The 288,358-nt window shown below is 39.2% G+C and overlaps 11 protein-coding genes and 2 long non-coding RNA genes across 27 annotated transcripts in view; 10 read left to right on the top strand and 3 right to left on the bottom strand.

The window, feature by feature from the left end:
* The first annotated feature begins 15,387 nt into the window (after positions 1–15,387).
* LOC118470166 (meiotic recombination protein REC8 homolog) lies at positions 15,388–37,193 on the top strand. Its single transcript, XM_055013643.1, has 21 exons — positions 15,388–15,443; positions 18,966–19,034; positions 19,118–19,260; positions 19,336–19,411; positions 21,215–21,335; positions 21,525–21,594; positions 23,509–23,576; positions 24,216–24,294; positions 27,370–27,445; positions 27,703–27,997; positions 28,476–28,576; positions 28,872–28,999; positions 29,101–29,368; positions 29,721–29,757; positions 33,779–33,962; positions 34,704–34,843; positions 34,924–34,966; positions 35,043–35,127; positions 35,706–35,813; positions 35,881–35,990; positions 36,521–37,193. Exons 1-21 carry the CDS (start codon positions 15,388–15,390, stop codon positions 36,607–36,609), a joined length of 2,346 nt encoding a protein of 781 aa, XP_054869618.1. The 3' UTR covers positions 36,610–37,193.
* Positions 37,194–37,282: 89 nt separating this feature from the next.
* On the top strand, positions 37,283–53,136 carry clk2b (CDC-like kinase 2b). Of its 7 annotated transcripts, none has more exons than XM_055013859.1 (12): positions 38,464–38,534; positions 38,606–38,672; positions 38,929–39,105; positions 39,174–39,474; positions 43,820–44,801; positions 44,878–45,044; positions 46,228–46,322; positions 47,933–48,062; positions 49,168–49,250; positions 49,328–49,407; positions 49,479–49,569; positions 51,706–53,136. In XM_055013859.1, exons 6-12 carry the CDS (start codon positions 44,891–44,893, stop codon positions 51,874–51,876), a joined length of 804 nt encoding a protein of 267 aa, XP_054869834.1. In that variant the 5' UTR covers positions 38,464–38,534; positions 38,606–38,672; positions 38,929–39,105; positions 39,174–39,474; positions 43,820–44,801; positions 44,878–44,890; the 3' UTR covers positions 51,877–53,136. The 7 variants fall into 7 exon arrangements, with proteins under 7 accessions (XP_054869832.1, XP_054869831.1, XP_023124394.2 ...); XM_035947437.2 differs by having other exon boundaries at positions 44,685–44,801; XM_035947438.2 differs by having other exon boundaries at positions 38,929–39,098; positions 44,685–44,801.
* A 2,447-nt stretch (positions 53,137–55,583) lies between these two features.
* LOC118470168 (uncharacterized) lies at positions 55,584–61,448 on the bottom strand. 2 transcript variants are annotated; one of them, XM_055013855.1, is made up of 2 exons: positions 61,277–61,448; positions 55,584–60,701 (listed from the first exon to the last, which is right to left on the bottom strand). In XM_055013855.1, the coding sequence occupies exon 2, from the start codon at positions 59,839–59,841 to the stop codon at positions 56,911–56,913; it is 2,931 nt and encodes a 976-aa protein (XP_054869830.1). In that variant the 5' UTR covers positions 59,842–60,701; positions 61,277–61,448; the 3' UTR covers positions 55,584–56,910. The 2 variants fall into 2 exon arrangements, with proteins under 2 accessions (XP_054869830.1, XP_054869829.1); XM_055013854.1 differs by having other exon boundaries at positions 55,584–60,706.
* A 6,675-nt stretch (positions 61,449–68,123) lies between these two features.
* On the top strand, positions 68,124–86,453 carry LOC111575932 (cytochrome P450 11B, mitochondrial). The gene is made up of 12 exons (XM_055013644.1): positions 68,124–68,672; positions 70,528–70,611; positions 71,444–71,623; positions 72,713–73,068; positions 74,136–74,291; positions 77,727–77,923; positions 79,530–79,733; positions 80,265–80,446; positions 80,515–80,681; positions 81,170–81,248; positions 81,326–81,538; positions 86,080–86,453. Exons 1-12 carry the CDS (start codon positions 68,454–68,456, stop codon positions 86,203–86,205), a joined length of 2,163 nt encoding a protein of 720 aa, XP_054869619.1. The 5' UTR covers positions 68,124–68,453; the 3' UTR covers positions 86,206–86,453.
* Positions 86,454–86,904: 451 nt separating this feature from the next.
* On the top strand, positions 86,905–112,644 carry pklr (pyruvate kinase L/R). Of its 2 annotated transcripts, none has more exons than XM_035947432.2 (12): positions 86,905–86,996; positions 97,312–97,476; positions 99,952–100,043; positions 100,118–100,249; positions 101,190–101,376; positions 102,728–103,001; positions 103,825–103,975; positions 106,927–107,079; positions 107,162–107,328; positions 108,525–108,591; positions 110,988–111,102; positions 112,246–112,644. In XM_035947432.2, the coding sequence occupies exons 2-12, from the start codon at positions 97,338–97,340 to the stop codon at positions 112,350–112,352; spliced, it is 1,584 nt and encodes a 527-aa protein (XP_035803325.1). In that variant the 5' UTR covers positions 86,905–86,996; positions 97,312–97,337; the 3' UTR covers positions 112,353–112,644. The 2 variants fall into 2 exon arrangements, with proteins under 2 accessions (XP_035803325.1, XP_023124387.1); XM_023268619.3 differs by lacking the exon at positions 86,905–86,996 and adding an exon at positions 94,186–94,325.
* A 2,597-nt stretch (positions 112,645–115,241) lies between these two features.
* On the top strand, positions 115,242–143,636 carry LOC111567469 (potassium/sodium hyperpolarization-activated cyclic nucleotide-gated channel 3). Its single transcript, XM_023268623.3, has 9 exons — positions 115,242–117,545; positions 124,939–125,145; positions 127,990–128,203; positions 130,190–130,351; positions 133,215–133,433; positions 134,756–134,902; positions 134,992–135,232; positions 136,603–136,767; positions 139,787–143,636. The coding sequence occupies exons 1-9, from the start codon at positions 116,905–116,907 to the stop codon at positions 141,844–141,846; spliced, it is 4,056 nt and encodes a 1,351-aa protein (XP_023124391.2). The 5' UTR covers positions 115,242–116,904; the 3' UTR covers positions 141,847–143,636.
* A 1,801-nt stretch (positions 143,637–145,437) lies between these two features.
* Positions 145,438–146,915, top strand: LOC129349708 (uncharacterized). The gene is made up of 2 exons (XR_008602821.1): positions 145,438–145,749; positions 145,893–146,915. It is a non-coding gene; the product is annotated as an uncharacterized LOC129349708 (long non-coding RNA).
* A 1,989-nt stretch (positions 146,916–148,904) lies between these two features.
* Positions 148,905–192,856, top strand: zbtb7b (zinc finger and BTB domain containing 7B). The gene is made up of 4 exons (XM_055013860.1): positions 148,905–149,213; positions 153,070–153,162; positions 186,121–187,157; positions 190,678–192,856. The coding sequence occupies exons 3-4, from the start codon at positions 186,127–186,129 to the stop codon at positions 191,243–191,245; spliced, it is 1,599 nt and encodes a 532-aa protein (XP_054869835.1). The 5' UTR covers positions 148,905–149,213; positions 153,070–153,162; positions 186,121–186,126; the 3' UTR covers positions 191,246–192,856.
* A 1,249-nt stretch (positions 192,857–194,105) lies between these two features.
* On the top strand, positions 194,106–201,312 carry LOC129349727 (uncharacterized). 2 transcript variants are annotated; one of them, XR_008602841.1, is made up of 3 exons: positions 194,106–194,487; positions 195,143–195,440; positions 199,964–201,312. It is a non-coding gene; the product is annotated as an uncharacterized LOC129349727 (long non-coding RNA). The 2 variants fall into 2 exon arrangements; XR_008602840.1 differs by having other exon boundaries at positions 194,109–194,279.
* A 23,011-nt stretch (positions 201,313–224,323) lies between these two features.
* On the top strand, positions 224,324–234,927 carry LOC111586460 (NADH dehydrogenase [ubiquinone] flavoprotein 1, mitochondrial-like). The gene is made up of 10 exons (XM_023296170.3): positions 224,324–224,543; positions 224,745–224,821; positions 224,909–225,079; positions 226,368–226,551; positions 227,914–228,103; positions 230,337–230,549; positions 230,620–230,786; positions 231,832–231,913; positions 232,995–233,140; positions 234,632–234,927. The coding sequence occupies exons 1-10, from the start codon at positions 224,457–224,459 to the stop codon at positions 234,722–234,724; spliced, it is 1,410 nt and encodes a 469-aa protein (XP_023151938.2). The 5' UTR covers positions 224,324–224,456; the 3' UTR covers positions 234,725–234,927.
* On the bottom strand, positions 234,889–249,740 carry khdc4 (KH domain containing 4, pre-mRNA splicing factor). 3 transcript variants are annotated; one of them, XM_023296166.3, is made up of 14 exons: positions 249,589–249,740; positions 248,853–249,030; positions 248,295–248,423; positions 248,134–248,213; positions 246,321–246,373; positions 246,057–246,235; positions 245,385–245,596; positions 245,229–245,289; positions 243,996–244,056; positions 241,782–242,110; positions 240,532–240,675; positions 240,015–240,124; positions 238,061–238,146; positions 234,889–237,411 (listed from the first exon to the last, which is right to left on the bottom strand). In XM_023296166.3, the coding sequence occupies exons 1-14, from the start codon at positions 249,615–249,617 to the stop codon at positions 237,179–237,181; spliced, it is 1,884 nt and encodes a 627-aa protein (XP_023151934.2). In that variant the 5' UTR covers positions 249,618–249,740; the 3' UTR covers positions 234,889–237,178. The 3 variants fall into 3 exon arrangements, 2 of the variants coding, with proteins under 2 accessions (XP_023151934.2, XP_035797843.2); XR_002747986.3 differs by having other exon boundaries at positions 237,348–237,411; positions 240,015–240,096; XM_035941950.2 differs by lacking the exon at positions 234,889–237,411 and having other exon boundaries at positions 238,001–238,146; positions 240,015–240,096.
* A 10,298-nt stretch (positions 249,741–260,038) lies between these two features.
* On the bottom strand, positions 260,039–265,357 carry uts2r3 (urotensin-2 receptor 3). Its single transcript, XM_023296168.3, has 2 exons — positions 264,794–265,357; positions 260,039–263,404 (listed from the first exon to the last, which is right to left on the bottom strand). Exon 2 carries the CDS (start codon positions 263,375–263,377, stop codon positions 262,271–262,273), a length of 1,107 nt encoding a protein of 368 aa, XP_023151936.1. The 5' UTR covers positions 263,378–263,404; positions 264,794–265,357; the 3' UTR covers positions 260,039–262,270.
* A 15,209-nt stretch (positions 265,358–280,566) lies between these two features.
* Positions 280,567–288,358, top strand: part of kcnj14 (potassium inwardly rectifying channel subfamily J member 14) — a 39,365-nt gene continuing 31,573 nt past the window's right edge. For all 4 annotated transcript variants that reach the window (XM_055013902.1, XM_055013904.1, XM_055013903.1 and 1 more), the window contains exon 1: positions 280,567–281,286. The gene's annotated coding sequence lies outside the window, so the exon portion shown is untranslated. The remainder of the gene's footprint in view (positions 281,287–288,358) is intronic.

Raw genomic sequence — 288,358 nt, forward strand, 5'->3', positions numbered from 1 at the left:
AAAAACCATCTCTAATCGCTCCAAAGCCAGGTCTTCTGTGGGTGCAAACACCAGAACATCATCTAGATAGCACAATAGACTGAGAAAATTCTGGTCACCAAAAATGCTTAACATCATCCTCATAAAGGTTGCTGGACTATTGCACAGTCCCTGGGGCATACGATTATACTCATACAACCCAAAAGGGGACGTGAATGCTGTATACTTTCTGTCTGCTTCATGCATCTCAACGTTATAGTAACCCGACGTGAGATCCATGGTCGAGAAATACGCATTACCACCCAAAGCTGCCAGAGCATCAGCTGGATGAGGGAGAGGATGAGCATCCTTGATGGTTCGAGCATTAAGCCAGCGGAAATCATTACAGACCCTCATATCACCTGATTTCTTCCAAGCAAGCACCAAAGGTGATGCAAACTCGCTGCTGGACTTCCTGATGATTTCTCGCTCCTCCATCTCATCCAACACCTGTCTCAGTTTCTCATACTGAGTAGGCGGTATCCTCCTGCATGGCAAGCGAAAGGGTTTCTCATCCACAACTCGAATCCGGTGAAGGCATCCTGTGGCCTTACCACAATCCAACTTGTCCCTGGAGAAGATAGACTGAAACTCTCCAATTAAGTGAACAAGTCTTTCTTTGCAAGCAGGTGACACTTCACATGAATCAATGTCTATGTCAGCCAGTCCAATGTTGTGCAACACCGAGTGCGGTGTGTCAGCTTGGCTACTTGGTTCATTATGCACAGGACGGTCAGGCAGTGTGGAGATCGCTGAGACTAGGCTCTGCTCGCCATGGCAACAGACAGGGCTAGTCGTTGATAGTTGCACATTTTGCTGCACACTGGGCTGTGGGTCACTGATACCTCCAGGATCGCTGAAATTTTCCAGTGCCCCACAAAGATACACATCAGCCAGTTTCGCGTTTCGCCTCAGAGTGACAGGCCTCTCGGAAGGATTTATCACTTTCAGTGGCAGCCACCCATCATCTCGCAGCAAAGCCACAGTTCTACCAACTATGACTGATCTAGGTCTCGACCTTGCACTTGTAGGCTCCATCATGACTTCACTACCAGCCAGATCACCACTCCAATGCTGCAGCTTGCCCCACATCAAGTGCTCAGACAAGGGTTCCAGAGTAACTGCTCTCTTTATCTTAACGGTCCCAACTTTGTCCAAAAGGTCCTCTGTACACTCCTGTACTGCAGCCATCAAGTTCAGAAGTTTCTTCTGTGAGTCACAATCACCAACATGTGAGGTGGAGCTGCTATTTACCTTCAGATTATTGACCAGGTACCTCAGGAGGTTGCTACCAATAATGAGATCGTCGCTCTGGCCATCAACCACTAGAGTTGGCACAACCACCCTACAGCTGTAGAGCTCCACTTCCAGGTCACACATGCCTGATGGTGTTGTCTTTGATCCACCACATCCGATCAAGACAACATCAGTGGGTTCCAAATCAGCGGTCTGCAACACAGCTTCCTGTAACAACTGAGGCATAATGCTCGAGCTCAAGGTGCAAGCCATAGAGCCACTGTCAAGCATAGCCCTGACCGACACCTTACCACCCAGTGTTACATTCTCATAGAATAGTTCATCATGTTGCTCTAGCCTCTGAATGTTCTGAAGGACTGGTCTGCGGCCCCTGTCTCTCTCCTCACATACACTCTGATAGACAGAATTTGAGTCATCATTGTCAACAGTCATTGGGGGGTCACATTCAGGCCTAACACTTGCCCCCATCACATGTAGGCCATCTAGTTTCCCTCACGCTGAGCAGTGAGCTCAGAACCCCTGGACCTGGTGGCAACCGTCCTGGGACACTCAGCTCGTGTGTGATCAGGTGCATAGCAGACAAAGCACAGGTGACTGGCTCTACAGTGATAAAGGGTGGAGTGTCCAACATCCCCACAAATGTCACAAAGCACAACAGGTTTGGGTTTATTTGCCTGATTCAGACGAGACCGTCCACTATTCTTGTTAAAGAGTCCAAGTTGTTTTGGTTGTTGCTCCATAACATGCTCCAGCATGGCTATGAGGCGCTCAAGGCGATCAGAGGATTCCTCTGCCCGCTTATTGGACGCTAAAGCTGTAACAGATACTGGTGGACTCACAACATTACTGTCAGACGTCACATGACCCCCACCGGAGCTCGCTCCTTGTTGCTGTGTGGTCACTTTCAACCGTGACGCCTGTTTCATGTCTTTGCTGTGTTCAACAAGCCTCTCGTGCACATCAGTAACTGTCCATTGCTGTAGTGGTTTACATTTGAATATGAGGGAAAGCTCAGGGTCAGGACAGTGACGTATGAACATAGCAGTCAGGTCTTGAGACAGATTATCAAACATCTTATGCTGCCTCCTAAGGCAATCCTCTGTCACTTCCATGGCTCTATTTAGCCTTAGCCAGTAATCAAAACACTTTTCACCAGTCCTAGGCAATGTGGCATAGAAGTCAGCTAAAGGTATACTAGAAGAAACTGTGTCACTAAAGTGCTGCTTCAGTATTTCAAAGATGGGTTCTGGGCCCACAGACAATGACAGTGATGGCTGGCTACGTATACCTACCCTAACCACCTCACGTGCCCTCCCCATGAGTTTGCTGAGAACCTCCTCAGCTTGTTCTGCTACAGGAATTCCCTTCTTTTTCATGTAAGTCATCATCAGTATTTCCCACTCTTGGACTGAATGTGTGTCATGACCATCCCCTTTAAAGCTCACAGGCTCTCTAACATCAGGCCTCACTATTACATTTAACAGTGAAGAATCCGCCCCTGCATTTCCCACAGTCCCAACCAGGCTAGGCCCCATCCCACAGCCTAAGCGAGATTCGATGCAAGAGGCTATACTTTCACCTATAGAGAGTCCAATCTGTGATGCTATGCCGGTCAGCAGTTTCTCGGTTTCATTCCCATCCTTTAAACTTTGAGTGTGTGAATCACACTGGGGTGCTTCTTTAACAATATCATCATCAACCCCCATGTTATCAAAACTAAGTTTTGGAGTGGATGACACCGGGGTAAACAAAACTCCTGCTCTACCCCTTCCAAGTGACGGTATTGGGGTGAAACTCACAGAACCCCTCCCTCTACCAAAAACTGGGCTACTTTCCATGTCTGGAATCCTAATCAAGCAAAGAAAAACAGGTAAACTAAGAAACAAGACAATAATTTTGGGGTAAAAATGTCAAATTTCCTCAATAACAAAGGAAAACACCGTGGCAAATCCCCCTTAGTCTCTCATGAAAAAGAAAAAAAACAAAAAACCAAAAGTAATGTCTTGCATCAAATAGAAAATGGAATCAGGGGTAAAATATCAAACAAAATGGGCAATTTACCTTAAGCACACTGTCAACATTAATTTGACCAAAACACACATTGGAAGAAAAAAAATGCAAAGTTGCCCTGTCCTTGTGACAATAGCAACACAGAAATGGGATCAAATGCACTTTAGTTACATTAGAGTCTTTTGCAGGGCAATACTGCCACCTTGTGGCTCAAAGCAGTTGTACACCCAGACAACTGATTACCACCTCTCTATTACGGCGAAAACTCTGATGTGCGTCGCTCCACCAAACGCCGTTGCTCCTCCCCTACGGCGTTGCGTAGCAACACAGTCTGCGGCGTAACCGTGGCGAGGATGATCCGTCTGAAACGCCAACTCACTTCCCGCGCTTTTGTCCCGATCGCGCGCCTCAGCTCCGCGCCACATATGCGTTCCTCCAGGAAGTAGACGGGTCCCGATCCGCCGTGGTCACGTAGAGTAGCGGGTCACGGCACCAATGTAACCATGTACAGTGACACTCGGTCGCTGGCTGGTTCAAACCCCTCGACTCTGCGTTGTGTATTTTGTCTTTGTTGGAATAGAAAAGTCGGAAGGCCGTGTCTTCTGGTTTTGCCGTTTATTTCTCGTGCACGCCTCTCTGGCAAAATACAGAGATCCCTGGTCAGCAGGCTCACTCATGCACGCCTCTCAGGAACTGACCGCGTACAGCCGACCATACAATGCATTATAGAACACTATCAAGTTAATAAAACAGAACATGTACCTGGCAAAATACAGAGATCCCTGGTCAGCAGGCTCACTCATGCACGCCTCTCAGGAACTGACAGCATACAGCCGACGCCAGCCGCACACCACAGCTCCAGAGAGGGCGCCACCGAGCCAACAACAATAAATACGACCAAACTGCAGCAAGTGGAATTATTTAATTACATATACACTGTTACATTCACACTGAACAAGTCTTCCATTAAAGTTCTGTGTGCTGCACATTTGGCGTATGTAACCTAGGTTTAAACATACACAACCAGTCCTTCTCATTTAATAGTTCTTCTTTACTTTTATGACTGTTTCCATTGTACATTCTGACTGAAGGCATCAAACTAGGAATGAACACATCTGGAATTATGGAGGAAACAGAAAAGTGTGAAATAAGTCAGAACATGTTTTTAAATTTAGATTATTTGATTCCTGCTTTGAACACTTATTCTCTGGATGAGCTTCATGAGGTAGAACCTGAAATGGTGAACTGTAGTTCTGCTGGTTCTCCTCCAGTTCTGCTGCAGATGTCTGGTATCGGTCCGACTGGTTGTTAACTTCGCTGCACTTTTTGCTGTTCAGTCTGTGTTTGTGTTTCTTGCTGAGAACAGACAGAGTTGATAATGTGAGCATCACATTTACTGTCTGCAAACTTCAGTTATAGCCACACGGTTCACCGTGTTCAGCTGTGAGCAGAAAAATTAAAAAGATTCAGGTTTCTTTTTTTAAGCAGTAAACATTGTTCTCTTCAGGGCTCCAGAGGAACTTTTTCACTGGCAGCATCGCTGTGACCAACTTTCTAATTTAGTCGTACTTCCCACCTTGTCACAGGCAAACATTTTCTTATTGACAGATGCTGCTAGATGCTACAATTTCCCAATGTTCCCTAAACACTCCACGTTTAGGGAACCCTAACCCAAACTTAGGAGGAAGCTCGGCAGTACAGCAGTTGAGACACTGAGATCTCTTTTGCAGATCCCTCAAAATCCTCCCTCCAACACCTCATACGGCAGATTTTCCATCTTTGCCCAGGCCTGACAATCCTGAAAGGCTCCTAACCTATGCATGTGCTGTGAAAAAAAAAACAAAAAAAAACAACTAATTGCTAACAACAGCCAAACATACACTCGTTTTCTTCACGCACCCTCTCAGTACTTAATTCTAAGTTAATCTGTTATCTCTGTCCGCTAGCCTAGCACTTAGCAGTTAGCATGGCTTCTCCCTCTTCCTCTCCTTCTCTTTCCTGCTCAGTGTGTCACATGTTTAGTTACTCCTCTGCCTCCTTTAGTGATAACGATACCTGTAATAAATGCAGTCTGTTTGTAGCTTTGGAGGCGAGGCTCTCTGAATTGGAAGCGCGGCTCCGCACCATGGAAAACACCCCGCTAGCTGTTAGCCAGGCTCCCTTAGCCGGTGCGGACCGCAATAATAGAGCTGCTAGTGTAGCTTCTGCTAGCCGTACCCTAGCAGCTCCCGAGCAGCCGGGAAGTCAGGGTAGCTGGGTGACAGTTCGCAGGAAACGTAGTCCTAAACTCAAGCCCGCTGTCCCGGCACACCACAAATCGCTTCACGTTTCTAATCGTTTTTCCCCACTCAATGACACACCCGCTGAGAAACCAACTCTGATCATTGGCAGCTCCGTAGTCAGAAACGTGAAGCTAGCAACACCAGCGACCATAGTAAAATGCCTCCCGGGGGCCAGAGCGGGCGACATAGAAGCAAATTTGGAACTGCTGGCTAAAGATAATCGTAAATACAGTAAGATTGTTATTCATGTCGGCGGTAATGACACCCGGTTACGCCAATCGGAGGTCACCAAAGTTAGTGTGGCATCGGTGTGTAACTTTGCCAAAACCATGTCGGACTCCGTAGTTTTCTCTGGACCCCTGCCTGATCTGACAAGCGATGATATGTTTAGCCGTATGTCGTCGTTTCACCGCTAAGTGTCTACGTGGTGTACTGCAAACGACGTTGGCTTTATAGACAATTGGAGCGCTTTCTGGGGAAAACCTGGTCTGATTAGGAGAGACGGCATCCATCCCACTTTGGCTGGTGCAGCTCTCATTTCTAGAAATATGGCTGATTTTATTAGAACTCCTAAAGCATGACAACCCAGAGTTCAGACCAGGATGCAGAGTTGTAGTCTTCCACACCTCTCTGCAGTTTCCTCTCAGCTGTCACCCTCCAGTAAATCACTTAGCTTTATTGAGACTGTGTCTGTCCCCCGACCACCAAAATTCAATAAATTAAGCAAATCAAAACTAAACAAAAGACATAGTAACCATAAAAATCTAATTAAAATGAATACCACTATTTCAACTGAGCGAAGAAACAGGACAATTAAATGTGGTCTGTTAAATATTAGATCTCTCTCGTCTAAATCTCTGTTAGTAAATGATTTGATAACTGATAACCAGATTGATTTGTTCTGTTTGACTGAAACCTGGTTGCAGCAGGAAGAATATGTTAGTCTAAATGAATCAACTCCTACTAGTCATACTAACTGTCATGTTCCTCGAATCACGGGCCGAGGAGGAGGAGTGGCAGCAATTTACCTCTCTAGCTTAAAAATGAACCAGAGACCTAAACCTAGTTACAGTTCATTTGAAAATCTTACTCTCAGTCTCTCTCATCCAGATTTAAAAGCTCAGAAACCAGTTTTATTTGTTGTTGTATATCGTCCTCCTGCTCCTTACTCTGAGTTTTTATCTCAATTCTCAGACTTTTTATCTGATTTAGTGCTCAGCTCAGATAAAGTCATTATTGTGGGTGACTTCAACATTCATGTTGACGTGGACAGTGACAGCCTTACGACTGCTTTTAATTCAATATTAGACTCAATTGGGTTTTCTCAACATGTAAATAAACCAACTCATAGTTTTAATCATACCCTTGACCTCGTTCTGACTTATGGCATAGAAATCAAACAGTTAACAGTATTTCCCCAGAACCCTCTTCTTTCTGACCATTTTATGATAACATTTCAATTTACAACAATAGATTGTATAGGAGTTAAGAATAAATATCATTACAGTAGATGTCTGTCTCACAATTCGGTGACTAAATTTAAGGAAATAATACCCTCTCTATTTAGTCCAGCACCACTTACTGATATAATGGAAGGGAAATATTATAATTTTACCCCCACAGAAGTGGATTATATTGTTAATAATGCTGCAGCCTCACTGCGTACAACACTTGATAGTGTTGCACCTGTAAAAAAGAAAGTTCTATCTCAGAGAGGACCTGCTCCTTGGTATAATTCCCAGCTGTGGACTTTAAAGCAGGCGTCCCGAAAGCTGGAAAGGAAGTGGTATTCCACTAATTTAGAGGAAGTTTATGTAGCTTGGAAAAATAGTCTAGTAATTTATAAAAAAGCTCTTCGTAATGCCAGGACAACATATTATTCATCTTTAATAGAGGAAAACAAGAACAACCCCAGGTTTCTCTTCAGCACTGTAGCCAGGCTGACAAAGAGTCAGAGCTCTGTTGAAACTTGTATTCCTTTAGCTTTGAGCAGTAACGACTTCATGAGCTTCTTTACAAATAAAATTATTACGATTAGAGAAAAAATTACTCTGGCCCTTCCTGCAAATGTCACAGATGTATCATCGAGTACAGATACTTTAGAATTGGCTGTAAGACCAGATGGATATTTAGAATTTTTCACCCCCATACATCTCTCTGAACTCATTTCAATAGTTTCTACATCCAAACCATCAACATGTCTTTTAGATCCTATCCCAACTAGACTGTTCAAGGAGGCTTTACCTTTAATTAATTCCTCAATGTTAGATCTGATTAATCTCTCTCTAGTAACAGGTTATGTACCACAGGCTTTTAAGGTTGCTGTAATCAAACCTTTACTTAAAAAGCCCACTCTAGATCCAGATGTTTTAGCCAACTATAGACCAATTTCCAACCTCCCATTTCTCTCCAAAATTCTGGAAAGAACAGTTGCAAATCAATTATGTGAACATTTACAAAGGAATAGCTTGTTTGAAGAGTTTCAGTCAGGCTTCAGAGTGCATCATAGCACAGAAACAGCTCTGGTGAAAGTTACTAATGACCTTCTCATAGCGTCAGATAATGGACTGGTCTCTATACTTATTTTATTGGACCTTAGTGCAGCATTCGATACAATCGACCACAAACTTTTATTACAGCGACTAGAACATTCTATTGGCATTAAAGGGACAGCACTGGACTGGTTTAAATCCTATTTATCAGACAGGTTCCAGTTTGTGCATGTCAACAATGACTCTTCTGAGCATACTAGGGTTAATCATGGAGTTCCTCAGGGTTCTGTCTTAGGACCAATACTGTTCACATTATACATGCTTCCCTTAGGCAACATTATTAGGAAGCACTGTATTAATTTCCATTGTTATGCTGACGACACTCAATTGTATTTATCTATGAAGCCAAATGAAACTAATCAGCTAGCTAGACTGCAAGATTGTCTTAAGGACATAAAGACCTGGATGACCTATAATTTCTTACTACTAAATTCAGACAAGACTGAAGTCATTGTATTTGGCCCCAGACATCTTAGAGAATTGCTTTCAAAGCATATAGTTACTCTGGATGGCATTACATTGGCCTCCAGTACTACTGTGAGGAACCTCGGTGTTATCTTTGACCAGGACATGTCCTTTAACTCGCACATAAAACAAATCTGTAGGACTTCCTTTTTCCACCTGAGAAATATTATGAAAATCAGGAACATCCTGTCTCAGAGTGATGCAGAAAAACTAGTCCATGCATTTGTTACTTCTAGGCTTGACTACTGTAATTCCTTATTATCAGGTTGTCCCAATAGCTCTCTGAAACATCTACAGCTGATCCAAAATGCTGCAGCCAGAGTACTGACGGGAGTTAGCAAGAGAGATCATATTTCTCCTATATTGGTTTCTCTTCATTGGCTTCCTGTGAAATGTAGAATAGAATTCAAAATCCTTCTTCTGACATATAAAGCTCTTAACAACCAATCTCCATCATATCTTAAAGACCTGATAGTACCATATTATCCTAGCAGAACTCTTCGCTCTCAGACTGCAGGCTTACTTGTTGTTCCTAGAATCTCTAAAAGTAGAATGGGAGGCAGAGCCTTCAGTTATCAGGCACCTCTCCTGTGGAACCAGCTCCCAGTTTGGGTTCGGGAGGCGGACACCCTCTCTATTTTTAAGACCAGGCTTAAAACCTTCCTTTTCGACAAAGCTTATAGTTAGGGCTGACTGGGGGACCCTGACGGGGTGGGCTGTTTTCATTTGCAAAACTGACTTCCCCTCTTGACGTCCCTTTAGTTTGCCCCTAGTTATGCTGCTATAGGCCTAGGCTGCTGGGGAACCTCTCTTGATGCACTGAGCCCTTCTCTAACTACCTATGTATTTACTATATATACCATTATTGCATTACATTCACTCTGTTTCTTTCTGTGTCCTTTCTCCGAGTGTCCCTGGTCCCAGAGCTGGATGCTGGATGCTTCAGATGTGTGGCTGTGTTTTATGGTCCTTGTGTCCCACCCCCCCACCTCCCTATCTCTACCCCTCTATCTGTATCCCTCTATCTCTACCTCTACCCCTCTATCTCTACCTTTCTACCTCTTCTGTCCCTCTCAACCCGCCCGGCCAGCAGGCAGATGGGTCCCCCCACATTAGAGCCGGGTTCTGCTCGAGGTTTTTTTTCCCTGTTAAAAGGGTGTTTTCCTTGCCACTGTCGCCTTTTGGCTTGCTCTGGGGGTCAGGCATATGGGTTCTGTAAAGCGTCTCGAGACAATTTAACTGTAATTGGCGCTATATAAATAAAATTGAATTGAAAAAAAAAAAACAATCATAAACTTACCCTAACCACCACCTCTTGGTGATTACTTACCTGTAGTTGCTACAAAACAACTTTGCAACCCCCAGATCCAGAGCGTCCGGTGGAGGAGGAGATTAGAACATGTGTGGCAATCAAAAAACCTCTCCTGGTGCAGGCATCAGGGGAGGTGAGGACCCCCAGAAATGTTGCTCTTGCCTCACAAGAGGAAAACTTACCTGAGGAGGTCAATAGAAATAACCTTTCAGCCGCGGATCCTCCCCACCAGACAGGAAACTCACCTGTAGGGGACACAAAAGACAACAGTTTAGACATAGTAAATAAAGAAAACAATAGTATACTTCCAACGCTGTAGGTGCAGGAGACGACCTGATTTCCTCTGCTTCTCTTCCAGATCCGTGGGGGCTCGAGGCAGCAGCACAGCAGACACCACTAAGGGTTAAAGAGACACAAGGTGATGACGATGGGTTACAACACCAATGATCACTGGATCAAAGTGAATCCCATTCTGAGTCCCCTTCAAACACCAATGGTGTGAACCCACCTCAGGTGTCTGCTCTGTCTGCACATCAAGAGCCCTTCATACATCAGAGAATGGCTAGGAAAATCTTTGAATGGACCTCAGCAGTTATAAAACTGATAGTAGTGCTGGGAGATTCAAACATGGCACGGATACCGACGTTTCAGGACGAAAAAGTTCAGGTGGATAGTTTCCCAGGGGCCACCTTCTACCATCTAAAGGGGGTACTGGCGAAGCTCACTCCACATCAAGCACTGAGAAGGTGATATTGTCTGCAGGTTTAAACAACTGTCTCTCCAGGAAAATGGCAGCAACTCCCTGGAAACAGCTGCAGCTGGTACTGGGGATGGCCAAGAGCAGGTTCCCGAATGCAAAAATATACGTACCTGTGATTAACTTTTCATATATGTTAGATAAACATCAACAAGCTTTACTAAGAACATTAAACAACAACATTGTGAAAAGGTGTAATTTCTTACCTGAGTTGAACCATCTCTGATTCAGGACACAGCCGCATGATCCAGTCCACTGGACTCCAGACACAGCGAGACAGATCCTTAAAATGTGGTTAGATGAGTTAAACATGTAAGGAGAGTAACGTGTCAAAACACAGCTCCCCTCCAAAACATCACTAACCTGTCAAAAACCTATATACTTTCCTCACCTGAAAAAGAAGTGTTAGAAAAAGGACTTACCTTTATTCCTACTCCGGAGCTGGCGGGCCGCATGGAGCTTCGCAGGGACCGATACATCTATCATAGGAAACTGAAAATATAAGACCATTTCAATTATGACACCACGATCCAATCCAATGCCCTCAATGTTAGATCTGATTAATCTCTCTCTAGTAACAGGCTATGTACCACAGGCTTTTAAGGTTGCTGGAATCAAACCTTTACTTAAAAAGCCCACTCTAGATCCAGATGTTTTAGCCAACTATAGACCAATTTCCAACCTCCCATTTCTCTCTAAAATTCTGGAAAGAACAGTTGCAAATCAATTATATGAACATTTACAAAGGAATAGCTTGTTTGAAGAGTTTCAGTCAGGCTTCAGAGTGCATCATAGCACAGAAACAGCTCTGGTGAAAGTTACTAATGACCTTCTCATAGCGTCAGATAATGGACTGGTCTCTATACTTATTTTATTGGACCTTAGTGCAGCATTCGATACAATCGACCACAAACTTTTATTACAGCGACTAGAACATTCTATTGGCATTAAAGGGACAGCACTGGACTGGTTTAAATCCTATTTATCAGACAGGTTCCAGTTTGTGCATGTCAACAATGACTCTTCTGAGCATACTAGGGTTAATCATGGAGTTCCTCAGGGTTCTGTCTTAGGACCAATACTGTTCACATTATACATGCTTCCCTTAGGCAATATTATTAGGAAGCACTGTACTAATTTCCATTGTTACGCTGAGGACACTCAGTTGTATTTATCTATGAAGCCAGATGAAACTAATCAGCTAGCTAGACTGCAAGATTGTCTTAAGGACATAAAGACCTGGATGACCTATAATTTCTTACTACTAAATTCAGACAAGACTGAAGTCATTGTATTTGGCCCCAAACATCTTAGAAAATTGCTTTCAAAGCATATAGTTACTCTGGATGGCATTACATTGGCCTCCAGTACTACTGTGAGGAACCTCGGAGTTATCTTTGACCAGGACATGTCCTTTAACTCACACATAAAACAAATCTGTAGGACTTCCCTTTTCCACCTGAGAAATATTGTAAAAATCAGGAACATCCTGTCTCAGAGTGATGCAGAAAAACTAGTCCATGCATTTGTTACTTCTAGGCTTGACTACTGTAATTCCTTATTATCAGGTTGTCCCAATAGCTCTCTGAAACATCTACAGCTGATCCAAAACGCTGCAGCCAGAGTACTGACGGGAGTTAGCAAGAGAGATCATATTTCTCCTATACTGGTTTCTCTTCATTGGCTTCCTGTGAAATGTAGAATAGAATTCAAAATCCTTCTTCTGACATATAAAGCTCTTAACAACCAATCTCCATCATATCTTAAAGACCTGATAGTACCATATTATCCTAGCAGAACTCTTCGCTCTCAGACTGCAGGCTTACTTGTTGTTCCTAGAATCTCTAAAAGTAGAATGGGAGGCAGAGCCTTCAGTTATCAGCTCCTCTCTTGTGGAACCAGCTCCAAGTTTGGGTTCTGGAGGCGGACACCCTCTCTATTTTTAAGACCAGGCTTAAAACCTTCCTTTTTGACAAATCTTATAGTTAGGACTGACTGGGGGACCCTGAGGGAGTCAGCTGGAGTCTTCCTCTTGGACGTCCCTTAGTTCTGCCCCTAGTTCTGCTGCTATAGGCCTAGGCTGCTGGAGGACCTCTCTGGATGCACTGAGCCCTTCTCTATCTACCATTATATTTAATATATATATATGCCATTATTGCATTACACTCACTGTTTCTCCCTGACAGAAAGTTAACAATTTAACTGTGATTTTTTAAACAGATTTTCCTGATTTTTTTTTATAACTACAGAAAATAATAAAAAATGTAAACAGTTTTCGAACTATTTTTGTTATTTTTAATTTTTAAAATCACAGAAAAAAATTATTTAGCTGTAATTTTTTAAAATGTATTTTGATTTTCTTTTACAGATTTTCTTGATTTTTAATTTTTTTTTTAATTACAGAAAATGTGTTGTAAAATCACAGAAAAAAAGATTTTAACTGTAATTAGGGTTAGGTTTTTTTCGTTGTTTTTTTCGAACAGATTTTTTAATATTTCAATAAATATGTTGTAAAATCACAGAAAAATAATAATTCAACAGTTTTTTTTTACAGATTTTCCTGACAGAAAAAACTTAGAATTTAACTATAGTTTTACTTTTTTTAAATATATAGATTGTCCAGATTTTTGAAATTACAGAAACTGTGATGTAAAATCACAGAAAAAAAATTCTGATTTAAATTGTAATTTGTTTTTGCTTTTGTTTTCACAGCTTTTCCTGTTTCTTTTAACTACTGAAAACATATAGTAAAAATGTAAACAGTTTTTGAACTGTTTTATTTATTTTTAATTTTTTAAAATCACAGAAAAAAAATTTCATTTAACTGTACTTTTTTTATTCATTGTGATTTTCTTTTAGATTCTACATATTTTTTGAGTTTCAGAAAATGTGTTGCTAAATCACAGAAAAAAAATTAACTCTAATTTGTATTTGCTTTAATTTTTATTTAATGACTTTTTAAAATTGCAAGTTTTTTTTTTTGTTGACCTGGTCTGCGAATTAGCTGTTAGCTATTGACCTATGAACATGGCATCGGTTATTGTAGCAATGCTTCTTGTTCTGTCCCTATTAAATAAACGTACAGATTTTCCAGACTTTTTTTTAAATGACAGAAAGAATAATAATTTAACTGTAATTGTTATTTTTTTCTTCACAGATTGTCTTGATTTTTTTAAATTACAGAAAACACGGCATAAAATCATAGAAAAAACTAATGATTTAAATAATTATTTATTTATTTATTTATTTAGTTATTTTGATTTTCTGTTTTTAAAAATTAAATAAAATAGCACAGACAAAATTATAATTTAACTGTTTTTTTTTGTTTTTTTTTTTTTACAGATTTTACAGATTTTTTAAAATGACACAAAAACGTGAATTTGTATTCGCTTATGTTTGTTTTTTACACATTTTTTAAATTGCAGGAAATATGTAGTAAGATCGGGCTGCACAGTGGCATAGTGGTTAGCACTTTCGCCTTGCAGCGAGAAGATCCCTGGTTCGCGTCCCGGCTTTCCCGGGATCTTTCTGCATGGAGTTTGCATGTTCTCCCTGTGCATGCGTGGGTTTTCTCTGGGTACTCCGGCTTCCTCCCACAGTCCAAAAATATGCTGAGGTTAATTGATCATCCTAAATTGTCCATAGGTGTGAATGTGAGAGTGCTTGTTTGTCTCTGTATGTAGCCCTGTGACAGACTGGTGACCTGTCTAGGGTGTCCCCTGCCTTCGCCCGAGTCAGCTGGGATAGACTCCAGCCCCCCCCCCCATGACCCTAGTGAGGATTAAGCGGTGTATAGATAATGGATGGATGGATGTAGTAAGATCATCGTTTAACTGTATTTTTTAAATAGATTTTCCTGATTTCTTGAAATGACAGAAAACGTGAAATCACAGAGAAAAATAACGATTTAAAGTGTAAATTCTATTTGCTTTTGTTGAACAGATTTGTTTGTTTTGATCTTCTTTTACAGTTTTTCCTGATTTTTTAAAATTACAGAATATGTGTCATAAAATCACAGAAAAAAAATTTAACTGTAATTTTTAAAAAATAAAAAAAAGCCAGAATTGTAAATAATGTTCACATCAAAAATATATATTTTTATAAATAGCCATTTGTTGTTTTACATTTGACCATAATTTTTCATTTGGCAAAAATATAACTATTTTACTGATATTTGTGATTATTTTTGATTGAAAAAAGTATATTCATATTTTATAGTTTTTTTTAGTAGCATCACAGAAAATGTAAGAATTTACATTTTCATTAAAAAAAATTATCCACAAAATTATTTTAGATATTTGTGATTATTTGAAATTGTAAAAAATATTATAAAAATAAATTAAAAATATTATATTTTTATTTTTTAATAAATAAATGGTTATTTATTTTAAAAATGCCATTTTTGTCCCAATAAATCCCATTACATTGCTGCTGGAAGTGAATCCTTATTTTCCCGTTTTTTTCCTCCAAAAATCTGAGAACAAATCCAGAAATTCTGCTTCCGAGAACGACCAGCAAAATAAAGTAAAAAACTACATTTTAATCTAAACCTTTTATTTTGTCGTCCTGAACTTCCAGCCAATGAAGCGATCAGACTTTATTGCTGCTTTCTGACCAATCAGCTTGTCAGAAACAGAAGTAAATAAAGTGAATAAATAAATTCCTTCAGTGCTTCAGAAACGGATCAGTCAGACTTTTTCAGCTCATTTCTTCTTTTTCTGGAGCTTTCTAAGGATGTTTTATTACCCCGCGGTGTTGAGGCATCACTCAGGATGTTTCTCTACCATCTGGTGAGTAAAAATCTGCTTTATTTCTCAGTAAACTTCTTATTTTACAGCATTATTATTCATGAAAAACCTTCAAAATGGCTCTCTGGGCTTCATTTGAGACTTTTCTTTGACTTTAGACACTTCAAGCCTGCTTTGCTTTTAAAGAAAACTTTTAAATTCCTCCTAAAAGTTTCTGTTCTGGTTATTTTCTGCTCCAGTAAAACTTTAAACTGAAGGTTTTGCTGTTAAACGTGTTAATAATGAATATATAGAAAGCTCCGTGCTGCAGGATGTTTAAGATGTTTTCTTTTCTTTGAGAATCTGTCATAATTTAGCATTTTCCGGCATTTAAATGCACATTTTTGTGCCGTTTAAATGTGTTGTTCAGTGGACTGGTAGAGAAATGAAATGAACAAGAAGCTGCAGGTGCAGAAGAAACGAAGTCTGGAGACTAAATAAGATGTTTGACGTCTTTGAAGTTTGGTTTGAAAAGTAAACACCTTTGAAGATGAAACGTTTTACAGCAGCCGACGAGCGACTGGATTTATTAGAGGCTTAAAAACCGTCAGATAGTAAAATACTGACAAACATGGTTAAAGTTATGAATTATCTGATAACTGATGCGTATTAAAATCACCATGGTTCAAATTTCAGCTCATTTTGAGCCATTTTTAACAAATTTTGGACAATATGAATTTTTTATAAATAATTTTAAAGTTGTTTAGGACACATGTTGAATGAGAAACGACAATTTTCAAGACATTGAACAATTTTTTACTAATTTTTAAATCATTTTGGACAAGTTAGGTCATTTAGGACAGGTTTGAAGTGTTTTTTGGACCATGTTCAGCTCATTTTTGACCGTTAAGTCATTTTGAACAAATTTAATAACTGGGGGAAAGTTTCAAGTAATTATGTACAACCTCTAAGCTTCTCGGTAAATTTCAAGACATTCTGACTTTTTAAAGTTTCAAGGCAGTGTTTTGAAGTTTCAAGTCATTTTGAACAGTTGTTAGCTCATTTTAGACAGTTGTTAGCTCATTTTAGACAGTTGTTAGCTCATTTTAGACAGTTGTTAGCTCATTTTTGACAGTTGTTAGCTCATTTTAGACAGTTGTTAGCTCATTTTAGACAGTTGGTAGCTCATTTTAGACAGTTGTTAGCTCATTTTAGACAGTTGTTAGCTCATATTAAACAGTTGTTAGCTCATTTTAGACAGTTGTTAGCTCATTTTAGACAGTTGGTAGCTCATTTTGGACAGTTGTTAGCTCATTTTAGACAGTTATTAGCTCATTTTGGACAGTTGTTAGCTCATTTTAGACAGTTGTTAGCTCATATTAAACAGTTGTTAGCTCATTTTAGACAGTTGTTAGCTCATTTTAGACAGTTGTTAGCTCATTTTGGACAGTTGTTAGCTCATTTTAGACAGTTGTTAGCTCATTTTAGACAGTTGTTAGCTCATATTAAACAGTTGTTAGCTCATTTTAGACAGTTGTTAGCTCATTTTAGACAGTTGGTAGCTCATTTTGGACAGTTGTTAGCTCATTTTAGACAGTTATTAGCTCATTTTGGACAGTTGTTAGCTCATTTTAGACAGTTGTTAGCTCATTTTAGACAGTTGTTAGCTCATTTTAGACAGCTGTTAGCTCATTTTAGACAGTTGTTAGCTCATTTTAGACAGTTATTAGCTCGTTTTAGACAGTTGGTAGCTCATTTTAGACAGTTGGTAGCTCATTTTACACAGTTATTATCTCATTTTAGACAGTTGTTAGCTCATTTTGGACAGTTAGCTCATTTCAGACAGTTGTTAGCTAATTTTAGACAGTTGTTTGCTCATTTTAGACAGTTATTAGCTCATTTTAGACAGTTGTTTGCTCATTTTAAACAGTTATTAGCTCATTTTAGACAGTTGTTAGCTCATTTTAGACAGTAGCTCATTTTAGACAGTTGTTAGCTCATTTTAGACAGTCATTAGCTCATTTTAGACAGTTGGTAGCTCATTTTAGACAGTTGTTAGCTCATTTTGGACAGTTGTTAGCTCATTTTTGACAGTTGTTACTTCATTTTAGACAGTTGTTGGCTCATTTTAGACAGTTGGTAGCTCATTTTAGACAGTTGTTAGCTCATTTTAGACAGTTGTTAGCTCATTTTAAACAGCTGTTAGCTCATTTTAGACAGTTGTTAGCTCATTTTAGACAGTTGTTAGCTCATTTTAGACAGTTGTTAGCTCATTTTGGACAGTTGTTAGCTCATTTTAGACAGTTGTTAGCTCATTTTAGACAGTTATTAGCTCATTTTAGACAGTTGGTAGCTCATTTTAGACAGTTGGTAGCTCATTTTACACAGTTATTATCTCATTTTAGACAGTTGTTAGCTCATTTTGGACAGTTAGCTCATTTCAGACAGTTGTTAGGTAATTTTAGACAGTTGTTTGCTCATTTTAGACAGTTATTAGCTCATTTTAGACAGTTGTTTGCTCATTTTAAACAGTTATTAGCTCATTTTAGACAGTTGTTAGCTCATTTTAGACAGTAGCTCATTTTAGACAGTTGTTAGCTCATTTTAGACAGTTATTAGCTCATTTTAGACAGTTGGTAGCTCATTTTAGACAGTTGTTAGCTCATTTTGGACAGTTGTTAGCTCATTTTTGACAGTTGTTACTTCATTTTAGACAGTTGTTGGCTCATTTTAGACAGTTGGTAGCTCATTTTAGACAGTTGTTAGCTCATTTTAGACAGTTGTTAGCTCATTTTAAACAGCTGTTAGCTCATTTTAGACAGTTGTTAGCTCATTTTAGACAGCTGTTAGCTCATTTTAAACAGCTGTTAGCTCATTTTACACAGTTGTTAGCTCATTTTAGACAGTTGTTAGCTCATTTTGGACAGTTGTTAGCTCATTTTTGACAGTTGTTACTTCATTTTTGACAGTTGTTACTTCATTTTAGACAGTTGTTAGCTCATTTTAGACAGTTGGTAGCTCATTTTAGACAGCTGGTAGCTCATTTTAGACAGCTATTAGCTCATTTTAGACAGTTGGTAGCTCATTTTAGACAGTCGGTAGCTCATTTTAGACAGTTATTAGCTCATTTTAGACAGCTTGTCTTCATGTACAAAAATCTTTTTAAACCATTTTTAACACATTTTGGACAACTTGAGTAATTTCAGATGACTCAAATCATTTGTGACATGTTTTTAGGTAATTCTGGACAAATTTGAATTCATTTTGAACCATTTTTTGACTCATTTTGGACAAATTTAAAGTTCTTTTGCTGAAGTCTGAAGACATTTTGGACCATTTTTAACTATTACTTATTAGTAAAAGAGCTTGAGCGTAATCCACACCTGAACCTGAATCATTCAGTCTTTAAAAACAGTCTTTATTTCCAACATTTTGATACTTTTTAGTGACAATCTTTGTTTTGCTAAAAAGGAAGCGTGACGTTTTCTATTTTTTGCTTGTCTGCAGCTGAATGGAGGCTTTTTGTGATGTTAAAATGCTTCTTTCTTCTCATTTTTCTCCTCATTAAATCGATGTGTCTTTCAGGCTGGTGGCCACAAAAGCCATCAAACCTTCTCGCAGAGAATATCTGGCGGTCAACGTTGTGAGCACCTGGTGAGAACCCTCTCAGTGATCTGTCATTATTATTATTATTCTGTGGTTCAGCTGTTATCTGAAGGAACCTGATGTTCCACCAGCAACGACATCATGGACTACATTCTGGAGAGGGTTCCTCCTCCTCAGCCCGGCCTGCCTCGGCCTCGTTTCTCCCTCTACCTGTCCTCCCAGCTGCAGTACGGAGTCGTCCTGGTCTTCCACCGGCAGTGTGACCTCCTGCTCAGTAAGAAGCACCTCTCGGTTACTCACCGAGAACCTCAGAGTTCTCGTCCTGATTCTGAACGTTCTGTCCTTTCAGAGGAGGTTCAGACCGTCGTAACTCAGCTGGCCAAGCAGAAGACGCGTCAGAAGCTGGATCTGGACGACCACGGCAGGTCAGAGAGGATGTTTGATGTTCTACAGCAGAAAATAGGAAGATTTAGAAAGAAGATTTAGCTTCGGATAGTAAATTATTTCTGAGATTTGTTTTCAGAATCAGCCAACATTTCCATCAGGTTTCTTCTCTCATTAAAACGACAACATGTGAGGAACTATTAGAGATAAAAACCTGAAAGTTTCTCATCATGTCATTGATCCAGAATCTGGAATACTGGACAGTAGATCAATAATCTCTGATTATGGAGGAGATGAAATATGAAAAAACAGGTTTCATGTCATTTTAGATGGTTCCTGGGTGGTTCCTGGGTAGTTCCTAGATGGTTCCTGGGTGGTTCCTAGATGGCTCCTGGGTGGTTCCTAGATGGCCCCTGGGTAGTTCCTAGATGGTTCCTGGGTAGTTCCTAGATGGTTCCTGGGTAGTTCTAGATGGCTCCTGGTAGGTTCCTGGGTAGTTTCTCGAGGGTTCCTGGGTAGTTCCTAGATGGTTCCTGGTAGGTTCCTGGGTGGTTTCTAGATGGCTCCTGCGTGGTTCCTAGATGGTTACTGGGTAGTTCCTAGATGGTTTCTGGTAGTTCCTGGATGGTTCCAGGGTGGTTCCTAGATGGTTCCTGGGTAGTTCCTAGATGGTTTCTGGTAGTTCCTGGATGGTTCCTAGATGGTTCCTGGGTAGTTCCTAGATGGTTCCTGAGTAGTTCTAGATGGTTCCTGCTAGGTTCCTGGGTAGTTCCTAGATGGTTCTTGGTAGGGTCCTGTGTTGTTCCTAGATGGTTCCTGGGTAGTTCCTAGATGGTTTCTCGAGTATTCATTCAAAGTTCTTGAAATGTTCTGGACTGACTGACCTTCAGTTCTTAGAGTAATGATGGAAACTCTGAGTCCTTGTGGACGAGTTCTGAGTCATTTCAGGTCCATTTTGTGCCGTTTTATTCACTCATTTAGTGTCATTTTAGACACTTTTTTTCTGTAGTTATGGAAAGTTTTTGAGTAATTTTAAACTATACCAAATTTTAGATTATTTAAACCATTTTGGTCGATTTTTAAGTGAATTTGGATCATTTTTGGTCTAATTTTGGACACTTCTTTAGTCACTGCAGACCATTTTTAATCCAATTTTGGACTATTTAACAGGACTAGATAAGAGCAATTTTGGAAAATTTAACCCAATATTCTTTATATATTCTTTATTACATTTCATCAATGTGAACAATTTCCATCTAATTTTAGATAAACTGAGACATTTTGGACAATTTTTAGGTAAATTAAGTAAAAACAAGGAAGAACTGAAATTTTTAGAGCATAAAATCTGGATATTTCTAAAAATATTTCTGAAATTTAAGCTGAATAAATCAAATACTTGAAGAGATTTTTCAAAAACTTCCATCAGGTTTTTTGTCTCATTAAAACAACATGTGAGGAACTGTTAGAGATAAAAACCTGAAAATTTCTCTTCATTTCTCATCATGTCATTGATCCAGAACTCGTCCACAAGGACTCAGTTTCTAAAATGACATGAAACCTGTTTTTTCATATTTCATCTCCTCCATAATCAGAGATTATTGATCTACTGTCCAATATTCCAGATTCTGGACCAATGACGATGAGAATTAAGAGAGAAACTTTCAGGTTTTTATCTCTAATAGTTCCTCACGTTGCTGAGATGAACAAACCTTCTGAAAGCGGGTCGACGGATGATTTTTAACAGAAAATATCTCAGAAAGTGTTTGATCTCTGAGCTCAGGAGAAGTCTGAGGGACCTTCCAGCAGCAGAACAAACCTGACGATTCTGTTCCATCTCCGTCCAGGAAGCGTCTGGTTCTTCCTGACGCCTTGTCGCTGCTGCAGGAGGCTGAAGGAGCTCCGGATCCTCTGTTTGGAGACATGGAGCTGCAGGAGACGCTGCCGAGTCTGGAGTCGCTCATACAGGTCAGAAAACTGCAGAAAACTATAGGAAAATCAGCAGAAAACTATAGGAAAATCAGCAGAAAACTACATGAAAATCAGCAGAAAACTACATGAAAATCAGCAGAAAACTACATGAAAATCAGCAGAAAACCAGAGGAAAATCAGCAGAAATAGAGCTGGAAATCATCTAACGTTTCTTCTGGTTCTCAGGCAGCTGAAGAGTTTCTGAGGGAATCTGAACGTCCAGAAGCCAGAAGTCTTGCTGCTGCTGCTCAGGACGGTAGGTTATCACTCAATTCACCTATCAATATATCCCACTTTATTCAGAAATAAAACAGTCCAGGTATCAATACAAATAAATAATGAGATTACATGAATTAAAATAAGCTTCATAAATAACTGAAGTAAAATAAATAAAGTAAAATATACTGTATATTATTAAAATACAGATGAGGTAGAAATTAAAAAATAAATTAAAAATAATCATTTATAAGAAGCTAGATAAATAATTACAATAAAATGAAATGAAGTAAAATATCCAATAATAAAATACAGATGAGATTGAAAATGAATAAATAAAATAAAAAAGGAATTATTTAATATAAGCTAGATTAATAGCTAAAATAAAATACATGAAGTAAAATATCTATTATTAAATAGATATAGAGATAGAAAATAAAAATTTAAAAGAATTATTTAAAATAACCTACTTAAATAGCTAAAATAAAATGAATATTTATTCTTAAACTACAGATGAGATAGAAAACAAATTAAAAATAATCATTTATACTAAGCTAGGTAAATAATTTCAAGAAAATAAAGTGAAGTAAAATATCTATTATTAAAATACAGATGATATAGGAAGTAATTAATTAAAAATAATAATTTATAATAAGTTTGATAAATAATTACAATAAAATAAAATGAAGTAAAATATTATATAATAACATACAGATTAGATAGAAAATAAATCAATAAAATAAAAAGAATTATTTAAAATAAGCTACATAAATAGCAAAAATAAAATGAATATTTATTCTTAAAATATTGATGAGATAGAAAATAGATATATTAAAAATAATTATTTATAATAAGCTAGAGAATGGTTTAAAATGAGCTTGACAAATAATTACAATAAATGAAGTAAAATATCTATTATTAAAACATAGAGATAAAAAATAAAGAAATAAAATATAACAGAATGATTTAAAATAAGCTTCATAAACAACTAAAATTAAATAAACTAAAACAGCTATTATTAAAATAGCAATGAGATAAAAATTTAAAAGAATTATTTAAAATAAGCTACATAAATAACTACAATTAAATGAAGTAAAATATTTATTATTAAAATAAAGATGAGATACAAAAGTAATTAATTTAAAATAATTGTTTATAATAAGCTAGATAAATATTAATATTATTAAAATAGATATAGAAAATAAATAAATAAATTTTTAAAAAGAATTATTTAAAATAAGCTATTATTTCATATTATTATTATTTTATTAGCTAAATAGATATAGAGATAGAAAATAACCAAAAATTAAAAGAAATTATTTAAGATACATAAATAGCTAAAAATAAAATGAATATTTATTCTTAAAATGCAGAAGAAATAGAAAATAAATAAATAAGATTGATTTAAAATTAGCTAGATAAATATTTTGAATAAAATAAATGAAAGAAAATATCTATTATTAAAGTACAGATAGAGACTAAATAAATAAAAAAAATAATTATTTATAATCAGCTAGATAAATAATTACAAGAAAATAAAATGAAGTAAAATTTCTATTTTTAAAATAGAGATGGAAAATAAATACATGAAATAAAAAGAATGATTTGACATAAGCTAGATAAATAACTAAAATTAAATAAATGAAGTAAAATATCTATTATTAAAATACAGCTGATAGAAAATAAATAAATAAAATAATATAATATATATAAACAGATAATTAAATAACTGTAAATTAAATAGACTAAGATATGGAAATCAGTAAATAAAACTAGTCTGAAGAAGAGTAATCGGATCGATCCCATTGATGGCATCTGGCCTCTAAAAACCTCCAGAAATGATTAATGGCCACAGCAGAGTTCATGAATGATTAAGACGTTCATCCAGGACAAAGTCAGAATAAAACTCTGATTTCTGCTGTGTTTTCCCTGTTTTTTAAAAAAATCTCTGCAGGAATCACAGCGTGTCCAGAGTCCATCACTCTGAAGGAATATCCGCCGTTTTTCAGCCCGACTGCAGAGGTGAAGAAGGAAGTCTTTAACAGTCCGATGTGTTGAATTAAACTCCTCTGATCTATGTTTGTTCTTCTGCTGCAGTTTGAAATGTTGTTTAACCCTCCTGTTGTCTTCATTTATGGGCACTAAAAAATACAGTTTCTTTGTCTGGAAAAATCCAAAAATTCTGCAAAAAAATTCCTCAAATTTCTGAAAATTTGCCAAACCTTCAGGAAGAAAATTCCAATAATTCCTTAAAAGCTTCCCTTAAAAGTTTTATTTAAAAAAAAAAAAACACCAAATTTGACAAGAAAATACTTGTAAATATTTTCAAAAAATGAGTAAAAATCTTCCAAAAAAAGAAGAAAAAAAGAACATTCACATAAAAATCAACTAAAATCCAATGAAATTCACTGGATTTTGGTTGATTTTTATGTGAATGTTCTTAAGAAACATTTTTTTAAAATAGTTTTTTCCACCAAAAAATGTTCAAAGATTTCCCCAAAATGTTAAAAATCTGGACACCAGATTATATATCTATTTATAATATCTATTTTATATCTATTTTTTCCACATTTTCAAACTTTAAAACGGGTCAATTTTGACCTGCAGGACGACACGAGGGTTAAACTCCTCTGATCTATGTCTGTTTTTCTTCTTCTGCAGTTTGAAGGTGTGGACTTCGTCGGAGATGAGCAGAGAACCATCGACCTCCTCATGGACCAGCAGGATCACTTCCCAGAAGGTTTGTTAGAAAACTGAGAGATTATTTCCAGACGAATAGTAGAAGAAGAAATGCTGGTTTAGTTCAACATCTGAACACCCAAAACCAACCAACAGTTAAAAAATCTGGACCTTTGTGAAGGCTCACACAAGATCCAGAAAGGAGAACAACCCAGTGAGAACTGAAGAGAAGGAGAACAGGCGAAACAACACAGTGATTCCGTATGTGTCTGGACTGTCTGAAAAACTGAGGAGGATCTTGAACAAACACCAGATCCCTGTCTTTTTTAAACCAAATAACGCAACCTGGTGTATGCAGTTAAATGCAGCGAGGAATGCTCAGATCTCTACATAGGGGAAACCAAACAGCCACTTAACAAGCGTATGGCTCAACACAGAAGAGCCACTTCCTCAGGACAGGATTCAGCGGTCTTCCTTCACCTCAAGGAAGAGGGACACTCATTTCAGGACACCAATGTTCAGATTTTGGACAGGGAGGACAGATGGTTTGAGAGAGGTGTGAAAGAAGCCATCCATGTCAAAGTGGAGAAGCCATCTCTGAACAGGGGGGTGGTCTGCGACATCATCTTTCACCATTTTACAATCAGGTCCTTTCAAAACTCCCCAAAAGAACTACTCAGCAGAATGACTCAGGTGAGGTGGCTCATGCTAACGACCACCATTAGCATACGAGGGCTCGGTGAAACTCGCATTTCAACGAACTCCTTTGTGTCACTCCCTGGCTCCCAGCGACCATTGTTGAGGAGCCAGGTGGGCCTTGGCAATGGTCGTCAGAATGTGAATAACACTGACCACACCTCACAGGGGTTATAAGCTGAGGCAACATCAACCACCACCAGAACTGAAGAAGCCTCTTGGATGAGAGGTGAATTGTCTTCAAGGAACCTTCTTAAATTCCAGTTGGATTGATTTAAACAACTTTGGATAACCATGACCTGGATGAATGAAAAACTACACGGACGTTAAGTGCATAAGTTAAAAGTTGATTTTCAGTTGGGTTTTTAAAACAGTGTCAGAGTGAGTGCTTTTGTTCTAGTTTGGTGTCAGAAATGACGACAGTGTGAGCGCTCTCACCGCTCTGCGTTCTCACCTATCTTGGAAGGTGCTTCGTTTTTCCTGTTAGCTTCGTCTTTCATGTGGAGCCGACAGCCAACGGACACAGTTAATTCACCTTTGTTGCTAATGTTTCACAACGCTTCTGCCTTGGAGATTATTTGTCTTTTTACACTATTGGTCCAAGTCAAGCTGAAGTAAAGCACAGAAAAAGCAAGCCCTGTGTGATTATTTAAAGACTTGAGAATGTTAGCTAGCTGTCTAGCTAACACGCTTTTTATATATATATATTTTTTTTTTTATTTTTTTTTATTTTTTTTTAAAATGCAATTATTGCGATTAATTAATTACGTCGATATATATATATATATATATATATATATATATATATATATATATATATATATATATATATATATATATATATATAAAAGTGGTGGGATGCGATTTTAAAATTAATCTAATTACCGACGTAATTAATTAATCGCAATAATTGCATTTTTGTCAAATAGCAACATTTGACACAATATGTAATTATTTTCAATTCAAATAAAATTGGTTGACAGTTGAATCAATGACTAGACATATACGTGTTTATAATTTAAAATTTATAAAATTAATACAATTTTAAAATGGGACATAGAAAAAAATGATCTGGATGATTTAGTTTGTTTTTGTCCACTGTATGGCACATAATAAAAGCAGTTCAAGGACCTTCAGAAAGATGAAAATCCACAGATTCATTTTGTTTTCAGAGTTTCTGGGTCTGATAAATGGTGTCATTTTGATGGATCTTTTTTTGGAATACAATTTTTTGTTTATAAACAAAAATATTTTTTCATAAACTAAAAGTTTATAATTAAGTTATTAAAAGACAGACATTTTTGTGGCTAAAGTTTTTACTCTGCCGAGGCTCCGCCTCTTTGGCAGTGTAAAAACTCAAACCACTAAAATGCTTGTTTCATTTCTATTTATCTGCATTTTTCATTTGTCTGCTACATTCACAGATTACTGCAAACTCAAAATGCAATTTTAGCGATTTTATTCAACACTGTACGACTTTTTGTGAACTAAAACACTTTCAGTGTATTCTAAAGTGGTCTATTATGGGATGGCTACATCGTTAGCCGTTAGCATGACTCGCAGCTAACGTTAGCTCTGGTGCTAACAGCAACATGTTATACGTTGAGGTGATCAGAAAACTCTTTGTTGCACAGTTTGCTACAACCAGGCTTTTATCCAAGCTGCCATCGGGAAGATTTTAAAAGAAAACTTTCCTCCAAACGAGCTCAATGAGTCTCATCTTCCTTACCTGTTCATCAAAACCTCCTTCTACGCTGAAGTCACTCCTGTGTATCTCCTTCAATGCAGACTATAGACCGTGTGCTGCAGACAGACTTTAGGTTCATTAGCGCCCCCTACTGGGCTGGAGTGTTCATCAGTGTTACCTGTGTGCCAGAAATTAGGGAACTGAGAAAGGTGAGATTAAATGCGTTAATTTATTCAACGCGTTATTTGCGCTGTAATATATCATGGGTGTTTCACTGATAGACACCACTGTAATATCTATCTATCTATCTATCTATCTATCTATCTATCTATCTATCTATCTATCTATCTATAATAGATATATACATATATGTATATATCTATTTTATATATATATATATATATATATATATATATATAGAGAGAGAGAGAGAGAGAGATATACATATATGTATATATCTCGATCTATATATGCATATAAAGTGAGTTTGATGAAATATAACGGACTGTTGATGGACTGTTGGAGCTGGAAACCAGTGATTGTCAGTTTTTAAAGATATTTGTCTGATAAATGGAGTCACTTCAGTGGATTAAAGCCTTCCAGACCTGCCACTGTGGTTCTTCGCAAGTTAAACATCTCCATGTTCTCCAGTGTCGGTAGCAGCTCTGGACTCTATCTGGGTTCTCTAAAAAGATCTAATCCATCAAATATATTCTATTATATTGCAGTAAAAACGGTTTATTTTTCTTCCAGAAGCAGATCTGGAAGCAGAGCTGAAGAGAGGAGGAGATGAAGAGAAACCGGAGGAGCCGACGGGATTCATCTCAGAGTAATAAAATAATCCTCCAACCATAAATAAAGCCGTCCACTCACTCCAACTTTAACCCTGTAAACCCCACTGCAGCATTATTCAGATGTTCTATTATTAATAAACATTATTCAGATGTTCTGTTATTAATAATCATTATTCAGATGTTCTGTTATTAATAATCATTATTCAGATGGGTTCTTACCTTCTGCTTCTACTTCTGGGTTCTGCTGAGGTTCAGGACTTCATGTTGCAGTAAAATGTTCTGATTCTGTCAGATTCCAGCCGACCACTGCTAAAGACCAGCTGCTGCTGGAGGCCACAGACCAACCTGCTGAGGAACCTGTTGAGGAACCTGCTGAGGAACCTGCTGAGGAACCAGGTCCATCCACTGAGGAACCTGGTCCATCCACTGAGGAACCAGTCCTGCCCACTAAGGAGCCTGCAGAGGAACCAATTCCATCCACAGAGGAACCTGGACCTCCATCAGACCAGCTGACTCCGGTCTCGGTGCCTGACATCCCATCTCCTCCGTCTGCTGCAGAAGCTGGTCGAGGACGACCCGACTCAGAGGTACTGAACATGAACATCTCAAAAACTGAAGAACTCTTTGATCATCATCATCATTATTATTATTATTATTATTGATATTATTTTTCTTAGATCTGTTGTGTAGGACTAGATGGATGTTGATCTCCATTCTTGCACACATGAGACCTTCAGACTCTGTGGGATGGTCCAGTGGGTGAGGACATCCTCTGGGTTATCTAGTGGGCGTCCCCTTCATGGGTGTTTCACTGATAGACACCTCCAGAGTGTTCAGCAGTGAGTCCCAGGTTCACCCCCCAGGCTGCCATCTACTCACCTGAAGGTCCAGGTGGAGTCCTTTCTCTTCATCCACAGCCACTGACTTTCCTTTTCAGCGGCTCTGTAGAGGTCCTTGATCTCCTGCCGGTGGACCTTCCCACATAATCCCAGGAGAAGCCTGGATGACCAGGTGACTACAAAGCCTCCTCAGCCTACTTCTGCTGGTCAGACCCTCACCTTCCAGCTTCGCAGTTCTGCATCGGCAGGAAGTTCTGTATATCTCAGCTTCTTGCGCTCAGAGGCCTCCTCTACTGACAACTCCCAGGACACTGTGAGCTCCATGATGTAGACATAAGTGAAGCTGACCATAGCACCAGGTCTGGTCACAGGTTGGTGGATGTGATCTCAGGTGGGAAGCAGAACTTTTGGTCCAGGTCTACCAGCATCTTCCAATCACAAGCCCTCTCAACTGCACTGAGGCCCTCCCAAGAGGACCCTCGCCCTCCCAAGAGGACCCTCGCTCTCCCAGACAAATGTTGTTTCTTGCCATCGGGTGGACGTGGGTGGAAGGACGTTAACACTCCCTCGCTTCGTCTCCAGCACTAGTGCCAGACACTTTAACACCTGGGTGTTCCTCCAGGTGTAACAGCCTTGAGGAGGCTGGTCTTAGGGTTATGGTTAGGCCCACCAAGATGTGTCTGAGTGGAGGTGGAGTCAGTGAGCATGTCGGGTCTTCACCGTCCCAGTGGTTGAGGTTCTTGGGTGATGGTAGGGCATCATAGGCTGCTTTGATGGTGAAGCTCGCTCTAAACGTCTCTGGGTCCCACAGCTCTGGACCAGAGATCTTCCTGTTTTCCACTCCTTCCCAGGTCGTCCACTGCCCTTGCTTCGCCTGCGTCATGGCTTTTGCTCACCTGTCTGCTTCCTCTTGCCGTCGTACTTCCTGCACCACCAGGTCGTGTCTTTGGGATGGAGTGGCCTTGTTCCTGGCTGGGCTGCTGGTCCCAAGGCCAAGACAACCTCTTCCCTGCTGGCCTACATGTCCCCATATCTGAGTGCTGCCTTTGCCTGCTCTGTTGCCCCTGATGGGATCCACCTCCCCCCAGTTGCCAGCTTTGGGGCAGGAGCTGGAGATGGGCAGATCTAGAATTCCTTCACCATAGAGCCCAATACTGCTGAGGTTAGTGGCCACATGAGGTATGGAAGTAGCCCAAACGGCATCCACCAGAGTTTCAGCCTGCCAGGTAGTTGGGTTCTATCAGTGTTCACTAGACCACTGGTTACCTCCTTCCTTAGCTGGTCTACTTGCTCTTTGTCTTTGAGGGAGGAATCGTACCATCGGCCTCGGCTTTTCACAGGCTTCTCTGAGACAGGTGGAATAGTCTGATCACCCATGTGAAAGGGATGGTGTGATAGTTTCCCCTTGAACATGGAAATAGACGCTTCTGGACGTGAGCCTCATGTGATCCAGCTCCATGTTTTCTTGCAGCTTCCTCAGCAGTGGGACAGTGCAGGCCTTGGTTGGGGTGAGTGTTGTGAGGTCGTCCATGTAGGCTCAGTCCTGGTCTGATTGGCTGTCCTCCGACCACCAAACGAGGTGCCCCAATGATCACCTCCATGGCCGTGGTGAAGGCAAGCAGCGAGATGAGTAATGCAGGAAACAGAATTATGAACCCACTGAGTGTGACTCAGGTTTCTGTCCACACGTCAACTAATCTGATTATACTTCATAATAAACATATTTTTTAAAAACCCCAGATAAAACTGAAAAAGCAGCAGATATGGGTAAAATAATGAAACTTTTAGTGAATTTAAATACATCAAAACCCTTAATATACAGACTATAGTTATTTTTTTCTTTAAAATGATGGGAAATACTTGAAAAATAATATAATTTTCTGCCGATATAAATATAATAAAACCTGTGTGATTTTATGGTCAAACATTTTTTAAAAATATATTCAAAATTCAGAAACCCCCCCCCCGCCCCCGCCCCCCCCCTTTTTTTTTTTTACATTTAACGTGTAAATTAAATGTTGTATTATCTGGAATTAACAAAGTGGAGAAAATCAGTAAAATAACAGTTTAAAAATGGTCATTTTCCACAACTCAACATTCAGAGGTTTTCTTTTAAATGACAGCAAATATTTCTAGAATTATTATGGTTTTGCTGATTTAAATTAATACATTCATAAATAATAAATGTAGGGACGGATTTAGAGAAAAATTAAAAAATTAATAGGGTGGCAAAGGGGTGCCAGATACATTTTAGGGGTGGCATATATATATATATATATGTATATATATATATATATATATATATATATATATATATATATATATATATATATATATATATATATATATATATATATATATATATATATGTATATATATATATATACACACACATAAATACATACATACATCACATGACTATGCCAAGGCTCCGCCTCCTTGGCAGACTACATACATACATACATACATAAATATATATATGTATGTATATATATATATATATATATATATATATATATATATATATATATATATATATATATATATATATATATATATATATATATATATATATATGTATGTATGTAGTCTGCCAAGGAGGCGGAGCCTTGGCATAGTCATGTGATCATTGGCACTGGTTTGTCTGTCTGTCTGTTAGCAACATTACTCAAAAATGGAATGAAGGATTTGGATGAAACCAACCAGCAGGCGTTATCAAATTGACACAAATACTGCTGAAATAAGTATGTTAAATAAGTAAATATCATTTGTATTTGTCAGCCAATCCTAAACATGAGTTGTTCTTATTAGCTGTCAATCACAATATGTGATTTGATATGTCTAGCAGAAAGGGGAAAAGATTTAAACTGAAATAAAGTCAACCTTATACACTTTGAAGAAACCAAATGCTAGATATGTTCAAACTGTTTCTTAAATTTAGCAACAAATTAGATTAAGACTAATGTCTCTCTTATGCACTGTTTTGGGAAATCTGCATTTGTGTGATCTATATTTATGTTCTTCCTGCCACAATAATTACATTATCAATTCATCTAGAACAGAGTCAGAGTCCAGATAATTTTATTTATTGTCTTAGATTTGTGGTTTTATTTTTTTATGCTCTTTATTTGAGACATTTCTTACAATAATTATACAATTCCAATATTTGGATATTCTTAAGAATCTACTTATCATCTTAAAATTAAAAGACTAACTACATCAGATAATAATTTGTCCAAAAAGGTAATTATTGCGACAGGTGTACCTCTTGATCAGATATATTTTACTAAAGCAATATTCATAGCATGTGGACCAGCTGGACCAGAGATAGTCTCTGATTTACCTTTCACTGTCTGAGCTCTGCATGCCTTCATTTCTTTCTCTCTCTGAACTCTTCCTCCTCCATCTCCTCTCTGGGATGCTCTTCCTCCTCTCTTCTTTTAGGCTGGGAAAAGCTGCTGGTGGTTCCCTTCCTCTTCATTCTTTACTGTCTCCTACAAGAATCACACTGACTGAACTATGTTTTTTCCTTTGATCATTTTCATTATTAACTGTGATACAATCTGATGTGTACAATTTAAACCTTTATATAGACACTTAACATGTAAACGTTTTTTCAGCTGTAAACTAAATGATATGACTGTACTATGATGAAACACATCAATGTTGGTGTTATTATGACCTTGACACCAAAATGATTAAAAAAAAAAAAAAAAAAAAAACAGCATTAAACAAGCAGGATGTAGTTTTCAAACAGTGCATGAAAACCTGGTGTGACTGGAGGTTTGGTTACACTTTAATGTCATGTAAAGTCTGAGTAAATGTGTGATTTCTTTTGACTTACAGTCTGTTGTCAGAACCACAGGTTGTAATTATCAAAAAAAGAGACAAACTTCCACAGACGTTCCCCCACCATCCTTCTGTGGCTGTTCTCTAACATTAGCTAGCTACAGAAGTAAAAATTAGCAAGGCCCAGGCTCACTGGAAACCGTGGCTCGTCTCGCAAGCAAACACTTTATGTGAATTTAGACACTATTTGCATTTAATACATAGTGAACAGTTATATTAGCATGTAGTCTAACCCAGTCTAACTAGTGTCTTACTGTCACACCGAAGTCCAGCTGTCATTCCCATGAGTGAGGTCTAAGATCAGCCCCCTGAGGGGGCGTGTCACCTCGTATCTGTAGCAGCATAGACTGTACAGGACGTGACGTCAACATGGTGCATTCGAGAGCACTCGGACATCGGAGTTTCACTCGTTGTTCGTCTTTCCTGGACTTTCGCTCTTTACGGCCGGCCACAACCTTTCATGTACATATTTTTGAATTAGATCGTTCAGAACTGGGGAGGCAGCCGGGGTGGCAAGGCATCTTCTTGGGGTGGCAGTTGCTACCCTATGCCACCCCAGTAGATCCGTCCCTGAATGTAAGAAAACCAATTATTCTGTAAAATTACACACAGACATATATATATATATATATATATATATATATATATATATATATATATATATATATATATATATATATATATATATATATATATATACATATATACATATATACATATATGTATATATGTATATATGTGTATATATATATATATATATATATATATATATATATATATATATATATATATATATATATATATATATATTTATATACAGATATATAGATAGATAGATAGATAGATAGATAGATAGATACAGATAGATAGATAGATAGATAGATAGATAGATAGATAGATAGATAGATAGATAGATAGATAGATAGCAGCTTCTCAAGGGGTTCCAAGCCCAATAGGGTGGAACCCCTCCCTCTGAGGATCATAGAGTATAATAATAATGAATATTACTATGATAAAATATAATAATAATGAATATTACTATAATAAAGTATAATAATAATAAATTTTAATATAATAAAGTTCCTCTGACCTTCTCCTTGTTCATGTCTCCTCATGAAGCTCTGGTGATCCATTAATTAGGGTTTATTAATCCATTAATCAATAATAATAATAATAATAATAATAATAATAATAATAATAATAATAATAATTTTTTTGTATAGCACTTTTTAGAACACTCAAAGACACTTTACATGTAAAATCAGCAAACATTAAAAAAATAAAGGAACATCATAAAACAAGTCATAAAATATATCATAAAAATAAGTTAGTATTCTGTGTTAAAGCAGTTCTGAACAGGTGGGTCTGAGGAGAGTCTGAAGGTGGTCAGGTCTGTGCTGCATGGATGTGTGGGGGCAGATAGTTCCAGAGTGTGGGGGCACATAGTTCCAGAGTGTGGGGGCAGATAGTTCCAGAGTGTGGGGGAAGATAGTTCCAGAGTGTGGGGGCACATAGTTCCAGAGTGTGGGGGAAGATAGTTCCAGAGTGTGGGGGCAGATAGTTCCAGAGTGTGGGGGCAGATAGTTCCAGAGTGTGGGGGCAGATATGGAGATCCATTAATTAGAGTTTATTGATCCATTAATTAGAGTTTGTGATCCATAACTGTGATCCAACCTTCAGGAGGAGGTGAGGACCAGGAGGAGGAGGAAGCTGACCTTCTTCGATGCAGAGACTCAGCTTCCTGAAGAGGAGCAGCAGCAGCAGATCAGTAACCCCCTGGTCCACACCAGACCTCCAGTCCTGGTTCCTGGTCCAGACCAGAGGATCAGAGGGGCAGCTGACCTGCTGGGAAGGCCCTGTAGCTGTTAGTGATAGACAACACAACACAACACAACACAACACAACACAACACAACACAACACAACACAACACAACACAACACAACACAACACAACACAACAATAGAACGCCTAAACAGAACACAACTACACCTAAATACAACAATACAACACTACAACACCCATACACAACAATACTACACCTAAACACAACAACAACTAAACACAACACTACAACACTACATATAGGATTACATATTACAGAAAATATGCACAGACCTTTGGAAACAAAAATAAAAAAAAAATGCCCAGAATATAAAAATATAAGATATAATAAAATTAAATATTATAAAAATACATAAAATGCATTTAAAAAAATAATCGAACCACATATAACTATAAATAAATAAATGCATAAAATTAGAAATACAGAAATATAAATGATAAGATATAATATAAGATATATATTAATTAATATCAATAAATATATTAATATTAATATAAAATGCACTAAAGGACTTAGGAAAATAATTAAAATTACAGCATAAACAGCAATCAGTGTGAGTAAATATCCACAGATATCTCCATGAATTAAATGCCTTTCTATTATATTTCCTCTATTCTAATGGATCTGTTAAAGGTTTGTAGAGTTCCAGTGATTCTGTTTCTCTACATTCCAGTAAAACTGAATTAACTGAACATCTGGAAGCTTCTCTCTGTTCTCTCTGGAGCTGCAGCTGAACTAAACCCAGCCCTTTTCCCTGCAGTCCTGCCTCCACAGATCCAGCTACTATGGCAACAGGCTGCCGTTATCACGCCGATTTCAGGTTCGGACCTGCGGGTCAGAGAGCAAGGACCCGAGTCCACCACTGAGTCCGAGAAGGAGCGAGAGCCGGAGATGATGAAGGTGAAGATGAGGAAACTTGTGGAGCAGGAGGAAGATCTAAAACATCTCCAGATGATTTATTCATGTGTTTGTGATGGCAGGTCCCCATAGAGGAGGAGCAACCAGAGGGGATGGATATCTCAGGTAAAGTCTGGTGTGTTTGTTCAGAACCTCCAGGGAATAAAAAGAGGAACATCTTGGAACATGTTTCTGCTTTCAGCTCCGGGTTCTCTGCCGCTGGAGGCCTCCGACCAACGAGAAGCTTCCAGAGAGATCTCACCCATCCAGATGTCTGAGAGAGAAGGGTGAGGAAAACAAACACTCACCTCTGAGAGCCTCACATCCATGGTCTGTAGAGTCCTGAACTAAAGGTTCCATCCAGCAGAGAAGACCATGGAGATTATGGAGGTCCACAGAGAGTCGGAATTTTCTGTCATGGAACCACTGAAACACAAAAACCAATCATGGACTTTGGTTCCTTCATAGATTTATTAAAGGTTTTCTGGAAATATGACAGAATCTGCTGGATCATAAATATACAAATACAACAAAAACAAGACAGAAAACAACAAAAACACAAGACAAAACCACAAAAACGAGACACAAAACCACAAAAACGAGACACAAAATGACAAAAACGAGACAGAAAGCAACAAAAACGAAACAAAATACAACAAAAACAAGACAGAAAACTCCAGTTCCACAGAGCATGATACTGCCACTTCCATGCTTGAGGGTAGGTTTGGTGTTCTTGAGGTTAAAGGCCTCACCTTCAGGTTTTGTTCCATCTGACCACAGAACTTTCCTCCAGAATGTCTTCTCTTTGTCCATGTGATCAGCAGCAGACCTTTCTCCTGACTCTACCTTCATGTTTGTGCTGCAGGCCCATCGTGTCCAGATCTGTTTCTGCTCTTCAGGACATCCCAGAGGACATCCCAGAGGACATCCCAGAGGTGGTGGACGAAGTGCCAGAAGCAGCGGAGTCTCCTGGGTAATGTACTAACTTCACAGATCTTTCATTCTTTGTGGTTTCTGTATTTATCTTTATCTCTGTTCAGCTTGTTTCCAGAGTTTCCTGAACACGGCGTGGAGCCCGTCTTCTTCAGCTCCCTTCTGCCACCAAATGTCTGCCGCAAAACCGTCAGCGGCGCCTTCTACCGGCTGCTGGGTGAGAAGCAAACCATGTTCATGTTTCGGCATCGACACCACAGGAAGCTCTTTAACCAGAGCCCAGAGTCAGTCCCTGAAAATCCCAAACAGTGTTGCTGCTGGAGGCCAAAATCAGCACCCTAGTTTATACTGAACCCATGAGCTGCAGGAAGGCAACAATAAACACTGATTACTGACACTAAGAAATACTTAAAATGAAGGTTCCATCCAGCAGAGAAGACCATGGAGATGATGGATCCACAGAGGGTCTGAACTTTCTTTCATGGAACCATTGAAACACAAAAAACAATCATGGGTTTTGGTTCCTTCATAGATTTATTAAAGGTTTTCTGGAAACATGACAGAATCTGCTGGATCATAAATATACAAACACAACAATAACAAGACACAAAACAACAAAATGGAGACACAACACGACAAACGTAACGTAAAATGTGAAACGTCGTCCAGTCCTGGAATGACCCAGAAGTCCATATTTTGTATTTTACTTTGTGTTACTGATTTTGTTGTGTGTCTGTTGTGTTGCAGGGACTTTGTCTGCTGGGAGACTCCGAGCTGAGCAGGACGAGGCCTACGGAGACATCCTGATTCTACCTGGATCCCAACAGAACACCTGAGTTTGTAACGAGGACATTAGAGCCTCCAGTTCTGTCTTCAGTTCAGTCCTGTCAACCAGAAAAGGTCCAGATGTTCCCAGGTTTGTTTGGGATGATTTCAACCACTTTATGTGCAGTTTTTGGATCAACTTTTTGAGATTTTGACTGTTTTTCCTGTTATTGTTTTCCTAAACTGAAAGAAACTCAGTAACCTCCTTTGGTGTTTGAAGCAGAATAAAAGCATTTTTACGTTGTTCTGGGACAGTTTTTGTCTCATTTAGGGCCAGTTTCAAGACTTCCTGGACGGTTTTTAACTCATTTTGGACTCATTTTGAATCAATCTGGACCAGTTTGAGTAATTTCGCCAGGTTTGTTGACCAGTTTGGGATGATTTAAATCATTTTATGTGCAGTTTTTATATCAACTTTTTGAGATTTTTACTGTAATTTTTATCCTAAACTAAGAGAAACTAAGCATGTGTTGGTGTTTGAAGCAGAGCTGAAGCTCTGTCGGGTGTTTTTGAGTGTCTCCAGGTATTTGCGGCGTGCACGGCCGGACAGGTGTGCACTAACATGGCACTGCACTAACGTAGCGCTGCAGAGAGGAGAGGCATTAAGTGGAGTGAAACTGGATCTCTGCATCTTAATTCTCCTCTGAAGACTTTCTCAGGGGGTTGAGACCAGAGGTTATTCTTAGCGCCGGCCTGGACTCTCCCTCTCCGTCTCGTCGTCTCACTTTCTATGTTTGTCTGTGCTTCCTTCTGCCTGCTTTTCTTTTCTTTCAGTGTTTTTCTGACTTGAGGCAGTGCAGTAGGTTCCTCAGCCTGTTTTGTCTCGACTTCACGTCCTTCAGTTTCCTCCTGAGCTTTAATATTTTCCGTCCTTGGAGGTTTTCTCCCCGTCGACTTGACATCTGTCCTGGTCCTCTGAGCAGCTCTCCTGTATGATGGGAAAGACGGAGCTGTGCTCTCTGTATAAAGGCTTCCTGGACTGTATCTGCCTCTGCCTCAATGTGAGTATCTGTATTCTATTGTCTACTGAGAAACTAAACCACAAAAACGAGACACAAGACGACAAAAACGGGACACAAAACCACAAACGAGACATAAAAATGACAGAAATGAGACACAAAACCACAAAAACAAGATACAAAACGACAGAAACGAGACACAAAACAACAAAAACGAGACACAAAACCACAGAAATGAGACACAAAAACAAGATGCAAAAAAAAACGAGACACAAAACGACAGAAACGAGACACAAAACAATAGAAACGAACCACAAAATGACAAAAACGAGACACAAAACCACAGAAATGAGACACAAAACCACAAAAACAAGACACAAAACAAAACGACAGAAACGAGACACAAAACAAGCTGGTAACTGCTGTAACGGTGAACTTTCCCCACTGTGGGATCAATAAAGTTTATCTTAAGACACAAAATGACAGATATGAGACAAAACGACAAAACCAAAGCCGATAACGACTAAAACAAGACACAAAACGACAGAAATGAGTCATAAAACGAGGACTGTGGTCTGCAGCTCTCCTGTATTTCTGTATAAATCTGCATTCGCTGCTTGTCTAGTTTGAACCTTCAGGCGCCTCATCGCCGTTTCTCTCAGAGCCTCTGATATTAATAACAGCCTCAGAATGTCGATGGAAATAGAGCCTCAGCTCCTCCAACGAGACCACAAGTCATCTGGCATTTCTGATGAAGCTCCTGTGGACGGAGCTGAGGTCTCTGGACCAGCTGGAATCAGGAGGAGCTCTTTAGATGTGAAGCATCAGGGACCTGCTGAGGAGGTTTCACCTTCAGGAACATCAACACTCTGCACTCTGTCTGCAGCGGAAAGGTGACGACGCTGCTGGAGATGCCGAGCGAGACACCGACAACGGTCACCTGATGTACCGGAGCGGCGACGTCCTGGAGGACAGGTGTAAGTTTGACTCACCTGGAGGACCTCCTGGAGCTCTGCAGCTTTAATCTGATCTCAGTCTGTCTTTGCAGACGAGATCGTCGACACTCTAGGTGAAGGAACGTTTGGGAAGGTGGTGCAGTGTTTGGACCACAGCAGGTAACTACCTACTTGTCTACAGCAGGTAACGGTTCACCTACAGCACCGAGAAGATAAGTAGTGTAATGGTCCCCCCTTTTGTTCTTCTTAACTTTGGATCAGGGTCCAGTAGAACCTTAAAGGCTGCTGCTCATGTCAAAGTGAAAACATTTATCTGAAGGAATGTTCATGAATTAAAGATGTAAAATAAATGATTCTGTTATGATCACAGCGTCTGGCTGTGGCCAGTGACAGTCCCTTCCCTCCTCCGGTCCAGGTTTTTCTTTCTCCTAGGTGTGTTCTGACACAGAGGCTATGACAGGTGCAGGTGCTTAGTAATCAGCGGAGACAGAGTGTGGGCAGGTGCTCCTGATCATCATCTCTACACACCTCGCCATAAAACCAGATGTCATTCTTCACTTGGAGTGGGACTGTGAATCTACATCTGTTAGTGGTATGCACTGATCAGTTCTTGCCATTTGCTTTCTTTGGTTTTTAGTGATTCTGTGTTTCTTTTTGTAGTTCTTCACCAACCTGTGCCTCCTGGATCCGCTGTTTGCACCATTCTGTCCGTTGGAGAGAAACTCACCTGTTGGCTTCCTGGCTTCCATGCTTCTGCCAGACTCTTCTCCATTCCTGCCTCTGAAGCCAGCACATGCCTCTAGCCTCCTCATACCAGGAGCTGTTGGACCCCCAGCTCTCCTAACCCTCCCAGTCCGACACCTGTCTCTCCACTGCAGCCCCACAATCTACACCTGTTAGGTCGTCTCTACACTGCAATGGTTGGAGCCAGTCCTGCCACCAACTCTGTTCCCCTCGCTCAGTAAGCTAATTCCCCAGTACATAAGCACTACCAGATAATAGTTGTGTTCGGTGAACTAATGTTCCTTCATCGTTGATTACTATTTACGGCACGTTGCTAATTCCAGCTAAGGTTAAATATGGGCGCTACATCTTCAGCTGTGTTTTCGTGCACCACTGGGATTTGGGGATTCCGTTTGTTTGGGTTTAGTTCGGGGTTAGTTTCTGTTTGGGGTTTTTGTTGTATTCCTGTCTTGGTACCAAGCTGGGGTTATCTTTTGATATTGTTCTGTTGGTGTAATTACTTCTTCCATCCTGCAGAGGGAATCTAGTTCTGGCTGCGGTAAGCGGATAAGTATTTCCGGGTTTAGCAGTTCCGGGTTCTAGTTGTAGTCCAGTAGAGTTAGTTCTGGTTCCTGTATACTTTGGTTTCCTGTTCTAGTCCAGAATAGTAGTTCCTGTTCCCGTTTCCTGTAGTAGTCTGGAATAGTAGTTCCAGTTCCTGTTTCCTGTAGTAGTCCGGAATAGTAGCTCTGGTTCCTGTTTCCTGTAGTAGTCTGGAATAGTAGTTAATGTTTTCCTGTACTGTTAAACTCTGTCAGGTTCCTCAGGGACCCTGATCAACAGAACCTTTCAGGTCCAGAATCTAGTCCTCAGCTGGATGGAGGGCTGGACTCCAGAACTTCCACCTGATTGTCCTAAAAACCATCTCTGAGGATCTTTGTTTGCTTCGACTCATCGTCTGGATGGAAAACTGATCTTCTCTACGTCTCATCATCAGGTTGTCCTCCAGGATTTCATTTACACTCTACCTTTACCAGCCTTCCAGGGCCTGCTGCTGAGGAACATCATGATGCTGCCACCACCGTGCTTCATGTCATGAGGCAGCCACCACAGTCTCTCCCATCTCAGCTGCTGGAGCTTATAACTCCTTCAGAGGAGTCATAGGAGTCTTGGTGGCCTCCCTCTCTTGTCTCTTTCTCCTTCAGTGGAGTCATAGGAGTCTTGGTGGCCTCCCTCCCTAGTCTCTTTCTCCTTCAGAGGAGTCATAGGAGTCTTGGTGGCCTCCCTCTCTAGTCTCTTTCTCCTTCAGTGGAATCATAGGAGTCTTAGTGGCCTCCCTCTCTAGTCTCTTTCTCCTTCAGATGAGTCATAGGAGTCTTGGTGGCCTCCCTCTGTAGTCTCTCAGATCTTGAGGACGTCCTGCTCTAGTCAGATTTATTCATGTTCCATCTTCCTTCCATTTCTTAATGATGGATTTAACTGGACTTCAGGAACTTTAAATGTTCTTGTATCGTCCTGACTGATGCTGTTCAACAACCTTTTCTCAGAGTTTCTTGGTTCTTCAGTCTTCATGGTGTAGTTCTATCCAAGAGTTCTGATCCACCAGATACTGGACTTTCCACATCCAGGAGTCTTTATCCTCCGATCATTAAACTGTTGACATACTTCACGAGGAGGAGGAGTGGCGACAATCTACCTCTAGCTTAAAAATGAACCACAGACCTAAACCTAGTTACAGTTCATTTTGAAAATCTTACTCTGTCTCTGTCTCTCATCCAGATTTAAAAGCTCAGAAACCAGTTTTATTTGTTGTTGTATATCGTCCTCCTGCTCCTTACTGAGTTTTTATCTCAATTCTCAGACTTTTTATCTGATTTAGTGCTCAGCTCAGATAAAGTCATTATTGTGGGTGACTTCAACATTCGTGTTGACATGGACAGTGACAGCCTTACGACTGCTTTTAATTCAATATTAGACTCAATTGGGTTTTCTCAACATGTAAATAAACCAACTCAGTTTTAATCATACCCTTGACCTCGTTCTGACTTATGGCATAGAAATCAAACAGTTAACAGTATTTCCCCGGAACCCTCTTCTTTCTGACCATTTTATGATAACATTTCAATTTACAACAATAGATTGTATAGGAGTTAAGAATAAATATCATTACAGTAGATGTCTGTCTCACAATTCGATGACTAAATTTAAGGAAATAATAGCCTCTCTATTTAGTCCAGCACCACTTACTGATATAATGGAAGGGAAATATTATAATTTTACCCCCACAGAAGTGGATTATATTGTCAATAATGCTGCAGCCTCACTGCGTACAACACTTGATAGTGTTGCACCTGTAAAAAAGAAAGTTCTATCTCAGAGAGGACCTGCTCCTTGGTATAATTCCCATCTGTGGACTTTAAAGCAGGCGTCCCGAAAGCTGGAAAGGAAGTGGTACTCCACTAATTTAGAGGAAGTTTATGTAGCTTGGAAAAAAAGTCTAGTAATTTATAAAAAAGCTCTTCGTAATGCCAGGACAACATATTATTCATCTTTAATAGAGGAAAACAAGAACAACCCCAGGTTTCTCTTCAGCACTGTAGCCAGGCTGACAAAGAGTCAGAGCTCTGTTGAACCTTGTATTCCTTTAGCTTTGAGCAGTAACGACATCATGAGCTTCTTTACAAATAAAATTATTACGATTAGAGAAAAAATTAATCTGGCCCTTCCTGCAAATGTCACAGATGTATCATCGAGTACAGATGTTTTAGAATTGGCTGTAAGACCAGATGGATATTTAGAATTTTTCACTCCCATACATCTCTCTGAACTAATTTCAATAGTTTCTACATCCAAACCATCCACGTCTTTTAGATCCTATCCCAACTAGACTGTTCAAGGAGGCTTTACCTTTAATTAATTCCTCAATGTTAGATCTGATTAATCTCTCTCTAGTAACAGGTTATGTACCACAGGCTTTTAAGGTTGCTGTAATCAAACCTTTACTTAAAAAGCCCACTCTAGATCCAGATGTTTTAGCCAACTATAGACCAATTTCAAACCTCCCATTTCTCTCTAAAATTCTGGAAAGAACAGTTGCAAATCAATTATGTGAACATTTACAAAGGAATAGCTTGTTTGAAGAGTTTCAGTCAGGCTTCAGAGTGCATCATAGCACAGAAACAGCTCTGGTGAAAGTTACTAAGACCTTCTCATAGCGTCAGATAATGGACTGGTCTCTATACTTATTTTGTTGGACCTTAGTGCAGCATTCGATACAATCGACCACAAACTTTTATTACAGCGACTAGAACATTCTATTGGCATTAAAGGGACAGCACTGGACTGGTTTAAATCCTACTTATCAGACAGGTTCCAGTTTGTGCATGTCAACAATGACTCTTCTGAGCATACTAGGGTTAATCATGGCGTTCCTCAGGGTTCTGTCTTAGGACCAATACTGTTCACATTATACATGCTTCCCTTAGGCAATATTATTAGGAAGCACTGTACTAATTTCCATTATTACGCTGAGGACACTCAGTTGTATTTATCTATGAAGCCAAATGAAACTAATCAGCTAGCTAGACTGCAAGATTGTCTTAAGGACATAAAGACCTGGATGACCTATAATTTCCTACTACTGAATTCAGACCAGACTGAAGTCATTGTATTTGGCCCCAAACATCTTAGAAAATTGCTTTCAAAGCATATAGTTACTCTGGATGGTATTACATTGGCCTCCAGTACTACTGTGAGGAACCTCGGTGTTATCTTTGACCAGGACATGTCCTTTAACTCACACATAAAACAAATCTGTAGGACTTCCTTTTTCCACCTGAGAAATATTGTGAAAATCAGGAACATCCTGTCTCAGAGTGATGCAGAAAAACTAGTCCATGCATTTGTTACTTCTAGGCTTGACTACTGTAATTCCTTATTATCAGGTTGTCCCAATAGCTCTCTGAAACATCTACAGCTGATCCAAAATGCTGCAGCCAGAGTACTGACGGGAGTTAGCAAGAGAGATCATATTTCTCCTATGCTGGTTTCTCTTCATTGTCTTCCTGTTAAATCTAGAATAGAATTCAAAATCCTTCTTCTGACATATAAAACTCTTAACAACCAATCTCCATCATATCTTAAAGACCTGATAGTACCATATTATCCTAGCAGAACTCTTCGCTCTCAGACTGCAGGCTTACTTGGAGAAGTGACCTGTAACTTCTCTCTAAAAGTAGAATGTGAGGCAGAGCCTTCAGTTATCAGCTCCTCTCTTGTGGAACCAGCTCCCAGTTTGGGTTCTGGAGGCGGACACCCTCTCTAATTTTAAGACCAGGCTTAAAACCTTCCTTTTTGACAAATCTTATAGTTAGGACTGACTGGGGGACCCTGAGGGGGTCAGCTGGAGTCTTCCTCTTGGACGTCCCTTAGTTCTGCCCCTAGTTCTGCTGCTATAGGCCTAGGCTGCTGGAGGACCTCTCTGGATGCACTGAGCCCTTCTCTATCTACCATTATATTTAATATATATATATGCCATTATTGCATTACACTCACTCTGTTTCTCCCTGTGTCCTTTCTCCGAGTGTCCCTGGTCCCAGAGCTGGATGCTTCAGATCTGTGGTGGTTCTCCCACCAACTGGCCTAATCTCCATCTGTGGGATGCTGCTGCTGCTGACCTTCCTCCAGCCCACTGCTTCCAGCTGCCCATTTCCATCAATCTACTCTGCATCACCCTCACCATACTTGATTTGCTCGTCTACATATTTTTGAATTTACCACCAGCTATATATGTAGTATATTTAATGCCAGAGCCATACACCATAGCAGTAAACTATAATCAGTTTCCATGTTAGTTGTACTTTGCATGTATCATCTGTCTGATCATACATTTATTAAACTGTGTGTTTTATGGTCCTTGTGTCCCCCCCCTCTTCTCCCAGCCCTCTACCTCTACCTCTACCCCTCTATCTCTACCTCTCTACCTCTTCTGTCCCTCTCAACCCACCCGGCCAGCAGCAGATGGTTCCCCCACATTAGAGCCGGGTTCTGCTCCAGGTTTTTTTCCCTGTTAAAAGGGTGTTTTCCTGCCACTGTCTCCTTAGGGCTGCTCTGGGGGTTCAGGCATATGGGTTCTGTAAAGCGTCTCGAGACAATTTGACTGTAATTGGCGCTATATAAATAAAATTGAATTGAATACTTGGGTAAATATTTGTGCAATCACTTATTTTACATTTTATATTTGTAATGAATTGGCATTAATTAGCAGAAATCTGTTTTCACTTTGACGTGGAAGAGTCTTTTTTTTTTGTAAATTCTTGTCCAAAAATCCAGATTAAATCCAGATTGAGTTTTGAGAACCAGCTTCCAGTGAAGGCAAATGCTTTACAGAGGTAATGTGGAGCTTTATGGGTTATTATTTATGTTAAAGTTCAATTTTTAAACTCACAGAGGTGGAAGTCGAGTCGCCCTGAAGATCATCAAGAACCTGGAAAAATACAGAGAAGCAGCCAAACTGGAGATCAGCGTCCTGGAGAAGATCAGTGAAGAAGATCCCAGCAACAAGCAGTGAGTTGTGTTCTGTTTGAATCAGTGTTGAGGTGAAGGTTCCTGGGTTCTACCTCCACGTTTCCTGTTTTTTTAGTAACTGTGTTCAGATGCTCGACTGGTTCTACTACTACGGCCACGTCTGCATCTCCTTCGAGCTTCTGTCTCTCAGCACCTTTGACTTCCTGAAGTCCAACAACTTTCTGCCCTATCCCATCAGCCAGATCCGCCACATGGCCCAGCAGATCTGCCACGCCGTCAGCTGTGAGTTCAACGTTCCTCACCTCAAACCGGTTCCTCTGCAGCCATCTGAGTGGTTCTCCACAGCTGATAGAACATCTGGTAGAACTAATAGAACATCTAATATCAGCAGATAGAACATCTGATAGAACATCTAATATCAGCAGATAGAACATCAGATAGAACATCTAATATCAGCAGATAGAACATCTAATAGAACATCTAATATCAGCAGATAGAACATCAGATAGAAAATCTAATAGAACATCTAATATCAGCAGATAGAACATCTAATAGAACATCTAATATCAGCAGATAGAACATCAGATAGAAAATCTAATAGAACATCTAATATCAGCAGATAGAACATCTGATAGAACATCTAATAAAACATCTAATACCAGCAGATAGAACATCAGATAGAACATCTAATATCAGCAGATAGAACATCAGATAGAACATCTAATAGAACATCTAATATCAGCAGATAGAACATCTAATATCAGCAGATAGAACATCAGATAGAAAATCTAATAGAACATCTAATATCAGCAGATAGAATATCTGATAGAACATCTAATAGAACATCTAATATCAGCAGATAGAACATCTAATAGAACATCTAATATCAGCAGATAGAACATCAGATAGAAAATCTAATAGAACATCTAATATCAGCAGATAGAACATCTGATAGAACATCTAATAAAACATCTAATACCAGCAGATAGAACATCAGATAGAACATCTAATATCAGCAGATAGAACATCAGATAGAACATCTAATAGAACATCTAATATCAGCAGATAGAACATCTAATATCAGCAGATAGAATATCTGATAGAACATCTAATAGAACATCTAATATCAGCAGATAGAACATCTGATAGAACATCTAATAAAACATCTAATACCAGCAGATAGAACATCAGATAGAACATTTAATATCAGCAGATAGAACATCAGATAGAACATCTAATAGAACATCTAATATCAGCAGATAGAACATCAGATAGAAAATCTAATAGAACATCTAATATCAGCAGATAGAATATCTGATAGAACATCTAATAGAACATCTAATATCAGCAGATAGACTATCTGATAGAACATCTAATAGAACATCTAATATCAGCAGATAGAACATCTAATAGAACATCTAATATCAACAGATAGAACATCAGATAGAACTTCTCTCCTCCTCAGTTCTCCATGACCTCCAGCTGACTCACACAGACCTGAAGCCGGAGAACATCCTGTTCGTCAGCTCCGACTACTCGCTGGTCTACAACGCCAACAAGGTCAGACCCTTAGCCAGGAGTTGAAGGAGCAGTGGGCTCGTATCCATGAGGACATTATGGGCTGTTTGGGGACAATCTTTGCTCAAAATGATCGATTTATTCATTAAAAAACAATCCAATTTATAGCTTCTTTACTTTTAGATTTGTAGCTGCAACCATTAGAAACAGCTCAGTGCTGTTTGGAGAAACTAGAGAAATAAAAGTTAAATTTAAAATAAGAAAATTTCAGGTTGTTATCTTTAATAGTTCCTCACATGTTTTATTCTAACCAGTAGAATGATGAGATGTTCCAGTAGAAGTGATGAGATGTTCCCGGTAGAATGATGAGATGTTCCTGGTAGAGTGATAAGATGTTCCCGGTAGAGTGATGAGATGTTCCAGTAGAAGTGATAAGATGTTCCCGGTAGAATGATGAGATGTTTCCATGTTCCTGGTAGAATGATGAGATGTTCCTGGTAGAATGATGAGATTTTCCTGGTAGAGTGATGAGATGTTCCAGTAGAATAATGAGATGTTCCTGGTAGAGTGATGAGATGTTCCAATAGAAGTGATGAGATGTTTCCATGTTCCTGGTAGAGTGATGAGATGTTCCTGGTAGAGTGATGAGATGTTCCAGTAGAAGTGATGAGATGTTTCCATGTTCCTGGTAGAATGATGAGATGTTCCAGTAGAATGATGAGATGTTCCTGGTAGAGTGATGAGATGTTTCCATGTTCCTGGTAGAATGATGAGATGTCCCAGTAGAATGATGAGATGTTCCTAGTAGAATGATGAGCTGTTTCCATGTTCCTGGTAGAATGATGAGATTTTCCTGGTAGAGTGATGAGATGTTCCAGTAGAATAATGAGATGTTCCTGGTAGAGTGATGAGATGTTCCAATAGAAGTGATGAGATGTTTCCATGTTCCTGGTAGAGTGATGAGATGTTCCTGGTAGAGTGATGAGATGTTCCAGTAGAAGTGATGAGATGTTTCCATGTTCCTGGTAGAATGATGAGATGTTCCAGTAGAATGATGAGATGTTCCTGGTAGAGTGATGAGATGTTTCCATGTTCCTGGTAGAATGATGAGATGTTCCTGGTAGAGTGATGAGATGTTCCTGGTAGAATGATGAGATGTTTCCATGTTCCTGGTAGAATGATGAGATGTTCCTGGTAGAGTGATGAGATGTTCCAGTAGAAGTGATGAGATGTTTCCATGTTCCTGGTAGAATGATGAGATGTTCCTGGTAGAGTGATGAGATGTTTCCATGTTCCTGGTAGAATGATGAGATGTTCCTGGTAGAGTGATGAGATTTTCCAGTAGAATGATGAGATGTTCCTGGTAGAGTGATGAGATGTTCCAATAGAAGTGATGAGATGTTTCCATGTTCCTGGTAGAATGATGAGATGTTCCTGGTAGAGTGATGAGATGTTCCAGTAGAATGATGAGATGTTCCGGTAGAATGATGAGATGTTCCTGGTAGAGTGATGAGATGTTTCCATGTTCCTGGTAGAATGATGAGATGTTCCTGGTAGAGTGATGAGATGTTCCAGTAGAATCATGAGATGTTCTTGGTAAAGTGATGAGATGTTCCAGTAGAAGTGATGAGATGTTTCCATGTTCCTGGTAGAAGTGTAAGGAGAGGAGGGTGAAGGACTCCACTGTGAGGCTGGTGGACTTCGGTAGCGCCACCTTTGACCACGAACATCATTCAGCGGTGATTTCTACGAGACACTACAGAGCTCCAGAGGTCATCCTGGGTGAGAAGACTCAGGTTTACCACTGTTTATGGTCATTTTGTGTCTTTTTGAAGTCATTTTGTCTCTTTGTGGTCATTTTCTGTATTTCTGTGGTTGTTCTGTGTCTTTGTGTAGTAATTTTGTGTCTTTTTGTTGTTCTTTTATGTGTTCTTGCTCTAATTTTGTGTATTGTTGAATTCATTTAGTCTCTTTGTTATTGTTTTGTGTCTCTCTGTGGTTGTTTTGTGCCCTTTTGCAGTAATTTTGTGTATTTTTGTGGGTTTTTTGTGCCTCATTATGGTCATTTTATGTGTTTTTGTAGTTGTTCTGTATCTTTTTATAGTCATTTTGTCTTTTTGTGGTGGTTTTGTGTCTTTTTGTGTTTTTTTACGAGTTCTTGCTCTCATTTTGTGTATTGTTGAATTTGTTTTGTCTCTTTGTGGTAGTTTCCTGTCAGTTTGTGGTTGCCGTATGTCTCTTTGGAGTCATTTTGTGTATTTTTGTGTGTCTTTGTGGTCATTTTCTGTCTCTTTACAGTCATTTTGTGGTTGTTTTGTCCGTCTGTTCTGTGTCTTTTGCAGTCATTTTGTATCTTTTGTGGTCGTTTTGTGCATTTTTGTAGTTGTTTTGTGTCTTTGCAGTAATTTTGTGTGTCTTTGCAGTCATATTTGCACCTTTTTGTGGTTACTTTGTGCCTCTCTGTGGTTCTTTTGTGTGTTTTCATGGTTGTTTTTTGCCTTTTTGCAGTAATTTTGTGGGTTTTTGTGGTCATTTTTTTTCTTTTTGTGATTGTTTTATGTGTTCCTACTCTCATTTTGTGTATTGTTGAATTCGATGTGTCTCTTTGTGGTCATTTTCTGTGTCTTTATAGTCATTTTGTGGTCGTTTTGTCTGTCTGTTTTGTGGCTTCTGCAGTCATGTTGCAGATTTTTGTGTCATTTTGTGTCTTTATGGTTGTTTTGTGTAATTTTGTGGCTGCTTTGGGTCTTTTCTGCAGACCTAAGATGCTGTTTTTGCCTTTAAAGAACTCATTATCTCCATTAACTGTCCTCTGTAGCTCTTCATTATTATATTATTACATTTCATTATGGCTGTTTTCAGCTCCAGATGTGCGTTTTCTCCCCAGAGCTGGGCTGGAGTCACCCCTGTGACGTCTGGAGCATCGGCTGCATCCTGTTTGAGTTCTACGAAGGATTCACGCTGTTCCAGGTGGCTCCATCCACACCTTAGAGGTTCCATGAGCTCCACGCTGCTCTTTATCTTCACGTTCTTCTGTTCTCCTCCAGACTCACGACAACAGAGAACATCTGGCCATGATGGAGAGGATCCAGGGAGCGATTCCTCAGAGGATGATCCAGAGGAGCAGGTAGAGTCTCTCTGCTTTCAAACTGGAAAACACTCGATAGAACCCAACAGAAGCTGATCTTATCTCCTCAGGAAGCAGAAATATTTCCAGCGAGGCCGTCTGGACTGGAACGAGTGCACCAAGGCCGGACGCTACGTTAAGAACAAGTGCAAACCCTTAAAGGTGAGCCCCAGGTTCAGCTCACATCTGGAACATCTGCATGACAAATACACTTTAGTTTCAAATTTTGTCCAAAAAAACCCAAACCCCTTTTCTGAAAACGTTCTGGTGAAATTTTGTCTGATTTTGGAAAAGTTTCCAGACATTTTGGACAAATTTGGAATAGTTTTGGTCATGTTTCCAGACATTTTGGGGATGTTTATGTAACATGTAGTAGAATCAATGTAGCAAAAAGGTGAGTATGAACTATTACTACAATAGGAAGCTTAATCTCTAAAAATAATACAATTTAGTATATATATATATATATATATATATGTGTGTGTATGTATGTGTGTGTGTGTGTGTGTGTGTGTGTGTGTGTGTGTGTGTGTGTGTGTGTGGGCTTTATCTCTGGCAGTAGTAACATTAGGTTCGCTCAAGAAGGATAGTTGGACAAGGACAATATTTTAGTTAAACAGCTTTCATTTGACATTTATTATTAAAACGATCAACCTTAAATTGTAACTGATCAGAAAACAATCCAGGGGATCTGATAAATGACCATTTAACTCTGTACTAATCCCAACAGAACAGTACCAGTAAGTATAAACAATCTGCTGTCAAGTGCACTTGGAAAACAATAAACAAAAAAAAAAAAGAAAAAAAATGGACAATGCAACAATGTGTGGTGTGTGTGTTCAGTTCAGTTCATCTACCCAGGTAGTGTGTTTTTGTTCAAAATGTCTTAGCTGGATTTCAGAAGAGACGAGTGTATCCTTTTCCTTTGCCGCCCAATACAGCAGAGTCGAGTTCTCCCACCCTCCACGCTGATCCACTCCTCACTTTACGAAGCTCACTGGAATCTGGCTCACCGTTCAGCATCCACTTCAATGTCAAAAAAAACAACCTGCATACAGCAGCTGTTTTACAATTACAATCTATATATCTCCACTCACTGTACAGTTTAATATTTCTCTATTTCTGAAGCATGAATTCAGCGATAACAGAAAACACAACACATAAAGCTGTGTACATGAATTAACTCAATAACATTAGCTTTCCGTAAACACATCACAGAATTCACCATATGTGCAACGAGAAAACGGCAGAGTTAACCTATAAATACTGCCAGTTACTGTGTAGTGCAATTTATGGGTGTTACATTTATGTAATTTTGGACAAATTTAGGATCCATTTGGTGAAGTTTCAAGAAGTTTGGGACAAGTTTTGAGTTGTTTTCAGGAACTTTTGTCATTTTAGACACTTTTTAAGTCATCTTGGACGAGTTTGAATCCATGCTGGAGAAGCTTGGAGGCATTTTGTGTAATTTTGGAAAAATTTCAAGACATTTGAGTCATTATGGGGACTTTTTTCAATCATTTGGGAACGTTTTGGTCATTTTGTGCAACTCTGGTGTCATTTGAAGCATTTTTGAGCAATTTTGGAAAAAAACATTAATGATCTGGAGCAATATTATATTTTTTCCAATGCTTTTGATTATTTTCCATCATTTTTCTGTCATTTTTTTACACATTTGGGTCATTTTGGACACACTTCCGATCCATTTGGACCAGTTTTGGAGAAATTTTGAAGCATTTTGCGTAATTTGGGAACATTTCAAGACATTTTGGACAAGTTCAGAATTGTTTGGGAGAATTTTTGAGTTATTTTCAGAAAGTTTTGTCATTTTAGACACATTTTAGGCCATTTTGGACGAGTTTGATTCAATTTGGAGAAACTTGGAGGTTTTTACGTGTTCTTGCTCTCATTTTGTGTATTGTTGGATTTGTTTCGTCTCTTTTTGTTCGTTTCCTGTCAGTTTGTGGTCGTTTTGTGTCTCTTTGGAGTCATTTTGTGTATTTTTATGATCATTTTGTGTACTTTGTGGTCGTTTCGTGTCTCTTTGTGGTTGTTTTGTATATTTTCATAGTTGTTTTGTGTCTCTTTGTGGTTGTTTTGTACATTTTTTGCAGTAATTTTGTGTATTGTGGGATTAGTTTTGTCTCTTTGTGGTCTTTTCCTGTCAGTTTGTGGTTGCCATCTGTCTCTTTGTAGTCATTTTGTGTATTTTTGTGGTTGTTTTGGGTCTTTTGCAGTCATTATGCGTCTCTTTCTTGTGACTTTCTGTCTGATTGTGGTTCTCCTGGTTCTCTGCAGAAGTACTTGCTGTCTCACGGGACGGAGCATCACTTGTTCTTCGACCTGCTGGAGAAGATGTTGGAGTACGAACCGTCCAAGAGGATCCGTCTGTCCTCAGCTCTGAACCATCCGTTCTTCTTGTACCAGAAAGGGAAGAACCAGAGCTGGAAGAAAGACGCCAGCAGATGATCTGAGGTTCTGGATTCTCTTCAAGTCAACAGGAAGTTCACAAGAAAGAAACGCCGGAGAAGAATCAGAGGAGAAAAAGTTCGAATCAGTACCTGTGAGGTCAAAGCTTGGACTTTGTAGATGAAGAATGTAGAACTAGAAGGAGTCTAGATGTTCCCTCAGCAGGACAGAGTTTAAAAGAAGAACTCATCATAATACTGGAAAAAATACCATTTCCATCTGTTCATGAACATTTGAAAATATTGCTCTAAATAATGAAAAAATTCAAGAAAATTTTCTGAATTCTGTCCAAGAAACCCCAAACCCCTTTTCTGAAAACATTCTGGTGGAATTTTGTGTGATTTTGGAAAAGTTTCCAGACATTTTAGAGAAGTTTGGAATCATTTCGGTCACATTTTGAGTCATTCTGGGGACGTTTGTGAAATTTTGGACAAATTTAGGGTCCATTTGGTGAAGTTTCAAGATGTTTGGGACAAGTTTTGAGTTATTTTGAGGAAGTTTTGTTATTTTAGACACTTTTTAGGTCATCTTGGACGAGTTTGAATCCATGTTGGAGAAACTTGGAGGCATTTTTTAAAATTTTGGAGAAGTTCCAAGACATTTTGGATGAATTTTGAATTGTTTTGGTCCAATTTTGACTCATTTTGGGTACGTTTTGGACACATTTGGGTAATTCTGGACATGATTCAGATCCTTTTTGGTCAGTTTGGGTTGACAGCTGGTCCAAAATTGGATCTATAGTGACTAAAGAAGCGTCCAAAATTAGACCAAAAATGATCCAAATTTCATTTCTTCCATAACCACAGATTATTGATCTACTGTCCAATATTCCAGATTGTGAATAAATAACATTATAAGAAATAAGAACTTTCAGGTTTTTATTTTTAATAGTTAGTCAGATTTAATGAGAGAATAAACCTGATGGAAGCGACTTCTAAAACATTTTATTCTAAAAAATATTTGACATATCAAGCTGAAATTTTGCAGATATCTTTATAAATATTAACATTTGAAGCTTTAAAGTTTTCAGACAGATCAGAGCTGGTGGAACAGAAATAGTTTTAAAAATGTGGAAGAAGTGTGTAGGAAGTTGCATGAAAAGTTGAAAAGTAGCAGGTTTAGTCCTTTAAAGACTGAAACTGTAAAAAGGAAGAACAGGGTTCATGATTCATCTCTAAAATTTAGAGGATCTGTTCTGTAAATACAGAAGCTTTGAGCTTGTTCTGTGTGTCTTTTTCTAATAAATTTTCTATAAAATAACGTTTTTGTGGCCTCTCAGTCGTCCCCAGATAAACCCCATCGATTCGTCTGGATGGAGAGCAGACCAACGCTGCCAATAAAACAGAGGTACGGCAGACCAACGCTGCCAATAAAACAGAGGTACGGCAGACCAACGCTGCCAATAAAACAGAGGTACGGCAGACCAAGGCTGCCAATAAAACAGAGGTACGGCGGACCAACGCTGCCAATAAAACAGAGGTACGGCGGACCAACGCTGCCAATAAAACAGAGGTACGGCGGACCAAGGCTGCCAATAAAACAGAGGTACGGCGGACCAAGGCTGCCAATAAAACAGAGGTACGGCGGACCAAGGCTGCCAATAAAACAGAGGTACGGCGGACCAAGGCTGCCAATAAAACAGAGGTACGGCGGACCGACGCTGCCAATAAAACAGAGGTACGACGGACCGACGCTGCCAATAAAACAGAGGTACGGCAGACCAAGGCTGCCAATAAAACAGAGGTACGGCGGACCAACGCTGCCAATAAAACAGAGGTACGGCAGACTAAGGCTGCCAATAAAACAGAGGTACGGCAGACCAACGGTGCCAATAAAACAGAGGTACGGCGGACCAAGGCTGCCAATAAAACAGAGGTACGGCGGACCAACGCTGCCAATAAAACAGAGGTACGGCGGACCAACGCTGCCAATAAAACAGAGGTACGGCGGACCAACGCTGCCAATAAAACAGAGGTACGACGGACCAACGCTGCCAATAAAACAGAGGTACGGCGGACCAACGCTGCCAATAAAACAGAGGTACGGCGGACCAAGGCTGCCAATAAAACAGAGGTACGGCGGACCAAGGCTGCCAATAAAACAGAGGTACGGCGGACCAACGCTGCCAATAAAACAGAGGTACGACGGACCAACGCTGCCAATAAAACAGAGGTACGGCAGACCAACGCTGCCAATAAAACAGAGGTACGGCAGACCAACGCTGCCAATAAAACAGAGGTACGGCAGACCAACGCTGCCAATAAAACAGAGGTACGGCAGACCAAGGCTGCCAATAAAACAGAGGTACGGCAGACCAAGGCTGCCAATAAAACAGAGGTACGGCAGACCGACGGTGCCAATAAAACAGAGGTACGGCAGACCGACGCTGCCAATGAAACAGAGGTACGGCAGACCGACGCTGCCAATGAAACAGAGGTACGACAGACCGACGCTGCCAATAAAACAGAGGTACGGCAGACCGACGCTGCCAATAAAACAGAGGTACGGCAGACCGACGGTGCCAATAAAACAGAGGTACGGCAGACCGACGGTGCCAATAAAACAGAGGTACGGCAGACCGACGGTGCCAATAAAACAGAGGTACGGCAGACCGACGCTGCCAATAAAACAGAGGTACGGCAGACCGACGCTGCCAATAAAACAGAGGTACGGCAGACCGACGGTGCCAATAAAACAGAGGTACGGCAGACCGACGGTGCCAATAAAACAGAGGTACGACAGACCGACGGTGCCAATGAAACAGAGGTACGACAGACCGACGCTGCCAATGAAACAGAGGTACGACAGACCGACGCTGCCAATGAAACAGAGGTACGACAGACCGACGCTGCCAATGAAACAGAGGTACGGCAGACCGACGCTGCCAATAAAACAGAGGTACGGCAGACCGACGCTGCCAATAAAACAGAGGTACGGCAGACCAACGCTGCAAATAAAACAGAGGTACGGCAGACCAACGCTGCCAATAAAACAGTAGTACGGCAGACCAACACTGCCAACATGGAGCTGGAAAAGTTTAATAAATCAGTGAAACATTAAAACCAGGAAGCTGCTGTTTCACTGTTTATTTCTGCTTGATGAAAAGACGTCTATCAAAGTCTGATACTTTTGTTCTGTGATGTTGCGTTAAAATAAAAACAAAAATTAGCATTTTTTAAATGGCGAATGTAAAATGTTAAATTTGGTCTGATGAGAGAAAATCAACAATCTCCTGAATTGTAGCTTTAATTTCTACGTTCGTTCTTTGAAAACTTCACCAAAGTAACTGAAATTTAAAGTGTCGTCTCTGTGGAGCAGATTCAAGACGTACTGGTTGTAAAAAGTTTCACTTCAAACCTGCAGCTTGTTACTCTTCAGTAACAAACAGACAGTTTATCTCCTCAGAAAAGGTCCAGACATGAAGAATTCAACGTCAGCATGGTTGAAGTGCAGATTTCCACTTGAACTTTTACCACAATTTAGTGGAATGTTTCTGTGCTCAACAGTTTGGGCAGATTTTTTTTCCTGTCAGTGACTTCTCAGTTATTAATTTAAGTGTTGGAGATGGAAAAAATAATGATTGTGTACAAATGTGGACTTTTTAAAAGATAAATTTGTGAGCAGGATTTTTTAGATGTGATATTTATCAAGTTGGAATTTCTGTTGAAATCCAACATTATTTTAATTCAGTCAACAGTTATTATTAAATGTTTATCTAATAGTTCTTAATATATTAGTTATCAGTCAGTCTTTATTTAAACCTGGAGGATATAATTCACTATATTATTATTGTTAATAATAATAGTAAAAGTGTGAACATTTACGACTCCGTTTTACTGTTCAGGGCGGAACCATGTATTCTCTGGAGGAGGTCGTGTTCGGACAAATATCTAGAGTATAGAAATTTAAACCTACATAGACAGTAGAATGTATATTTCTTAAATATATTTATCTTTAATAACTGTTTCATGCTGTTGTTGCAGTTTATGTTTGTTTTTTCTGTCTTTTTTTTTAATGTGTTTGAGGAAACTTTCCATGCGTGGCACCCCCGCTCCGTTCCACATTTGGTTGCATCCATGTAGTAAAGGTTGAACGGAGCTAAAATGGGTGCGGATGAAAACACGCTGATATGTTGAGAAACGACATTTTTAGCGGAATTGAAACCGTTCCAGATGCTGACTGGAGCTTCTGGTTCAGGTGACAGACAGGTGAGGATTTCCTGAAGCTTCCAGGTGTGTTTCATTCAACCGGACTGTCCAGGGGTCCGTTTTACAAAGCAGGTTTAGTGAAAACTCTGTCTGTTAACCCTGAAATAGATAAGTCCTTTATTTTTCCCCACGCCAGGGGAAATTTACATTGTTACAGCAGCTTATGTAGCAATAGACGTAGTAATAGGAATAAAACAATAATAGAACAGTAGTAATAATATTTACAACATGTACAGGGATGAGAGATGAGGATGAAATAGTGCAGTATTGACACACTGTAAGACAATGACAGTATAAAGTGGCTTAAAAAAATAAAGTTTAAAAGTGCAAAGATGTAGCAGTGCAATAATATCTGTGCAAATTTTATGGTTTGGGATGATATGATATGAGTCCAGTTTATGTTAACATCAGCCAGTGATGCTGATGTTGTTCAGTCTTACAGCAGATGGGATGAAGGACCTGTGATAGCGCTCTTTCTTGCAGGGTGGATGTCTCAGTCTGCTGCTGAAGGAGCTGCTTAAAGACCCCACAGTGTCATGCAGTGGGTGAGAGGGATTGTCCATGATGGATGTGAGCTTTGACAACATCCTCCTCTCACCCACCTCCTCTATGGAGTCCAGGGAACAGTCCAGGACAGAGGTCAAGGTCAAGGTCAAAGTACTTTATTAATCCCGAGGGAAATTACAACAGTCTGTTGCTCACATCCACACAGACACAGAACAAGGATAAAAGATAGAGTACATATTTAAAAAATGCAATAAATAAATAAATAAATAATTAAAACAACACTGAAATGAGCAAGTTATCAGACACAGCAAAACAACGCTCAGGACATCTCCAGCACTCCTCTCCTGCTCCTACCTGAAATGGCTGCATTATACAGCCTGATGGCACGTGGGACAAAAGAGTTCTTCAGTCTCTCAGTGGAGCACCTCAGTGACAGGAGTCTGGAGCTCATGGTGCTCCTCTGATGGGAGAAGACCGAATTCAGGGGGTGGCTCTCATTGGACAGGATGGCCCTGATTTTAGAGAGTGTCCTCTGCTCCAGCACCTTCTCCACAGAGTCCAGACTCAGTCCAACCACAGAGCAAGCTTTACGCACCAGCCTGTTCAGCCTCTGGATGTCCTTCCTCTTAGCGCTGCCCCCCCAGCACACAACAGCATAAAAAAGGACACTGGACACAATGGATTGATAGAACATGTACAATAACTTAGAACAGACCCTGAATGAAGCCAGCCTTCTAAGAAAGTACAGTCTGCTCTGCCCCTTCTTGTACACAGAGTCCATGTTTGCTGACAAGCTCAGTTTGTTATCCAGCTGCAGCCCCAAGTACCTGTAGGTGGAAACCATCTCAACAGCAGATCCATTAATTCCGATGGGCTGCAGAGAGGAGGGTGCCCGGCGAAAGTCCAGCACCACCTCCTTTGTTTTAGTGGTGTTCAGCTGAAGGTTGTTCCGCTGACACCACCCCACAAAGTCTTTCACCAGGTCCCTATATTCACCCTCTTCTCCTCCCCTGATACACGCCACAATTGCAGTGTCGTCAGAGAACTTCTGCATGTGGCATGTATCTGAGTTGTACCGAAAGTCTGAAGTGTAGAGGGTGAAGAGGAAGGGCGACAGCACCGTACCCTGAGGTGCTCCAATGCTGCAGGTCAGTGTTGAGGACCTGCCACCCCCCACTCGAACAAACTGTGGCCTGTTGGTCAAGTAGTCCATAATCCAGTTAACGAGGTAGGGGTCCACAGCCATGATGTTAAGTTTCTCCTGGAGAAGGCTGGGATGAATCGTATTAAAAGCACTGGAGAAGTCGAAGAATAGCATCCTCACCATGAACCCCCCAACATCCAGGTATGCGAGGGCACGGTGTAAAAGGTAGAGGACAGCATCCTCAACCCCCACCTTCTCCTGATAGGCGAATTGGAGGGGGTCCTTTACCAGCTGCACCTGAGGTTGTAGGAACTGCAGGACCAGACGCTCCAGTATCTTCATCAAGTGCGATGTAAGCGCAACTGGCCTGTAGTCATTCAGCTCCTGAGGGCGGCCCTTCTTTGGAACTGGAACGATGCAAGATGTTTTCCACAGTGAGGGTACTCGCCCCAGACGCAGACTCAGGTTATAGACCTGTTGTAGAGGTCCTCCAAGCTCAGCAGCACAAGTCTTCAAGAGCCGTGGACAGACTTGATCCGGACCTGCTGCCTTCCTAGGGTGTAGATGTAGCAGCTCAGTTGTCACTTGGACTGCTGTAATGGTGGGAAGCGATGGGGTCGAGGTGGGAGTGGTGAGCGTACGTGAGAGCGAAAGAGAGCCATGTGCAGGAGGAGCAGGATGGTGATGGTCAAGAGGAGCAGAGGAGGGATGTGGGGTGGAGCCAGTGGTCATGAGGGAACTGAAACGATTAAAAAAAGTGTTCAGCTCCTCGGCTTTCTGTAGATCCGGACAGCCCACACTACCCTTGCTGCGACAGCCTGTAATGGTTTTCATACCATTCCAGACCTCCTGCATGCTGTTGTTACTCAGCTGCTTCTCCAGCTTCTTGCTGTATGCCTCATGTGCCCCCTTTAGGCAGATCTTCACCTCCTTCTGCACATCTCTCAACACCTCACCGTTTTTGCTCCCAAACGCCCTCTTCTTCTTATTCAGGACTTTCTTCACCTCAGAAGTAATCCATGGTTTGTTGTTAGCAAAACACCTCACTGTTTTAACAGGCACCACCTGGTCCACACAAAAGTTCAAATAGTCTGTCAAGCACCCCACTGCCCCCTCAAGGTCCTCCCCATATGAATCCACCAATACACTCCAGTCTGTTGTGGCAAAGCAGTCTCTGAGTGCATCCTCAGCTTCAGGAGACCATCTCCTGATCTGCCTAATTGTCACAATTTGCCTCTTTACAAGTGGAGTGTATGTGGGCTTCAGGTGGACCAGGTTATGATCCGATTTACCAAGAGGAGGAAGGGGGGAGACTGAGTATGCATCATTAATATTTGCATACAACAGGTCTATTGTCCTATTTTTCCTTGTGTGACAGCTGACATACTGGTGAAAGGAAGCAAGAGTAGTGTCCAAGGTTACATGGTTAAAATCACCAGAAATGAGAAAAAACGCATCAGGATGCTGGGACTGAAGAGCCGTAGTGATGTTGTAAATGGACTCACGCGCCGCCTCTGCGTCCGCCCTCGGAGGAACGTAAACACAGAGCGCGATGACGTGTGAGAACTCACGTGGTACGTAGTACGGTCTGATGCTAACAGCCAGTAGCTCCAAATCCCGGCTGCATAACGCAGTTTTAACAGTCAGATGGTTAGGATGGCACCATCGCTGGTTAGCATACAGAATAAGTCCCCCACCTTTGCTCTTCCCGCTGGCATCGGGGTCCCGATCTGCTCGCACGACGGAAAAGCCGGGCAGGTCCACTGTAGCATCCGGTACGTAGCTAGTTAGCCACGTCTCCGTGAAGATGAGCAGACTTGCCTCGGTGTAGCTCCGTTGGCTCCCAATCAGCGCGGTAAGCTCATCCATCTTGTTCATCAATGCATTAACATTCCCCATGACAACGGAAGGGATAGGTGGTTTAAAAAGCGTCCGATTGGTGATTCTAGCCTTCATTTTTGCCTTGTGTTTACGACCGGCTCGGCAACCCCGGTACTTCCGCCTTAGCTCCGGTGGAATCAGATGGCGTACACCAGCCTTAACATTGTTTTCCAGTGTCAGCAACTCTGCTTTCGAATATACGAGTCTATTAATGCTGGTCTGCATTAGTAGAAATCAGAGAAATCAAAAAAACAAGCACCAACACACCAAGCAGACAGACGTGCAGCCGTTCTCACGCAGGCGCAATGATCGCTGTATTGCAGTATGATTAACCAACTGTACCAACTGTAAGACAATGACAGTTCCTCCTGACCTTCTGTTTAGTCTCTTTCTGTCCCTTTCAGTGCTCCCTGCTCCCCAGCAGACCACTGCATAGAAGATAGCAGATGCTACTGTAACACCTGTGTAGTAGGTAAGTAGTAAAGAACTGGTTTACTAACACCAGAAGTAGTTAGGTTCGTTAGGCTAGTAATCAGAAGGCTAAATTCGGCTCAAGGAGAGAGTAGACAGGAAGCTGATTTTGTGTTTGCAGGTACCATATATTGAATATTTCTTTAAACATATAAGACAGCCAACAGTGCAAATATTTACAGTGAATAACAAACAGTAACTCATAAATGGCCATTCAATAATGAATATTCAAAATAATTCATTAACTATGCAACTTCAGGACATGACTCAGAAACATTGATATACAATTCGAATGTCAATGCAAAGCACAAATGAGTCCACAAAATTCCCAACACTTGGTAAATTGACCCCAATGTACCAACCCAACCCACAGTTCATGTAACCCACGTCTGGGTTGAATGTGATTGTCCAGGAGGAAGAGGGTGCATAGGAGGGGTTTGTGGAAAAAAAAGATTGTATGTGGGCAAGGCGGACAATTCAAGGTTTTGAGTGGGGAGAGTTTGTGGGCCACAAAGAGCCCCCTACCAGCCTGGAAGGAGAGGTGCGACTCGATTCTTCAGCAGTTGCTTTGCTTTAGGTTCAGGGCTCCATTAAGCTCGCCATCAATCAAGGACCTGGCCTAGAGAACAGACCCAAACTTCCCAATAAATCTCTAAATCAAATAAACCAATAGCTTGTAGCTAAAAGTTGATTAGTTTCAGTGTGCACACAATCAATAAATAGGACTAAATGTACTAGAGTCCATAGTCTAAAATGTAAATATTCTAATCAATATCAAATATAAACATACATGTATTAATATATTTAATCACATTGGTCAAAATTCATAGTCAGTAGTCACTAATTTGCTTTAAATTCACATTAATAGTTCAATTAAATTCAAATGGAAAATTGTTGAAAATATTAAATAAAGTGCATAGTTTATAGTGCATGATTTGCATAAGGTGCTTCAGTCAAAAGGTACTAATACTGCTGTGCAAATATGCAAACAGTAAATAAACACAAAAGATGGAAAACAACCACTTAATATTTCTTGGCACAACAGGGCTTCCATATACATACAATACATTTGGTAGAAACAGGGCATAACTGCATTGAAACGTGGCAAACAATGGCGGAGGCTAGGCTAACAGGCTAAGGCTAGGACAAGCTAACGCTAAGCTATCAACAAAGCCATAGTAAAACTCACCAGTTCCACGATTTGCATCTACTCTCTCACTCCGTCGTCCGTCTCTGATTTGGCTACGATAAGGGGCTCCTAAGAGTTAACATCTAAACCGGTGAGTTTAAAGCAAGTATTACAATTAAAATAGCGAAAATAGCTGAAAACAGAGCTGCAGCTCTCTCGTGTGTGGCTTCCCCACCGCTCCTGCACGCCTGAATGCTGCAGCCGCTAATTACAACACAGCGCGCTGAGGGGAACAACGTAATGACGTCACCGCGACTACTGGGATTGGCCGAACCCCAATAAGGCCAAAATAATGCAGGAAAACGACAGCTATACTATTGTTTTCATCTGGGTTACACCACCACAGAGTCATAAAATGTCCTGAGCAGAGTCCTGGGCACTCCAAAGGACCTCAGTCTCCTCAGCAGGTGGAGACCACTTTGGTCCTTCTTGTACAGAACCTCTGTATTGTGTGTCCAGTCCAGTTTATTGTTGAGGTGAACACCCAGGTATTTGTATGTGTCCACCATGTCAATGTCCAAACCCTGGATGTTCACCGGTGCAGTCTGGGATGTCCTCCTCCTGCTGAAGTCAACGATCATCTCCTTTGTCTTACTGGTGTTGAGCTGCAGATGGTTTCGCTCACACCAGTCCACAAAGTCAGAGATGACCGTCCTGTACTTCCTCTCATCCCCCTCAGATACCCGACAATGACTGTATCATCGGAGAACTTCTGGAGGTGACAGCTCCCAGAGTTGTAGTGGAAGTCTGATGTGTGACAGAGAGAAACTCGAGGTTTACTGAGATAAACCTGGTCCTGACCAGGTTAGAGTCATAGAGTCTGTTACTATGGTAACTGACTGAGAGCTTCAGTTACCTCTCTTTGTGAAACAGGCTAGAGTTACCCCTCTGTCTCTGGTTTGAGTTACCTCCTTTTGTGAAACGGAAAACTCTGAGTTTCCCTCATTTCAGGGTAACAAACTCAGAGTTTTCACTAAACCTGCTTCGTGAAACGGACCCCTGGTTGTGTTTCCAAACCAGGTAACTCCACAACTTTCTCCTGGTCAGGTTCAGTGTTTCTGCTTCTTTTTCACTTCAGACATGCAAACAGAAACATGTTTATTAGTGTGAGTGAGCAGCGAAGTGAAGCTGGGAGCATTTTATTCAGAAATATGTTGACAAATTCTACTTTTATCAATGATTTAACTGTAGTTTGTGTGTTTGTCTCGTTATGGAGCTAAAAATATTAATTTTCAACATTTTTCTGAAGCCTTTCTTGCAAAAACAGAACAAGGTTTTCTTTCTTTTCTCCATTTTATCATCATTTTCTGACAATTAACTAGAATCTACGTAGACTGATAATATTTATAACCTAGTTTAGTGTTAATATGACATCAGCAACAGTAAACAGATGACATCAGAGTCTTATTTCTCCCTTTTCTACTGTGAAAAGGCAAGAAACTTGCAGTATTTATCCCTTTTACGCTACAATAATTGCATTTTTATAAATATTCTTGCTGTAGTTTGTGTGTTTGTCTCGTTATGGAGCTAAATATGTTAATTATCAACACTTTTCTGAAGCATTTCTTGCAAGCAAATTAACATTATCCACATTGTTTCTTGCTTTAATTAGTATTTTTATTATAATTAACTAGAATCTGTGCAGACTGACTTAATTTATGACATCATTGAGTGATAATACGATGTCAACAGCAGTAAACAGATGACATCAGTGATGGTGAAATGGAAGCTTGATGAAGCAGTGAACCTCTTGGACTCACTGCTTCCAAGCATCTGACAACCAGAAGAGCGACACCTGCTGGCTCTGAGTCAGAACTGCATCTAAGTGGAAACAACTGAAAAAGCCTCATTTCTGCTTTGGACTTGGAATAAATGTTTTACAAACGGTATATATGTAAGTTTTGTATATAAATATATAGATATACATCTGGTGTGTATCGAGGTACTGGGGGACAGGACAGTGATTGTGCTACTTTGTGCGGGACTCTAGTATTATGGGATGTGGCAGTGAATGGTAGTGCTTCTGGAACTTTGCCATTGCAGCAGTATAAATGTGGTGTAAACCAGGGAGTGTTTTGAGGTTTTTATTTTAAAAGAGAAGCATTTGGACAGTGCAGGGTTTCTGTCTGTTTCTTCTGTGGCTGACTACCTCTCCAGTGTTGAAGAAGAGCTGCTCACATGGCACAGATGTTGCTGGCATGAGGAGATGTTTGTTGTCCATCCTGAAGAGGTTTGGATTTCCAGTTTGATGCCCAGTAAGTGAGAGAGAGGTAGGGCTCAGATAGACACCTCTGAACTTCTACTGGAGCAGCTGCAGTTGCACTTTGAGATTGTTGTGTTGTTCCTAAACAAAAAGAATGTTGAAATTAGCCATCTTGTATAAGAAGAAACTGATGCATACAGTAAAAACAGTCCATAATACAAACCAACTCTGCTTCCAAAAGATCCCACAAGTTGTCTTCTGCTGAAGGCCCAGGTTCTGTGCTGGCAGCTGACTGATGGACTTAATAACATTTAATAAGCGTTACTAGAGAGAAATGGAAAACACATGAATAACATGGAATAAATGCTTCTTTACCTGTGGGGTTGATGGCATTCATTCCCCTCTCAGCCCTCATGGCTCCAGCGCTCTGCTGTCAGTTCATGGCCTCTTGTGCTTGGGTTTCATTTCCAAAGACTAACGTTTTAAACCTGGGATCCAGGATGGTGGCTAAGGCCAGAATCCTGACATTTTCCACTGTGCATGGCTTGTGCAGCTCATTGTTGTGTTGTAGTGGAATTACTTTGGAGGCAGAAGCATGTTTTTGGGCTGACATCCTGATGGAAAGGTGTGAGAACATCAACACACTCACTGACCGTTCGGCATATGTAAGAGGAGGAATGTCTGTGGTGAGGGATGCCACAGTCTGTGGAACATTAAATATGTGGACTTCCATCGGGTTTCACCTTGAATCAGTTTGTGAACTGGCTTCTGCAGCTCTGCCAGTTTTTCCTTGCCTTTTGTGCTCATCCTAAAACATGCAACAATTTTTCGGCCTCTTGTTCTAATGTCAGCAAGTGGGAGCGTTTGATCCAGTGCCTTGTTCACAGTAAGACTGAAACTGTGGACCAGACATAGAATCTGTCTGTGTAGTTTCTCATTCATCCAGGTCTGGACATAGAATCCACGTCCAGCACCATGCGGTCGTCCACTCAGATGGTGCTGGACGTGTCCAGGTCCCGGTACCAGCAGTGGGCTGATCGTTGCTTTGCTGTTGCTGCTCCCACTGGAACTTGGCGTTATCACCGACCTGCTGCTTTTCAAGTCCACACTGAAAACCCACCTATTCAGACGTGCCTTTGAATCCTAGGACTGTTTTATTTTCATGCCCCAAAATGCCTCATTGAAATGGTAACTGGAAATTCATCTGTGCTGCATTTTGGTTTTATGGTTTTTATGGATTCTATGGATTTATAGTAACCAAATTTTTTTGTTTTGATTTATCATGCTGATGGAAGCACTTTGGTCTTCTTTTATGTTGTTGTAAAGTGCTCTACAAATAAATTTGATTGATTGATTGATAGAACAGCGTTACTTTTTAACCAACAACTGAATAAAGAAAGGATGGTTTTACCTTGCTGACTTGTTTCCACTGCATTTACCATCTTCTTCAGAGCATCAGAGGACGTCTTGATGACTTGTCCTTTTTTTGTCACATGGCCCATCTGACAGATCTGTCAGAATCTGTCAGATTGGCCACGCCCCCCGCCGTCCGGTGGTGCCTGGAGGACCTTTCTGTCCTTCCCTCCTTCCTTCAGGAAACACCATCAGAACTTGTCTCCATTCCAGCTGCTTCTCAGTTTAGACACATCCTTTACTAGACAGCAACAGCTGGAACTGTTTTCTTTCATCTTTACGTGAATTTTCGGACTTTTCAGCAGCATCTTCATCATGTCAAGAAACCACTTCTTAGATAAACACTTCCTGTGCTGCTAGAATGGTGACAAAATAAAAGCCCGCAACATTAAAAATACACCTTCAAAATAAAAGCCTGGAGGGAACGATTATTTTAACACGAGCAAAACAAAGGCTTGGTAAAAGTGATGAACTGATCAATAGACCTTTATAAGAGTCATTTACACGTGATTCAGTATAAATACATAACATGCACATGCATAACACACGCCTGTGCTCAGCACAAGGTCATTTTTTATTAAAGATTACATCCGTCAGAAATGATACGTCAACTGAACAGCCTTGGAGGAGGACTGAGCTCTCTGAGTGCTTTTCTTGATTGGTGAGTTATGAACCATTTTCATTCCACTGTTGTGCATTAATTTACTTTTTTTTTTTTACTCTTCGGTGAATTAATACTTAGAGATGAAAGTGGCTGTTGGCAAAAAACCCTGAAAATTTTTTTTCTAAGCAACTTTGCCAAGTGAGCGCCGAAGGTGCTCCAAGAGGCTGCCAAAGGCAGCCTTATGTGAGTGCCGAATAATAAATTATAATAGTGTCATTGTTACAATTAAATTAACATAGCATTATAGTCTTTATTAACAATAAGAATATATATAAAAAATTAAAATGACCACGCAATATTCAATGAAGATAAAAATTTAAAAATGACCAAACAATATAGATCTTCAATAGAGTCTATCTTATCAAAAGCATGCACAAATGATATCTATTCACTCAAAAAAAAGAAAAAATTGAGGTCTATCTATTTTTGTAAAATAAAAAAAAAGTTCCTAGTTTGTCTAATTTCCTGATATATTCAGACAAGAAATCGTCGTTCGTATCTTTCTTTTCTAAAACATGCACAAATAATATTCATTCAAAAAAAAAAGAAAAAAATATTCTAAGTCCTGACCTGAAAATAATTTCGGCAGAACTTCCCCTCAGGGCCAAGCCCAGAATTTCATAACCCCCTTCCCTCATTAAAAGAATAGCACAAAACTGTGAAAATGTTAATAAAAATGCGGAAACATTCCTGTTAACATGTTCAGTAATGTAAACTATTCAGTAGTTTAGTCCCCCATATTTCATATATTAATCATTTCATACTCTAGTCTAGATGTGTCACTAATCTATTATAAGGATTATATTATAATATCATTAAGACAGGAACCTTAAGACACAGTAAACTATCAATATATTGATATCTATTTTTGTAAAATTAAAAAAAACGTACCTGGTTTGTCTAATTTCCTGATATATTCAGACAAGAAATCGTCGTTCGTATCTTTCTTTTCTAAAACATGCACAAATAATATTCATTCAAAAAAAAAGAAAAAAATATTCTAAGTCCTGACCTGAAAATAATTTCGGCAGAACTTCCCCTCAGGGCCAAGCCCAGAATTTCATAACCCCCTTCCCTCATTAAAAGAATAGTACAAAACTGTGAAAATGTTAATAAAAATGCGGAAACATTCCTGTTAACATGTTCAGTAATGTAAACTATTCAGTAGTTTAGTACCCCATATTTCATATATTAATCATTTCATACTCTAGTCTAGATGTGTCACTAATCTATTATAAGGATTATATTATAATATCATTAAGACAGGAACCTTAAGACACAGTAAACTTTCAATATATTGATATCTATTTTTGTAAAATTTAAAAAAAAACGTACCTGGTTTGTCTAATTTCCTGATATATTCAGACAAGAACTCGCCGTTCGTATCTTTCTCTTCTAACCACGACCACCGGAACGCGTTCTTGACTGTCGCGTCTATAGCACGCACGTCAGCGTGCCTGTCTACCTGTTTAAACATTGTCCTGACAGGTACGGGTCATTACATTTACACAAAAGCAAAGGTCGTCTATTCAATGAGCGCTATTCAATGATTCATCTCTCCTTTGTACTCAAAACTGGCGCTATTCAGTGCATCCGCTCTCGCAAATTCTCGCAGCAATGTATTCAGCATTAGATTGGAATCGCGTCAATGAACGAGATTCAAAATGGCTGCCTCCGTACAGGAATATAAACAACAAACAACGCATTAGCGATAAGAATAAGATTTTCAAAAAGAATACTATCAATCAAATTCTGATTTTCACTGAAAACTTCGATCAATTTTCCCAGATTCCCGGAAATGAACTCACAAAATTTGAAATCCCGGATTTCCCGGAAAACCCGGAAAACTTTCCTCTCTGAATACTCCAGTTTTTGATCCTTTTGTGTGTTAATATCCACATTATTGACATTTTTTGTCCATATTATTTTTTGACATTTTTGTGCGTTAGTATTCAGATATTGATGCTTCTGTCTTTTAATATTCAGGATTTTTGATCATTTGATGAGTTGTCAGCCATTTTTATTGCACTGTTATGCATTAATTTGCTTTTTTTTTTTACTCTTAGGTGCATTAATACTCCAGTTTTTGATCCTTTTGTCCAATAACATTCAGGTTTTTGAAGGTTTGGTGCATTAATACTCACGTTTCTCACACTTTTATGATTGATATTGAGGTTATTGAACAGTTTGTGTTTTTAACTTTTTTTTGCAGTTTTTTGACATGGTGGTGTTTTCATGTCCAGGTTTTTATACTTTTGTGGGTTTTGATATATTAAAGCCTTAATATTCAGGTTTGTGACACCTTTGTGTGTTAGTTGCCAGTTTTTGAGACTTTTTGTCCATATTATTGATACTTTTGTCTGCTTATATTTAAGTTTGAATGTATTTTGATCCATTTGTTGCTGTGTTTTTGACGTGCTTTTCCTTCATCTTCCTCTTCAGTGACTTAAGCAGACTAAATGCTGTCGTGTCGGAGCTCTGAAGAGTCTAAAATAAGCGCTGATGTCAGGTCTGTGGATCCACTCAGCGTGACATCAGCCTTAAATCTCCAGCAGCAACACGTGAGTCATCAGCTGCTTCACCTGCCACGGCTAACGAGATTCCCCTCGTTAAGTCCTCTCAGGGCTAATCTGCACGAAGCGTGGAGCAGAAGAGGACTGGAGTGTGTGGAGCTTCATCAGGACTCCCTGCAGACACAAACAACATGTAAACCTGAAACCATCCGTCCAGTTTGTCCTTGTGTGGTTTCCTCTGATTCATGTGTTTGTAGCCTTTAGTGGACAGAAAGCGTCCTTGTCCTTGGCAGCTCTGAGTTACGGCTCACGCCGAGTCTGAGGTAACATGAGCGAAGGAGAACGTCGTCATCCGTCCAGGAAGTAGCCTGCGCCGCCGTCGTCATGGATACCGTGGTGCGGGTGAAGAAGTCTCTGAAGACGCCCATCAGGAAGCTGAGCAGCTGCGTGTCGGGGCTGAAGGACGGGAAGTCCGGTTCCAAACGGAGGAGCAGCCGGAGTCGGAGAGGAGCCGGAGGACGAGCAGGAACCAGGAAGGTTCCTCAGACCAGAGATCAGCCGGTGATCCGGTCCTACCAGGCCGACCTGGACAAGGAGAGGCAAGTAGAGAAAATACACCATCAGGACTCAGAAAATCCTCCTAAAGAGAAGAAATGTACACCGACGTTCAACAGACACAAACTCCCACTTTATTCATGTGCTAACATCACTGCACAAGGGTTTTCTAATCATCAATTAAAAGTATAGCAAAAATACCGTCAAGAAATCTAGTAAAAATACAGTCAAATATATTAAAAACACACTAAAAATATACTTGAAATACAGTTAAAAAAGACGGCAAAAATATGGTAAAAAATCTGGCAAAAATACAGTAAAAAATAAAATAAAAATATGGAAACAATATAGTAAAAATACAGCAAAAATATGACAAAAGATATTAAAAATAGAGTAAAAATATGGTAAGATATATTTGAAATGCAGTAAAATATGTTTGAAATATAGTAAAAATATATTTAAAATACAGTAAAAATATTCAACAGTTTGGGGTCATCCAGACAATTTCATGTTTTCCGTGAAAACTCCCACTTTTATCCATGTGCCGACGTGATTGCACAAGGGTTTTCTAGTCATCAGTTAAAAATATAGTAAAAATACAGTCAAAATACAGTACAAAAGTAATAAAAATACAATAAAATGTAGAAATACAGTAAAAAATTTAGTAGAAATACAGTAAAGTGTAGTAAAAATATAGTAAAAATACAGTAAAAATAGAGTAAAATATGTTAAAAAAATACAATAAAAATATAGTAAGAATATTTCTATATTTGTTGACTTTCTTTATCATGACATCATATTTTATTTGATAATTAGATGGATTTTATGTAAAATCTTCTAATAGATTAGCTGCAGATGTTTCTCTCTGAGTTCACACTGAATGATTATATATTTAAACACTTTTTGTTAAATATGTTCACTTTCTTTATCATGACTCATCATATTTTATTAGATAATGACATGAATTTTGCATTCATATATGTGTAGCTGCAGATAAATATAAATAAGGGAACTATTTCTGCGATAGAAATTCTATATATTTTCACACTTTTTGTTAGATATGTTGACTTTCGTTATCATGACTCATCATATTTTATTAAATTCTGTTTGTGAAATCCTAAATCTGTAAAATAAAAGTTATTTTCCAGCTATATATGGCTGGACAGATAAATCTAAATATGTATTTTTACCATAAAATGATGTTGTACAGCAAAATCTGACTGTTCTAATTAGTGACAGGACATTATTTTATGGAATTAGAGAAAATGATGTTAATTTTTAGATTTTTTATGAAACTATGTTGACTTCCTTCATTACAACTCCTCGTATTTTATTAGAGTTTTGTGTCAAATCTTAAATCTGGAAAAGAACTTCCTGAAAATGTGACTCAACTTTAAAACTCTGTGTTTTCTTATTGGTAAATATTCTTCTTATTTTAATATTTTTCTGAAATTATGTCAACAGCTTCATCCTAAGTTCTACCTCTGGCTGTTATTTGAGGAGATAAATCAAGTTTTTATATGGAAATAATGAAAAAAATACAAGATTTTTCTCTAAAATGTTGTGAAATACCAAAAAAATGGACAGAAACCAACTGATAGATTCATATTTCAACATTAAAAGCAAGTTTGTAGTGTTTATCTGCAGAATCTCAAGTGTGTTTTCAATGTTTATTTTGAATCTCAGGTGTGTTTTTAATGGTTTTTTTTGAATCTCAGGTGTGTTTTTAATGTTTTTTTGAATCTCGGGTGTGTTTTTAATGTTTATTTGGAATCTCAGGTGTGTTTTTAATGTTTTTTTGAATCTCAGGTGTGTTTTTAATGTTTATTTGGAATCTCAGGTGTGTTTTTAATGTTTATTTGGAATCTCAGGTGTGTCTTTTACTTGCTGTGTTTGCAGGAAGCTCCGTGAAGCGACGAACGCTCAGAAAAATGCTGAACGAGCCGCCATGAGAGCTCACTTCAGAAGGAAATACCAGCTGTCTGAGGTAAACTACGTCTAATAACTCAGGTTTTACTCAGGTTCTACTGTTTGTCTAACTTTATTTTATGTTCAGAGGACAGAGAAACGACATCTGTCTGCAGGAAACCAGAAAAACGCTGCTTTTCTTTTATTATTTAACAAACAGATGAACCAGCCGGCCTCCTGGAGATGTTTAAGTCTTTGTTTTTATGAACTCACTGATGCAGATTGTGACGACCCTCCATCTCAACACCAGATGTTGCCTGATCAGGAGCTGAGGGTCTCCACCTGACTGAGCCACACCTGCAATCAGGGCTGCATTTAACCAGTCTAGACGGGCTTGGCTTGCTGACAGGAATGGTGTGTCTGTGGAGCTCCAGCCCCACGTGTGGGTTTTGTTCATTTGGGCCTTGATGGTGGCGAGGACTTTTGTTTGATGGGCAAATCAAACCTTTGTTTTATGCTGTACAGCGGTTGTCTCCGCATTTTTTGGTACAACTGTGGAGCCGAGTTGTAACAAGATTCTCTCTTCCTGCTGTTTTAAATGTAAAATGTAAATAAATGTAGTAAATGATGTGTTTTTAGTTAATAAATATAATAAATAATGTGTTTTTAGGTAATAAATGTAGTAAATTATGTGCTTTTAGGTAATAAATGATGTGTTTCTGCAGGTCCGACTGTGTTCTTGTATTAAATTCTAATAATTTTCCATCCCGCCTGTTGAAGGTTTTCCTCTTTTTGTTCCTTTCAGTGGATTTCTGTTGCATGTTGGTGAAACAAGGCTTCATTTCTCTTCATAAATTCTTATTTTCCATCATGTTCAGTCCTTTTCTTCTTCTTTTTCTCCTCCTGACCAGAACTCAAAGGACACGAACCACCTGAGGTCTGTGGGAGGAAAAGTGTTGCTGCCCGGAGATCTTTCCAGGATCATTCATCCCGACGGCTCCAAGGATGACGGCTTCGACCTGCTGGCTGCCTTCAGAGGCCTCGGCTTCGGGAGGCCGACGCCGGCAGCCGGACGGAACTGTAAGGTCATGTGACCCGCCGGCAAGCAACGGCACAGCTGATTGGTCGGTGGTTGGACAGCAGGAGATGAACTCAAAGAACTCAGAGCTGCTGTCACACTCTTAGTTTCTGTTTAGTTTCCTGCTGGAAGAAGAACGTTTCAGACAACTGAAAGTGATCAGATATTAAAAGGAATTACACTGTTAAAAAAAATAAAATTTTTACAGTAAAATTCCGGCAGCTGTGTTCGCCAGAACGCTACCATAAAATCACGGTAAAACATTTTCTACATTTACAGTAAAGAAATGCATTGATATTGTTGATTTTCGGATTAATAAACTCTTTTATTTTAACATATTTTACAGAATCAGCTGCTGTAGAAGCTGGTTCTGATTATTATAATTCTATTATTGTAACTGGTTTTCTGGAGCTGGTTTACTGGTGAAGCTCTAAACCATCAGACTTAAACTGGCTTTACTAAACATCATGAACAACCTGAAGTTTGTTAATAAAAATAAACTCAATTTCAACAAAATTCATCCTCAGTTTATCATTTCCACATTACAACTTCCAGATCACAGAGTGTCTACAAAGGAACACAACATTTAGTCACCTGGAACTGAACCATAGAGGATTTACTGTAAAAAAAGACAAAAGGCAACAAAAATGAGACAAAATATTACAAAATGAGACACAAAAGAACAATAAACAATTTAGTATTTTACTTTATGATCAGAACAACTTGTCATGGTCTAGAAATGATTTTAAATTTGTAGTTTTACTAATTTACAATCTGCAGTTAATGTCTTCTCTGGAATTTTTACACTTTGAGGACTGGATTGGACGCTCTGGAGGACCGCTTTTGGCCCACGGGTTGCATGTTGGACACCCCTGCTGTAAATAATTAATGATGGATCTAAATGTGAGATCTGAAACCAGGAGGAACCTCAGGGTTTATTATTTAAGTCCTAAAACCTAGTCTGGTTTCTAGTGGATGGATTTAGTCCACCAGAACCTCCACAGAACCTTTAGAAGCCTCCAGTCTGCTGATAAAATCTCGCCTGGTGTTTTTCTGGCCTCTGTGTTGAGTTTCTCTTGACCTCTGGCCCTCAGAACCATAAATCCTGACCTGCTATCTGGAGTCCTGCAGAGATAAAGAACATTCAAGGCTGAGGCTGCAGGAGGGAACTCGTCAGTCCTGGACCAGACAGCAGCGGCTCCGGACCATGAGGAGAATCCGAGCCTCCGGATCCGTGGCTTTAGGAGTCAAACGGGGTTTTTGTGTCGCTGCCGCCGTGGAGGACGGCAAAGTGAAGGTTGGAGATGTTAGGAAGGGCCGGGTGAGGAGCTTCCAGGAGATCCCTCACACCGGACGCAGCGGCTGGGTCAACCTGCTCCGGTTCTGGAGGGAGGACCGCTTCAGGCAGCTCCACAAACACATGGAGAGAACCTTCAGCGCCCTGGGCCCCATCTACAGGTAACCATCTAACCATCTACAGGTAAACCATCTAACCATCTAACCATCTACAGGTAACCATCTAACCATCTACAGGTAACCATCTAACCATCTAACCATCTACAGGTAACCATCTAACTATCTACAGGTAAAGCATCTAACCATCTCCAGGTAACCATCTAACCATCTACAGGTAACCATCTAACCATCTACAGGTAACCATCTAACCATCTACAGGTAACCATCTATCCATCTAACCATCTACAGGTAACCATCTAACTATCTACAGGTAACCATCTAACCATCTACAGGTAACCATCTAACCATCTACAGGTAACCATCTAACCATCTACAGGTAACCATCTAACCATCTAACTATCTACAGGTAACCATCTAACCATCTAACTATCTACAGGTAACCATCTAACCATCTACAGGTAACCATCTAACCATCTAACTATCTACAGGTAACCATCTAACCATCTACAGGTAACCATCTAACCATCTACAGGTAACCATCTAACTATCTACAGGTAACCATCTAACCATCTACAGGTAACCATCTAACCATCTACAGGTAACCATCTAACCATCTACAGGTAACCATCTAACCATCTACAGGTAACCATCTAACCATCTAACCATCTACAGGTAACCATCTAACCATCTAACTATCTACAGGTAACCATCTAACCATCTAACTATCTACAGGTAACCATCTAACCATCTACAGGTAACCATCTAACCATCTAACTATCTACAGGTAACCATCTAACCATCTAACTATCTACAGGTAACCATCTAACCATCTACAGGTAACCATCTAACCATCTACAGGTAACCATCTAACTATCTACAGGTAACCATCTAACCATCTAACTATCTACAGGTAACCATCTAACCATCTACAGGTAACCATCTAACCATCTACAGGTAACCATCTATCCATCTACAGGTAACCATCTAACCATCTAACCATCTACAGGTAACCTACCTGACGATCTACAGGGACCACCAGGTGAGCTTCTCCTCCTGCCTGCTTCCTGCTCTCTAACAGCTGAGCTTTGTGGTTGTTTGTGGTTCTGCAGGGAGAACGTAGGAACCCTGAGCAGCGTCAACATCCTGCTGCCAGCCGACGTGGCCGAACTCTTCCAGTCTGAAGGTCTCCATCCCCGAAGGATGACGCTGCAGCCGTGGGCCACGCACCGCGAGATCCGCCAGCACAGCAAAGGAGTCTTCCTCAAGTAGGTAACACGCCAAAACACGGAAAAAACATGGAAAAAACAAGATAAAACATGGGAAAGTCTTCCTCAAGTAGGTAGCCAAAACACAGAAAAAACATGGAAAAAACACGGAAAAAACATGGAAAAAACTTCCTCAAGTAGGTAGCCAAAACACGGAAAAAACATGGAAAAAACTTCCTCAAGTAGGTAACACGCCAAAACACGGAAAAAACACGGAAAAAACTTTCTCAAGTAGGTAACACACCAAAACACGGAAAAAACACGGAAAAAACACAGAAAAAACATGGAAAAAACTTCCTCAAGTAGGTAACACGCCAAAACACGGAAAAAACATGGAAAAAACTTCCTCAAGTAGGTAAAACGCCAAAACACGGAAAAAACATGGAAAAAACTTCCTCAAGTAGGGAACACGCCAAAACAAGGAAAAAACACGGGAAAGTCTTCCTCAAGTAGGTAACACGCCATGATGCTTCACAACAGAAAACAGAAAATCCGGACCAGGGTGGCAGAAAAACTGAGTTAGAATGGTGGATGCTCTAATGTTCAAACACTGCAAAAACCCTGAAAATAACAGTAAATATCTGTAAAATAATAAAATTTTATTGCTGATTTAAAAACAGTTTTTATGTGTGTAATTTTGCTGTCAAACATTATTTAATTTTTTTAAAGAATAAAAAATACATCTAAAAAAGTGATATTTTTAGTGGATTTAAATACACACATAATTTTTTTATTTAAATAAAAAATTTTCTTCAAATACCTGTAAAATAAGGATTTTCTTCTGAATTGAATTCTGTATAATTTTACTGTTTAAATTTTTTTTAAAGGAATCTTGGGGATGATGACAAACTTCTCTGAAATAGCCATATTTAGTGAATTTAAATAGATTATAAAAGATAACCCTAATATACATAATTTTCTTTCAAATAATGGTAAATATCTGCAGCATATTTCTATTTTTTTCTGATTCAGTACAGAAAAAATATTGCAGTTTATGGTGTAAAAAAGGGCAAATATCTATAAAAGAATTATACTTTTAGTTGATATAAATACAGTAAAACAGTGTAATTATATGGTCAAATGTTGGGAGAGCAAAATAAATACAAATTACAATTAAAACTATTTTTACAGTGAGTAATGTAAATTCATACTTTTACAGAAAACGTTTACACACCTGTAAAAATGGTGAGAATAACGGCAAAAATAGATATATATTTTTAGCACATTGTGAAAGACCAAATTATTAATTTCAAAATTAAAAAGTTTTTTGACATCTACATCATGTACAGTTTTTGTTTTTTCATAAGTCAACTTGCAAATTCATGTTTTTTTCTGTGATTTTTTTAGGATACAGAGCAGGCAAACATGTTCCTTAAATCTTAATATTTGTACCTTTCTCTCAAATAATGCCGAATATCTGTAAAATATTGACATTTTTAGTTAATTTAATGAAGCAAAAATAGTATAATTTTGCGGTTAAATGTAAAATAATGGGCTACCACTTATAAAAGTGCATTTTTTTTAACATTAAACACAGTTTTGGCTTTATTTTAATAAGTAAATGTGTAAAGTAATACTTTTTTGTCACTTTACTGTCATTTATGTTCTTTCCAGTGTTGGAACCAGTTTGTGTGGTTCATGCATCACCAGTTTGTTCAGGTTTCAGGGTGAATTATTCAGTGTGTTTGTAATCATTCAAATTATTCTGTTCAATAAATTTTAATTTGCCAAAAAAACAGCTAATTTGGACACAAAACCTAAACAGGTGCAGAATGTGACGCCTTCTGCTCGTTAATCTGCTGCTGAAAAGAGGCCGAAGAATTTCCTGTGAGATGTCGAATTTCACACAAAAACCTAGAAGACACTTTTAAACAAATGATCAGAATCAGAGCAAGAGGAAAAGATTTATCAAGATTTTTATTTTCAGAAACACCAGAAACTTTGACTGTTCACAAGTTTTACAACAGACAAAGGGAAAGACTCAAATTAAATCTGGACTATTTGGCAGCATCATGATGTAAAGCATGGTGGTGACATCATCATGATGTGAAGCTCGGTGGTGACATCATCATGATGTAAAGCATGGTGGTGACATCATCATGATGTGAAGCTCGGTGGTGACATCATCATGATGTGAAGCACGGTGGTGACATCATCATGATGTAAAGCACGGTGGTGACATCATCATGATGTAAAGCACGGTGGTGACATCATCATGATGTAAAGCACGGTGGTGACATCATCATGATGTGAAGCTCGGTGGTGACATCATCATGATGTGAAGCACGGTGGTGACATCATCATGATGTAAAGCACGGTGGTGACATCATCATGATGTGAAGCACGGTGGTGACATCATCATGATGTGAAGCTCGGTGGTGACATCATCATGATGTGAAGCACGGTGGTGACATCATCATGATGTGAAGCACGGTGGTGACATCATCATGATGTGAAGCACGGTGGTGGCATCATCATGATGTGAAGCACGGTGGTGGCAGCATCATGATGTGAAGCACGGTGGTGGCAGCATCATGATGTGAAGCACGGTGGTGGCAGCATCATGACGTGAAGCACGGTGGTGGCAGCATCATGACGTGAAGCACGGTGGTGGCAGCATCATGACGTGAAGCACGGTGGTGGCAGCATCATGACGTGAAACACGGTGATGGCAGCATCATGACGTGAAACACGGTGATGGCAGCATCATGATGTGAAGCATGGTGGTGGCAGCATCATGATGTGAAGCACGGTGTGGCAGCATCATGATGTGAAGTATGTAGTGGCAGCATCATGATGTGAAGCACGGTGTGGCAGCATCATGATGTGAAGCATGGTGGTGGCAGCATCATGATGAGAAGCACGGTGGTGGCAGCATCATTTTGTGAAGTATGTAGTGGCAGCATCATGATGTGAAGCATGGTGGTGGCAGCATCATGATGTGAAGCATGGTGGTGGCAGCATCATGATGTGAAGCACGGTGTGGCAGCATCATGATGTGAAGTATGTAGTGGCAGCATCATGATGTGAAGCACGGTGTGGCAGCATCATGATGTGAAGCATGGTGGTGGCAGCATCATGATGAGAAGCACGGTGGTGGCAGCATCATTTTGTGAAGTATGTAGTGGCAGCATCATGATGTGAAGCATGGTGGTGGCAGCATCATGATGTGAAGCATGGTGGTGGCAGCATCATGATGTGAAGCACGGTGTGGCAGCATCATGATGTGAAGCATGGTGGTGACATCATCATGATGTGAAGCACGGTGGTGGCAGCATCATAATGTGAAGCACGGTGTGGCAGCATCATGATGTGAAGCACGGTGGTAGCAGTATCATAGTAGTTTGGTTAATCAGAATCTTATTTTTTCTCAGAAACATCGTCTCTGGTTGATAAATGTTTTACTCCACTGATCGTCTCGTCTGGTCTCCATAGGAACGGGGAGGAGTGGCGATCGGACCGCCTGCAGCTCAATAAGGAGGTGATGATGAGCGGCGCCGTGCAGCGTTTCCTGCCACTGCTGGATGAGGTGGCGAGGGATTTCTGCCGGATGCTGCAGGTCCGGGTGGAGAAGGAGGGGCGGAGCCTCACTATGGATCCCAGTCCGGACCTGTTCAGATTTGCTCTGGAAGGTCGGAGATGGTTCTCTTTTCTCTGTTTAAACTGCATTTAAACATTCACACGTCTGTTTTCTGTGGAGGTAGAAGCATATATATATATATATATATATATATATATATATATACATATACATATATACATACACCAAATTGCCAAAGTATTGGCTCACCTGCCTTGACTGGCATATGAACATAAGTGACATCCCATTCCTAATCCTTAGGGTTCAATATGACGTGGGTCCACCCTTTGCAGCTAGAACAGCTTCAACTCTTCTGGGAAGGCTGTCCACAAGGTTTAGGAGTGTGTTTATGGGAATTTTTGACCATTCTTCCAGAAGCACATTTGTGAGGTCACACACTGATGTTGGACCAGAAGGTCTGGCTCTCAGTCTCCACTCTAATTCATCCCAAAGGTGTTCTATGGGGTTGAGGTCAGGACTCTGTGCAGGCCAGTCAAGTTCATCCACACCAGACTCTGTCATCCATGTCTTTATGGACCTTGCTTTGTGCACTGGTGCACAGTCATGTTGGAAGAGGAAGGACCAGCTCCAAACTGTTCCCACAAAGTTGGGAGCATGGAATTGTCCAAAATGTCTTGGTATGCTGAAGCATTCAGAGTTCCTTTCACTGGAACTAAGGGTCCAAGCCCAGCTCCTGAAAAACAAGCCCACACCATAATCCCCCCTCCACCAAACTTTACACTTGGCACAATGCAGTCCTTCAAGACAACCACCAAACCCAGACTGGTCCATCAGATTGCCAGATGGAGAAGCGTGATTGGTCACTCTAGAGAAGGCGTCTCCACTGCTCTAGAGTCCAGTGGTGGCTGCTTTACACCACTGCATCCCACGCTTTGCATTGCACTTGGTGATGTATGGCTTGGATGCAGCTGCTGGGCCATGGAAACCCATTCCATGAAGCTCTCTGCTGAAGCACTGTTCTGGAGCTAATCTGAAGGCCACATGAAGTTTGAAGGTCTGTAGTGATTGACTCTGCAGAAAGTTGGCCACCTCTTGGCACTATGCTCCTCAGCATCCACTGACCCCGCTCCGTCAGTTTACGTGTCCTACCACTTGGTGGCAGAGTTGCTGTCGTTCCTACACACTTCCACTTTCTTATAATACAGCTGACAGTTGACTGTGGAATATTTAGGAGCCAGGAAATGTCACAACTGGATTTGTTGCACAGGTGGCATCCTATCACAGTTCCACGCTGGAATTCACTGAGCTCCTGAGAGCGAGCCATTCTTTCACAAATGTTTGTAAAAGCAGTCTGCAGCCTAGGTGCTGGATTTTATACACCTGTGGACATGGAAGTGATTGGAACACCTGGTTCTGATTATTTGGATGGCTGAGCCAATACTTTTGGTGATATAGTGTATATATACACACACACACACACACACACACACACACACACACACACACACACACACACACACACACACACACACACATATATATACACCAATATATCAGCATTGCGGCAATACATCCAAAACACACATTATTCTGCTGCTCAGTCCTTAAACTAAATATGTTCCCTTCTATCCAGAAATTCTGCCATGAAAAAGGTTCCTCTTCTGAAACATAACTCTAGTTTTTCATGCGACCTGCAGCCAGCTGTCATGTGATCTACGGAGAACGAATCGGTCTTTTCTCTTCGTCTCCGTCCCTGGAGTCCCAGAAGTTCATCTGGGCGGTGGAGCGAATGCTGACCACCACCCCTCCTCTGCTCTACCTGCCCCCCCGGCTGCTGCTCTGCCTCAGCGCCCCCCTGTGGACGCAGCACGCCACCGCCTGGGACCACATCTTCAGCCACGGTGGGTAAAAACCAGAGACTGATTGTTATTATTATTATTATTATTATTATTATTATTATTATTAATAATAATAATAATAATAATAATAATAATAATAATAATAATAATAATAATAATAATAATAATAATAATAATAACCGCAATTGTTTTTTACTGTTTTTTTAATCCATTTTATGGTAATTGTTTTAACAAACTATTTACCAGACCTGAAGCTGAGTTTGTGGCTTCCAGCTGTTTAGAAATATTTCTTTTTTTCACAGTTTATCAGCTGCAGGTAAATAATTAATGCCAGTTAGAGTTTCACACTTAAAGAAATCATAAATAAACTGTCCTGTTAGTTATGTGGACTCTGATCAGCTGCTCTTACGTCATATTTCTGGTTATTAATGTGCTTTTATGCATCCTTCATTGGTTTGTTGTCTAATCTTGTCAGAAAGACAAATATCACAGAGCTGCTCTGGAACATTTATGGAACAGTGACTTCTCTCTGAATAACCAGAATAAACGGTGTTTTCATTCCGTGTCCTCCAGCCGAGGCCAGGATCCAGAGGGGGTACCAGCGCCTGGCGTCCTCCCAGGGTGGAGGCTTTGTGGCTGGGGCGGCTGGAGGCCAGTACCCCGGGGTCCTGGGGCAGCTGATGGAGAAAGGGCAGCTCTCTCTGGACCTGATCAAAGCCAACATCACCGAGCTGATGGCCGGAGGCGTGGACACGGTCAGTGCTGTAGGTTTTAGATGTTCCACTTCCTGCTGGTGTCGCCTCTAAATCCGTCCCCTCTGCAGACAGCAGTTCCCCTGCAGTTCGCTCTGTTCGAACTCGGACGAAACCCGGAGGTTCAGGAGAAGGTGAGGCAGCAGGTGAGGACGTCCTGGGCTCAGGCTGGTGGAGACCCTCAGAAGGCCCTGCAGGGGGCGCCACTGCTGAAAGGAACCATCAAAGAGGTGCTCAGGTACAGAAAGAGAGAACACTTTACTAAAATAACAGCCCTGTAGGGCAGGTTTAACCCTGGAAGACCCATGTATATATATATATATATCACAGAAACAGTTTTCACTTGATTTTCTACTTAAGTGGTGTAAATTCTCATACAAATTCACAGATAATTAAAGAGTGAACAACTGCCCAGTAAATAGCCGGATCCGAACACAACCCAACCATAACGCACCACAAACTGATGCTGTTTTTGAGGCTGTGAGTTTCACTACAAACACTTTCCTTTGACCTCCAGTAAAAACACGATGTAGGAAAAATAAGTCGTTCCTTCAGATCAATGGAGCATGAAACCCTCTGAACAGCTGAGAGTTGCTTCCATCAGCAGACTAACACCTCAACACTCTGAGATGGGAATCGATTAGCGCTAATCCTGAAGATGTGTTCAGAACGGAGAGAAGTTAAAGGTGACAATGAAGGAAAAACACGTGTTGTTTGATTTCTCAGGCTGTATCCGGTTGGAATCACCGTGCAGCGATATCCGGTCAAAGACATCGTCCTGCAGAACTACCACATCCCTGCTGGGGTGAGTTAAACACCCAGACCTTTAAAGCTGAACTGAACCTCATCTAGAGCTCCATCTGACCTCCACCGTTCCCTCAGACCATGGTGCAGGCCTGCCTCTACCCCATGGGCCGGAGTTCGGAGGTGTTCGAGGATCCTCTGCGGTTCGATCCGACCCGGTGGAGCAGCGGCAGGGAGGAGGGCCGCAGAGCCGAAGGATCCGGCTTTAGGTCGCTGGCGTTCGGGTTCGGAGCGAGGCAGTGTGTCGGCCGGAGGATTGCTGAGAACGAGATGCAGCTTTTCCTGATGCATGTGAGTGGAAACAGCAGGAAGAATGAGATCAGAAAGGAGGGAAGTGGAAAAACTGGCACTAAGAAGGCTCATTTTCCACTTTGAAACCAGATTTACACCGACGTCCAAAGTTTACCCAGACTGTTCCATGTTCTCCATGAAAACTCACACTTTTATCCAAGTGCTAACATAAGTGCACAAGGGTTTTCTAATCATCAATGAGCCTTTCAACACCATTAGCTAACACAATGTAGCATTAGAACACAGGAGTGATGGTTGCTTCCAGCTAGAATAGTCGTTTACCACATTAACGATGTCTAGACCTAAATATTCAAAATAAAAATTAGCAAAAATAAATGAAAAAATAAAACTAAAACTAAACATCAAATAATAATAATGTGTATATATAGAAACCCAAATATAAAAAAATGAGCAAAAAAAACCTTAAAATTTAAAAAAAAAAAAAAATATATATATATATATATATATATATATATATATATATATATATATATAACTAGACTGTTCAAGGAGGCTTTACCTTTAATTAATTCCTCAATGTTAGATCTGATTAATCTCTCTCTAGTAACAGGCTATGTACCACAGGCTTTTAAGGTTGCTGTAATCAAACCTTTACTTAAAAAGCCCACTCTAGATCCAGATGTTTTAGCCAACTATAGACCAATTTCCAACCTCCCATTTCTCTCCAAAATTCTGGAAAGAACAGTTGCAAATCAATTATGTGAACATTTACAAAGGAATAGCTTGTTTGAAGAGTTTCAGTCAGGCTTCAGAGTGCATCATAGCACAGAAACAGCTCTGGTGAAAGTTACTAATGACCTTCTCATAGCGTCAGATAATGGACTGGTCTCTATACTTATTTTATTGGACCTTAGTGCAGCATTCGATACAATCGACCACAAACTTTTATTACAGCGACTAGAACATTCTATTGGCATTAAAGGGACAGCACTGGACTGGTTTAAATCCTACTTATCAGACAGGTTCCAGTTTGTGCATGTCAACAATGACTCCTCTGAGCATACTAGGGTTAATCATGGAGTTCCTCAGGGTTCTGTCTTAGGACCAATACTGTTCACATTATACATGCTTCCCTTAGGCAACATTATTAGGAAGCACTGTATTAATTTCCATTGTTATGCTGACGACACTCAATTGTATTTATCTATGAAGCCAAATGAAACTAATCAGCTAGCTAGACTGCAAGATTGTCTTAAGGACATAAAGACCTGGATGACCTATAATTTCTTACTACTAAATTCAGACAAGACTGAAGTCATTGTATTTGGCCCCAAACATCTTAGAGAATTGCTCTCAAAGCATATAGTTCCTCTGGATGGCATTACATTGGCCTCCAGTACTACTGTGAGGAACCTCGGTGTTATCTTTGACCAGGACATGTCCTTTAACTCACACATAAAACAAATCTGTAGGACTTCCTTTTTCCACCTGAGAAATATTGTGAAAATCAGGAACATCCTGTCTCAGAGTGATGCAGAAAAACTAGTCCATGCATTTGTTACTTCTAGGCTTGACTACTGTAATTCCTTATTATCAGGTTGTCCCAATAGCTCTCTGAAACATCTACAGCTGATCCAAAATGCTGCAGCCAGAGTACTGACGGGAGTTAGCAAGAGAGATCATATTTCTCCTATATTGGTTTCTCTTCATTGGCTTCCTGTTAAATCTAGAATAGAATTCAAAATCCTTCTTATGACATATAAAGCTCTTAACAACCAATCTCCATCATATCTTAAAGACCTGATAGTACCATATTATCCTAGCAGAACTCTTCGCTCTCAGACTGCAGGCTTACTTGTTGTTCCTAGAATCTCTAAAAGTAGAATGTGAGGCAGAGCCTCAGTTATCAGCTCCTCTCCTGTGGAACCAGCTCCCAGTTTGGGTTCGGGAGGCGGACACCCTCTCTATTTTTAAGACCAGGCTTAAAACCTTCCTTTTCGACAAAGCTTATAGTTAGGGCTGACTGGGTGACCCTGACGGGGTGAGCTTGTGTTTTCATTTGCAAAACTGACTTCCCCTCTTGACGTCCCTTTAGTTTGCCCCTAGTTATGCTGCTATAGGCCTAGGCTGCTGGGGAACCTCTCTTGATGCACTGAGCCCTTCTCTAACTACCTATGTATTTACTATATATACCATTATTGCATTACATTCACTCTGTTTCTTTCTGTGTCCTTTCTCCGAGTGTCCCTGGTCCCAGAGCTGGATGCTGGATGCTTCAGATGTGTGGCTGTGTTTTATGGTCCTTGTGTCCCACCCCCCCACCTCCCTATCTCTACCCCTCTATCTGTATCCCTCTATCTCTACCTCTACCCCTCTATCTCTACCTTTCTACCTCTTCTGTCCCTCTCAACCCACCCGGCCAGCAGCAGATGGTTCCCCCACATTAGAGCCGGGTTCTGCTCCAGGTTTTTTTCCCTGTTAAAAGGGTGTTTTCCTTGCCACTGTCACCTTTTGGCTTGCTCTGGGGGTTCAGGCATATGGGTTCTGTAAAGCGTCTCGAGACAATTTGACTGTAATTGGCGCTATATAAATAAAATTGAATTGAATTGAATTGAATTGAATATATATATATATATATATATATATATATATATATATATATATATATATATATATATATATATATATATATATATATATAATGAAGTATAGCAAAAAATGAAAAAAATGTACAAAATAAGTAAACTAATTTTAAAAAATTAAACTATTTTTGTTGCTCATATTTTCTGTATTTGGGTTTATATATATATACATATATATACATATGTATATATATGTCTATTCAATTCAATTCAATTTTATTTATATAGCGCCAATTACAGTCAAATTGTCTCGAGATGCTTTACAGAACCCATATGCCTGAACCCCCAGAGCAAGCCAAAAGGCGACAGTGGCAAGGAAAACACCCTTTTAACAGGGAAAAAAACCTCGAGCAGAACCCGGCTCTTTATGTGGGAAGTAGAGGGATAGAGTTAGAGAGGTGGGGGGGGACACAAGGACCATAAAACACACAGTTTAATAAATGTATGATCAGACAGATGATACATGCAAAGTACAACTAACATGGAAACTGATTATAGTTTACTGCTATGGTGTATGACTCTGGCATTAAATATACTACATATATAGCTGGTGGTAAATTCAAAAATATGTAGATTAGCAAATCAAGTATGGTGAGGGTGATGCAGAGTAGATTGATGGAAATGGGCAGCTGGAAGCAGTGGGCTGGAGGAAGGTCAGCAGCAGCAGCATCCCACAGATGGAGATTAGGCCAGTTGGTGGGAGAACCACCACAGATCTGAAGCATCCAGCTCTGGGATCAGGGACACTCGGAGAAAGGACACGGAGAAACAGAGTGAGTGTAATGCAATAATGGCATATATATATATTAAATATAATGGTAGATAGAGAAGGGCTCAGTGCATCCAGAGAGGTCCTCCAGCAGCCTAGGCCTATAGCAGCAGAACTAGGGGCAGAACTAAGGGACGTCCAAGAGGAAGACTCCAGCTGACCCCCTCAGGGTCCCCCAGTCAGTCCTAACTATAAGATTTGTCAAAAAGGAAGGTTTTAAGCCTGGTCTTAAAAATAGAGAGGGTGTCCGCCTCCAGAACCCAAACTGGGAGCTGGTTCCACAGGAGAGGAGCTGATAACTGAAGGCTCTGCCTCACATTCTACTTTTAGAGATTCTAGGAACAACAAGTAAGCCTGCAGTCTGAGAGCGAAGAGTTCTGCTAGGATAATATGGTACTATCAGGTCTTTAAGATATGATGGAGATTGGTTGTTAAGAGCTTTATATGTCAGAAGAAGGATTTTGAATTCTATTCTACATTTCACAGGAAGCCAATGAAGAGAAACCAGTATAGGAGAAATATGATCTCTCTTGCTAACTATCGTCAGTACTCTGGCTGCAGCGTTTTGGATCAGCTGTAGATGTTTCAGAGTACCATATATATATGTGTGTGTGTGTGTGTGTGTGTGTGTGTGTGTGTGTGTGTGTGTGTGTGTGTGTGTGTGTGTGTGTGTGTGTGTGTGTGTGTACAACATTTCACCAGTTAATTGCACCATTTTACTGTATTTAAATCAGCTAGAATATTAGGATTTTACACATAATTACATTTTTCAATTATTTACATATGAAAGAAAAACAGGCCAAGATTTTAGAAATATCTGAAATATATTTGTTAAATGAAAGAAAACTTTATGCATTTTAAGGATTTTATTAATTTAATGTAAATATCTAGTAAAATTACAGAAAAAATGTATTTACTTGTAATGAAAATAAAAAACTGTCAAAAATCAGAATTTTTATCATTATTTTGTCCTTCTCCAACATCTGACCATTAAAGGACACCATTTTACTGTATTTAAATCAGCTGGAAATCAGGATTTTACACAGACTTTAAAAAAAATTCCCCACAGTTTTTGAAGATTTCAGAATTCCACAGTTTCACATCTTTTTTAATGTCAAATTTCGACCATTTAAAATTTTTTTTTGTGTTCTGTCCTCCTCTTCGTCCAGATGTTGCTTAGCTTCCATCTCAGCATTTCGTCCTCGGAGGATCTGAAAACCACGGTGACGCTCATCCTGCAGCCGGAGACGCCGCCCAGGATCACCTTCAGCCGGCTCAGCGGCGCCCCCATCTGACCAGTTTAACTCCAACATCTACCCTGTGGACAAGAGGAGTCAGAGTCGTCCTAGTCCAGATTCCACATCCAGTCCAGTCTGATCTCCAGTGGACCGGACCAGTAAAACCAGTAAAACAACAGCATAATAACCTGTAAATAACCACAACTCCTAATGGTTCCTAATGTTCACATTTAAGGAATTATCTTTTTACTAAACATCATGAACAACCTGACATTTCTGAAGAAAAATAAATTCAGTTTCATTAACATTCAGCCTCAATTTATCATTTCCACATTACAACTTCCAGATCACAGAGTGTCGACAAAGGAACACAACATTTAGTCACCTGGAACTGAACCATAGAGGATTTACTGTAAAAAAAAAAAAAAAAAAAAAAAAGACAAAAACAACAAAAACGAGACAAAATATGGCAAAAACGAGACACAAAACAACAAAAGCGAGAAACAAAATGAGACAAACGACACAAAACACAACAAGAAAAGAGACAACAGATGAGACAAAAAAGTTATGAAGTGACAAAAAATGGACAAATTACACAAGCAAGACAAAAAAAGGCAAAAGTGAAAAACAAAATGACAAAAATAAGACAAAAAACACAAACGAGACAAGCGCCCCTGCTTCTGTATCTCTGCAGTCAGTCGTAATAAAACTCCTCTGCCGTCCTGTCGTCTTCATTCTAAGCTGCCTTTACACTCCTGTCCATCAGGTGGCGCTAGAGCTCCCCACAGCTCATTTACCTGTTAGTCCATCCTCCTGCTCAGTCTTCAGCTGGTCCAGACGTCCACCAGGTCGGTCTCATCGTCCTCCTGAACACCTGAACTCTCCTGTTTCCTCCTGCAGCCTTTAAAGCTTCTCTTCTCTTCCTGTTCTTCTGCTTTTACTTTATCTCAGATCCTTGCTGATGTTTCTCCTCCAGATCTCCACGTTTCTACGTTTTCCTGATTTCTGCTGTTTGCTTTGACTCTTAAAGACAGAATTTAGTCCTAAAACTGAGGAATCGTGCACCGTGCACGCTCTCTTTTCCTGCTAAATGAACTGTTCCTGGTTCTAAATAAAGGGTTTAATGTGAACCTCGTTGAGCTCTTTGGTCTCAGAGCGACCTTTAGTCTCTGCAGGACGGAAGGACAGTTTGTCTTCTAGCTGATCATTTACTCCACAGTTCATGCATGAACGTGCACAGAGAAAAGCTGAAGCTGCAGACAGAAGAAGAAAATCACCTGTTAGAGTCTGGATCTAAACCTCAGCGCTCAGAAAGCAACAAGTTTCCAATAATCCAGTGTGGAAAAGCTCCATAAATGATTTACTGTCAGTGAAGGGTTGCCAGGTTGGTTGATGTTGATCCTCCTCCACTGGCTTAGTTATTTATTAATATTAGTAATTAATAACGTTCTATTATTTCTAACTGATCAACATTTAGAACTCCATCTGCTTCATTTCAGCCTCTTACAATAATTATTGTACAGTTTATAGAGACTGAAACATACTGGGAACCAGTTTAAAGACTGAAACATACTGGGAACCAGTTTAAAGACTGAAACATACTGGGAACCAGTTTATAGAGACTGAAACGAAGAGGTGTGAAAGTAGTGAAGTGCTTTTAATGGGGGATTTTAATGCCAATTGGCTGAATAAAAAGGAAAGGAAAAATCTTAAAGATTTAACAAATGCAATGCAAATGACTCAACTGATCACTACACCAACCAGAATTGGAAAAACATCTCAAACATTAATCGATTTAATATTTACTAATAAAAAAGATAGAATATCCAAAACCTACAATTTCATTGTGGGATTGTCTGACCATAATCTCACCTTGGTAGTTAGAAAGTTAAATAAATCACGCTATAAAAACGAGCAAAAAATAAATAATTTAAAATTCCCATATATCTCCAAGAAAAATCGAGCTCTTCTAGAGCGAGATATTAAAGAAATGGACTGGTGTGGCAAAACTGACAATTGTTGCAACCTCTCCTGTAAAAATATTTTATCCGCTATAAAACAGACCATTGATAATTATACACAACTCAAATCTAAAAAAGCAATAAAAAGCTACTGCCTTGGTTTAATAGTACTCTCTGGGACCTTATGAAACAGAGAGACCTTGCTCTTAAAAGGTTCTTTAAATCTAAACTTAATACGGATTTCTATACATATAAATTCTTACGAAATAAAGTCATTACACAGCTTAGAAGTGCAAAAGCAAATTTCTACTTAAATATGATAAAAGATGCAAAAGGAAATACCAAGCTATTATGGAAAAGTATGGACAACCTATCTGGTAGGAAAAATAAGAGTTTTGAGTCTCTACAACTTAAAGTAAATGGATCCATCCTAAACAATAACACAGAGCTAGCATTATATTTTAACCAATATTTTCTTAACTGTGCATTGGATTTGGCAGGCTCATTCTCTCAAATAAGCTGTGTCTCTAAATTTCAGTGTGATGAGTCTTTTTTAAAATTGCACACAGTTGATCAAAGCAATGTTTTAAAATGTATATCTATGCTAAATAGCAGCAAAACTAAGGATATTTTTGGTATAGATACAGTATTTTTAAAAGAACATAAGGAAACTTTCACACCACTTTTAACCAAAATGATTAACCAGTCTATACTTGAGAGCACCTTTCCCACAGTTTTAAAAACAGCCATAATCAAGCCTATACACAAGTCAGGAGACAAGCTTCAGGTCTCAAACTATCGGCCAATAAGCATTCTTCCCTCAATCTCAAAAGTCTTGGAAAAAGTAGTAGCAGAGCAGCTCATGGATCATCTTAATTCACTGGAGATGTTACACCCACTCCAGTTTGGGTTTAGAAAACAATATTCCACAGAGACTGCCTGCTGCTATCTAACGGAGGAGATCAAGTCCAGACTTGATGGGGGAGGAGTGGTAGGAGCTGTCTTTCTTGACTTGCGTAAGGCATTCGACACCGTTAACCATAAAGTATTAATAAACAAATTATCACAATTTTGCTTACATGAAAATACAATAAACTGGATTCAGTCATATCTCTGCGACAGACAACAGTGTGTCACAGTTAACAATGAAACATCTCCACTGGAAGCCTGCAGCATAGGTGTACCACAGGGCTCTATTCTTGGGCCACTGCTGTTCACACTATATATTAATGACCTTCCAAACATCTGCAATGCCAAAATAATAATGTATGCCGATGATACTGTAGTGTATACACATGGTGATACTGTGGAAGAGGTGGCTCAAAAACTTACAATAGAGATGAGAAAAGTATCAAACTGGTTAAAAAACTCTTGCCTAACTTTAAATGTTGAAAAAACGGTTTCTATGTTTTTTACAAAAAGTTTTAAACTACAGAATTGTCCTAAAGTCATGATAGAAGGTCAACCTATTCAAAATGTCGAACAATACAAGTATTTAGGTGTAATTCTAGATCCAAACTTAAACTTTAAGAAACATATTAAAAGGTTAACAAATACTTTAAAATTTAATCTTTCAACCTATCGGTATATTAGAAATTCGTTAACCACTGAAGCATCATATGTGTATTTAAATGCTATGATTTTACCACATTTACGATACTGTATGACAACTTGGTCACAGGCATGTGTTACTACTCTTAAGCCTCTTGAATCTTTATACAAAACTTCTCTTAAAATTCATGATAAAAAACCACGAATATATCATCATTGCAAAATTCTAACTAAACATGGTATTTTGAGCTTTGAAAATTGTATTAGATATTCTAATCTATGCTTATTGTTTAGGATAATTCATGGCACTGTTGCGCCACCGCTAAAGACTTTTATCCCTCTGTGTTCTGAAGTCTCTTCTCGAGACACTCGGACTTCTCTTCGGGGCGAGTGTTATATACGAAAACTCGACTCCGCTTTTGGAAGATCAGCGTTCTCCTATGTTGCAATGAACCAATGGAACAAATTACCCACAGAGCTTTTAAAATGTAAGCACTTCAATGAGTTTTCGAGCTTGCTGAAGCGATGGCTGCTCTCGGATCAATCTTGTACCCATTAATGATGATTTTGAAGGTGCTTTGGTGTCAGCACTTTTTTGTAGAGGCTTTGGAGTTTGATCTTATGAATTATTTGTGTTTAATGTTTGAAATGTTTAATCTTGTGTCTTTTTTCTTTTAACATTGATGTAACCCAACACATCTTTGGCCTGCTCTGGGACTACAGGTGGAAATTAGCACTTGTGCTATAACCTGGCATAATGCATCTCTCCCCACGGGGTTAATATTGTTTGTGCGCTGTCCCATGGATCAAATAAATAAAATTAAAAAAAAAAAAAAAAAAAAAAAACATACTGGGAACCAGTTTAAAGACTGAAACATACTGGGAACCAGTTTATAGAGACTGAAACATACTGGGAACCAGTTTATAGAGACTGAAACATACTGGGAACCAGTTTAAAGACTGAAACATACTGGGAACGAGTTTATAGAGACTGAAACATACTGGGAACCAGTTTAACGAGGCTGAAACATACTGGGAACCAGTTTATAGAGACTGAAACATACTGGGAACCAGTTTAAAGACTGAAACATACTGGGAACGAGTTTATAGAGACTGAAACATACTGGGAACCAGTTTAAAGACTGAAACATACTGGGAACCAGTTTATAGAGACTGAAACATACTGGGAACCAGTTTAAAGACTGAAACATACTGGGAACCAGTTTAAAGACTGAAACATACTGGGAACCAGTTTATAGAGACTGAAACATACTGGGAACCAGTTTAAAGACTGAAACATACTGGGAACCAGTTTATAGAGACTGAAACATACTGGGAACCAGTTTAAAGACTGAAACATACTGGGAACCAGTTTAACGAGGCTGAAACATACTGGGAACCAGTTTAAAGACTGAAACATACTGGGAACCAGTTTATAGAGACTGAAACATACTGGGAACCAGTTTATAGAGACTGAAACATACTGGGAACCAGTTAAAAGACTGAAACATACTGGGAACCAGTTTATAGAGGATGAAACATACTGGGAACCAGTTTATAGAGACTGAAACATACTGGGAACCAGTTTATAGAGACTGAAACATACTGGGAACCAGTTTATAGAGACTGAAACATACTGGGAACCAGTTTAAAGACTGAAACATACTGGGAACCAGTTTATAGAGACTGAAACATACTGGGAACCAGTTTAAAGACTGAAACATACTGGGAACCAGTTTATAGAGGCTGAAACATACTGGGAACCAGTTTATAGAGGCTGAAACATACTGGGAACCAGTTTATAGAGACTGAAACATACTGGGAACCAGTTTAAAGACTGAAACATACTGGGAACCAGTTTATAGAGACTGAAACATACTGGGTTTAAACTACTTCTGCTGCAGTGATTTAAAACTGTAATCATCTTTCAAAGTTAAACCCACATTTCTGTTAGGGAGGAAGAAGGTAAATAATTTTCATGGTTTATTGGTTTTGGTTTCTAGTTTTGTGTTTTCCTTCCTGTTTTATTTTGAAATCCTCTGTCCTCGTATGTCGCTGGTGTTTTCATTTCCCTCCATTTTTAATTGTCCAGATGACTTCCAGCTGGTTCCTGGATATGAATATCTGTGTTTTTTTTTCCTTCCTGTTTGCTTCCTGTCTGGTCACCTTCATGTTCTTTGTCTGATTTATGTATTTTATTTTTTACAGCCTTCATATTTTTTGCAGATTAGTTTCCTCTATGTGGATTTATTTGATACGTCCTGTTCGTCTCAGGTTTAGTTTTCTAATTGTCAGGTTTTTACCTGAACTCTCCCTGAAAAGACTAAAACGATGTCAGAATCAGCGTTTTCCTGGAGCCTCCTGGACTTGGAGCAGAGTCCAGCGGCTCCTGAGTTAATGAGGAACTCTGTCTGCTAAATATAACCGACTGCACTAATCAGAACCACAAACACTTCACTGATCCGTGAGGGGAAATGCTGACGTTCAGGTTGTAGATAAATGTGAGGAGCTTATCAGTCGGTGGGTTTCTGCAAGAGAGAAAATCTGATTGTTTTTAGAAAATGACTTTCAGCATTTTACAAGGCTGGAGGTCGTTGTTGTTTTTTTTATAGGGATCATCTACAAAGATTTCTCAACCAAATAAGCAGTTTAATATGGTGTAATACTGTTAAAGACATCTGCAAGGTTTGCTTTATTTTTGCTTAAATGACGTTCAGACTTCTCTTTCACTCCTCATCCAGAGCTCTGTGCTGCTGATTTAAAGGCCAAACTACTTTCTATGACTTTTTTTCTCCTACGGGATCAATAACTGCAGATGGAACCTGTTTCTGTGCGTTCTTACACGACTTTTAGCAAACAAACAAACCTTCCTTTTCCCTGTTTATTGATCATTTTGCTTCAGCCGGCAGGTCAACAAACTTAAAAAGTTATTAAAACATCCTAGAAACCTAAAATCAGAGTACAAGAAGTTACATCAGTGAGACTTTCTGGGTCCTTCCAAACCTGGAGACGTTTTCCATCCCATAATCCACGTATTAAACCCTAAAACATCAGTAGTGTGTAAATGTTCTGGTCCTGAGACCAAATCTATAAAACTAGGAGAAAAGAATGTTTAAAATATTTTATATCCAAAATAAGTCTGGAGTTTCCTAAAATACCATTTTTCTCTTGTCCATCCCCTGATGACCAAACTGGATCTAATAAAACAGTTAGAATCTAATTTAAATCTACTCTTATGGTCTCCTGTCTCGTTTTTGTTGTCTCCTGTCTCGTTTTTGTTGTCTCCTGTCTCTTTTTGTCATTTTGTGCCTCGTTTTTGTGATTTTATGTCTCGTTTTTGTTGTTTTCTGTCTCGTTTTTGTTGTCTTCTGTCTCGTTTTTGTTGTTTTGTGTCTCATTTTTGTTGTTTCCATCATCCAACAGTGTTCCTACAGAATGTGTAGAACAAAGCTATGTCCTCTCTTCTATTTTTCATATATTCATCACATTGTCAGCCTTGATTGAATGTCTCACTCTACCTCATATTATCAGGATCAGACTAATTCTTTGGACTGTTTTCCATCAGTCAGTTTGTCCTCTTGGTCAGCAGTAACAGCAGCTAAATATCTAGCTTCTACTGAGATGAGTTTGACTCCCCTGGTCTAACACAATAATTATTAAATGTTCGCCCAACATCTTCTTATGTCGAGTTTTGTCTGAACAACAATCCAAAACCAGAAGATGTTTAGTTTACAGTAAAATAAAACCAGAAATCTATAATTTACCTTTAGAAGAATCTATCAGTGCAGTGGGTATTAACCCTCCTGTTGTCTTCATTTACAGGCACCAAAAAATATTGTTTCCTTGTCTGAAAAAAATCCAAAAATTCAGCAAAAAAATCCCCAAATTTCTGAAAATTTGCAAAACCTTCAGGAAGAAAATTCCAATAATTCCTTAAAAGTTTCCCTTAAAAGTTTCTTTAAAATCCCCCAAATTTGGCAAGGAAATTCTTGTAAATATTTTTTAAAAAATGAGAAAATCTTCCCAAAAAAAACCTAAAAATATCTGAGGTGATTCCATATATATCAGTAAAACTTCTAATATTTTCTTAAGAACATTCACATAAAAATCGACCAAAATCCAGTGAAATTTGCTGGATTTTGGTTGATTTTTATGTGGATGTTCTTAAGAAACATTTTGTAAACATTTCTTTTTTTCCACCAAAAAATGTTGAAAATTTCCCAAAAATGTTGAAAATGTGGACATCAGAAGTTTCACTGTGAAAATATGTTTTTACCACAATTTCAAACTTTAAAACGGGTCAATTTTGACCCGCAGGACGACATGAGGGTTAATATAATACAGAAATCTTCAGTCCTGGTGTGATCTGTCTGAATGTGGGTTGTATAATCTGCTGGGTCTCTCTGGACCTCGGTGAACCCTGATAGTCGGTGTCTGTTGACAAAGCTTTTCCATTTTTAGCAACTTATTGGCCGAAACACCTCCGACTGTTTAGATAAGGGAGTGGGAGGAGAAAGGACGAGAAGGTCAGAGGGTAAAAACTAGTCTGTCTCAACCAGAGACGAGTGCAGGACGGCAGCGCTGGAGAAGACCGAGCAGAACATCTGGAAAGATCATAATAAATCCAAGAAATAAACCGAGAGGAGAAGCAGGAAGTCAGGATGGGTGAGTTCACCGAGGAGCTCCGTTAGTTCCAGCAGAGCAGTTTGGAAATGACTCTGATTTATAGTTAGTGCAATACTGGTGGAGTCACTGGGAAACTGGGACCATACCAGTTTATTCACTGCTAAACTGGGATCACACCAGTTCATTCACTGGTAAACTGGAATCACACCAGTTAAAGGACTTACTGTGGGATTAGAATGAGGGGGAAAAACTGAAAATTATTTATTTTGTTTGTAGAGAAAATTTTTGGATAAATGACTAAAATTCACCAGAAAAGATGCTGCTGAGAAACATGATGCTGCCACCACCGTGCTTTACATCATGATGATGTCACCACCGTGCTTCACATCATGATGCTGCCACCACCGTGCTTTACATCATGATGATGTCACCACCGTGCTTCACATCATGATGCTGCCACCACCGTGCTTTACATCATGATGATGTCACCACCGTGCTTCACATCATGATGCTGCCACCACCGTGCTTTACATCATGATGATGTCACCACCGTGCTTCACATCATGATGCTGCCACCACCGTGCTTTACATCATGATGATGTCAACACCGAGCTTCACATCATGATGATGTCACCACCGTGCTTCACATCATGATGCTGCCACCACCGTGCTTTACATCATGATGATGTCACCACCGTCCTTCACATCATGATGCTGCCACCACCGTGCTTCACATAATGATGCTGCCACCACCATGCTTCACATCATGATGCTGCCACCACCATGCTTCACATCATAATAATGCTGCCACCACCGTGCTTCACATAATGATGCTGCCACCACCATGCTTCACATCATGATGCTGCCACCACCATACTTCACATCATGATGCTGCCACCACCGTGCTTCACATCATGATGCTGCCACCACCATGCTTCACATCATGATGCTGCCACCACCATGCTTCACATCATGATGCTGCCACCACCATGCTTCACATCATGATGCTGCCACCAAGATGCTTCACATCATGATGCTGCCACCACCATGCTTCCCATCATGATGCTGCCACCACCATGCTTCACATCATGATGCTGCCACCACCGTGCTTCACATCATGATGCTACCAAATAAAGTGAAGGAGTATTTAACTGTGTTTGTCTGATGCAGAGCAGTTTTAGACCTTTTCGTTTTGCTTTGATTTAAAATTGTTAATTTGAGTTGCCAGGAGAAATTCGTGTTTTAGTGTCAGGTGAAGAGGTGCAGGATTTCTCCCATATGATTGATTATGCAACACCAGGTCATTCAGGTTTTTACTCAGCTGTCCTGCTTTTTGGTTGTCTTTATCAGCCCTCTTACCTCAGGGTAACTTATCAGCTGAAAACCTGCAATCGTGTGAGGCTCAGCGCTGCTTTAATGAGTCCAAATCATCTTATCAGCCACAGAACTCTTTGTTTTGTAACTCCGGTGTCTTTGACCTGATGCTGGCTCTATTTATAGCCGTCCTTCCAGTAACAGGTGTGTGTTTGCAGGTGGAATTGTGTGTGTTTTTGCGTGTTTCTGTGTGGTTTTGTCGGAGGATCTCAGTGGGACATGTCGTAATGTGTACAGCAGTGAGGCAGAACTGGGTCAAAGGGAGGTGGAGGGAAGAAAAAAAACAGTGACAGAAAACACTGAATTCAGTGGCTGGAAGAGCACAGAGATTTACATTATATATTATTAAACTGTCCTCTGCTGGAAAACAACCTGAGATCTGCTGCTTTCATCTGCTCCAAATGTCATCAGAAGAACCTTCATATTTCCTCCATGTTATCAGAGCCGCCATCTGCTTTCAAAATGTCATTTTCCTGCTTGTCAGAGATCATCTGAGCAGCAGTTTATTGTTTTCTACCGTCGACGGTCCAACAGCTGGATGTAAATCCTGGAGACCTGCGGGCGACGCTTTATTGTCAGATCTGCTGTAGAACAGTCCAGGAAAGAACTGAACAAATACAGACAAAGACTGTATTTTAAAGTCTATGGCAGTGTACAGTTTCTCCAAAACAAACTTCAAAACTATAAATCAAGAATAACAAGAATGTCTGTTAACAGCTGGATGCTGGAAAAACAGACTAAAATGTGACACAAAAACAGACACAAAGCAACACAAATGAGACTTAAAAATCTGAAAGGAAACTACAGAAACACAGCATCTCAAAAATGAACATAAAAAGGGCACAAAATGACAAAAAACAAAACAGAAAGTGACAAACACAAGACATAAAACGACACAAATAAGACACTAAAGTGCAGGAAATTCTGGTTGGTTGGTAGTTTTTGCAGCAAAACGCTGGTTGGTTGGTTGGTTGGTTGGTTGGTTGGTTGGTAGTTTTTGCAGTAAAACGCTGGTTGGTTGGTTGGTTGGTTGGTTGGTTGGTTGGTTGGTTGGTTGGTTGGTTGGTTGGTAGTTTTTGCAGTAAAATGCTGGTTGGTTGGTTGGTTGGTTGGTTGGTTGGTTGGTTGGTAGTTTTTGCAGCAAAACGCTGGTTGGTTGGTTGGTTGGTTGGTTGGTTGGTTGGTAGTTTTTGCAGTAAAACGCTGGTTGGTTGGTTGGTTGGTTGGTAGTTTTTGCAGCAAAACGCTGGTTGGTTGGTTGGTTGGTTGGTTGGTTGGTTGGTTGGTAGTTTTTGCAGCAAAACGCTGGTTGGTTGGTTGGTTGGTTGGTTGGTTGGTTGGTTGGTAGTTTTTGCAGCAAAACGCTGGTTGGTTGGTTGGTTGGTTGGTTGGTTGGTTGGTTGGTAGTTTTTGCAGTGAAACTCCATGAAGATCTTTAAACTAAACCAGACATTTGAGGAGCCTGACTCTGATTTGTGATCCAGAACCGAAGCAGGAACTCTGTGGTTGTTTCCAGGTTCATCCTCTGACGTGGACTCAGGCTGCTGACTTTTAGTTTGTTATTGTCTTTTCTTCCTGGTGTTTTGTTGTTGTGTTTCGTCCTCTGGGTGGATTCAGACTCTCTAACCAACCCGCTGGTTTCTGCCTCCAGCTCTGATCAGGAGATACTCGGAGGCCATGGCGCTGCCCGACTCCTTCATCCAGCGGCAGCAGCTGGATGCCAGCATGGCCGACACCTTCCTGGAACACCTGTGTCTGCTGGACATCGACCAGGAGCCAATCACAGCGAGGAACACCAGCATCGTCTGCACCATTGGTGAGTTTATTCTGAAAATACCCAGAAGGAAGCAGCTGGTTGGTTGCTGTGATTAAAGGAACATCTGGTAAATTCAGCAGATGTTAGAAAAATTGCCCCAGGGGTCCGTTTCACAAAGCAGGTTTAGTGAAAACTCTGAGTTTGTTAACCCTGAAATGAGGGAAACTCAGAGTTTTCCGTTTCACAAAGGGAGGTAACTCAAACCAGAGACAGAGGGGTAACTCTAGCCTGTTTCACAAAGAGGGGTAACTTAAACTCTCAGTCAGTTACCATAGTAACAGACTCTATGACTCTAACCTGGTCAGGACCAGGTTTATCTCAGTAAACCTTGAGTTTCTCTCAGTCTCCACCCTCTTTCAGTCACACACTATTAGACTCATTCATTCATTCATTCATTCATTCATCCATTCAGTCAGTCAGCAGGTGAGTTTTAGTGAAGCCTCGTTCTGTCGTCTATAAATGTCATGTCCAGTGGATGAAGGAGCAGCATTACTGTACAGAGAATTAAATATTTGTTTGGAGACTGTTATTGGACCATGCAGAGATGTTCTTGCATTTCTGGACAGTTATCTTTTAGAGCGGCACCGTTTCACGTCACAGTCCGTAATCTACATACAACCTCATCCGTCCTTACATTTACAACATGACCAACCACAGTCATGCTCTCACATCCCAGCAGATATTGTGTGTTGTGCTGCAGTTCTTTGCAAATGGAAGTTTTTATATAATGTTGGAGATGCACAAACAGCCACTTAATATTTAGGCTACTTTACAATGTAAAACATGATCAAAATGAGGTACCTCCATGAGATTATGCCGACTTCTTACCTTTTTGAACAATGTTTTTATATTTCATCTTAAGCTTCTCCCCTGCAGGATTGCACCTAAATGAAATAATTTAATAGGCTACTATTCAAACAGTTTTCCTGTAATATTATTGTGATTTAAACTTACATATTGACCCGGGCAGCAATGTTCTCCCACACCGTCTCCCTCTCTTTTGCAGCTGCAGGTGTTGCACTTCTTTCTAAAAACGTGTTCAAACTCGCTATATAAGCGCATTAAGATTTCCAATTCAAGCGGTGTAGTCCTCCACTTCCCCGTTGCCACGGTTACTCGTCGAATCGGCGCTCCATTGATGCTGGCTTTTCAGAGTTGTGGTGCACGCGCTAAACTCCGGGTGAAACTACTCCAAGTTGATTAAACCAACTCAAATCAGCTGTTCTGGAACCAGAAACTCAGAGTTTCCTTTCTCAGAGTAGATCAACTCAGAGTTCAGGGTTAAACTCAGAGTTTGTTGAAGCTGCTTCGTGAAACGGACCCCTGATCTCCATCCATCACAGATTTAGCATGTTTTCATTAGCAGTTTACTGAGTTTTACTGCTGTTTTCACTTTTATTCTTTTTTAAAAACTGCTTTCTCTTGCTTTTTAGCATTTATAATGAGCTTTAATGTCTTTTCTTTATGTTTTATTGTTGTTTTATAACATTTAATTCTCTTTTCCAAAAGCTTCATATTTGCTTTATAACGTTTTCTTGTCTTTTTAAAATATTTTATTGTTGCTTTTTCAGTATTTTTAATGGGTTTTATTCCCATTTCTTAATGTTTTACATTTGTTTTCTAACATTTTCTTGCCTTTTAAAAATATTTCACTGCTATTTTTCAGTGTTTTACTGTCTTTTCTTACTGCGTTCTCTTGCTTTTATTGGTTTTATTGGGTTTTATTCTTTTTTAAATATTTTACTGTTGCTTTTTAAATTTTTTTCTTGTGTTTTATTGTTTTATTGTCTTTTCTTCATGTTTATTGTTGCTTTCTAACATATAATTTTCTTTTCTTTCTGCTTTCTCTTGCTTTTCTTTCTCTTTGCTGTTTTCAACCCTTTTATTGTCTCATCTGACTGAGTTGCTTTTAAACGTTTTACCGTTTCCAAATCTTTTATTCTCTTCTCTGATTGCTTTACTTTATAAAGCTTTTATTGTCTTTTTAAAATGTTTTTTTCTAAGCATCTTACAGTTGCTTTTAATGCTTCGATTGTCTTTAATGTTTTACAGCTGCTTTATAATGTTTTATATTGTTTTCTAACCTTTTAATGTATTTTTTTATCTGTTTCATTGTTGTTTTTTAGTGTTTTATTGTTTCTTCTTAATGTTTTACTGCTGCTTTTAAATGTTTTTGTGTCCTGCTGAGGGTTGGTTGACTTTTCTTAATGCTTTATTCGTTGATTTTAGTGTTTTATAGCATTTTATTGTCATTTAATGAGGTTTTACAGTTTCTTTTTAGTGCTTTTATAGTGTTTTATGACATTTATTGTCATTTGTTGATGTTTAACTGTCAGTTTTAATGTTTTCATGTTGTCTTTTATCATCTTTTTAAAACGATTCTGTTGTGTTTTTATACTTTTATTATGTTTCTGGAGTTCAGAGGGTTAAATATATGAATAAATGTGGATTCTTTGGCTGTTTTTTTCCTCTCAGGTCCGGCCTCTCGATCGGTCTCCAAACTCCAGGAGATGGTGAAAGCCGGGATGAACATTGCTCGTCTGAATTTCTCTCACGGCTCTCATGAAGTAGGTTCAGTGGACGTCGGTCTGTCTTCAGTGTTTGTCCTCTTTTCCTCGTATTGATCGTCTGTCTCTTCCAGTATCACGGAGAAACCATCAAGAACATCCGGGAGGCGGTGGAGACGGTGACCTCCGACCCGCTGTACTACCGATCGGTCGCCATCGCTCTGGACACCAAGGGGCCGGAGATCCGAACTGGATTAGTGAAAGGGGTGAGCACCTTGTATTCCATCCGTCAGACTCTTTAATCAACCTGAGACATGCAGTCGACTCCAAGAGATGCAGAAAATACTCTTTGTTTCACTGAACAAATAACTGAAGCTGCTGGAAACCATCAAGAAGCTGCAGGACGAGATCTGCTGCTTCTAAAACCTGCTCAGTAGTTTAAGTAGAAAACTAAATGAAGTGGAAATCTGCAAAAAGGAAACATAAAATTACCACAAAGAGACGAAACTGTCAAAGAACGGCCAAAACAAGATGCAAAGTGAGAAACAAAAGATGCAAAACAAGAAAAACCAGACAGAGAGTGAGACACGAAACAGCATCATGAGACAACATGACCACAAAAAGACAAACATGTCCTTGAGACACAAAAAAAGACCAAAACAAGATATGAAGTGAGAAAAACAAGACACAAAATGAGAAAAAAGTAAAGGCAAAATGAGAGAAACGAGATAAAACTGTCCAACAGACAAAAAAATGACCAAAACAAGACATGAAGTGAGTAAAAAGAGACACAAAACAAGAAGAACAGGACAAGAAATGAGGAAACATGGAGGCATATTGATAGAAATGAGACAAAACTGTCCTAGAAATGCATAAAACAACCAAATCATACCAGAAAATAAGAAAAACAAGACAAAAAATGACATAAAGGTGACAGAAAATGATCTAATAATGTGTATAATGATAATAATAATGACATAACATCCTCCTGGGGTGGAGGTTTTATTTGAGGAGCTCAGGAGCTTCTGGAAGCTGATCTTTCTGCACCAGTTTCTTCTTTTTCAGCATCATTTTACGTCTCGTAAAGGAAAGCTGCAAAGAGAAAAGCCCCGCCCTGTGAACCCCAGCAGTCCTTCTTGTTTTTATGGTTATTAAATCATTACTTTAAGTCCTGAGATCTCTTTCTGTCATGATTTGTGTTTTCAGAAGGTGGAGGAGGAGGTGGAGCTGCAGAAAGGCAGCAGCGTTCGAGTTCTGACTTCAGCAGACGACAAAGACAAGACGGACGGGACGCTGATCTGGGTCGACTATCCCAGCCTGCCCAAAGTCCTCAGCAAAGGGGGACGGATCTACATCGACGACGGACTCATCGCCCTCAAAGTCAAAGAAATAGGTAAAGATGAGAGAACATGATGCTCAAACTGATGTTACACAACTTAAATTACAAGTTTTGGTGATAAATTTTCTTAGTTTCATGGCCTCTTAACTTCTCCTGAATGATTCCAGTCGACTACAGCTGCTAACTCTGATCCAGTTTAGATAGAACCATTAGATCCACTCATTAGACTCAAACACAACAGGGGGAAAGTCTGAGGAGCTCAGCAAAGATCTGAAGAAGAAAGTCATTGACTTGAACTCAAAAGTTGCCAAAGTTGATGCAAAAATGTCCCAAAATAGCCTCAAAAACACTCTAAACTGACTGAAGAGACGTCTACATGGACATAAATCCACTCAACAATTGTCCAAAGGGACTAAAAACACGTCTAAAATGATTAAAAACCTGCACAAATTGATGCAAAAACTGTTGAAGTCAACTCAAAATTAATCAAAATTTATTCAAAACCAAGGTGACTGAAAACATGTTGATGATGATTCAAAAACTGTGCAAATTGATGAAACAGTTGAGCAAATTACCTCAAAAATTGAACCAAATTGAACTCAAAAAGTTCAAGTGGTTAATGGTGGCAAGAAATATGTCTAAAAATGTCCAAAAGTTGCCTGAGATGATGCAAAAAATGGTCCAAATTGACTGAAACTTGGACTAAAATGAATTTAAAACGTTCCCAAATTGACACAAAAACAGTTAAAGTTTCCCCAAAGTCCAGACCTAAACCGATCAAGAACCTGAAGAACCAAGTCAGAAAGACCACATGTTTAGTGGAGCAGAATCAGTTCCAGTTTTTCATAATAATTTCAGACATATTTCCAGTCACCTTGGACGATTCTGGAGTCAATCTGGAGAACTTTAGCGTCACTTTGCTCAGTTTTTGAGTCATTCTAGATATTTTTAGTCACTTTGGAATAAATTTGGACAAACTTTGACTGTTTTTGCATCGGTTTGGGCAAGTTTTTAAAATCTTTATACATATTTTCGTCAATCTGGACAATAGTTGAGTGAATTTATGTCCATGTAGACATCTCCATCAGTCAGTTAGGACCATTTTTGAGTCAATTTTGACAGTTTTGGTCAATTTGGGCAGTTTTAAATTCATTTTAGTCAGAATTCCAGTAAATTTGGAACATTTATGCATCATCTCTGGCAACTTTTGAACACTTTTAGACATATTTCCAGCCACCTTGGACTGTTTCTGAGTAAATTTGGACAAATTTTGAGCCAAGTTTAACAGTTTTTGCATCAATTTGTGGACAAGGAGCATAAGACACACAACATAAAACACACATAAAAACCATGTGTCTGATGTTAGTCTCCTGACAGAACGTCCTTCTCCACGGCTCCTCTGCAGGTCCAGACTGGGTGGACACCGAGGTGGAGGCCGGCGGCGTCCTCTGCAGCCGTAAAGGCATCAACCTGCCGGGCTGCGACCTGGTCGGGATGCAGGCGGTCAGCGAGCGGGACGAGGCCGACCTTCGCTTCGGTGTGGCTCAGGGCGTCGACATGGTGTTCGCCAGCTTCATCCGCTCGGCGCAGGACGTGAAGGACGTCCGGAGAGTCCTGGGAGCCCACGGACGAGGAATCAAGGTCATCAGCAAGGTGGAGAGTCGGCAGGGAGTCGTGAAGTGAGTCCATGTTCTCAGGACGTTCTCAAGATGTTGTTGAGGGAACACATTAGAAAACCTACTGAATGTTTCTACAATGATGTTCTCAATGCAACGTCTGGAGAACATCTTCAAGATGTCATAAAGACAATGTTCCATGAAAACAAAGGAAGAACAACTTAGAAAACACATTAAAAAGCAGCAATCAAACATTAATAAAAGACTATAAATCATCAAAACAACACAATAAATCATCAATAAAACACAATAAACCATTAAAAAGCAACAGTGAAACGTCAATAAAATGCAATAAAACATTACAAAACGCAGTAAAACATGAATAAAAGACATTAAAACATCAATAAAATGTTATAAAACACTTTAAAACATTAAAAAGCAACAGTACAACCTTAAGAAAAAGACAATAAAACGTTAACAAAATGTCAACAAAACACAGTGAAATGTTAAAAAGCAACAGTAAAACATTAAGAAGTGACAATAAAACGTTCTTTAGATGATGTTCATGAGGTAACGCATGAAGAACGTTCTTCTAGAGTTCAGGAAGACGTCATGAAGCAGTGAGTCAGTGATGAGGTTCTAGCAGGAACTATGGATCCATCATGGAGGATCTCTGATGACTTGAAGCTGTCTGACCTCCATCACTCATCTGCTGCTGCTGACTAGAGATGAAGTTCTACAGTTCTGATGAAGATCTGACGTCTCCTTCAGCTGCTTTTAATCTTCACCTCCTCCTGCTGCTGCGTTCACATCTGGATTTAGAGGATTTAAATCCCACCCTTCATTAACTCGTTCCTCCTTCTCCTCGCTCTGATCCGTCCTCCAGCTTCGAGGAGATCTTGGCCGAGAGCGACGGCGTGATGGTTGCAAGGGGCGACCTGGGCATCGAGATCCCAGCGGAGAAGGTCTTCATCGCCCAGAAGATGATGATCGGACGCTGCAACTCCGCCGGCAAACCGGTCATCTGTGCGACGCAGGTAACGTAGCGTCAGTGAACACGATGAATGAACGATGAAAGGTTTAGAGTCCAGCTGAAGGCCCAGCAGGAAAACGTAGAAACATGTCTTCTTCTGGAGCAGGGGTGTCCAACATGCGGCTCGCGGCCCAAAACCGGCTCTCCACAGGGTCTAATCCGGTCCATGTTGCAAATTTTTTGCCTCTTTTTTGTTTTGTTTTGTGTAGTTTGTCTCATCTGTCGTTTTGTAATTTTTTGTCTTGTTTTTGTCCATTTTTTTTGTTGCTTTGTAACTTTTTAATAAAATTTTTTGTCCCTTTTTATTTCATGTCGTTTGTTTCATTATTTGTCATTTTGTTTCTCGCTTTTGTCACTTTGTGTCTCCTTTTTGTAATATTGTCTTGTTTTTGTTTTTTTTTTAATCTTTTTTGTCTGACTCTTGTCATTTGTCTTATGTTTTTGTCATTTTTTTGTCTCATTAGTGTCGTTTGTTAATTTTTTTGTTGTTTTGTAGCATTTTTGTCAAATTTTTTGTCTCTTTTGGTTTTTTTGTGTTGTTAGTGTCTTTTTTTGGTCGTTTTGTATCTCGTTTTTGTCGTTTTGTGTTTCCTTTTTGTCTTGCTTGTGTTGTGTTGTTTTGTTTTTTTTACCATATTGGTTCTTCGTCATTTTTTTGTCTTGTTTGTATCAAATGTGTAGTTTGTTTGTTTTGGGTTTGTCCATTTCTTGTTGCTTTGTAAATTTTTTTGTCTAATTTTTTGTCTCTTTTTGTTTTTTTATGTCATTTGTCTCATTTTTGTCTTTTTGTGTCTCATTTTTGTAATGTTTTGTCTTTTTTTGTTGTTTTTTTGTCTTTTTTGTCTGACTTTTGTCGTTTCTCTCACATTTTTGTTGTTTTGTGTTTTGTTTTTGTCTCACGTGTTTTTTTCACTATTTTTTGTCATTTTGTGTTTTGGCTTATTTGTTGTTTTGTATGTCATTTTTGTTGTTTTATGTTTTTTTTGTCTTGCTAGTGTTTGTCCTTTTTTGTCATTTTGTTTCTGTCGTTTTTTGTCTCGTTTGTGTCATTTGTGTAATCTTTTGTCTTGTTTTTGTCCATTTTTTGTTGCCTTCTAACTTTTTAATCATATTTTTTGTCTTTTTTTGTCTCGTTTGTGTCATTTGTGTAATTTTTTGTCTTGTTTTTGTCCATTTTTTGTGGCCTTATAACTTTTTAATCAAATTTGTCTCACTTGTGTCATTTGTCTCATTTTTTGTCGTTTTGTTTCTCACTTTTGTCGTTTGTTTCCTGTTTGTCTCATTTTAATTTTTTGTCTTATTTTTGTCATTTTGTGTCTCACTTTATTTGTTGTGTTGTGTGTTATGTTGTGGGGTTTTTTGACTCGCTTGTGTCTTGTCTTGTTTTTGTTGCTTTTTGTGTTTTGTCTGACTTTTGTCGTTTGTCTCATGTTTTTGTCATTTTTTGTCTCGTTTGTGTCACATCTTAGGGCCTCAAAAGTGCATTTATTTCGTACGAAGAAGAAAGTATATAAAAAAAAAAAAAAAAAACTCATTTCGGGTCCTAATAAACTGTAAAATGTCCTGAATGTAAAGACAGATGTTGTAGAGTTTTAAAATGTTTTCTAGGTAAATTCATGCTTCTGTGATCTCTGCATATCTATGAAATCTCTGTAAACACAGAGAAAATGGACATAAAGTGAAAAATGTTGGTCTTTAATCGCTCTAAGAGGAACCACAATAAGATGGGATCGATGAATCCATCAGTAATAAACGCTCTGAGCAGGTTGATGTGGTTTTCAGAGGGAGGAATAATGGCTGTCAGATGGATGGTCGGTGCTATGAGTCAATAAGCAGCAGACAGACAGACGGAGGTTTATCCAGGAGTCTGGAGGCTGATCGTGGGATCAGATCAGATCAGATCAGATCAGATCAGATCAGGTCAGAACGAAGACGTGAGTCAACAAAGCTGCAGGACGGAAGCAGTAGAATCGTGAAAACAGAGAATTTGTCTTCGATTTTTAAGAAGATAACCCTCCAATAAAAAATTATTAGGGACAGCTGGGGGTGAAACAGGAGCCGTAGGTTGGACACATTACTAGTTCATATAACATTATAATGGTTATACATGGCAAATGAAGGGTTATGATGCATTTAATGCTGATGAAGTAAAGCCAGAACTTCATCCTCACTGATCAGTGGTTTTCTTAGAGCTACAGCTGTTTAGTCCCAATCCTTTGAGTTCCCTTCATGTGGAAATGTTCTTACTTTCACTATTAAACAGCTGTGAGTTCTACTGGTGGTTTCCTACGATCATCTAAGAGTTTGTTCCTGAAGATGATGGTTCTCTACTATCCTTCAGGTTCTAATGATGTGTTGGACGGTTCTTAACCTGATTTCAGTTGTTTCATCTCCTTAGTTGTTTTCTTTGCTTGATGCAGGCCAATAATTTGACCCTTCTGAGACAGATTAACATCCTTTCCATGACCACAGGATATGTCTTCCTACATGGTTGTTATAGAAATGAGAAGCTCCTCCCTGCATCAGCTAGAGTTAAAGAAGTTGTTGTCATCGCTGCAGTAATCATCCTATATCCATATTTTGGGCAATTTTTAGCTCCTCAGACAAATTTTAGCTCATATAACAATTTTTAAGTCATTTTTCAATATTTTTTAGCAAATTTTTCACTATTTTCATTTCATTTCATTTTCGACAACTTTTAGCTCATAGCACAATTTTTTTAAACTTATTTTGGGCTATTTTTTTGTTCATTTTAGACAATTTTAAACTATTTTGTACAATTTTTTAACCCGTATCAGACAAATTTTTAATCATTTTGGGCGATTTTCTTAGCTATTTGCTTAAATCAAAGTGTAGACTTTTCTTTTTGGAGGTGTATTTACAGATATATAAATGTGATGTGTGAAAGTGTAGATTCCCACCAGTGTTTGTGTGTTGTTGTGTGTTGTTGTGTAGATGTTGGAGAGCATGGTGTCTCACCCTCGACCCACCAGAGCAGAGAGCAGCGACGTGGCCAACGCCGTGCTGGACGGCGCCGACTGTGTGATGCTCTCTGGAGAAACCGCCAAAGGCTTGTTTCCTGTGGAGGCAGTGGCCATGATGCACTCGGTGTGTGTTTGTGTGTTTGTGTGTCTGCCGTCGTGTTGCTGATGTGCTGAACTCCAGTAACCTCCGTCCTCTCATCCCTCAGATCTGCAGGGAGGCCGAAGCCGCCATCTTCCACCAGCAGCTGTTCGAGGAGCTCCGCCGCCTGACGCCGCTGTCCTCTGACCCCACCGAGGTCACGGCCATCGGCGCCGTCGAGTCGTCCTTCAAATGCTGCGCCGGAGCCATCATCGTCCTCACCAGCGGCGGCAGGTCAGCAAAGCAAACGCACCCCAGGAGGAGGATTTACTGTCTGATGTCTGAGCATCACAGCCAGTTAGCTTAGCATCAACACAACCATCAAATATTAACCTGGAGCCAGCAGCCAATTAGCTTAGCATCAACATGACCATCACATATAAACCTGGAGCCAGCAGCCAGTTAGCTTAGCTTAGCATCAACGCGACCATCGCATATAAACCTGGAGCCAGCAGCCAGTTAGCTTAGCTTAGCATCAACACAACCACACAGACGGCTGCAGACAAGATTAAAATCTGTGAAAACAAGTGTTTCTCTAGTTTAACATGTTTAAACATGTTTATGCCGTCTGTGGTTGGATTCGTTGATTCTTCCCTCCTCCATCTCTGAGCTAACCGGCTGCTGCTTCACATTTGGCAGAAACAGCCCAAACATGAAAATAAAACATAAAACACTGAGTATCTGTGGCTTGGAGCTGCTGAATCATCGGGATGAATGTTAATCCTTGGAAACCAGCTGTGCATTCAGACAGACTGAAGGTTTAACCTGAATAAACACAGTTTTGCTGCAAATGGAGTTCAGGTTCTCTGAAGGTTTCACATGTTTTTATCCAAGAGTGACAGATTGAATATTGTTGACCCTGAAGCAGAGCATGATGCTGCTGTAATGTCCTCATCTTCTGTTCCCCAACCTGGAATATAATAGCTCTACAAACACATGAATGTCTCCCTCTGTAGAACAAAGAAGATGTGACTGGAAATACACCATAACATCATGATGCTGCCACCACCGTGCTTTAAATAATGATGCTGCCACCACTGTGCTTCACATCATGATGCTGCTACCAGCGTGCTTTAAATAATGATGCTGCCACCACCGTGCTTTAAATAATGATGCTGCCACCACCGTGCTTTAAATAATGATGCTGCCACCACCGTGCGTTAAATCATGATGATGCCACCACCGTTATTCATAGGTGTCAGTGGTCTCCGTCACTCGTCTCTTTCTTGTTGGTCACTCAGTTTTTGAGGACGTTCTGCTCTACTAGAGTCATTTATATGAGTTTTTCTGCAGTATTTATATTAATATATTTCAGGTGAATGACGTTCATGAAGCTGCTTCGGTTTCTTCCTGAATACGTCTCCATCCACTGAGGTGTCGTCCATCTGTGCCGCTATATAATTATTAATTATGTAATTCTTTCCATCCAGGTCGGCTCACCTGCTGTCCAGGTATCGTCCTCGGTGTCCGATCATCGCCGTCACCAGGAGTCCACAGGTGAAAAGCTGATTTTTTTTCACCCTGGAAAACCCACTGTTGCAGAAATACACCATCAATTTTATACTTTCGAAATATATATATATATATATATATATATATATATATATATATATATATATATATATATATATATATATATATACATATAAAAAAATTGCAAAAATTATATATACATACACACACACACACACACATACATATATATATATATATGTTTCTGTATCATTGTTGTCTCACAATGATACAGAAACCTATTTTTATATTTTTATACATATATATATATATATATATATGTATATATATATATATATATATATATATTAGTGGTGGGATGCGATTAAAAAATTTAATCTAATTAATTACAGGCTTTGTAATTAATTAATCACAATTAATTGCAGTTCTGTCAAATAGCAATATTTGACACAATAAGTGAAGTTTTTCAATTCAAATAAAATTGTGGTTGACAGTTGAATCAATGAATAGACATATATGTGTTTATAATTTAAAATTTATTTTAAAAAAGGAAAATGGGACATATAGAAAAAAGTGATTTTGATGACTTAAAGCCTGAATTTAGTTGTTTTTTCCACTGTATGGCACATAAAATCAGCATAAGTAGTTTAAGGAGCTTCAGAAAGTTGAAAATCCACAGATTCATTGTTTTCATCTTTTCTGGGTCTGATAAATGGTGGAATTTTGATGGTTCTTTTTATATGAATATCAATTTTTATTCATGTAATTTTTTTTATAAACAAAAAGTTTATAATTAAGTTATTAAAAGAGATATATTTGTTGTTTAGGTTATTCCTCCTCCAAGGAGGCAGAGCCTCGATGGAGTAAAAACTTAAACCACAAAAATGTTTCATTTCTATTTATCTGCATTTTTCATCTGTCTGCTACATTCACAGATTATTGCAAATCTAAGTGCAATTATAGCGATTTTATTCAACATTTTAAGACTTTCTGTAAACTCAAGCTCTGTCTAGAAAAGTGGTCTATTATGGGATGGCTACACCGTTAGCATGACTCGTAGCTAACGTTAGCTCTGGTGCTAACAGCAACATGTTTTACATTGAGGTGATACCGTCACCTTGAAGTGACGCAGTGATCAGAAAACTCTTTGTTGTACAATTTACACACAACCAGGCTTTTATCCAAGCTGCCATCAGGAAGATTTTTAAAAGGAAACTTTCTGTCCAACAAGCTCAATCTGCTCTTCCTTCACTGTTCACCAGAGCCTGACTTCACTCAGTACTTCCTGTGCTTCTTCTTCATGGCTACAAACAGACTTTAGGTTCATTACCGCCACCTACTGGGCTGGAATGTTCATCAGAGTTACTGGTGTGCCAGAAATGAGGGAACTGAGGAGGGTGAAATTAATTGCGTTATTATTTTTAACAAGTTATTTTAGCTGTAATTAATGAATCGAAATTAACGCATTAAGGTCCCAGCCCTAATATATATATATATATATATATATATATATATATATATATATATATATATATTCTTTTGGTTTTTCTTAATTAATTTCTTGCTAGTTTTTTCCATATTTGTTATATTTTTTCTTTTTTTGTCTTTTTCTTTTTTTTCTATATTCAGGTCTTACAGGGTTAAATCTAATAACTCGGCTGTCTTCCTGCTGAAGCACGACTTCACTGAGGATGAGTCACACTTTTCTAAAATATGTGCTGCTGTTTACTCTGTCTGCTGTAAATAGGAACTCACTGATCAGCAGCCTTATTAGAGGCTGTATTTCAGTTTTATGGAGGTTTCTGCAGAACGTTTAGTTGTGAGATCCTGAAATAACATTGGTCATTTTAAAGGAACACCTCAGCGTCCTCAGTAGAGAAGACAACTGGAAAAACATTTTAAACTCTGTTTCACTGCACTTTACTGTATTTTACAAATTTTACCTGTTTTGTTAAATTAAAAATAATAATTTTTATTTTTTATTACAATTATTAGTATTTTCAATGGTAAACAAAATAAACCAAAACTGTAATTATTGTCAACTGTGAAAATTTTAAAAATGGTAAGTATTTTGCGTGTAACCATAAAATAGTTTTTTAAACCATATTTAAATGATCAAAAAAATGTAGTTTTAAAGATATTTCTCATTATTTTAAAGAAAAGTTATGTATATTAAGGCAATTTAAAAATCATGAATATTTTTTAAAGAGTTATTTTACACATTTTTTCCGTTTTGTTCCCGAGTCAAAACTGTCACAAAGAGATAAAAATGACATGAATTAGACAGAAAACAACACAAAATGACAAAAACGAGACGCAAAACAACAAAATCGAGACACGGAATTACAAAAACGAGACACAAAACGAAAAAAACAATATACAACAATAAACACTGAGTGTTTTCTGCTGCATGTTGTCAGGTTGCCCGTCAGTCCCAGCTGCTCAGAGGAGTGTTTCCTGTCCTCTACCATCCACTTCCTGCTCCGGTTTGGGCCGATGACGTGGACGGCAGAGTCAACTTCGGGATGGACATCGGTCAGTTTGTTTCTCTTCTTTCTGTCTCTTATATGGGTCCTTCCAGACCTGGAGATGTTTTCCATCCCATAATCCACGTATTAAACCCTACAACATCAGTAGTGTGTAAATGTTCTGGTCCTGAGACCAAATCTATAAAACTAGGAGAAAAGAATGTTTAAAATATTTTAAATCCAAAATAAGTCTGGAGTTTCCTAAAATACCATTTTTCTCTTGTCCAACCCCTGATGACCAAACTGGATCTAATAAAACAGTTAGAATCTCATTTAAATCTACTTTTATGGTTTTATTTTTTCATCCATGTGTCTGTATTTGTGGGAATATTTTTTAATCAACATAATATTTTAAATAATAATTATTCATGGAACAACATGTTAGCAGAACCTGGTGATGATGTTTCTGTCGTTTTGTCTTGTTTTCATCATTTTCTGCCTCATTTTTGTCATTTTGTGTCTCGTTTTTGTTGTTTTGTGTCTCGTTTAGGTCATTTTGTTTCATGGTTTTGTTGTTTTGTGTCTCAAATTTGTTGTTTTGTTTCATGTTTTTGTCATTTTGTGTCTCGTTTTTGTTGTTTTCGGTCTTGTTGTTGTTGTTTTGTGTCTTGTTTTTTTATCGTTTTGTGTCTCATTTTTGTCGTTTTGTGTCTCGTTTAGGTCATTTTGTTTCATGGTTTTGTTGTTTTGTGTCTCAAATTTGTTGTTTTGTTTCATGTTTTTGTCATTTTGTGTCTCGTTTTTGTTGTTTTCGGTCTTGTTGTTGTTGTTTTGTGTCTTGTTTTTTTATCGTTTTGTGTCTCATTTTTGTCGTTTTGTGTCTCGTTTAGGTCATTTCGTTTCATGGTTTTGTTGTTTTGTGTCTCAAATTTGTTGTTTTGTTTCATGTTTTTGTCATTTTGTGTCTCGTTTTTGTTGTTTTCGGTCTTGTTGTTGTTGTTTTGTGTCTTGTTTTTTTTATCGTTTTGTGTCTCATTTTTGTCGTTTTGTGTCTCGTTTAGGTCATTTCGTTTCATGGTTTTGTTGTTTTGTGTCTCAAATTTGTTGTTTTGTTTCATGTTTTTGTCGTTTTGTGTCTCGTTTGTCGTTTTGTGTCTTGTCCAGTTCTGGAATGATGATCTGTCTATAAATCCGTCTCAAACCTCTCCAGGGAAGGCCCGAGGCTTCTTTAAATCTGGTGACATGGTGATCGTGGTGACGGGATGGATTCCCAGCTCCGCTCACACCAACATCATGAGGGCAGTGAGCGTCCCATAACAGCAGAACCTCAGGGGAACTTTACAGAACCTCAGTGGAACCTCAGCGGAACCTTTGCCGAACCTCTACAGAACCTCAGCGGGTGACGTCCAGACCTCTCGATCTTATCATGGAGATGTGATGGAAACCTGAGAGCAGCGTCTTCCATTAAATCAGAAGCTTTTAGATGTTATCAGGAAGTAGAGGACGTGTGAATGTCGATGACTCCCCTTCAAAATAAAACTTGAACCTTTAATGTCAGTTCTCCTGTTCTGTAGCTGCAGGTTTTAAATTAAAAAACATCTAAACTCTGGTTTCTGCTTCTTAAATGTGATTATTTTCTGTTGTTTTTCCCACCTCTATGACAGTAAACTGAATATATTCGACAAAACGACACAACTGAGACACAAAACGACAAAAATGAGACACAAATTGACAAAAACGACACAAAACATATTTGAACAAAACAAGACTTTCCATTTTTCATAATTTTCTTCATAATTTTTTTCTGCAATTTTTGCACTGTGTTTCTTTTTCTTATCTATTCCTGCACTGCCTTTTTCTTTGGAGCTGCTGTAACGGTGAACTTTCCCCACTGTGGGATCAATAAAGTTTATCCTTATCCTTTCTGACCTTTTTGAGCCCAAACAGCTGATTGATTGCTAATACAGGAAATAATAATAAAACAGAACTCAGTAATTAAATCCTGCATTCATCATTTGGGCCACCTCACAGAATACAAACATTTCCAGCTTCACAAATGTGATTATTTCCATTTTTTCTTTGTTATTTGGTAAAAAGTCAATTCATTAATTAGTTGTCAACTATGAAATTCATCTACAATTATTTTGATAATTAAATCATCCATTTTAATGATTTTATCAACTAAAATGTTGAGAAATCAAATAATTTCAGCTCATTTTGCAGATTGTGAACTCCCTGGGACTAATATTAAAGGACTTTTGGAAATATTTTGAGACATTTAGGACAAATTGTGAGTAATTTAGATGAATCCATCTAGAGAAGTTGATGTTGGGAAATGTTCCTCACTGAGCAGCAGAAAAGAATTTATTTTTTCTACCTGGCAGGAAGTGAGACAGGAAGTGAGGTGATAAACTGCACACACCTGTGTGCTAAGCTAACGCTAACAAAGGTAGGATGGAGAAGTGAGTGAAGAGCTGGAGGAAGATCAGATCTCTGGAGGAAGATCAGATCTCTGGAGGAATCATCCAGTTTGTGTCCATGTTTGAGAATTCTGACCCAGAACTCCTTCAACCACCTCTTTGGCTGCTGGGATGACGGTGGACATCCTGGATCCTGGTCCAGGTAAGTTTTCTTTTGCTCCAGGCTCAGTTTAATATGTTTTATACCTCAGATAACCTCACCAACTCCCCAGTACCTCACAGATACTCTCCCACAACTTTCAGAACTCAACTGAAATGAAGTAAAATGACCTAAAATAATCATTTCTAGAACTGAAGTTACTTAAAAGTATCCTCTCTTTAACCCTCATGTCGTCCTGCAGGTCAAAATTGACCTGTTTTAAAATTTGAAAATGTGGAAAAAATAAATTTCCACAGTGAAACTTCTGATGTCCACATTTTCAACATTTTTGGGAAATCTTTGAACATTTTTTTGGTGGAACAAAAGAAATAAGATAAGATAGATAAGATAAGATATACTTTATTGTCCCCATAGGGAAATTTGTCTTGGACTTGTGCCAAAGTGCCCTAAAAAATAAATAAATAAATAAATGTTTCTGAAGAACATTCACAAAAAAATCAACCAAAATCCAGTGAATTTCACTGGATTTTGGTTGATTTTCTTGTGAATGTTCTTAAAGAAAATATTAGAAGTTTTACTGATATATATGGAATCACTTTAGATATTTTTAGGATTTTTTGGAAGATTTTTATTCATTTTTGGAAAATGTTTACAAGAATTTTCTTGCCAAATTTTGGGATTTTTTTTTTTTAAATAAAACTTTTAAGGGAAACTTTTAAGAAATTATTGGAACTTTCTTCCTGAAGGTTTTGCAAATTTTCATAAATTTGGGGAATTTTTTTGCAGAATTTTTTCCAGACAAGGAAACAATATTTTTTGGTGCCTGTAAATGAGGACAACAGGAGGGTTGACTGAAATGAACTGAAAGACTCGTTTCTATTTTTTGGAACACTTTATTTATAATTTTTTTGTTTCTTTAAATGTACAAAGAACAAACTCCCTTCTAACCCCCATCTCTAGTTTACCTAAAAAAGACAAAGAAAAAACAAAACTCGATAATATTTTTTTAAAAAAGGGATACAATAATCATAACTATCATGACCATGAATATAAGCTGAATGGGTCTATAGACATAGCTAAATGCATTATTATCAGATATTTTATCATTATTATTATAAATCCTTTATATAGACACACACACACACACACACACACACACACACACACACACACACACACACACACACACATATAGAAGAATTTATAATAATAACAATAATAATGATAAAATATCTAATAAAATCTTACAGAAAGTATTAAATTACGTGTTGATTGTAAAAAAATAAAACTTTTTTTTAAAAAAAACTATAAAAACATCCAAAAATGTAAATAATGTCCACGTCAGAAATCTGAGTTTTTACACTTTGACAGTAAAATCACTGCATGACGTCATCTTTAAATGAACCAATCATGTGTGTTCATGTTGTTTTTGTCACAGTTTTTTTTTTTGCCCCTTTGCTGCCAGATTTTCCTCATATTTTAGTGAATTATTAAATGTATTAAATGTTTTAAAGTGTCTCTCATTTGTTGTTTTTTCTGCTTCTGTCGTTTAAATAAAGTTTGATCATCACAGTCTCTCCATCACGCGCTCCCTCCCTCGCCGCGTGCACCGGTGAGTCGGGGATGACGTGCGACCTGTACCTGAGGAGACGCCGGGCACGCGGCCTGGGGGGCCGGATGAGGGGGATTCGGCTGCCATGGCAACAGGCCGGTGAGATGCGCACGTTTAAGGCTCGTTTATTTATTTAATATTTCATTTGCATGCGCCGCGCGCCTCCGTGGACGTGCCCGTTCGACCTCTGAGTGTCGGGAAGTGGGATCGGCGGAAGAACCGGAGAAGCATCAGCACCGGAGAAGCGCAGAATCGGAGAACCGGAGCACCAGAGCACCGGAGACCTTCAACAAGTTGTTTCATTTCCCGAGGAGCGGCTCTGACCACCGGTGAAGGACGCAGCTGCCGCCGGTGTCTGGACACGGAAAGTGGGCAGAAGTGGGACTAACCGGAGAATTACCGGAGAATAGATGAGGAACAACCGAGCAGGGAGCGTCGCACCGGGAAGTCCGTCGTGATGGAGGTTTTCTTCTGACTTCTCTCCGCCCGCCGTGACACGCCGGTTTTCCGTGTGCGTGTCACCGTGAATCAGATTCCGTTTCTTCCCGTTAATAACCGGATCAAGTGTCCTTCGTTCCGTTCCTTCACGCACGATGATTGACGTGGACGCCGACAGAACCGGGTGAGCGAACCGGACGGAGGAGGCAAGCACCGAACACCGACGGCCAGTGAGTGTGGAGCTCCGTTATCTACCGTAGACCGGGAATCCGGTCACAGTATGACAGGCCGGGGAGCGGTGAGGGCGGCTGGGGAGAGGAGAGGGAGGGCCCGGGGCGGAGAGAAGCGTTTCAAGGACGAGGACGGCGGAAGGACGGAGGAACATCTGTAGGAACATCTGTAGGAACATCTGTAGGACAACAGAGGAACATCTGGAGGAATATCTGTAGGAACATCTGTAGGACAACAGAGGAACATCTGTAGGAACATCTGTAGGAGCATCTGTAGGAACATCTGTAGGAACATCTGTAGGACAACAGAGGAACATCTGTAGGAACATCTGTAGGAACATCTGTAGGACAACAGAGGAACATCTGGAGGAATATCTGTAGGAACATCTGTAGGACAACAGAGGAACATCTGGAAGAACATCTGTAGGACAACAGAGGAACATCTGGAGGAACATCTGTAGGACAACAGAGGAACATCTGTAGGAACATCTGTAGGAGCATCTGTAGGACAAGAGGAACATCTGGAGGAATATCTGTAGGAACATCTGTAGGACAACAGAGGAACATCTGTCGGAACATCTGTAGGAGCATCTGTAGGACAACAGAGGAACATCTGTAGGAACATCTGTAGGAACATCTGTAGGAACATCTGTAGGACAACAGAGGAACATCTGGAGGAATATCTGTAGGAACATCTGTAGGACAACAGAGGAACATCTGGAGGAATATCTGTAGGAACATCTGTAGGACAACAGAGGAACATCTGGAGGAACATCTGTAGGACAACAGAGGAACATCTGGAGGAACATCTGTAGGACAGATTAATAACTGTAGGAACATCTGGATCATGGAGAAACATCTGGTGGAACATCTGTAGGAACATCTGGAGGACGGAGAAACATCTGGGGTCTGAGGATGAACTCTGACTAACGGCTGACATTCTTCTGAGCAGCTTCTCTGGGGAGGAGTCACAGCTACCGTCTCCCCTCTCTCCTCCCTCTGGCCGGTGATGGACGGTGTGGCTGGAGGCCCCGGTGGAGGCCCCGGTGGAGGCCCGGGTGGAGGGGACTACCTGCCCTGGAGGAACGGGGACTCCAAGCGGCGCAGTAAGGGCAGCCTGCCGTCTCCGGGCTACCGTCTGTCCCAGGCGTCCCTGGAGGGGGAGCGGGGCTCCTTCGGGGGGGACAGCGGGTCCTCGGGGGGCCGCGGCCGCCGCCTCTCCATCCTGAGCTCCTCCACCCGGGACGGCCTCCCGTTCCGCTCGGCGGGGACCCCGCCCTCCTCTGGCCCCGCCCACCCTCCGCCCCGCTCCGTGGGCTTCGCCCGGGCCGCCCTGGCCTCCACCTCGTCCACCGGGACCGGGGTGGTGGTGGTGGCCGCCGGACCGGAGACCACCATCACCACGGCGGCCGGGACCCCGGAGCCGGGGGGGCAGTCCGGGCTGGGCGGCTTCGGGATGGGGCTGGATGGGGAGGACTTCAGCACCTCCAACCAGAGCACCTTCATCCAGAGACAGTTCGGGGCCATGCTGCAGCCCGGCGTCAACAAGTTCAGTCTGCGCATGTTCGGCTCCCACAAGGCCGTGGCCCTGGAGCAGGAGAGGCTCAAATCAGCCGGGTCCTGGATCATCCACCCCTACAGCGACTTCAGGTAGGACCACACACACCTGGAGCACAACTAACAAAAAATACAACCACATTTAACTGATGTGAGGAAACATCCGACAAAAGATGTGAGAAAAGGTTGAAATAAAGAGATGAAGATCACAGAGAACATGAGGAGGAGAATAAATAGAACGGTGAAGGAGATAAAGTTAGAGGACAGATTCATCCAGAAGGTCAAATTTTACCATTTAAATTAAATAAAATGTTAAGAGCGAAACAACGAAACAAAAAGCAACACAAACATGACACAAAAGCATCAGAAAGAGACAAAACTGTCCTCAGATCTGTTAAGATCCATCCAGCATGGTGAAACATCTTGTACTGATGATGAGCAGAGTAGAGAGGAAACGTGCACATATTCATGTTAAAAATGACTCAACATTTGTCCAAAACAACACAAACTTGTCTAAAATGATTGAAAAAAGTGTCCAAAATGACCACAAAGAGACAAAACTGTCAGGAAAACACATAAAACAACCAAAACAAGACACAAAAAACACGGCAGAAAGGAGACAAATGACAAGAAAGAGACAAAAAAACACCAAAACCGAGGCACAAAATGGTAGAAGATACAAACATGACAAAGACAAGACAAAGCAACGACAAACAGACAAAAAATGATACAAACACGGCACAAAATGATAAAATAAGACACAAAAGCGAGATGTTGGCGATCCATTCAGCATGGTGAAACATCTTTGTACTGATGATGAGTCTGGAGAGGAAACATGGAGATATTTGTATTCAAAGTGACAAAAATGTACAAACTTGACTGAAAAGGAAACAAAAAATAATCCAAAATGACTTCATTTTCCAAAAATGACATAAATGTGCCCAAATGTTATTGAAAAATGACCCAAAACAACCTACAATCTGTTCAAAAATCACATGAAGATCTCCAGGAATGACCGTGATGAGCAGAGCAGACAGGAAACATGGAAATGTCCATGACTGAATGATTCAAATATTGTCTAAAACAACAAAAACACGTCCAAAACTATTGAAAAATGTATTTACAATGTCTCAGTTTCTGCAAAATGACATAAACTTGCACAAACTTATCGAAAATTTATTTTAAAAATTACCAAAAACTGGTCAAAAATGAAAATATACAGATTCAAAGTGATTCAAATTTGTTTTCAAATGACACAAAGTTGCCCAAAAAATATTTTAAAAATGTACAAAATGACTTCAAGTTTGTTCAAAATGACAGATTTTTTTAAGCCAAAATAATCCTGAGAGGAAAATCAAAAGATAAACGAGACACAAGATGCAGAAAATAGGTCAGAAAAAACAACAACATGCCAAAAAATGACTACAAAGAGATGAAATGAAAGGTACAAAATGGCACAAGACAAGAGAAATGAGAAACAGAGCGAGGAAAAAAGAGACAAAATGACAAAAAGGAGACAAAACTGTCCTGAAGAGACAAAAACACGACAAAAATGTGACACAATATGTCTGTGCTGGAGACATAAACGACTAAAACGAGACCTGAGTGTCTGGAGGCTGTAAAATGGAACGATAGTTTAAAATCTGTTGTTCTGTCTCCGTGTTGGTAGAACAGAAACTAAATAAAACCATAAAACCTGACTTATTCCAGTGTTTCAGCTCTGAGCAGCTCCTTTTACAGCTCTGATGGACGTAGAGAATAAAACCAGAGGGGAGGAAAGAAACGGGACACAGCGCCTCCTGCTGCTCAGATTTCTGCTGCTGGAGCTGCTTTAGATGTTTCCTGGAGAACCTGCAGAACCTCCAGACTGGATCCAGCTGCTGCTGAGGATTCTAGAAATGTTGAATAATCAGCTGTAGATAAATATCTGAGTTCACCTGGAGACACTCCTGAAGCTCCGTTAATTATTAATTCTGAACGCTGCTTTCAATTATTCACGCTGAGTTTCTGTTCTGCATAATTCAGTTTCTAGTTAAACACCTGTAGAGGAGTGATGAGGATTTACCTGGAAGGATCCATCCATCAGCAGCGCAGGAGGCAGGAAATACAGAATTAAACTGGAATACCAGAACTAAGCACAAGAACCAGACGCAGAACGACAAGAACCAGACGCAGAACAAAAAGGACCAGACACAGAACGACAAGAACCAGACGCAGAACGACAAGAACCAGACGCAGAACGACAAGAACCAGACACAGAACGACAAGAACCAGACACAGAACGACAAGAACCAGACGCAGAACGACAAGAACCAGACGCAGAACAAAAAGGACCAGACACAGAACGACAAGAACCAGACGCAGAGCGACAAGAACCAGACGCAGAACGACAAGAACCAGACGCAGAACGACAAGAACCAGACACAGAACGACAAGAACCAGACACAGAACGACAAGAACCAGACGCAGAACGACAAGAACCAGACGCAGAACAAAAAGGACCAGACACAGAACGACAAGAACCAGACGCAGAGCGACAAGAACCAGACGCAGAACGACAAGAACCAGACGCAGAACAAAAAGGACCAGACACACAACAACAAGAACCAGACGCAGAACGACAAGAACCAGACGCAGAACGACAAGAACCAGACGCAGAACGACAAGAACCAGACGCAGAACAAAAAGGACCAGACACACAACAACAAGAACCAGACGCAGAACGACAAGAACCAGACGCAGAACGACAAGAACCAGACGCAGAACGACAAGAACCAGACGCAGAACGACAAGAACCAGACGCAGAACGACAAGAACCAGACACAGAACGACAAGAACCAGACGCAGAACAAAAAGGACCAGACACAGAACAACAAGAACCAGACGCAGAACGACAAGAACCAGACGCAGAACGACAAGAACCAGACGCAGAACGACAAGAACCAGACACAGAACGACAAGAACCAGACGCAGAACGACAAGAACCAGACGCAGAACAAAAAGGACCAGACGCAGAACGACAAGAACCAGACGCAGAACGACAAGAACCAGACGCAGAACGACAAGAACCAGACGCAGAACGACAAGAACCAGATGCAGAACAAAAAGGACCGGACACAGAACGACAAGAACCAGACGCAGAACGACAAGAACCAGACGCAGAACGACAAGAACCAGACGCAGAATGACAAGAACCAGACAGAAAACAACACAACACAACAAAAAACAACAAACACAAAACGACGAAAGTGAGAGAAAAGATTTTCATGTTTGTATTACTTACAGGTTTTGCAGTTTTTACCAGTCAAATTAATATTTAGGTAATTATTCGTGATTGAAAACATAAAAGTATTTACAAATTTTCAGCTTTTTAATGTACAGAATTATTCTTCAAATATCAGTAAAATAATATTTTCTATTAAATATTTTATTCAAATAGTAAATTATTTTCCCATTTGAAATCTTAAATGATTTTTAAAATATATTAAAAGCAAATCTCTGTTAAATATTGAGATTTTAATACGATGTGACAATATAATTTTACACTCAATCGGCAAAAATCTGTAAAATAAAAGTAAATAGTTAAAAATTCCAGGTTCAGTTGATTAAAGATTTTTAGTGTTTTTCTCATTAGTGATTCTGCTGAAGAGGTTCGTTAAGAAAAGATGGACCAATCAGAAAACAGAATAAGGAGATAGTTCTGCCTGGCGACAGATTACAGACTGACCAGTTAAATCCCAGCTGCCGTGATGAACTTCTTTAAATCCAGATGCTGCTGATGTTGATGTCGTCCTCGTTAGTCCTCGTTAGTCCGTCTGTCTGGAAGCTCGTTAGGAAGTCACATCTGGACGCGGCGACCCGGGAGCCAATCAGAGGCTCTGGAGAGAACCAGTGTTTGGTTTGTGCAGGTAGCAGCAGGTGGGTCAGAATACTGATGAGCTCTGATTGCATTTCCATTTCCTCAGTGAAGGAGAACAGCTCTGATGGGTTCATTTAGGCTCCTCTGGTTAGTGGAGGAACCATTCCCCTGCCAGAATAAAAGCCCATAATGGGGCTTTTATTCTGGTGTAGAAAACTAAACATAAAAAACTGCTGTATAAAATAAAATAATGATTTAAAAATGTTAAAATTGAAATTAAGATTTAAAAAACTGCTGTACAGAATAAAAGAATGATTAAAAATGTAAAAGTTAAAATAAAACAAGACAGCTGCTGTACAAATCTGGCAATCAGGACACAGGAAAGACTTCCTTTAACCCTCAGATCATCCAGGGATCGGACCCGACACTCTTCCATGTCCTCAATTTAACAAAACAGGGTAAATCTGTAAAATGCAAGAGAAAACAGTCATTTTCCTGTTTTCTTATCCTTAAAATAACTGAACATACTATCATTATTCTTAAACGACGTTTTTGCCAATTTAAGTCCTATAAAAATGATTTACCTTTACTGTCCGACATTGCAAAAGAACAAATTACGGTTTGTAAAAATAGAGATTTCTGATGTGGAATTAATCATTATTTCTGTGATTTTACTAGAAATTATCTGTAATTTAACAAAAGACACAAAACAACAAAAATGAGACAAAATACAACAAAAAAGAGACACAAAGCGACAAAAATGAGACAAACGACAAAAATGAGACAAACGACAAAAATGAGACACAGTTGTTTATTAGATGAATGTTTGATAGAAACCTGCTTCTCTAAACTGTTGTTCTCCATGTTCCTCCATGTCATGTTCCCCCATGTTCCTCCATGTTCCTCCATGTTCCCCCATGTTCCTCCATGTTCTCCATGTTCATCCATGTTCTCTATGTTCCCCCATGTTCCTCCATGTTCTCCATGTTCATCCATGTTCTCCATGTTCCTCCATGTTCCTCCATGTTCTCCATGTTCATCCATGTTCTCCATGTTCCTCCATGTTCCTCCATGTTCTCCATGTTCATCCATGTTCTCCATGTTCCTCCATGTTCCTCCACGTTCTCCATGTTCCTCCATGTCATGTTCCCCCATGTTCCTCCATGTTCCTCCATGTTCCCCCATGTTCCTCCATGTTCTCCATGTTCATCCATGTTCTCCATGTTCCCCCATGTTCCTCCATGTTCTCCATGTTCATCCATGTTCTTCATGTTCCTCCACGTTCTCCATGTTCCTCCATGTTCCTCCATGTTCCTCCACGTTCTCCATGTTCCTCCATGTCATGCTCCTCCATGTTCCTCCATGTTCTCCATGTTCCTCTATGTCATGTTCCTCCAAGTCATGCTCCTCCATGTTCCTCCATGTTCTCCATGTTCCTCCATGTCATGTTCCTCCATGTTCCCCCCATGTCATGTTCCTCCATGTTCCTCCATGCCCCTCCATGCTCCTCCATGTTCCTCCATGTCATGTTCCTCCATGTTCCTCCACGTTCTCCATGTTCCTCCATGTCATGTTCCTCCATGTTCCTCCATGTTCCTCCATGTCATGCTCCTCCATGTTCCTCCATGTTCTCCATGTTCCTCTATGTCATGTTCCTCCATGTTCCCCCCATGTCATGTTCCTCCATGCCCCTCCATGCTCCTCCATGTTCCTCCATGTCATGTTCCTCCATGTTCCTCCATGCCCCTCCATGCTCCTCCATGTTCCTCCATGTCATGTTCCTCCATGTTCCTCCACGTTCCTCCATGTTCCTCCATGTTCCTCCATGCCATATTTCTCCATGTTCCTCCATGTTCCTCCATGCCATATTTCTCTATGTTCCTCCACGGTCCTCCATGTTTCTCCATGTTCCTCCATGTTCCTCCATGTTCCTCCATGCCATATTTCTCTATGTTCCTCCACGGTCCTCCATATTTCTCCATGTTCCTCCATGTTCCTCCATGCCATATTTCTCTATGTTTCTCCATGTTCCTCCATGTTCCTCCATGCCTTATTTCTCCACATTCCTCCATGTTCCTCCACCATGTTCCTCCATGTTCCAAGTTCCTCCATGTTCCTCCATGTTCTCTGTGTTCCTCCATGTTCCAAGTTTCTCCATGTTCCTCCATGTTCTTCCATGTTCCTCCAAATCATGTTCCTCCATGTTCCTCCATGTTCCTCCATGTTCTCTATGTTCCTTCATGTCATGTTCCTCCATGTTCCTCCATTGTTCCTCCATGTTCTCTATGTTCCTCCATGTTCCTCCATTGTTCCTCCATGTTCTCTATGTTCCTCCATGTTCCTCCATTGTTCCTCCATGTTCTCTATGTTCCTCCATGTCATGTTCCTCCATGTTCCTCCATGTTCCTCCATGTCATGTTCCTCCATGTTCCTCCATGCTCCTCTGCATTCCTCCATGTTCCTCCGTGTTCTCCATGCCAAATTTCTCTATGTTCCTCCACGTTCCTCCATGTTCCTCCATGCCATTTTTCTCTATGTTCCTCCACGTTCCTCCATGTTCTTCCATGTTCCTCCACGTTCCTCCATGGTCTTCCATGTTCCTCCATGTTCTTCCATGTTCCTCCATGTTCCTCCATGCCATGTTCCTCCATGTTCCTCCATGTTCCTCCACGTTCCTCCATGCCATATTTCTCCATGTTCCTCCACGTTCCTCCATGCCATATTTCTCTATGTTCCTCCACGGTCCTCCATGTTCCTCCATGTTCCTCCATGTTCCTCCATGCCATATTTCTCTATGTTCCTCCACGGTCCTCCATATTTCTCCATGTTCCTCCATGTTCCTCCATGCCATATTTCTCTATGTTTCTCCATGTTCCTCCATGTTCCTCCATGCCTTATTTCTCCACATTCCTCCATGTTCCTCCACCATGTTCCTCCATGTTCCAAGTTCCTCCATGTTCCTCCATGTTCTTCCATGTTCCTCCAAGTCATGTTCCTCCATGTTCCTCCATGTTCCTCCATGTTCTCTATGTTCCTTCATGTCATGTTCCTCCATGTTCCTCCATTGTTCCTCCATGTTCTCTATGTTCCTCCATGTTCCTCCATTGTTCCTCCATGTTCCTCCATGTTCCTCCATTGTTCCTCCATGTTCTCTATGTTCCTCCATGTTCCTCCATTGTTCCTCCATGTTCTTTATGTTCCTCCATGTCATGTTCCTCCATGTTCCTCCATGTCATGTTCCTCCATGTTCCTCCATGCTCCTCTGCATTCCTCCATGTTCCTCCGTGTTCTCCATGCCAAATTTCTCTATGTTCCTCCACGTTCCTCCATGTTCTTCCATGTTCCTCCATGTTCTTCCATGTTCCTCCATGTTCCTCCATGCCATGTTCCTCCATGTTCCTCCATGTTCCTCTACGTTCCTCCATGCCATATTTCTCCATGTTCCTCCACGTTCCTCCATGCCATATTTCTCTATGTTCCTCCACGGTCCTCCACGTTCCTCCACGTTCCTACACGTTCCTCCACGTTCCTACACGTTCCTACACGTTCCTCCACGTTCCTCCATGTTCCTCAATGCTCCTCCATGTTCCTCCATGCCTTATTTCTCCATGTTCCTCTGTGTTTCAGGTTCTACTGGGACCTGCTGATGTTGCTGCTGATGATGGGGAACCTCATCGTCCTGCCGGTGGGCATCACGTTCTTCAGGGACGAGAACACTCCGTCCTGGATCATCTTCAACGTGGTCTCCGACACGCTCTTCATGGTGGACCTGGTTCTGAACTTCAGGACCGGCATCATGAAGGAGGACAGCACCGAGATCCTGCTGGACCCCCGGTAGGTGGTCCGGTCCGGTACTGCAGTTTAATAGTAGTAGTACATATTCTGGTTAAAATACTGCAGTTTTATAGTAGTAGTACACATTCAAGTTAAAATACTGCAGTTTATAGTAGTAGCAGTACATATTCAGGTCAAAATACTGCAGTTTTATAGTAGCAGTACACATTCAAGTTAAAATACTGCAGTTTTATAGTAGTAGTACACATTCAAGTTAAAATACTGCAGCTTTATATTAGAAGTACATATTCAGGCTAAAATACTGCAGCTTTATAGTAGTAGTACATATTCAGGCTAAAATACTGCAGTTTTATAGTAGTAGTAGTACATATTCAGGCTAAAATACTGCAGTTTTACAGTAGTAGTAGTACATATTCAGGCTAAAAAACTGCAGTTTTACAGTAGTAGTACACATACAGGTTAATATACTGCAGTTTAACAGTAGTAGTACACATACAGGTTAAAATACTGCAGTTTTACAGTGGCAACAAAAAGTACTTGAACATTTTGGAACTTCATGGTTTTCTGTAATAATTAGTCATAAAATTAGATCTGATCTTCATCTAAGTCACAAATATAACGAGTCTAAAATTCTAGCACAAAAAAAATTCATCCAACATTCGTGGAAAAAGTCGGTGAACCGTTGGAGTTTAAGACCTCAGAGAAGCTCAGTGGAGTCAGGTGTCAGCAAACCTGGAGTCTAGTTGAGAAGATAAGTGTGGAGGTGTGGACTGGAGCTACTTTGATGGATAAAAACCAAAATCACTTTTTGAATTTGCTCTGCACAAGAATAATATGTGAACCATTCCTCACCAAAAAGAGCTTTCAGATGATCTACCATCAAGAATGGCTGATTTCCATCTAGCTGGAGAGGGTTACAGAGTGATTCCAAAGACTTTAGAAGTTCTCCAGTCTACAGCTAGAAATGATCTACAGATGGAGAGACTTTGGGACGGACCCTACCAAGAAGTGGACGTCCCGTCAACGAAGACCCATCAATGAGGTAAAGAAAGATCTGAACATGAACTCCCAAGTGAGAATGTGAGGACGTTTGGCTGAAACTCTGCAGAAGTTGGGTGATGCAATGAAATAATGACGCAAAACAGCAGAGCAAGTCCACAACCGAAAAACTAAACCCATCTTCTGGAGTGGCCCATGGGATGGACAGGAGGATTGTATCAAACCGTCATGGTGAATTTACCGTCCATCTACGTTCCAACCCTCACCTATTGTCATGAGCTCTGGGTAGTGACCCAAAGAAGGAGATCACAGATACAAGCATCTGAAATGAGCTTCCTCCACAGGGTGTCTGGGTTCAGCCTTAGAGATAGGGGGAGAAACTCAGACATCCAGAGGGAGCTCAGAGTAGCGCTGCTGATCCTTCACCTCTAAAGGAACCAGCTGAGGAGGTTTGGATATCTGATTCAGATCCTCCAGGGAGACTTCCTTTGGAGATTTTCTGAACACATCCTCCTGGGAGGAGACCCCGGGGTAGACCCAGAACACTCTGGAGGGATTATATATCTCATCTGGCCTGGGAACGCCTCGGGATCCCCCAGGAAGAGCTGGAAAGTGTTGCTGGGAGGAGGAACATCTGGAATGACCTGCTTCATCTGCTGCCTCCACGACCCCAGATAAGAGGAAGAAGATGGATGGATGGATGGATGATGGATGGATGGATGGATGGACAGATGGATGATGGATGGATGGATGATGGATAGATGATGGATGGATGGATGATGGATGGATGGATGGATGGATGGATGATGGATGGATGGATGGACAGATGGATGGATGGATGAATAGATGATGGATGGATGGATGGATGAATAGATGATGGATGGATGGATGGATGGATGGATGGATGGATGCATGGACGGACGGACGGACAGATGGAAAGAGTGGCCCAGTCAGAGCCCAGACCTCAACCCAACAGAGATGCTATGGAATGACTTGGAGAGACACGAGACGTCCAAAGAATATCAGAATATGACGGAGCTGAAGCCATTCTGCAGGAGGAATGTTCTAAACTCCGTCTGAACGATGAGCAGGTCTGATCCACAGCTACAGGAAGCTCCTGGTGGAGGTTGTTGCTGCCAAGGGGAGGTCAAGCAGTTATTAATTCCTTTTTCCACTCTGCCATTCTGAATGTTGATGTTCAATAAAGGACTTGAAAGATCAGAATTATTTTGTGTTTTTATTTTGAACGCATTATATTTGTCAGTACCTTGACTTAGATGAAGATCAGATCACATTTTATGACAAATTATTTCAGAAAACCATGAAATTCCAAAAGGTTCCTGTACTCTTTTTGCCACTGTGAATGCATGAAGGAGTCAACAATAAAAGTCTAATATGAACTCATTAAGGCTAAAGACTCTTTAAAACATAATTTTTCATTTGTACAACAATAATTTTCTGTGTTGAAATGTAGAAATATGGAGATTTTAAAGTGTTTTATTGAATCTGGACCACTTTAGACCAGGTCCAGATGAAAGATGGGTCAGATCTGTAAAAGTCTGTTCTGGCAGCAGGTGGTTCTAATGTTGTGGCTGATCGGAGAACACAACAATGCCTTCAATGAGTCTGTGAGATTTGAATTGAATGTTAAACACTGCAGTTTTTAGTGTAAAACGATGCCAGATGTTGTGTTTTAAAGGAAATAAAAGAGGTTCTGAGATGGGGCCCTGAGGGACACCACGTTAAACAGCTGCCAGGAGGAACCTTTAGGTCTTTACTGGGGTTCTAAGGAAAGAACCTGATGCCTTAGATTTAAATCTGCTCTTCTGGGCGGAGCTTTGTCCCACTGAGTGTTCAACCTGACGGCTCCTCCGTGTTCCTCAGGGCGATCCGGCAGAAGTACCTGAAGACCTGGTTCCTGGTGGACTTCGTGTCGTCCATCCCGGTGGACTACATCTTCCTCATGGTGGACAGTCTGGACTCGGAGGTCTACAGGACGGCCAGAGCGCTGAGGATCGTCCGCTTCACCAAAATCCTGAGTCTGCTGCGACTGCTGCGGCTGTCCAGACTCATCAGATACATCCACCAATGGGAGGAGGTGAGCTGCAGACAGGAAGCAGGAAGCAGGAAGCAGGAAACAGGAAGCAGAATTAAATGAAAGACGTTTTATTAATGCTTTAGTTCACATCCTGCAGTCTGAATCCATCAGAGTTACGGTCCGGAGTCTACATACCCGACCAGACAGTTTCACACTCCTTAGGACACTTTTTAAAGAATCTTTTGGGATCAAATGCATTTAAACAAACCCTCACTTGTTGTCAAACATATTTACAGTATTTTAAAAAATGTAGAATTTTGATGACTTCAATAATCCGCATTTTTTTTGTGAATTTAAAAAAAATAAAATAAAGACAAAAACCCCCGGAAAAGCTATTCTCTCCAAAAAATAAATAGAAATTTTACGGTTATTCACAGTTAGTTTAAGGATTTTAAAAATTTTTATTTCACTTTAGACAGTTTAGCTTCTTTTTTTTTGTAATTTTACAGATTTTTTTGCTTAAAAAATATGGCACTCCTTTGTATAAAATGAGACGTTTACAAAAAATGCTCAAAACTGGTTTAATATTTAATTAATCTCAAGTCTTTTCTGACGAACTGTGTCCTTAAAGGTTCAACAAAGAATATCACTTATTCTAATAATTTTTTTCAATATTCTAATATTTAAAGAGTTTTTTTGATAAAATGCATAAAAACAAACTCTCACTTGCTCTCAAACATATTCACAATATTTTTTTTGTTTTAAATGATGTTTTGAATAATTTTTTATGTAAAAAAAAATAAAAAATTCTCCAAAAGATTGAAATATTCTGTTTTTTACAGTTACAATATTTTTAAAAATTGTAAATTTTGATAATTTTTCTACAGTATTTTTATGTAATTTTTGAAAGATAAAATAAAAACAAAAGAGCAAAGCAAAAGCTTTTCTCTCCAAAAAAATAAACCGACATTATATGTATTATTTTTATTCACAGTTAGTTTAATAATTAAATTTTTTTACATTAGACAGTTTAGTGTCTTTTTTGTAATATTGTTTTTTTTACATATAGCAATAACTTGTACAAAACAAAAAAATGTTGAAAACTCGTTTAATATTTAATTAATCTCGTCTTTTCTGATGATTTTTAAAATAATAATAAAATGTTATTTTTATTTAATTTTAATTTAATTTAATTTTATTAGACAGTTTAGTTAATTTTTTGTAAATTTATAGATTTTTAATTTTTTTAAAATATGGCAATAATTTGTATAAAATTAAAAAATCTAAACTCATTTAATATTTAATTCATGTCAAGTCTTTTCTGATGATTTTTTTAATGATAAAATGTTTTATTTTTATTTAATTTATTTTTATTTTATTTTATTTTATTAGACAGTTTACTGCACAAGCCTAATGAGGATTGTGCGGTGTATAAGTGATGGATGGATGAATAGACAGTTTAGTCAATTTTTGTAATTTTATTGATTTAAATTTTTTTTGAAAATGGCAATTTGTATAAAACAAAAAAATGTAAACTCATTTAATATTTAATTCATGTCAAGTCTTTTCTGGTGATTTTTTAATGATAAAAATGTTAGCGTTTATGTAATTTTTATGTGTTTTTATTTTTATTTCATTTTATTTTATTAGACAGTTTAGTCTATTATTTTGTGATATAATTTTTTTTACATAGAGCAATTATTTGTATAAAACAAAAAAATGTTGAAAACTCGTTTAATATTTAATTACTCTCAAGTCTTTTCTGATGATTTTTTAAATAATAAAAACATTATTTTTATTTAATTTTTACAAATTTTTATTTTATTTTATCTTATTAGACAGTTTAGTCTATTTTTTTGTTTTTTTATTTAAAATATGGCAATAATTTGTATAAAACAAAATAAAGTTCAAAACTCATATGATATCTAATTAATCTACAGTCTTTTCTGATGTCCTTAGTAAAGTTTGAACAGAAAGCATAGTTTTTCGTATCTCTACCTTCTTTGTAAAGACTAAAAATCATCTTCGTCTCTCCGCCTCCTCCAGATCTTCCACATGACCTATGACCTGGCCAGCGCCATGGTCCGGATCGTCAACCTGATCGGGATGATGCTGCTGCTCTGCCACTGGGACGGATGTCTCCAGTTCCTGGTCCCCATGCTGCAGGACTTCCCCTCCGACTGCTGGGTGTCCAAGAACCTCATGGTGGTGAGTCTCTGGTTTAGAACCTCGTGGTGGTGAGTCTCTGGATCTAGAACCTCATGGTGGTGAGTCTCTGGATCTAGAACCTCATGGTGGTGAGTCTCTGGATCTAGAACCTCATGGTGGTGAGTCTCTGGATCTAGAACCTCATGGTGGTGAGTCTCTGGATCTAGAACCTCATGGTGGTGAGTCTCTGGATCTAGAACCTCCCAGTTCAGTCCAGCTGACCCAGTCATTTAAAATAATATGGGTTATTAAGGATAGATTTCATCTTGGATGAAATTTGAGTTGTTTTGTGAAGTCTTTGGACACATTTTTATTTAATTTAGAGACATTTTGAGTCAGTTTTGGAAGAAAATATCTGGGTTTCTAAACATTTTAAACTTATTTTGAAGGTTTTGAGTTGTTTTATGAAGTCTTGAGTCATTTTGAACAAATTTTGAGTGATTTCTGGGGCGGATTTTGAGTCATTTTGGAAAGAAAATGTCTGGTATTCTGGACATTTTTAACTCATGTTGGACTTTTCTTTACTTGTTTTGGACAAATTTGAGGTTATGTTGAAGAAAATATGAGAAATTTAGGACAAATTACAGTAATTTAGGACAGATTTCAAGTTACTTGCGATATTTTTTTTGTAATTTTAGACATGTTTCGAGTAATTTTGGACACGTTTCAAGCCATTTGAATCATTTTCTGAATCATTTTGAAAATTTTTTGGTAATTTATGACATGTTTCCAGTTATTTTTGGATATTTTTGAGTCATTTTAGAGAAATTTCAAATCATTTTGGGCCAATTTTGAGTCATTTTGTAAAGAAATGTGAATTTATTTGTGTATAAATTTTAAGTTAGTTGTCCGGAATAAAGAAATAAAACTAAAAACCAACAGATCCTCTAATTAAAAGGCTCCCACAGATCAGGTGGAGGTGTGAAGGGACGGAAGCAGCCTTGATGGAGAGCTGAGTCATGGCTCTGGCCGGTTGCCGTGGCGACGGTTGCTAAGCAGGTGGATGCTGGTGGGATTTTTCCCCCAGAGGAAGCAGCAGCATCCAGGCAACATTGGACAGGAGGAGAGTTTAATCAGCAGCCTGGAACATTTAAAATCACAAAAGAAACATTTTAGTTTTGGACAAAACTAACGAATCCATCCAGAAAACAAAAAACATGTTGATGATGGAGGAAATAATCCATCTACTGCCATTAAATCTCTGTTATTAACCAACTAACAGCAGGTTTCAGGTTCATTAGTTTGTCTTTAAAATGCCGTCAGATACAAATGATGATAATAAACTGTCTAATTTCTGTGATTTCAGCTCCTTTAATGTGAATGTTTTCAGTAAACTGAAGACCTTTGGACTAAACCAGACATTTATTATATTAGATTTTAAGGAAGTTAATTTTTCTCGTAATTATCTGAGATTTTAAAAGTTTCTAGAAGAAAATCAACAGATTAGAGGCTCAGAATAAAATCACTGCTTATTAAAAATGTAAATCATGTTATGAATCTGTGTTTATGACCTGATGCCATCAATTTAAATTAAAAAAGGATAATTTAGGCCAAATTAGAGGGATTTAGAGACATTTTGAGTTATTTTTGAAGAAAACATCTGGTATTCTTCATGTTTTTAACTCATGTTAGACTTTTCTGACCTTGTTTTGGAAAAATGTCAAGTTATTTTGGAGACGTTTTTAGTCTTTTTTTTTTTTAAAATATGGGTAATTTAGGACAGATTTCAAGTCATCTTGGACATATTTTGAGTTGTTTTGTAAAGTCTTCATCAGTTTGGACACATTTTTTGCTTATTTTGGAATTGATTTTGAGTCATTTTGGGAGAGTTTTGAGTCATTTTGGACATATTTAGGAAAAATTGTCTGGTATTTTGGACTTTTCTTTCCTTGTTTTGGACATAATTTGAGTCTTGAGTTTTGGCTGATTTTGAATTATTCTGGACAAATTTCAAGTGATTTTCGGACACATTTGGAGTCATTTCTTTAAAAATATGGGTAGTAAGGACAAATTTCAAGCCATCTTGGACAAATTTTGAGTTTTTTGGGAAGAAAATGTCTGCTTTTCTGGACATTTTTAAACTTAAGTTGGACATTTCTTTTTGGGTTCAAGTCATTTAAGACAAATATGAGTAATTTTGGAAAGATTTCAGGTCATTTTGGTCAAATTTCAAGTCGTTTTATGAAATTTTTAGCCAGTTTGGACACATTTTTGCTTATTTTGGCTGAATTTGAGTCATTTTGGACAAATTTTGAGGGATTTTAGAAGAAAATGTCTGGAATTCTGGATATATTTTAACTTATGTTGGAATTTTCCTGCTGAATTCAGGTCATTTTTGGACTAATAATAACAATAACAATACCAATAATTGAGGACCGATTTCAATCCTTTTGGACACGTTTCAAGTTATTTTGAAAACATTTCTAGTCATTTTTTAAAAAAATATGGATAATTTAGGACAAATTTCAGATCATTTTGGACAAATTTTGACTTGTTTTGTGAAGTCTTGAGACAGCTTTGACACATTTTTTACTTATTTTGGGACAGATTCTGAGTCATTTTGGAAGAATTTCCAGTAATTTTTGACACATTTGGGAAAAAATGTTGGTATTTTGGACTTTCTTACCTTATTTTGGACATAGTTAGAGTAATTTACAGACATTTAGAATCATTTTGGAAGAAAATATCTGATTTTCTGAACATTTTAAACTCATTTTGGACTTTTCTTTCCTTGTTTTGGACATATTTGGAGTCATTTTGAACACATTTGGAGTCATTTTAGATGTGTGACTATAATCTGAGTGTTTTGCAGCGTTTGTGGTTCATTCTAAACTATTTTTTTTTTTGCTGTTTTGTGCCTCAGAACGACACCTGGGGCGTCCAGTATTCGTACGCTCTGTTCAAAGCCATGAGCCACATGCTGTGCATTGGCTACGGGGCTCAGGCTCCGGAGGGGATGACCGACGTCTGGCTCACCATGCTCAGCATGATCGTAGGCGCCACCTGCTACGCCATGTTCATCGGCCATGCCACCGCCCTCATCCAGTCGCTGGACTCGTCCCGCCGGCAGTACCAGGAGAAGGTCTGGGTTTATTACAGGAAACCAGCAGTCTTTTACAGGAAAACAGTCTAAATTCAGAGATTTAAGGTCCTTAAATGTGAACATTTTCTGGTTTCTTTCCTCTGTGACAGTAAACTGAAGATCTTTGGACTAAACCAGACATTGGAGGAAACTCTGATCCACATTTTTCACCATTTAGAGACATTTTAGAGACAAACAGGGCAGTTTGGTTTGTTTTTGGTGGAAACTACCATAAATCTATATTTTTAAACTTCTCAGGGCAAACACTACAAAATATTTTCTTATTATTTGGATTCTGTTTCCTTGTTTTGTCTCTAAAACGTCTCAGGATGGTGAAAATGTCCATCAGAGTCTTTAAAAGTCTTTAGTTCAACCATCAGTCAGAAACTCGGTTAAATTGAATTAGAGCTGCAATAATTAATTGATTAGTCATCAACTCTGAATTTAATCTGCAACTATTTTACTTATCCATCAGTTTGAGTCATTTTTAAATTAAAAACAGTCTAAATTCTGTGATTTTAGCTCCTTAAATGTGAATATTTTCTGGTTGCTTTCCTCTGTGACAGTAAACTGAAGATCTTTGGACATTTGAGGAAACTCTGATTCACATTTTGAACATTTAAAGATACTATCAAGACCTTAGATGACGGAACTTTTTTTATACGTTCCTGTAATGCAATATTTTAAAACAAAGGTGGAACATTCTTTCTGCAATGTTCTGGGGATGTTTTAGAGGAACACATTGTTGAATGTTCTTCCATGAAGATACAAAGGAAAAATATTCTCAGTGCAGCATTTGGAAAGCGTTCTCAAGACTTTACCGAGACCTTAAAAGATGGTTTTCATACAGAATGTTTTGTGATGTTCCTTTCATGTGAGCTATTAAAGGTGGAACCTTTAGTGTTCTTGTTGAGGGAAGACATTGTAGAACGTTCTTCTATAAAGATGTTTCCACAACAACAAAAGAAGGATGTTCTCAAAATGTCAGGATGCTATGGAGGCCTTGGATGACAGAATGTTCTGTGATCTGTCAACGAAGGTGGAACGTTCTGCCTGCGATGTTGTGAGGATGTTTTAGGTTGTTGTTGAAGAACAGTTCAGAGAATCTAGAAAATATCCCCACAGTTTTTACTGATAACAAAGGAAGAACGGTTCTCGGTGTAACAAGTTTTAAGTTCTTTAGTGTTATCACCAAACATTTCTAGAACATCTTTAGTTCTCCTACCTTTAAGAGGAACATTCTGGAAATGTTTTTGGAATCAGAAAGTTCTAGCTGTGTATTAAAGGGACCGCTAACATGTTCTGTTCATGTGTTCTCACAGTACAAGCAGGTGGAACAGTATATGTCGTTCCACAAGCTTCCCGCGGACGTCCGGCAGAAGATCCACGAGTACTATGAGCACCGCTTCCAGGGCAAGATGTTCGATGAGGAGAACATCCTGGGGGAACTCAGCGAGCCGCTCAAAGAGGTAACGCCTCCACAGACACGCTCACGCTAGTAGAACCCAGACGTTCTGTCCTGCCGTGGAACCCAACCTCCATCCTGCTGTTTCTCCAGGAGATCGTGAGCTTCAACTGCCGCAGCCTGGTGGCCAACATGCCGCTGTTCGCCAACGCAGATCCCAACTTCGTCACCGCCGTCCTCACCAAGCTGCGCTTCGAGGTGTTCCAGCCGTTAGACTTCATCATCCGGGAAGGAACCGTCGGACGGAAGATGTACTTCATCCAGCACGGACGGGTCAGCGTTCTGACCCGAGGGAACAAGGAGACCAAGCTCAGCGATGGGTCCTACTTTGGAGGTGAGAACGTCTCAGGAACCAGAAGAGAAGTTTGGTTCCTTCTGCTCCAACATATCTGAGTTACTTTAGATTTTTCATCTCATGAAATCTGGAATTTTAGAAAGATGTTTGTGAAATTTTAGTTTGAAATATCAAAGATAAAATCTGAGAAAAATCTGCCCGTCCTCCCAATTTAATCAGATTTATTCTCTCATTAAATGTGTTTGAACGACAACACATGAGGAACTATTAAAGATAAAAACCTGAAATTTTCTCATCATGTCATTGATCCAGAATCTGGAATATTGGACAGTAGATCAATAATCTCTGATTATGGAGGAGATGAAATATGAAAAAACTGGTTTCTTGTCATTTTAGATGGTTCCTCGTAAGTTCCTGGGTAGTTCTAGATGGTTATTGTAGGTTCCTGGGTAGTTCCTAGATGGTCCCTCTTAGGTTCTCGGGTAGTTCTAGATGGTTCCTGGTAGGTTCCTGGGTAGTTTCTAGATGGTTCCTGGGTAGTTCCTAGATGGTTTCTCATAAGTTCCTGGGTGGTTCATTGGTAGTTCTAGATGGTTCCTCGTAGGTTCCTAGGTAGTTCCTAGATGGTTCCTCGTAAGTTCCTGGGTAGTTTCTAGATAGTTCCTGGGTAGTTCCTAGATGGTTTCTCATAAGTTCCTGGGTGGTTCCTAGATGGTTCCTGGGTAGTTTCTAGATGGTTCCTGGGTAGTTCCTAGATGGTTTCTCATAAGTTCCTGGGTGGTTCCTAGATGGTTCCTGGGTAGTTCCTAGATGGTTCCTGGGTGGTTCCTAGATGGTTCCTGGTAGATTCCTAGATGGTTCCTGGGTGGTTCCAAGATGGTTTCTTGAGGATTCATTCAAAGTTCTTGAAATATTCAGGACTGACTGACCTTCAGTTCTTAAAGTAATGATGGAAACTCTGAGTCCTTGTGGACGAGTTCTGAGTCATTTAAGGTCCATTTTGTGTCGTTTTATTCACAATTTTTCTGTCATTTTGGACACTTTCAGTAAATTTGGAAAGTTTTTTAGTAATTTAAAACAATTAATACTTAATATTAGATTATTTGAGTCATTTTGGTCAATTTTTAGGTCAGTTTGGATAATTTTTGGCCTACTTTTGGACATTTCTGTAGTCACTATACACCATTTTGAGTCCAATTTTGGACGATTTAACAGATTGTGGAGAAATTTTGAGTAGTTTGGGAAATTTCACACACATCTTTATAATTATCCAGATGTTCTGCTTTCAATCAGAGCCGGTGCAGCAGAACTAGTTCTCTAAATGTGATGACTTTTGATGGTTCCGTCGTTGCTCCTGTGAGGTTCCTTGTTCTCTCCATGTTCTCCTGTTCTTCTGGTTCCGTCACCAGAGATCTGTCTGTTGACTCGTGGACGGAGAACCGCCAGCGTCCGAGCCGACACCTACTGCCGTCTTTACTCTCTGAGCGTTGACAGTTTCAACGAGGTTCTGGAGGAACATCCCATGATGAGGCGGGCCTTCGAGACCGTGGCCGTGGACCGACTGGACCGAATCGGTAACTCTGTTCTGGATTTCTGGGTTCTGCATCGTTCTGTCCGAGCAAAGAACTTTACAAACACTTATTATCCATCCAGTTTGAGATCCGTCATCGCTGGCTGCTGGATAGAAGAAAACCAAACATTTTGAGAACTTTATTTCCTCTGATTTAACCTCCTGTTGGCTTCGTTTCTCAGGAACAGCAATGATGATCATGTTCAATTATCCAGAAATCCCATTAAACAGAGTTTATATCTCAGTATTAACTCCATTAATAGTCATTTCTATCAATATTTAGTCTAATGGTATTCTTTGCCTCTCACAGATCCTGGTTCCATGAGGATAATTCACTAGTTTTTCATAAAATATGCAACTTAAAATGTTTTTAAATGTACGTTGGAAAGACCTACATATAAAATCCAACAACTTTACGTGACAGTTGTTGTCATTTTCTATGTTGATTACACTTATTAAGCCACGTAGAAGAAGTTTCAGACCAAAAAAATACTTTTAACAATTAAAGAAATTATAATTTTGTGCTTTAAAATGGGTCAGTGTGATCCGAAACATAACAGGAGGGTTGAACGTTACTTTCAAGACGAAGGAAAGTGAAGAAGAATGGGAGAGAAATGCTGAAAAAGAAGATGTAGATGAAAAAAGAAATCATTTGTATGGAAATATTTCAATTAAAGAAAAGAAAAGATCGACCAAATCTGCAGCTGTTGTTGAAGAAACTATTAGTTCAACCGTTTAAATGATGAGGTTAGCGAGAGCTAGCTCTCCATGGTAATTGCCCCGGACTACCTTTCAGAACTCTTAACCCTTCGCTCCATCTCCAGACAACTTCGATCCACTAATACCAACCTTCTGTGCACTCCAAGATCCAACCTGAGAACAATGGGCGACAGAGCGTTCCAGACAGCTGCTCCTGAACTGTGGAACACATTACCACCACCCCTGAGGGCCCCACAGTCCCTGGAGTCATTTAAGAAAGGGCTAAAGACATTCTTATTTAAGTTCTAACATATTTACTGTTTCTAAAATGTTTCTTTTAAATGAATTGTAGCACTTTGAGATTTTGTATGTAAAGTGCATTATAAATTAAAGGTATTATTATTATTTATTATTATTACTATTACTATTATTATTATTATTATTATTATTATTATTATTATTATTATTATTATTATTATTATTATTATTATTATTATTATTATTACTGATGCTGAGGAGCTAGCTCTCCATGGTAACTGATGCTGAGGAGCTAGCTCTCCATGGTAACTGATGCTGAGGAGCTAGCTCTCCATGGTAACTGTTGCTGAGGAGCTAGCTCTTCATGGTGACTGATGCTGAGGAGCTAGCTTTCCATGGTAACTGATGCTGAGGAGCTAGCTTTCCATGGTAACTGATGCTGAGGAGCTACATCTCCATGGTAACTGTTGCTGAAGAGCTTGCTCTCCATGGTAACTGATGCTGAGGAGCTAGCTCTCCATGGTAACTGATGCTGAGGAGCTAGCTCTCCATGGTAATGGATGCTGAGGAGCTAGCTCTCCATGGTAACTGATGCTGAGGAGCTAGCTTTCCATGGTAACTGATGCTGAGGAGCTAGATCTCCATGATAACTGTTGCTGAGGAGCTTGCTCTTCATGGTAACTGATGCTGAGGAGCTAGCTCTCCATGGTAACTGATGCTGAGGAGCTAGCTCTCCATGTTAACTGATGCTGAGGAGCTAGCTTTCCATGGTAACTGCTGCTGAGGAGCTAGATCTCCATGATAACTGTACCTGAGGAGCTTGCTCTCCATGGTAACTGATGCTGAGGAGCTTGCTCTCCATGGTAACTGATGCTGAGGAGCTAGCTCTCCATGGTAACTGATGCTGAGGAGCTAGCTCTCCATGGTAACTGATGCTGAGGAGCTCGATCTCCATGGTAACTGATGCTGAGGAGCTAGATCTCCATGGTAACTGATGCTGAGGAGCTAGATCCCCATGGTAACTGATGCTGAGGAGCTAGTTTTCCATGGTAACTGATGCTGAGGAGCTAGCTCTCCATGGTAACTGATGCTGAGGAGCTAGATCTCCATGGTAACTGATGCTGAGGAGCTAGATCCCCATGGTAACTGATGCTGAGGAGCTAGCTTTCCATGGTAACTGATGCTGAGGAGCTAGCTCTCCATGGTAACTGATGCTGAGGAGCTACATCTCCATGGTAACTGATGCTGAGGAGCTAGAGCTCCATGGTAACTGATGCTGAGGAGCTAGATCCCCATGGTAACTGATGCTGAGGAGCTAGCTTTCCATGGTAACTGATGCTGAGGAGCTAGATCTCCATGGTAACTGATGCTGAGGAGCTAGATCTGCATGGTAACTGTTGCTGAGGAGCTAGATCTCCATGGTAACTGATGCTGAGGAGCTAGATCTGCATGGTAACTGTTGCTGAGGAGCTAGATCTCCATGGTAACTGATGCTGAGGAGCTAGCTCTCCATGGTAACTGATGCTGAGGAGCTAGCTCTCCATGGTAACTGATGCTGCACAGACAGATAACCAGGAATGTCTTTCAAAGACTATATGAAAGGTTCCAGGTTTTTTTCAAACTCTTTTTTTTCTCTGCATATGAACTTCCGTACAAAGTCATCCCTGCCTCCAAATGCAGTTTTTCACCTGATCTGCCGTAAATCCCTGCAGTTTTTGGATCTTTTTCACAAAAAAAATCATGGTTAGGTTTTTAGGATATTGAGAGACTCAGACTTAAGTGATGAAACGTTCAGAATCAGAACTACAGCTTCTCAGTGAAGAAAAGACAAACTTTCTGACTGGTTTTGTTGTTCAGCAGAAAATGTTTTTGTTCTTTTATTGTAGCAGCTGCAATAGAAATCAAGTGGACTTCTTTGTAGGTTCTAGAACCAACAGAGTTCCAATTGATTTCTAGATGACCGTGACCTGGATGACTGAGAATCTACAGACATGTTTGTTCTTTTGTGGTTCCTATTTCTGGGATTTCTGTTCTTGCTGATGTTGGATCTTTGTCGCCCTCTGCAGGCAGGAAGAACTCGATGCTGCTGCGTAAGTCGTCGCAGGGCGGCTCTCTGGGCGGCAGCATGGGTCGAGGCGGAGGTCGTGGTGGAGCTGCTGGCGGCGGCCTGGGGGCTGGAGGTTTGGGGTCCTGTGACAGCATGCTGGTGCAGCAGATCGTCAAACACGACAGCATGCCAGCCATGCAGGACGCCATCGCTGCCGCCGCGGCCGGACGAAGCGGCGTGATGGGCGGCAGCGGCACCGTGTCCCCCCGACCTCGACCTGTCATCTGGGCGCCGCTGGTCCACGCCCCCCTCCAGACCGCTGCCGCCACCAGCAACGTGGCCATCGCCCTGATGCACCAGCAGCAGCAGCAGCAACTGCAGCAGCTGCAGCAGCAGCACGCTCTGGGCGGGGCCTTCTTCCTGCCCTCCCCTCTCATCTCCCCCTCGCCCTCCTCCTCCTTCCCCCTGTCGCCCCCCAGAGCTCCGGTCCTGCAGCCCCTCCGGCCCTCCGTCAGCTCCCTCATCGGGATGATGGCCATGGGAGGGATGGGAGGGATGGGAGGTCTGTCTCCCAGGAGCTTCCCCGTCTCCCCGTCCACGCTGGGCCCCCCTGCTGGGGTGACATCACCTCCTGTTGCTAAGACTCCGCCCACTCCAGCGTCTTCTGTCCCCACGTCTGTCCAGCAGGGAAGGACTCTGCATTACGGCCTCCGTCTGCCAGCAGATCACCCCTCACCTATCTCTGGACCTATAGGAACCCTGACAGGACCGGCCCATCCCATCCACAAAGCTCCGCCCACAAACCCCCCAGCTGGCAGCCCGTTGGATGGAAACACGACTCAGCAGGGAGCTAAAGAAGCTCTGCTGCGTCACGGAGGCGGCAGCTCTCAGGGCCTGCCAGCGCTGGGCCGACTGACCCAGGAGGCCCGGCTGCTGTCAGCGTCGCAGCCCACCCTGCCTCACCGCTCCTGGGCTCCCGTGCAGCCCCACCCCCCCCTGCACCGGAAGGCGTCTGGAGGGAACCTGCTGGCGGCGCCGTTCCTGGCGGGGCAGCTGGCCAGAGGGGGCAGCGCTGGCATCCTGTCCTCCAACCTGCAGCTGGTCGCCAACGTCCCATTCAACCAGCCGCCCGGAGCTCACCTCCCTCCTGCTGCCTCTCCTCCCAAACAGACCCCTCTCTCCTCCGCCACTCCTTCCCCTTCCTCCCCCACCCCCATCCTCACCCAGACTCCTCGACCCAAACCCTACCCCGTGCCTCCCTCCTCTCCTCCCCCCTGCTCCACCCCTCCTCTCTCACTCTCGTCCACTCCTCGACCCAAACCGACTCCTTCTCCTCGCTCCTCGTCTCCGTCTCCGTCCTCCACACCGCCTCCGTCTTCTGTCTCCACCCCCGTCCCTCTACCTCAGCCTTATGGGACCAAGACCTCCCTCACCTCCTCGTCTCCTCCTTCGTCTTTACTCTCCTCCTCCCCTCCTCACCCCCAAAGCCCCCGAACCAAAACCTCCATCACCCCTCCGTCTGCCTCCCCTCTGTCTGGCCCCAGCCCCACTCTGACCCCCATCCCTTCTCCGACTCCCACCCAAACCACCCGCACCAGAACTTCCACGTCCTCCCAGACTCCCACTCAGACCCTCACCCCGGTCACTCCCACCCTCACCCCTTCGCCTTTCCCGTCCCCCATCCCAGTGACGTCCATCCCCAAGAGTCCGAGCCCTTGTTTCCAGCCGCCCAGAGGCTCCACCTCCGGCCCCAATCCGCCACTCCACCCCTCCAGCTCCGTCACCCCAACTAAAGTAACGTTCTCGGTCCATCCGGTGAAACAAACCTCCCCCGTCCTCACCCCGAGTTGCTCCATCAAACCCAACCAGAGCTCCGCTAACCCGTCCACCAGCCCCGCCTCCCCGGGCGTCCAGTCCTCAAAACTCAACCCCCCGTCGGTCCAAACCTCTCAGGCATCCGGTGCCGCCTCCGCCCAACCTCTCTCCACCTCCACCTCCCCTAAAGGCGGGAAAAAGGACCCTCAACTCGCCAGAAAAGACTCGGAGGGACTCAAACACCAACCTCCCGCCAACATGTGAGGAAAAGAAGAAGAATTGTGTGACTTTGGAGCTTCATTCCTTCTAGGATGTGATCATCTTAGAACATCAGGTGTTCGTGTGACTGCTGTCCATCGATGAGACAGACTTTCTGAGTCTTAAAAAAAACAAACATCCCAACATGTACGTACATATCTGTGTTAGTGATCACTGGAGCCAGCAGGGGGCCGAGCTGCGAAGCCAGGTTAGCGAGTTAGCGAGGTTCTAAAGGCCTGAAGTCAGTTTACAGAGTCACGAAGGTGGATCTCTTTTAATCTGGATAGATCTCCATGGTAACTGATGCCTCAGAGCTAGATCTCCAGTAGAATATAAGAACAGCAGCAGCTCTCTTTAACCCTCGTGTCATCCTGCGGGTCAAATTGACCTGTTTTAAAGTTTGAAAATGTGGGAAAAATATATTTTCACAGTGAAACGTCTGATGTCCACATTTTCAACGTTTTTGGGAAATTTCTGAACATTTTTTGGTGGAAAATAAGAAATGTTAAGAATGTTTCTTAAGATCATTCATAAAAAAAAAAATCAACCAAAATCCAGCAAATTTCACTGGATTTTGGTTGATTTTTCTGTGAATGTTCTTAAAGAAAATAGAAGTTTTACTGATATATATGGAATCACTTTAGATATTTTTAGGATTTTTTTTGGAAGATTTTTACTCATTTTTTGAAAATATTTACAAGAATTTTCTTGCCAATTTCTTGCAAATTTGGGGGATTTTTTTTTTTTTAATAAAACTTTTAAGGGAAACTTTTAAGGAATTATTGGAATTTTCTTCCTGAAGGTTTTGCAAATTTTCAGAAATTTGGGGAATTTTTTTTGCTGATTTTTGGGATTTTTTTTCAGACAAGGAAACAATATTTTTTGGTGCCTGTAAATGAGGACAACAGGAGGGTTAACATCATTAAATTAGTTCTGTGTTAAAACAACTATTTGACTGAACTGGGGAACAAGAAAGAAGGAGAAAAACAAGAAACAGGTGATCTTCTACTGAAGTGCACACGATTGGTCTGTTTGGTGCAGAAAAAGAGTCAGACGACGCCTTAAACACTCAGAAATCCTCATTCAACAGAGAAAACCTGGAACCTCCTCTGTGATTCCCGTCGTCTCTGACTTTGGTTTTAGTTTTCACTGAGTTTCTTGCACAGAGAAACGTGGTCTTTGCTTCGTAGTTTGGCCTTCGGGGGGCTGACGTGGAAATATGCTGCAGATCCGCTAAAACAAGAAGCTGAGAGCTCAGAAAACAGCAATACTGGTGGTGATAAATGCTGAAGATGGTTTCCAGCTCAGACTCCCTCCTGCCTCTGTCTCTTCATCAGAATCCTGCTAACTAACCTCTGTAATGGTTTAGAAACTCGCTGTGAGAAGAACCTAGGAGCCGTAGATGTTCCAGCTGTGTGGTGTTTTAGTTTTAAACTGGTTTCTTTGGTGTGCTGGTTCCGTTTCTGTAAATACTCTCCTCTCTTTCATCGTCCTGCTGCCTTTCATCCGGCTCCCTTCCTCCTCCTGTGGTCCATCTCTGTGGTGTTTGATGTTCTCTGTGAGTAGCAACCAGGCAGATCTGTCTTAAACCCTGATACCATGTTGCCTAGACGATATATTAAGGACCAAATGTTTTATTTTTGATTTATCACAGCTTTAGTTTAGCTGGAGATGAATCCTGAGTGTGATGATGATGATGATGATGATGATGATGATGATGATGATGATGATGATGATGATGATGATGATGATGATGATGAAGGTGTAGATCTGGAATAAAGTGGATTTAGATATCATCTTCTGAGTAGTCGAGGTGTTTTTCTGTGAGTGTGTTTCTGCTTAAATGTAGTTAATGATACTAAATTTAATTTTTTTTTGATCAGCGGGTTTATTCTGGCAGGAAATGACATAAAAACAAACATAAAAGTAGTTAAAATTCATCATTAACATCTTAAATTTAATGTTTTACTGTGTTTTATCTCTTATTTGTCATTTCTAACCAGAAGAAAGTGGTTGGTTGAATAAAAATTCACTATAAATCTAAAAATAGACATGAGAGTTCAGAATTTTGAGATAAACAATCAGAGAAACTAAATTTAGATTTTAGGTGAATTTTTATTTCACTAACAGGTTTATTCTGACAGGAAATTACATTAAAAAGAGATAAAACCCAGTAAAACATTAAATTGAAGGTGTTAATGATCAATTTTAACTATTTTTATGCTTTTATTCGACATTTTTGTCACTTTTTATGTCATTTCCTGTCAGAATAAACCTGTTAGTGAAATAAAAGATCATTTGAAATCCAAATTTGGTGTGAAAATGAATATTTTGGGGTTAAAATACATATGAGAAGAAACTGATTTAGATTCATATTGAATTTTTATTCAATCAGAAGGTTTAGTCTGACAGGAAATGTCATAAAAACTGACAAAAATGTCAAATAAATGCATAAAAGTAGTTAAAATTCATCATTAGCAGCTTTAACTTAATGTTTTACTGGGTTTTATCTCCTGTTTGTGTCATTTCCAGTCTGGCAAAAACTGTTTATCAAATTAAAATTCACTATAAATCTAATTTTGGTTTGTCTGATAAACAGCTTATCTCAAAATTATTCATTTTCACGCCAGATTTTGATTTTAAATTAGCTTTTATTTGATCAACAGGTTTATTCTGGCTGGAAATGACAAAAACAAGAGACAAATATGTAAAAACAAACATAAAAGTAGTTGAAATTCATCATTAACATCTTTAATGCTTTACTGTCATTTGTCTCTTATTTATGTCATTTCTAACCAGAATAAACCTGCTAATCAAATACAATTCACTATAAATATAAATCAGTTTCTTCTTAAATGCATTTTAACCCCAAAGTATTCATTTTCACACCAAATTTAGATTTTAAATGAGCTTTTATTGGACCTAGAGGTTTCTTTAACTGAGGCTGCAGGGACACAATCAGTTCCTGTTTGTGCCACTAGATGGCGCTAGTTCTTTACTAATAGATCAGACCTTTATTGATCAGCAGCGGGGACATTTACAGTGTTACAGCAGCAGACAGAAAAACAGGATGAAGAAAAGAGAGCAGCAATAGATACTCCTCCTTCTAAAAGAAAATATTAATATTTACACAAACATATATATGTATGTATGTATGTATGTATATATATATATACATATGTATATATATATATATATATATGTGTATATATATATATATATATATATATATATATATATATATATATATATATATATATATATATATATATATATATATATATATACACACACACATCATTATGGTTTATTTATTTTAGTGTTTTTAAATTATTTTTGTTTTGTTTTATTTTTTTATTTTTACTCTTTTTTTTTTTTTTTTTTTTTTTTTTACATTTGGGTCTTACGGGGTTAATTGGATCATTCAGTCTCTTCTCTTCCTGCTGCTCCAGCAGACCACTCCATGCACAGAACCCCAGAAGGTCCTCAGAAGTCCTCCCTGAACCCAGAAGACCTCAGTTCTCTGAGCAGGTGGATTCTGTTCTGACCTTCTAGACAGTGTTGGTGTCAACGGTCCAGTTTATGGTTTAAATTAACACCTGGAACCTGCAGGAGTCACAGTCTCAGTGTTCCCAATGTTCTCAATGGACCTCCTGAGGAGCATTTAGCTGAAGATCTGTATCTGTGGAGACATTAGAGGCCAGGAGGAGGAGGAGGAGGAGGAGGAGGAGGAGAGGCTTCAGGCTGCAGAAGGTTAATGAAGGCAGAGCAGCTGGGATTATCGCCCTGAATAGAGGCGGGGATAAACGGAGTAAATGCTGCCGGTCAACGAGGATCAGACAGACTCAGAGGGAAGAAGGAGGAGGAGGAGAAGAAGAAGGAGAAGAAGTCTTCTTAGGAGACCAGCAGGTAGCTTTAGAGGCCAAATTATCAGCATTTTATCCCGCATTTCATTTTAATTCTGCATCAGGAGCAGCTTTCAGTCCTCAGACCTTCTTGTTCTGCTGATTTCCAACATTTCAAACGGAGCTGAGGCTGTTTTTCTGCTGCAGATTCAACTGGATTCTGATGTTTCTTCCTCAGACGCTTTCATCAGGACAGCTTTTATTCTGAAAATATCACCGATGAAGAGAAGGAGAGGAGGCACACGGTGGAAAATGACTCATTTTAACCACCGAACAATTTATTTCAGCACATTTTATGGGTTTATATATTTATTTATTTATTCTTCTTTTATTATTTACTTATTTGTTATTCTTTTATTATTTACTTATCACTTTTATTAATTTATTATTAATTTATTATTATTTGTTATTTCTCTTATTTCATTATTTCATTATTTATTTATTTATTTATTATTTCCAAATGTTCACAGTAATGTTAAGTTACAGATGATAGCTAATTAATTTACAGAAAAATTTTAATTTTTTTTTACAATGTTAGACTGTTAAAATTGGGTTATTTTTGTATATATTTAATTTTATTATTTTTTGTTAAATGTGTTGGAACAGGACAGTTTTCCACAATTTTTCTGTGGATTTGAAATTTTTTTAAATGTATATCAAGGAGTAAAAATTTGTAAATAATTTTATTTAACAAGCATTTTTTACTGATTTTTCCAGTTTCAGATAATAACCAATGAAAATAAATTAATTAATCAAAAATAGATGAATAAATAAATAAACAATAAATAAATAACAGGACAAAACTGTAAATAACGTCAAAATTCAATTAAAATTATATTTAAAAAATTTTAATTTTTTTGCAAAGTTTGACTGTTAATATTGTGTTATTATTGTACTTTTTTTATTTTCTTTTGAACAGTTTGTGAACAGGACAATTTCCACTAACACTCCTTTGTATATTACATTTTTTAAAAATGTATATCGAGGAGTGAAAATTGTAAATAATCTTATATAATTGTTATTTTACAGATTTTTTTCCCAGTTTCTTAAATTGCAGATAAAAACTAACAAACTCAATAAATAAATAAATAACAGGACAAAACTGTAAATAACGTCAAAATTCAATCAAAATTGTATTTCAAAAATTGTAATTAAATTTTTTTTAACAAAGTTTGTGTTAATATTGGGTTATTTTGTGCTATATTTGTTTTTAATCTTCATCATGTTTTATTTTTATTCATTTATTTTGTTCACAGTTTTGAACAGGACTATTTTTCTTGATGTTTTAGAAGTTTATCAAGGAGCGAAAATTTGTAAAATTTTTTTGTTATTTTACAGATTTTTTTCAATTTCTTAAATCGCAGATAATAGCTGATGAAAAATAAATAAAATATAAACAAACAAACAACAGGACAAAAATGTAAATAACATCAAAATTAAATGAAAATTGCATTTTAAAAAAATTGCATTTTGCTTTACAATGTTAGTATAATGTTAGTTAATATTGGGCTATATTTGTACTATATTTCTTTTTATCTTCAACATTTTTCTTGTTTTTAGTTTTTCAGCACTCAGTTTTTTCTTTGCCAGCAGATTTTTACAATTTCTTAAATTACAGAAAAGAACAAATAAAATCACAAAAACATCTACATCAAAAATCTGCATTTTAAACATTATGGGTCTGTTTTTACTGATAATGTTGCTGTTTTGCTCCATTTGCCGTGTTTTGATTCTTCTGTGAACTCTTTCTGAACATCTCAGCTCTTTGATTTCCTGCAGTTTGTTCTGAGGACCCTCAGACGGGTTCTTGTGGTTTTTCTTCCTCTACCGTGGATCCAGAAGCTGCAGAAGCTCGGCGTCGGTTTGTTTCTGACGGTTTTGTTCCACAGGTTGAACGCTGAGGTTCTTTTTTGTGACGCAGAATCTGAGCAGCGGCTTCTTTTCCTGCCGCTCTGAAGCTTCTCCTCTTTCTGAATTGGTTTTGGGAATCACCTGTCAGCTGTCTCTATTTCTGACGCTGCGGTGAAGCCGGCAGCTGAAACCTGAAATCTGAGCTGCGGTGGTGGAAGGAACCAGAAGAAGAACCGCCAACGCACCTGAAACACACCTTTAGCTATGTATATAATTAAAGACTTAAAGAGACTTTATTGTCATTGTTCAGAAGTACAACGATATATATATATATATATATATATATATATATATATATATATATATATATATATATATATATATGTACACACACACTACCTTAAATATACCACATATAATATATAATTATATTTTTCTGATTTAAATACAGTTTCAAAAACTGCTTCAAATTTACAGTATATGATTTTAAGTATTATTCATATTATTATTATTATTTTAAAATATTTTTATTTATTTTAAATAAAAAATATGATTATTGTTAATATAATTATTATGAATACTAATAATATTAATAACCTTATTGTGGCACAGTTTATACAGGAAGTGCAGCTCAAAATAAGATGTAAAAATAAAACAATAAAATGCAAAAGTCTGTAATCAATACATATATGATAGTTATTATTATAGAATTACAGCTTTGTTGTATTTAAATCAGTTAAAAATCTGATTATATTTCAGATAACTAATGCTATCATTTTATTGTATTTGTTGAATATTTTCGTGTATTTTATGTCTTTATTCTGACTCATATCTCAGTCCCAGTTTCTGTCACACCAACCACAACACATCCTCTCCTCTTTTAGAACGGTTCTCCTGGTTCTAAAGGTTCCTCCTCAGATCTCTGAGTCATTTTAAAAAGTCCCTGTTCTCACATCCTGCTGCTCCTCTCAGCTGATTCAGCTCCTCCAGCTCCACCTGGACCACATCTGCTGAGTCAGCGGGGCAGGAGGGGCAGGAGGAGGGCAGTACACCTACCTGCCCTCTTCTGCCTACCTTGATGCCCGGAGCGGCGGGAGGAGGAGGAGCAGCGGGGGCTCCGGAGCGGTCCTCCCCGCCGACGGACACCCCCGGCGGCCTATCGTTTCGGGCAGGACCCCCTCCGTCCGCCCCCCGGTCCGGGCCTCCCGCCCCCCGGCCCGGCCCTGCCCGCCCCCCGGCCCGGCCCTGCCCGCCCCCCGGCCCGGCCCTGCCCGCCCCGGCGGTCTCCTCTCCAGCCTGCCAGAGCCAATCCGCGGCGGGGCGTAAGTAGGGCAAAGCCGCTTCCTGGTTCTCAGGAAGGAGGAGCCGGGAGTCGGAGGGGCGACGGAGCCGCAGCAGCACCGGGGGGGTCAGAGCCGCACAGAGAGCCGGTCCGCACGGAACAGCACCGGGACGAGCACCGGAGAACCGAGACACCGCCGGGAGTCGCTGAAGAAGCCGTGACCCCCCCCCCCCCCCCCCCAGGAGGAGGCACCGGGACCGGAGAAAAAGTCGGAATAATCCAGGAAGTGTCGCGGCCGGTCAGGTGGGAGGACGGTCCGGACAGGTGACTCTCAGGTAACCGCTGCACCTGCCGACACGGAACCGGAGCCGTTAGTTCGGGCCGGTTTATGTTTGTTTGTCATCACCGGTACCGACTCCCTCCTCCTCCCCTCCTCCCCCCGCTCTGATCGGGGTCACGGGAGGACTCTCCACGTCACAGGTATTCGGTAACCGCCGTTGTTCCGCGGCTTTCAGACGCAGCGACCGTTTTTATTTCGGTTCCGCTTATTTCCGGTGCTGGTGCCGGACAGGTGAGGCTGCGGGAGGCTGCGGGGTCGCCGGGTGCGTCTCTGGAGCTAATTATAGAACAGACATCCAAAACCGAACCCGCTCTCACGCACATCACCTGGCTGTGCGCGGGCACGAGGCCCGGTGGATGCGCAGAGAGGTGATGCGTCGTGAACGCGCCGCTTTCATCACTTCACTCTAATCCTGCAGGTAACGTCGGGCTCCGGTGCCGGTGCATCCCGGGGGGAGGAGGACCGGAAGAACCGGTTCTTCTGGACTGGGTTTGGTTCTCAGCAGCTTGTTTAGTTCAATCTGCAGTTGGTCTTTTTGTTTCCTGCTCAGGTTAGAAGCTGGAGGAACTTTTAAGGAACCTTTAAGGAACATTTAACAGATTAATTTAACTTCTAATAACTAAAAATAGGTTCCTGGAGGGTTCTTCTAGAGTTCTCCTGCATTCACACTATTCTGGTATTAATTGTGCAGCTCCTTTGAACAACAGAGAAGATGTTATTTCAGGTTTTTAATGACTAATACCAAAGTTCCTGTTTAAAATCTCCATTTTATGAGGAAACAGGGTTCCTTGAAGGTCTCCTGGTTCTCAGAGAGCAGGAATACTTCAGGAACCTGATGAAATAAAACCCAATAGAATCAGCTGCAAATAGAACATCTTGTCATTTATATAATAAACAGTATTTAGAGTTCTTCCCTTAAAAACAAACAGAGGAACTGTTTGAAATGAGAGTTTTTTTGGAGCTCTTCAGAACAATATTGAAGATGTTGGTCCAGTTTTAGTGACTGGTTTTCTATATTCTGGTGTCAACAGATTTACATGCAAATGGCTCTAATGACAAACTCAAAATAAATAAATAGGAGCCTCCATTGTGTTTAGGAACACCAAATTATCATCTAATATAGTTTCTTCTGTTTGGAGTTACAACATTGTAAAGTTCCAGACTCAGACTCTCCAGTAAATTTGTTCAAAAAAGCTCATTTTCTTGTGTTTTCCAGATGAGTTCTGTTAATATTGAACAATACAGTTAAAAAAATCTCTAATTATTCACATGAATGTCAGTAGAAAAGTTTTCCAAGAATCCCCAAAACAAGTTCCTTTAAGAACCTTCCTGTGGGGTTCCTAACATCTACTGAACTGGTTCCTCAACAAACCGTTTTCTTCCTCCACAGTGGCGTTGGAGAAGAACCTCAAAAAGTTCCTTGATGCTCTTCTGCTCTTCAGAAATGTGGGAAATCATCTACTCTGTTAGAATCAGTAGAACCTCAAGGAACTCTGGAGAGATTTAAGAAACCCTACTTGCTTGGTGGGTTCTTGGACGAACCTTTAACGCCTCAGTTCAGAGACCAGGTTGCTGAAGGAACCTCTAATAATCCAATAAGGTTTTGTGTAGAAACCTTAATGAATGTAGACGTGTCCACTCTGAGAAGGGGTTCCTCACCATGGCCACTGTGGAGGAACCTTTACAGTTCAAACTGGTTCTTTGAGGAACCAATGCAGCAGAGGTTACCTCACAAATCCCTCAGAAAGTTTCTTCAAAGGCCCACTTTCTTCAATTTGGGTTTCTACTTGGACATTTTTTATTCTTATTCTCATTACAGTTGGATTTTTTTTTTTACCTTCAAACAGAATAAATTATTAGAAAATACTGTAGATGCTCCTCCATAATTACAAATAGGAACATCAGTGCATCAGTGTCAAGAGTTATTCGTGCATAAATATGTCAAAACTAAGTCAGGCGAGATCCCAGGTTGCTCAAATATTAAATACATGTTAGAGTATTAGAATGTACGAAATCTCAACAAAACTAAGTTTTAAAAGTAAAACAAACTGTGAACACAGATTTAGTGTCCAAAAACATCCTCCAGAAACATATTTTCAGGTAATAAAGGTTTCTCCAGTGAACTCTTGTCTATACGGATCTTTTAAAGGTTCCTCCAGCAAAGTTCTTTAAATACCTCCACTGTTCCTTAAGATTCTCCTGGTTCTGAGGGTAGAAGCAGACCTTAGGAGGCTGGAGGTTGAGTCAGGACAGCAGGGGGAAGGCCAGATGTCTAATTACGCTGCAGACAAAGTCGGAGGTGCATTAAGAATTTATGTCAACGCTTGTTCCACATGTGGGGAACCGACGGAACATCGGTCACATGGTGGTGGAACACTGAGGAAAAGCAGTCGGACTTTATCTTCTGCGAACTGTTCACACTGCAGTTAAAGGTTCTTCCACTGTAGATCATTTTCTGGAGTACTGGAGTAGCTGTTAGGTCGATAAAAAGTCAGAAAATGGTGAAATAATGGCGACTGAGCCTCCAAAAATTCAGACATCAAGAGAAAAACAAGTTTAAGATCAGGACTACAATGTTCAACCATCCATACATAGAAATGACAAACATTTGTTGGTTTTAGACTCTTAAATTTGAGGTTTTGCAGCTTGTAAACTGAGACTTTTTGGGTTTAAGAAGTAATTAATGCAAAAAACAGCCTTTACTTCATAATAATGGCTGTAGTTAAAGCTGCAGCTAAAGATCGTTTACTGGAGGAATTAATTAGTTGTTTGGGTCTAAAATGTCAGAAAATAGTGAAAAATATGGATCAGAGTTTCCTCAAATGTCTGGTTTAGTCCAAAGATCTCCAGTTTACTGTCACAGAGGAAAGATAATGTAGTTTGTTTGTGGTGATTTCAGCAGGAATCCAAGAGAAACTACCATTAAATCTGGATTTTTAACCTTCTTCAGGGCAAAAACTATTATTTTTATTTTGATGATTAGTTTCTGGATTATTTTTATTGTTTTGTCTCTAAAATGTCTCAGGATGGTGAAAATGTCCATCAGAGTCTTTAAAAGTCTTTTTTAGTTCAACCATCAGTCAGAAACTGAATTAAACTAAATTAGAGCTGCAATAATTAATCGATTAGTCTAAATTCTGTGATTTCAGCTCCTTAAATGTGAATAATTTCTGGTTTCTTTCCTCTGTGACAGTAAACTGAAGATCTTTGGACTAAACCAGACATTTGAAGGAACATTTTTCACCATTTAAAGACATTTTAGAGACAAAACAACTGATCAAATAATCAGTTTGAGACATTTTTTGTGACTTCAGCTTCTTAAATGTCAATATTTTCTGATTTCTTTCCTCCTCTGTGACGATAAACTGAATATTTTCATAGTTTTCTGATAAACAACTGACCAGTCAATCCAGAAAAAGTTACGAGGAACGTTCAGTTGAAACTGTTTTAGTGTCTAGTTTAGCAGTTGACAGCTAATTGATGAATCTGCGTCGCTTCGTGTTGCGTTTTTCAATCATTTTTTTCACTTTCCCACTTGGTGAGAACATTTCTTAGAGAGTTCAGTCGCTGTGCTGTTGTTCTTCTCACAGATGTGTCATTTACAGTCGAAGGATTCCTTTTCTGTAGAAGTAGGAAGCAGTCAGTTTCTTTTACAAGAACTCCCCCGACTCCTCCGCATGTTACATCTGATGCATCATATGATGCTGGTGGGTGTGATTCTGCTCTCGTACGACTCCTTTTACCAAACTAAAGCCTCTCCATTAGTCACAGCTCTGACTTTGCTTCACGCCTGAAGCTTTGAGGCGGCGCTGGGGTTAAATCTGAGGTCGGTTTGTTTGTTTCTTCTGCAGGTTTTAACCTCCGCTGACCTTGAAGAATCACAACAAGAGGGAGGAGAAACCCGACAGCAGGCCGCCATCTTCTCCTGGTTTTATGGACTGGAGGTAGGAAGCTGATTCTATTCTGTTCTTCTCTTCCTGAATCACAATGAAACTGGTGACACCAAATGATCAGCTGCTGGATCAATAAGATGGACAGTTGTTGGTGTTTTACTGGTCTTAGGTTTTGTTTTGTTGCATCTGTGAACGCTGTACTGCAGCAACGTATGTTGGATGAACTCATTAATTCTACGGCTCTTATTGGATGTTTGGTTGGTTTCAGTTTGTTGGTTTCTTCCTGTCAGCTTTTCTGTTTTATAACTTTTCTAAATCTCTACGGGTTCAAGAACTTTAACCTCCAGCAAAATGTCGCATTGGATGAAATAATTAATGCAGCAACCAGAGAAAGCTTATTGTGATGGTCAGTTGATGATTTTCTGGATGGATCGATGAGCTTTTTGGTCTCTGAAAAGTCAGAAAATGGTGAAAAATGTGGACCAAAGTTTCACAAATGCCTCGTTTTGTCCAAAGATAAGATTAGTGTCACTCAACAATCAATTATTAGAAAGAAATCATGAGCTAAGAATTATTTAACACTAACGGAACATTATTCCAAACTGTTTAACCCTCTAGTAGTAGTTTTAGGTTTTCAGATTTGAGGTTTTGTAGCTATATAGACAAACTTTTTGAGTTAAACAACTTTGACCTCCAGCAAATTGTGATGATTGATGAACCTTTTAATGCAAAAATCAGCCTACATCCCATAATAATGACTATCTGTGATTAGAGTTGCTGTTAAAGATCATTTCTGGATTAATCCATTCATTGTTTGGTCTCTAAAAAGTCAAAAAAGAGTGAAAAAATGGTGACTGACCCTCAAAAAATGAATTATTAGAGAAAAATCACAAAAAACAAACATTTAAGGCCAAGAAAACACCGTTTAACCATCTATACATTGAAAATGCCAAACTTTTGTTGGTTTTAGTCTCAAATTTGAGGTTTTGAAGCTACAAACTGAGACTTTTTGGGTTCAAGAACTTTGAGTTCCAGTAAATTGTGATGATTGATGAACTGACGAAAACAAAAAGAAGAATCTGTTGAAACAGGAGGAAAATATCCAAACCAAAATGGCAGAAAGTGAAAACTCTTGATGATTTCCTCTGAAATCTAAAAAATCTGTTGTTGATCTTCACATGCACAGAGAACATTGAGAAGGTATTGAAGGAAATGATTTTGCTCTGGGAACTTGTTGATTATTTTCTGGTTATTTGGTTTGTTAAATGTCTACTGTAGTCAATGGAACTGCTGACACCAAGTAAATATCTGCAGATGGATCAATAAGGATGCGTAGTTGTTGGTGCTTTACTACTTTTTTAGTCTTCGTGGTGGCTTCAGCTTCATGCTCAGTAGGTCCAGTCTACATATTTGTCTTTGAAATGTAATTGATGCAAGTTTTCGGCTACATAGTCAAGATTCAATAGTTTCCCCTGCTAGTAGTAGTAAATCCAGATTTAGTTTTTCAGTTCTTAGAGATTGGTTCCTGGACAGTCATATAGTCCTGGACAGTCCAAGGAGTTTAGTTCTTATCCCACTGGGGTCAGACTGTCAGAAGAGGAAATTCCTTCGTCTTTAGCTCATCAATGTAAAGTTTTCAATGAGCACATGGGTAATTCTAGAACTGGAGGACATCTGGGCTTCTAAATGTTTGAAAAATCAACCTTCTCTTCTCCAGTTATCTAGTCCATATTGATCAATAATAGGTATTGATCGGCTCAGCTTCCACATCAATGGTAGCATTTTTATTCCATGTTTTCTGTGCTGTTTGCTAACCCTACTCTAATCACAGTAACAGGGTTGCTAATCCATGCTAATGTGATCTTTTTCTCAGCAGTAGAAGCTAGATATTTAGCTGCTGTTACTGCTGACCAAGAGGACAAACTGACTGATGGAAAACAGTCCAAAGAATGAGTCTGATCCTGATAATATGAGGTAGAGTGAGACATTCAATCAACGCTGACAATGTGATGAATATAGGAAAAATAGAAGAGAGGACATAGCTTTGTTCTACACATTCTGTAGGAACACTGTTGGATGATGGAAACAACAAAAACGAGACAGAAGACAACAAAAACGAGACAGAAGACAACAAAAACGAGACAGAAGACAACAAAAACGAGACAGAAAACGACAAAAACGAGACACAAAACGACAAAAACGAGGCACAAAACGACAAAAACGAGACAGAAGACAACAAAAACGAGACAGAAAATGACAAAAACAAGTCAGAAAATGACAAAAACAAGACAGAAAACAACAAAAATGACAGAAACATCATCACCAGGTTCTGCTAACATGTTGTGGAAAACATTCCATGAATAATAATTATTATTTAAAATATTATGTTGATTAAAAAATGGTCCCACAATTACCGAGACATGGATGAAAAAATGAAACCATAAAAGTAGATTTAAATTAGATTCTAACTGTTTTATTAGATCCAGTTTGGTCATCAGGGGGTGGACAAGAGAAAAATGGCATTTTAGGGAAACTCCAGACTTATTTTGGATTTAAAATATTTTAAACATTCTTTTCTCCTAGTTTTATAGATTTGGTCTCAGGACCAGAACATTTACACACTACTGATGTTTTAGGGTTTAATACGTGGATTATGGGATGGAAAACGTCCTTGAGGTCTGTAGGGACCCAATTGTCTTTACTTTTTCAATTTTTGCAGAAGATTTAATGCAAAAAAAATTGATTGTTAAAGAAAATGCTCGCAATGTGTGGTGTAAATTGTGGAATAGTCATGTTTGAAGACTTCAAAAGATGATGAAACTTGCGTCTTTTTTCGTGCTCGTTGTCACAGAAAGTAAAACTTGCTGATCATTCGTGTGTTTTGGTGGCGTCGCTTCCCAGCGTTGGAGGTCTGTCGCCATAAAAGAGCTGAAACTGGTTCGTTTGTGTTTCTATCAACCAATCAGAGCTGTTGTGGGCGTGGCTAAAGCAAAGGATGTGGCTTCAGCGTTTCCTCAAAAAAATGTCGGAGGGAGTTTTTGTGGGCAGGGAGATGAACGCTGAGTTAGGATGGATAATCAACCGCAAACGAGCAGCCGAGCCGCCGACGGCTCCATCCCAACCTCCTGCAGAAGTTTCAGTTTCATTTTTACTGCAGCAGGTTGCAGCTCGGAGCTTCTGGTTGTTGTTGTTGTTGTTGTTGTTTCCTGTAGCGAAGAAAACTGTAACGCAGGTTTATACCCAAATCTACACCCTACTTCCTGTGAGTCAGACTGTTCTACAGCCAACAATGGCTGCTCCTGATTGAACGAACGCTTCCACCAAATTTCCATCCAAGGTGAGGAATCCTTCAGAAAGCTGCTGGGTTCGTCTTCTACAGTTACTTTAAACGTTTACTTCATAGTTTCCAGAAGGTCAGATGCTTCTGATTCGGATAAAGTAGCTCAGATGTCAACTTTATGCAAGTGAGAAGCAGCGAATGATTTGCTGCTGCGAGAAAGCAGACGATGAATTAGAACTGGAGAAATGAAATAACAACAGAGGAGCAGGTTGTTGGAGATCCATCCAGCAATGGTGAAACATCTACTGATGATCAGCAGAGTAGAGAGGAAACATGGAGATATATCTGAGTGAAAACGCTGCAATCTAAATGTTCATATCCAAAGTGACAGAAAATTTGTCAAAAAATGACAAAAACTGGTTAAAAATGATTGAAAAAGTGTCTAAAATTACTTAAAACCTGTTCAAAATTACATATTTTTTTAACCAAAATGATCCTGAGAGGAAAACCAAAGCTACTGGATGAATAAATAAAAACAGCATGAATCAGAAACATGTTGGAAATCCATCCAGCATGGAGAAACATTTACTGATGATGGAGAAACATCTACTGATGATGGTGGAACATCTACTGATGATGGAGAAACATCTACAGCTGATGATGGTGAAACATCTACTGATGATGATGGAGAAACATCTACAGCTGATGATGGTGAAACATCTACTGATGATGGTGGAACATCTACTGATGATGGTGAAACATCTACTGATGATGGTGGAACATCTACTGATGATGGTGAAACATCTACTGATGATGGTGGAACATCTACAGCTGATGATGGTGAAACATCTACTGATGATGGTGAAACATCTTCTACAGATGATGGTGAAACATCTACAGCTGATGATGGTGAAACATCTACTGATGATGGTGAAACATCTTCTACAGATGATGGTGAAACATCTGCTGATGATGATGGTGGAACATCTACAGCTGATGATGGTGAAACATCTACTGATGATGGTGGAACATCTACTGATGATGGTGAAACATCTACTGATGATGGTGGAACATCTACAGCTGATGATGGCGAAACATCTACTGATGATGGTGAAACATCTTCTACAGATGATGGTGAAACATCTACAGCTGATGATGGTGAAACATCTACTGATGATGGTGAAACATCTTCTACAGATGATGGTGAAACATCTGCTGATGATGATGGTGGAACATCTACAGCTGATGATGGTGAAACATCTACTGATGATGATGGTGGAACATCTACAGCTGATCTAGTCGTCGTTTCCTTTCTTTGGTATTTTTCTGTCCACTAATTACAGTCACATAGAACTGAAAGCCAGAAATAAGGAGTTTTTTCTGCTTTCAAGTCTCTTTTTTTGGGTAAAACACTCCAATTAAATCCCTTATTGTGACTTTTCAGGGCTAAAACTAAATTCCTGGTTCCATGAAACAGAAACTGAGCTTCAGTCTTGTTAAAAATTGAATAATTTCATGGTTTTATGTAGTTTTTTTGAATCTACCAGTATGTTGTAGCCTGAAGCTGAAGGATCTGTTACTATTAGTGTTATTATTAGTGTAATTTATCATCAGTGAGGCTTTAAGGCTTCATAAAAAAGCTCCTTTGTGAGTTTTATCCAACAACAAACCCCTCTAAACATCATCCCAGCCGTTTATTCTGGGCTGACTCTAAAAGCAGCCGGCGTTCTGGAAACAAACCACAGAGGAGTTAACTTCCAGGTTCCTATGAAATATTTAGCTGCTTGACCACTTTATTCAGCTCATGTTCTTCTTCTAGTAAGAGGGAAGACTTTAGGAAGCTGTTTGATCCCCGACGGCGGGAAAAGGTCTAAATATGAGGCTGATTTCCTGGGAATCCATCAAATGTAGTCACTTATTAGTGTGATTAAAGGTTTTAAATGTTTGTACATGCAGCTGTGTCTGGATGGAGCTAAAGACGGGTTTGTTGCATTTAACCCTCCTGCTGTCCTCATTTACGGGCACCAAAAAATATTGTTTCCTTGTCTGAAAATTTTTTTTAAAAAGCAGCAAAATAAATCCTCAAATTTCTGAAAACTTGCAAAAAAACTTCTAAAAATTCCAATAATTCCCTAAAAGTTTCCCTTAAAAGTTTTATTTAACAGTTTATTGGTCTGGGAGGGTTGTTTATAGAGAGAAGTTATACTGGGTTTTATTTATTTATTTATTTTGGAATGTTTTTGTTGGGGGAAAAAACAAAAAAATGTTGACTATCTCAATTGCACTGTATGTCTTGAATTTGCTTAATGAAAATATGTTAAAAAAATTTTTTATTTAAAATAAAATCCCCCAAATTTGGCAAGAAAATTCTTGTAACTATTTTCAAAAATTCCCCAAAAAATCCTAAGAATATCTAGTGATTACATATGTATGTAAGAATATTCACAAAAAAGTAATTTTTAAAAATGTTTAAGAACATTGACAAAAAATTACGTTTTTGTGAATGTTCTTAAACATTTTTTTAACATTTTTTCCACCAAAAAATGCTCAAAAAAATTCCCCAAAATGTTGGAAATGTGGACATCAGAAGTTTCACTGTGAGAAGATCTTGTCAAATGCGACTTTTCTGGTGTTTTATCATCTTCTTTATATCATTTCGATCACTTTGAACAGGTTTATGGGTGATTGTGGACCCAGTTTCCATCAGTTTCCACCTTTTTGGTTTCACTTTATGTCCTTTAATGCAAAATTAGAAATTTGCATTTTGACCACCTGTCAGCTTGTTCTCTCTAACCATGTTCCATCATCATCATCAGATGTTTCTCCATCATCAGTAGATGTTTCTCCATCATCAGTAGATGTTTCTCCATCATCAGTAGATGTTTCACCATCATCAGTAGATGTTTCTCCATCATCAGTAGATGTTCCACCATCATCAGTAGATGTTTCTCCATCATCAGTAGATGTTTCTCCATCATCAGTAGATGTTTCACCATCATCAGTAGATGTTTCTCCATCATCAGTAGATGTTTCTCCATCATCAGTAGATGTTTCTCCATCATCAGTAGATGTTTCTCCATCATCAGTAGATGTTTCTCCATGCTGGATGGATCTTCAACATGTTTCTGAGCCAAGCTGCATTTATTTATTTGTCCAGTAGCTTTGGTTTCCCTCTCAGTCTGTCTGTGGAGAATTTTAACTTGTTTTTCTTGTGTGTGTGTGTCCGTGTGTGTGTGTGTGTCCATGTGTGTGTGTGGTGGGCGAGTTGGCGTGACAGATCATGTGACTCGCTGCAGTGTGACTACCATGAGTCTGTGAACCGGTGGGTGAAGAGGGGAAGTGACACCGAGTGGTCTGTCAGGCGGCCACACGCACACACACACACACACACACACACACACACACACACACACGCACACACACTGAATTATGGAGGAAACTAAAAAGTGAAATAAGTCAAAACATGTTTTAGATTTTAGATTCTTCAAATGATTCAATTTGAATTAAAAGTTTAAAAAAAACAAAAGAAGTCCCAGATAACCCTGAACAAGTCCCAAGAAACTCAAAATTGACTCAAAATCTGTTCAAAATATCTTGTAAAACAAGTTGAAATTAGTCCAAAATGACTGGAAACCCATTCAAAACTACTCAGAATTGCTAAAAATGTGTTAAAAATGCTACAAAATGACTCAAAATATTTCCAAAATGTGTTAAATCTTGTCGTAAATGACCCAAAAGAAGTCCCAGAAAACCCTGAACAAGTCCCAAAAAATGCAAAGTTTGTTCAAAAGGATAGATTTTGTCCAAACGAATTAAAAATTGCCAATAATGACTCCAAATCTGTCTAAAATAACTTGTAAAACAAGTTGAAATTTGTCCAAAACTGCTTTAATTGTAGTAAATGACTTCAACGTTTTCAATAATGAATTGAAACTTGTGCTCAGTGACTGTAAATGTGTCCTAAATTACTGAAAAATCATCCAAACTGACTCAAACTTTATCTATTAGGAGTAAATATTTGTCCTCAATGACTCGAAACTAGGGCTGGACCGTTTGACACTGACGTTGTGACAGTGATATACGATGACGGTTAATGGTAGGTTCCTTCGTAGTTCCTACATGGTTCCTGGGTAGTTCCTAGATGGTTCCTGGTAGGTTCCTGGGTAGTTCCTAGATGGTTCCTGGGTAGTTCCTAGATGGTTCCTGGTGGGTTCCGAGATGGTTCTTGGTAGGTTCCTGGGTGGTTCCTAGATGGTTCCTGGTAGGTTCCTGAGTGGTTCCTAGATGGTTCCTGGTAGGTTCCTGGGTGGTTCCTAGATGGTTCCTGGTAGGTTCCTGAGTGGTTCCTAGATGGTTCCTGGGTAGTTCCTAGATGGTTCCTGGGTAGTTCCTAGATGGTTCCTGGTAGGTTCCTGAGTGGTTCCTAGATGGTTCCTGGGTAGTTCCTAGATGGTTCCTGGTGGGTTCCTAGATGGTTCTTGGTAGGTTCCTGGGTGGTTCCTAGATGGTTCCTGGTAGGTTCCTGAGTGGTTCCTAGATGGTTCCTGGTAGGTTCCTGGGTGGTTCCTAGATGGTTCCTGGTAGGTTCCTGAGTGGTTCCTAGGTGGTTCCTGGGTAGTTCCTAGATGGTTCCTGGTGGGTTCCTAGATGGTTCCTACAGGGTTCCTAGATGGTTACTGGGTAGTTCTTGGGTAGCTCCTAGATGGTTCCTGGGTAGTTCCTGATGGTTCCTGGTAGGGTTACAGTTGTCCAATAGGGCTGTCAGCTGTGGACCCACCTGACTTCTGAAGGTCCCAACCCCATTAGGAAGGAAGAAATTCCACTAAGGAACCTCGACAAGAAACACCTGTGGAGTGGAACCATTTCAGGTTCTACCTCATGAAGCTCATCCAGAGAATAACAAGAGTGAACAAAGAATCTAAAATCTAAAACATGTCTTACAATTCTACAGTTTAATGTCCAACTGAGAGTTGATCCAACACATCAAGGATCTAATCAGGAGAAAACAAGCTGAGGACCAGATTGAACTAATTCTGTACAATTTTTAACGTGTTTTGGGAAATTTTGAGTAGTTTTGAACAAGTTTTGAGTCATTTTGGACTAATTTCAGCTTGTTTTATGAGTTATTTTAGACAGATTTTGAGTCATTATTGGTCATTTTTAATTCAAATTGAATCATTTTGAACAGATTTTGAGTTTTTTGGGACTTGTTCAGGGCTTTCTGGGACTTCTTTTGAGTCATTTACGACAAGATTTAATACATTTTGGAAATATTTTGAGTCATTTTGTAGCATTTTTAACACATTTTTAGCAATTCTGAGTAGTTTTGAACGGGTTTCCAGTCATTTTGGATTAATTTCAACTTGTTTTACGAGTTATTTTGAACAGATTTTGAGTCATTATTGGCATTTTTTAATTCAAATTGAATCATTTTGAACAAACTTTGAGTTTCTTGGGACTTGTTCAGGGTTATCTGGGACTTCTTTTGAGTCATTTACAACAAGATTTAACTAATTTTGGAACATTTTTAACGTGTTTTGAGAAGTTTTGAGTAGTTCTGAACAGGTTTCAAGTCATTGTGGACAAATATTTACTCCTAATGGATAAAGTTTGAGTCAGTTTGACTCAGGAACCTACCAGGAACCATCTAGGAACTACCCAGGAACCTACCAGGAACCATCTAGGAACTACCCAGGAACCATCTAGGAACTACCAAGGAACCTACCATTAACCGCATTCGGAAATCACTGTCACAACGTCAGTGTCAAACGGTCCAGCCCTAGTTTCGAGTCATTGTGGACAAATATTTACTCCTAATAGATAAAGTTTGAGTCAGTTTGGATGATTTTTCAGTAATTTAGGACACATTTACAGTCACTGAGCACAAGTTTCAATTCATTATAGAAAACTTCCAAGCAATTAAAGGAATTTCGGACAACTTTCTACTTGTTTTACAAGTTATTTTGGACAGATGTTGAGTCATTTTGTACCATTTTAATTCAAATTGAATCATTTGAAGAATCTAAAATCTAAAACATGTTCTGACTTATTTCAGTTCTTTGTTTCCGACATAATTCCAGATGTGTTCATTCATAGTTTGATGCCTTCAATGAGACTCTACAATGAAATAGTCATGAAATAAAGATGAACTGAGAATCTGTGTCCAAACTACTGACTGCTACTGTAGGTAACACTTATGCATGCACACGCTTCCAGGAAACGCTCTAATTGGGGCAGATAAATTCCCCCTTTTTGTTTGCGGGTCTTTCAGTTTCATGCGAACCGATTGAGTGGGAGGAAGGTGGGGAGAGACGAGAGAACGGGGGAGGAGGATGATGGGAGGTAGGAGGAAATAAAAGCTTCTCTCTGCTCTGCCCCTTCAGACCTGAAGGTGTTGCACCCTTTTTATTTTTACTTTCCTCCCGTGCAACATCCGAGACGCTCAGCCGTGCTTTGTGCCCGTCGAGTCGCCGTCCTTCCACCTCTGGTTTGTTTGTGGTGACCGACCGGCCTCCAGCGCTACATCTGTGCCAATAGAGGAAGTTGAGCGTCTGCCGGTTCCTCTTTTCAGTCATGAGTTCGGCCCTCCTCCCTCCCCTCGACCACCAGCCGCTCGGCCTTCCTGGTAAAAAAACAAACCGTAGAAGAAGAAGGAGGCCCCAGATCTCCAGGAGGTGATTCAGCTCTTCCAGTAACACGTTCAAAATCTGGTCCCAAACGGCTCTAAGAAGTCCCAGATAACCCTGAACAGGTCCCAAGAAACTCAAAGGTTGTTCAAAATTGTTCAATTGATTTAAAAATTGCCAATAATGACTCAAAATCTGTTCAAAATAATGCATAAAACAAGTTGAAATTAGTCCAAAATGACTGGAAACTTCAAAACTACTCACAATTTCAAATGATGAGTTTTTTGTGGGACTTGTTTTGACTCATTTACAACAAGATTTAACAAATTTTGGACAGATTTTGGGCCATTTTTTTTTTTAACCATTTTTAACATGTTTTGGGAAATTTTGAGTGGTTTTGAATCGGTTTCGAGTCATTTTGAACTAATTTCAACTTGTTTTACAAGTTATTTTAGACAGATTTTGAGTCATTATTGGTATTTTAATTCAGATTGAATCATTTTGAACAAACTTTGAATTTCTTGGGACTTCTCCGGGGTTATCTGGGACTTCTTTTGGGTTGTTTGTGACCAGATTTAACTAATTCTGGACCATTTTTAACATGTTTTGAGGAGTTCTGAGTAGTTTTGAACAGGTTTCAAGTCATTGTGGGAAAATATTCACTCTTCATGGATAAAGTTTGAGTCAGTTTGGATGATTTTTGAGTAATTTAGGACACATTTTTCTGGTTAAAAAAGAAAAACTGAAGAAGAAGGAGGCCCCAGATCTCCAGGAGGTGATTCAGCTCTTCTAGTAACAGGCAGTGAGCGGGCGGTTATCATAAATAGGTTTACAGTGAGGCGACGCTTCAGGGAAAGTGAGAATAAAACACCCAGACTGCTGCTGAAACTGACCCCTTTAAAGGGGAACTCCAGCTGCAGAACGCCGTCCAACCTGGGAACAGAAAAAACCTTTAATAAACACAAACATCACATCTGAGCTTCACGTCTTTACTGACAAAACAGCAGTGGACCACTGAAATTAGCGATTAGTTTCACTTTCAGTGTGACCTTTATTTTCTGCATTAATCGATCATCTGAAAAATGTGGATCAGAGTTTCCTCAAATGTCTGGTTTAGTCCAAAGATCTTCAGTTTACTGTCACAGAGGAAAGAAAGCAGAAAATATTCACATTTAAGAAGCTGGAATCACTGAATTTAGACTGTTTATATTTAGAAAATGACTCAAACTGATTAATCAGTTATTGAAAGTGAGTGTTGCAGTTCTGTAGTTTAAAACCTCCTTGAAGTTGTTCTGATATTTCAGATTTCACAGGTGGTAGTTGAGGCTATAAAATTATGTAAAATGAACTGATAATTTCATGTGTTTTACACAGCAAACACACCTTTACCCCTGGTTCTGCAGACAGTTTCTTCTTCCTGATAAATAGCAGTTTTTTCTGAAATGCTGCTTAAAGTAAACTTTAAATTTTTTGGGTTTCTCTGATAGTTTTTTTCTGATTTAAATACAATAAAACTGTAATTTTATGGTGGAATTTTAAAAGATTGATTGTAGTTGAGGCTACAAAACTGTTATATTGAGTTTTTCTTTGACATAAATTGAAAAAATGCAGGAAGTTTTTGAATCTTTGACTTCAGTACCTGCATCTGTAACAGAGTGAATCTGCTGAAAACATGAAATAATATCTAAAAAAGCAGAAAAATCATGTGGTGCAACTTCTTCAACGTTGTCCAGAGTAATTTTTATCTTCTGATGACACTCAGATCTGACTTTGCTTCGTCATTCAGAGCTCTGTGCCGCTGATTTCCTCGTCCGATGGAACAACTCAGCCTGTTTTTGTCACATTTCTGCAGCTAGAACATCTTTTAGCGTAGTTTCTTCTCAGTGTTTTGCTCATTTTTCTGTGTAAATGTGGAACCCGTAGGTCACAAATCCCCTGAAAAAGCCTTAAATCGGAGTAAAAGTCGACTTTTCTCATAGATTAGTGGTGAAAGATGCGACCAGTTTGCTGCGTTTGAGTTAATTTTCTTTATTTCGTGTCTTGGCTTGTGGTAACGAAACCGTATTTCCAGTAAAAAACAAACAGCGTCCTCCCTTTGAGTCGTATTAAAGCTGATTCATCAGGACGGTGACACATCTTTCCCTCGTCTGTCCTCTTTCTGACTCCTTCTTTCTTTCTGTTTCTGATCTGTAAATGGACTTTTCCCTCCTCTGAAGCCTCTAAGCCTCTTTCGGGGCCGTGTTGTTGAGGTTTTTCTTCTCGTACGTTTTATCTGAGCATCTGTTCTCGTGGTCGACCATCTTCTCCTAGCAGCGGAACAGGAAACCGATCAGGATCGGTTAGCTTTGCGACATTTCTGAGTGTGTGTCCGACAGTTTTGCAATTTCCTCCTGTGAGTGTGAAGCTCATCGAGATCCTCCCCGTTGTTTGGCAACTTGAAAACACACTAAGACACTCTACATTCAGAGGAATCTCGCTCGTTTACGCGCTGAAAATCTCGTCTTTGTTGCACAATCCATGCAGCTGAAGTCTAAATTCGCTTCTTTCATCTGCATCTTCAAAACCACCCGAACCTCCTCCAGAAACCTTCACACCCGCTTTAATCTGCCTCACACATGCAGACAGCAGCGAGAAAAGACGCCTGAATCGACTTGTTCTGTGGCGCTGCAGTTGGTTCTGCAGTTTGTGACGTCGTCATGTTCAAGTGTTGCTGAAATATTCATAAAACATATATCAGAGAAATGAACGAGAATATCTGGAGTTTAAGGGGAAAACATCTAAACATTTACAGATATTTCTATAATTTCGGGTTGAAAATGGTGAAAAATGTGGATCAGAGTTTCCTCAAATGTCTGGTTTAGTCCAAAGATCTTCAGTTTACTGTCACAGAGGAAAGAAAGCAGAAAATATTCACATTTAAGAAGCTGGAATCACTGAATTTAGACAGTTTATATTTAGAAAATGACTCAAACCAGTTAAATTATTATTTATTTTGTCTTTAAAAAGTCAGAAAGTGGTGAAAAACACTAATTAGTGGTAAAAATCTTCAGTTCACTGTCATGAAGGAGGGAAAAAACAGAAAAGATTCACATCACATCAAGGAGCTGAAATCACTGAATTTTAACCGTTTTTAGCTTTAAAAAATGACAAAAATTGATAATTTGCTTGCAGATTTAATATTTGTGTGACTTCTTTCATCAGATAACCCCCCAAAAAAATGCAAATAATCACATTTTAGAAGCTGGAAACAACATTTATTCTAAGAAGTGATTCAAATATTGGAATATTTAATTATTTTGAGATTTTTAAAAATTATTTTCTTATATCTCATGGACTGGGGCTGCAATTATCAATTATTTTAATTATTTTCAGGATTAATTGATCAGCCTTTAAAATATCAGAAAATGACAAAAAATAGTTTTAAAAAAATGCTTTGATTTGTTCAGAACCCAAAGATCTCTAGTTTACTGTCATAGAGGAGGAAAAAACCAGAACATATTCACATTTAAGGACTGATTTTAATTTAGAAATGACTCAAACAGATGGATTATTAAAACAGTCACAGATTAAATTCATATTTGACGACTAATCGATTAATTATTGCAGCTCTAATTTAGTTTAACTCAGTTTCTGAGTGATGGTTGAACTAAAAACGACTTTTAAAGACTCTGATGGACATTTTCACCATCCTGAGACATTTTAGAGACAAAACAATAAAAATAATCCAGAAACTAATCATCTGAATGAAAATAATTGTTAGTTTTTGCCCTGAAGAAGGTTAAAATCCAGATTTAATGGTAGTTTCTCTTGGATTCCTGCTGAAATCACCACAAACAAACTACATCAGGAGTCCAACTGGAGCTAAACTAGACTAGAATTCTTTTTAGTGTCAATTATTTTCTGGATTTGGACCAAAAATGTTGAAAAATGTGGATCAGAGTTTCCTCAAATGTCTGGTTTAGTCCAAAGATCTTCAGTTTACCGTCACAGAGGAAAGAAATAGTTTTTAAGTCCTGAACTAAAGTTTCCTCCATCGATAAAGTCCTCGTTCATCATCCTGACTCCTAGAATCTGAACGATCTCTGATGGAATCATTGAAACATGAATCTTTGTCGCTAAAATCAGGCAGTTTATCAGTCATTCTAGATGTTTTCAGTCACTTTGGAATAAATTTAGAAACATTCAAAGTCAACTTTAACTGTTTTTGTGTCAATTTAGGAATTTTATTTTTACTTTTTATTCACATCAATGAGCTCAGAATTTTTAGTTCTTTTTTTAAATTTTTGCTTCATTTTTAAATGACACATGTAGAATTTTTTACTTTTTACAGTCAATTTTGAATGGACTTGAACAGTTTTTGCGTCAATTTTGGAAGATTTTTAATAATTTCCTACATATTTCCAGTCACCTTGAGCTCTCCTTGAGTCAATTTGGGCAATTTTAGCGGTTATTTGATCAATTATAGTGTCAAGTTGTGCAGGTTTTTAATATTTTTAGACGTGTTTTTAGTCACTTTGGACAATTGTTGAGTGAATTTATATCCATGTTGACGTCTCTTCAGTCAGTTTAGGCCATTTTTGAGTCAATTCTGACAATTTTGGGCGATTTTTGGATCAACTTTGTCAACTTTTGAGCTCCTCAGACTTTCCCCCTGCAGTGTTTGAGTCTAATGAGTGGATCTGATGGTTCTATTTGAACTGGTTGTGTGTTTTTTTGTGTGTTTTTTTTCACATGCTGTGATGCTGAAGTGTTTTCAGGTTGTAGAGATTTGGGGCAGAAACTTCAGAGTTTAAAGTGTGAAACCTCAGCAGCTGTTCCTCTTCTCCATCTTTAGCTGAAACTAGCGACGCTAATGATAGCTGCTGCTGCTACCACAGTTACACACACACACACACACACAGTTACACACACACACACACACACACACACACACACACACACACACACACACACACACACACACACACACACACACACAGTTACACACAGTTACACACAGCTACACACATACAGTTACACACAGTTACACACAGCTACACACACACACACACAGTTACACACACACACACACACACACACACACACACACACACACACACACACACACACACACACACACACACACACACAGTTACACACACACACACACACACACACACACACACACACACACACACACACACACACACACAGCTACACACACACAGTTACACACAGTTACACACAGCTACACACACACACAGTTACACACAGTTACACACACACACAGTTACACACAGTTACACACACACACACAGTTATACACAGCTACACACACACACAGTTACACACAGTTACACACACACACAGTTACACAGTTACACACACACACACAGTTACACACAGTTACACACAGCTACACACAGCTACACACAGTTACACACACACACACACACACACACACACACACACACACACACACACACACACACACACACACACACACAGTTACACATAGCTACACACACAGTTACACACAGTTACACACACACAGTTACACACAGTTACACACACACACACAGTTACACACAGTTACACACAGCTACACACACAGTTACACACACACAGTTACACACAGCTACACACACACACAGTTACACACAGTTACACATAGCTACACACACACAGTTACACACACACAGTTACACACACACAGTTACACACAGCTACACACACACAATTACACACAGTTACACACAGCTACACACACACACAGTTACACACAGTTACACACACACAGTTACACACAGCTACACACACACACACACAGTTACACACACACACAGTTACACACAGCTACACACACACACAGTTACACACAGCTACACACAGCTACACACACAGTTACACACAGCTACACACAAACACACACACACACAGTTACACACAGCTACACACAAACACACACAGTTACACACAGCTACACACAGCTACACACACAGTTACACACAGTTACACACAGTTACACACACACACACACACACACACAGTTACACACAGCTACACACACATACACAGTTACACACAGTTACACACAGTTACACACACACACACACACACACACAGTTACACACAGCTACACACACACACACAGTTACACACAGTTACACACAGTTACACACAGCTACACACAGCTACACACAGACACAGCTACACACACACACACACACACACACACAGCTACACACACACACACACACACACACACACACACACACACACACACACACACACACAGTTACACACAGCTACACACACACACACACACACACAGAGTTACACACAGCTGCATACACACACACACACAGCTACACACAAACACACACACACAGTTACACACAGCTACACACAGTTACATACAGCTACACACACAGCTACACACAGCTACACACAGACACACACACAGTTACACACAGTTACACACAGTTACACACAGCTACACACACACACACACAGTTACACACAGTTACACACAGTTACACACAGCTACACACAGACACAGCTACACACACACACACACACACACACACACACACACACACACACACACACACACAGATACACACACACACACACACACACACACACACACACACACACACACACACACACACACACACACACAGTTACACACAGCTACACACACACACAGCTACACACACACACACACACACACAGAGTTACACACAGCTACACACACAGTTACACACAGCTGCACACACACACACACAGCTACACACAAACACACACACACAGTTACACACAGCTACACACACACACACACACACAGTTACACACAGCTACACACACACACACACACACACACACACACACACACACACACACACACACACAGCTACACACACACAGTTACACACAGCTACACACACACACACACACACACACACACAGCTACACACACACAGACATACACACAGTTACACACAGCTACACACACACAGACATACACACAGTTACACACAGCTACACACACACAGACATACACACAGTTACACACAGCTACACACACACAGACATACACACAGTAACACACAGCTACACACACACAGACACACACAGCTACACACACACAGCTACACACACACAGTTACACACAGCTACACACACACAGACACACACACAGTTACACACAGCTACACACACACACAGCTACACACACACACACAGAGTTACACACAGCTACACACACAGTTACACACAGCTGCACACACACACACACAGCTACACACAAACACACACACACAGTTACACACAGCTACACACACACACACACACACACACACACAGTTACACACAGCTACACACAAACACACACACACAGTTACACACAGCTACACACACACACACACACACAGCTACACACACACACACACACACACAGCTACACACACACAGTTACACACAGCTACACACACACACACACACACACACAGCTACACACACACAGTTACACACAGCTACACACACACAGACATACACACAGTTACACACAGCTACACACACACAGACATACACACAGTTACACACAGCTACACACAGCTACACACACACAGTTACACACAGCTACACACACACAGACATACACACAGTAACACACAGCTACACACACACAGCTACACACACACAGTTACACACAGCTACACACACACAAAAATCTTCCTCTGTAATTTTTTGTTTCTTCTTCTCCATCTGTTGTTTTTTTGGTTCTTCTTCTCTGTCTGTAGTTTTTTTTGGTCTGTTTTGTTTCTCAGATTGTTGGAACCAGATTTTCTCGTCTCGTGTTTTTTTTTAATTTTTTTAATCTCTCAGAGGATCTTTCTTCCTCCTCCTCTTCTTCTTCTTGTGTTTTTTCCTCCCCCGTCTCCCTCGTCTCTCTGCTGTGATTTCTAAGAACATGTGTGTTTTTAGAACTCGCTCCTCGTCGTGTTTCCTTCGTGTCGTCTCTTCTCTAATCTCAGACCCTTTTCCTCTTTCCAACCTCACTCTGGTTTCCTCTGCTGCTGCTTTCTCTGCACTGAAACGTCACTTTTTACTCTGATTTCACAACAAACGGGGAAAAAATCAGTTTCAAAGTCAATCCTTGTTAAAGACAAAGACATTTTGTTTATAGATTAACTAACGTGCAGCTTGTACCATTAAATTTGTGCTTTATTCTGTTATTTTACCGGTTACTATGTGCAATTTAACATCAAAATATTAAAAGATATATTAAATAAAAATTATCCGTCCTTAACGTACAAATACAACAGAATTTATTGTTTAAATAGCAGCAAATGTCTGTAAAATAATTATACTTTTTCATGATTTAAATTCAGTAAAAAAAATTTTTAAAAATTGTCATTTTATTTTCAGACACTGGAAAATAATGAATTACTGTTTGTAAAAATACAGAACAATTTATTATTATTATGATTATTATTATTGCTTTATTATTATTATTATTATTATTGCTTTATTATTATTATTATTATTGCTTTATTATTATTGCTTTATTATTATTATTATTATTATTATTATTATTATTATTATTATTATTATTATTATTATTATTATTATTATTATTATTATTATTATTATTATTATTAATAATAATATTGTTGTTGTTATTATTATAGGGAAGTCTGTTACCTAAAATCTGATTAAAAAATAAATCTATAGTTAAAATATTAGATTTTCGCTGAATTAAATACAGTAAAAAATGGGTAATTTCATCTTCAAACACTGTAAATGATTGAATTAATAATACAGAAAAAATAGAGAAAAATATAAAAATACTATGAAATTAAATCTTTTAAAATATATATTTATCCTTAATGTACATATAATAATAATAACAGCAACATGATGATTCTAAAAAGTTGTAGAAACTTCATTTCCTGCAGTGATAGTTAATTAAATGTGTTTGATTTTACTTTTAATTTCTCAAATAATAATAGTCTAAATATATAATGTTACATATAATTAAATTAGAGCATATCTACTGTGTTGTTTGTGGTGTAAAAGCATAAATTAATGCAAAAATAGTGTTTTTATGCAGTTTTTTGTCTGATTTTGGTAAATAAAAGCCGAATGTTGATGAGACTGAAGACGTTTAGACGATCAGTTTATTTCTCTGAGCTCTAGTCTCCGTCTCTGAACGTTTTTCTGTTCATCCAGATGTCCGATCAGCTGATAATCCTCTCTGCTGCTGCATGCAAACGTCCTGAAGCAGGAATAAACTGAAGACTCATCGTTTAATTATCTCCCGTCTTCGCTGGATTCAAATTCACATTCAAATGTTTTATCAGCTGCTGGATGCAAACGAAGCTGCAGGTGGAGTTTTAGTTTATTAGATGCTTCAGCCTCCAGCTAGTCTCTGTTCATTATGAGTTTTTACTACTTCCAGGTGTTTTTTTAATTTATTTATGACATTTTCATCCACAAGAAGACGATTATTTCTGTGAAAATTAGCTTTAAATCAAAGTTCTTCATCGTAGCTTCATGAATTATTGCATTTGTTGAACTTTCAACTGAACAGATTTTTTAAAACTTTTTAACATTTTAAAAGCAGCAAAATACATCAAATTAACTAGAATTATCTAATAATATTCTCTAAATGTTTTTGCTCCTGATGAATTTTAACTACTTCATGTGTTTTTTGCACATTTCTACAAAAAACATCATTAGCTTATGACATTTTCAGTCACAAGAAGCCGATTATTTCTGTAAAAGTTTGCTTTAAATTAAAATTTATCATAATTGCTTCATGATTTATTGCATTTGTTTTCCTCTCAGGGTCGTTGTGGATAAAAATTGAACAGATTTTGGGTCATTTTGGACAAATTTTCAGTCATTTTGAGCAACTTTATATTGTTCTAGATGCTTTTTTCAATAGTTTTTGTCATTTTTTGCAGATTTTGAGTTCCTTTAATTCTGAGCATCACATTTTTAATTTTTATTGATCCAGTCGGTTTTATTTTGCTCCTATCATTATTTTGGCTTGAAAAATTGTCATTTTGGACATTATTTTTGGGCAACTTTGTGTCATTTGGAGATGAATTTGAATCACTTTGAATCTGGATATTTTCATTTTTGCCAGTTTTTGGTCATTTTTTCCACACATTTTCAACAAGTTTATGTCATTTTGCACAAATTGAGACATTTTAAATGAATTTTTCAATAGTTTTGGACGTATTTCTGTCGTTTTAGACAATACGTGAGGCATTCATTCACAGACATTTCCATGTTTCCTCTCTGCTCTGCTCATCATGGTCATTCCTGGAGATCTTCATGTGATTTTTGAACAGATTTTAGGTCGTTTGGTGTCATTTTTCAATAATGTTTGGGCACATTTATGTCATTTTGGAAAATAAATCTTTCTTTCCTTTTCAGTCAAGTTTGTAAATTTTGAGTCATTTTGAATCTAAATATCTCCAGACTTTTCCTCTCTGCTCTGCTCATCATCTGTAGAAGATGTTCTCCATGCTGGATGGATCTCCAACAACCTGCTGTGGAAACTCTGGAAAATGTTGAATCCAGAAGCACAACATTTTCCACAGGTTTTCCCAACAATGGAAAACATTCTGTGGCTTTCCATGTTCTAGATGTTTAGATTTTAATTAGTTTCCGTCTCTGCTTTTTTATTTTTGCTTCATTTTTAAACGACACGTGTAGAATTTTTTACTTTTTACAGAATCTAGTTCTTCCAAAAGGTTAAATTTTTGTCGTATGAAATGATTTTTAGATGTAGAATCCCAGATTTAAGCTTCGATTCATGGAGGATTAGTTCAAGATCAGATGGTTCTTGTAGTTTTTGTCCAGTTTCTACCTTTGAGGCTGTAATCGTGCCAGGGGTTTGTAAGGTTTTTTAACGTTTTTTTCAGGTTTTGGGGGTCGGAGGGTTAAAATGCCTGAACGCTTTGCTTCATCTCCTCTCATCCTCCTGCTTCCTCCTCCTCTAAACTCTTCCTCAGCACCACACTCCTCTTTCTTTTTCTTTTTTTACCTCTAAATAAGTGAGGTGCAATAAGAAAAAGCTTCTTCTTCCCCCTGAAAGCCCCACAGAGGAGAGGAACGGTGGAGGTACGAGGCTCATCTGACTTTCCATCTGACTGGTTTCTTCTTGATGTTGTTGTTGTTTTGTTGGTTGTTGTTGTTATGTTGGTTGTTTAGCATCAGGTTGTTGTTGTTGGGGTTCATTTCAGTGCAGATCTGATAGAAATCCCAGCTGGGAGAGTTTCATTTGCTCTACAGAGAATCCTTTAAAGCTCTTTTTGAGCAGCTTGTGGACGTAGAAACTCTCCAAATCTGCTCTAAAACCTCCCTATTGTTCAGTTTTATGTTAAAACTCGGAGCGTTTCCTCGTCATTCAGCCTCAGAAACACACCGACAGCCGCTCTGGAAAACATCTGACATCACAACTGGTTTTGAGCATAAAGTCATATTTTCCCCCTCAGCGCTGCAGCCTGATAGAATTGAGGCGGACTGGGAAAACTTACAGCTTTAACGGAAAATAAGAGCCATAAAAATAATACGACGGCTCCAGAGACTCAGAGCTGCAGAATTTCAGCATTTAGACGCCGGATACCGTCGAAGGCTGCTTTTAAAATGCGTTTGAGTCGCTTTTCTGGACGGTTAACAGACGAGTTCAGTTTCCATTTCCTCTGCAGAGAAACAAATCCAACGTAGATTCACGTTTAATCTGATTTCTGCTGCATTTTATGGGCTATTTGCAACATTTGGTCCATTAATGATGCTCAAATTATGCTAAATTTGGAGTATTTTGCAAAAAAAAGTGAATAAATTTCCTCCAGTGAAACAAATCCACACTGGATTCACATTTCATCAGATTTCTGCTGCATTTTGTGGTTTATTTGCACCATTTGGTTCGTTAATGATGGTTAGCTGAGGCCAAAATTATGCTAAATTGGCCGTGTTTTTCTAAAAAAAAAAAAAAAAAAGAATACATTTCTTCTGCAGAGAAACAAATCCACACTAAATCCGATTTGTGCTTCATTTTATGGTTTATTTGCACCATTTGGTAGATGAATGATGGTTAGCTGAGGCCAAAATGACACTTAATTTGGTGTATTTAGCTATTTTGTAGTGAAACAAATCCACATGAGATTCATGTTTCATTAGATTTCTTCTTCATTTATGGGTTATTTGCACCATTTGGTTCATTAATGATGGTCAGATGATGCTAAATTCTGCATATTTTGCTAAAACAAGTGAATAAATTTGTTCTGCAGTGAAACAAACCCACACTAAATCAGATGTCTGCTTCATTTTCTGCTTTACTGGTGGTTTGCTGAGGTCAGATTGGTGCTAAATTGGGCGTATTTGGTTAAAAGCAGCAGATGAAAGTGTAGTTAAAGAGAGGAAGAACGTGAACGTAGTGAAAGCGAGGGATGAGGAAACCGTCGAGCTGCAGAGGAGGTGGATTCCTGCAGAGTGGGAGGCAAAAAAAACACCAAAAAAAGAGACGCAATAGTTGGAAAGATAAGATCTGCAGCGTTCAACGTGTTAAAAAACAAAGCTGAAGGTTTCAGGAGGCATGTTTGAGTTTTAATCTACAGAATAAATCAGAGGAATTCTCAGCTGTTTCATGGTGTGTTTTTTCAGTTTTAACATTGAAACGTTTGGAGGCGTCGGCATCAAGTGACTCACGACTGACAGAAAACTGATGGGAATCTTCTCTCAGCTTCTCCGCAATCTGACTTTTCTTTCCGAAACGCGTCTCCGTTCGAAGGAATGAGCCCAAAAATAACCTCCAGCATCATGTTTCTGGTTTTTAGAAACTCCTGAACCGGAAACTCAACCTGTTGTTGTTGTTGTTGTTCGCCTCCGAAAACCTTAAATCTGCTGGTTTTAGTTTGTGTTCTGTTGATTTGAATCCACATTAACTAAAATAAAAACGCCATCAGGCCTGAAAACACACGAGGTCACAGCCGGATTTTACTCTTTAACCTACAGACACCAAGGTGGCGAGGGTTTCTGTTTTGTTTTTCCTTGTCTCTATGAAGCAGAGCTGCAGGAAATTCAGATTTAAACTGTTAAATAGCGTTCGAATTCTACTCTCAAGCCAATATTTGTGTGCAAAATGTACGAAAATGGGGAAAAATCTGAACTTTTTGAATGTTTTGGGCTCATTTTGTGGAAGCTTCTGCATTTAATAGCAAATAAAATAAATCCAGTAGAATATAATAAAAATAAAATAGTTTAAAAATATATATTCTTAGTGCAAACGTTAGCATCTTGTGCTAATACTGTCATAAATGTAAGAAAATGCTGAAAAACTCCACTTTTTGAATGGTTTGTGCTGTTTTTTTGGATGCTTCTGCATTTAATAACAAAATAAATTATTTATCTGGTTAAAAAATCGTTTTATTTCCTCGTCTCTATGAAGCAGAGCTGCAGGAAATTCTGATTTAAACTGTTAAATAATGTTTAAAATATACTTTCGAGTCATTATTTGTGTGTAAAATGTAAGAAAATGGTGAAAAATCTCCACTTTTTGAATGTTTTGGGCTGTTTTTTTTTTTGGAAGCTTCTGGATTTAATAACACCTTAAATGTTATATCCGATTAAAAAAAGTATTTTTTTCTAGGTTGCAGTGGTTGTTGGGAATAATGTAGTGTACTTTATCACGTGTTTGAGCTGCATTTGAGGCTTTAAACAACATATTTTACTCATGAAACCACTTAAAAGTGTTTGTTATGTTGCTGGAGTTTGTTCACCGGAAGTCGTGTTTGAAGCTTCTGCATTTGATAGCATCTTTGACTCTTTATCTGGCGTCAAAATAGTTGTTTTCTGTGGTTGTTTAGCGTCATGTTGAGAATATTTTAGCTGCACAACTGATCAGAAGTGGCCGTCTATGTGTCGGAGGGTTTAATTTACAGCATGTTGGTGCAGCTGCTGTATTTTAGCACATACATGAGCTGCTGTTGTGGAGCTTTTAATCCATAAATACAACATGTTTTACACATAAAACCAATTTGAACTGTTTTTATGCTGATAAATCTAAACATGTCTTGTTCTGGGTTGTCAAATTATTTATGTGTAATTTAAAAAAAGTATTTTTTTTCTGGTTGCTGTGGTTGTTTAGCATCATGTTGGGAATAAATTAGCTGCAAAACTGAGCTAAAAAGTGTGTTTCAACGTAGACGACTCATTTGTCAGCATTCAGGAGCAACTTATCAGTTTTATAATGAATTTGTGTAGCTGTGAGTCAACATAGGGGATTTATGCAACATATATTGGACATAAAACCACTTGAAACGGCTTTTTGTGCTGCTAAATTTTGGTCTTTCTCTGCCTGTATTGAGCAGAAAACTCTCTAAAGATGACGTCTTCATCTCAGATTATTTATTCGTCATTTAAACTATTGTTTTTCTGGTTGCTGTGGTTGTTTAGCATCATGTTGGGAATAATTTAGCTGCAACATATTTTACACATGAGACCACTTTAAACTGTTTTTTATGCTGATAAATCTTGACGTCTTGTTTTGGGTTGGTGTTTGAAGATTCTGCATTTGAAAACACCTCAAATTCTTTATCTGTCATTTAAAAAGTTGGTTGTTTTGCATCATGTTGGGAATAAATTAGCAGCAGAAGTGTGTTTATATGGTTCATTTACAACATTTGTCCGCATGTTGTTGCAACTAGTGTACTCTTAAATGTACTTGTGAGGCTCCATATAACAGATTTTGGACATAAAACCACTTTAAACAGCTTTTTACTGTTAATAATCTGAGGTGACATTTTCACCTCAGATTATTTATCTCCTGTTAAAACTGTTGTTTTTTTGGTTGCAGTGGTTTAGCATCACGTTAGGAATAATTTAGCAGCAAAAGTGTGTTTCTACGTAGACGACTGTTTCATTTACATCTGTCAGCATGCAGGAGCAACTTATCAGTTTTATAATGTGTTTGTGTAGCTGTGGGATTCATACAACATATTTTGGACATTAAACCACTTTAATCAGTTATTTGAAAGTTGCCAAAGCTTGTGTTTCTTCTCTTATAAAGAACAGACGACTTTCTAAAGGTGTATCCGTCATTTAAACGTTTGTTTTCTGGTTGCTGTGGTTGTTTAACATCATGTTGGGCTGCGGTTGGAAATAATTTAGCTGCGTATCTGAGATAAAGTTTAGAGGAAAGTTTCATTTACTGCATTTGTCAGCATGTTGGTGCATCTAGAGTGTTCTTTAATTTGTTTGTGAGGTTCTATACAACATGTATTGGACATAAAACCACTTTAAACAGCTTTTTGTGCTGCTGAAGTTTGTCTTTCTCAGCCTGTATTGAGCAGAAAACTTTCTAAAGGTGTCGTCTTCACCTCCGATTATTTCTTCGTCTTTTATTTCTTTGGTTGCTGTGGTTGTTTAGCATCATTTAGCTGATATAAAGTTTGTTTTTATGTTGAGGACAGTTTTGTTTACTGCACAGAATAGCCAACTTTCTAAAGGTGACATCGTCATACGTCTTGCTTTGGATTCGTTTGAAGCCGTGATTTAAAAAAAGGTGGTTTTTTTTATTGCTGTGGTTGTTTAGCATCATGATGGGAATAATTTAGCTGCAAAACTGAGCAAAAGTGTGTTTCTGTGTGGAGGAAAGCCTCATTTTTGGACATAAAACCACTTTAAATAGTTTTCTATGCTGCTGAAATTTGTCTTTCTCGGCCTGTATTGGGCAGAAAAAGGTGACGTCTTCATCTCAGATTATTTAGTCATCATTTAAACTGTTGTTTCTTTGGTTGCTGTGTTTGTTTAGCATCATGATGGGAATAATTTAGCTGCAAAGCTGAGATAAAATGTGTTTCTACATAGGTGACTGTTTTATTTTTGGACATAAAACCACTTTAAACAGCTTTCTATGCTGCTGAAGTTCATCTTTCTCGGCCTGTATTGAGCCGAGAAAGACGTCTAAAGGTGACGTCTTCACCAAAGATTATTTATCTACTGTTAAAACTGTTCTGTTTCAGTTTACTGTGGTTGTTTAGCATCATATTGGGAATGATTTAGCCTTGAAACTGAGCAAAAATGTGTTTCTACGTCGACTACTGTTTCATTTTTGGACATAAAAGCACTTTAAACAGCTTTCTACGGCACTAAAGTTCATCTGTATGGAGCAAAAAACTCTCTAAAGGTGATGTCTTCACTTCAGATTATTTATCTTCTGCTGTTTTTTTGGTTGCTGTGGTTGTTTAGCATCACGTTGGGAGTAATTTAGCTGCGTAGCTGAGATAAAGTGTGTTTCTACGTGGAGTAAAGCCTCATTTTTGGACATAAAACCACTTTAAACAGCTTTCTACACCGCTAAAGTTCATCTTTCGACGCTGTAAACATGACGTCTTCATGTGTCTTGTTTTGAACCTTTCGAAGCTTTTTTTCTTGAATCTTTTATCGTCATTAAAGCCGTCGCTGTCGTGTGTCAGAAACTAAACCGACATGTGCTCGGCTTCCTCTCTCCGGTTCCTCCGTCGCTCGTTGCTGCAGATCAGACCAAATATTTGGTGTAAGTTCATGATGAATGCTCAGTCGGAGGATGTTTTTCTGCACATTTGGGTTAAACTGTCATCCTGCGCCTACCTGAGCGCCGGTTCCTGGTTCTAAAATGACTCACAGCCACAATATGATGTCGGTTCTGACATCGACGCCCTTTGAGTCGACTGAAATAAAGATTATCAGGCGGCTGAACCTCCTGGAGCCGGACGGCGGCTCGCTGGAGGTCGTCGTGTTTGTCGGAAAAAGTGCTCGGAAAACGGGCCGTTGGTTTCGGGGGGGAAGGGGGCGCGTGGGCGACCCGGGGGGAGGGGTGTCGGCCTCTTTTCAGTCGACAGGAAGGCGAAGAGCAGCAGAATGAGCCCAACGGGTCGTCGAGGGCGAGCGCTTTAACCCGTCAAAAAACAGCCTCAAAGTTTAGAGAAGACAGGAAAATAAAAAGCGGTGGTTTGTGGAGGATGGAGATGCTGCCTCGGCTCCGGCTCAGCGAGGCCATGAAGACGGGGAAGGTAGGACTGAACCCCACGGGGAGGAAGTGGAGTTACTGAGCTGCTTTAAAGCATCGTGTTTAATGAATCTTTCCTGGCTGTTGTGGTCTGGGTGGAGACGTTGGATCGAACAATGGTGGGTGGGGGGAGTGTGTGTTTAACAGGGTGTGTTTGGAGCTGGTTAGTCGGGTGGATGTCGGCGCCTCGAGCCCTCTGGGCGCCGAGCGAACGCTACCATTGGACGGCTGGGGGGTTGCTATGGAGGGAGAGTCTGCAGGGCGAAGCTGTTTGTGGAAAATCTGGTCGGCTCAGGTGCGAAAGAGTGGAACAGGTAGAGAGAGGACAGGTAGACGAGCCGAGAGCCGCCAGGCAGGTCGGGTTACACACCAACGCTTTGTTCAGAGTTTTACCTGCTGGTCGACTGAAAACACCAAATATAAGATAAAGTTCATCAGAAATATTAGAAACATCCAGAATATCAGACATTCAGAAGAGTTTCTGCCATCAGCTGTGACTGTTCTGCTAGTTTAAAGGTTAAACTCGTAGTTTCCTTGTGTGTGAACCTGTTTGTGGTCGATATCCATCTTTCTGTCTTTTTCTTTTTTCAACCAAATCTTCCTTTTTGCTGAACATGTTCCCATACTGCAGGTCTACAAACTCTGTGTCTATTAAATAAAGTTTAATCAGCTCCAGAATCCCAGTAAATCAGGTTCTGACGAGAAAATCTCATCACTGATGCAGATAAAGAAACTTATTGTCCAGAGTTCAGGGTTTTTCCTGCTGGTTGAAGTTTGAGGTGTAAAAAAGTTCAATAATAATAAAGTTCACCTGCATCAGAAATATTAGAAATACCCAGAAAAAGCTGATGGAATATCAGACATTCAGAAGAGTTTCTGTCATCAGATGTGACTTTGTTCTGCTGGTTTAAAGGTTAAACTCATAGTTTCCTCATGTGGCAGCGACTCAACCTTCAGGGGTTTTTTGTAACTAAATCTACATGTTCCTCCTGCATGTCAACAAACTCTGTGTCTATTCATAAAAATCTATTAAAACATGTCATAAATGAGTCGAAAACAGTTTAAAATGCTTGGAAACTTGCCCCAAATGACTTAAAAATTGTCCTAAAGGACTCAAAACCGCCCAGAATGATTGGAATCCTGTCCAGAATGATTCAAAAATTGTTGAAAAGGACTCCAGATTGCCTAAAGTAACTTAAAATGTGTCATAAATGAGTTAAAAACTGTTTAAAATGCTTTGAAACTTCCACAAAATGATTTAAAAATTGTCCTAAAGGACTCAAAACTGTTGAAAATGACTCAGTCGCCTAAAGTAAGTTGAAATCTCCAAAAAGCCTTAAATCTTGATAGTTTTTTTTTTTCAACCAAATCTTCCTTTAAACTGAACTTGTTCAGCTGTAAAAAGGCATCTAGGAGGTTTCCTCATGTGTGAACCTGTTTGTGGTCGATATCCGTCTTTCTGTCTTTTTTTTGGCGACCAAATCTTAATGTTCCTCCTGCAGGTCAGCAAACTCTGTCTATATTAAATAAAGTTTAATCAGCTCCAGAATCCCAGTAAATCGGGTTCTGACTGGAAAATCTCTTCATTGATGCAGATAAAGGAACTTATTGTCCAGAGTTCGTGCTTTTAGCTGCTTGCTGATGAATTTGTGGCTGAAAAAAGACAAAGTTTGAGGTGTTTCCTTTTTGCATCATGCAGCAAAAACTGTCATGATGTTCATCCTGCATGTCAACAAACTCTCTCTGTTAAATCAAAACCTCCAAAAAGCCTTAAATCCTGATAGTTCAGCTTCCTTTAGACCGATTTTTCTTGGAGATTAATGATTTGTAGGTGAGCACACCTGCATCAGAACCTTAAAAACATCATTATAAAGCTGAAGAAGTCTCCTGGAGTCTCACTCGTGGTAAAAACATCTAGAGTTTTACAGTTTTAGAGCTCAGATGTGACTTTGTTCTGCTGATTTAAAGGTTAAACTCGTAGTTTCCTCTAGTGGCAGCGACTTACATTCAGGTTTTTTTTTTTGCAACCAAATCTACATGTTCCTCCTGACGGTCAGCAAACTCTGTGTCTATTAGATAAAGTTTAAACGGCTCCAGAATCCCAGTAAATCAGGTTCTGACAGGAAAATCTCTCCACTGATGCAGATAAAGAAACTTACCGTCCTGAGTTCAGGGTTTGAGCTGCTTCGGGTGTAAAATCAGATGAAGGTGGTGATTCTTTATTCTGTGTTTCTGCAGCAGAAATCCAATCGTTATTTTGATGCTTGAGTCTTTCTCATGTGGTAAAAGCGTCCTGAACTGTTTCTATCATCCAGATGTGGCTTCGCTGTCGTCATTCTGCCTCTTTGTTAAACTCAACCTGTTTCTGCTCGACTCTGCAGATGATAACTGCATAAATGAGATAAAAATGGTGTTTCTACGTAGACGACTGTTTCATTTCCATCTGTCAGCATGCAGGAGTAACTTATCAGTTTTATAATGTGTTTGTGTAGCTGTGGGATTTATAAGACATATATTGGACATGAAATCACTTTGAACAGCTTTTTATGCAGCTGAAGTTTGTCTTTCTCGGCCTGTATTGAGCAGAAAACCCTCTAAAAGTGACGTCTTCACCTCAGATTGTTTATTCGTCATTTAAACTGTTGTTTTTCTGGTTGCTGTGGTTGTGTAGCATCATTTAGCTGCATAACTGAGATAAAATGCGTGTTTACGCAGAAAAATGTTTAATTTACTGCACAGAAAAGACAGTAACTCCATTTCTGTGTCCATATAGAGGCTCTATGCAACATACTTTACACATAAAACCACTTTAAACTGTGTTTTTATGCTGATAAATCTTCACATCTTGTTCTGGGTTGGTGTTTAAAGATTCTTGCATTTGAAAAAACCTCAGATTCTTTGTCATTTAAAAAGTTGGTTTCTACTCGATTCTGCAGATGAAATGTTTCCATTCCACCTGATTTCTTTCAGGTTTGTCTCATTTTCTTCTTCGTCTGTTTTGCTGGAAACATCTGGAACTGCAGCTCAACAAACTCTGTGTCTCTTAGATCAAGTTTAAAATCCTGATAGTTCAGGTTCCATCAGACAGATTTCTCTTGTGTCACTGATCTAAAGCTTTAAAGCTCGTAGTTTCCTCATATGACGATGACTGAATTTTCTGTTTTTTTTTCTTCCTTTCTGCTGAACAGGTTCATCCTGCAGGACAACAAACTGCATCTTTTAAAAAAGCATATTTTGCAAAAACACCAGATTTTCCAGCTGCTGACGGCAGGACAGACTGAATCTTTCCACAGATGATGGTTTTGTCGAGGAGTGAATCAAAAATAGAAATAATCTCTAGAAAAATCTGAATCAGATCAGACTTTGGATGCATCACAAACAGCTTTAGTGATTCAAAACTCACAGTTTTCTTGACTTTATTCTTTCTGTTGCTGAAATATTTCAACACAACTCTTTATTTCAGTTCATTTTTTTGGAGCTTAGATGTCAACAAACTTTGTGTCTTTTCAACAAACTTAAAAAGAAAAACTCCAAGAAGCTTAAAATCCCAGAAAATGATGTTCTGTCAGAGGGTTCGACTTGTTTTCTTTTTGCGTTCAGCAATAAAAACCAGCAGCAGTGAGTTCATGACGTCCAGGAATCCGTCCTGAACTCAGTTAGGAAGGAATGAAGTCTGAGGTGTAAAACGTGAATCTGCATCCAAACTATAAAAACATGTTGAACAGACCGTTTGGAATCATTCAGATCTGCTTTGTTTAATAATTAATTTAAAGATAAACTCAAAGTTTCCTCGTTTGGCAGCGAATCAGCCTGATTCTGGTCGATGTCTGATTTTTCTGAAATATTTCCTCCTGATTTCTGTTTACTCTTTTCTTCCTTTTCCTGCAACCTGTCTTTTAAATAAAGTTTAAAAAAGCTCAGATTAGCAGCGTTTTCTGTTTGAATCAAGCAGCGAAACTCTTCAACTGCATCGTTTCCTGCCGTCAGGTCGACGTCTCGTTAAATCCTCCACAACTTTCACTTCTTTTTACACTAAAACATTTTTTTTGGCTCACATGTTCATCTGATATAAATCAGATTAATATATATATTCTTTTTTTGTTCAGTTTTTTGCTCATTATCTTCTATTTGAGTTTATAATTATCATTATTATTATTATAATTTATAGATTTTTTTAGTTTTATTAAAAATTTTTTGCTATTTTTTGGATATATATATATATATATATATATATATATATATATATATATATATATATGTATACACACACACACACACACATATATATGTATATATATGTGTGTGTGTGTGTGTGTGTGTATATGTGTATATATATATATATATATATATATAAATATACACACACACACACACATACACATATATATACATATATATATGTTTATATGTGTGTGTTTATTTTATTTATGTCTTTGCTCATTTTCTTCTATATTCGGGTTTTTATATATCAAATTGTTTTGTTTGTTTTTTTTGCTTAGTTTTTTCTATAGTTGGGTCTTCCAGGCTTAAAGGTTGTGTTCTTCTTCCTTCCTCATTCTCTCGCTGCTTCTTCTTCTTCTTGTTCTCTTCTCGTCTCCACCACTTCCTCCTCCCTCTGCAGGTATTTTAATCGATCAGCTGATGCTCTGAAGGTTTAACCTCCTGCCCTCCGTCTTTACGTAACCTTCTCCTCCTCTCCATCGTCCTCAGATGTCCCCAGACCACTGTCTAACCGGTTAAAAGCTTCTCTTCCCGGTGTCCTAATCTGGAGGATGAAGGGGAGTTAAGCCTCGCTTAGAGTGAATAAAAAGCTCCGGTTTGAGTCACGCTAACGAAGGTGTTCAGGGCCTGAGAGGAGGTGGAATATCATCCGTCGTTCTAGGAAACTAAATATCCATAAAATATGAAAATGAATTCTCTTACTGCTGCAAGATAACGGAAAAAACTGAGATGTTTCATTTCTCTGATGTGGAAAAATGCAGCGACTTCAAGAATTTATGGATGCTTTAAGATCTTTGGACAAAATGAGACATCTGAGGATACTAATCCAAGTTTTCACCATTTTAGAGACCAAACAGCAGATTAGTTCATCAGGAAAATTACTGACAATGAAAATAAAGATTCTAGGTGTCAGAAAACAGAACAGAAAAACTATATTTTTCTCCAAAAAAAATTAAAATTTATGAACATTTTGACAATATGTGCTGGTTCTTGTGTGTTTTTTGATATAAAAACAAACAAAAAAAACCCCCAAACAACAGACATAAAGTGATCTTTCTTTGACTTTACTTCACTGACTGGTGGATTAAATGAAAGTTTCATCAAGAAAAAAGTATTTTTACTATAAAAAGAGTGAAACTTATGACCAGTTAATGAGACATGTCTGTCTGCTTTGTGTTTTTGATATGAAAACAACAAAAGTGATTTTATTTTTGCAGATGCCTCTATTAATTCTTGAAGTCATCCGCTGGAAATTCATAGATTTTTACCAGATGATTTTAAGGATTAATGGAGGCTTCTGCAAAAATAAAATGACAAAAAAATAGATACAAACACAAGCGAGACAAAAAGGAAACACAAAACGACATAAATGTGACGAATGACAAAAGTCAGACAAAAAAACAACAAAAACGAGACAAAATATCAGAAAAATGAGACACAAAAATGACAAAAGAACAATCTAGCATCTTACTTTCTGATGTAAACAACTTGTCATGGTCTAGAAATGATTTTAAATTTATAGTTTTACTAATTTACAATCTGCAGTTAATGTCTTCTCTGGAATTTTTGCACTTCGAGGACTGGATTGGACCCTCTGGAGGACCACTTTTGGCCGTTGGGCCTCGTGTTGGACACTCCTGTGTTCTAATGCTACATTGTGTTAGCTAATGGTGTTGAAAGGCTAACTGATGATTAGAAAACCCTTGTTTGAATTAAAGTGTGAGTTTCCATGGAGAACTTTTGGGTGGTTGTGTATAAAGAATGAACGTTGGAGCAGCAGAACTGACTCCTCTCTAATCCAGACTCTGACCTGCAATGTTTCCTCCGTCCTGCAGGTGGCGATGTCTCCAGGAGAGGACGGTCTGATTGGGATCCCCTTCCCGGAGCACAGCAACGAGCTTCTGTCCCACCTCAATGACCAGCGGAGGACGGGTCTCCTGTGCGACCTCACCCTGACGTCCCGCGGCGCCCGCTACCCCACCCACCGTTCCGTCATGGCCGCTGTCAGCCTCTACTTCCGCCGGCTGTTCGGGGCGGAGGAGGGCGGCGAGGGCGGCGGCGGCGGCGGCTTCAGCGTCTGCCAGCTGGACTGCGTGTCGCCCGACGCCCTGGATGCCCTGCTGGAGTTCGCCTACACCGCCACCCTGACCATCCCCAGCTCTGGCATGAGGGATGTCCTGCGGGGCGCCCAGCTGCTCGGCATCCAGTGCGTCGCCGACGCCTGCCGGGACATCCTGGGGGAGACGGGGGAGGCGGAGGGGGAGGCGAAGCAGCAGGGAGGCCGCTGTGCCGACAGGGAGGCCGACGGCGCCGTGGAGAAGCTCTCCCGCAGGAAAACGGACAGAAAGAAGGTGAGGAGGGTCGGGTTGCATCACGTCAACTCGTCGCCCGTCAACCCGGCGTCGCCCGTCTCACACCCGTCACCGGCGTCCGACAGCCTCCGCTCGCTGCCCTCCACCCGGCCGCTCAGCCCCGAGCAGGACGAGCTCCGCCCACAGCCGGGCCAGAACGGCGACCCGAGGGCGATCCGAGGCGCCGCGCTGAACGGAGGCCACCTCCACTGGCTGCAGGACCCTCGCATCGCCCAGCCACCGCCCACCGCCGACAAGCTGTTCGAGGACGACGACATGGAGGCCATCATCGACGGCGCCACCATGGGGAACACAACCTTACCGGCATCCGCCACCGACCGAGCGGCGACGGCGACAGTCGGAGGAGGAGGAGGAGGCAGGAAGAGGAAGTCTCAGACGCCTCAACAGTGTCCGGTCTGTCAGAAGATCATCCACGGAGCCGGAAAACTGCCGAGACACATGAGGACACACACTGGAGAGAAACCCTTCCAATGCTCCGCCTGCGGCGTCCGATTCACTCGGTAAACAAAACTGCTTTCTTCTTCAGAAAAGTCTCGCAGAATCAGCTGGTAGCTTTACCTTCTCTGAAAGGTTCAAGTATGCCAGGAAAAACTTGCAAAAATCACCACAAAAAGTACAAAAAATGATCACAAAACAGGTGAAATTGCAACAAAAACTACAATTTGGCACAAAAAACCCCAAAAGAGTCAAAATTACCTTCAAACGTTCAAATATGCCAGCAAAAACATGGAAAATCACCACAAAAACAGCCAAATTTACCATGAAAAGGACCAAAACTACCATAAAACAGGTGAAATTGTGACAAAAATACAAATTTCCCCCAAAAACATGCAAAATAACCCTAGAAACAGGCAAAATTACCACAAAAATACACAAAATCACCCCAAAAAGAACCAAAACTACCCTAAAAGGTTCAAATATGCCAGGAAAAACACCCAAGAGAACCACAAAATGTACCAAAATTACCACAAAACAGGTGAAATTGCAACAAAAACTCAAATTCGGCACAAAAAAAATCAAAAAATCAACCAAATAGGACTTTGGGATCTCCTCAGAACATCTGGTTCTTCATCTCCAGTAACTTTAATAATGATCAGAGTTTATTAAGATCATCCATGGAACATTTAGTCTCACTTAGAACATTCCAGGTCCTTGAAGTCCATAGAGGTGGGTCCAAAAAGACTAGAAAACTATAACATAGATGAAATTCATCTATTCTGTAGATGATCTCTGCTACAAGAGATTGCCATTTTGGACAATTTCAAGTCATTTTGGACAATCTTTGAATTATTTCAAACAGGTTTTTGTTATGACAGAGACATTTTTTGACTTCTTTTGGACAAATTTGAAGTACTTTTGGACAATTTTGTGTAACTTCACATAACTTTTGTTTCATTTGAATCATTTTTGAGTTATTCTGGACAATATATGTGTAAATTTCAACAATTGTCGAGGTATTTTGGATCATGTTTGAGCAATCTTTGTTTGATTTTGGGCCATTTTGAACAATACTGTTGGCTTTATGTGTCGTTTTAAACACCCAGGGTGCTTGTGTTTTGGAATATTTTCAGTTTCAGGCCCTGAAAGTACATCGAGGTGAATCGAACCTTTTTCTGAGCCTCAGAACTTCATTGGTACAGCAGATAGACATGATATTTTAGGAGGAAAAACACATCTGAGCTCTGGTAAAAACTGACATTTTGGACAATCTTTGGTAATTTCAAATAGGTTTTGGTCATTATGGACAGATTTTGGTCAGATTTCGAGTCCTGTTGGACAAATTTGTGTCATTATGAGAAACCACAAACACATCCAGGGAACCAATGATTGTTTCTAGGACTCTAAACTGTTCACACTAGGATACATCCCATAATACTTATGCTGAAAGGTGGCTGTATAGAAACAAGAGCTTGACTGAGACACCTGGAGTGGATGCTATGTCTCTTGCTGTTTAACTTCTTTTATGGTCATTTTGTGACTTGTTTTGTTGATTTTCCATCTTTTTGTGGTCATTTTGTGACTCCTCTCTTCATTTACCATCGTTTGTGGTTGTTTTATGTCTTTTTCAATTTTTTTTTTGTCTTTTCCTGTTCATTTTGCCACTTTTTGTGGTAATTTTGTGACTTGTTTGGTTCATTGTCCATCTTTTTGCAGTCGTTTTGCATCAATTTGTGGTCATTTTCAAGGATTAGATTTATATAGCGCTTTACAAGGCACTCAAAGCGCTTCACAATTAATCCATTATTCATTCACTCACACATTCTCACTCAGCGGTGGTAAACTACATTTGTAGCCACAGCTGCCCTGGGGCAGACTGACGGAAGCATGGCTGACAATCTGCACCTACGGCCCCTCCGACCACCACCAGCATTCACACGCATTCATACTCCAGTGTGAGTAGCAGCACTGGAATTTTGTGACTCTTCTTCATTTAGCATCTTTTGTGGTTGTTTTATGTCTTTTTCTATCAGTTTTTTGTCTTTTCCTGTTCACTTTGCATCTTTTTATGGTCATTTTTTGACTCTTCTCTTCATTTAGCATCTTTTTGTGGTTGTTTAGGTTTTTGTGGTCATTTTGTGACGCCACAGTTTGGCTCTTTTTGTGTTTGTTTACAATCTTGTGGTCATTTTGTGACACTTTCTGTTCATTTTCTGGTTGTTTAGCATTTTTAGTAGCAATTTTGTGACTCTTCTCTTCATTTAGCCTCTTCTGTGGCCACGCAGTGTCTTTTCCTGTTAGTTTTTTGTCTTTTCTTGTTCATGTTACACCTTTTTGTGGTCATTTCCTGACTTTCTGTCAATGTAATGTCTGTTTGCTGTGGTTTTGCATATTTTGCCTCCAACTCTGAAAACTTTGCATTAAATTCACTAAGGTTACTGTCGATAAAGAATCAGTTGATTCTGAGGAGGTCAGGGGGGGCTTTTTTCTGATTTATTTAGTTTATATGGAGTGATTCAGTTCAAATTATGCATTTAGATGCAGAAATGTTGATGTGGTGTTCCACAGGGTTCTATAATGGGTCCTCTGTCTGATACTGAAGGCTCAGAAATGATGGAAAAATTTATTTCATTTCCATGAAAATGTCTGCGTCTGTCTGCTGTACTGATGAGGTTATGAGGCAATGTAGTTTGAGGGCCTGCAACTGTGAAAATACTCAGAGTATGAAAGTAAAACTTTGCATGAAAGATTCTAAAGTTACTGTAGACAAAGAATCAGATGATTCTGAGGGAACGTTTTGCAGATTTAGTTGATTTTATGTTGAATGATTCAATTCAAATGATGCATTTAGCTGCAGAAATGTTGATGTGGTGTTCCACAGGGTTCTATACTGGGTCCTCTGTCAGATTCACACATACATGTGAATTTTAAAGAGGGGAAACTTAAAAGACTCGTGTCCACTAGGTCAGAACAAGTTATAGAAAATGAAAGGATCATTCTTACCTCCGTTTCAGACCAGGATCATCTGCTAGATGATACTGATGCTAAAGGTTGGTTATAGAAAAAAATGTACCGAAACCAAGGTCTGTAACTCTGAAAATACTTGTAGTGTGAAGGTAAAACTTTGCATTAAAGATACTAAAGTTACTGCAGATAAAAAGTTTTACTTTAGATTTGGTGGATTTTATGTGGAATGATCGTCCAACAGACACCTAAATCTAAAAGTTTTGGTACCTAACGAATCATATTTTGTTTTTTTTTTCTCCATCTTGTCTTGATGATGATGATGCATTTAGCTGCTGTCTTGCAGAAATGTTGTTGTAGTGTTCCACAGGGTTCTGTACTGGGTCCTCTGTCAGATTCACATTATATATAGTATACATAGCGAATGAAAGGATCATTTTTATCTCCGTTTCAGACCAAGATCATCTTCTAATTTATCACTTTTTAATGGACTTTTTCCATCAAGGTGACGGTGCTAACCACCCAGCCACTGTGCAGCCTCGTCCTACAAACACCTAAATCTAAATGTTTTGGTGACTAACGGATCATATTTTAACTGTTTTCTCATCTCGTTTTCAGAAATGATAAGTTGAAGATCCATATGAGAAAGCACACCGGCGAGCGCCCCTACCCCTGCCCCCACTGCCCGGCGCGCTTCCTACACTCATACGACCTGAAGAACCACCTGTCGCTCCACAGCGGGACTCGGCCCTTCGAGTGTCCGCTGTGTCACAAGGCGTTCGCTCGGGAGGACCACCTCCAGCGCCACCGCAAGGGCCACAGCTGCTTGGAGCTCCGGACCCGCCGGCCCCGAGGCGATGCCGGCTGCAGGGAGCCACCCGACCCCCTGGAGGCGTTCCAGGCCCACTCCTCCGGCTTCCTGCCCCGCTCAGCGCTGGACGGCGGCGGCTCCGGTCCGCCGCTGATGTTCGACGTGGAGCGGGAGCGGTCGCTGGCACTGCTGGCCCAGATCGGCCCCCAGCGCATGGCCGCCTACCCGGAGTTCTTCCTGCGAGGCCTCCGGGAGTCGGACGCCGAAGATCCGGGAAGACGAAGCGAGTCGCCGGCCGTCCAGCGAGACCGATGGAGGGATGAGGCAGAGGAGGAGAATGGAGAGGAAGAAGAAGAAGCAGAAGAAGAAGAATAGTAGAAAATAAGAGAGAGTGTGTGAATGTGTGTGTGTTGGTGGAAAAGCATCCACAGTAAAAAAAAATAAATAACACTTCACTCAGGGGGTCGGACTCCGCGTAGAGAGCGCTTCAGAATAAAAGACAAAAAAATGTTAAACGGGTTTTCAGCGATATTTTAATGTTTGATTTCATTTTATTCCTCGTTTGCAGTTTAATTTAGGTTTGTTTTGTTTTCTAGCTGCTGTGTGTCAAGTGTGTGATCGGTTACTGGGATGCTTCTCACTATGCAAACTAAATTAATAATTCTAATAATCCAAGACGTTCAGGTGAAATTCAGATGTCACAATGTTATCATGTAATGAACGCTGCCCTCTGTGGGTCGTCAGGGAAATTAATCAAACTTGTTCTGTGCATCTGTTAGCAATAATCGGATAGATTAGCCAATTTGATTTGGTGCTTGAACCAAAGATGTTTGTTTTTCTTGAGATTTCTTCTCAGATGTTTACGAAAGAATCCGCTTCCAGACCATAAAAAATCAAAGCGTTGATGGTGATTAAGACAATTAATTTTCCTTTTATTTCCCAGAAGCTGTCGGTCCTCTAATGCACTCATTTGGGTTCTTAAAAAAAGTCAAAGCAAAAAGGGGGTGAAAGTGCAACGTTCCCCTTCCTGTATTTATTTATTTATTGATATTTATTGAGGCTCTTCTGCTGCTCAGCGAGAGAATCCAGGAGTTCAGATCTCGCCAGAAGCTGCATAAACATTTTCTTTTTTTTTCTTTTTTTTGCCACCTTCTTCCAGACTCGAGTGTCTTCTTTCCTCCTCGGATGCACTCTTTTGCACATTTTAAAATCCTGTCAGGTTCTGCAGTAAAACATTCCAGATGTCCGGTACTGTAGCTTCGTCTAAAGGGGCCATTTTCTCTCAGTTTGACCAAAAAAAAAAACCCAAGTATACGTTGATATACTTCAAGATTTCCCTTCAGTCCAATCCACTTCCCTGGCCTTGCATGCACTATCCGCTCTTTATCGTGTAGCAAATCTTATTTTTTATTTCCACTTTATTTGCACTATGAGATTTAAAAACTTCCTTGTTTTATTTTTTATTTTTTTTGTCTGACTTTAGTCCATTTAAAAGTTGTGATTGAATCTTTGGAACCCACTCGCTTCCTCCTGCATTTTAGCACAGAGTTCTAGTTAAATGTAATATATATATAAAGATATATATCGGGATGAAGTTGCCTTAGTTTTTTTGTGCTGCGACTATTCTCAGGAAACCTTGAGCAATGCACTAAGTGAATATTGAGAATCTAAAACGGGGAGTTTGGTGCTGTTTGGTGACGCCAGATGTTGGATTTTCTAGGTTTTGTATTGAATCTAAAGCAGAACGGACCTCTTGGTTCTGAGCTTTTTGTGAATGAACGAGTGAACGAGGCTGAGGAGCTGTGAAGTCCGTCTGCTCAGCTTCGGTGAAGGGACTCGGGTTTCGGTCTGACCGCAGACCCCGACATCAGGGATATACATTTTTGTCTTTCAGTTTTTGGTGGACCTTCTCAGACATATGAATTCATTTTCCCATGATTTGTTTCAGTGGATGTAAAGAGAATAAATAAAGATATCTAAGCTTGCCTCCCCTGTGTTGCTGCTTCTTCTGTTGGTTAACTCTTTAGTCAATAAAACCCAAAGCGAAGTATCCATATTCTACTAATTAAAGGGATGTTTAGAGGCTAGAAGATGGAAAAGCCTCCAGTAGTTTCTTTCTTTTTCTTTGTCTGCATTTATTCTCATTGTTTAACTCCACAAAAGAGGTGTCAACGTTGTATGAGACTGATGCATATTTTAGTCTTGAAGCCAAATATTTTAATATTTAGTGCATGTGTGTGACCATCACCAGCCCTCCCTGAAAGCTAAGCAGAGATTCTTTATTAGAATTCCCTATTATGAGCCAGGGAGGGCAGTGCTACAACTCAGTGATGTGCAGGGAAACAAAGACTGGACAGGACGAACAGTATGAACAGGGATAGAAACTAAATGGTGGTGCTATTGCAATTAAAGATTGTAAGGTGGTGTGTTATTCCCAACTACTAACTGCCCATCAGTAAAACAACAACAAAAAAAAGAGATTCAATAAATAAATAATTAAACAAATGGTATTGAACACCATAATTGTGGATGTCTTGACAGTATAGACTAGAATAGGCCGGGAGAGGATACTAGTGAAAAAGAGAATGAGTTTAGTATAGAGACTCTGGAGAGAGTCTCAACACATTCTGGTGGGTCTCATCATTCGCTGACAATGGGACTCGGCAGGAACTGGCGAAACCTGATCAAACATGCAAGTGTGAAGAACCCTGAAGCCCAGAACAGCAATCACGGCAAGTCAGGGCCAAGCCAACAGGGCACCCCTCCCCCTGGGCCGTAGGAGCCACAGGGCGGCACCCCCAGAGAGCCACTGGGGCCCCCAAAGAGCAACTGTGAACCACGCGGACCCAGAGAACAAGAGGGAGCAGCTACCGACACGTCATAGTATAGCATGTCGCTCTAAAAACGTCATCGTATTGTAGGTCGCTCTAAAAACGTCATCGTATAGCAGGTCGCTCTAAAAACGTCATCGTATTGTAGGTCGCTCTAAAAACGTCATCGTATAGCAGGTCGCTCTAAAAACATCATAGTATAGCATGTCGCTCTAAAAACATCATAGTATAGTGTAACCAGGTTGAAATAACAGATATATTTTCACATATGAAATTCCACCAACTTCCAAAAATTAATGTAAATAATTGTATTATGTTTCCTATTCTGTGTTTAAAATGTATTTCACTTTTCATTGTTATTGGAATTAGTACTGTCTCTTTAAGAGGTCGCATTTGGATGATGTCACATATATGCGCCGGAGGTAAACAGAAGACGTCGGAACGACGTGGGAGAAAAACAGACAGGCCGAATGGATTCTTTATGTGAAGATGGACATGAGCTGGATGGACATTGTACATCGGAGATAGACGCGAAATGAATGGACATTGTCTTCACGTAAAGGAAAGACGGAGCAGCGGTATGGACGCTTGATTAATGGATGTTATCTTCATGCTAAAGAGAGACAGAGCGGTAATATGGACGCATGATTGACATACATCATTTTCACGTTGAAGAGAGACGGGAATAAATGTTTGTTAAGCAACATTCAACAGGCCAGTCTGTTTATTTATGCCACGACCAAGAAACAAAAGAACACAACGCAGGACATAACAACGGGTGTGAAGGTAGATTTTCAGAGGCGCACACACACACCCGTTACAATGGCATGTCGCTCTAAAAACGCTATAGCTAAAAACATCATAGTATAGCATGTCGCTCTAAAAACGTCAGAGTATAGCATGTCGCTATAAAAATGTCATTGTATAGCATGTCGCTATAAAAACATCATAGTATAGCATGTCGCTATAAAAACTTCATAGTATAGCATGTCGCTATAAAAACGTCATTGTATAGCATGTCGCTCTAAAAACGTCATAGTATAGCATGTCGCTATGAAAACGTCATAGTATAGCTTTTAGTCCACAAAACGTTGTTATGTCCCGGCTGTCTGAAGTAGGTGAGGAGCAACAGAAAACAGTCCAAACGCTGGTTTCCAGAGATTTAGACGACTATTTATTTGAAAGAGTGAGTTTACAACAACACAACATGTGAGGGGGTTAAAAGCAAATGGGTGTTAGTAAAATAAAAATAAATACACAGAACTAAAAGTGAACTTCACGTTGACATTGATGGGCATTCCAACCAGGAACAAAGTAAAAGATAATCAGTACGAAAAAAACTCTTCCTGTTCACCTCTTAAAACCCAAAAACACACCGCAGTTGCACCCTAAACTAAAACTACCAATGGGTTTCCTGTTTTCCTTTGTGAACAATTCAAAGGTCCCTCTCTATCTCCCCACACATCCACCAACCACTGGAACACATCTCCAAAGTTCTGCTGGACCAGCTCAGCTTCCCCTCAGAAGAAGTGGCGCCACCTGCCAGATGAAGGAGCCTTTTGAGAGGCAGCTGGCATCGTGATTGGACTGTACTTTGGTCTGTTCCAGTCCAGCATCAGTTCCAGAGACGGCAGGCAGGACGATTCAACGGAGGCCTGGTGGACGAAGGCATGAAGCTGAGTACAATCCAGAAAACAACAGAGGAGGAGTGCAGCAGCCAGAACAACCAGAGTAGCATGGTATGTCTGTTAGAAAACATCATAGTATAGCCTTTGCTATGAAAAAACGCCATCATATACATCGTATATTGTACAAATAACAAGTCAAAGGAAAGAGACATACATTGTAGAATTGTAGTAATTTTGGGCTGACTGATTTACTGATTATCAGTATTTTATTTTTGACTGATTTACGGTAATAAATACATTTAAAAATGGTGCTACTTTGGCTCTGAACCTTAATCTACCTGTGGTCGCTCTGTCTTCTGGAGTGATTTGATTGGTTATACGTCACGAATAAAACTCCTTTAACTTAACATCTGTAAACAAAACAAAAACGTATCAACAAAGTTTTCTGTTAGAGTTTGTGTTCTAAGTTTAACTCCAAGATTTTAAATACTTTCATTTACTGCAAATGAATATCTACTCCAAATGTCTCACTAATAATCATTATCAGCCTTAAAAACCCACAAAACACCCCTCTATACTGGACCACACTTAGTACAGTCCAGTTCCCCCTTCTATAAATCTGCTTGGAATCTTCCACTTCCTGTTTGTCAAAGTGGCCTTCTACCTGGACAGGTTTTGTTGGAGCTCATGCAACAAACATTTTGGGTAACTGCACTTTAATATGGATGGATGACACTGAATTACAGTCTGTTTTAATGAGACTGAGTTAAGATGTGTAGCTCTGTCATTAAATAGGAAATTATTTCTCAGAATTCACAGAGAAAAGTCTGAAATGTTTGCTAGGTTAGCGTCCCACATGTTCTTTGGCTCAGCTAAAGCTAACTCTCTCCAACTTCTGGATCTCTTGAGTTGCTTGTTGTTAAAATATCTTGCTAGAGGTGCTGAAGCTCAGAAAGTCTGAGATGTTTGTTCAGAATAAGCTCATTCCCAAGTCTTATCTGAACTGTCCTCTTTTGTTTGAACTTTCCCTAAACTTAGGAGTTAATGACAGAGCAGCACATCCAGACTCAGTCTCATTTATGTAAAGATTAAATTTCAGTGTCATTCATTGATGTTAAAGTGCAGTTTTTCAAATGTTTGTTGCACATGCTCCCGACCAAACCAGTCCAGGTGGAAGACGATGTGAAGAGAAAGCTCCAGAGGATAAATATCACACATTTACATTGGAAATAAATGTCCTTTAATTAGACGTTGTCATGCAAAAGTTGGATTTCCCTTTAATGATGTTCAAATCTTTGTTGGGTGTTTTGTTGATGTTGGTTTCTAAATGTTTTCTGACACTCGGCCCCAAAGATTAAAACCTTTTACGGCTCACAAGCTGCAACAATTCACACATTATCAACTATCTTTCTGACTAAACTAAGATAAAAAGTGAAAAACTGCCTGATTCCTGCATCATGAATGTAAATCTTTTTGGTTTTTATGACAGTAAACTGAATATATTTGGGTTTGACATTTTATAAACCAAAACAAGAAATGAATTAGTGGAGAAAACAATCAACAGATTAATGGACAAAGAAAATGTGTTTTCCAACATATATGGCTGAATTACTCCAACATTACAAGATACACACAATTTATATAATACCAATTGCAGGTCAAATTGTCTCAAGACGCTTTATTTTAATATTTTTTGTCATATTTAAAATATGACAAAGTAAGAAATTTAAAGCTCTTGACTAATCCAATTTATTATTTGGTTTTTAAGAGACTAATGGACAATTCAAATAACTTTCTCCACTAAAACTAATAAACATGAGGTCGAATAGAAGGAAGAGTTTTAAATACTGCAGTCTCACGACGACAAGAATAAAGATTGTCAACAAAAACTAAATCTGCTGGTGGATTCCATGAAAGTGCTAATAAATGATAATAAAGTGCAATACTAAAGGTTTGTGGTGCTAAAAATGTCCAAGTAAAGATATGAAGTTGAACATGTGGATGGAGGTTTATAAAAGTTGACCTTCCTTCATTTCTCTGGAGCGACTCCATGGATTTTATGGATGGTGGTTAAAGACCTGCTCTTCTAGTGGTCTTCCTTCTAGTCGCTGTAAAAAGTCAGTCCATCCTGGCCGACTTCAACACCTCTTCATGACAACTTGTTCTGCCTCCGACCTGGAAACTCCAGAAACTCGGGAAAACCTGTGGAGACTGGAAGAACTCGTGGGGTGGGGGAAGGTGTGGTGGGTGGTGGGGGGAGGTGGGGGAGTAGAGGGGGGAAGGCCGCCACCCACCTCCCCGCCTACTCTCCGCCCTGACTCCACCCAGACTCCGCCTTGGCTCCACCCATGTGGTCACTTGAGGAACTACGATGCCAAAGGGACGACGAATTTATTTCTTTGTATCTGATCTGTAGCTCAGTGAGTTAAGGATTTGCCTATGGAGCTGCAGGTCGCTGGTTCAAGACCAGACACTTCTTAAATTTTTCTCACAATCCTGACAAAGACAAAGAAAGAAAAGTGCCAGTGGTGGGTCTCGATCCTGCGACCTTCCGCTTGGTAGTCTATCCTCTTATCCTCCTGAGCTACTCGCTCAGATACTAATTCTTCTTTTTTTTGCGCATTTATCATCTATTTTTTGTCGTTTTCGAGTTTTTTTTTTAACTCGAGTCTCGACTCGACCGTTTTTCTCAGGAGGTGGGACTTCAGCCTTTGTGCTGGAGGGTGGAACCCTCAGTTCCAAGACTTTCCAAAGCCTCCACACCTCCCGAGTCCTCAGGACCTGAGCTTTCACACAGTCTGAGGGCTGAAATTTTCTAAGTCCCACAGTAGTTCTCTGTTAGATTGAACTTTCAGACAGTCCAAGGACTGATATCTTCTAAGTTCCTGAGTAGTTCTCTGTTAGTTTGAGCCTTCAGACAGTCTGAGGACTGAAAACCTTAAAGTTCTTGAGTAGTTCTCTGTTAGTTTGAACCTTCAGACAGTCTGAGGACTGAAAACCTTAAAGTTCTTGAGTAGTTCTCTGTTAGTTTGAACCTTTAGACAGTCTGAGGGCTGAAGTTTTAAAAGTTTCTCAGTACTTCTCTGGTAGTTTGAACATTCAGACACTCTGAGGACTGAAGTTTTAAAAGTTTCTCAGTACTTCTCTGTTAGTTTGAACTTTCTGGTTAACAGAAGCCTTAAAACTTGTGACCATGAGTCTTGATTTCACATTTAGATCATCCATCTGAGTTCTTCTCAGACCTTCACCTGTGGGTTCTTTAGAAATCCTCACCAAACTTTGATTCTCTTCACTGAATAGTAAAGTTTGTGGAGATCAGAAGGTAACATTAGTTTGATCGATGCCTTCAACTACTATTAGACTTTATCTGGAAAGCAGTTTTCTGAAATGAGTTCTTAGTAAATCTGTCCACAATCAAACCAAGAACATAGAAAGAGGAAATGTTTGAAGAAACAACTTGATGTTTTCATTTCAGACTAGAAAATGCTTTAAGACTTTTATCTGTTTTGCTCTTTTCATTGTTTTATTGTCTCTTCTGTTTAATTTGATCTTCTAAAGTTTAACTGGTGTCTTTTCAAACGTTTTGTCTTTAGTTTGATTCTTCTTAAATGTTTAGTTTTGCTCTTTTCTCACCTTTTATTCTTTTCTAATGTCTGATTTGATTTCCAAATGTTTTGTCTTTTTAATGTTTAATTGTTGTTTCTTCAAATGTTTTATCGGCTTGTTTGAAAAATGTCCTTTTCTTTCCCCGTGTTTATTTTTTCCAGTAAATCTTTAAGGTTTTTCTTTTTAAATGTTTTACCACCTTTTAATGTTTAATTTTCTTTTTAAATGCTTCATTGTATTCTCTGTTTAATTCCTATTCAAAGTTTTATTGTCTTTAAGATTTAGTATTCTAATTAAAGATTACATTTTGTAATTAAATGTTTTGTCTTTTCAAAGGTTTAATAATCTAATTAAATGTTTAGTATTTTTAAATGTTTAATATTCTTGTTTAATTGTATTTTTAAATGTTTAATTATCTAAAATATTCCATCTTTAATGTTTAATATTTTTGTTCAAAAAATTTTATTTTCATAATTACATATTTTGTAGCGTCTGTGTAATAATCTAATTCAATATTTTGCCTGTTTAATATCATTTAATTGTATTTAATGTTTAATTTTCTTTTTAAAAGTTTGATACCAATTTTTTTTAATGTAGTTTATTTCTTTAATCTTTTTTTTCTGTCAAGATTTTAACCCCAACCTTGAAAATGAAACAAACCTTTACATCACAATGAAAATACTTCTGTTGTCACAATCATGAGTTAGTCAGTTATTCAGTTTATCAATTCAGCTTTATTTGTTTAGCATCTTTCACACAGATGACAAAACTAAACAAGCAAAGAGAAAAAACTGCTAAAACTATGATTAAAACCCAAAAACATATTTTTAAAAAAAGATTTAACATGGTAACAAAATATGTTGTGTCCAGGGGATGGAGGGAGTTTATTGAAATCTTCTTGGGCTCACATGGGAAATCATTTAAAATATAAACTTGATATTCAGTCTAAGGAAACTGCAGAGTGACAGAAGAACCAACAATATCTCCTGTTTTCTCTTTTAATGAGTCGACTTTTCTTGTGCTTTCAGACCAAAGAACTACAGACTCTTCACAACCTGCTCAAACTCTTGGTACAGGACCTCACCACACGGATCAAGAAGGTTTCTCTCATTTCTACTCTGAAGCTCACCTTCTCCTGCTCAAACTGCTGACAAATGTTTCTGCTGCTCTAAAGTCTGCTCTCCAGAACTTCCTAAAAACTCTCAAAGTCTCTTCTGCTGCAGGTTGCTTTGTAGAACTGTTCCAGAAAACCTCACTAAACCACATGGAGGGGCCTCAAGATAGTCGTCCAAATGAAACCGTACAAAAACCAAACTACTACAACCCAAACACTAAAGTCTCCTGCAGCCTACCAGAGAACCTCTGAGAACAGAGAATCAGGACAGGAACTCTTACCTTCTGGACAACCAACGTTGGTTCTCAAACAAGAATACAGAATGTGTCTGACCAAAAACCTCTGAAGACTCACTACAGCCAAGATAAAGACACAACTCAGCTGCATCAAATCCACTAATCACTGCACACATTAGCACAATGTTCTAACTGTGGCTAAAGAACCACATTTACCAAGACAACTATTCAGTACAAAGCCCTAAAACACACCAAGAAACACATTAAAGATGATTTTACTGCTGGAAGCTGCAAGCCAACGCCTAAAGAACAAACTAAAGCAAAGGAACCAAACCCAGTTCTGTGGTGAAGAGAACCAGAGGAAATTTTTGCCTGCAGCTAAATAAAGCAGGAAGACACTGAGCTGCTCAGGTGTTCCTGATAACACCAAGCAGCCACCTGGACAGCCAATAGGAACACAGCTTCCTGGAAGTCCAGAGGGCTGGCTTAGTGAAGTAAATTTAGTTTAAAGTTGAAGCAGAAAGTTAACAAAGAAAGTTGAAAACCACCTTCTGATCCCTGAAATCTCTGAGTTTTCACACAAAGAACACCTGAACATGTCAAACTGGTTCCATAGTAGAACCATCATTGTAAAAACGTCATAGTATGGTGTGTTGCTCAAAAAACATTAGGACCCGACTGTCTAGGGTTGCTGAGGAGCAACACAAAAACAGGACAAACACTGGTTTCCAGGGGGTTAGGAGGATATTTATTTGAAAGAGGAAGTTTACAACAACACAGCATGTGAGCAGAAAAATCACAGTCTGTCTTTAGTTCAGCTGAAAATATTAGTTTTTGTCTTTTTTTATTGTCCAATCTTTTCAGGAAGTAGATGAAGAATAATTAAAGCTCTCATGTAGAAGTCCAACTTATTTTGGATCCTTGTGGAGAGTTTAATCTTAGAGTTTGTAAAGCTGCTGAGTTTTTAGAGTCACATGGATTGTTTTGACATTTAATAACCGAGTCCTGAAATAAAATTACAGTTGTGGATTTCTGTCATTTAGTCTGGACTAAACAAATAACAGCAGCATAAATCTCAAACGTCATTATGAGGAGTCTGGATTGAGGTTTCTCACTTGATAATGATCAAAACATGAAATTTAGGTTGGTTTAAAGGAATATTCCACCTTAAATCTTTGAATGTTGACCTAAAAGGTTGGTTTCAGGAAGTATTCCACCTACAAGGTCCTCACACATCCACCTTAAAGGAACATTCCACCAAAAATCCTTGGACATGCACCTAAAATGTTGGTTTAACTGAGTATTCCATCCAAAATCCTCAAAGAGACCTGAGGGGCTGGTTAAAAGGAATATTCCACCTAAAACCTCAAATATAGACCCCAAAGGGTGGTTTAGAAAAAATCCTTCAATGTAGACCAAAAAAGTTAGTATGGAGGAATATTCCACCTGAAATGTAGACCTGAGAAGTTGGTTTGGAAGAATATACCATCCTAAACATCCTTAAATGTAGACTAAAAGATGGTTTGGAAGAAAATTCCACCTAAAATCCTCCAATATAGACCTAAAAGGTGAGTTTATTGGTATATTGGAGTTCTTCCTGTCAGGCTCGTGGTAGAACAGCTCTGAAGAATCTTGTACTTGTCTTATCTGGAACAATCTAACAGCCCAAACTTTTAACAGCGGTGTAAAGAAGCAAACACACAGGCATAGATTAGGATTCAAACTAGATTTTAGAAAACAAATCAGCTTAGAGGCATTTGTTCACACGTGGCTGAATAGGAGGCCGTCCAATCAGGTTGGAGGTCTTCACTCTGTAGGTTGTTTGTTGGGTGAGACTCTTGGACCTCCATCAGCTGACGTGGATGTTTGATGGTCTTCCTCTCTAGTGCCAGATGATTCATCCATGAATTCAGCAGCTACAGACTGAAATGAAGCTCATGCTGCCGTTATTGAATTCCTGTTCCAGATCAAATATTCAGATCTCACCTTGAATGCAGCCGTCTGCTGTCTGATAGTTTTTCTCATTCTAGTCTTCAATAAAGTCTTTTTCCTCATGTCAGGATGTGGTGAGACTCTTTCTCAGTCTCTGCAGACGTCCCTCATTGTGCATCTCCAGAGAAGAAACAGAAAAACTGATCACTGCTTCAGCATCAAACGCTCTCCAGCATTGAGAGTGTTTTAGGAATTCATTCATTGTGTTGTGAACTTTGAAGGAGCAGAAACTTTACAGCTGCCAAAGATATGAGCTCCAATTCTGGATGTTGCAGGAAATGAAGTTCATCAAATGAACACTTGATTTTTGCTGATAACTCTCATTAAATTACTGAAGAAATCTAACATAAAAACCTGTAGACTCTCAGGCAGCTTTTGTTAAAGTTTGTCTATAATTCTATCATCATGTTCTGGAACCAGGACTCTGCAGAAGTTCCTTCAATCAGATACTTGTTTCTATTTAAGGCATCAGGTTTGAACGTACAGCAGAGGATTAGAAAGGAGTGATTTTAATATTTAAATCAGTCCAGTAAATGTTGGGAGTAAAAATGATTAAAATGTTGATTTAGATAGATTTGTGTCAAATAACATTGTAGAGTCTCACTTAAATATATCCAAATTAGTTCAGTGTATTTACATTTTATAGAATATTTGATTTCTTAATCTCATTACTGTAGGGTCTGACCCTAAATATTATAATAATGATGTCAATTTAAATAATAAATAATATTGTAGTGCAGAGTCATAAACTTTAATCAGCTAAACTTACATAATAAATATCACTGCACAATCTTAACCTGAACATTCATATTATTGAGGTAAATTTACATAAATCATGATATTCTAGAGTCTTAACTGGAATATTTCTAACATTAATCTTTTTGTATTGTGCTGATAAACATCAATAACCCAACTTTCAGATAATATTTATTGTCTGTGATTGTGAGACTAAATTCCTGCACATTCTGGAACTTTACCAGCACCAGCTGTAGGAATAAATAAAAATAAAATCTGTTCATTTCCACATTATGCACATTTATTTATTCTTAATATCTCAAACTGAATGTAGCTGGCAGTAAAAACAAATTCATCTGCTGGACTGAATTTCCCAAAATGGAAACATGGACAGAATTTAACACCCATGTATCCATGGCAACGCTAAAGTTTCTGCTTCTTACCAAAGTTCACAACACAAGTAAAGATTTTAATGTAAAACTTCAGGGATGACTGCTGACCATAAGTATTCTGATCAATAATTCATGATCAATATCAGGACAGATGTTACAATTCCAGCTGTTCCATTAGACTGCAGTTATTCACAGAGAAATTAAAACATCACATTCCTCTTAAAAACTAGATGGGACTTTTTTTTTTTTTTTTTTTTTTAAACAATATATTTATTGACAGTTTTTGTATGCAGGTACATATATGCATTGCAGTATACATTTCAAGTCTTACTCAGTTATGCAAATATTTTTAGCCATAGTGTGGCATTTGCATATTAAACAGATTATTATATATAAAGCAAAAAATAAATAAATAAATAAAAAAGAAAAAGAAAAACTTAAAAAGGAAAAAAGGAATAACATACATCTTCTCAGACACGTAATGCGTAGATACAGTACTTCATACAGAACAGCAGGTAATCTTATCATTCCTCTCATTCTGGTAGTTCCACGGCATTTACATCACAACTGTTTATTCCACCCCATCACTGTCATCTGCTAAATTTATGGATTTTACAAAAGCAACAAAGGGTCCCCACGCTTTCTCAAACAAATCTTGTCTCCCTTTTCGTACATATGTCACTGTCTCTAGAGGAAAGGTTAATAACATCTGCCTCACCCAGTCTACTAGTCTTGGTATGCAAGATTTTTTCCAAAAGAGTGCAATTAATTTTTTTGCATGCAGGAGGCTTGAATCTATGACTATACGCTCTCTCCTGGTATAGTTATGTCGTTTTGGATAAAGTCCCAAAATAAAATGGGCAGGATTCATTGATACAGTTTTAGAAATAATATTTTCTATTGTTTGTTTAACCTCCCCCCAGAATTTTTTAACCTTTGGGCAATCCCACATACAATGGCATAGAGTTCCCTTTGCCTCATTACATTTTACACACAAATCTGGAATGTTGCTGTTGAACTTATTTAATTTAACTGGCGTAATATATGTTCTCATTAACCATTTGTATTGTAGCAGTTTGAAACGGGTATTTATGGCTTTGGTGCAAGTCAGTTCCCAGTCTTCTAATGTTAGGTCCATTTTTAGATCTTCCCTCCATTCTTTCCGTTTTTTATCTGAAGTTTCAGTTAAACTGGACACCAATAGATTATATAGTTCTGATATAACCCCTTTATTTAAGTTACTTTTCGACATAATTTTTTCCAGGTTAGACATTGGGGGCCTGGTTAAAACATTGTTTTGGCTGGTTCTGATAAAGCTTCTAAGCTGAAGAAATTTAAAAAAGTATTTTTTGTCTATATCATATTTACGTTTTATTTCTTCAAAGGACATCATGCTGTCTGACCCGGGCAAATACAAATCTGTAATATTTTTTAACCCTTTTAATGCCCATTGTCGAAATACAGCATCTGCTTTCCCTGGTGTAAAACGATGGTTTCCCCAGATTGGACTATATTGAGATAGTACCTCAGGTTCCCTAATAAACTTCTTCACTTCAAACCAGATCTTAACCATGTTTTTAACCATTGGATTGGCAGTCCGTTTCATTAGATTCCTTAATGTGTCCGAGTATAAATATGAGGGCAAAGGCAAACTTAAACATTCCGACTCCATTTCTTTTCACTGTGGGACATCTTTTGTTGCAAAATAGAATTTAATAGACCGTAACTGTGCTCCCCAGTAATACAAAGTTATGTTTGGGCACTTTAAACCCCCTTTATTGTAAGGTAGATGTAATAAAGTTAATCAAATTCTGGCTCTTCTCTTTCTCCATAGAAATCCTACAAATAATTTTTGGATGTTGTTAAAAAAAAAAAATCACTGGGTGGTGAGAGTGGTACGTTCTGAAATATGTACAATATCTTTGGGAGGATGGTCATTTTAATAACATTGCTTCTGCCAATCAATGACAACGGCAGGGGCATCCATCTATTGATTAATTCAGTGATTTCTTCCAGTAGGGGTTCATAATTTACCTTAGTAATTGAGGCTAGGTTGGTTGTAATTTCTATGCCCAGATAAGTGACCTGTTCTACCACTTTAAATTGGGAAACTTCTCTAGATAGGTTTTCCCTCTCTTTATCATCAAGTAGCATAATGGAAGATTTGTCATTATTAATCGTGTATCCCGAGATGTCACTAAATGCTTTTATCAACTCCAGCAGCGCAGGGATAGATTTATTGAGATGTGTAATAAACAGAATTACATCATCTGAAAAGAGTGCTATCTTATGTTCTGCATGGCAGATCTTCATTCCAATTATTTCTTGGTTTGTGCGTACAGCTATTGCCAATGGCTCGATAGCTAAAGTAAACAGTAATGGTGATAGGGGGCATCCCTGTCGACATCCTCTGTTGATTGTGATTGGTTGTGATACATTTTTATTTGTTAAAATTTCTGCTGTAGGATTTGTATACAATATTTTAATCAATTTTAAGAAATTAGTGCCATATCCAAATCTTTTCAATACATTAAAAAGATAAGGCCACTCCACCTTATCAAATGCCTTTTTGGCATCCAATGAGAACAGGGCTCCGTCTAAGATACTGTAGGAGTTTTGGATAACATTATAGACCCTTCTAACATTGTGACATCCTTGCCGTCCTAGAATGAACCCATTTTGATCTCTATGCATAATACTAGGTAAAGTCTGCTGTAATCTTCCTGCCAAGATTTTGCACAAAATTTTGAGATCAGAATTCAACAAACTTATAGGCCTCATGTTTTCACATCTATCATTGGGCTTCCCAGGTTTTGGTAGCAATGTTATTAGTGCACCTGTCATTGATTTTGGCAAACTGCCATTATAAAATGCTTCCAAATACATTTCCATCAGTGGTTTCAATAACTTGGCTTTAAATTTCTTGTATATGTCCATTGGGAGTCCATCTGGTCCTGACATTTTACCAGATTTCATGCTATCAATAGCTTTACTTATTTCCTCTTCATTAAGATTGCCCTCTAACTTTTCCTCAAACTCCTCTGAGACGGTAGGAATCCTCAGTTTGTCCAAGAACCTATTTTCGGCCCTCAGGTCATATGTTATTTGGGATTCATATAGTTTCTCATAGTACTGTCTGAATTCCTTATTTATTTCAGTAGGGTCTGTTATTGCGTCTCCATTTTTATTTTTGATTAGAGGTATCATTTTCCTTACTTCTAGCTGTTTGATACTAGATGGGACTTTTATTAAATAAAGAGTTGGTGAATAAACAGTGTAAAAAGTGCAAAGCAGCTCCATTAAATCAGGAGATGTGAGACTTCCACAGCATGGATCACCATTTGCTGTGTTGATTCATAGCTGAATGTCAGAATGAACTGAGCTAGAAAAGCTACTTTGAGCTGCAACATTACGGTCTGACAATCCAACACCATCACAGTTTTCATCTGGTTGTTTTGCTCCAACATGCTGTGAAGTTCAGTTTTTACCTGAATCAATACAGAGATTCTATTTCCAACCAAGACTGGAATAAAAATTAGAATGTTATGGGGTTATTAATGAAACTAAATCCTTTCAGATGGAAGGATTTACTTCTAAGTTCTAATTCAAGTTTCAGTTGGAGCACATTGCATTCACAAAGAAAAACAGTGAAACCTTCATAGCAACATTTAATAAACCTAAAGCTTCCCTGTTGGCTCATTGGTGGAGTTTGTTACTGAGCATCTGAACCTTAAATCCAGTGAGACGACCATCTTCAGTCCAGGCCAGTCAGAGAACTTCAAGACCTTCCATCAGCTGGACCAGATGTGGCATCATCTCCCTCTGAACATCTGGATGACAGGAGAAAAGACAGAAATCAAACACAGATCACAGAAATACAATTTATTCACTTTCATCATTTTATAAAAGTAGCATGAACTTTATTAAAACTGGACAATATCAATAATGAAAGTAAATGTTTTTATCTCATGTTGAAGCTAAATTTAAAGTCCATTTTAATGACAGTTTTTTTTAAAATGTTTATTTCGAATAAGTAAAACAATACAAAGGTCCACAACAAAAAGAAACAACAACAAAAATACTAATAATAATAATAATAATAATAATAAAAAAACAGAACAAAGCAAAACAATATAAACAAAAGAACATTGACATAACTGTCTTATTCGAAAAGGAGTAGGAGAAGCCGTGGCTTGTCAAGTCCCACCCCTTTCAACAAAATAGCAAAGTCCAAAAAAAGAAAAAAAAAATAGGATTCTTGAGGAAAATACATGTCTGAGTCCCACTAAAGTGCTGAACAGAATATGAATAATGCAAAGAAACAAGATCTTTTAGCGCTGTTTGACATTCATCTTTTCTTTAATTAAAATAAGGTGTGAAGGGAGAAAAAAGAAAAAAAAATCATATTTCCTCATTTATGTACTTTTCAATGATATATTTTTTGTAATTTTTTAAAAATTGGTATGTGTTCCTACATTGTTTGATTCCCTCATCCAGACTGTTCCACAAAACGGCCTCCATCGAAATGCACATACTTGTCAAAGTGGTCCTGGCATAACACTGCTTAAACTTCAATATCCCTCTGAAGTGATATTCCTCTACTCTGTCCTGAAACAACCTCTGTAGGTTTACAGGTAACAGTTTGTTTCTTGCTCTATACATCATCATCGCAGTTCTAAAGTCAACCAGGTCTTTTAATTTTAGTGTGTTTAATTTTGAAAATAGTGTGTTAGTATGGTCAAAATAACCGACATTGCTAATGATCCGTATGGCTCTTTTCTGGAGTATGGTTAGGGGCTGTAAGGTGGTCCTGTATGTGTTTCCCCAGACTTCCAAACAATAATTGAAATACGGTAACACCAGTGAATTATACAAAATATACAGAGCTCTCTCATTCAACACGTGCCTTGCCATCCCCATCACACCAATACTCCATGCTACCTTTGCTCTAACATATTCAATATGGGGTTTCCAGCAGATTTTGTGATCTAGAACAACACCCCAAAATTTATACTCATACACTCTTTCTATGTGAACATTGTTTATCATTATATTTGCCTGTGCACTGATGTTTTTTCCAAACAGCATAAATTTAGTTTTATTTAAATTTAATGATAATTTATTCAAGTCAAACCAAGTTTTCAGTTTGCTCATTTCTGTCATGACTACCTCCAAGAGCTGTTGCAGATTGTCCCCTTTACAGAAGATATTGGTGTCGTCTGCAAATAACACAAATTTTAAGAGATGCGATACCCTACATATGTCATTTATATATAAAATAAAAAGTTTTGGACCTAGAACAGACCCCTGTGGGACTCCGCAAGTTATATTTAAGCAATTTGATTTGGAATCCCCTATCTGTACGAACTGTTGCCTATTAGTCAAGTAGCTTCTCAGCCAGTATAACACAACTCCTCTGATCCCATACCTTTCCAGTTTTTTGAATAGTAGATCATGGTTAATAGTGTCAAATGCTTTTTTTAAAATCAATAAATATACCTATAGGCATTTCTTTATTGTCAAGAGAAGTGGTAATGTGTTCAACTACTTCCATCAATGCCATGGATGTAGCTCTATTTGACCTAAAACCATACTGAGTCTCAGCCAGCAGCTCATGCTTTTCAATAAAATTATCCAATCTGTTAAACAATTTTTCTAATATTTTTGAGAATTGGGGAAGTAGCGATATCGGTCTGTAATTGGTAAATTGATTTTTCTCTTCAGTTTTATATATAGGGATGACTTTGGCAGTTTTCATTTGGCTTGGGAATATACCTGTTTTGAAAGATAAATTACAGATACAAGTTAAGGGTTTTACAATTGTATCAATGGCTTTCTTGATTAAAGCCATATCAATGTCGTTACAGTCTGTAGACCTTTTGTTATTACATTTGTTAACAATGTTAATAATTTCTCTTTCGTCTACAGCATTCAAGAAGATTGATTTTGGGTTGTTGTGTTGCAGCTCCGCAGCAATTGTCTCGCCCTCTGACTGTGGACTAACAATTTCGTCCACTAATTTCGATCCCACATTTACAAAGAAGCTATTAAACCTGTTTACCACATCATCCAGATTGTTTATAGTATTGTCATTGTCTTTGAAATACTGAGGGTAATTTATGTGTGTTGATCCCTTCCTGATAATATTATTTAACGTATTCCACATGCCTCTGATATTATTTTTATTATCAGTTAAGATTTTCTGATAATAATCTTTTTTGCATTTCCTCAGAATATTAGTCAATTTGTTTTTGTACCTTTTGTATTTGCTTTCTGCTTCTACAGTTCTGAGTTTAATGAATTCTTTATACAACAAATTCTTCTTTTTACATGCATTCTGTTGTCCCTTTGTCATCCAAGATCTATCTGTCTTCATTTTTCTGGATGCATTCTTTTAAGAAACAGTATTCATCATATAGGGATTTGAATGTGCTCAGGAATGATGCGTATGCTCTGTTTGTATCTGTCTCGTTAAGCACTTTTTCCCAGTTTTGTATTTGCAATGCATTTCTAAATTTGTTTATAGCTTCATCTGTTCACACTCTCCTATATATGATCCGTTTTACATCCTTGTACTTAAAGCCACAATTATATAATGCAAAAACCGGCAAGTGGTCACTGATGTCAAATATCAGTAAGCCGCTTTTTAAGCTGCTATCCATACTATTTGTGAATATATTGTCAATTAGGGTTGCAGAGTAAGAGGTTATTCGGCTTGGTTTGGTGATAAGCCGGAAAAAGCTCATGCTGAACATCAATAAACTCAGCAGTTGGTTTATGCTTATTTGGGTTAAGAAGATCTAAGCTGAAGTCTCCACAGATGAAGACAGCTTTATGATTAGTCTTGTCAAACATGTTTTCTATATTGTTTTTAAATGTTTCGACATTGGAGCCCAGTGCTCTGTAGACACAGCTCACTAATACATTCTTTTTTTCCGAGTAGATTTCTGCGGTAATAATTTCCATCACATCATCAATATCAGTTTTCATATTATTCACTATTTTGTAATTTAATCCTTTATCTACATACAAGGCCACTCCCCCACCTTTTTAATTTTTCCTATTTACATAATTCAGTTCATATCCCTTCAAATCAAAATCTGCACCCTTATCCTTGCTGAGCCAGGTCTCAGATATGGCAATCACCTGGAATGGCTTGCTTAGTTGTTTCAAGTAGTTTTTGATGCTTTCAAAGTTTGCATACAGACTCCTACTATTGAAATGAATAATTGACATTCCCTTATCTAATTTTGTGATTTTGTTAAACTGATCATCAGAGTAGTATTGACAGTTGATATTTAAGTTATTAAGAAAATTGTATTCGGGATCAATATCTTGTTCAAAGTCCAGCATTTTATGATCAGTAAATTTGAGAGATTTAACGTTCCAAGCATCATAGTCCTTTTCGTATCTTTTGTTCTCCGACATTGTCAGGTTTAAACAGTCAGGTTCTTCACCAGAGTCCATGGTAATATTAGTTCAGACCAGTTCAGGAATCATCTGTATTTGTTCAGCTCCTCGATGTCTTTTATCATAATCACTTTAGCCTCCTCAGGTGAACCGTTTAATTTTATGAATACTTTGCAGTTGGTTGTCCAGGTTGACTGAATTTTCTTCTGTTTCCTGAGGAAGCGCGCACCTCTGGCAATGTCAGCATTTTTCTTTGTAAGGTGCTCATTTATATAGACGTCTGATCCCTTCAGCTTTTTACCTTGCCTGAGAAGTGCATTTTTGTGTTTTCTGTTTGCAAAACGTATAATTATTGCTGGTATGCCACTTTGATTTTTTCGAGGGAGAGGATGACAAGCCTCAATGTCTGCGTTGGCTATTGATATACCTTTGCTGTGTAGGAAGGTAGTTACCTGTTGTTCGACTGAGTCTCTGTCTAGATCGGTGAGTTCCCCGTCAGCCGTTGATGTAACAGCCATAGCGTAGGACCTGGGTCTGGTCTCCAGACCGCTGACAATAACGTCATTCATGCGGGTGTACTGCTCCAGGTCTGTTATACGCCCTTCCAGACTGGCGATCTTCTTATCCTTCTCATCGTTTTGTTTTTTTTAGTTCCTTTATTTCATTCATCATATTAAGAATCAGTTTCTGCTGTTTAGAGACAGTTGCAATTTCCTCAGACATAAAATCCAGCGCCTTCTTTATTTCTTCAATTTCTTCATTCTTCTTGGGTGGCATGTTGAAGCTTAGCTGCCGTTAGCTTCCGGTGTTGGGGGCTGCTGGTATCCTGTCTGGCCCGGGTGGGACGCTGGCTCGTTGGCGTTTATCCTGCGAGGAGTGAGAATGGAGCTTTTCTTTCCTTTTTAGAATATTCCCTCAAAATATTCTGTTTATTATTGACTTTAGAAGCATTTTTCTTTACTTATTTATTTTTAGATACCTCAGACTGATGTACTTTGCTGGTTTGCAGATAATTTCATGTACAATGAAAATAAAGATCTTCTATTATAACATATTTTGCTAAAACAAGAACTGAAACCTTCTCAACCATCTCTCAGTCTGCAAAATTCCAACTGCAACCAAGAATTATCTGATGTAGTTATTATTATAATCTTTACTGAACCAGCCCTGGAATTAATAAAATCTGTATATGGATATGATTTTCTCTGATGGGACCACTATGGAAGCTGTAGTAATTATTAACTATCCTTTGAAGGGAAAGATTGGGTCTTCATTCAGGTGGATAAAAAAATGCTTTCCCTTTAAAAAAAAAAAAAAAAGCATTCAATAAAGTAAATCTCTTCTGCACTGCACACATACTCCACTTTTGTATAACTCTGGATGTCAGAGTAAAGGCAGACAGATCCACCAATCAGCCACAACATTCTGACCACTGACAGCTGAAGAGAACAACATCTATCATCTTGTTCTAATGCAATGTTCTGCTGGGAAACCTTGACGTTCATGTGGATGTTTGACATGTACCACCACCTAAACACTGCAGGACAAACAACCCCCTAGTCTCCATGGCAACAGCAGTCCTTGATGCCAGCTGCCACCCTCAGCAGGACAGACTAAAACTACTCAGGAGTGGTCTGAGGAACACGACAGAGCTAACCTGTTCACCTGGGTTCCACACTCCCCACATCCACATCTGATGGAGCATCTGTGGGATGGTCCAGGATCAGCCTGGTCTAGGTAGGACCCACCCTGCAACCCACAGGATCCACAGAATCCACAGGATCCACAGAGGTTCTGATGAACCACTGGGTCAGAGGAGTTTTAGCAGCATAAAGGGACCAACACAGTATTAGTCAGGTGGTCAGAATGTAATACTGTTATATTGTCATGCTGATTATATGATCAGTAAATGTTACCATCAATTATAAAGTCCACATTGATCAGGAAAAAAAAACAACTATCAATTCATTCAGAAACTGTGGGGTTAAACCTAAAAACACAGACATCAACAGCAGTTTGTTTCAAAGCACAACACCAGCTGGTTTTCACTAAAGAAGATTTCAGAGCAACAATTAAATGATAGTTTTGTTCTCATTAAGTTGAGTCATTGAGTCAGAATCAGCCAAAATAATGTAATCACATCAGGAAAAGAAAAACTTTTATAAATATTTCATTTGTATAAGTACTTCTATACATATACACTATATTGCCAAAAGTATTGGCTCAGCCATCCAAATAATCAGAATCAGGTGTTCCAATCACTTCCATGTCCACAGGTGTATAAAATCCAGCACCTAGGCTGCAGACTGCTTTTACAAACATTTGTGAAAGAATGGCTCACTCTCAGGAGCTCAGTGAATTCCAGCGTGGAACTGTGATAGGATGCCACCTGTGCAACAAATCCAGTTGTGACATTTCCTGGCTCCTAAATATTCCACAGTCAACTGTCAGCTGTATTATAAGAAAGTGGAAGTGTGTAGGAACGACAGCAACTCTGCCACCAAGTGGTAGGACACGTAAACTGACGGAGCGGGGTCAGTGGATGCTGAGGAGCATAGTGCCAAGAGGTGGCCTACTTTCTGCAGAGTCAATCACTACAGACCTTCAAACTTCATGTGGCCTTCAGATTAGCTCCAGAACAGTGCTTCAGCAGAGAGCTTCATGGAATGGGTTTCCATGGCCCAGCAGCTGCATCCAAGCCATACATCACCAAGTGCAATGCAAAGCGTGGGATGCAGTGGTGTAAAGCAGCCACCACTGGACTCTAGAGCAGTGGAGACGCCTTCTCTGGAGTGACCAATCACGCTTCTCCATCTGGCAATCTGATGGACCAGTCTGGGTTTGGTGGTTGTCTTGAAGGACTGCATTGTGCCAAGTGTAAAGTTTGGTGGAGGGGGGATTATGGTGTGGGCTTGTTTTTCAGGAGCTGGGCTTGGCCCCTTAGTTCCAGTGAAAGGAACTCTGAATGCTTCAGCACACCAAGACATTTTGGACAATTCCATGCTCCCAACTTTGTGGGAACAGTTTGGAGCTGGTCCTTCCTCTTCCAACATGACTGTGCACCAGTGCACAAAGCAAGGTCCATAAAGACATGGATGACAGAGTCTGGTGTGGATGAACTTGACTGGCCTGCACAGAGTCCTGACCTCAACCCCATAGAACACCTTTGGGATGAATTAGAGTGGAGACTGAGAGCCAGGCCTTCTGGTCCAACATCAGTGTGTGACCTCACAAATGTGCTTCTGGAAGAATGGTCAAAAATTCCCATAAACACACTCCTAAACCTTGTGGACAGCATTCCCAGAAGAGTTGAAGCTGTTCTAGCTGCAAAGGGTGGACCCACGTCATATTGAACCCTATGGATTAGGAATGGGATGTCACTTATGTTCATATGCGAGTCAAGGCTCTCCGAGTGTCCCTGGTCCCAGAGCTGGATGCTGGATGCTTCAGATGTGTGGCTGTGTTTTATGGTCCTTGTGTCCCACCCCCCCACCTCTCTATCTCTACCCCTCTATCTGTATCCCTCTATCTCTACCTCTACCCCTCTATCTCTACCTCTCTACCTCTTCTGTCCCTCTCAACCCACCCGGCCAGCAGGCAGATGGGTCCCCCCACATTAGAGCCGGGTTCTGCTCGAGGTTTTTTTCCCTGTTAAAAGGGTGTTTTCCTTGCCACTGTCGCCTTTTGGCTTGCTCTGGGGGTCAGGCATATGGGTTCTGTAAAGCGTCTCGAGACAATTTGACTGTAATTGGCGCTATATAAATAAAATTGAATTAAAATTGAATTGAATTAAAAAGGCAGGTGAGCCAATACTTTTGGCAATATAATGTAGATTCCTCTTTCTAAGTTTGATCAAATCACGATAACTGCGTGTCCTGTTGTACGATGTTTTCCCAACAGATGGCGCTACCTCATGAATGGAGCATCAAGAAGTGATGTCTACAACACAACAGAAATGTCTGGAAGCCAGTGGCCTCCACTTTCAGCACCTCTTGTAATTGTAGAGGCCAAAGATAACTTTTATTAATCTCCTGATGTCTGAATAAATTTGGTATTGAGATATTTATGCAAGTTTTTCTTTTCCCAATGTGTGTAAACATTATTTTGGCTGACTCTGTATGATGGGTTTCTGACAGGTCACCAGGCAACATCTTTTTATAATAATGACAAACATACCTGCATTCTACAGGAGTGATTTTCCTCATGTGCAGGTAAAGATGTGGGAGGAGCTTAGAGATGACAGGAGCAGGAGTCATCCTCACTAATTCAGCTTCCACCTAGAAACAGAAAGACCACAAACAAACACACTGATAGACTCTCAAACGTTCAACCTCACAGCCTCAAAATATCTGTTTAGGAAGTGTTGTGTTTCTAAATTCTGCTGAAAGCATTGACAGACATTCTCTTACAAGGTTGTGTAAAAAGCAGCCTGTCCTCTGAGCTACTGAGAAATCTTCCTGAACAAAGTTTCTACGTGTAAATCAGCTCAACAAAAACTAAAGCCTCAGCCAGAGATAACAGGTATCACAAATTATAAACAACTTTCTTTGTTAACTCAGACTTTCTGCTTCAACCTCACATAAAAAGGGGAGTTTAACTCATCAGGTGACTGAAAATGAACGACTTGTGCAGTTCTAGATCCAAAAGTAGGATGTTTCATCTCATGTTTTACTACAAATACGTGCAGTAATAAATAAATACAATGGCTGGTTGTTAGTTTATTCACTATTAATGTCACTTTATATACTGGATTGAACTTGAGCAGTGGAAGAGAGAAGGAATTTAATGAAATTATGGAGACATTGCACAATGTTAAGCGCGGTTTAAGTCAAACCAGCTGAATGTTAAACTGCAGTGCAGCTCAACGGGTTTCAGTTAACCTTAAAGTAGAATAACTTCTTTTAAAAGCTAAAATACACAGCAGAGAAATACAGGTTGAGAAGTTCCTTCTAATAATGAGGACAGCTGCAGCAGCAACTAACACAGGTGTTCAGCAGTAAGTTAGCCACCTGTGTTAATTAGCCCGCTAGCTAACTTAGCCGCTTAGCTAGCTAACGCGTCCGGACCAACTGCTCAAACACGACAAAACACAACTCTTCACAAGTCGCTCACTTAACGTACAACAAAACAACGCTACTGGTTAGAAGTATTTATCTTCTTACCGTGTTTTACTCCAAAAACAAGAGCAACAGCAGCCAGAGATGCTACCAGACGTGCTAACCATAGATATACATAGAAGCCCGTAAATGAGGACAACAGGGGTCCGTTTCACGAAGCAGCTTCAATAAACTCTGAGTTGATCTACTCTGAGATAGAAAACTCTGAGTTTCTGGTTCCAGAACAGCTGATCTGAGTTGGTTTAATCAACTTGGAGTAGTTTCACCCGGAGTTAAGCGCGTGCACCACAACTCTGAAAAGCCAGTATCAATAGAGCGCCGATTCGACGAGTCACCATGGCAACGGGGAAGCGGAGGACTACACCTTTTGAATTGGAAATCTTAATGCGCTTATATAGCGAGTTTGAGCACGTTTTTAGAAAGAAGTGCAACACCTGCAGCTGCAAAAGAGAGGGAGACGGTGTGGGAGAACATTGCTGCCCGGGTCAATATGTAAGTTTAAATCACAATAATATTACAGGAAAACTGTTTGAATAGTAGCCTATTAAGTTATTTCATTTAGGTGCAATCCTGCAGGGGAGAAGCTTAAGATGAAATATAAAAACATTTTTAAAACAGGTATGAAGTCGGCATAATCTCATGGAGCTACCTCATTTTGATCATGGTTTACATTGTAAAGTAGCCTAAATATTAAGTGGCTGTTTTACTGTGCAGAGGTTTTATCCCACACATAGCCTAAATGTCTGCATCCATATCATGTTCTGTTAAATAATTAAGGCTATTTAAAATAACAAAGACTTCTACCCAGCCAGATATATATATATATATATATATATATATATATATATATATATATATATATATATATATATATATATATATATATATATATATATATATATATACATATATATATATATATTTATATATATTAGTGGTGGGACGCGATTAAAAAATGTAATCTAATTAATTACAGGCTTTGTAATTAATTAATCACAATTAATTGCAGTTCTGTCAAATAGCAATATTTGACACAATAAGTGAAGTTTTTCAATTCCAATAAAATTGTGGTTGACAGTTGAATCAATGAATAGACATATACGTGTTTATAATTTAAATTTTATTTTAAAAAAGGAAAATGGGACATATAGGAAAAAGTGATTTTGATGACTTAAAGCCTGAATTTACTTGTTTTTTCCACTGTATGGCACATAAAATCAGCATAAGTAGTTTAAGGAGCTTCAGAAAGTTGAAAATCCAGAGATTCATTCTGTTTTCATCTTTTCTGGGTCTGATAAATGGTGTAATTTTGATGGTTCTTTTTTATAGGAATATTAATTTTTATTTATGTAATTTTTTATAAACAAAAAGTTTATAATGAAGTTGTTAAAAGAGATATTTTTGTTGTTTAGGTTATTCCTCCTCCAAGGAGGCAGAGCCTCGGAGTAAAAACTTAAACCACAAAAATGTTTAATTTCTATTTATCTGCATTTTTCATCTGTCTGCTACATTCACAGATTACTGCAAATCAAGTGCAATTATAGCGATTTTATTCAACATTTTAAGACTTTCTGTAAGCTCAAGCACTGTCTAGAAAAGTGGTCTATTATGGGATGGCTACACCATTAGCCGTTAGCATGACTCGTAGCTAACGTTAGCTCTGGTGCTAACAGCAACATGTTTTACATTGAGGTGATACCGTCGGCTTGAAGTGACGCAGTGATCAGAAAACTCTTTGTTGTACAATTTACACACAACCAGGCTTTTATCCAAGCTGCCATCAGGAAGATTTTTAAAAGGAAACTTTCTGCCCAACAAGCTCAATCTGCTCTTCCTTCACTGTTCACCAGTGCCTGACTTCACTCAGTGCTTCCTGTGCTTCTTCTTCATGGCTACAAACAGACTTTAGGTTCATTACCGCCACCTACTGGGCTGGAGTGTTCATCAGAGTTACTGGTGTGCCAGAAATGAGGGAACTGAGGAGGGTGAAATCAATTGCGTTATTATTTTTAACAAGTTATTTTAGCTGTAATTAATTAATCGAAATTAACGCATTAAGGTCCCAGCCCTAATATATATATATATCTATATATCTATATATCTATATATATGTGTGTGTGTGTGTGTGTGTGTGTGTGTGTGTGTGTGTGTGTGTGTGTGTGTGTGTGTGTGTGTATATATATACACATATACATATATATGTGTATACATATATATATATATATATATATATATATATACACACATATATATGTATATGTGTATATATATATATATATATATATATATATATATATATATATATATATACAGAGCGAGAGAGAGTTTTTTTAGAGCATGTTCATACAAATATTTATTTCTCTTTTGGGTCTTTTTTTCTTTTGGCCCAACAGATTCTGATGGTGTTATCTGCCTGGTGGAGCCCCTTCATGCCACAACAGACCTTGTAACTGTAAGTAGGCAATACTCCAAAGATTTAGCTAAATGGTAGTTTAAGTCCACTGAAACATATCACTCATCTAGGATGAAGAGGATGAAACTGTGTCTGCTGCCTTTACAGAGAGGGATCCAGAAAGGCACACAGAGGTATGTTACTGATAGTTCTCTTCCCATTCACATTTCTGAACATTCTGGTGGAATATAGAGTGTGACATTTAGCCTACACTGAAGTATTGCACATTCTCATCCTTTTTAACAGAGCATGGCTGGACAGCAGCAGGATGCTTCCTCAACTTCCACTGCACAGACTGACACAGTGAGATGGATGTTCAGTAAACACCAGAGGTTCATTCCATGGAATTCATGTGCAACTGTATCATTTAATGTCCTTTATGTATTCCCAGGTATCAGTAAAACAGATTTACAAACTGCACTTGCTGAGAAAAATCCAGAAAATGGATAAATACTTGGACCACCAGATTAGGAGGGCAGATCTGGAAATTGAAATACTGGAGCACAAGTTAGAGGTGGGTGCAGGTCACAGGTGAATTATGTTAACTACTGGAACATGAACTAAACCAGCTCTTTTATTGTAGGAAATAAAGAAGACCAAATGAAATGTGTGTCATGTGTTTATTTGACTGCTGTGGTGGTGATGATGGTGACTTAAACTCTGCAGTGATTATTGCATATGGTGTCTCTGACTGCTCTGCCGTCCTGGATACCTGGCAGGTGGATGAGGTCATCATCTGGGTCTTCAGTTTGTAGGGCAGAGTGTTGCTCTCCTCTAATAGTGGTAATATTATGAAGAACAACACATGCCACAATAATATCACAGGCCTCTCAGGAGTCACCCTGAGGTGATGTAGACACTGGAAACAGGCTTTCAGCAGGTCTATGGTCATCTCCACCCAGGCTCTCATCCTGCAGTGAACCCGGTTGAAGTTCTGTTGGGGGTCTGGTTCAGGGTCAGGGTATGAGGTCATCAGCCTGGGTTGGCATGGTAACCCCTGTCACCCAGCAGAAGGCCATCAAACTCTCCTGTAATGTATAGTGGATACATTAGAGTATATTAAAGGAGGGAGACAAGTGAATTATATTGTTAAAATCTTTAGGCTGTTTACCACGTTGCAGTCTGTTGCTCAGGTTAGACTCATGATAAAACCTCCAGTCATGAACAGACCCAGACCACTTGGCCTCCACATTAGAAATGATGTATGCAGCATCACATATGATCTTGACAGTGCAGAGAATGACTGATGTTGAACTATGATGCAGTCTTTAACATTTTGAAACCGTAGTCAGTCTACCTCTAACCTACCTGCACATTTATACTGTGAATGGACTTCCTGTTCACATAATCAGCTTCATTATGTGAGGGAGCTGTGATGGGGATGTGTGTGCCATCAATGCAGCCAATCACACTGGGAAATCCTAAAAGAAATTAAAATTACTAATCCCAGTCTGAGGTTGCAGCACAATGTCATTAACTGGATATGATTTAAAATTAATTTACCAGATCTCTGCATCATTCACCTGCAATCCTGTGAAACTCCTCCTTGATGGCTCTGACAGGTTTATGTCCAGGGAAAACCACAAAGATGGTAAAAGTCATTTCAGGGCCAGACACACTTTTCTGACCGTCCTGCATACAGTTGCCTTAAGTGCTCTGCATCTCCAACATTATATAAAAACTTCCATTTGCAAAGAACCGCAGCACAACACACAATATCTGCTGGGATGTGAGAGCATGACTGTGGTTGGTCATGTTGTAAATGTAAGGACGGATTAGGTTGTATGTAGATTATGGACTGTGACGTGAAACGGTGCCGCTCTAAAAGATAACTGTCCAGAAATGCAAGAACATCTCTGCATGGTCCAATAACAGTCTCCAAACAAATATTTAATTCTCTGTACAGTAATGTTGCTCCTTCATCCACTGGACATGACATTTATAGACGACAGAACGAGGCTTCACTAAAACTCACCTGCTGACTGACTGAATGGATGAATGAATGAATGAATGAATTAATGAATTAATGAGTCTAATAGTGTGTGACTGAAAGAGGGTGGAGACAGAGAGAAACTCGAGGTTTACTGAGATAAACCTGGTCCTGACCAGGTTAGAGTCATAGAGTCTGTTACTATGGTAACTGACTGAGAGTTTAAGTTACCCCTCTTTGTGAAACAGGCTAGAGTTACCCCTCTGTCTCTGGTTTGAGTTACCTCCCTTTGTGAAACGGAAAACTCTGAGTTTCCCTCATTTCAGGGTTAACAAACTCAGAGTTTTCACTAAACCTGCTTCGTGAAACGGACCCCAGGAGGGTTAAACCTGGGCCCAGCAGCACCAGTCCATGAAGGAGGGGGAAGAGGAGCAGACTGCAGGAACTGGTAAATGAACTCTGGTCAGTTATGTCTTGGTTTTTACAGTTCTGCTGTTTGTTCGCCACTAAAGGCTCTGAAAATGTGGTATCTGTTTTACCAGAGCTCTGGTTTGTGAAATGCATAGTTCTCCTGGTCCTCGTCTGTTTCTCCTCTAACACTCTTAAACCTCCTGGGGTCTGTCAGTAGACTGTTTCAGTGGACTTAAACTACCATTTAGCTAAATCTTTGGAGTATTGCCTACTTACAGTTACAAGGTCTGTTGTGGCATGAAGGGGCTCCACCAGGCAGATAACACCATCAGAATCTGTTGGGCCAAAAGAAAACAAGACACAAAAGAGAAATAAATATTTGTATGAACATGCTCTAAAAAAAATCTCTCTCTCTCTCTCTCTGTATATATATATATATACATATATACATATACATATATACATATATATATATATATATTATATATATATGTATGTATATATATATATATATATATATATATATATATATATATATATATATATATATATATATATATATATATATATATATATATATATATATATATATATATATTAGGGCTGGGACCTTAATGCGTTAATTTTGATTAATTAATTACAGCTAAAATAACTCGTTAAAAATAATAACGCAATTAATTTCACCCTCCTCACTTCCCTCATTTCTGGCACACCAGTCACTCTGATGAACACTCCAGCCCAGTAGGTGGCGGTAATGAACCTAAAGTCTGTTTGTAGCCATGAAGAAGAAGCACAGGAAGCACTGAGTGAAGTCAGGCACTGGTGAACAGTGAAGGAAGAGCAGATTGAGCTTGTTGGGCAGAAGGTTTTCTTTTAAAAATCTTCCTGATGGCAGCTTGGATAAAAGCCTGGTTGTGTGTAAATTGTACAACAAAGAGTTTTCTGATCACTGCGTCACTTCAAGCCGACGGTGTTAGCGTGTTAGCTACGCGTCATGCTAACGGTGTAGCCATCCCATAATAGACCACTTTTCTAGACAGTGCTTGAGTTTACAGAAAGTCTTAAAATGTTGAATAAAATCGCTATAATTGCACTTAGATTTGCAATAATCTGTGAATGTAGCAGACAGATGAAAAATGCAGATAAATAGAAATGAAACATTTTTGTGGTTTAAGTTTTTACTCCATCGAGGCTCCGCCTCCTTGGAGGAGGAATAACCTAAACAACAAAAATATCTCTTTGAATAACTTAATTATAAACTTTTTGTTTTAAAAAAAAAATGACATAAATAAAAATTAATATTCCTATAAAAAAGAACCATCAAAATTACACCATTTATCAGACCCAGAAAAGATGAAAACAGAATGAATCTCTGGATTTTCAACTTTCTGAAGCTCCTTGAACTACTTATGCTGATTTTATGTGCCATACAGTGGAAGAAAAAAAACTAAACTCAGGCTTTAAGTCATCAAAATCACCGTTTTCTATATGTCCCATTTTCCTTTTTTTTAAAATAAGTTTTAAATTATAAACACGTATATGTCTATTCATTGATTCAACTGTCAACCACAATTTTATTTGAATTGGAAAAACTTCACTTATTGTGTCTGATATTGCTATTTGACAGAACTGCAATTAATTGTGATTAATTACAAAGCCTGTAATTAATTCGATTAAATTTTTTAATCGCGTCCCGCCACTAATATATATATACATATAGTTGGCTGAGTAGAAGTCTGTGTTAGTTTAAATAAGCTTAATTATTTAACAGAACATGATATGGATGCAGACATTTAGGCTGTGTGTGGGATGAAACAACTGCACCGTCAAACAGCCACTTAATATTCAAAGTTAAAGTTAGTTTATTTATATAGCACATTTCAACAACAAGGCGATTCAAAGTGCTTCACAAGGACATTAAAACAGCAGATGAAAACACAATTATAAAAAGAAAAAACACATTTATAAAATCATTAAAAAGGTCATTAAAATTTAAGGATGCAGAAGAGTAAAAGAATCAAAAACAGAAGTTGGGAAGCAAGGACATTTTAAAAGTTACACTGCAGAGTTTGTCATAAAATAAGATTTAAAATAACTGTTACAAGAACTTAGTCAAAAGCAGCTGAGAACAGGTAAGTCTTCAGAATGGACTTAAATGTGCTGAGAGTTTCAGCTGATCTACAGTTTTCTGGGAGTTTGTTCCAAATATACGGAGCATAGAAGCTGAATGCAGCTTCTCCATGTTTGGTTTTCACTCTGGGAACTAATAAAAGACCTGATCCAGATGACCTGAGTGGTCTGGTTGGTATATACTGAGTCAGGAGGTCTCTGATGTATTTTGGTCCTAAACCATTTAGGCTACTCTACAATGTAAAACATGATCAAAATGAGGTAGCTCCATGAGATTATGCCGACTTCATACCTGTTTTAAAAATGTTTTTATATTTCATCTTAAGCTTCTCCCCTGCAGGATTGCACCTAAATGAAATAATTTAATAGGCTACTATTCAAACAGTTTTACTGTAATATTATTGTGATTTAAACTTACACATTGACCCAGGCAGCAATGTTCTCCCACACCGTCTCCCTCTCTTTTGCAGCTGCAGGTGTTGCACTTCTTTCTAAAAACGTGTTCAAACTCGCTATATAAGCGCGTTAAGATTTCCAATTCAAACGGTGTAGTCCTCCGCTTCCCCGTTGCCATGGTGACTCGTCGAATCGGCGCTCCATTGATGCTGGCTTTTCAGAGTTGTGGTGCACGCGCTTAACTCCGGGTGAAACTAGTCCGAGTTGATTAAACCAACTCAGATCAGCTGTTCTGGAACCAGAAACTCAGAGTTTCCTTTCTCAGAGTAGATCAACTCAGAGTTTATTGAAGCTGCTTCGTGAAACGGACCCCTGTTGTCCTCATTTACAAGCACCAAAAATATTGTTTCCTTTTCTGAAAAAAATCCAAAAAATCAGAAAAAAAAATTTTCTCTACATTTTCAAACATTTTCAAACTCTAAAACGAGTCAATTTGACCCACAGGACGACACGAGGGTTAAAGTGCTGCCGGTCCAGGATGGAGGTGTGGGTTACCTGGGGGGTCTGGTGTGATTGGTGTATGATGGTCTGGACATTTCTACCTGGAGCAGATGTAACCTGTCAATACAGATGTTTGTGAAAAGCATCTGGGAAATTAGTGATCACTTATCAGGATGTTGTGCTGCTGATCTGTTCTGAGGTTCCCAGGAGGAGCCTGAGTGCCGACCCTCCACCTGGACACCAGGTGTGTCTACTGCCATCCTAGATGTACTACCATGCAGTATTTCCTGACCTACTCACCACCTGTCGGTTCTCCTGCAACAGGAAGTGATGTCACTAATCTTCTTAGTTTTAAGCCTCTGAAGCTGCTGCACCGAACTAAAGTTCTCCAGAGTCAAACGGAGGAGTTAGAGAACCAGGAGGAGAACCAGAGCCAGGAGGAGAACCAGAAACAGGAGGGGAACCAGACCCAGGAGAAGAACCAGAGCCAGGAGGAGAACCAGGAGGAGAACCAGGAGGAGAACCAGAACCAGGAGGAGAACCAGAGCCAGGAGGAGAACCAGGAGGGGAACCAGGAGGAGAACCAGAACCAGGAGGGGAACCAGGAGGAGAACCAGAACCAGAAGGAGAACCAGAGCCAGGAGGAGACCCAGACCCAGGAGAAGAACCAGAAGAACCAGGATCAGAGGAGGACTGATTTGCAGGATGCTGCTGCTTCCTCCACGGATTCTGAGAGCTGCTGCAGCCAATCAGATTCAGAGATTCAGATGCACCAGCACAACAACACAACAGGTAGGAAGACGCACAACTACACAACAAGTAGGAAGACGCACAACTACACAACAGGTAGGAAGATGAACAACTACACAACGGGTAGGAAGAGACACATAAAGAGACACAACTACACAACAAAATGAGCAAACCCTACATTTCTATTCCCCATAAGCTGTTTTTTCTGACATTTCTTTTGCGTTAAAATTCTTCTTCTTTCAGTCAAAAAAGACCAGATTCAGTCCTCTGAGCGACCAGGACCGGATCTTCACCAACTTATACGGACGACACGACTGGAGGTAAACATGTTTGAATGAAAAAAGTTTCTCTGTTTGTCTTTAAAGACCAGAATAACGTAGAGGAGCTCTTTGTGTCGTTGGTTCCAGACTGAAAGGAGCCCTGAAACGAGGCGACTGGTTCAAGACCAAGGAGATCCTCCTGAAGGGCTCCGACTGGATCCTCAACGAGGTCAAGGTCTCTGGTCTGCGGGGTCGAGGAGGAGCCGGGTTCCCCACCGGCATGAAGTGGAGCTTCATGAACAAACCCAGCGATGGCAGGTACCAGGAAGAGAACAATAAATCAGAATAATCTGTGAGCTTTCAGCAAAACTCAAAGCTTCTCCAGTTAACTCAAAATCTGACCAAAAGGACTCAAGACTTTTTAAAATGCTTAAAATTTGTTGAAAATTTACATAAAATGAGGGGCTGCACAGTGGCGTAGTGGTTAGCACTTTCGCCTTGCAGCTAGAAGATCCCTGGTTCGCGTCCCGGCTTTCCCGGGATCTTTCTGCATGGAGTTTGCATGTTCTCCCTGTGCATGCGTGGGTTTTCTCCGGGTACTCCGGCTTCCTCCCACAGTCCAAAAATATGCTGAGGTTAATTGATTATTCTAAATTGCCCGTAGGTGTGAATGTGAGAGTGATTGTTTGTCTCTGTATGTAGCCCTGTGACAGACTGGTGACCTGTCTAGGGTGTCCCCTGCCTTCACCTGAGTCAGCTGGGATAGACTCCAGCCCCCCCCATGACCCTAGTGAGGATTAAGCGGTGTATAGATAATGGATGGATGGATTTACATAAAATGTTGCTTGAAGTCAGTAAAAATTGTCCACAATTATTTAAAAATGTCCGAAATGATTTAAAATTTGTCCAGAATGACAAAAAGTGTTCAGAGTGACTCAAAAGGAGTCCAAAATTGTACAAAATTATGTTTCCAAAATGACTTAAAATCTTCCAAAAATTGGACAAACTCAAAGAAAAATCTGTTAAAATTGTCCAAAGTGAGTAAATATTGTCTAGTATGACAGACAGACATTGTCCAAAATGACTCCAGACTTCTCAAAATGACACAAAATTTGTCCAAAATGATTAGAAATTTTGAAGGATTCAAATTCTTTCCATAATGACACAAACTGGACCATAATTACCCAAAATGTGTCAAAATTGAGTTGAAACTTGTCCAAAATGACAAAAAGTGTTCAAAGTGACTCAAAATGGATCCAAAATTCCTTAAAATTTTCCAAAAGTTACACAAACTCAATGGAAAATGAATCAAAAATTGTCCAAAGTGAGTAAAAATGATCTGAAATGTCAGAAAAATTTGCCAAAAGGACTTAATACTTTTCAAATTTGCTTGAAATCTGTCAAAATTGTCCAAAATGACTCAAAACTTCTGAAAATGACACAAAATTGGCCAAAATTATTTGAAAGTCTTTCCATACTGACTCAAACTGGACCATAGTTACCCAAAATATGTCAAAATTGAGTTGAAAATTGTTCAAACTTGTGAGTTAAAATCTGTCCAATCTGAGTTAAAGATCAACCCAAAGTGACTTTCTGACTGTTTTAGGCCAAAGTTTCTGGTGGTGAACGCTGATGAAGGGGAACCTGGGACCTGTAAGGACCGGGAGATCATGCGTCACGACCCCCACAAACTGATCGAAGGCTGCCTGGTGGCCGGCAGAGCGATGGGAGCTCGAGCTGCTTACGTTTACATCAGAGGAGAGTTTTACAACGAGTCCTCGAACCTGCAGGTAAAAACTATAGCAGCAGGAGAAGATTTTCTCTGAAAAACAACCAAAAACTTTACAAAAACCGCATTAAAAATAATCATCTCAGTGAACTGAAACCAACAAACTGATGAACATGGTTCTAAAATCAGCAGAACTTTGGACAAACTTCTCCAAAATGAGTAAAAGAAATGCCCAAAGTGAGTAGAAATGGTTCAAAATGACTCAAATACCATCGAAATGACACAAAAACTGTCAAAATGACAAACTGACTCAAAAGGTTGGCCAAAATAACGACATTTTTTCTCCTCAATAAGTTCAGTTTGTCCTAAATGACTCGAAATCTGTCAAAATCTTTACATTTTTTTAAGAAGATAGAAATTTTGTCAAAAATAAGTTAAAAATGATCTAAAATGACTAAAAAAAAATTCAAAGTCATTCAAAATTTGTCCAAAATGACAGAAGTATCTGAAAATAACTAAAATGGCTCAAAAGTGGGTCAAAATTTAAAAAATGTCCAAAACTGCTTGAAATTTTCTGAAAATTACTTGAAATTTTCCAAAAAATGACTCAAACCAAACCAAACTCATCCAAAACTAGTATGAATTCTCCAAACTGAGCAAAAAATTGTCCAAAAGGACAAAAAACTTTTTCAAAATGACTCAAAAAAGTCAAGTCAAGAATCTTGAAACTACTTTAAATTTTCCCAAAATTACTCAAACCAAAGTTATTCGAAAGTGAGTAAAATTAGTCCAGACTGACTCAAGACTTTTAAAAATGTCTCAAATTGCCCTAAATGATAAAATCTGTCAGAAGTCTTCAAATTTTGTTTAAAATGACAGAAATTTAGTCAAAAATAAGTTCAAAATCATCCAAAAGGAGCAAAAATTGTCCAAAGTGACAGAAAAACTTGTCCAAAATGACTCGAGACTCAAAAATATTCAAAACTTCGTTCAAACTGATTCACGTCGACAATGTCTCAAAATTTGGTAAAAATGAGTTTAAAAAATTCTCCAAAATTACTTGATGTGTTCCCAAAAGTCCTTGTATTTTTTCCTAAAGGACTCCAGAATTTTTAAAACTTCTCAAATTGTCCAAAATCATTGAATTAGTTGAAAATAACTAAAAAAAAATTGTCCAAAATGACTTACAAGTAGGTCAAAATAAGCTAAAAATGGACTCAAACCAAAGTCATTAAAAAATGAGTAACATTAGTCCAAACTGACTCAAAACTTTTCAAAATCTGTCAAAATTCTTCAGATTTGATCTAAAATGACTCCTAGTTTCTCCAGAATGACTTTATTTCAGTGACGCTGCTCTCTAGTTGAGTTCTGTGAATCTCCAGATGGATGATGAACGTTTCCTCCAGCGTTGTTTCTTCTCCAGGTGGCCATCAGCGAGGCCTACAGCGCCGGGCTGATCGGGAAGAACTCCTGTGGTTCTGGTTACAACTTCGATGTCTTCGTGATGCGAGGCGCCGGAGCGTACATCTGTGGAGAGGAAACCGCCCTCATTGAGTCTCTGGAGGGAAAACAGGGGAAACCTCGACTCAAGCCTCCATTCCCGGCAGACATCGGTGAGCTGGACCTCCATCCTGCTGCTGAGGAGGATGATTACGGGTCAGAAGGTTCAGACGGTTCTTTATTGTCATCGTTATAAAAACAAGAAGAAGCACAGCATCTCCAGAGCTGCAATCAGGGTTAGGTGGTAACAGTGGTAGAGGTAGGGGTGGTAGAGGAAGGGGTGGTAGAGGTAGGGGTGGTAGAGGAAGGGGTGGTAGAGGAAGGGGTGGTAGGGGTGGTAGAGGTAGGGGTGGTAGAGGAAGGGGTGGTAGAGGTAGGGGTGGTAGGGGTGGTAGAGGTAGGGGTGGTAGGGGTGGTAGAGGTGGTAGAGTGAGGGGTGGTAAAGGTAGGGGTGGTAGAGGTAGGAGTGGTAGGGGTGGTAGGGGTGGTAGAGGTAGGGGGTAGGGGTGGTAGAGGTAGGGGTGGTAGGGGTGGTAGAGGTGGTAGAGGTAGGGGTGGTAGAGGTAGGGGTGGTAACGTGGTAGAGGTAGGGGTGGTAGAGGTAGGGGTGGTAGAGGTAGGGCTGGCAGAGGTAGGGGTGGTAGAGGTAGGGATGGTAGAGGTGGTACAGGTAGGGATGGTAGAGGTGGTAGAGGTAGGGGTGGTAGAGGCAGGGGTGGTAGAGGTGGTAGAGGTAGGGGTGGTAGGGGTAGTAGAGGTAGGGGTAGGGGTGGTAGAGGTGGGGCTGGTAGGGGTGGTAGAGGTAGGGGGGTAGGGGTGGTAGAGGTGGGGGTGGTAGAGGTGGTAGAGGTAGGGGTGGTAGAGGTAGGGGTGGTAGGGGTGGTAGAGGTAGGGGTGGTAGGGGTAGGGGTGGTAGAGGTAGGGGTGGTAACGTGGTAGAGGTAGGGGTGGTAGAGGTAGGGGTGGTAGAGGTAGGGCTGGCAGAGGTAGGGGTGGTAGGGGTAGGGGTGGTAGAGGTGGTAGAGGTAGGGGTGGTAGAGGTAGGGGTGGTAGAGGTGGTAGAGGTAGGGGTGGTAGAGGTAGGAGTGGTAGAGGTGGTAGAGGTAGGGGTGGTAGGGGTAGTAGAGGTAGGGGTGGTAGAGGTGGGGCTGGTAGGGGTGGTAGAGGTAGGGGGGTAGGGGTGGTAGAGGTGGGGGTGGTAGAGGTGGTAGAGGTAGGGGTGGTAGAGGTAGGGGTGGTAGGGGTGGTAGAGGTAGGGGTGGTAGGGGTAGGGGTGGTAGAGGTGGTAGAGGTGGTAGAGGTAGGGGTGGTAGAGGTAGGGGTGGTAACGTGGTAGAGGTAGGGGTGGTAGAGGTAGGGGTGGTAGAGGTAGGGCTGGCAGAGGTAGGGGTGGTAGAGGTAGGGGTGGTAGAGGTAGGGCTGGCAGAGGTAGGGGTGGTAGAGGTAGGGGTGGTAGAGGTGGTAGAGGTAGGGGTGGTAGAGGTAGGGGTGGTAGAGGTGGTAGGGGTGGTAGGGGTAGTAGAGGTAGGGGTGGTAGGGGTAGGGGTGGTAGAGGTGGGGGTGGTAGGGGTGGTAGAGGTAGGGGGTAGGGGTGGTAGAGGTAGGGGGTGGTAGAGGTGGTAGAGGTAGGGGTGGTAGAGGTGGTAGAGGTAGGGGTGGTAGAGGTGGTAGAGGTAGGGGTGGTAGAGGTAGGGGTGGTAGGGGTGGTAGAGGTAGGGGTGGTAGGGGTGGTAGAGGTGGTAGAGGTAGGGGTGGTAGGGGTAGGTGTGGTAGAGGTGGGGGTGGTAGGGGTGGTAGAGGTAGGGGTGTTAGGGGTGGTAGAGGTGGTAGAGGTAGGGGCGGTAGGGGTAGTGGTGGTAGAGGTGGGGGTGTTAGGGGTGGTGGAGGTAGGGGTGTTAGGGGTGGTAGAGGTGGGAGAGGTAGGGGTGGTAGAGGTAGGCGTGGTAGAGGTAGGGGTGGTAGGGGTGGTAGGGGTAGGGGTGGTAGAGGTAGGGGTGGGATGCTGGCATTGAGGAGTCTTATGGATTGTGGAAAGAAGCTGTTGGCTGTTCTGGAAGTTCTTGCTGGGATGGATCTGAACCTTCTCCTTGATGGCAGCAGTCGGAACCGATGGTATGAAGGGACTGAGGAGTCTCTGATATCTGGTAGTGGGTGGTGCTGTCCTGACTTCCTGAAGTCTCCAGTGATCTCTTTGGTCTTCTTGATGTTCAGGCTGAGATGGAGCTCTACCACCATGAGACCAGACTTCCCTCCTGTTGCAGACTCGTTGTTGTTGGTGATAAGTCCAAGCAGAACCTCCAGGATCTGGTCCATCTTCTGATTCCAGTCCTTCTTCTCTCCCTGAAGGGGTGTTCGGCTGTCCGACAACCGTGTCCAACGTGGAGACGGTCGCCGTGGCGCCCGCCATCTGTCGCCGGGGCGGCACCTGGTTCGCCGGTTTCGGCAGGGAGAGGAACTCCGGGACGAAGCTGTTCAACATCTCGGGTCACGTGAACGCTCCGTGCACGGTGGAGGAGGAGATGTCGGTTCCCCTCAGGGAACTCATAGAGAGGCACGCAGGTGAGTCCGCAGGTATGTTGGCGCTCAGATGCTGATGTGACCTCACGTGTGCTGCCGTCTGATTGGACAGGAGGAGTGAGGGGCGGCTGGGACAACCTGTTGGGGGTGATCCCGGGGGGCTCGTCCACGCCCATCATCCCTCGACACGTCTGCGACGACGTCCTGATGGATTTCGACGACCTGGTTCGGGCCAAGACGGCGCTGGGGACCGCTGCCGTCATTGTCATGGACAAATCGGTGAGAAGCTTCCTGAAAGTTCAATGGAGCTCTGATGTCCTACGGTGTCCTGGGGCAAGTGAAGGCAGCACTAACGAATATAAATGCCTGAAAACATTAACAGGAGCTCAAGTTTAGGTCGTTGCTTCCAGAAATTTGTCTAGATTTTTTTCACCATGACTCAAACCTGTCTAAAATTACTTGATTGTTTTTTTTCCAAAATGGCTCAAACTCACCCAGAATTAATAGAAATAATCCAAAATGACAGAAAAATCCATCTAAAATAACCAAAGACTTCTTAAATGACTAAAGAATTGTCCAAAATGACTCTAAACTTCTCCAGTTGACTCTTAAATTGGTTGAAAATTGTCTAAACCTCCATAACTGTTTTTCCACAGTAACTGAAACTCATTCAAAATGGGTTAAATATTGTCCCAAGTGAGAAAAATTTGTTTAAAACGACTGATTTTGAATGTGTTGAAGTTACTTTGGAAAAAACAAATGTACTTTTAGACAGTTTTCAATTGTCTATTGGTTGAATTTCACGTAATTCTGGACAAGGTTTGAGTGATTTTTTTATTTTTTTTTAAAAAGAAATTTCAAGTATTTTTGGACAAATTTTGAGTCACTTTGGACAATTTATTACTCCTTTTGGATGTTTTTACATCACTCTGGGGGGAAAAAAACAATGTAATTTTAGACTATTTTTGTGTTTTGTTGTTTTTTTGTGGATAAATGTGTGTTTTTGTTGTTTTTTGTGGATAAACATGTTTTTGTTGTTTTTTGTGGATAAATGTGTGTTTTTGTTGTGGATAAATGTGTATTTCTGCTGTTTTTTGTGGATAAACGTGTGTTTCTGTTGTTTTTTGTGGATAAATGTGTGTTTTTGTTGTGGATAAATGTGTATTTTTGCTGTTTTTTGTGGATAAATGTGTGTTTTTGTTTTTTGTGGCTAAACGTGTTTTTGCTGTTTTTTTGTGGATAAATGTGTGTTTTTGTTGTTTTATTCGTGGATAAAGGCGTGTTTTGTTGTTTTTTTGTGGCTAAATGTGTGTTCTGTGTGCAGACAGATGTGATCCGAGCCATCGCCCGGCTGGTGGAGTTCTACAAACATGAGAGTTGTGGGCAGTGCACCCCCTGCAGGGAGGGTAAGGAACTGCAGCTGTACTTTAACGAGACAGTTTTCTCTAATCATCTAGAATAGTCAGATAATATCACTACACACCCTAATGTTTGAAAATATTATTTCATGTGGTCGTATTTTTCATTTCTGTACCTCAAGAAAAGCTGAAGAAACAATGAACTGAATTGATGAGCTTACTGGAATAAAATTTACCTTTGAAGTCTGAAAAATCCCCCAATTTTTGGGGAATATTTTGCAGACGGACATTTTTCTTTGATGTAGTTTTTCTGTAATTCATCTGGAAATTATCTCTGTTACAATGACAGCAGAAAAATGTGACAACAGATTTAATTTGTGCTCAAAAATGGGACTTTTCATATTTCAACTCAGCCATAATCAGATTTATTTCCATGTGAGCCAGTATTTCATACTAAAGTATTCTACATGTTTAGTTTAGTATCAAAAGCATCAAAAGGGACTTCATCAAAATGACCTGAAACTCATCATAAATTATTCAAAAATGCCAAAAATGACTGAGAAATGTTCAAAAATAAGTTTAAAATGGCACAAAATTAGCAATAAATTGTCTAAAATGACTTTTAAACCTGATTACGTCTTAAAAACCTGTCCAAAATGACTTGGAACTTTTCTAAATGATTCAATTTGTCTGAAATGACTCAACTTTCTTCCATTTCTGTGAGCCAGTATTTCATATAAAAGTATTCTACCTGTTTAGTTTAGTATTATTGTCACCTGCAGCTACCTGAGGTTCAGGAAATATCACTAGCTACCTTCTGATTAACAGATTTATGGTTAATGAGCTCAGAGATGGAACTTTTTCATACTTCATCTCCTCCATAATCAGAGATTATTGATCTACTGTCCAATATTCCAGATTCTGGATCAATGACATGATGAGAAATAAAAGAGAAACTTTTAAGTTTTTATCTGGAAGTATCTGGAAGTGGATCGCTGATATATGCAGCTTAGATTGCACAAATATCTTCATAAATATCCGTATTTTATGCTCTAAAAGTTTCCAACCTATCAGAGCTGGTGGAGCAGACGTTCTCTGAGGAGTAACTCTGTCTTGTTCACGTCTTCAGGAGTGGACTGGATGGATAAGATGATGTGGAGGTTTGTTCAAGGAGACGCTGCAGCTTCAGAGATCGATATGATCTGGGAGCTCAGCAAGCAGATTGAAGGCCACACCATCTGTGCTCTGGGAGACGGAGCCGCCTGGCCGGTGCAGGTGAGACTTTAACAAACTCACGCTAACGAGCTCCACGTTAAACAGGCTGCTTTCCTGAATGATGATGTAAAAACGACAGAAAACTTGTTCAGAATGATTCAAAACCTTTAAAATGACTTAAAATTGTTAAAAAGTACTTCAAATTTAGTTTGAAGTGAGTAAAAATTGTCCACGATTATTTAAAACTTGTCCAAAATGACAAAAAGTGTTCAGAGTGACTCAAAATGTTTCCAAAATTAGTTAAAATCTTCCAAAAAAATTACTCAAACTCCACAGAAAATCAGGTAAACTTGTCCAAAGGAGTAAAAATGATCCAAAATGACAGAAAAAGTTGCCAAAAGGATTTAATACTTTTCAAATTTGCTTCAAATCTGTCAGAACTGCCCAAAAATAACTCCAGACTTCTCAAAATGACACAAAACTGTCCAAAATTTTTAAAAATTTGTTCAAAAGGATTCAAATTCTTTCCATAATGACACAAGCTGGACCATCGTTACCCAAAATTTGGCAAAATTGAGTTGAAAATTGTCCCAAAAGACTCAAGACTTTTTGAAATTACTTAAAATGTTTAAAAATTACTTAAAATTTTGTTTGAAGTCAGTAAAAATTGTCCACAATTATTTAAAACTTTTCCAAAATGACAAAAAGTGTTCAGTGACTTAAAATGTTTCCAAAATTAGTTAAAATCTTCCAAAAATTACAGAAACTCAATATAAAAAATTGTCCTAAGTGAGTTAAAAATGATCAGAAATTACATGGATACATGATCCATAAGGACTTGAAATAGTTCTAAAATGACTGAAACTGGACCAGCATTAGTTAAAAATTGTCCAAAGTGAGTAATATTTGTTCAAAATGACTCTAAACTCGTCAAACATGACCCATGAACCAATTTATTCCCTACATGACTCAAACCTGTCTAAAATTACTCTATTTTTTCCCCCAAAATGACTCAAACTCAGCCAAAATTAGTAGAAATTGTCCAAAGTGACTCCAGACTTCTTGAATGACTGGAGTGATCCAAAAAAGACCTGAAATTTCTTCAGAATCACTCAAACCTTGTTCAAAATTACTAGAAATTTAACCAAATTACTCCATATTTGTCCCAAATTACTCTAAATCTAAAATTTGTTTAAAATTGTCTAAAAGTACATAATTTTCTTTTCCAAAGTACGTCAAACTCATTAAAAATCAGTGAAAAATTGTCCAAAGTGAGAAATATTTGGTCAAACTGACTAGACTCGTAAATATGAATTAAAATTTGTCCAAAATGACTTCATTTTTCCCGCCAAAAGGACTCAAACTTACCTAACATTAGCATAAATTTTCCAAAAAGACTCAGACCTAGCCCCAGAAAGACTTAAAATTTCTTAAAAATCACTGAAACCTCGTCCAAAATAACTTGAAATTCAACCAATTGACTCTAAATCTAAGTTGAAAATAGTCTAAAGCTCATCTAACAGGCTGGTTTCCCTCTAATCTGCTGTTCAGGGTTTGATCCGACATTTCCGGCCGGTCATGGAGAACCGCATCGCCGAGAACAAGAAAAACCCTCCGAGAGAGCCGGGGATCGAGATGGTCTGAAGCTGGGGAGCATTTAGTGGCGTTACTACAAAGCTCATCATGTTTTAGAAACCCTAACCCCTAACCTGATGAACCCTCACCCTACTAACCCTACTAACCCTACCAACCCTAACCCTAACCTGCGTATCTGTTCCATGCAGTAGAGACTGAAAGACGAACTCAAACACGGCAATAAATTAAATTTATTTCTTAAAACCATGAAATGAATCCAGGAGGTTTTCTTTCTAATATGATCTGTACAAAAGAAACGAGCCGATTAGGAAAAAGACGTCACCGACCGACAAGAGAAAAGAAAATAAAGTAGGTGGGATGAATGAAAGCCGGTCAGCGGTACATCATCGTTTTTTTTAAAGAAGATTCAAACACTTCAGGCTTCAGAATGAACCTGGAGGCAGATGATAGTTGGACATCTACAGAATCCTGCAGAAGGTCCTCCTAGTGCTAAACTGAGCTCAAAACCTGTGAAAACCAGACTAGTTCCGTGATTCCTGCCCACAGAGGCTTTAAAAGTCGCTCATCGAGTTGAATTTTGAGACTTTATTGGCTGACAATGCTGCCGTTTGATCCTGATTTTTACTAAAGCACCAAATAAGGGACTGACGTTTTATCATCTGATTGTAATTATTGATGCATGAATGTGTCGGTCACATGAAAATGAATTTAATTTACTTCTGGATGATTTTAATCTCATAATACGGTGTCAGGATTTTAAATTATTGTTCAGGCGGTAAACCTTTAAAAAATACACCCATACTGATGGAAATGTGTTTGTCTTTTCTAGGGACGTCCTGATCGAGCTGTTTGGCCCCTAATCCAAATCTTTAATATCTAGTATCTGCTGATAGCACTTTCTTAAATAATACACATTTTATGTATTGTCATGATCTGTAGTACCAGTTTGAGTCTCTTACTATTTAGCTGGTAAAGGGGCACTATGACAAAGACTGCCACCACACTTAATGACATCCATGTATCAAACTCATCCAAAATTAGTAGAAAAATGGTCCAAAGTGAGTAATAGTTGTTCAAAATGACTCCAAACTCCTCAAACATCACTTAAAATGTCTCGAGGATTCATTTTATCCCAACATGACTCAAACCTGTCTAAAAATACTTAATTTTTTTTCCAAAATGACTCAAACTCATCTACAATTAGCAGAAGTTGTTCAAAGTGACTCCAGACTTCTTAAATGACTGAAAGATGGTCCAAAAAACCCTGAAATTTCTTCAGAATCACTCAAACCTTGTTCAAGATTGTTTGAAATTCAAACTCCAAATTTATCCAAAATGACTCCAGTTGACAAAATCTGTCTAAAATGAGTTGAAAATTGTCCAATATGAGTAAAAAATGTCCAAAATGACTTAAAATTTATCCAGGACTCATTTTAATGTATATTGAATCAAGCTAGTTTACCGATTCTGCATCCCAGCAGCATCTGTCAGAGTTTGTCTGTAGCTTAAAATCAAGGACCAAAGTTCCAGAGTTTGTCGTAATAAATTCATTAAATATCGACTGATAATGCAGCATTTATTCAGAATATTTAACCATTAGCATGACATCAGATGTAAATAAAGGATCAGGCTTTAAAGGTGAAAAGAACTTAAGCTTGATTTAACATTTGTGCGTTGACCAAATGTCAATAAACCCTAAGTCTTTGTCATGGTGCTCCTTTACTAGATTAACTCCCATCAAGCTTTCTACTTGCTGACAGACGCACACATCTTCTAGCTTAACGTAATATAAAAATGATTACATGAAGTCTCACAGAAGTCTTTGTCATGGTGCGTCTTTACTTACGAAATTGCCAACAATGCTCTCTGCTTCCCAACACAGAACCACTAGTACTCTTAGTGACGCCTCCTGTGGTCACAATACTATTAAACAAAAAGAGGCTCCACCTCGTGGAACAAACAGGTACTACAGCTGATCTACAATACCTGAAGAGTATACGATCTAAAAATATCCAAAACACTCAATCATAACATCATAGTTTGGGCACAGTGCATTTGACCAACTGAATCTTGTTCCACCGTCCTGTATGGTACGGTAGTACAGGCTTCAGATTGTGGAGGTTGAAAACGACCAATCAGCTGTTCCAAAATCTCAAGAGGCATCTTGACAAGTTTTTGCACTCGTGGAACTGAGTTTATACCAAAGCGTTCCTTCACTTGACGGTTTCGTCACATGTCCACGCCTGCTTTTCATTTACACAAGTTCTGAGACTAATTCAATGCCGCAGTTCCTCTTCAAACTATGGTACGTACACAGAAGACACAAACAGGAGTTTTACAAAACATCAGTACGTCCATTTGGACACCGAAAATAGTGCTGAAACCAACACAAAGCTGTTCAGATTCATCCACGACCAGCGGCGGAAAAACACCGGCTCAGTTTGGGTGGACGTCCTGTAAGACTGGGCACAAAGCACTGAGGGAGTTCAGGTTTCTCCTGCTTCACGGCGCCATCCAGAAGGGCATTGTCTGCTGCTGCGGCTGAGTTTTGGCACGAGGGGGCGGCGGAGGAGGGCAGCGGTAGCCCTGCGACCAGCCTGGGGAGCTGGATGTGGGGGGAACTGCCCCAGGGTTACCTGGCCCTGAGGCTTTGGAGGTGGGGTGGTCTTCCTCTTCGTCCGAGGAGTCTCCGGCGTACGCAACCAAACCGGTTTTCAGTCTTTTCCCTGCTGGTTCTGAAAGAAGAAGAAGAAAGGGGGCAGGGCAAACAGACAGAGGCAGCACATGTGGAGAGACAACAGAAAAACAACCAAATATGATCCAAACATATGTTGGAAGAAACAAAGAGTTAATAGATTCAAATTCATGTCAGCAGAGTGGAGGTGCCATTCGAAGGCAGCCATTGGTCGGTGGGGAGCGACAGCGTTAGGGGCCGTCCAATCAGGCGGCAGGACGGTGGGACGAGTCGTGCCCCGCCCCCAATTAGCATCCGGCATCGCCCCAGAGACACATGGAAGAGAAGAAAAACACAGAGAAAAGAGAAAAACACAAAAAGAGGAGAGATTCTCGTTAGTGAGGAGAGACAGCGACTGGCAGGCCGAAGACTCCGAAACAAAAGAAACAAACAACAGCTTCCAGGAAAAGCTGCAGATCTCTAGTCTGAATCCTGGAAGAATCATGATAAAGGCCAGTCTGAGTGGAGGTGAGTGTATCTGAACAGTATTATCCAACTTTTCTCTGCTAACTGAGTCTCTACAGAACAATGTGAATTTTGGACAGTGTTGGGGAGGATTTAACTTTCACTGTGAATAAATCGAGGCCAGGTCCACAGTGATGAAGTTTGGATTTGGGAGGGATTGGCAGTCCACAGGAGAACGTTCTTACCCACGAGGCCTTGCGGCGGCCGTCTCTCCTCCATCTTGGGTCTCACTCCGTTCACGGGCAGCGCTGGTGGTGGCATTAGCTGCCTACTGCAAAGAGAAAGACGGCAAGTGAGACCATGTTTACCAGAACACGTACCGAACTTAGACTGAGCCTAAATTAATAATACCCACAATTATGTTAAAATGCTCGACTGCTTGTAAGTAAAGGGGCACCATGACAAAGGGTTGGTGACATCGGGGATACACGTTTATTAATTCAAGCTTGGAGACTTCTGCGTCAGCAAGCAGAGACTAAAGTTAAGATAATAAAGGACTGCTGTGACAAAGGCTTCTAAAGCCAGACTTACTGTCATTCAGCAAGCGCATAAATGTTAAATTAAGTTTAACCACTTGTTATTGGCATTCCAAAGTACTCTGCCCAAAATGTGAGGGATGTGTTGAGTTTTTTGGAAATTTTTAGATAGTATACGCTTCAAGTATCATAGGTTAGGTGTAGTACCTAAGGGGCACCATGACAAAGAGTGACAGGAGTGGTGCCCTGATCAAGATTCTTACTTTTTTTGTAGATAGTTTATGCTTCAAGTACTATAGATTAGTTGTAGTTAATCCATAATATCCATGTGCTGCCCGGATGTCACTAAGTGTCACAGAAGTCTTTGTCATGGTGCTCCTTTACTTACAAAATGCAAACAATGCTCTCTGCTTCCCAACACAGAACCACCAATAGTCTGAGTGATACCTCCTCTGGTCATGATAGTAATAAATAAAAAGAGGCCCCACCTGGTGGAACAAACAGGTACTACAGCTGAAGCGTATACTATCTAAAAATTTTCAAAACGCTCAATCGTGACATCCTTCATATTTTGGGTATAGTGTTTTGGAAATTTTTACATAGTATACATTTCAAGTATCATAGATCAGCTGTAGTACCTGTTTGTTCCATGTTGTGGAATCTCTTTTTGTTTAATACTATTGATACCAGAGGAGGCATCACTCAGACTACTAGTGGTTCTGTGTTGGGAAGCAGAGAGCATTGTTGGCAATTTCGTAAGTAAAGGAGCACCATGACAAAGACTTCTGTGACGCTTAAGCTAGTTTTAGGCTTGACGCATCTGCGAGATCTGTGCAGCTCGGTGCGGACGAATTACGTCATTTTAGCAGCCAAAATTTCCACGTCATGCATCTCCACATTTTTCTAATGTGGACGGAGACATGCGGAAAACTGGCAGAAGAACAGGAGCTCCTAGCAGCAGAAGTTCAGAAATCCAGGCATTTATACAATTCATCACCCAGAGATCACCGTGGTAACCGGGTTATGTACGATTCATGGCGTGAAATTAAAACGGCTGAAATGCAGCTATTTGGTAAAATGCCACGTTGTAAGAGGTGTAAACAATGGCAAACTTCTTCTACTCTAGCTTAGTACCGTGGAAGATGTGTGTTTGCGATACGCTGCCTCCTGCAGTGTGGGAGTATAAAGTCACACACGTCTCGTATGGATTTCCAAGCGGCTCATTTCCGTGCATCACGTTCGTGTGGAAAGTATAACCCAGCCTTTAATGACATCCAGACAGCACATACTCCATCTGGTGACACAACCAGGTACTACAACTAATCTACAGTACTTGAAGCGTAAATTATCTGAAAAAAAGTTTTAAAAACTTGATCAGGAGGCCACTCATGTCACTCTTTGTCATGGTGCCGATTACTAGTCAAAAATTTTATCAGTTTGCCAACACAGATCGACCCATATTCTGAGTGACGCCTCCTCTGGTTACGACAGTATTAAACCGTAAGAGGCTCCACCTGGTGGCACAATCAGGTACGACAGCTGATCTACAGTACTTGAAGCGTAAATTATCTAAAAAAATTAAATAAAGACACTTGATAATTGGACACCAAATTTTGTGAATACACCCTGCCATTTAAGTTTAAAGTTAGACAAATATACGTACCAGTCCCTCTCACCCGGTGGGCCAGAGGAACTCGGTGGTGGGGGTCCTGCAGTCTCGGGGCTGCCCACTGTGAAGCCTGCACCTAAATTAGTCATATGAATGGGTCCATGCTATGAGCAGAAAAACACACAGGCACGATTAGCAGACGTCCTCCACTAAGCCCTGTCCTGACACTTTAATATAGAATAAATAATACACCTGATCCCAGCTCCAGTAGAAGCATCTAGCTCACCAACAGTCTGTGACGACTCTATTCCTAAAGCTTATCAGGCACTTTATCTCTTCCTGAAACTCCGTTTTACCAGCAGAATGTTTTGGGTAAATAGCGGCTATCTCAACCAAGGAACATAAAACATTTGAAGAAAAGAAGAATGAAATATTTGTGGATAGATCGCTGAGCTTCCACATGACTGGCTGATGATTCGCTCAGGACACAAATCAAACGTATGGACAAGGTGGAGAAAAGAAAAGAAGATTAAACAATAAAAAGATGAAGATGAAGGGTTGTGTTTATCACCTGGTATCCCAGCAGCCCACTGTCCCTCTCGTCCGGCACTTCCTCAGTGAAGCGTCTCTTCTGCAGCTGATTGGTCGGAGCGGTGGGAGGCGGAGCCTTGGGCGGCGCCACGGCGGCCGGAGGGAAATGAACAGGAGGAAGAGTCTGCAGAGAGGAATGAGGTACGGACACGTTTACAGTGAATTCAGAAATTATTCACAGTTTGGTCAATTATGTTGTAATTTAATCCAAATATCTACAGTGTACCTTTGGGAGCACCACATTTTGCGTTTTTGTGAGTGCAAATGTCATATGTTTTGGCAAATAACTGAATGAGACATGAAGAATAAAGTTATTTTGATTTATTTTAAACATAATTTGGTTAATTTTCCCGATAGACGTCACGCAGAAAGTTTACATTTCTGTGTGTGTGGATGATTAATGGTGTAATATTGATTTTTTTTTTAAAATAATAAATTTACCTTAGATTTGGTTAATTTTTCTGACAGAACTGACATCCAGTTGAAAATCCAACTATTCTATTTATTACTTAATAATATAATTAAATATTATTTTTTAATGTTACATTTTAACATCAATAAAACATTATTTAATATCAATAAATAACAATAATAATATAATAACAAATAGCTATTGTATATATAAATAATATATAAATATAATAAATGATATAATAATGACTAATAAAAAATACAATTTTTTTCTTATTTGAAAAATAAATAATTAGATTTACAGAATTGATAATTTTAAAAAACTATATTTATATTTAATATGTAATCATGTAAAAATAATAACATTTAGTATTAACTACAACATTATTTAATGTCAATAAACAATAAAAAGGTAACAATACAAATATTATAATAATATATTGTACATATAAATGTCATAGAAATATAATAAATAATAAACATAATAACATTAATAAAGTATAGAATAAAATTAAAATGTTTAAATATTATTTGAAAAATAAAAAGAATTTCATTTATAGTTAGGAAAGTTGAAAATCCAACTATTGTTTTATTTACTATTCCATAATATAATTAAATATTATTATTTAATATTAGTACAATATAAAAATACAAATAGCTAATATTAATAACAAAAACATTCAAAAAAAAGGTTCATTATACAAAATACACATTATACACCTTTAATGTAATTTTTTTTATATGAATTTCACTAAAGTAATAATTTAATGTAGATAAGTGATTATTAAATTATTAATTCTTGAATCTTTTCTATCCCACCTGTGGCAGAGCTTCCGGGGCAGGAACCGGGGAAGGAACCGGGGCAGGAACCGGGGCAGGAACCGGGGCCGGAGCCAGGGCGGACACAGGAACCGGGGCAGGTACCGGGGCAGGAACGGGGCCAGGGGCAGGAGCCGGGCGGAGAGGGTACTGGGAGGGAACCCCAGCGGCCGCCACCGGGGGTATGGGAAGGGGGACGGAGTAGGGAGGAGGCACCGGCTGGGGCTGGAGGGGAGGAACTGCCATGGGGTAACCGGGCTGGAACCCAGCGGGGGGGTAATAAGGAGGCTGAGGGGGCATCCCATTCACCACCGGGGGCTGAGCGAAGCCTGGGGGGCAAAACAGAGGAAGTTAAGAGTCGGTGTATAAAGAGGCAATCAGAAGTGATTTATTTTATTCATGTTTTGACTCATCTTGGACACTGTCATCATTTATATTTTCTTTGTCAAATTTAACAACTTTATGTAATTTTAGTTTTGTTTTCTGTCTTGTTTTTGTCATTTTCTGTCTTGTTTTGTCATTTTGTGTCTCGTTTTTATCATTTTCTGTCTTATTTTTGTCATTTTGTCTCATTTTTGTCGTTTTCTGCCTTCTTTTTGGCATTTTGTTTCGTGTTTTTGTCATTTTCTGTTTCGTTTTTGTCGTTTTCTGTCTTGTTTCTGTCATTTTGTGTCTTGTTTTTGCCGTGTCTCATTTTTGTCGTTTTGTGTCTCGCTTCTGTCATTTTGTTTCGTTTTTGTCATTCTGTCTTGTTTTTGTTTTCTTATTTTTATCATTTTCTGTCTTATTTTTGCCATTTTTTGTCCCGTTTTTGTCATTTTCTGTTTCTTTTTGTCATTTCGCTTTTGTTGTTTTCTATCTTGTTTTTGTCGTTTTTGCTTTATCATTTTCTGTCGCGTTTTTGTGGTTTTGTGTCTTTTTATCATTTTCTGTCTTGTCATTTTGTGTCATTTTTGTCACTTTGTCTTATTTTTGTTGTTTTCTGTCTTGTTTTTATCATTTTCTGTCACGTCATTTTGTCTTTTATCATTTTTTGTCATTTTCTGTCTCGTTTTTATCATTTTCTGTCTTATTTTTGTCATTTTGTGTCTTGTTTTTGTTTTCTCTCGTTTTTATCATTTTCTGTCTTGTCATTTTCTGTTTGTTTTTTGTCATTTTGTTTTTGTTTTCTATCGTTTTTGTCGTTTTTGCTTTGTTTTTGTCATTTTGTGTCTTCTTTTTTCATTTTCTGTCTTGTCATTTTGTGTCTCGTTTCTGTCGTTTTGTGTCTCATTTCTGTCGTTTTGTGTCTTGTTTCTGTCATTTTGTGTCTCTTGTCTCGTTTCTGTCATTTTGTGTCTCGTTTCTGTCATTTTGTGTCTCATTTCTGTCGTTTGTCTCATTTCTGTCATTTTGTGTCTCGTTTCTCTCATTTTGTGTCTCGTTTCTGTCGTTTTGTGTCTCATTTCTGTCGTTTTGTCTCGTTTGTCATTTTGTGTCTCGTTTCTGTCGTTTTGTCTCGTTTCTGTCGTTTTGTCTCGTTTCTGTCATTTTGTCTCGTTTCTGTCATTTTGTGTCTCGTTTCTGTCATTTTGTGTCTCGTTTCTGTCATTTTGTGTCTCGTTTCTGTAATTTTGTGTCTTGTTTTTGTCATTTTGTGGATTATTTTTATCGTTTTCTGTTTCGTTTTTGTCGTTTTCTGTCTCGTTCTTGTCGTTTTCTATCTTGTTTTTATCGTTTTGTCTTGTTTTTGTCATTTTACGTATTGTTTTTGTCTTCTAGGCGACTTAATTTAATATAGTTTTGAATTTGAGTCATTTAGGAGTTTTTTTTTTAACTCATCTAAGTATCATTTCTGTCATCTTGGACAAATTAAGTAATTCTAGATTAAATTTGAGTCACTTTGGGTGAATTTTGAGTCATCTGACGGTTGCTTTGCTGCATTTACACAACAGGATTTCCAGGGAGAGTTAAGTGTTGCAGGAGCTCTGTGAGCAGAGCATCACCGCACGAGAAGAACACAGTTAACTAAATTTAACTCATGCAGAGTTTTTGGTTTTTATTGGTGCAGTTTTTCCTCATGAGTTAACATTAAACCTAGTACAGTTGTTAGTTGTTCTTAGAGGTGCTTTCTGTTCTCTGCTTGCATGTTTGATTGCAGCTGGCTGAGGAAAAGCAGCGTTGCTAAATCAGCTGAGAAATCTAAACCACAGGAAGAGAAGCGTTGTCGTGTACCTTGCTGCGTTGGCATCATCGTGCTCATCTGATTGAGGAAGCGAGAATATTCTGCGTGGACCTAAAAAAAAAAAAACAGAAACGCTGCATGTTAGAGCTCCAGGGAACAAACTAAAGAGCTAATATTTATAGCTAATCCCATTAAAACATTAGCAGCAGCAGATTCTCCCTAAGAGCTTCAACCTTTATGTCAGTTGTTTGCAGAAACACTTGTGGTGCAGGACGTGGAGAATTCTTACACAACTACCTACAGTTCTGCAGTCTGATGTGTTGTAAGAGTTATGAGTGGCACATCTGCAGAGGCTGTGATCCATTAAAACCACAGTTTCCATCAAGACTTTCATCTTTGTTTGCTGCACTAACAGGACTTCACAGGACGAAGCATTTCTGCTTTCTTTATCGATTACTTCTGCAGAATTCTGAATATTAAGGATTGGAAAATAGAAAAAAAAATCCTTGTTTTGCGAAATTAAAAATGATTACTCGTAAAATCACAAAAAAACATAATACTTTGCTTGTCAATTGTAAAAAAAAAAACTAAACACAAAAAAACAGGACAAATATGTATCTAATGTTTGCACCAAAAACCAATGTTATTTTTTAAATAGCAAATATTTTTTCCCCTTGTTTTGCTAAATTAAAAATATTGGCTCAGAAACAGAACAGCGGAGATGGTTGTTGGAGATGCATCCAGCATGGTGAAACATCTTTCTACTGATGAGGAGCAGAGAGTAAACATGGAGATAGAAGAACATCTACAGGATGAGGAGATAAAAACACCACAAATAAACAGCATAAACGAGACACAAAAAGTCAAAAACTGGACACAAAAAGACACAAAACATGTCTTGTTTCCGTCGTTTTGTGTCTCGTTTTTGTCGTTTTGTGTCTCATTTTTGTCATTTTGTGTCTCATTTTTGCTGTTTTATGTCTCTTTTTGTCATTTTGGCTAATTTTTGTCATTTTCTGTCTTGTTTTTGTAATTGTCTGTCTCGTTTTTGTCGTTTTGTGTCTCATTTTTGTCGTTTTGTGTCTCATAGCACAATCCAAGGTGGCGTACAACCAGAGAATGGAAACAAAGCCGTCTTATAGCAGCGCGTGACGACGTATTCATCCGCTCCGCTCGTCAACTAGTTCCACGTAACGATGAAACGCCGTAGGTCGAGGACACTGTAAACCGAGGACTTCCTGTGCTTATTTAAAAAAGACTTGGATGAAGTGTGAACTCCTCACCGTCTGAAGCAGGTTCTCACACAGGGTCTTTGCTGCTGCGAGTCCTTCAGGTTTGGGATGACTGGACAGAAAACAGCTCTGGTGAGTCCAATCGTCCCCACTGTGTCTTCATTTATAAACCGTTTGTTTTGTGTGTTTCGCAGGGTAAACACCGACCTGATGTAGACGTACATGGGCTCGAAGGCCTCTCGGCCTGACGCCGGCTCCAAACAACCCGATCCTTTCCCTCGGAGGAAGACTTTAGCTCCGGTCTCGGCCTGGATGTGCTGCAGGTAGGAACAGCTGGGACCCTCGACTCGCTCTTTAACCATGAAGCCCGGGATGGCGTGTTCCAGACCCACGAACACTTTATCCTGAACGTAATGCATCTGAGAGGATAAAAGTAGGGTAGACATTTACTGAACACTCCTCCAGATAAACTCTGTCTCTTAGAAACCACAAAAAGCTTGTTTAGTTGTTTATTCTGGACAAATATTAGCTCATTTTGGACTATTTTTAACTCCTAAGACAAATTCTGAGTCATTTTGGACAATTTTGAACTCATTTTGGACAATTTTTAGCTCATTTAAGATACATTTTGAGTCATTTTGGACAAATTTTACCTCATTCTGGACAAATTTTTAGTCATTTTGGACAATTTCTAACTCGTTTTGGACAATTTTTAGCTCATATCAGACTCTTTTATGCGGTTTACAGCATCCTCGCGGTGTTAAACTGATGGACTTTATGTAAAAATGAACCTGCAGTGACAGAAGGAAAAAGAAAAGACCCAGAAACTGCTCTGGGTATAGAGCGTTAACATGACAGCTGTTCATTTCAGCGACGTACCCCCGACTGGAAGTGTGGTTTGTGGTGCGTCATGGGCGGCAGCGAGGGCGGAGGAGGGTTGTGTTGGTGGTAAACGGTGACTGAAGCCCCGCTGGGAGTGAAGGACGAGGCAGAAGACGAGGCGGTAGCAGCTTTCACCACGCCATTGGTGATGATCTCCTTGATCCTGTTCACTGCTCCTGGAGACGGAGGGACAGAAAAGCATGAAGCTCTCAGAAAAAAACACAATCATGAATAGAGAGTAGAGATGAGAGATTTACTGACGGTCGACGAGCTCTCTGGTCTGTCCCTGGACATGGAGGTAGAGAGGTCGATCCCTGAGAGGAGGCAAGAAACAAGGAGGCGTCAACCAAGAAATACTCACTAAAGACACACTGCTTTAACTGGCTTTGGTGTCTGAAACCAAACAAAACCTGGCAGAGTTCTCATCTTCCATGACGCATCAGACACATGTTCAGTCATTCTGGACAAGTTTTAGCTCATATCAGACAAATTGTAAAGAAAAATTATAGTCATAATTTTAATATATAGTTATAGATTAATATTAAAATCAAAAATATTGAAAATAAAACTATATAGAAAATCATATAAATATATTTACAAATAAAAAATATATAACCTTGTACAAAATATATAGTAATAATTTTAATTTATATGGATAAATATTAAAATATTAAAATTAACAATATTGAAGATATATACAATTCTACATAAGAATTACATATAAAATTATGTAAACAAATAAAAAATATACAAATGTATATACAATTTATAGAAACACACACACCCACACCCACACACATACATATATATATATATATTTTTATATATATATATATATATATATATATATATATATATATATATATGTATATGTATATGTATATATATATATATATATATATATATATATATATATATATATATATATATATATGTATATATATATATATATATATATATTCATAGATGAATATCGAATACCAAAAAAGATTAAAGATATTAAAATACATAAAATTTTATATAAAAATTATATATAAAATTACATGAATTATATGTACACAAATAAAAATATATAAACATATATAAAATCTATAGTAAGAATTTTAACATATATTTATAGACTAATATTAAATATTACATTTTAAACTAATAAAATGTGTCCTTTCTCCAAGTGTCCCTGATCCCAGAGCTGGATGCTTCAGATCTGTGGTGGTTCTCCCACCAACTGGCCTAATCTCCATCTGTGGGATGCTGCTGCTGCTGACCTTCCTCCAGCCCACTGCTTCCAGCTGCCCATTTCCATCAATCTACTCTGCATCACCCTCACTATACTTGATTTGCTCATCTACATATTTTTGAATTTACCACCAGCTATATATGTAGTATATTTAATGTCAGAGCCGTACACCATAGCAGTAAACTATAATTAGTTTCCATGTTAGTTGTACTTTGCATGTATCATCTGTCTTATCATGCATGTATTAATGTATTAAACTGTGTGTTTTATGGTCCTTGTGTCCCCCCTACCCCTCTATCTCTACCTCCATCCCTCTATCTCTATCTCTCTATCTCTTCTGTCCCTCTCAACCCGTCCAGCCAGCAGGCAGATGGTTCCCCCACATTAGAGCCAGGTTCTGCTCGAGGTTTTTTTCCCTGTTAAAAGAGTGTTTTCCTGCCACTGTCTCCTTAGGGCTGCTCTGGGGGTTCAGGCATATGGGTTCTGTAAAGCGTCTCGAGACAATTTGACTGTAATTGGCGCTATATAAATAAAATTGAATTGAATATTGAAATTAAAAATATATAAAATTATACATATAAACTATACATAAAATGATATAAATTAAATATTAAAAAAGTTTTAAAAAAAATTATAGCAATAATTTTAATATTTATTTATGGATGAATATCAAAATATTACAATTAAAAATATTAAAATATATAAAATGTATAGTAATAGTTTTAATATATATTTAATATAAATTTAAATTTTAAACATGATAGGTTAATGCAGCGATTTGTCCAGAATTGGTGTATTTTTTTCTTCCTAACTCCTGCAGTGTCAGTGTGTCGTCACCCCGGTAGAGCTTTCCCCTTCTCCTCCGCCGTCATGTAGCGCCCCCTGGTGGACACTGCGGCTCCGCTAACTTTACTGATCTGCAGACAGAGCAGGTAAAGGACAGAATAAACCTCCGGTCACTTCCTGGGTGTAATTCTGAATAGAGGGCTGATCAGAACCTCGTCCTGCGTCTGTCCGCGGGTCAGTAGGTTCCTGCAGGTGATCGGGACGTCGTTGATCTCCACCTCGGCCACCACCAGGTCGTCTTTGGCTTTGGCCAGCACCGGAGGTTTCCCAACACCGACAGCCTGAGAGAGGAGGAACGAGGAGTTGAGTGAAGGAAAACTTATTCATTTTTAGGATGCTGTAAACCTCATAAAAGAGTATGACATGAGCTAGAAATTGTCCAAAATGAGTTAAAAATTGTCCAAAATGATGTAAAAGTGGTCCAAAATTGGTTAAGAATTGTCCAAAATAACTCAAAATTTGTCTGATATGAGCTAAAAAATTATCCGAAATGAGTTAAAAATTGTCCAAAATGACCTAAAAATTGTCCAAAATGACTCAAAATTTGTCTGATATGAGCTAAAAAATTGTCTAATACGACAATTCAGAATATGTGCAAAAACCTTTTTTTCTTGCATATATAGTTCCTGAACTGACTGACCGAAGGCTGCTCCAGCTGCTCCTCCTCTCAGAACCTATTTAACCAGCTGGGCTCCACCTGCAGCTCTTACCTTGTCAGGTGGACCCGGGATGCCGATCTGGGAGGGCTTCAGTTTGCCTTTAGCCACCAGCATGGCGTTGATCTTTGCAGCCACCGCCGCTGCAGCATCCAGAGCTCCGGAGGGCGCAGCTTCAGCCTCCGCCATCCCCGCTGGGCCGGGGCCGGGCTGGTCCCATTTGCTGCGGCGCCTGGAAGGACAGAAACAGAAGAGAATCTAATAAATGAAGGAGCTCTGGTTCTGTTGGAAACTTCACCAAAACACCTGCGGTAAAACCCACACAGCTTCTGTCCAAAATGACTCAAGATGTGTCTAATATGAGCTAAAAATTGTCCAAAATGAGTGAATAATTATCCAAATAACTGAAAATTTGTCTTATGAGCTAAACATTGTCCAAAATAACTCAAAATGTGTCTGAAATGAGGTAAAAATTGTCCAAAACTATTAAAAATTGGTCTGATATGAGCTAAAAATTGTCCCAAATGAGTAAAAAAATCGTCTGATATGAGCTAAAAATTGTCTGATATGAGCTGATGATATGATTTTCTGTCAGTTTGGACTTTAAACCCACCTTAAACCTGCTTTTATTCTCCGAAAATCTTCAGTATTTACATTTAACAGTTAGCATTAGCCGTTAGACTTTAGCCTCATTACATAAGGACGCTAGCATTAGCTGGCTAGCCGGCTAACTGGAAACACCGGCACTCCGGGCGGAACACGGCGGGAAAACACTCCAACACCCACTCACCCGCTGCTCTGGGTTCCACAAAATGACATCAAACGGAAATTTTCCTCTCAGCGCGAAATTAAAGGTGAAAAAAATCTCCCTCACGGCTCCTCCGGTCCGCCGTGTTAGCTACTAGCCCGCAGCTCTCAGTTCTTCTTCTACTGATCAATCTGCGGCAGACTGCGCACAGCGGCGGCGCACTGCTGCCACCCATCGGTAAGACTGGTGCAGTAACCGCCACCAGCCGGTATGTCGCTGCAGCCAGATTCTTGTTCAGAACTGTACAAAATGATTCAAAATTTGTTTTATGAGATAAAATTGTCCAAAATTAGTTAAAAACGGTCCAAAATGACTCAAAATTTGTCTGACATGAGCTAAAAAATGTCCAAAATAACTCTGAAATGAAGGTGCAGCAGAAGGTCTGAATAATAAAACGTTTTTATTCTAAGACACTGAAATATGATGTAATAATAATAATATTCTTTCCTGAGTTCTTCTGGAGTTCTTTATTAAGTATTTATTCTATCAGATTGTGCTTTTATCTCTTCAGATTTCCTCTTCCAGTGCTGTTTTTTTCTTCACATCTGCATCATGTTTACTTCCTTATATTTCACTTTTATTTGTAGTACTTCAATGTAATGTTCAAAATTATACATTTTCGGGTGCAGAATTTCAAGTTAATCCGCTGTGCACTCACCTACCCCTGTTTAAATTACATAGAGTAATGCAAAAAATCACAGATAAAGTCATAATTTAGATGTTAAGAACAGATTTAAACTGTAAATAACATCCACAGCAAAAATCTGCAAAGATTTTACCATCACATGATTATTTTTATTGTATTTAAATCAGCAAAAATAGAATTATTTTACAGATATTTGCTGTTATTTGAAAGAAAAAAATATAATTTTTTTTAAAAAATGTGAATATATTTTTTTAAAAAAGGTAACTGTTATTTCACATATTTTCTGTTTTGTTGAAATGTGTGTAAAAATACAGTTTGACTGTATTTAAATCAGCCACAAATACAATTATTCTACAGATATTTGCTGTTATCTGAAAAAAAGGATGAATATTAAAAATTCTAAATTGATTTTAAAAAATGTGACTGGTTTTATATATTTATATTTCCAATGAGTGTAAAAAATACAGTTTTTCTGGATTCAAATTAGCTGAAAATATCGTTATTTTATAGATATTTGCTGTTATGTGAAATAAAGATAAATATTAAAGATTGTAAGTTGATTTTAAAAATGTTCGTGTTTTACATATTTTCCATGTTTTGGTAAAAATAAAATCACAGAGGAAAGATAATAATTTACACCTCAGCCATGAATCAGCAAAAATTTAATTATTTTTACAGATATTATTCTGTCATTTGAAAGAAAATTTATAAATATTTAAAAATTGTAAATTGATTTTAAAAATTTTAGTTCTTTTACATATTTTCCATTTTTATTGCAGTGAGTGTAAAATTAGTTTTTCTGTATTTAAATCAACTAAAAATGTAATTATTTTACAGATATTTGCTTTTATATGAAATAAAATGATAAATATTATTTTAAAAAATATTAAATGATTTTTTAAAAATTTAAAGTTCTTTTACATATTTAACATGTTTTGGTAAAAGTAAAACCAGAGAGAAAAGATCCTAATTTACATCAAAGTCGTACAAAACTGACTTAAACTGTAAATAATGTCAACATTTAAAGTCTGTAGTGATTTGTTCTTTTACTATATGTGTAAAAATAAAGTTTGTCTGGATTTAATTGGTTGAATATATTTCATTTTCCAGATGTGTTAAATGTGATTTAAAAAAAGAGTAAATTCACTGATTTTTTTTGTTGCTGCCGCCACCAGGAGGCGCCCCACGGCAGCGAATCAACGTCCAGGTGAGCTCCAGCTGCCTCACCTGTCGCCTCACCTGTCCCTCCTTCCTGCTTCCAGAGACAGAGAAACACCTGGAGCAGCAGGACGCCTCAAGTCCAGGTAGGATGTCAGAGTTTCATTTACTCTAAAAGTTTGGTTCTTGCTGGGATTCCTGCAGGAGATTTTCTGAAAATAAAAATAGAAAGAGGCTGATCTGTTGATGAAATGATTGATATTTCTCGTGCACGACCTCCAGGCTGTGCAGGATTTTATAGAAAGAAACGGACTCGTGTAATTAAACCACTCATGCATTAATTGTTGAAACACAAAACTTCTTTTATTAAAACTGCAGCCACAAATCTCCAGTCTGGATTAAAAATGATTGTAAAAAAAAAAAAAAAAAAAAACAACAGAAATACAAGTAATTTAACGTTTTTGTATATATATATATATATATATATATATATATATATATATATATATGTGAGAGAGAGTGAGAGAGAGAGATTTTATGCATTGTTTTTTATATTCGGGTTTATATATTATTTTAGTTATAATTTATTGTATTTTTTCCTCACATATGTGTGTATATATATATATATATATATATATATATATATATATACATACATACATACATACATATATATATATTTTTTTTTTCTTCTGAGGGCTTATTGTTCAAAATGTTTTAGTAGAATAAATTTTCATGTCTCTTTTTTGTGACTTTGCGTCTCTTTGGGTCAATTTTGTCTCTTTTCAATCATTTTGTGTCTCATTTTAGTCATTTTCTGTCTCAGTAACTGTAGTAACAATCCGTCTCTGATGGAGTTTTATGGAGCTGGACGTGTTTGTGTCGAATTTAATGGAAATCATTCTGAAAATGTTATCTTTTTTTTTTTTTTTTTTTTTTTTTTAGTATTTTACTGTAAATTTCTAGCTTTAGTTCAGTCTTCAGCTGTGACGAATGCTGCTGGTTCTTCTGGAAACTCAGTGTTTGCTGTCAGAACCCAGAGACCCATCAGAAACAGAACCAGAACCAGGCTCTGACTGCTCAGGTGTTGTGTTTCTACCTGGCTGGAGGTCTCCAGGTTACGGTGGAAGGTGAGAAGGCTGCAGGAGGTGACGCGGACCAACAGATTGGCAACCTGCAGCACAGCTAGGATTTCTGTAGTTCAGGAACCAGGAGAACTCTGACAGGAACCAGCAGAACTCTGACAGGAACCAGCAGAACTCTGACAGGAACCAGTAGAACTCTGACAGGAACCAGGAGAACTCTGACAGGAACCAGCAGAACTCTGACAGGAACCAGCAGAACTCTGACAGGAACCAGCAGAACTCTGACAGGAACCAGAACTCTGACAGGAACCAGTAGAACTCTGACAGGAACCAGCAGAACTCTGACAGGAACCAGCAGAACTCTGACAGGAACCAGGAGAACTCTGACAGGAACCAGCAGAACTCTGACAGGAACCAGGAGAACTCTGACAGGAACCAGGAGAACTCTGACAGGAACCAGCAGAACTCTGACAGGAACCAGCAGAACTCTGACAGGAACCAGAACTCTGACAGGAACCAGTAGAACTCTGACAGGAACCAGTGGAACTCTGACAGGAACCAGCAGAACTCTGACAGGAACCAGGAGAACTCTGACAGGAACCAGGAGAACTCTGACAGGAACCAGCAGAACTCTGACAGGAACCAGTAGAACTCTGACAGGAACCAGCAGAACTCTGACAGGAACCAGTAGAACTCTGACAGGAACCAGAACTCTGACAGGAACCAGTAGAACTCTGACAGGAACCAGTGGAACTCTGACAGGAACCAGTGGAACTCTGACAGGAACCAGGAGAACTCTGACAGGAACCAGCAGAACTCTGACAGGAACCAGGAGAACTCTGACAGGAACCAGTAGAACTCTGACAGGAACCAGAACTCTGACAGGAACCAGTGGAACTCTGACAGGAACCAGTGGAACTCTGACAGGAACCAGTGGAACTCTGACAGGAACCAGGAGAACTCTGACAGGAACCAGTAGAACTCTGACAGGAACCAGCAGAACTCTGACAGGAACCAGTAGAACTCTGACAGGAACCAGAACTCTGACAGGAACCAGAACTCTGACAGGAACCAGTAGAACTCTGACAGGAACCAGAACTCTGACAGGAACCAGAACTCTGACAGGAACCAGTAGAACTCTGACAGGAACCATAATTTTCTTTTCCATCGTTTTGTGTCTCATTTTGATAATTTAGTCTCATTTTTGTAGTTTTGTGTCTCGGTTTTGTCATTTGTGTCTCATTTGTGTTGATTTTTTGTAGTTTAGTGTCTCGTTTGTGCTGGTTTGCTTCTCTTTTGGACAGTTTTGTCTCTTTTCTGTAGTTTTGTGTGTCATTTGTGTCTCATGTTGATCATTTTGTCTGGTTCTTGAAGTTTTGTGTGTCATTTATGTCACTTTGTGTCTTGTATTTTCGTGTTCGATTTTGTCATTTGTGTCTATTTTTGGTAGTGTTGTGTCTCCTATGTGTTGGCGTGTCTCTCTTTAGGACAATTTTGTCTCGGTTCTGTAGTTTTGTGTCTCATTTTATAGCTTTGTGTCACGCTTTTATATTTTTTGTGTCTGCATCATGTTGTTTTGTGTCTTATTGTTTCAGTTTTGTGTCTTGGTTTTTAATTTGTGGCTCCATTTAGTGTCTTATTTGTCTCTCTTTAGGACAGGTTTGTCTCTGTTCTTTTGTTTTGTGTCTCCTTTTATTCATCTTGTCTTATTTTTGTGGTTTCCTGCCTGACTTTTTGTGTTGTTCTAGTTGTGTTGTTATGTTCTAGTTGTGTAGTTGTTCTAGTTGTGTTGTAGTTGTGTTCTATTTGTGTTGTAGTTGTGTAGTTGTGTTCTAGTTGTGTAATTGTTCTCGTTGTGTAGTTGTGTTCTAGTTGTGAGGTGTTTCTGGTTGTGTAGTTGTTCAAGTTGTGTTCTAGTTGTGTCATTGTGTTCTAGTTGTGTAATTGAAGATTGGATATATTCTGCATGATATATTCATGCAGAATATATCATGATTCTGCAGCTAGAATCAGCTGCATGTTCTGGAGTTCAGAGAGTTCACATGAATTTAAATTATTGATCTTCTTTCTATTATTATTATTATTATTATTATTATTATATTATTATTGTTATTGTTATTGTTATTATTGTTATTATTATCATTATTATTATTATTATTATTATTATTATTATTATTATTATTATTATTATTATTATTATTATTATTATTATTATTATTATTATTATTATAATTATTATTATTATTGTTATTATTATTATTATTATTATTATTATTATTATTATTATTATTATTATTATTATTATTATTATTGTTATTGTTATTATTATTATTATTATTATTACTATTATTATTGTTGTTGTTATTTGTTATTTTTTCATATTCACAGCCAGTTGGATGATATTTCAGAAGATAATTGTCTGTTTTTCTAGTTTATAGCTGATAAATTGTGTAGTTTTGGTGTTTTTTTAGAAGCTTTCCAACCAGCTGGTGGGTTTCTGGTTGATTTTCTCCTGGTTCTTCATGTTTCTGTTTGATTTTCTCCTGGTTCTTGGTGTTTCTGTTTGATTTTCTCCTGGTTCTTGGTGTTTCTGGTTGATTTTGTCCTGGTTCTTGGTGTTTCTGTTTGATTTTCTCCTGGTTCTTGGTGGTTCTTGGTGTTTCTTGTGTTTTGTCTCAACAGCAGAGTGGAAGAAAAGCTGTGGCTCTCCATGTTGGATGAGATTTATTTAGTTTTTCTGCTGCAGTGAAGCCAGAAATGTGGCCTCAGGTTGTGTTTCTGGAGCTGGAGGCCTTGTTTCTGACCTCCCAGCGTGAACAGACCTCAGACAGCTCTGAGGGTCGGAGGTCGGCTGAGCATTGATGCCTGAGCTGACAGCAGAGTGTTTGGTGTGTTGGGAGTGTTTGGAGTGTTTGCCGTCCTGCCGGGTGTGAAGCTAATGTGTGTGTCGTTGATGTAACCTCCGGCCTCCGGGGCTTCGGGGCCGGGGCCTCGCCTGAAGGCCGCGGCTGACACGGAGCTGTGAAGTCGGGGAGTCGAACAAAGAGGCTCTGTCGGAGGCTCGGGTTGAGAGTTTACCGTCAAACCGAGAATTACAAGCTGCTTTTTATGTTGTGTGGCGTAAAGTTGTAAAGTTGGGCCTGTTTGGGTTCAGATATAGATGTTGGAGCTTTACGGATAATTCAGAGACGCTTTCTTGGAAGTCAGAGCTGAGGAGCTTCACGGATGCTGTAAAAAAATCCTCTTAAATAAAAAAGATAAGGTCAAATATGGCAGCAAATTACTAGAAAAAAACCAGGAAAATACCAGAACTGTAAAAAAAAAAAAAAAAAAAAAAAAAAAAACAAATAAAATCTGGCAGAGAAGTTTAATACTATAAAAAAAAAACTGACAATAATGCAAATATCATTAAATTATTATTTTTTGCAGCAGATTCATCAATCATATATATCTATCTATTTATATCTATGTATATATATATATATATATATATATATATATTATTCTTTTATTCTTATCACTATGTCTACTGTTACATAAGCTGCTGTAACAATGTAAATTTCCCCTGGAGTGGGGAGAAATAAAGAACTTTATCTTATCTTATCTTATATATATATATAGAGAGAGAGAGAGAGAGAGAGAGAGAGAGAGAGAGATATTAGTTTTTAGAGTAAAACTAGAGAGTTTTTAGAGTGCAGCAGGATGGGGAGAGGCGACGGCGGCTGATGGAGAAGGAAAACAGATGGAGATTGGATTTTAGAGAACGTCTGGACAGACCTGGAGCCTCTATTCAGCCTCAGCAGGGGTTTGTTCTCCGCTCTGGTTTCGTCTAGTCGGCCTGGCGGGGCGCCTTCCTGCCCAGGGGAGGGGCACCTGCAGCCGGCTGGCTAGGGGAGGATAGAGGATAGGGGGAGGATAGAGGATAGGGGGAGGATAGGGGGAGGATAGGGGGAAGATGGGGGGAGGTTAGGGGGAAGATGGGGGGAGGATAGGGGGAAGATGGGGAGGATAGGGGGAAGATGGGGGGAGGATAGGGGGAAGATGGGGGGAGGATAGGGGGAAGATGGGGAGGATGGGGGAGGATGGGGGGAGGATAGGGGGAAGATGGGGGGAGGATAGGGGGAAGATGGGGGGAGGATAGGGGGAGGATGGGGGGAGGATAGGGGGAGGATGGGGGAGGATGGGGAAGATGGGGGAGGATAGGGGGAGGATGGGGGAGGATAGGGGGAAGATGGGGGGAGGATGGGGGAGGATAGGGGGAAGATGGGGAGGATAGGGGGAGGATGGGGGAGGATGGGGGAAGATGGGGAGGATAGGGGGAGGATGGGGAGGATAGGGGGAAGATGGGGGAGGATGGGGGAGGATAGGGGGAAGATAGGGGGAAGATGGGGGAGGATGGGGGAAGATGGGGGAGGATGGGGGAGGATGGGGGGAGGATAGGGGGAAGATGGGGAGGATGCGGGAGGATGGGGGGAGGATAGGGGGAAGATGGGGGAGGATATGGGAAGGATGGGGGAGGATAGGGGGAAGATGGGGGAGGATAGGGGGAAGATGGGGAGGATAGGGGGAGGATGGGGGAGGATGGGGGAAGATGGGGGAGGATAGGGGGAAGATGGGGAGGATAGGGGGAGGATGGGGGAGGATGGGGGAAGATGGGGGAGGATAGGGGGAAGATGGGGAGGATAGGGGGAGGATGGGGGGAGGATGGGGGAGGATAGGGGGAAGATAGGGGGAAGATGGGGGGAAGATGGGGGAGGATGGGGGAGGATAGGGGGAAGATGGGGGGAGGATGGGGGAGGATGGGGATGGGGATGGGGGGACGACAGGGGGGAGGATGGGGGGAAGATGCTGGAGCATCCAGGATTCTCACAGGAGGAGGATTTATGAAACACTCAGAACAGCACCGAGATTCTGGAGGATCTGGTGGATCTGGAGGATCTGAAGGTTCCTGCAGAACCTCACAAAGAACTGTTTATAAACCCTCAGTTCCGCTGGTTTCTAGTAGAATTAATACTTTGTTCTGGTATTTTAGGAAAAAATCTTTTTAAAAAAATCCAGCTAAAAATGATTTATTATCTGCCAATTAATAAAACAAGAAGAGAAATTCCATAAAAATGCTTCCATTCTGAATATGTTTATAATAAAATATTAATAGTCTGTTTATAGTAAAACTGTCTGTCTGTCTGTCTGTATCATTACTCTGAAACAGACCAACGGATTTGGATGAAATTTCCAGGGAAGGTCAGAAATGATTCAAGGACCAAGTGATTAGATTCTGGCAGTGATGCATCTTATAGTCTGGATCCACGGATTTGTTAAAGATTTCTGTATCATTGTCAGATAGCAGCACGACGTCACTGTAACCATGACAACAAGTGAACACTACATCAGCTGATTGTGATCCTACTACAAATCCACCACTGAGGACTTATCAGGGCTTATCCATCAGAAATGATCCAAGGACTGGAAAGCCTTTGAGAAGGACTGGGAGACCCTGGAGGGGGACTGTGTCTCTGAGTGCTTTTCTAGTTTTCACTTTGACATTAAAGAATCTTTTTTGCTGTAAATTACTGTCAAAGAAAGTCACATTTTGACATCAAAAGTTAAATTTTTACTGAGAATATATATCAGTTCCTCAGTTTTTACAAAACACTGAAGCATTGCCGAAACATGTTTGTTGTTCTAAAACAATCTGAGGTGAAATTAATCAGAGAATTACAATTGCTTTAGAAAATCATACAATGGACGGATATTATTATTTTTATTATTATTATTATTATTATTATTACTACTATTATGTATTATTATTATTAATTACTAATTATTAATATTATGACCCACAGGAGTGTTTCACTAGTTTAATACTCAGAAGTGAAGTATTTATATTTCCGTGCAATAAAATCATCAGTTTTGCTTTCAGCTGCAGGTCTCTATGATGATATTTTCCTCCTTCATGTCGTTTCTGAGCCTCCATGTGTTTTCAGTTACCTGCAGTTTTTACCCAGAATGCCGAGCGGCGTCGCCACAGGAGGTGCTTCTGTTGTGACTTAATGTAAAATCCATCCAGAACCAACAGAGATTCATTCCACTCTGAGAGGAAAACAGTCCGTCTGTCAGACATGGAGGGAAATAAAGGGAATAATCTGTCTAGAAACACGGAGCAGCATCTCCATCCAAACTAAACCCTAAAGTTAAATTAATTTACTCTTTTAAAAAATTAGGAACTAAACTTACAAGATTTTTCCTGTATTTAAACATCCATTAAAAATGTTCTGAGTTATCTGAAAGAAAGTTCTATATTAAGGATTGAAAATTAGCCTCTTTTCCCTTGTTTCTTAAAATAAACTTCTAAAATTACATAAAAAAAACATTAACCTGCTTCTAACTGTAAAAAAAAATTAATAATATTTTTGACAACAAAATTACAAAATTAAATTAATTTTCACAGATATTTACTGTTATTTGAAAAAAAATCATATTAAGGATGGAAATATTTTTACAGATTTTCTCTTGTTTTATTAATTTTAAGATAAATTCTAATATTAAAAAATATAATTACAAATTATAAGAAATTTACAGATTTTCTCTGTTTTCTTAAATTACAGATAATTTCTGATAACATCATAGAAAAAAGGAATAGATTTATGCGCTGAAACTAAAGAAAAAGAAGCCAAATGTAAATAAAGTCGACAAGTAAAAGTAATTTGTGACAGTGAAAATCTGGCAGCAAAATTTCCCAAAAATACGTTTAAAAATAGTTTAACACTGTAATGTTAAAAAATAAATTAATAGGGGACATTGAAGAATCTTTTTTGTAACTTACTGTCAGAAAACGTCACATTTTACATCACAATTTTAATTTTTGCTGCAAAACAAAAATAGTAAAAACACAAAATTGTAAAACCAATGGAAAAAAAACTGCTAATATCTGCAAAATATAGTTTTTTTTAAAAACTGATTTAAATGTAAAATTGTATTTTTATCGTGGGTGAGGGTTCATATTTTTATTGTCAAATGTGAAATTTTCAATTATAAATCATTTGTTCTCTGGTTCAAGTCTCCTGATGCTGTTTTTGCATTTTATTTTTTTTGTAATAATTGAACCATGTAATTTATAATTTGTAATTTTACATTTGACCTTAAAAATATGAACCCTAACCCACTATGAAAATACAGTTTTACATTTAAATCAGCTTATAAAACATTATTTTGCAGATATTAGCTGTTTTTTTCCTGTTTTTTTAACATTACACTATTAAACCCTTTTTTAATGGTTTTTTTTTTTTGCACTTTTGCTGCCAAATTTTCATGTTTTTTCCACTTTCTGTCCCAGTAAAGAACCAGTAGAGACCAGATAAACTCATATTTACTATCTTAAACCCCAAAGTTCATCTAAAACCCTCAGAGTTTCTGGTTCTCACTTTTTCTTTCAACATTTTCTCGTCTGCAGCCAGACAGAAACCAAACCTCTTTTCTCCTCTTTCTGCTTCTGTCTTCAGATTCTTCACATCTGTGTTCAGCGTGAGAAACATTCGGCTTCACATCGAGTTTAAACGTCCAGAGAATCACACACAGACGTTCTTTTATTATCAGATATTAGAAACATCAGGCAAAGCTCCACATTGTTCTCAACAATCAGAACATTTCAAACCAACTTTAAGATTTTTAGAATAAAAGAAAACTCTTCCAGAGATTTTAGAGTTCAGGACAGAAAACTAAAGACGGTTAAACAAAATCCATTGAGTCAACAAACGGAAAAGTCTCGACTAGACGAGACCGAAAACAAACGTCTTCAAGCAGAAGTGCTTCCTGGTTCTCCTGAAATATTCAGTTTATGGATGAAACGTTCATCTCCAGTCGGCATTTAAAAACCTTTGTCATGCTGCAAAAAACATTAGTTTAAACATTTAAAAAGCTGATTATCATCGTGTAAACCTGCCGTCACCAAAATATGTGATATGATTTATTATTCATGGTTTTAAAAAGGGCTGAACAACTATTAGAAAGACCTCTGTGACAAAATATGACCTTTTTTGACAATAATTTACATAAATAAAGCGCCTTTCATGTCAAAGTGAGAACAGATTTCTAGTATTGAATGTGGTGCGTCACTCTAAAGGGGTGAATATTGACACCAAATACTAGAAATCAAGGAGAGGATGACTGATAATCAAAAAGATGCATTAAGATTTACATAAATATATAACAAAAAGGACTCTTTCATATCAAAGTGAGAACAGATTGAAAGTTTTGAGTTACTTTAAAGGAGTTAAAACTTCTGCAATCACTAATTTTATGTTTTATATTTTTACTTAACTGACATTTTATAAAAATCTGTTCTCACTTTGACATGAAAGAATCTTGTTTGTAAATTATTGTGGAAATTCAACTTTTTGACTAAAATTTCCCCCCAAAAAAGACTCTTTGGTGTAAAAGTGAGAACAGATTTCTAGTGTTAAATGTGGTGAGGGGTTAAAACTTAAGCAGTTGCTGATTTTATGTTTGACATTCTTATTTAACTGACATTACCTTGTAGAAATCTGTTTTCACTTTGACATGAAAGAGTCTTTTTTGGTAAATTATTGTCTAATTAAGCTGATGCAATTTTTTAAAAAAACTTCAGCTGATCTATTTTTGCAGGACTGATATCAATGAAAGTTGCTGCAAAACCAAATAATTTAAACGTTTTAAAGCAAATTTTCCTGTAAACTTGGTCTCTGGCTGCATTTTTAAAATGTTTTATCATTAAAGGTTGAAAAAGAACTGAAAGATTACTGATTTTAAACAGCAGCAGCTGAAAGGAAAAACTATCAGTCATTTTTAAGATTCCTGTTTCCTCCTCAGATGTTTTTTTTTTTAAATCTTTCAGCTCTACTTTGGAATACTTTCATCAGGAGACGTTTTCTGACTCAGATTGTCGTTTTGCTACTTCTGGTTTTTCTACAAAGTGCTTTCCTCATTTCTGCTCCTCAGTCTTCAGACCGAGTCCAGGGTCTTTGGTTCTGGAGTTCTAAAGTTTTAATCTAAACGCCCTCATGTCCCAACATCCCTCAGACCCGGTTCTTGGATCTACAGTTCTGGGTTCAACTGGTCTGTTTCTACTGATCCGGTTCTACGGTTCTGGGTTCTGCTGGTCCATTTCTACTGGTCCGGTTCTACTGGTCCGGTTCTACGGTTCTGGGTTCTGCTGGTCCATTTCTACTGGTCCGGTTCTATTAGTCCAGTTCTATGGTTCTGGGTTCTGCTGGTCCATTTCTACTGGTCCGGTTCTACTGGTCCAGTTCTATGGTTCTGGGTTCTGCTGGTCCATTTCTACTGGTCCGGTTCTACTGGTCCAGTTCTATGGTTCTGGGTTCTGCTGGTCCATTTCTACTGGTCCGGTTCTACTGATCCAGTTCTATGGTTCTGGGTTCTGCTGGTCCATTTCTACTGGTCCGGTTCTACTGGTCCGGTTCTACGGTTCTGGGTTCAACTGGTCCATTTCTACTGGTCTGGTTCTACTGGTCCAGTTCTATGGTTCTGGGTTCTACTGGTCTGGTTCTACTGGTCCGGTTCTACGGTTCTGGGTTCTACTGGTCTGGATTCTACTGGTCTGGTTCTACTGGTCCAGTTCTACGGTTCTGGGTTCTACTGGGCTGGTTCTACTGGTCTGGTTCTACAGTTCTGGGTCCTACTGGTCTGGTTCTGCTGGTCCAGTTCTGCTGGTCAGGTTCTGGGTTCTACTAGTCCGATTCTGGGTTCTACTGGTCCGGTTCTGCTGGTCCGGTTTTGGGTTCTACTGGTCCGGGCTGCTCTTCCTGCAGAGCTGCTTGGCCGACGCTGGCGCCTGCCAGTTGCGTTTCCGTTTCCCGGTCAGCAGCGTGTAGAAGAACGGGTTCACGCAGGAGTTCCCGTACGTCAGTCCGGTCAGGATCCGGTTCACCGTCACCTGGGTTCCCACCGGTACCGTCCGCAGCATGTCGGGCTGGTAGAGAGGCAGCAGCTGCCAGACCCAGAAGGGCAGGAAACAGGCCCAGAAGGCCAGAACGATGCCCAGGATGAGCAGCAGGACTTTGGGTTTGGGGGCTCTGGGGGGACAGGCTACGCCGCCCCCGCTGGCCCAGGCCGGCCGGGTCTGGGAGACCCAGTAGAGCCGACCCAGGGTGGCGTACAGAGCCCCGATGGCCAGACCCGGTCCCAGGATGCTGGTGCAGAACAGGACGCTGAGGTAGGCTTTGGAGCTCTGCTCGTCCCAGGCAGGAACACAGAGCCGGCCCTGCTGGTCCTCCCCGTCCTCCAGGTGGAGGGTGATCATCATTGGCAGGCTCAGCGCCACCGCCAGCCCCCAGGACACCCCCACCCGCAGCAGACCCGACGACGACGACGAGGCGTGCAGCGGGCGGGCCACGGCCCGGTACCGGTCCAGGCTCATGGCGGTGAGCGTGAAGATGGAGGCGTGCATGGTCAGCAGGTCCAGGCTCAGCAGCAGCCGGCAGCCCGGCTCCCCGAAGGCCCAGCCGGACCCAAGGCTGTCGTACACAATGAACGGAGCCGTGAACAGGTAGAGCAGGTCGGCCAGGGCCAGACTCAGCACCTGGAGGTGGAGGGAGGAGGAGGACGACGACGAGGGGGAGGAGGAAGGAGAGGAGGAGCCGGCGAGGCAGGACGGGACAGGAAGTCTGGACAGAAGTCCTCTTCTCCTCCGGCCTCTCCGACGCCTCAGCAGCAGAACCAGAGTGTAAATGTTCCCCAAGATCCCCAGCAGGGAGAGCAGCGACAGCAGGGAGCAGAACAGAACCGTGGAGGCCAAGCTGGGAGATGGAGAGATGGAGGGAGAGGAGGAGGGCAGGGAGAAGTTAGGGATGAAGGGAGAGGGTGGAGGTAGAGAAGAAGACAGCTCCATGATCTGAAGGTGTTAGAAGATCAGAGGCTGAATGGATGGATGGATTATAGATGGATGGATGGATTATAAATGGATGGATGGATGGATGATGGATCGATAGATGGATGGATGGATAGACGGATGGATGGATGGATGGTTGGATAGATGATAGATGGATGGATTATAAATGGATGGATGGATGGATGGATGGATGGATGAACGGATGGATGGATGGATCGATAGATGGATGGATGGATGAACGGATGGATGGATGGATGGATGGATGGATGAGGAAAAAGAGACAGATGGAGCAAAACACAAAAACAAAATCTTTTAGTTTTCTGAAGCTTTGATTTGTTCATTTTTTAAAATTTCTTTAATTCAGAACAACAGAAATCTAAGGTGAGTCTCTGACTCCGATTTATTCTGATTTTAAATTAAATAAATTTCCATAAACCGGAAGCTGTCAGCTGTCCGGATGGTTTATGTTCCAGAACCAACGTGCTCAGCCCTCCTGGTTTACGGCTTCTCTGTTCAGGTTTTAAGGAAATAATTGGATTTTCAGAGCAGGAGGGCTCCAATTGAAGGCTGTAAATCTGAGTCAAACCTCCTGTTTCTCCTGAAGGTCAACAGTTGGGCAACAATTGGTCTAAAGAGGAGCTTCGAGCGAATCTGAAGGGGGGAAAAAAATGTCGTTTATTTTTACGTTTTTACGCACAAATTTTACGCACCGCTGGTTTGGATCCGGATTGGAAATGTGGCATTATTTAGTTTTAATTTCGTGTAATTTTAATTCTAGAGCATAAAGTAAAACTCCAGACAGTTCTTTTGCCAGTTGTTGGCGCAGCTCAGCTCTAGAGATGGAATCTGCCGCCACTTCAAAGCCGCCGTGGGGAGTCGGACAGAACCGGCAGCGGTGCCACACGGTGACCCGGGCGGCTCCGGGGTTAAGAGCTGCTGTTGAACTCTGGAGGAGCAGCAGAAACCCCCCGCGGAGCTGCGAGCCTCCAAACGTTACCGGCTCGCTTTAAATAAAGTCCCTGCTGGGCCTCGACCGTCGGGAAGTTTCCACTGTTTTCGATCCTCCGAGAGAAAATCCTTCGATGCGTAAAATGCGCAAATGTTAAAAAAATTGAAGTCATTCTGGCTGTTAATAATAATTAATATTTAATTTAAGGAGTTTAAAGCATTTAGGAGTTTAATACGTAAATATTAAACTGTAGAAGAAGTGATTCCTTTTGAGACGCTGCTGAAAACACTTTAAACTGCTGCGTGAAAAGGCCTTCGGTGTCCAAATCAACGCGTAAAAACACGATTATAATCCACATTTCTACATCTACATATCACATATTAACAGTCAATTATTATACAGATCTATAAATTAAAGTTTCTATTATCAATAATATTAAAGATTATTACTTCAGATTAAAGACTTACTTCACAAGCGTTTCATCCCAGAAAGTAGGAAAAAATAAAAATCCACGGATTGGTTTGGTGGAAAAACTCAGGTCCCATTTTAAAATCTCCAAATCTTCTTCCCTCCTCAGACAGAACCAGAGTTTGTTGTTTATCTCCAGCTGGAGGAGATCGTTCAGGAGTTCTGATCTCTGTCTGTTCAGCCCTCAGCTCGGTCTGGATGAATCTGAGCCTCCAGAGGATCGTGTCTGTGTGGAGAGGAGGTGGGAGGATCGTCCTGCATATTAACTTCTGCTGCGTCTCCAGCGTTTTAAATCTGATATTTTTATTCATTAGAAGCAGCAGAATTTACAGCCCAAAGCCTCCTGATCATAGGTTCCATTTATCCCGACATTCTGTGGTCGGTTTAAAAATATTCTGAGTGATTTAAACTCAGATGAAGTTCAGATTTTCAGCCACATTTCGGGAGTTTTACAGAAAGTCTGATAGCTCTCTGATGGTTTTAATACCTCTGAGAACAGCAGCCATAAATCTCAGAGGGAGCTCAGAAACTTCTGCCCATAAATGGAACCAGAACATGAAAATCTGGCAAATAATCAGATCCAAGATCAGCAGGTAGAACCGTGGAGCTCTGGAAGCAGCAGATCTGTTCTAAATTATAAAGAAAGAAAGAAAACAGGTTTACTCTGGAGTCATTCTGCTGGTTGACTCTAAAATGTGGTGAAGAAGATCAGCTGTTTGTGTGGTTTTCAAAATAAAATGATGCTTTTATTGTTCAAACTTAGAAGTTAGAATTAAAAACAAGACAAAACGAGACAAACGACACGAAACAAAAGAGACAAAAAAATTACAATGCGCCAAAAACGAGACAAAAAATGACAAAAGCGAGAAACAAAACGACAAAAAAATAGATAAACAACACAAGTGGGACAAAACAGACACAAAATGACAAAAACAATGCTCAAAACAGCCAATAAAGCAAAACACAAAATGACAAAATAAGACAAAAAACACCAGCGAGACAAAAAGGAAACACAAAACGAAAAAAACATGAGAGACGTGACAAAATTCAGACAAAAAAGATTAAAAAAAAAAAGAACAAACCAAAATATACAAAAATGAAAATCTAAAAAGGACAAAAGTCAGTCAAAAAACAACTATTCAGCCATCATCACTGAGCTGCTGGTTCTTTAATGATCTGAGCTTCATCTTCATGTTTAAAATCCAGCAGGGAGAAAAGATTTAACTGAAATATTCACTATAAAAAAACCCAGAGAAAACTGTGAAAGTCTGGCAGCAAGAAGAGCAGAAAAAATAACATTAGAAACACTGAAAAACAGAAAAATGGATCATAAATACATGTAAAAATATAAGGATATTTTAACTGATTTGAATAGAATAAAGTTGTGTAATTTATTCCAGTCAGGGATTGTAAAGAAGCAGATCAGCTTTTGCAGTTTAGGTCCAATTATTTAGAGTTAATATGTAAAATAAGATTTTTCTACACTATTTTTTTTTCTTTTCACGATAATATTTGCCAGAACACTTCCGTAAAGCTACCGTAAAATATTTTCTTCATTTATGGTAAAAAAAAAAAAAAAGTATCGATACTGTTGGTTTTATGGTTAAAAAAACATGCTTCATTCCATATTTTACTGGAAAAAAATAATAAAAGTTTTAACCTTTAAAAACTGGAAAATTTACATAAAAATACCAAATAAAATAAAGGTTTTGTGCCTTATTATAAATATTACAGCATTTTCCCATCATCAGCACAACAACTAGTTTAGGTAGAGGAGACTAGTTTAGGTAGAAGAGACTAGTTTAGGTAGAAGAGACTAGTTTAGGTAGAAGAGACGAGTTTAGGTAGAGGAGACGAGTTTAGGTAGAGGAGACTAGTTTAGGCAGAAGAGACGAGTTTAGGTAGAGGAGACTAGTTTAGATAGAGGAGACTAGTTTAGGCAGAAGAGACTAGTTTAGGTAGAAGAGACGAGTTTAGGTAGAAGAGACGAGTTTAAGTAGAGGAGACGAGTTTAGGTAGAGGAGACTAGTTTAGGCAGAAGAGACTAGTTTAGATAGAGGAGACTAGTTTAGGCAGAAGAGACTAGTTTAGGTAGAAGAGACTAGTTTAGGTAGAAGAGACGAGTTTAGGTAGAGGCGACTAGTTTAGATAGAGGAGACTAGTTTAGGCAGAAGAGACTAGTTTAGGTAGAAGAGACGAGTTTAGGTAGAGGAGACTAGTTTAGATAGAGGAGACTAGTTTAGGTAGAGGAGACTAGTTTAGATAGAGGAGACTAGTTTAGATAGAGGAGACTAGTTTAGATAGAGGAGACTAGTTTAGGTAGAGGAGACTAGTTTAGGCAGAAGAGACTAGTTTAGATAGAGGAGACTAGTTTAGGTAGAAGAGACTAGTTAGATAGAGGAGACTAGTTTAGGCAGAAGAGACTAGTTTAGATAGAGGAGACTAGTTTAGGCAGAAGAGACTAGTTTAGGTAGAAGAGACTAGTTTAGGTAGAAGAGACGAGTTTAGGTAGAGGAGACTAGTTTAGATAGAGGAGACTAGTTTAGGCAGAAGAGACTAGTTTAGGTAGAAGAGACGAGTTTAGGTAGAGGAGACTAGTTTAGATAGAGGAGACTAGTTTAGGTAGAGGAGACTAGTTTAGATAGAGGAGACTAGTTTAGATAGAGGAGACTAGTTTAGGTAGAGGAGACTAGTTTAGGCAGAAGAGACTAGTTTAGATAGAGGAGACTAGTTTAGGTAGAAGAGACTAGTTAGATAGAGGAGACTAGTTTAGGCAGAAGAGACTAGTTTAGGTAGAGGAGACGAGTTTAGGTAGAGGAGACTAGTTTAGGTAGAAGAGACTAGTTTAGGTAGAAGAGACGAGTTTAGGTAGAAGAGACTAGTTTAGGTAGAGGAGACTAGTTTAGATAGAGGAGACTAGTTTAGATAGTGGAGACTAGTTTAGGTAGAAGAGACTAGTTTAGATAGAAGAGACTAGTTTAGGCAGAAGAGACTAGTTTAGATAGAGGAGACTAGTTTAGATAGAGGAGACTAGTTTAGGCAGAAGAGACTAGTTTAGGTAGAAGAGACAAGTTTAGGTAGAAGAGACTAGTTTAGGTAGAAGAGACGAGTTTAGGTAGAAGAGACGAGTTTAGGTAGAGGAGACTAGTTTAGGTAGAGGAGACTAGTTTAGGTAGAGGAGACTAGTTTAGATAGAGGAGACTAGTTTAGGCAGAAGAGACTAGTTTAGATAGAGGAGACGAGTTTAGATAGAGGAGACGAGTTTAGAGTTCATGTATAAATTCCACTTTTTTCTGTTTCTTTACCAGCTGCTATTATTTGTAATTTATCAAAACGGGGAAAAATCTGTCTAAAACAGGCAATTGTTAAATGATTTGAAACCTCCATGTTTTACAGTGTGTTGGATAATAATAATAGTGATCTAATTTAACGTATAAAAGCATCATCCAACAGAAACAGGTCGATCTGATTGACTCTGACTTCTGCGGATTGTTTTCTGCTTGGAACCTGGAAACAGTGAACCTGAGGAACCTGAGTTTAGTCTGGCGGAGGTGGAACTGTTCTGGTGACGCACCGACGTTCTCCAGCTCAGACCCAAAGTCAACACCTCCGGACCCACGGAGGAAATGAATTACCCAGCATGCTCTATGCCAGCCTCAGGAGGCCGAGCTAGATGTGACTGAGCCAGGAACACGTGTGGAGGAGGAGGAGGAGGAGGCGTCATACGTGTGCTGCAGAACACGAGACAGACAGACAGCAGTAAAGGACATGAGGTCACCACAGGGAGTCAAGAATTCAACACATACCAGAGCCTGGAGGGCAGAAAATACCAGAGAGGAATAGTTTAGATACTGAGGATTAGTTTAGATCCAGAGGACTAGTTTAGATAGAGAGGACTAGTTTAGATACTGAGGACTAGTTTAGATCCAGAGGACTAGTTTAGATAGAGAGGACTAGTTTAGATACTGAGGACTAGTTTAGATCCAGAGGACTAGTTTAGATAGAGAGGACTAGTTTAGATACTGAGGACTAGTTTAGATCCAGAGGACTAGTTTAGATAGAGAGGACTAGTTTAGATACTGAGGATTAGTTTAGATCCAGAGGACTAGTTTAGATAGAGAGGACTAGTTTAGATACTGAGGATTAGTTTAGATCCAGAGGACTAGTTTAGATAGAGAGGACTAGTTTAGATACTGAGGACTAGTTTAGATCCAGAGGACTAGTTTAGATACTGAGGACTAGTTTAGATTCTGAGAATTAGTTTAGATCCAGAGGACTAGTTTAGATAGAGAGGACTAGTTTAGACTCGTTTAGATACTGAGGACTAGTTTAGATAGAGAGGACTAGTTTAGACTCGTTTAGATACTGAGGACTAGTTTAGATACTGAGGACTAGTTTAGATAGAGAGGACTAGTTTAGACTCATTTAGATACTGAGGACTAGTTTAGATACTGAGGACTAGTTTAGACTTGTTTAGATACAGAGGACTAGTTTAGATACTGAGGATTAGTTTAGATCCAGAGGACTAGTTTAGATAGAGAGGACTAGTTTAGATACTGAGGACTAGTTTAGATCCAGAGGACTAGTTTAGATAGAGAGGACTAGTTTAGATACTGAGGACTAGTTTAGATCCAGAGGACTAGTTTAGATAGAGAGGACTAGTTTAGATACTGAGGATTAGTTTAGATCCAGAGGACTAGTTTAGATAGAGAGGACTAGTTTAGATACTGAGGACTAGTTTAGATCCAGAGGACTAGTTTAGATACTGAGGACTAGTTTAGATTCTGAGAATTAGTTTAGATCCAGAGGACTAGTTTAGATAGAGAGGACTAGTTTAGACTCGTTTAGATACTGAGGACTAGTTTAGATAGAGAGGACTAGTTTAGACTCGTTTAGATACTGAGGACTAGTTTAGATACTGAGGACTAGTTTAGATAGAGAGGACTAGTTTAGACTCATTTAGATACTGAGGACTAGTTTAGATACTGAGGACTAGTTTAGACTTGTTTAGATACAGAGGACTAGTTTAGATACTGAGGACTAGTTTAGATAGAGAGGACTAGTTTAGACTCATTTAGATACTGAGGACTAGTTTAGATACTGAGGACTAGTTTAGACTTGTTTAGATACAGAGGACTAGTTTAGATACTGAGGACTAGTTTAGATATTAAAGACCAGTTTAGATGGAAAAGATTAGTTTAGCTAAGACTAGTTTAGGTAGAGGAGATTAGTTTAAGTACAAAAGGTTAGTTTAGATATTGAAGACAGGAGGGTAGAAAATACCAGGACACGTGCAGAGGACTAGTTTAGATATTAAAGATTAGTTTTAGTTGAGAAGACTAGTTTAGGTACAAAAATAGTTTAGGTAGAGAAAAACTACTTTAGACATCAAAGATTAGTTTTAGGTAGAAAAGATTAGTTCAGATATTAGCGGATAGTTTGGGTAGAGAAGACTGGTTTAGGTATAAAAATGATTTAAGATAGAAACGATAATTTGGTGTAAAAGAAAAGTAAAACATTTTTAATGATGCTTTGCAGATATTTCCCCATTTGTTTTATTACAAATAATGTGTGAGCTGTGGAACCAGGAAGCAGATATTTCTGAACTTTAATATGCAAACGTTTTTTTTAAAAATGATGGGAGGAGAGTGGAGCTGCTGTTCAGATCGTTAATCAGACTCTTGATCTGATTTCTAATTAAATTAACGGAGCTGCTTCTGACCTGCACAGTTTATTAATGAATCTCCAGAAGCTGTGAGGAGAAAAGCTCTGAAAACCTGTGCTGATGTTGTGAAGAACAGTCAGAAATCACCACAAAGTTCTATAGATTTTATTTGATTTTAAATCTACAAACTAAATGTGTATATTTATCATTTTACCATTAACTTTGCTGCTCCAACCATAAAATCCAACAACTACAAGTTAAGATTTTAAAGAAATAATCGTTATTTGCTGTCGCTTGCATTAATGATTTTAACTATCAATAAATCTGCTTGTTTTTGTTATCTATTCATCATTTAGTCTATAAAATGTAAGAAAATACCAGCACTGCATTGATTAGTTGATTATTTATCAACTATGAAATTAATCACCAACTATATTAATCTTCAGTTTGAGGAATTTTCTCATAAAAACATTAAACTCTGTGTTTGCAGCTTCTTTAATGTGAATATTTTCTGGTTTCTTTCCTCCTTTTGTGACATTTAACTGAATATCTTTGGACAAAACGAGACTCTGATCCACATTTTTCATCATTTTCGAGAAATAATTAATCGATTAAACCAAAAAATAATCAACAATAACAATAATAATTTGTTTCAGGCCCAAAAAAAGTAATAAAATGTGTAAAATCCTTTCTTTTCCTGTAATAGGGAAGCTCTTTTTACTTGGTGTTTATGAATGATCCCATTGATAAATTCCCAGATGTAGTTTCATGAACAGAGGAACTTTATTATCTCCTGTTGCAGACCACGGCTGACAGTCGATGGATGACGTTGGAGTCTTTCCACTAAACTGATGAACTTCATTACACTAATTGTTTGTCACATAAGAAACGCTCTGCAGAGTCAAGATCCTGCCGAGACCAAAATGATTCATCCTGAAGCCAACTTCAAATGTTCCCAACTGGTTTCTTCTAGCTGCGGATAAGAGAAACAGGAGAAAAAACACAGAAATCAGAAACCGGTCTAAAACCAGGACCAAAACCAAACCTAAACCAGTCTAAAAAAGGTTCAGAACCAGTCAGAATACAGTCTGGAACCAGTCCTTAACCAGAACTGAAACCAATTTTAGAAACAACCCTAAACCAGTCCTAAAAACGTCAACAACCAGGATCAAAACCAAACCTAAACTGCTCCTTTAAAAAGCGAAGACCCTCCTAAGACAGCCCCAAATAAATCTAAAACCAGGACCAAAGTCAAACTTAATTACCCCTAAAAATAGTCCAAGACCCCCCAAGACAGTCTGAAACCAGTTCAGAAGCACTTCTAGAAAGCCCCAGAGCATGATATTGCCACCTCCATGCTTGATGGTAGATTTGGTGTTCTTTGGGTTAAACTTCAGCTTTTGGTCCATCTGACCTCAGAACTTTCCTCCAGAAGGTCTTTTCTTTGTCCATGTGATCAGCCGCAAATCATACACGATACATTTAAGGAGTGTCGGAATGTTGAAAATCTGTGGATTCTTTTTAGTTTTACAGTTTCTGGTTGATAACTGATGGAAAATGTAGTTATGTAGTGTCTCATTTCTGTTGTTTTGTGCCTCGTTTGGTCATTTTATGCAGCATTTTGGTTGTTTTATGTGTGCTGTGTTCCAGCAGCTTCTCACTGAGGGTTCTTGGTTGACTCTTGACCTCCTGACCAATGGTCTCTCAGCAGCTGGTGGTAGTTTGTGTTTTCTTCCTGATGGTGGCAGCAACACAACTGGACCATGAACTTTATTCTGACAAACTGATGATTTTGGATCTGAAGCTACTTAGAAATGGCTCCAAGACTTTCCTCCTGTAGAGTTTGAGACTAATGAGTGGATCTGATGGTTCTATTTAAACTGGATCAGAAGAGTCAGCAGCTGTAGTCGACTGGGATCACTCATGAGAAGTTAAGAGACCGTGAAACTAGGAAGAAAGAAAAAAATGCAAAATCCTGTAACTGTATGTATATCTCTGATCCAACAGATTTAGTCACGTTTCTAGGAGACCCTCAATAGATCTATGAAAGAACCAAAATATTATTATGACAAAGATTCATGAGTTTCAATGATTCCATCAGAGAAAATTCAGAGTCCTAGGAGGTTAGGCCTTTAACTCAGAGAACACCAAACTTACTGTCAAGCATGGTGGTGGCAGTATCATGCTATGAGGGCAATGTCTAGAATCACTTAAAGCTTTTGAAAAACAACTCAGTTTGTCCAATATGACTAAAAAGAAGATCCAAAATCTGTGAAAATAGTCCAAAGTTGAATTAAAAATGGTCCAAATTTACTCAATAATTGTCCAAAATGACTCAGTTGATCTTAAATAAGACATAAATTATAGATGATTGTTTATTTGTCACAAAGATTCATGTGTTTTAATGATTTTCCATCATAGAAAATCCAGACTTAAAGGAGTCAGTGGAGACTACAGACTAACATGTGGTGTTTGTGGATGGATGGAAGCTTCAGTTTGTGTTTTTGGGGCTTCACTGTTTCTTTGTTTCTGCCTGGAGGTTAAAATCTCGCTCCCGTTTCCATTTATTCTGCGTATGTTGATGTGTTTATGTGGCGATAAAGATCCGGTCCAATCAGCCGTCGGTATCAGACCTCCTCCAGTAAAGTGTTAACCTCCTCCATCCCTTCATTCCGTTAATTAGATGCAGCGTCTCTGCTTGATTAAATGGGTGGACGTTTCCTCGATGACGGACGTCTGATGATGAATTATTGATCCGTCCAGCGACCCCCCTCTCCTCCTGTCAGCTCATTAAACTCCTTCTGTTTCCTCTGAATAAAGAGTCTGATTTCTGCTCATCGTTTCCTTTAATCTGCCTTTTCTGTTAGATCTAGAATTACTGACATTAAATAAACAATTGAGGGACAGAAAGCAACGTTTTGTTGATAATTTTCACCACTTTTTAAAGCAACAAAAGCAAAAATGCACTGATTTTGTCGGTGTTATAAAACACTAAATCAGGCTGAATGATTTCAGAATGATATTTCACATTTATTTTCTGTTGATTAGTCACCATTTAACAGATTTAAAACAGCGATGAAGCATTTAGAACATGAGAAGTTATAAAAATGATTAAATTCTATTATTGATTTCTCCATTTATTCACTATTTGTATGTTTTTGTCTAATCTGGCATTTAGTACCTGATTTTTAAAATATTTTCTTATTTTGCTTTTATGATTTTGACTTATTTTGTTCCTTTCATTTGTTTTATGTCACTTTATTATTTTTTAGGATTTTTTTAAAATAATAGTTATCATTTAGTATTATTTTTGGCTTTTTATAATTTTCACTGTTATTTTATTCCTTTCATTTGTCCTATGTCACTTGCTTTATTATTATTATTATTATTATTATTATTATTATTATTATTATTATTATTATTATTATTATTATTATTATTATTATTATTATTATTATTGTTATTATGAATTTTATAATTTTATTTTATTTTATTCTTTTAATCTGTCTTATATCACTCAATTTATTACTATTATTGTTATTATTATCATTATTTTATCTTTAATAATTTAGACTAATGGTGAATCTGGTCTTTCCTCTTTCTATTTATTATTTATGATTATTTTATTATTTATTTATAGCATGATGTTGGTGTTTTTATTGTTTTATTGTCTTTTTTACTTTTATTTATAGAAAAGGTGTTTTATAAATGAAGTCAGGCTGATTTATTCTACTGATCTAAAGCTGTGACTGATAGAGCAGAAATGTATATTAAATTTTATTTTATGGCACATTTTAGACAAATTAAATGGAACACCCAAAGCTTTGAGGATAAAATGGACAAAATTTCAGTCAAAATTCACTAAAACTAGTAATAGTAATAACAATAATGAAGCATGATACAGGACAGAAGGCAGGAAAAAATAAAAGTCCAAATTAATAAAAGCAAAATAAGAAAAGATTTTAAAAATGAACTACTAAACAAAAGATTAATGAGACAAAAATATGCAAATAAGGCAATAAATAGAGAAATACATCAATAAAACAGATTAAAATGTGTAAATAAATAGAAGAAGTCTGAGTTCAAAGGTCTGGAATTACTGTGAGTTTTTATTCTGACCTTTAACTGAAATAAAAATCTGAAGCCTCATAAATAAAATAACATCTGATAAACACCTTTAAGAGCTTCATAAACTCATAAAATGATCCTAAAATCACTTCTAAGTGGGACAGAGGATGAGTTATTTCATATTTATTTGCTTTAAACAGAGAATATAATCCTACATCTAATGAATAATATAAAACACATTCTGGATGTGGACTAATCTGTGGTTTTGTGTTTCGTTTCAGCTCATATCTGATGAATCGTCGTCGCCTCCAGACGTGGTTTTGTTGAATCTGTGAGCTCAGGAGTCGGATCAACTTTTCACAGCTTCATGTGGAGGTTAGAAAAACAGCAGCAGGAGCAGAAACAACAGGAGCAGGAGCCGCCGGGACGATTAACGGCTCGAATATCCAACAAAATCTGAAGCTGCAGCCAGAAATCTGTTAGTCCTCAATTATTAGATCGATCTACCAACGATTTCATCATCAGTTCATCAGCTGGAGGCTTTTATTTCCTCCTCTGTGACGGTAAACTGAAGATCTTTGGACTAAACCAGACATTTGAGGAAACTCTGATCCACATTTTTCAACATTTTTGGTCCAAATCCAGAAAATAATTGACACTAAAAAGAATTCTAGTCTAGTTTAGCTCCAGTTGGACTCCTGATGTAGTTTGTTTGTGGTGGTTTCAGCAGGAATCCAAGAGAAACTACCATTAAATCTGGATTTTAACCTTCTTCAGGGCAAAAACTAACAATTATTTTCATTCAGATGATTAGTTTCTGGATTATTTTTATTGTTTTGTCTCTAAAACATCTCAGGATGGTGAAAATGTCCATCAGAGTCTTTAAAAGTCTTTTTTAGTTCAACCATCACTCAGAAACTGAGTTAAACTAAATTAGAGCTGCAATGATTAATCGATTAGTGTCAATTATTAAAATCAGAGGCAGCGAAGCAGTTTGAGTATTTCTGTTTGATAAAAACAGTCTAAATTCTGTGATTTCAGCTCCTTAAATGTGAATATTTTCTGGTTTCTTTCCTCTGTGACAGTAAACTGAAGATCTTTGGACTAAATACATTTGAGGAAACTCTGATCCACATTTTTCACCAATTAAAGACATTTTTGGAGACAAAACAACAACAAAAACAATTTATTGTAGTTTGTTTTTGGTGGAACATCTGATTTATTTAACATGAATCCCAGAGAAACTCCTATTAATTCTATATTTCTGGTCTTTTTAGTGCAACAACAACAAAATATTTTCTTATTAGGATTATTTTCATGGTTTTGTGTCTAAAACATCTCAGGATGGTGAAAATGTCCATCAGAGTCTTAAAACCAAACATGACGTCTTTAAGAAACTCAGTTAACCATCTAGAGCTGCAACGATATTAATCAGTTAGTTGTCAACTATAAATTTAAATGCCAACTAATCTGATATTAGACTAATCGGTTTGAGTCATTTTCTAAATAAAAACAGTCTAAATTCAGTGATTTCAGCTCCTTAAATGTGAATATTTTCTGGTTTCTTTCCTCTGTCACAGTAAACTGAAGATCTTTGGACTAAACCAGACATTTGAGGAAACTCTGATCCATGAATCCAGAAAATCAACAATGAAACTCATCATCTCCAGTAAAAAGCTGTTAAATAAATTTAAGGACGAAGGTTTTAGCACTTTTGCTTCGAGAATTTAGTCCCAGTTTGCTGTTATTTGTGTCTGATTTACATAAATTTGAGAAGAATCGATGAGTTCTCCACTTTTAAATCAATCCCGGAGTCATTTCACCATAAAAACTGTGTAAATTCTTTAAATATTTTCTGCTTTCTTTCCTCTTCTACAACGATGAACTGAAGATCTTTTGGTTTTGGAATCCCTGATCCACATTTTCTGGCACTTTAGAGTCTAAACATCTGATCTGTTTATTCAGAAAACTAATCATTGGTAGCTTCTTGTCTCCAACATAAACGCTCATCAATCGTCATGTTCCAGAGCCTCTAACTCCACAGGAATCTCCATAAAGAGAACGACTGTAGAAGCCCATAAAACACTTGATGTGTGAACTTGTCCTCCTTTACCGCCTCACAGCCGCTAATCTGAGATGGAGGCTTGTAATTAGTCGGTCAGCAACCAGGTGTGTCGCCCCTGGACAACCTGACGACCAGAAAACAATCCAAAGAGCTGCCAGGTCCCTTCAGCTGCAGAATGGAGGCAAAGAAACAAAAGAAACAGGTGAAATCTGCAGAAAATCTGGTTAAATCTGCAGAATGGAGGCAAAGAAACAAAAGAAACAGGTGAAATCTGCAGAAAAACAGGTGAAATCTGCAGAAAATCTGGTTAAATCTGCAGAATGGAGGCAAAGAAACAAAAGAAACAGGTGAAATCTGCAGAAAATCTGGTTAAATCTGCAGAATGGAGGCAAAGAAACAAAAGAAACAGGTGAAATCTGCAGAAAAACAGGTGAAATCTGCAGAAAATCTGGTTAAATCTGCAGAATGGAGGCAAAGAAACAAAAGAAACAGGTGAAATCTCCAGAAAATCTGGTTAAATCTGCAGAATGGAGGCAAAGAAACAAAAGAAACAGGTGAAATCTGCCGAAAAACGTGAAATCTACAGAAAAACAGGTTAAATCTGCAGAAAAACAGGTCAGATCTGCCCACTGGTGGCTCAGGAGCAGCACTGCAGCACACAGATCCACACATTCACCCAAATATTCACTTAAAGAAGGTTAAAATTCAGATTTAGTCATAGTTTCTCCTAGACTAATCCTAAATTAATCAAATGTTCCACCAAAATCACACTACAACCAGCTGTTTGGTTCTAAAAAGTCAGAAAGTGTTAAAAATGTCAATTAGTGGTAAAGATCTTCAGTTTACTGTCAGAAAGGAGGAAAAAAACAGAAAATATTCACATTTAAGGAGCTGGAGTCACAGAATTTAGAGGTTTTCTTCTTGAAAAATTACTGAAACTGATTCATTAATCAGCTGTTTGTCTCTAAAATGTCTTTAAAAGGTGAAAAATGTGGATCACAGTTTCCTCAAATGTCCTGTTTAGTCCAAAGATCTTCAGTGTACTGTCCAGAGGAAAGAAACCAGAAAATATTCATATTTAAGAACTTTATTACTTTATTTAGTAAATGACTTAAACAGATTAAATTATTACTTATTTTGTCTTTAAAAAGTCAGAAAATGTTGAAAAATATCAATTAGTGGTAAAGATCTTCAGTTTACTGTCATAGAGGAGGAAAAAAACAGAAAATATTCACATTTGAGGAGCTGAAATCACTAAATTTAGATGTTTTATATATAAAAAATCCTCAAGCTTACTCTGTATCAGTTAAGTAGTTGACATCTAATCAGTTATTTATTGCATTTCTGTTTGAATTCGTCTGGATCCCTCATTTATGCTCAAACTTACATAAATCTGACACAAAAAAAGCAAAACTGTGCATAAATTGTCTGTTTATCTCAATTTTTGTCAAACAGAACTATTTATCAAAATGACAATTGCTGAGTTTTTATGCAGCAAAACAGCAGAATGTGGAATATTTATTATTTAAAGTGAGGTTTAACAGCAGGATAACTGGAATGTTGTGGAACTAGAGATGATTTTAGCTCTAACTGCGTTATTCTGTGAATATTTTCCTCTAAACCGTCCTGCAGGAATCAGTCGGCCAGCAGTGGAAACATTAACTCACTGTTCAGTAAAAACGAAGACGGTTGGTGGTTTTACGCTTCATCATTCGTCCAACAGGGAAAGTTTGGATCCAGATGTTCATTTTTCTGATTTAAATCTGGTACAAAGAACATTAGAAGCTAAAAATCTGATTATTCTTTGTGTTTTTGCAGTTTCTGGTGTCATTTTGGTGATTTATTTTAAAGATAACAAACTTTTCAGACCCACTTGTGAGTTTTGAGGTTCAGAATTTATCAAAGAATGATAGACGACAGATTTTTTTACTTCTGTTCTTGTTTACTGACATGAATAACACTCATCTTTTTGATGGAGAAAAAAACTCAAATTTTAATGAGATATTATGATTTTAAACTCAGATTTGCTTCAAATATTATGCTATATTTACCTGCTATAGTACTAGCTAACTTTAGGTTAATGTAATAATGTTATGCTATATTAGCCTTCTATAGTACTAGCTAACTTTAGGTTAATGTAATAATATTATGCTATATTTACCTGCTATAGTACTAGCTTACTTTAGGTTAATGTAATGATGTTATAATATATTAGCTTGCTATAGTACTAGCTAACTTTAGGTTAATGTAATAATGTTATGCTATATTAGCCTGCTAGCGTACTAGCTAACTTTAGGTTAATGTAATAATGTTATGCTATATTAGTCTGCTATAGTATTTGTACAGATTTGGTTCCAATCTGGTAGAAGGATGTTGGAGAAGTTGAAAATCGGATTTTTCTCTCTAAGAAACTATTTGAACCCACAGGTGGGTTCTAAGGTTCAGAAGGTTCAACAGAATTTACCAAAGAAAGATAGATGACAGATTTTTCCTTTAGTTCTTGTTCACTTGCATGTAATTTTCATAATAATACTCTTCTATATGATGAAATATCACAATTTTAAGGTCAGATTTGATTTAAATCTGGTACATGGACAATTAGAAGCCTAAAAATCGGATTCTTCTTTGTGTTTTTCCAGTTTCTGGTGTCATTTTGGTGATTTATGTTTAAAGATAAGAGGCTTTTCAAGTCCACCAGTGTGTTTGAGGGTTAAACAGAAGGGACCAAAGATAAGTGAGGACTTTTTTTCAGGTTTTCTTCCATGTAATTTTGCTTATTAACATTCTTCGGCCTCATAACTCCATCCAGCCCTGACGTCACCTTGCCCCCTCCTCAAGGTTTTCCACGGGTCAATTACAATTACAACCGTGTTTCTACACAAACGCTTATGCAATTTAAAACGACACATCCGGGCGCATACGTAACCTAAACAGCATCGATGAAGGTAAACCTGATTTTTGGTGTCAGCTGTTGTGTTCTGGGCAGCAGCAGCGGCGGCGGCGGCGGCGGCGGCGGCGGCGGCGGCGGCGGCGGCGGCGGCGGCGGCGGCGGCGGCGGCGGCGGCGGCGGCGGCAGCGGCGGCGGCAGCGGCAGCGGCAGCGGCAGCGGCAGCGGCAGCAGCAGCAGCAGCAGCAGCAGCAGCTTCATCCACATGTTTACTGGAGCTGGATTGTTGTGGCGGCTGCTCCACTGTTTGCCCTCATTCTTCCTCCATCTGATCCCCGTTCTGAACAGACTCGCTCGGCTCATGATGTCAAAGGTCACTCCTCGGGCTCCTTGACAGAGATTAACTCAGATTAAGTATTAGGAAACACACACACACACACACACACACTCGGTTAAATTAGTCTTCCAGCTGCACCGTCTGTCCTTAAAATACAGAATTGTATTACACTTCAAATTGGCTTTATTGACGTGGCTGAAATTAACAACAGTATTGTTCAGTTCATTCTAATAATCCTGATGGTTTCATTCATGTGACACTTATTTAATGTAATTTAATATATAACAGACACACACCTGTCTACAAAATAAGTCAGTGTTCAGTTTAGGTTAAATGTGTTTTGCTATATTAGCTTGCTGTAGCACCTGCTAAATGGTTGACTTTAGGTTAAGCTAATAACATTATGCTATATTAGTTTGCTATAGCATGAGCTAACTAGCTTTCAGTTAAGCTAATCATGTTTTTCTTTATTAGCTTGATCTAGCACTAACTCACTTTAGGTTAAGCTCACAATACTATGCTATATTAGCTTGCTATAGTACTAGCTAACTTTAGGGTTATGTAATAATGTTTTGCTACATTATCTTCCTGTAGCACTGGCTAACTTTAGGTAGAGCTAATAATGTTATGCTATATTTGCCTGCTATAGTACTAGCTAACTTTAGGTTAATGTAATAATGTTATGCTACATTAGCTTGCTATAGTACTAGCTAGCTTTAGGTTAATGTAATAATGTTATGCTATATTAGCCTGCTATAGTACTAGCTAACTTTAGGTTAATGTGATAATGTTATGCTACATTAGCTTGCTGTGGCACTAGTCAACTAGCTTCAATCGTTTGCTACCATCAGCTAAACATTACTGGTGATTTGAGATTAATAATTTAAATATCAGTGATTATGAAGTAAAGTTCCAACTTTCATCCTATGAGCCTCTCAAATCGAAATGAATTGTCAATAATTAAACTTTTTTAACCTAAAATAATTCCTGTGTTATTTAACATACACTTTCTTAATTTACCACACTGCATTCTATTCCAGTATATGCTGAATTTTTTTGTGTTTTCCAAATATTTCAGTCATAAATTGATGCAGAAAAGAACTAATTGGTGTTTTAAAAATCCATCAGAATGCAGGAAAATGTTCAAGGAGAAAAAACGGTTTGGTTCATGAACAAACTTTAATACAGAATAAAATTTAAAAAAAAAAAAAAAAACGGCCTGAATGAACGGAATATTCGTGTTTTATCGGACATTTAGACAGAAGCTGCTCCACAAGGTCACTCAGACCGAGGCGCGTTCCCGGCTCTCATCGGAGCGGGAGCGCGCCCCTCCAGGACCCGGGGGGCTCGCGGACAGACCGGCAGGACGTGGAGCTCGCGCAGCGTTTTTCCTCAGTAACGGACCGTTAAATTCAGATTAACGGGAAAATAAAGCCGTAAAGAGACGACAGAGGAAAATGTCAACGGAGGGTGAGACTGGCTTTATTATTATTATTATTATTATTATTATTATTATTATTATTATCATCATCATCATCATCATCATCATCATCATCATCATCATCATCATCATCATCATCATCATCATCATCATCATCATCATCATTATTATTATTATTATTATTATTGGTTTAATGCTGCAGTTCTGTTGTCTTTATACTAGATTATATTTTACTGTAACACTCAGTATATAAAGTTTAAACACTGACATAAATTAATGGAAATAAACGGACAATTTCTATCTTTTTTCTCCAAAATCTGAGTTAAAACTGTTTTTTTTAATTAGTAAAACACCAGACAGCTGTTTAAACTAACAGTACGAATCAAACAACAAACATTCACCAACAGCTCCTTTTTTCTTCTTTGTGACTGTTTAGAGCAGCTAAATGTGGCTAACTTGACACTGATGCTTTATTTAGTGGTTTGAAGTTGCAGCCGGTTTCACCTCCATGAAGCCGAATGTGCAGAAACAACAGACCTTACAGCTGAGAGGAACAAAGAGAGAAAGTTAGACGAGGTTCAAGCAGCAGCTAATGAGTTAATCTGTCGATGGTTTTCCATCAGAAAACGGTGGGAAAGAAATCCAAGATGACAAATGTAAAATATGTTCAGTTTACTGTCCTAGAGGAGCAACAAAAGCAGAAACTATTCACTAAAGCTTCAAGCAGAGACTTTAGACCGTTATAACCAGTTATTCACCTGTTAAAACATGAACTCAATTAGTGGCAGCTAATCGACGGATAAATTAACTGTTGCAGCTCAAGTTAAAGTGGTCGCTATGGCAACCTCTTTTAATATGTAAGAGCAAGACTGGATCTGTATTACAGTTAATTCAGTTTTTCTCAGTTGAAGAAAAGATTTTAGACATCCACAACCACAAAGAGACACAAAACAACCACAAACAGACACAAAACAACCACAGAGAGACACAAAATGACCACAGAGACACAAAACGACCACAGAGAGACACAACACAACCACAGAGACACAAAACGACCACAGAGAGACACAACACAACCACAAAGAGACACAAGATAACCACAGAGACACAAAACGGCCACAAAGAGACACAAAACTACCACAGAGACACAAAACTACCGCAGAGAGACACAAAACGACCACAGACACAAAACGACCACAGAGAGACACAACACAACCACAAAGAGACACAAGATAACCACAGAGACACAAAACGGCCACAAAGAGACACAAAACAACCACAAAGAGACACAAAACTACCACAAAGACACACAAAACTACCACAGAGACACAAAACTACCACAAAGAGACACAAAACAACCCCAGAGACACAAAACAACCACAAAGAGACACAAAACTACCACAGAGACACAAAACAACCACAAAGAGACACAAAACTACCACAGAGAGACACAAAACGACCACAGACACAAAACTACCACAGAGACACAAAACTACCGCAGAGAGACACAAAACGACCACAGACACAAAACAACCACAAAGAGACTCAAGATAACCACAGAGACACAAAACGGCCACAAAGAGATACAGGAAACCACAGAGACACAAAACAACCACAAAGAGACACAAAACAACCACAAAGAGACACAAAACTACCACAGAGACACAAAACAACCACAGAAACACAAAACGACCACAAAGAGACACAAAACAACCACAGAGACACAAAAAAACCACAGAGAAACACACAACAACCACAGATACACAAAACAACCACAGAGACACAAAACTACCACAGAGAAACTAAGCAACCACAAAGAGACACAAAACTATCACAGAGAGACACAAAACAACCACAGAGAAACAAAACCACCACAGAGACACAAAACAACCACAAAGAGACACAAAACGACCACAGAGACACAAAACAACCACAGAGACACAAAAAAACCACAGAGAAACACACAACAACCACAGATACACAAAACAACCACAGAGACACAAAACTACCACAGAGAAACAAAGCAACCACAAAGAGACACAAAACTATCACAGAGAGACACAAAACAACCACAGAGAAACAAAACCACCACAGAGACACAAAACAACCACAAAGAGACACAAAACGACCACAGAGACACAAAACAACCACAAAGAGACACAAAGCAACCACAGATACACAAAACAACCACAAAGAGACACACAACAACCACAGAAACACAAAACAACCACAAAGAGACACACAACAACCACAGAGACGCAAAATGATCACAAAGAGACACAAAATGACCACAAAGAGACACAAAACGACCACAAAGAGACACAAAACGACCACAGACACAAAAACTACCACAAAGAGACACAAAACAACCACAAAGAGACACAAAACGACCACAAAGAAACACAAAACAACCACAGAAACACAAAACGACCACAAAGAGACACAAAACGACCACAGATACACAAAACAACCACAGATACACAAAACAACCACAAAGAGACACAAAACTACCACAAAGAGACACAAAACTACCACAGAGACACAAAACTACCACAAAGAGACACAAAACAACCCCAGAGACACAAAACAACCACAAAGAGACACAAAACTACCACAGAGACACAAAACAACCACAAAGAGACACAAAACTACCACAGAGAGACACAAAACGACCACAGACACAAAACTACCACAGAGACACAAAACTACCGCAGAGAGACACAAAACGACCACAGACACAAAACAACCACAAAGAGACACAAGATAACCACAGAGACACAAAACGGCCACAAAGAGACACAAAACAACCACAGAGACACAAAACAACCACAAAGAGACACAAAACTACCACAGAGACACAAAACAACCACAGAAACACAAAACGACCACAAAGAGACACAAAACAACCACAGAGACACAAAAAAACCACAGAGAAACACACAACAACCACAGATACACAAAACAACCACAGAGACACAAAACTACCACAGAGAAACAAAGCAACCACAAAGAGACACAAAACTACCACAGAGAGACACAAAACAACCACAGAGAAACAAAACCACCACAGAGACACAAAACAACCACAAAGAGACACAAAACGACCACAGAGACACAAAACAACCACAAAGAGACACAAAGCAACCACAGATACACAAAACAACCACAAAGAGACACACAACAACCACAGAAACACAAAACAACCACAAAGAGACACACAACAACCACAGAGACGCAAAATGATCACAAAGAGACACAAAATGACCACAAAGAGACACAAAACAATCACAAAGAGACACAAAACGACCACAGAGAGACACAAAACTACCACAAAGAGACACAAAACAACCACAAAGAGACACAAAACGACCACAAAGAAACACAAAACAACCACAGAAACACAAAACGACCACAAAGAGACACAAAACGACCACAGATACACAAAACAACCACAGATACACAAAACAACCACAAAGAGACACAAAACAACCACAGATACACAAAACAACCACAGATACACAAAACAACCACAAAGAGACATGCAACAACCACAGAGACACAAAACAACCACAAAGAGACACAAAACAACCACAAAGATACATAAAACAACCACAAAGAGACACAAAATGACCACAAAGAGACACAAAACAACCACAAAGAGACACAAAACAACCACAAAGATACATAAAACAACCACAAAGAGACACAAAATTACCACAAAGAGACACAAAACAACCACAAAGAGACACAAAACAATCACAGAGACACAAAACAACCACAAAGACACAAAACGACCACAAAGAGACACAAAACTACCACAAAGAGACACAAAACAACCACAAAGAGACACAAAACGACCACAAAGACACAAAACAACCACAGAGACACAAAATGACCACAAAGAGACACAAAACAACCATGAATAGAATCAGAAAACTTAAAAACACTTTATTTCCCTGAGGGGCAGTTAGGTGGGCAACGGCTGGTTTTTAACTTTTTTACACTGACTCTCACATTAGAAACAGCTGTTTATTATAACACCCCTGGAAAACTTAAAGACTGGAACACAACTTTGTGCTTCACTGAACTCTGCAGTGAAATCTCCAGTAAAAGTGTTTGTGCATGAATGTGCTGGACAGGGGGCAGTAAAAACAGTGTAGGTGTGTTCATGTTGGGTGTGTAACCTGATCAGTGGCAGCTCTGAGTATTTTCTTAATTAGAAAAGTGCCGTGTGGAGTTTTAAGCGGCACATTGCGACCTGCACCGTCTTAACCCCCCAGATTAACGTCCACATCATCACACAATGACCTCTGTCCTGCTGAGGAAGAGTTTCAATTAGACGGAATCAGGATGGACGCCAACACCACGCCGCCGCCGTGCTTATTGTCGGACATTTTAGTAGGAGAGTGGCTTAACTGGGGCGTCGTGTTCACAAAGACCTTCATCTCATGGACAGTGTGTTTCAAAAATGAGACACAAAACGACAAAAGAACAATGAACAATCTAGTATTTTACTTTATGATCCAAACAACTTGGTATGGTCTAGAAATTATTTTAAATTTATAGTTTTACTAATTTATAATCTGCAGTTAATGTCTTCTCTGGAATTTTGACACTATGAGGGCCGGATTGGACCCTCTGGAAGACCGCTTTTGGCCCGCGGGCCTCATGTTGGACACCCCTGTTTTACACTTTACAGATTATTACTGTGAAGATAAATTACTAAAGTGCAAAAAGCTGCAGTCAGTGTGACATTCTACTGGTTTTAAAGGTGTATAAAGTCTGAATTCCACTTTAGATGAGTTTACTGGACTTCAAAATCCTTGATCTCACACATCCAGAGCTGTAGAATGGTCTGACTGCACCTCGTCATCGTTTAGGGATTAAAAAAAAAACACTCTGTGATTGGTTTAAATAAGTACAGGAGATCCTCCTTTTACAACATCATCGACCTACAGCGTTTCATCGTTAGGTCAGAACTGGTTACGTGGAACTAGTTGATGAGCAGAGCAGATGAATACGTCGTCACACGGCGCCATCAGATGGCTTTGTTTCCATTCTCTGGTTGTACACCACCTTGGATTGTGCTACATTCACTAACTTTTTGTCCTTCATTATGGCTCCCAGCGTAAGTCAGACTCTTCTGATGCTTGGAAGAAAAGGAAAGCTGTCTCCATGGAAGGGAAATTAGACAGAATAAAACGCTGGGAACAGGAAGAAACACTAACCAACATGGGTCAAGTTGTAAAAACAGGTCAACATATTGTAGAGACCCTCTGTGATGAATGAGTGAGACTTTATCTGGTTCTCTGCTGGTTTATTGAACCTTCATACAGGCTACTGTGGGCCGTAGTCAACGCCAGAAGAACTAGAAAAACCTCAACATCAACAATATCAGTCCGTTACAATATTCTGTTATCTTCTAGTAAAATGATTCATACGTGCATGAAAGTTGTTGGTATTCATGACTTTATGAAGAACTGATCAATATCATGATTCATGGAGCGGTTTTGTTTACATTTTTGCCGGAGTTCCGACTTACGGCTAAAATCGACTTACATTGATCTGTAGGAACAGAACTCTGACGTAAGTCGAGGACCTCCTGTACAAGCAAGCCAATGGTCTAGGGCGGAGCTAAGCCCAGGATGCAGGGGTGGTGTCCCTGTAAATTAGTGACTGGGGAGTTGTTCTGGTTTTGGTTGAGAACCGTCGTTGAAACTGGATAGTTCCAGCCCGCATTTTGGGGAAATCTTGAAATCTGCTGGGTTGCTGTTTGGAAGTTGTTGTTCTTTTTAGCAGCAGAAATGTACATCTGGTGAGTCCCACAATTACAATCTCCAGCTGATCTGTGGGAAGCTGGTGCAGTCTGGGTAATGTAGTCTCCAGGTTCTCACTAGGACGAAGAAGCAGACATTCGGGATATTAATGATTAAAACTGATCAAGTGTTGGATAGTTTCACTTAAAAGCATGCAAACCACCATGAAAGCTCAAAAGGAGAAGGCAGAATGTGGTTGCATGACCAACCTGCAGATATATTCCCTCCCTTGATCATCAGAAGCCTGTCAGATCCGTCTGTAATCAGCCTGTCCACTTCCATGCAGGTCTCTCGAGGTGTGCTAGTCTTACTCACTTTGGACAATTTTTAACTCATTTCCCGTTCAGTTTGTGTAATTTTGGAAGATTTTAAGTAATTTTGGAAACATTTTGAGTGATTTTCTACAACTTCGGACCCATTTCTAGCCACTTTGAACACTTTTTGTCATGTTGGACAATTTTTACTCACTTCAGACAAAATTTTAAGCATTTTTTAACAAATTTTAAGTAATTTTAAAAAGTCATTTTGGAAAATTTTGAACTTAATTTTGACAAATTTGGGGTAATTATGCTTAAGTTTGTGTCATTATGGAAAGAATTTGAATCCTTTTGAACACATTTCAAATAATTTTGGACAAATTTTGAGTGCATGACAGGACTCCATGCACCTTCACCACCACCATCACCGTACACAGGTAATAAATCTGATGTTAACAGTGAAAAAACACAGAATTACGTATGTTTAAACACATAAATAAATATAAATCAGGATAAAGCACTGGGGCTGAAGTTAAGGATGGCTAGTCAGTGTTAACAGTGACAGAAACCACTGAAACAAATACGTCCACACACTTAAATTAAAATACATCAGGATAAAGCGCCCAGGTTTGTAGTGGCTATCTGGTCCAGGTTTCACCTGACGGTGCACCACAACGACCTCAACACAACTGGACTTCAAGTTCATCAGACTTGGAGAAGGCTGCTGGAAGTGAGTCACTTAGCTGGAGGTGGTTGGTGTTTTTAGATCATGAAGCCCATCTTGTAGGGGTAACCACTGGTCCAGCAGCCTCCACAGACTAGCATGCCTCAGGAGTCCTGCACAGGAAGTAGAAAGATCAGGGCTTGTTCATGCAACCCAACTTTGCATTTTTGTTATGTGCTTTCAAAAAGAGCAAAGAGAAACACAAAACAACCACAAAGAGACACAAAACAACCACAAAGAGACACAAAACAACCACAAAGAAACACAAAACAACCACAAAGAGAGACAAAACGGTCAGTATTCC

Source organism: Amphiprion ocellaris, chromosome 9, assembly GCF_022539595.1.
Source record: "Amphiprion ocellaris isolate individual 3 ecotype Okinawa chromosome 9, ASM2253959v1, whole genome shotgun sequence".
In the NCBI taxonomy this organism is placed as follows: Eukaryota; Metazoa; Chordata; class Actinopteri; family Pomacentridae; genus Amphiprion; species Amphiprion ocellaris.

Bases quoted from the DNA above. Each gene is read 5' to 3' on its own strand.
- LOC111586460 (XM_023296170.3), top strand. From the start codon at position 224,457: ATGCTGCTGCTTCCTCCACGGATTCTGAGAGCTGCTGCAGCCAATCAG. The intron at 230,550-230,619 runs GTGAGTCCGCAG...CTGATTGGACAG, and splicing joins ACTCATAGAGAGGCACGCAG to GAGGAGTGAGGGGCGGCTGG. The intron at 230,787-231,831 runs GTGAGAAGCTTC...TTCTGTGTGCAG, and splicing joins TCATTGTCATGGACAAATCG to ACAGATGTGATCCGAGCCAT.
- LOC111575932 (XM_055013644.1), top strand. From the start codon at position 68,454: ATGGATACCGTGGTGCGGGTGAAGAAGTCTCTGAAGACGCCCATCAGG. The intron at 77,924-79,529 runs GTCGGAGATGGT...TGCGACCTGCAG, and splicing joins GTTCAGATTTGCTCTGGAAG to CCAGCTGTCATGTGATCTAC. The intron at 81,539-86,079 runs GTGAGTGGAAAC...CTCTTCGTCCAG, and splicing joins TGCAGCTTTTCCTGATGCAT to ATGTTGCTTAGCTTCCATCT.
- khdc4 (XM_023296166.3), bottom strand. From the start codon at position 249,617: ATGTCATTTTGTGGAACCCAGAGCAGCGG. The intron at 242,111-243,995 runs GTACACGACAAC...TTTGCCCCCCAG, and splicing joins GATGATGCCAACGCAGCAAG to GCTTCGCTCAGCCCCCGGTG. The intron at 240,676-241,781 runs GTGGGATAGAAA...TCCTCTCTGCAG, and splicing joins CCCCGGAAGCTCTGCCACAG to ACTCTTCCTCCTGTTCATTT.
- uts2r3 (XM_023296168.3), bottom strand. From the start codon at position 263,377: ATGGAGCTGTCTTCTTCTCTACCTCCACCCTCTCCCTTCATCCCTAAC.
- LOC118470166 (XM_055013643.1), top strand. From the start codon at position 15,388: ATGTTTTATTACCCCGCGGTGTTGAGGCATCACTCAGGATGTTTCTCT. The intron at 15,444-18,965 runs GTGAGTAAAAAT...TGTGTCTTTCAG, and splicing joins GGATGTTTCTCTACCATCTG to GCTGGTGGCCACAAAAGCCA. The intron at 29,758-33,778 runs GTGAGTGTTGTG...TCCAACCTTCAG, and splicing joins CAGTGCAGGCCTTGGTTGGG to GAGGAGGTGAGGACCAGGAG.
- LOC118470168 (XM_055013855.1), bottom strand. From the start codon at position 59,841: ATGCAGACCAGCATTAATAGACTCGTATATTCGAAAGCAGAGTTGCTG.
- zbtb7b (XM_055013860.1), top strand. From the start codon at position 186,127: ATGTCTCCAGGAGAGGACGGTCTGATTGGGATCCCCTTCCCGGAGCAC. The intron at 187,158-190,677 runs GTAAACAAAACT...TCTCGTTTTCAG, and splicing joins TGCGGCGTCCGATTCACTCG to AAATGATAAGTTGAAGATCC.
- clk2b (XM_023268626.3), top strand. From the start codon at position 37,531: ATGATGGGAAAGACGGAGCTGTGCTCTCTGTATAAAGGCTTCCTGGAC. The intron at 44,802-44,877 runs GTGAGTTGTGTT...CTGTTTTTTTAG, and splicing joins GAAGATCCCAGCAACAAGCA to TAACTGTGTTCAGATGCTCG. The intron at 45,045-46,227 runs GTGAGTTCAACG...TCTCCTCCTCAG, and splicing joins GATCTGCCACGCCGTCAGCT to TTCTCCATGACCTCCAGCTG.
- LOC111567469 (XM_023268623.3), top strand. From the start codon at position 116,905: ATGGACGGTGTGGCTGGAGGCCCCGGTGGAGGCCCCGGTGGAGGCCCG. The intron at 133,434-134,755 runs GTCTGGGTTTAT...GTGTTCTCACAG, and splicing joins GCCGGCAGTACCAGGAGAAG to TACAAGCAGGTGGAACAGTA. The intron at 134,903-134,991 runs GTAACGCCTCCA...CTGTTTCTCCAG, and splicing joins TCAGCGAGCCGCTCAAAGAG to GAGATCGTGAGCTTCAACTG.
- pklr (XM_023268619.3), top strand. The intron at 107,080-107,161 runs GTGTGTGTTTGT...CTCATCCCTCAG, and splicing joins CAGTGGCCATGATGCACTCG to ATCTGCAGGGAGGCCGAAGC. The intron at 107,329-108,524 runs GTCAGCAAAGCA...CTTTCCATCCAG, and splicing joins GTCCTCACCAGCGGCGGCAG to GTCGGCTCACCTGCTGTCCA.